The 288,358-nt window shown below is 43.2% G+C and overlaps 3 protein-coding genes, 4 long non-coding RNA genes, 1 other non-coding gene and 1 pseudogene across 18 annotated transcripts; 4 read left to right on the top strand and 5 right to left on the bottom strand.

Annotated features, from left to right (window-relative positions):
- Positions 1–16,939: 16,939 nt before the first annotated feature.
- On the bottom strand, positions 16,940–36,393 carry LOC141413700 (uncharacterized). Of its 3 annotated transcripts, none has more exons than XR_012438503.1 (4): positions 34,351–36,393; positions 26,564–32,478; positions 25,009–25,117; positions 16,940–23,884 (listed from the first exon to the last, which is right to left on the bottom strand). It is a non-coding gene; the product is annotated as an uncharacterized lncRNA (long non-coding RNA). The 3 variants fall into 3 exon arrangements; XR_012438504.1 differs by having other exon boundaries at positions 26,564–34,519; positions 34,770–36,393; XR_012438502.1 differs by having other exon boundaries at positions 26,564–36,393.
- Positions 36,394–36,614: 221 nt separating this feature from the next.
- LOC141413699 (uncharacterized) lies at positions 36,615–40,681 on the bottom strand. Its single transcript, XR_012438501.1, has 4 exons — positions 40,589–40,681; positions 40,108–40,227; positions 37,950–38,960; positions 36,615–37,847 (listed from the first exon to the last, which is right to left on the bottom strand). It is a non-coding gene; the product is annotated as an uncharacterized lncRNA (long non-coding RNA).
- Positions 40,065–97,765, top strand: Cacng4 (calcium voltage-gated channel auxiliary subunit gamma 4). Its single transcript, XM_074045488.1, has 4 exons — positions 40,065–40,328; positions 88,272–88,355; positions 93,706–93,846; positions 94,906–97,765. The coding sequence occupies exons 1-4, from the start codon at positions 40,109–40,111 to the stop codon at positions 95,442–95,444; spliced, it is 984 nt and encodes a 327-aa protein (XP_073901589.1). The 5' UTR covers positions 40,065–40,108; the 3' UTR covers positions 95,445–97,765.
- Positions 95,269–115,675, bottom strand: LOC141413701 (uncharacterized). 2 transcript variants are annotated; one of them, XR_012438506.1, is made up of 4 exons: positions 115,311–115,675; positions 113,536–113,687; positions 103,284–103,647; positions 95,269–95,390 (listed from the first exon to the last, which is right to left on the bottom strand). It is a non-coding gene; the product is annotated as an uncharacterized lncRNA (long non-coding RNA). The 2 variants fall into 2 exon arrangements; XR_012438505.1 differs by having other exon boundaries at positions 113,536–115,675.
- Positions 110,382–119,452, top strand: Cacng1 (calcium voltage-gated channel auxiliary subunit gamma 1). Its single transcript, XM_020178350.2, has 4 exons — positions 110,382–110,771; positions 117,207–117,281; positions 118,217–118,354; positions 118,748–119,452. The coding sequence occupies exons 1-4, from the start codon at positions 110,537–110,539 to the stop codon at positions 118,972–118,974; spliced, it is 675 nt and encodes a 224-aa protein (XP_020033939.1). The 5' UTR covers positions 110,382–110,536; the 3' UTR covers positions 118,975–119,452.
- A 14,690-nt stretch (positions 119,453–134,142) lies between these two features.
- Helz (helicase with zinc finger) lies at positions 134,143–283,638 on the bottom strand. Of its 8 annotated transcripts, none has more exons than XM_074045481.1 (33): positions 283,502–283,638; positions 281,305–281,360; positions 277,159–277,215; positions 265,528–265,755; positions 263,152–263,188; positions 253,004–253,128; positions 251,021–251,077; positions 247,087–247,138; positions 245,391–245,466; positions 242,918–243,116; positions 242,375–242,482; positions 241,092–241,389; positions 231,585–231,852; positions 226,079–226,412; positions 224,786–224,916; positions 219,749–219,928; positions 219,154–219,258; positions 211,295–211,473; positions 207,404–207,522; positions 204,938–205,083; positions 203,058–203,205; positions 195,469–195,652; positions 193,380–193,608; positions 189,036–189,240; positions 181,740–181,791; positions 180,524–180,714; positions 178,523–178,730; positions 172,425–172,504; positions 168,162–168,732; positions 167,539–167,773; positions 165,991–166,507; positions 146,481–146,730; positions 134,143–141,987 (listed from the first exon to the last, which is right to left on the bottom strand). In XM_074045481.1, exons 4-33 carry the CDS (start codon positions 265,735–265,737, stop codon positions 141,653–141,655), a joined length of 5,829 nt encoding a protein of 1,942 aa, XP_073901582.1. In that variant the 5' UTR covers positions 265,738–265,755; positions 277,159–277,215; positions 281,305–281,360; positions 283,502–283,638; the 3' UTR covers positions 134,143–141,652. The 8 variants fall into 8 exon arrangements, with proteins under 8 accessions (XP_073901582.1, XP_073901580.1, XP_073901585.1 ...); XM_074045479.1 differs by lacking the exon at positions 283,502–283,638 and adding an exon at positions 282,770–282,850; XM_074045484.1 differs by lacking the exon at positions 283,502–283,638 and adding an exon at positions 282,770–282,850 and having other exon boundaries at positions 219,154–219,255.
- LOC109695600 (glyceraldehyde-3-phosphate dehydrogenase-like) lies at positions 142,726–144,965 on the top strand (annotated as a pseudogene).
- Positions 207,184–207,257, bottom strand: Trnaa-agc (transfer RNA alanine (anticodon AGC)). Its single transcript has one exon. It is a non-coding gene; the product is annotated as a tRNA-Ala (tRNA).
- LOC109695692 (uncharacterized) lies at positions 282,311–286,193 on the top strand. Its single transcript, XR_012438500.1, has 3 exons — positions 282,311–282,830; positions 283,517–283,658; positions 283,936–286,193. It is a non-coding gene; the product is annotated as an uncharacterized lncRNA (long non-coding RNA).
- The last annotated feature ends 2,165 nt before the right edge of the window (positions 286,194–288,358 follow it).

Raw genomic sequence — 288,358 nt, 5'->3', positions numbered from 1 at the left:
GCTTTGCACCCCATTACTTCAACCTAAGGCAGCCACTTCCCTCTCTCAGGCAACCTCCTCTCTACAGGAACTGGGCTGTGACATCCAACTCAATTTTCCTCCCACCTGCCGGGCACCACAGAGCGGGCAAGTGAGAGATGGGAAGTAGTCTGCCAATGCTTAGTGGTTCTGAAGAGCCCAGAGGGTTCCGAGTAAAGCACTGTGGGGAGGGGGAAACCAGCACGAAACAAGCACCCTGGCCCAGAATATGACCAGTGTGAGATAGCCACTCCGGGGACGCCTCCAGAGGGGAGAGGTCCGGGGAGGCAAAGATACTGTCAATGGAGAGCAGGGCCTCAGAACCCCCAGAGGGAGCTGGTCTCAGAGAAAGAAGGAGACTCTCCCTCTCTCTGCTGTGATAGTAATCATTGTCATTATCATTCCTATTACATTGGATAACAGAACGCAGAGTCTGAGGCCAAGAGCAGCCCAGGAGGCCCCAGTGAGTCACGATGACGGCTAATCGTGAGGCGGCTGGTCTCCAACAACGGACAGGTGTTCTTTCACCTTTGCTCTGAGAGTATTTCTAGAGGCTTCCACAGTGGATGGAATCAAGTGACTCTCCAAGAGGCCTGTATGGTACCACTTGGACTTTCCTTACCAACTGCTCCAGCCATGGCAAGCCTGCAGCCACCTCTTGCAAGGGATCCTCCACCCACACCCCCCAGCAGCACAGCTTCCCAAGCTCTGAGGGGACCCCTCCCTTGGGTTGCTCCCATCCCCTCTCTTAGTTGAGTACTCTGCCTTTCACCTGTCTCGTGCCTTCTTGTTCCTCTATCCCCCTCCAATCTGGGGCACTGGTTTATTGTTGGGGTCATGGTTGGTTGGTTGGTTGGTTGGTGTTTGTTTATAAGCTATCCGTTTACTCCAAGCCCCAAAACCTTATTATAGCTCCAATTTCTTGAACCCAGGCAACCAGAGACCAGGTCTAGCTTGGGAGGGTGTTAAAAGTTTGGATCTTGACGGTTTCCCCCAAAGGCTCATGTGTTGAAGGCCTGTTTCCCAGCAGGTGACGATGTTGGGAGGCAGTGGAAACATTAGGGGGGTGGAGCCTAGTCGGAGGAAGTAGTTGGGGATACTGGGACCTCGTCCCTTCTTTCCTGTCTCTCTTTGCTTCCTGGCTGCCATGAGGTGAGTAGTCTCCACCATAGGCTCCCACTACCATAATATTCTGCCTTGCCTCAGGCCCAAAGTGATGGAGCCAGCTGACCATGGTCTGAAACCATAAGCCAAAATAATCCTTTTTTTCTTTAAGTTGGGTCCTCTAGGATATTTTGTCATAGTGATGGAAAGCTGACTGACCCAGAAGGAAAACTGGACCTTCTCACTCCAGGTCCTCCAGTCTGGTTATTAGCATTTTCCTAAGACTATCTGGAAGGTTCAAGCTCAGCATGGGAGGCCAGCCCAGTGAATCCCATCAGATCCCATATACTCTGCTGTGGTTGGGGGCCAACTGATAAGGTTTTGAGCCACATCCTTTGGGCAGGACATGGCTCTATGCCCAAAGTCTGCCCGAGGAGGCCACCAAGAAGTGTGCAGTCTTGCTGGAAGCCTGGGGGGCTGGGGGTGGCAGGGAACATGGCTCTGTGGGGACCTCTTGGGAGGATGGGCATAGTGAAAAGGGTCCCTGTGGGATGTCCATGGGGCTGGCACAGAACAGTTCACCCCAGAGCCCAGAGGCATCTGAATAGAGAAGTCACAGCAGGGCACATCCAGAGGCTGTGTGGGACCAGCCTCCATGGGAGTGTCACACCAGGCTGCCCATGCAAGACTGGCCGGTGATAAGGAAGAAAGGCGCCAGCAGGGAGCAGCAATGGCCAAGGTCCAGGTCATCCTGATGGTATTTGGATCTCTGGGTCCAGCTGTCCCTGAGGTTCCATTCTTCCCACAGTTTGTTCTGCAGCTCCTCCAACAAACCAAACAAATCTCTTTGACTTACGCTCGATTAAATTCATCTGTTGCTTACAAGCACAAGAATTCCAACTCAAACTCACTCACCTGAGTGACACACTCCCCTAGGTGTCTCTAGGTCACATGCATCACTGTACCTTCTCTTTGAAGAACCCGGGGATGCTTAAGGAAATGCATATGAAGGCCACATGGCCTGTACTTTGCCAATTGCTAATAGAACCACCATAGCTGGCATTTACTTTGCAGAGGTTACAGACTGGAACCTGAGGAACAGCACAAGGTGCTTACTCAAGTTACATGACTGGTAGAGATAGAATTTGAGCAATCCATCTTGCTCCAGTGGCTGCTCACCAGTGGCAGTCACCTGGCTTTGTCTCATTTGGGCACCAACCTGGTTTATCTCAACAAATAAACTAGGTGAGGGCCGGGTATGGTGGTACACATATAATCCTAGTTACATGTGAAGCAGAGACAGGAGGATCAAGGTTTGAGGTCAGTTCAGCCAAAAAGTTAGTAAGACCCTATCTCAAAAGCAAGCTGGACATGGCAGCACACGCCTGTGAGTCCAGCTATGTGGGAAGCAGAGGTAGGAAGATCTGAGTCTGAGGCCAGCTGAGGCAAAGGTATCTGAAAAACACATTAAAAGCAAAAGGACTAGGGGTGCAGTTCAAATGGTACAGTACCTGCTTAGCAAGCACAAGGCTCTGAGTTCAATCCTCACTACTTCCCCCAAAAAAAGAAAAAGGAAAAGAAAGAAACGAGTTGGCCACCCCATGGTCTTGGTCCTAATATTTCCTTTACTTCCTCCTCCATGCCTGCTGCCCTGCCATGCATTTAAAAGAGATATTGGTGACGATGGTAAGCATGGGCACAGAGCCTGGGGTATGGGACCCTCAGAGAGCCGTCTCACTGCTCAAAGATGAGTGCCTTCACACTCTCAGGGAGAAGCAAGAAGCACGTGGTGGCCATGGAGCCTTGGACTTGAAAGATAATAAAGTGGACAGGAAGCCCAGCTAATCATTGAGGCTTCCATATTTGGGACTTCAAGAAATAATGGCTGCATGAAGAAGAACGAAATGTTATCATTCGCTGGTAAATGGATGGAATTGGAGAACATTATTCTGAGTGAGGTTAGCCTGGCCCAAAAGACCAAAAATCGTATGTTCTCCCTCATATGTGGACATTAGATCAAGGGCAAACACAACAAGGGGATTTGACTTTGAGCACATGATAAAGCAAGAACACACAAGGGAGAGGTGAGGATAGGTAAGACACCTAAAAAACTAGCTAGCATTTGTTGCCCTTAACGCAGAGAAACTAAAGCAGATACCTTAAAAGTAATTGAGCCAATAGGAGAAGGGGACCAGGAACTAGAGAAAAGGTTAGATCAAAAAGAACTAACCTATAAGGTAACACACACGCACAGGAAATTAATATGAGTCAACTCCCTGTATAACTATCCTTATCTCAACCATCAAAAACCCTTGTTCCTTCCTATTATTGCTTATACTCTCTCTACAACAAAATTAGAAATAAGGGCAAAATAGTTTCTGCTGGGTATTGAGGGGGTGGAGGGGAGAGGGAGGGGACAGAGTGGGTGGTAAGGGAGAGGGTGGGGGCAGGGGGAGAAATGACCCAAGCCTTGTATGCACATATGAATAAAAAAAAAAAAAAGAAATAATGGCTCCTTAATTGGGACAAAGCTAAAAGCTTGTTAGATTACAAAGAAAAGAGATCACATGACCCATTTGGTCCTCATGTCCTCTGATCGTGGAGTGTGTATGTAGCTCTGGAATGAATACTTAGAAAATTGCAGCCACAAACCCAAGGGAATGGGCTTTCTGTCTGCTACCTCGTTGGAGTTTTAGTCTTGGCTTAACCTCATGTGGACTCTGTACATACTTTGGTTTCTTGATGTTGCTGGCATGGAGTGTGAACTGTGTTTCCAAGAGAACTTGGCCAATCTCTCTGCAGAGAGATTCAGTTTTACTTACTGCCACAGAAGCCAGTGAGAACTCAATAAATGCCTGCTTTTCATGTGCTATTCTCAAGAAGCAAAGATGGCAGTGTAGTGGGGGAGTGGATTTCCCAGCATACCAACTGCTGGGACTTCTGTCCAATAGGACAACACCAGATTCCACTGCTCTGGGCAGATGGAGAAGCCTGGGATGGATTAGATGGAGAACACAGAGCCTAAGAGGCTTGGAAGTCTGGTGGTAGGTGTAAGGGGTGGGGAAGAAGGACAGGGAGGACCATGAAGAAGGACAGGGAGGACCACAGTGTGGGATGGTGGCAGGAAGATGGAGTCCAGAGATGGTTGACAATGGCAAAGTCAACTTCAATTTACCAAGTTATTGTAGAACTTCCTTTTGCCATACCTTCAAAACATAGTAACAATCTCTGTCATAGGACAGCCTGGGTGAGTGGTACTTTATGGAGGAGTACAGGTAAAAGGGGAATCCCAGGTCAGGGTGAACACCAAGAAGGGGCTAGAAGGAATTCCACGAGATAACAAGCAGAGACCAGAAGCTGGGACCTGGCAAAAGGCCTGGGGAGGTACAATGGAAAGTCAAGCTGATCCCATCTTGATTTTAAGGAGCAGGGCAGTCTGGTTGGTGTCTGGTGGTCGGTGGGATTGAGAATCTCTGAGGAGAGCAGAGGTGCTGCAGAGGTAAGAGGAGGCGAGCTGGATGAGCCTGGCTGGGATGGGACAAGACGGCTGTGCAAGAGATGGGCTAAACCCACCTGAGCATCCAATTTTCTGAAGATGGTACTCTGGATCAGAGATAATCTCCTATGACTTTGGGTAAGAGGGAAGTTAACTGGGCCATTCAAGTTCTAAGCCCATGACCTTGACTTGAAATATGTACCTAACTCCATGTACAGACAGCCCCTGATTTCCAGCCTCCTGTGGTCTGAAGACTCCCTGGCTTAGAAAACTTTCTCCAATAGAAGTGGCCCCGTATAAGATGCTAGATTCCCTGTCCAGCCCAGAAAACCAGGATTAACCTTCAATGTGTTTGAACCACAGGGCTAATTGTACTCTAAATCCTAACCATTGTTCAAGATAGTTTTTCACATAGTGCCAGTTTTAATTTAAAAATAAAACAAGCCAACAAGGAATATAGCTTCTCCAAGCCCAACATGAGGGTAGACATCTCTAGCCCTTTTGGCTAGCTCACATAGGAGGGACAGGCGTGGGGACCTCATGGAGGGGTCCCAGTGGAGGGGAAAGATTCAGATGAGGACAGGGGAGGGCAAGTCAAATATATGAATTGGTTATGAGACAGTTACCTGAACACTGAGACATCCTACCTACTTATGAATCTGGAGAATGTCAAAGATGGTAGCTCTCCACCCGCCATCTTGGATTCCCACTACACATTCTTGCCAACTGGTCACAGCCTCTGCATGAATATCACCGGGGACAGGATGCTCATTACCACCTAAGGGAGTAATTTTCTGTTCTGCAGAGCCCTACATTGCTCAAAGATAACATAAAATGTACCACCTTTTCCAAGCTCACTCTGCCCTTGGACCTCCAGCCTGTGGGGATGGGGGTGGTGCAGAAGATCCGTATGTCTAGGGTAGAGAACCCAAAGCTAAGGTGGTTCTTGGGTGCCTGAATGTTACGTTTCCTCTCTAAGCCCTAATACCTGCCAATGTCCTGTGGCACGATGACTACTGTTTATTGACCAGTTATCATGTGCTAACCATATCATTGCCTATGTTACCATCTACAGCTTCACCACAGTAGATGCAATTGTTAGCTCCATTTTCTAGATGAGGAAACAAAGGTGGACAGGATTAAGTAGCCTGCCCGAAGTTTAGCTGTTAGGGTCCAAAACCCACGCCTTGACCTTCCCCCAAGTGCTGCCTACACAGTTCTTGGGCCTGGTCTGTAACCCACCATTCTTCCTCACTAGCCTCTTCCTCATCGTCTTTCAAGAACTCAGTATATTCTGTATTCGCTGCCCATGAGGGATCCAGGACAAGACGGGCCATCACTGGGCATCTCTCTGTAGTGCACAAGATGCTGTGAGCAGTTCGGAGGGAGGGGAGTCTGCTTTCTGGATGGCACAGACTGGCCATGCTTTCTGCCTCAACGGGCAGCCGCATCTGAAGATGCAGAACAGGAGACAGACGCAGGCAGCAGATTCTGCTCCAAGCTGCTGCAAGCACTTTCTCCCTAGGGGAAGGTCCCTTGGGACTGAGTCCCTGATTTAATCCATGCAAAACCAGCATCTGTGTTCTCTCAGAGATGAAGAGATTTCTCTCTCTCTCTCTCTCTCTGCACACACACACACCATCCCCACCCTCCACTCCTCTATGGCTGGCTGCCTCCCCACTTTCTGAAGCTTCTTTGCAAAGCCCAGCCTGGCAAGGCTGTCTTCTGGAATGGCTAGATTCGCTATCAGTAGCAACATCAGAGAAGTGTATTCTTTTCATACACTTGTCTGCTGTGTCTAAACCCAGAATAATGATTTATTCCTAAATGAATAGGTCTTCACTTTTTTTCTCACACACCTATAAATGGAGCAGCGAGCAGTTTACTTGTACTGGATCAGACCGCGTCCCGTGACAAGCTTGCACGGTCTTGCTCATCTTAGAAAAAAAGCCTTCTTTGCTCTCATGTGAGTTTGCATCGGAATGACTAGCTGTGCCATGGCGTATCATGCCAGGGGGAATAATAATCGAGCTTATTAAGGTGGTTGAAAGGAGGAGGACCAGGCCATGACAACTCTGTCCCTCCTGCCACAAATCTTCCCTGAGCATCTATGTGTGTTTGGTCCCTGGATGGGTGAAATTGTATTCTACTGAGATGCCTGTCCCTTTACCCCACGACAGCAAAGACCATGTATCTAGCATGGTGTACAGCAGAGTAAACATTTGTCAAATAAGTGAGTCTCACGATTACCATGTGGTGGATTGCAGAAAGCACCCCTACTTGCAGCTCTGCCCATCAAGAGCTGGTATCGTAGGTTCCACCCCTTCCTTGAATCTGGCCTGACTTGCCTTGTTTGCACCAGTAGAATGTGACAGAAGTGACCAAGTAATTTCCAAGCTTGTATCTTCCCCCATTGCTGCTCTGGAAACCCTGAGCCATCACTTGAAGGAGTCCAAAGCAGCTTGCTGGGTGATGACAGACGTGTGTGGCTCTTTCACCCCAACCAAGAGACTTCCAGAGGCAGCAACACTTTTTAAATGGTTGCTGAGTTCAGACAGATACACATGCATAAACGCAGCCAAGATAGGCAGGGCTGATTCCACCTATAAGAACCATTAGGTGAGCCCCATCTGAAATGCCATATTGGTTTTTCATCTTTTTTTTTTTTCTTTTTGGTGGTGTTGGGGTTTGAACTCAGGGTCTTGTGCTTGCTAGGCAGGTGCTCTACCACTTGAGTCACTCCACCAGCCCTTTTTTGCACTGGTTATTTTTGAGACAGAGTCTCTCTCTTTATACCCAACTGTGATCCTCCTGTTTGTGCTTCCCTGCATAGCTAGGATAACAAGTACACGTCACCATGGCCAGCCATGGCGATGGAGTCTCTTGAACTTTTTGCCCAGGCTGACCTCAAACTGGGATCCTCCTGATTTCTGCTTCACAAGTAGCTAGGATTACAGGCTTAAGCCATCATGCCAGGCCTGTGGTTTTCATCTTTAGTAACATTTTTACCCAATTTTTCGATTAAGACAGTAATACTTTTTATTGCTGATATGGGATTGAACCAGGGCCTCTCACATGGTAAGCAAGGGCTCTGCCTCTTGAGCTACAACCCCAACCCTTTGGATTTTGTTTTTGAGATAGGGTCTTGCTAACTTTGGCCAGACTGGCTTTAAAGTCATGATCCTGATGCTTCCACCTCCCAAGTAACTGAGATTACAGGCAGGCACCATCACACCTGGTCAAGTAACACATATTTTTATACAATACCTCAAAAATACATAATACTATTGTCAACATTCTGTATTCTTTGTTTTATGCACATGTAGGTAGCTACTCCATGTGATAGAAAAAACAACAAACTGTTTTCTATTCTGAGATCTTGGGATATTTTTCTAACTCTCTACTCAACCTGACACTTGTGACACTAATCACATGGGGGTTGTTTTCACACACACCAAGCCCTTCAATCAATTTTGACACTACTCGAAGAGAGTGTCAGATTCCACATGTTGGGAGCTCAGTTCTACAAACTGCCCCCCATTTCTGAGACCAGTCACAAGAAGTAGGTTGTCACCTATACTTCTGAATGTCCTGCATATAGATCAGGGATCCCGTGGCTCTCCTCTGCAGGTTTGATTCATTTTCTGTCGTTCACAGAACTCAGGGAAATGTTTTCTCATTTTTCCCCTGTATTATAAAGGATATCACAAAGGATACAGGTGAACTGCCAGAAAGAAGAGGTGCACAGGGTGAAGTATGGGGGGAGGGGGCAGAGCTTCCATGTCCTCTAGGTGCCACCCTCCAGGAACTTCCTGTGTTCAGCTATTTCCCTTGAACCCAGGGCCTCGAGCTTGCTGGGCAAGTGCTCTACCACTTGAGCCAAACCCCCAGCCCTGAATGCTTTCTTAACTACCTTCAGCTCCATAGTGCTTCATACTTTGAGGACAGTATATTCTAATCTCCCACAGTCATTAAGTTAAAAAAAAACTAGAATGCAGTTCAGTGTATAGAATATGATAAAAAATAGGAACACATTCTATACACAAATTATAATTTTTAACTTAATGAACTGAGAACATTTTGTCCTAACACCATGTTGTAGTATTATTTTTATTAGCCTTATGTGCTCTATTTTAGTGTTAAAACTTACCAAAACAACTCCCTGTGAATGGGCATTTACATTATTTTCATGTTCTGTTATCTTGAATACTATTGAGATGAATATATATACAGAGGTAAGTGGGAAGTAGTAGTAGTTGGGCCATGGGGGAGAGGCTGTATTTCAGAGAGCAGAGAAGCAAAGGCAATGAATACAGGTGCCAGAGATGTTAGGAGAAGGAGCTCAGACTGCTAGGAAGAGTAGGGATGAGTAGGTAATCCAGTGTCTAGACATTTCAATGGAATAGTCCAGAGACAGCAAAGATGAGGTGTGCCTGCCATTACTTCTTTGTTCTGAGTAGCAGACACCATCAATCATCCACGGCCTGTGGAATCTGGGTCTTTTCCAACTGAGTATTCCAGGCAGCCAACACAAAGCAATCCAAGTCTGTATTTGATGAACCCTAGCCGCCACTGCTGGAACAGTCATTGTCTCTCCTGGGGGCCACAAACAAAACTATTCAGCTAGCTCCAGGTAAGATGAATCCAAGTGCAAAAGAGAACTAGCTTGGAAGCCAGGCTTCCTGAGGTTGTATCCTGGTCTTTACACATCTCTGTTGCAGGATGTTGTACAAAATATTTGATCTCTCTTCTTCAGTTTCCATGTCTGAAACATAAGAAGGGAAGAATTATAAGAGGCTTAAATGAGATAATACACTGAAAATACAACACTGTCCAGCACATCACTATTCTATCCCAGTACTCATACTCGTGATTTCTTAATCTGTTTCCATTGCAACGGTCAACCAACCTTCAAGTACACTGAGATGAGAAAACAGACCTAGCAAAAGTGGGTGACTCCTGTAAGTGCAAAACTTTGTTGATGACACAGAACAGAGTCCATGCTCCAGCTGGCCTCTAGGAAGAAAAATCATTGCAATCATGCCAATGTCCACAGGACTGTGCCCAAGGCCATGCCCAGCAAAGAGGTGGGTGTCTCAGCTCTACATCTGAGGGACAGCATGTCTGGTATGTCCCTTTCCTCTATGATTTTTAGACTCCCATGATGACTTGACTCCACCATTTTGTCCGCTTGGTTAATTTGATGTCCTGACATTGGGAGGACTACAATGGTGATGAAGCACAGAGGGAGTCAGAGATCAACTCCAGAGAAAAACCCAGTGATTCCAGATTCCACTGTAGAGTATGGGAGGATGAAAAGACCGGAGTGTGGACCCCACTGTGTCCAGAATGCCTTCATGTCTAGAGGAACATTATCTATAATCCAGCAGAAAACTAGGTGGAGACTATGACCACTGGAGCTCACTGGAAGTAGGAATGCTAATAGCTCTTAACTAAGTGAAAAGATATCCAACCCCTCTCATAACATGAGAAAAACTGCCTCGAGATCCTGTATTTTACCTATGCATGGGCAAACCAATAAAAGGTTAATGATCCCCAGTGTGGAGAATGTGAGAGGAAATGACCCCTCTCATATCTTGATGATGGAGATGTTAAATGATAGAATAGTATACAGATCAATTTGACAATGTCTATCAAAATCACAAATGCATGTGCTCTTTACCGGCAATACCAGAAGTGTACACGAGTGAAATGGCATGTATATGAGATTATTATTACATTATTTGAGTTAGCTAAGGATTAGAAACAAAAGCCAGGCATGGTGGTCCCCATCTATAATCCCAGTACCCAGGATACTGAGGCAGGAGGATCACCAGTTCAAGGCCAACCTGGGTTGCATAGGAAGACTCTGTCTTAAAAAAGAAGAAAAGAAAAAGGAAGGAAGGAAGGAAGGAAGGAGGGAAGGGAGAAGGGAGGAAGGTAGGAAGGGAGAGAAAAGAGAAAGAGAAAGAGAAAGAAAAAAGAGAAAAAGGGAGAGAAGAAAGGAGGGAGAGAGGGAGGGAAGGAAGGAAAAGGAAAGTAGGCAAAGGAAAAAAGATTAGCAACAACCAATCAATAGTGACTTGTTAGATAAATTATGACACATCTACATAATAAAAAATATGAAGCCACAAGAAAGAAATAACAAAGATCTTATGTAAGGAAATAGAATCATCTCCTGGACACAGTAATAATTTTTAAAACAAGATATAGAATATCACTTACAGTGTGTTGCTGTTTTTGTAAAAAAATACAAAACAAAACTGGCTATACAAGGAGGTGGCTGGGGCCAAAAGATGAAGAGATGTTTTTATGCATGTTTATACTTTTGGATTTTCTATAACGAGAGTGTATTTACCAACCCCAAAAGTAAAGTGTAAAAACTTAAAAAAAAAATCAAAATTCTTTGAGGATGACTAGCTCACTCCCATTTTGCCTTCTTTTTCTTAATTTGTTTCATTTCCATAGTCGCAGTGGATGTGGAAACTTTTCTTTGATACTTTACAGAGACGACTCAGTTGTGGTTCCTCCTTCTCTTTCCTGGGGATGGAGGGAGGAATGGGATGCATACGTGGAAGGACTTTAGAAAATCTAAGGCAAGGAGATCCTTTTTTGCCCGTTTACTTTCTGGCCTATTATTTGTCTTCTCTATGGCTTCGCCTAGGTGCTTCAATGGGGGCGGAGGTTGAGAAAAGAAGAAAGAAGCTGCTGCTGGTGTGTTGTGGAATTTACACTGTGGCCCCAGTGACTCCTGCTTGTCTGAGGTCACAGCCTTGGGAGCACCGAGTCTGCACTGGCTTCCACCTGCTGGGCCCGATGGGAGGCAGTGCAAGTGACCCACGAAACTTTGCAGCTTCTGTTTTCACTCTCTTGCCATCTGAGCTGCCTTTTCATGTCCAAACAGACACATAGGAAAAGGGTGGGGGGCACAAAATAACAGATCAAGAAGAAAGAGGGGCAGGAGAGAGCAAACCTAGCCAACTCCTAGTTGCTCGAGGTATTGGGCTGTGGAGCAGACTTGCGAGGGAAGAGCTCGGGTCACCACCTGGAGCAGCACTGAGGTGATCCTGCCAGGCTCTGTCCAATTGCTGATTTAGGGGCAAAGAAATGACTGCTATTTTAAACTACTAAATTCCAGGGTAACTTTTTTTTTTTTGATAATACTGGGATTTGAAATCAGGTGCTCTACCACTTGAGCCACTCCTCCAGTTCCCCAGCCCCCATTTTTTTTGACTTTTTAGTTATTTTTCGGGTAACATCTCACATTTTTTTGTTTTGGTTTGGTTTTTGCTGGGTCCAGCCTGGCCTACGATCCTTCTGGCTTCCCATGTTGCTGGGATGACAGGTGTGCACCACCACACCCAGCTTTTTTTGGTTGAGATTGGGGGGGTCTCACTTTTTACCCAGGCTGGCCTCAAAACATGACTTTCAAGATCTCCACCTCCTGAGTAGCTGGGATTACAAGTGTGAACCACCAAACCTGGCTCCAGGGTAACTTTTATATAGGAATAGAAATAAATTTAGAACACATCAAAAATATTATCCTAGCTAGGGATGGTGGTGCACACCTGTAATTCCAGCACTCTGGAGGCTGAGGCAGGAGGATCATGAGTTCGAAACCAGCCTTGGCTACATAGCAAGATCTGTCTGGAAAAACAAAAACAAACAAGTTATCTCGCCATATCAACATTACTTCATTTAATCCTCATTTGAGCCATCAAAGCAGTCATTACCATTCTGGTTTTGCAGATTAAAAAACTGAGACTAGGCGTTTCAGTTACATGGCCAGGGCTTCATAGTGCAGTTGCGGCTGAGCTGGGATTTGAACTCAGGGCAGTCACACTCCAAAGACTGCTTTCAGTCCCATTTCTCCACATAAGAGTTGGGGTTTCCAAGAGACCCAATGCCTATTATCTCTGGTCCTTGTGACCCTGAGGCCACCTGGCAGAAAACGAAATGATACCACGCCTGGCCCTCTGTGTGGTGTGAAGGTGATTTCTAGCACCTGAGAACTTCCTTCTAAGTCCGAGCTTTGAAGAAGTGAGGTTCCTTAAAACTATGGCTTTCTGAGCTTTTGAAAACGATCAGGAACCGTGTGCTAACAAGTAAGGAGGGATGGTAGGCACACCTGATAATCACAGTGCGGAATAACCACTCCACAGCTCCATTCAAAACCCCAGTCTCAGATTACCAGGTCCTATTTGGGGTGCTGGGATCTTCAAATCTCAAGGTGTATCTCTCAGGTTCTTAGGTGCAAGCCCCAGGACTGCACCTGGGTTCTGTACTGAAATGGAATTTTTTAAGGACTGTTATTCAAATCACCAGTTCTGCAGGAGGTCAGGGAATCAGGCTGGGAGGAAGCAGCACAGGCACTGTCACAAGACTCCACCACAGCTGCCCCCAAAGCCTCAACCTCTCTCTGCCCCACAATAACTTGCAAGCAATGCCTCTCTTTTGCCTAACATTACCCTGCCAATGGAAGGCACAGGTGGTGTCCCTGATGGGTAATGCTCAAGTCACATGACAGTACTGTAGCTGCAAGGGAGGCTGGGAAAGTGAGTCTGGTTTCTACCTGGAGGTAGTGGGAAGGGGACTCGTGGTGTGAGAAGCTCTGCAAACACAGGAAAGGGCAGTCTTCAGCACAAGAAACAGCAGGAATCCTAGAGGCCATGCTTAGCCTGATGCTTTCACCAATGGGTAAGGAATTGAAGTCCAGAGAGGAGGAGTTCATGCTAACCTCTTCACCTTTGTCAGCTTCTAGGCCAGTGATTTTTAGTTACCTAATGATGTCTTGTCTTCATTCACTCTTTCAGCAAGCATTTCATGAACACCAATGCTGGGTCAGATGCAGTGCTTAGAACGGGACACAATGTCAAATGTGACTTCACTCCTACCTTCGGGAAACTCCCAGATCTCAGGGAAGTGAGCCAGCCAGGGACATGTGCTAAGTGGCATACTCCTTGCCATCTGATCATGTCTCATAATCACTGTCACCCAGCTCAAAGCCCCCTCCTCTGAGGAGTTGTCTTCTCCCACTCAGCCTGCAGCTCCTGCTCTGAGTCATCTTTTCAGCTAGTCTTTACCAAGCACCAGCACACTTAGTCACGAGCCAAACTTAAAAAACACTGAGATGCTTGATATGTTTACAGGTTCGATGGTGGCCCATAAAGGGACTCAGAGTAGCAGTGGACGGAGGGCTGCCTTCTAACTCTGATGGCCCAAAAACTTTTCCCAGAGGAGATGCTGGGGAAGGTGGCGCTTGAGGATGGAGGGTATTTTCTAAGCAGACCAGGGTGGTAGAACGTCCCAACCAGAGACATCCCAACAGGGTCTAGAGGTGCAAGGGTCTTTATTTATTTATTTATTTATTTATTTATTATTTTATTATTCATATGTGCATACAAGGCTTGGGTCATTTCTCCCCCCTGCCCCCACCCTCTCCCTTACCACCCACTCTGCCCCTCCCTCTCCCCCCACCTCAATACCCAGCAGAAACTATTTTGCCCTTATCTCTAATTTTGTTGTAGAGAGAGTATAAGCAATAATAGGAAGGACCAAGGGTTTTTGCTGGTTGAGATAAGGATAGCTATACAGGGAGTTGACTCACATTAATTTCCTGTGCGTGTGTGTTACCTTCTAGGTTAATTCTTTTTGATCTCACCTTTTCTCTAGTTCCTGGTCCCCTTTTCCTATTGGCCTCAGTTGCTTTTAAGGTATCTGCTTTAGTTTCTCTGCGTTAAGGGCAACAAATGCTAGCTAGTTTTTTAGGTGTCTTACCTATCCTCATATCTCCTGCAAGGGTCTTTAATTCCAGTCACATAACCCTGAAACAGACACTGCCCTGGACTGTAGCCATCTTTTTTCAGCCCCTGGAAATGTGAAAGCTTGATCAAATTCTTGTCTACATTTCAGAGACATCCCCAGGGACTAATAACACCTAGGAATTCTTTCTGGCTCCCAGTCGCTCTCCAGGACTTGGCCTCTCAGATTCTTGCTTATCATGCATGTGGATGGTGATCTGAACCTTGCAGCAAGAGGTTTTTTCCTTTTCTTTCCTTTTCATGTAAAACATGTCATCACATTTCCGAAACCCCAATTGCTCCCTGGTGAAAATAAATAGATAAATAAATAATTTTTCACAAAACTAATTAGCAGATAGGAGAATGCTAATGTGTTTTGCCAACTGTATGTCTCCCTGGCTCACTCCCAGCAGGCCTGGGATTGGGAGGGGCTCTGGCTGTTTGGAGCTGGTTCTGTTAGAGATGGCCAGCATTTCTGAAGCTGGTGGCATGGGGACTTCTCTCCACCCACTGGCTGACCATCCACCTGCAGGCCAAGTAGATGGCAAATGGATGCTTGTGTTGTGGAAAGGCCTTAGACAGGACAGTGCTATCTGGAGTCAGAAAGATCTAGGCTGGAGTTCAGCAGATGCCTCTCTTAAAAAGAAGGCATAAACTCTGGGGGTGCAGAGCACTTGCCCAGCGTGTGCAACACTCTGGGTTCCAGCCCCAGCACCACACACACACACCATCCAGGAGAGGACCCTTCCCCCACTATGGCCTTTCTTTTTTACATTTGATCTTTTTAATTGGGGTAAAATACATATGTCACAAAATTTACGATATCAACCATTGTTAAATGTACTGTTCTGTGGCATTAAGAACATTCAGTGTTGTACAACCATCACCACCATCCTTCTCCAGCACTCCAAAAAACAACTCATTCCCCTTCCACTCCAGCCCCTGGTGGTCACCAGGGGCTATCTGTCACTATGAAGTACACTACTCTAGGTACCTCATGTAGGTGGAATCATACAATAGTTATCTTGTATGTGTGTTTGTGTGCATGAGCGCATGCATGTGTGTGTGTGTGTGTGTTGCTGGGGATGAACCCAGGCCTCATGCACCCTAGGCAAATACGCTACCATTGAGTCACATCTCATCCCAACAGCTATCCTTTTGTGATTGGCTTATTTCACCTAGCATAATGACCTTAAGTTTTGTTGGTATTGTAGCCATGTCTGAATTTCATGCCTTTAAAAACAATGATATTCCATTGTACATATATACCAGTTTGCTTCTCTGTCCATCCATCAATGGACATGTGAGTTGCTTCTAGGAGTTGGCTATTCTGAGTAGTGCTGCTGAAAACATGTACAAATGTCTGTTTGAATCTGACTTTCAATTCTCTTGGTACATACCCAGAAGTGGAATTACAGGACCATATGGTAATTCTGTGTTTAAGTCTTTGAGGAGCCACCATAGTGTTTTCCATAGTGGCCACACCATTTTACATTCCCACCAGTGATGCACAGGGGTTCATTTTCTCCACATCCTCACCAACATGTTATTTTCTGTTATTTCTTTTCATAGTAGCCACCCCAGTGAGTGTGAAATGGTGTCTCATTGTGATTTCTTTTATGGACAAATCACTCGTATTTCATTACTGACTTTTCCTCAGTCAGAGCACAAGACTGAAGACATCTCCGAGGGGCATTGGGGCTCAGCTGCCATCTGTATCCCTGTGCTCAGAGGTCCCTGTGAGGCTCAGCTTCTGGAAGGGACACTGGGAGTAGGGGGTGCACTGCTGAAGGCAGGGACACTGTGAACAATAGGAAGTGGGGAATGAGGCTCTTAGGTGGGTGAATTCTGGGGTGGGGGTGCTCAGCTCCTACTACCTTTCATTGGGAAGAGTCATTCTCACATCTACCAAATGGGTAAGGGGCTCCTGGCCTGCAAGGATGGTCCTAGCAGAAAGACATTTTTTATTAAAAACTTCCTCTTCGCTTCCACTTACTAAGTCTACTTTCTAAATAACTCATGAGTCACCTGTTTGTCTCCACTCTCTTGCCATTCATTTCTTTAACCTGAACCATCTCCATGTCTCTTCTGAGTTGTGATGAAATAGCCTCCCTGACCCATCCTCCCTGCCTCCAGCTTCACCCCTGCTGCTCCTAACTCCACACATAACCCAGATGACTCCCCTCAAGTACAAATGTACCTGATTGCTCCCTACATAAAATGTGTACACAGATACAGCATCAAATTGAACTCCTCAATCTGACTTACCAGCTCTCTTCAATCTGGCCAACCTTCAACCCCTCCTCTCCCAGGGCCTAGAACACAGTAGGTGTCAGTCAGTTGTTCATTCACAGTCAGTCCCTCACATATGCAGGTTCTGTACTGGTGGAGTCAACCAACTGAGGATGCAAAGTATTCAGAAATAAAGAATGTCATCTGTTTTGAACATATATAGTTTATTTTTATCATTATTCCCTAAACAATACAGCATAACACCTATTTACATAGCATGTACATTGTATACTAGATATTATATTATTTTGAGGGGGCAGAACTGGGGTTTGAACTCAGGGCCTCACACTTGCTAGGCAGGCACTCTACCACTTGAGCCATTCCATCAGTCCCTTCAGAGATGATTTGACATAAACAAGATGTGTGTAGGTTATATGTAAATACTATCACATACACACACACACACGTATATAGGCAGTGCTGGGGATTGAACTCAGAGCCTTGCACTTGCTAAGCAGTTCTTTTGCTGTTAGTTTGTTTTTCAGATAAGATCTTGTGCTTTTGTTCTGGCCAGCCTCAGACCATGATCCTCCTACCTTCGCCTCCCAAGTAGTTGGGATTACAGGCATGTACCAACCAGTTCAGCTTGTTTTTTAGATAGTGTCTCCTTAACTTTTCCTCAGGTTGGCCTTGAGCTGAGAGCTTTCTCAAGTAACTGGGGTTACGAGTGTGTGCCACCCCCCCCACCGGCCCATGTCACTTTATATAAGGACTTGAGTATCCATGGATTGTGACATCTGTGACAGGTCCTGGAACCAGTGTCTGAGAATACCAGTGAACTGTAATGTCCTCACCCTCTTTCTCTTTAGCCATCCTGATTGTTGTTCAGTTCATCAAATGACCCAAACTCTTCCTGGGTTGTTCTCTCTTTGCCTTGTCCACCTTGACCTGCTTAACCATAATGATGCTCCCATATGTGAGCTGGAATGTTCCCTCTGAGGGCACCATCCCTGTCCCCAGATCTGCCTGTTGCCCACTGTGTTGTATAAAGATGCTGGTGGCCCCCACCTGTCACTGGATGTTTAATGCCTGTCTGTCCTGCTCAGTGTCAACAGAGATGAGCCTTGCATATTCTTGCGCACCCTGTCATCTCTCCCTCATCCATCCTCAGTGGAGTGGATGATTGTGTGGGGGAAATGGCCAGAAAGTCCTCCCACCCTCCGAGAGGGGAAAGCTTAGTGCGTAAATCACTTGGCTCCACTCCTAGGACTCCAAAGGCACTTAGCAAGTCACATGCAGATCAGCAATGACACTTAGAGGACAGCGCATTGTCCCTTGATGTGAAATGAGGGGCTTATTCCTCACTAAGACAAGACCAAAGCCCTGCTCACAGTGCACACCCTCCATGCAAGGCTGCACTGCTGGCCCAGAGAAAAAGGATGACTCACTCCCTTGAGGATGCCTGATTCCTGGGTCAGGTGGAGGAGGGGCTCCGTCTCACACTGTGGAGACTGAACGGGTCTGAAGCCCCATGGGAGGCCACACATGAGGCTGAATGCATCCCTCTACTTCCAGAAAGGGCAAAATGAGGGAAAGGACTTCTCTAGGCATCTCATGAGGTCTGCCGGGCTCAGCTGATGAACAACAAGAAAGGAGTGAGGTGGGGAGAGGAGACTGTGAAAGTCCGGGGTAAGGATCTGATGGAAGGGCGAACTGGAAAGAAAGGGACAGTGACAGAAAAGAGAGCAGGACTGTACCGAGGCTTCCATGACAGGGTAAGACCCTTCTCCTGTGCAGAACATAGGTAGACTACGTCGTGGTCAATGCACCTTCACTGCCCAGCCCCTCTGTTACCAGAGGCATGTCAATGGGTCAGGGAGTCAGAAGGTTCTTGTTCTCATCAGAAAAAGAATTCTAGGATGAACCCTTAGGAGACTTGAGCGGGAACAGGTTTGTTAATGCATTCGAAGTGAATGCAAAAGTCAAGGGAAAGTGCACCTTCCAGACAGGAAGGCAGGTAGACTCAGAAAGGAGCAGCTGCAGTGGGGATCCCGAGTTCTTGAGCTTTCATTAGGGGCCGTGCTCATGGGGAGTCATTTCTGAAAACCTGGACTGTGTGTCATTAACTCCTAGAGACTGGGTACTGCGTCATTAATTCCTCCCATGGGTCAGGCTAGGAGATTCTAGCCCTGGATGGTTATATGGAGCTGCCAATTTCTGTGAGCTGTGGGGGCTGGGGGTCAGCAAGACCCTGCTGTGTGTGATTCTGTTAACATCATCAGGCCAGGATGGTATTTTTTTTTCTTAAGGTTCAAGGTCAGCACTCAGCACAGCATCCAGCACATTAAAGTCTGACAGATGCCATCTGAACGAGGAAGGTCCTCAAATCCCCAGCAGGTGAGACCTTCAGAGAATAATGAGGTGTGTGTTGGTCCTCTCTGTCCCAGCTTGTCACAGATGCTCTGATACTTGCAAGGCAGTGGAGGACTTAACACGTGACCAAGCACATGCAGGAATCTGAGTAATCAGGATGCCCACCACCAGTCTGCAGGACGAAGGAGAATGGGATCTCATGGCCAGGGGAAAAACGCATAGCAGCATCTGGCCACAAAGGGGAGAAGTTTGGGTGAGACAGCAGAAGAGTTTTGGACCAGCTCTATGAGATCCCCAACCAAGGCTGATTTCTGGGCTAAAGTGTCATTCAGCTCTGGAAAATTCCTTAACTTTTCTAGACGTCGGCTTCTTCATTTGTAAAATGGAAATACTTACAACCCCGGCTTCATCGAGGCTGTTGTGAGGTTTGATGAGATGAATTAATCATTCACTCCACAAATGTTTGATGAGCACTTACTCTGTGCTAAGTCACAGTTCTAGGTGCTTGAGCTACGTTAGAAATCGCAACACAGAGGCAAGTGCCTTTGAGGAGCTTTGAGTACACACAAGCAGAGGCACCACCACAATGTGGGATGTACCAGACTCTAATTATCACTAAAGTGTGAGTGACTCTCCTCTACAAGCAGTGGTCGGCAGCAATGTAGCCAACTGGCAGCTCCAGACAACTTCTGTTGAGATGCATTCATTAGGTCTGCTCACAAAGAACGCTTTCTCCTCTTTCTGGCCCGTGAAGTTAGAGGTGGGTATGTGCCTTGCTTTGGCCAGTGCGGCAGAAGCAGAAGTGACATGTGTCCTGGGTGAGAGCTCTCAGAGCCAGCACAAAGCTTGCCATGTTTCTATCCCCTGGCTGCAGTACTCAGGGACACCTGTGACCAGAAAGGTTCTTGGGTGGCTGAGAGGTGCAGAGCCTCCTTGTGGGTGGACAGTGGACATGCAGTGAGTGAGAAAGACTTTCACAACCTCAGTTGAACTACTGAGGTTTAAGAGCTGCTTGTTATTGCAGCTCAACAGAGCATCTCCTGTCTGATACACTGACCTCCTCAACATGAGCCTCACCAGAGCCTTCTATAGTCCAATCCTTAGCACATCCACCGAAAGCAAAAATACAGGTTGCCCAGCAGAGAACGCAGCCACAGCAAGTCTGCCTCATCTGCCCACTCCCCGTCCGTGCATGTCTTAAATTCACTCCATGTGAACAGTAATCACAGTGGCATCACCAAGTGCTCAAATAACTGCAGGTTCCAGCAGAGGCTGGAGGCAGGACAGAGGGAGGAGGGCCTGAGGCCAGCCAGAGGAAGGTGGAGCTGCAGACTGAATGATTCCCAGCCACTGGAGAGAGGGATGGAAGGAGTGTCCATTCTTCTTCTTCCTGACTCAGGAGCCAGGGAAATAGCTCCACAGACAAAGAAAGGCCCATGCTCCCCCCATCCAGCACCTGTGTCCCCATAAGCCTCATGGGTAGGACTGCTGTTTCTTCCACATCCTGTTCACCCCAGGGCTCAGGGCTGTGCTGGCCTGTCCTCCTAACTTTCCTGTCTCAGTGGCAGCACTGATCTGTTTCTCATTCCCAAGTCCTACCTTTCTTACTTGTCTCCACTGTAGGGGTTGGAAAAGTCAAAAAACTAAAAAAACTCACTTTCCTATAGCCAGGCATGATGGTGCACGCCTGCAATCCTATCACTCCGGAGGCTAAGGCAAAAGGATAGAGAGGTCAAGGCCAGTCTTCACTACATAGTGAGACCCTTGCCTCAAAACCACCACAAAAACCACCACAAAACAAAACATCCTCACTTTCCTGGTCTCCCTATAGATAGACATGGCCAGGTTTTTGTCATTTCATTGTTTTGTTTTGTTTCCCTGTGGTACTGGTATTGAACTCAGGGCCTCACACTTGCTGGGCAAGCATTCTGCCACTTTAGCCACATCCCCAGTCCTATGCTTTTAGTTTGTTTTTCAGATAGGGTCTTGCACTAACTTTGTCCAAGCTGGCCTCAAACCTTTATCCTCCCATCTTTGCCTCTGAGTAGCTGAGATTATAAGCATGAACCACCACGCCTGGCCTCTTTTGTTCTGCTGATTAAAGAAAACAGACATGGCAGTGACCACCTCTCCCCCTTCTTACTGCATTGAATCCCATGCAAACGCCTGGTGCTGCAGCATCCACCTTGCAAAGTCACTACAGTAGGACGGTTGAACAGAAAGAAAGATCTCGGGTTTTTAATGACACTATTGAGCTTTTAAAGCCTGCTCTAGAAGGCTCACCTCCAGACTTTCCAATATGTGAAATAATGAAATACCTTTATTGTTCAAGTCATAATTGGGTTTCTATGGCTTATAGCTGAAAGCATCCTAAAAACAAGAGAGGACAGCATTCCTACCCAGTTCTCCAAGCCAGGATCCCAGGGACAAAGTTCCCTCCCCTTCTCTCCTGATGTCCTGCATCCCATAGCATTGGACGCTGGAGATTTTGTCTGCTTGGTGTCTCCCCTCCCCCACCTCACCACAGTTACTGCCCACATCCAAAGTACCTCTCCACAGCGCCAGAGGGACCTTTCTAAAACACAGACGTTGCACATTCGATAGTCTCTTTCTGGCTTAGAAATTTGTCCTGGCTCCCCAGTGCCTCCAGAATCAAACCTAAACTGCTTAGCCAGGGGGGAACAGCCCTCATGATTTGACTCACCAAGCCTGGCCATTCTTCCCTTTTAACGCTCCACTCCAGCCCTAATCAATTGTTCTCACAAGCTTCTGCATGACCTGCTCTGCCCCTACTGTCTCACTCCCCACCCAAACCCTCCCCAGATCCTACCCTCCTCTCTGCCTGCGCCTTTCCTAGCTTGCTCCCAACTCCATTGCTCCATTATTTGCTTGCATTTTTCTTATTCGTCTCTGCATCCCCAGTGCCTGCTCCCCCGTGAGGACTTGATAAATGTGTGTGGAGTAGGAGCGTGAATGAGTGAGTGAATGAATGAGGTCAGGCACTCAGGAATCCGGGAAGTCAGCCTTGGGTTTTTGTAAGGAGAGAACAGCAATGACCCAGGACTGTGCAGACCTGCCTCATGCCTGGGCTTCCTGGAACACTGCCCAGCCAACCGTGGGGAGGGGAGCACCCTGCCCATGTGGAGCCATAGCTGGGTCCCTTCTTCTGAAATAAATCTTGTTTCCAGCCACGTGCCACTGGGGAGCCATCCTGAATCATGATTTTTCCCAGAAATGTTCCTTTTCCCCGGGGGAAAGGTAACTGATTTTAGATTCATCTCTGAGATTCCTTTGAGGCCTCTGGTTCCCATCTTTTGTCTTGGTGGGCAAGAGAGGATGGGTTTGTTGCTGCTCTGAGATTGACACACCTGTCTTGGATGGGAACAGAGGAGTGGCAACCATCTGTCCCCTTTATGACGCGAGGCCATTGGTCCTGCTGGTGAATGAATGACAGTCGTGTGGGTTACACTGCCTGCCTGTTACCCAGCAGCTCTGCACCAAAGCCTCCAAGTCATGAAGGAAGGCAGAATAAAGAATTATGGGGCTCAATAAAATAAAAATTGGAGTCAATTAGTTCCCTTCGGAGGAGGCTGCTCATAGAAGATCTGTTATCATTGTTGGCGGGGCAGGGGAAACCCGTTCGCTTACAAGTGCATTGTTGATCTGTGGAGAGCCTCCATCACAAAAGGATTTCTCCTTGGGGAGATATGGAAGGTGCTAGATCAAAAGCACAGTTATTAACCCCAGCACACCTGCATACAGGAGGGAGGTCCTTCCTGACTTTCAGGTTTCATTCAGAAAACAGCTCCTTAGCTGATGAGAAGCCAGGGGCCATGCAGGCCATGCCAGCTTCCCCACTTACAGGGACCATGAATCACACAGGTGTTGGGAGGTGTGGCTCGCTCAGTCCCGAGAGGCCAGGCCATGAAAACGCATGCAGCCAGTTCTGGGATGTGAATGGCTCCCCATCCCTGGTTCCTTTCAGGTTTAGTTTTCATGAAAATCTCTGTTGGAGAAAAACTGCCCAGCCACCTCTGTAAACAACCAATCTCCCCCCACCACTCCGTCCCTCTGCACCTGCTCTTGCCAGCACCCCAGCCTCCTGGACCATGGCTCTTCCTGTGCTTGGTTCTTCTTGAAAGGAGATCTGGTCCTGTCACTCGGTCCCTTGATCTTAAATCTCTTCAATGGCACACCCAGCTTTCAAGAAAAGCTGGGAACTTCTTTGCCATTTGACCCTTGGCTCTCCTCGGACCTCTGCTCTCTCCTTTCCTGCCGGTCTGCACCCACTAAGCACCCACTGAGCCTTGGGAGGGTCCCCATGCTCCTCTTCCTACTTCAAGCAGGTGGCCAACGCCATGCACTCCCAGCCCAGAAGGTTCTTCGATGTTCTTCTCAGTTTCCGGGAGTTTGAATAAACACTACCTTCTCAGGGAAGTGTTTGCCTCTCCAGACTGAGAAAGAAGCCTTTCTCTGGAATCCCTTGGAATATCATGTAGAACTGTCGTGGAGCTTCCCAGGAGGCAGAGACAGACCTTTGACTCTGCATTTGGCTCAGTGGCCAGTAAATGGCTCATGCTGAAGGAGTGTTTGCAGCAAGTATGAATGTGGGGGTGGGGGTGGGGAGAAGGAGAGGAAGTCTGGGGAGGGAGGGGCTCCAGAGCCAGGAGAGGGCTAATCCCTTCATCTGCATTTGGCAACCATGTCTGGCTGGGAGACAATGCAGCTCTGAAGGCAGATGAGAAATGCTAATTCTGAAAGTGGTCACAACGATGCAGAAATCTCCTCAGTTGGCACAGCCCCACCCTGGGACCTGTCAAAGGAGGACCTCCTAGGACTGCTTGAGTCTCAGGCTTCACATCTGTGAAATGGGAACAAAGGGTGGTTGTTGAGATTCTGCGAGAGCATATTTCAGAGCTGGTACTACTAGCTAGAGACATAATGGATTTTTTGGGGGGTGGCAGGGGGCAGCACTGGGGTTTGAACTCAGGGGTTCATGCTTGCTAGTCAGGTGCTTCGATGAAGGGTTTTAAATAAGATGTTATTGTTGTCCTGACCACACAGGAACCTGGTGCACTGGGAAAGAAGGGGCAAGGCAAGATGGCTAGAGAGGACAGCCGGTTTGCTCATGAGGACTAGACTCCCTGGACTCAGGCATAGGAGAAAGGAGCTCAGGTTTCTCCTCTAAACCCAGCTGCTCCCACTGTGCCCTGGTATGTGTGTTTAGGAATGGTAGGGGAGGGCTATCTTGGCTTGGGTTGATAGGAGGCTTGACCTCAACTTTCCAGAGGCAGATTCTGGTCCTGCTCTGATCTGCACTTGCCCCATCAGCTTTCCTGGCTATCACACAAATTCAGATGTGAAGTAGAGGGTCCTCCTGAGAGCACAGTCCAGGTCTCAGGACCACGGCACCTGACTTCTTGTCTCCCACACCCTATCATCCTGCAGGTAGTCCTGGCCTCAGCCAGTGCCCTCAGGGAAGAGGGCTGCCTGCCTCCTGCAGGCCTCAGCCGCACGACAACAGTGTGGTGTGCCATGCAGAGCCAGCTGCAGCCCGACATGGCCAAAAGCAGCCCTCAATTTCACAGTGATCGCTTTTTCAGCAGGCTCGTGAAATTAATTAAATGCCTCTCTTCACTCTGGTTTGGTAATCCATCACAGCATTCGTCCTGCTTTTGTACAATAGAAAATAATGGCAATTATCCCTTAAATAATCAATTTTTACACTTTACATTTAATTTACGAAAGGATGCTGGCCCCACACCATCTGTGACCATGACTTCACTACCATCTGCCGACTTTCCTTGGTGCCTGTGCCCTTTGGGAAACAGAAAGCCCACCAGGATGAGGACAGCAGTGCCAGCCTATAGGGTTCTAGCAATTTCTCTGAAGCAGGTCAAGCAATTCCCAGGGGATCCAGACTCAGATTGGGATAGAGGTGGGGGGAGGGGAAGCCACAAAAGAAAGGATTAGGGTGTAGCTCACCTCCATGTCTTCCAGGCAGGATGACTCTTCTCCATCCAGTGACCCAGGAAGCCTTTATCCTGAGTCACTTGACTCTGTTTTTGACTTGTTCTGCTCCTGGCTGATTTTTCTGGTCAGGATGATGAAAACATGTCAGTCCCCCACCAGAAACCCTTCATAGGCTCCTGTGTGGCTCTTAGTGAGATTGCAGTGGGTTGGCTGAGCTCCTGAGATGGTCCATGATGTAGTCCATGACCACAGCTGCATCTCCTGATTTCAAACCAGAGCCTTAGCACATCTCTCCCCCAGGACTCTGATGTCTTTTCCCCAACACTCTTTCACTAGCTAATCCTTCAAGTCCAACTCTGAAAATACAGCAATAATAAACTCAATTTCCCCTAAACTCTCCCAGCACAAAGTACTTCTACAACCTCCGGTTACCATGAAGCACAATTCTGCAGTGACCACCAGATGGGTGTCCTCTAATTCAGTTCAATTCTGACACTGGAAGTAGCATCAGATCCCACAGAGGGAGGGTTTGGTCTCCAAGACCACCACCCCCTTCACTGGCTTTTTTTTTTTTTCCAGAGAAAGAGTAAAGTTTATTAGGAAAGGAGACTGAAAGTGGGTTGTCTCTAGAGTGACAGTAACAGGATTGGGAGAGAAAAAGAGACATTTCCTGTTCCCCACGAAGGAAATGGGATCAAAAACTCCTCCCCCTCCCCCCACCCCCCCCACACTTTCAATGCTCATCATAAGCACCAGGTTGTTTTACCTGTGACTCTGACCCAGCAGTTATAATCCCCCAGCATCTTCCTTGGATTTCATTAATTTACTAGAGTAGCTCACAGCAACTCAGGGAAACACATTTGCTAGTTTATAAAGAACATTACAACAGATATAGATGAAAGGATACACAGGACGAGGTGTGGGGAGAAGGAGTGCAGAGCTTCACGCACTCTCTGTGGTTACTACCCTCCAAGAAACTCCCTGTGTTCAACAATTTGGAAGTCCCTCAGCCCAGTCCTTTTGGGTTTTATGGAGGTTTTATTCCATAGGTATGACTGATCACATCATCAGCCACTGGTGGACAACTGTGCCTCAGCCCTTCTTCCCTCCCTGGAAGTTGAGAGGTAAAGCTGGAAACTCCCAACCCCCCCACACCCCAGTCTGGCCTTGGTCCTTGTGGTGACCAGCCCCCATCCTGAAGCTCTCTAGGAAACCGCAGCCACCTGTCCACTTATTAGCATACAAAAAGACTGCTGGAATTTCTGCACTGATTCCAAGGATTTCATTAATTGGATGCCAGGATCTGGGACAAACACCCAAAATATTCCACAGTATCTCACCAACTTTCTTCCCCAACAGCACCCACACTCCCCTCACCAGCTCAGCTGCTGATGAAACTATCTGGTCCCCCTCTCTGGACCGTGAACCTGGTGAAGGAGAGAATCAGGCTTCATTTGACTTTGTCCCTCCTGAACCTGGTGCAGGGCCTTAGAACACCAAACCAGCATCCTAGGGCTGCTGCAGCAAAGAATCCCAAACATAGCAGCTTAAAGCAACACAATCTTACCTAACAGTTGTATGATTCAGGAGTCCAGTCTCACTGGACTAAAACAAGTGTTGCAGGTGCTACATTCCTCTCTGGAAGCTCTTAGGAGGCTCCATTTCCTTGTCTTTTCCAGTTTCCTACACTGCCTGCATTCTGTGGCTCATGGTCTCTTCTTCCATCTTCAAAGCCAACTATGGCAGGTCCTGCTCTTCTCAAGTTGCATTGCTCTGAACCCCTCTTCTGCCTCTCTTCCATTGTTAAAGTGAAGTGGTTACATTTAGACCGAACCAGATAATCCAGGATAATCTCCTTATATTAAGTCAGGATGCTCCACAGGGGTAGATCCAATAGGATATAGAGAGATACAAGAGAGAGGATTTATCAGTGCAAGTGGCCCGTGTGATTATAAAGGTCCACAAGAAGCCACCTGGGATGCTGGCCATGAGTCTTAGTCCATCTATCTGATGGTGTAACAGTCTGAGGCTGAAAACCTGGGAACCCAGGAGGCCACTGGGTAAGTCCTGGAGTCCAAAGGCTGAACAGTGTGGAATTCTGACGTCCAAGGGAGGAGAAAGGGAGTCTCAGCCCCAGGACAGAGAGGAAATCTGTTTTCCTCCGCCTTTTGGGCTCTGCCCTGGGTCCCAGCCAGTTGGACAGCACCACCTACATGGAGGGGATTGTCTCTACTCCATCCACTGACTCATATGCAAGCTCACCAAAAAGAAACGCTTTATCAATCCTCCAGGTATTCTTAACCCAGTCAAGTTGAACCACCATTCTCAGGCCAGCTGATTAGCAAACTCCTTCCCATATGCATGCCAAGTCCCCATTGTCGTGGTATACACCATACGCACAGGTTCTAGAGATTACGAGGCGGCATCTTTACCGAGCCTTTGTCCTGCCTGCCATGAACAGGCCTCCATAAACACATGCTGGGCAAAGATGAAGGAGGGGAATGAACCTATACACTTCATGGACCACTAATTCTTTGGGCCTTTTTGCCATCATCAAAAGTGGCTATTGGGCTGGGGACATGGCTCAAGTGGTAGAGTGCCTGCCTAGCAAGCATAAGGCCCTGAGTCCAAATCCCAGTCCCACCCAAAAAAAAAAAAAGTGGTATCAACAGGTCAGTTGTGGGAAAAAACCAGCTGAGACTGGGCTGCCTGCCCACCAGGACATCACATTCAGCACAAGGTGGCGGGGAGTGGAGACTGTGCACACCTGCCTCAGCCCCACATCTGGCACTTCTCTGCTGCCCTTCTTCCCCATAAATAGGTTGCCATTCCTCACGAACCCTGAACACACAGTCAAGAACCACCTCTGAGAGTTCACTCCCCACTCTGATACCTTTGGTGAACTTTCCTAGCACAGGTGGGTGGCTTCCACTCTTGGAAAAGCCTATATAGATAAAAACCCACATCGACAATGAGCATCTTAGAAGTTGCTTCCTCTTTACAGAAAGACCTGCTGATGGGTCTTGCTAAAGAGCAAGGTGCCAAGAGCCTGTTAATGTGGAAGCTGGTGTGCAACTTTGGAAAGCAAAAGGAAGCACTGTCTGACAGCCTTGAACTCTCTGTTACCTACAAAAGCCAGCCAAGAAGGTGATCGAAAGGGTAAATCAGGCCAGGTAAGGGACCATCAGCCAAACCCAGGCAAATAAGCAAAACATTACTTTTATGCTGGTAAGGTGACACATTTCACAACATTGTCCTGTTATTCTGTTTGGACACCTCCTTCTCTCCTGCCTAGACCAAAGTTAGCTGACTCCCCACCCCCCTTCTTTCTATCGTTTTCTTCTGGGGGAGAATAAGAACTGGTTGCTACAGCAACCAATTTATTTCTGCAGCGCATTTTAACTTTCCTCAGATGTTTCATCTGACAGGAACTTTCCCTTCTGGGGGTCTGACTTTCACGTTGCTCTTTATGAAGCCTGCGACCCCTCCCTCTTCTCCTGCCCTAAGGGTTACTACACATTTACTCACCGGGAAAAGCAAACTTGAAAAACAGGGCTTTGGGAGGAGAAAGGAAAACAAAGTAATTGCATTTCCAAGCCAGCTTCCAAGAGATATTAAACTTGTAGGATCTCAGGAACTGAGATGTTTGCCTCACAACTATTGGTTTCTGTCCTCTCCTCCTTCCTTCCTCCCCCAAATGACTCAGGAAGCATATTCATTTATTTTTGCAAGAGCATTGCTGTGTGAGTTGAATGGGGGAAGAATTAGAAGGCTGTGGCCTTCCTGAGGTTTACCATAGGTGGGAAAGACAGACAGACATCAAGCACGTCACCAATGGGCTGAGGTGTATCTCAGTGGAGAGTGCTTGCCTCGTATGCATGACACTCCATAATCCATCCCCAGGTTTGACTCCCCAGCACCACAAAATAACAATGACATAACAACCAAAATAAAAACATAGTAAGCATATCAGCACTCTTTAATCCTTACATTACTTATGGGGGATAAGATGAAAGAAAGCAAAGAGAAACACATCCTCTGGACTAGAGAGTCTGGAAAGTTCTCTCTGAGAGGTAACTATGAAGTCAAGATTAAGAGTAGAAGGAAGAACTCTCTAGATAGAGAGTCACACTGTGACTTCTCGGAGATGGAAAAGACTTAGTGGTAGAGAGGAAGGGAGGGTGGCCATTGTGGTGGGAAGGTGGCTTCTTGGGGAACAGCAAAACTGATTATGAGGCAAAGCAGCAGGCAAAGGCCAGGCCACACTGGATAGCTGGTGTTGGTATTGATGCTGAGGCTGTGGGAAGTTCTGCCATGTTTTCAGTCAAGACCAGATCCCAGTGATTGCTGAGGGGAAGACACTGGAGAGAAGGCAGGTGGCAAGCACGGGAGGAGCGTTTCCTCATCCACATGAGGGATAATGCTGACCCAGCCAGGGGCAGGTAGCAGCTGAGGTTAGGGGTGACATGGACAGGTTCACAATGTACCATGAATGTGAAACTGGCAGAATTCAGTGAGGGACTGGTGGGGAGGGGAAAGGTGATGTGTAGGCTTGTGGCTTGAGCAATGGGCCAATGGCGGTGCAGTGCTGAGATGGAGATGCTGGAGTGGGTTGAGAGGAGAAAAGAGGCTTTGTGTCACCTGCATCCTCCTTAGAAGCCTCAACGCACAGTCCTTGTTCAAGTCTTTACTCTCTAACTGGGAAGTTCCATTAGGGCTGAGGTCACAGGTGCTCTTTTCACTGTAGCATTCTAGCTGGGGAAGCTAGTGCCTGGACCTGAAACGTCTGTTCTATTGGTTTCCTGGAGCTTCCATAACAAATAGCCATTAACTTAAAATATTTTCTGAGTTCTAGGGGTCAAAAGTCTGAAATCAAGGTGTAGACAGAGTTGGCTCCTTTTGGAAGCTTGGAGGGGGAATTCACTCCACCCCTCTCCCCTAGCATTGGTGGCAATCTTTGGCATTCTGTGGCTTGGAGATGCATCTAGTCTCTGTCTCTGCCTTCTCAAGGGCCATCCCCTCCCTTTCTCTTAAAAAAACAACAACAAAAAAACATAGTCAGTGGACCTCGGTTCTCCACTAATTAAGGATGATCTCAAGATCCTAAATTTGATTACATATGCAATGAGGTCACATTTGCAGGTTGGGGGGGGGGTTAAGGACACAGGCCTATGTTTTAGGGGCCACAATTCAACCTATCAATTGAGAAAATGAATGAGTAAATCACTTCTGCTCTTCCTGATCACTTATCAGAGAGAGCAGGATTAGCCCAGGGCTAGAGGACTTTACTGATCAGCTGAAGATCCAATATAATTTAAATGTCCTCCAAAAGCTGCCTTTTCAACCTGCCTTCATGGGACTGTCTGTATCGCCATCAGTGTCTCTAACTCGGCTGTTTAGAAATGCATCCAGAGTACAGCATTTCAGGTAGAACTGACTCACAGTCAATAAGCTGGAGAGAATTTGAGTCATGGTTAAAAACAGGCTTAATATTCCAAAGGTGAACATTGATCCAGACTCATGGTTGGAAGAGCTTTTGTGCCTCTTCCTGCCAAAATGGAGAAGAGAAAGGGTACTATCTCTGAGCCCAGGTGGCACAGCATACCCTCCCAAGTCCTCTCCTGACCTCTGGCTATCCCTACGCCTTCTGGAAGCAGTGACGAATTCCATATTGAGGAATAGGCAGGCCCAAGAGAAATGCTGCTTGAAACATCTTGGTCAAGGTCACTGTCACCTTCTGCCTTGTGCTAGTTCCTGGGCAGCCTCCTCACTACACCACCAACTATGCTAAGATTCCTTTCCTCCTCTTCCCCCTCCTTCTTTTTGTGATACTGGAGTTTGAACTCAGGATCTCGCACATGCTAGGCAGGCTCTCTACCACTTGAGCTACAACCTCAGCCCTCTCTTCCTTCTTGATGGTGGGTACAAGCTGCAAAAGATGGGGAGGGGAGCTTGTGTGCCCTTCTCAGGCTGAGGCCCTAGGGCCTTCTGTGGGTACATGTCTGCCTTCCCAAGACACTCTTAGATTTAGGAACCCACTTATCCTGACCTGAGATGGGCCTAGGATTTTGTCTTCTAGAGATGCCACCAAGCCCCAAAGAGTCCATATCTCTTTGACCCAAGATGGGCAGTGACTAGACCCCAAGTGAGGCAAGTAGTACAAGCATAAAAGTATGTGCCCTCATCCAAAGGCCAACTGACTCATGGCACAGGGGCAGAGCTCTGGTTCCAGGGGCACACAAGGGTGGTTTGGCCGGAACTGGGATGTCATAAGTAAGACCAAGGCACTCTCTCTAGATGGTGAGTCTCCTTGACAATCAGACCTGAAAAGAGTTCCTGACAATGCTGCCAAGCCTTAAAATACCCCGTCTCTCCTGAGTCAAGCCCTTCTTGGAAAGGGTCCCCCATTCCCAGGTCTTCCAGCCTGGGGCTCGCTGCTCTCCTCTTGTTGTGTGGGCACCAGCACTGTCCTGCTAGCTCCTTAGTCCCCTGAGGCCTCCTTTCCCATTTCCTAGAGGCTCCCCTAAAAGCCACTTTAGTCTGTGCTCCACATGTCATAAAGTCCCAAGGCAGTGGAGCAGAAAGCACAATTATACATTATGGATAAAGGACAGGTCACCCTCCCTGCCAGTAAGCTTGGCATCTGCACTTGCTCCATGGTCCCTGCCAGCAGGCCTGCCAGGCCTGTCCTTCTCCCCCGGACCCACAGGGTAAGCCAAGGCACCCCAGGGCCCATGGTCCCAGGAACTGAGCCAGGGGCTCCCAGCTCTTGCCGGGATCCCTCTCCACACCAATGAATGTGGTGGAGCTGCTTCCTCCATCTGCTTGAAGCAATCATTGAGATGCTCCTTAAATCTAGGAGTTAGGGCTTAGTCCTTTTTTTTTTTTTTTCCCTTTCCTTTTTGCCTTTTTTCAAATATTTATGAAGAGATTTCCCATTTATCCTGGCACGTCTTCTCCCTCGTGGGTGTCAACTGGGAGGGCTCAGACAACAAACTCCAGAAGGTATTTTCCCCAAAGCAGCATCTGGCTCCCTTGGCAAGTGCAGGGGGCGCTTTGGGAATTGGCCGAGACAGACTGGGGAGGAGCTGCAGGCTGGCGGTCGCATGGCCCCAGCCTGGGCTCTCTGGATCTGTGGTGCCCAATGGGTGGAGCTGGGACAGGCCAAGAGAGCAGGCTGTATTTGCCACTTGACATCCCAGGACACAGAACTCTGGTGAGCACCCCCACTTGCCTGTGGTTGTCCTTCAACCCCTCTGGTCTGATTCCAAAGCTCCCCTATTCTCCCAGGTTAAGTGCCTGGATGTTGATCAGTTCCTCATGATCCACTCTGAGGGTCATTTTGGTGACAATTCCCAGTGAGGAAAACTGGTGAGAAAAAGACTATGGGACTCACCCTGAGTCCGCCAGCTCTCCTGTCCCTGGAGGGCTTCAGCAAGCAGGATACAGCCCTCCCAGCTTCTCCCAAACAGGCATTTCCACCTGCAAGGTAGGCCAGAAAGTGGCGGTGCAGCACACACAGGGGCAGAGGGGATAGGCTAGGTAGCAGGACAAGAGATAGCAAGGAGATCTCCCAGACCATCAGAACCTAACAGCTGCCTCCCACCCTCATTTGAGGGTGCAGCTGGTCAAGCTGATACTACAAGCCCCCCAGCCTTCCAGTCCATGTTGAGTTATCCAGACTCTGAGCTAGGCCATAACTGCCAGTGATAAATTCAGTTGAAAACTAAACATTTTGCAAGAGAACCTGGGTCCAAAGGCATCATGGCCCCATGCCCTGGTTCTTACCTGGGCTGCCCATTTGGAATCACTTGATAGCTTTCAAAAATATTGATGGTCAGAATATTGGGAGCGGAGCATCTGTTTCTAAAATCTCCCAAGTTGCTACCAATAGCAACCAGGGTTGAACAGTATCGAACTACAGGAAGAAGACACTTGCTGGAGACAGACACTCCTAAACTAGAATCCTAGCTCTTTTATCTACTAGCTGTATCTGGAATAGGCTACTTGCCCCCTGCACACCTCAGTTGTACCATTTGCTATATGGTGTCTGACACCCAACTGTTCAGCAAATTGATAATGCTTTGTCACCATCCCATTTTCTGGACAAGAAATTGATGTTGACCACCAGAGAAGCCCACAAAACAGCCAGTAGGCTTGCTGGGATGCATGGAACTCTTACTGAAGACATGTCGCCTCCTTATCTGCACAACTGCTGCATGGCCTCGCAGCTGGAGGTCACCAGGCAGAACTATCCTCCAGGTAACCAACTCTTGCTACAGGTACAGCACTTGGAATGTTTCTCCCAGAATTTCTTAGGTTCTAGAGCATTTGCAATACGAACTCTAGGAAGTCAATTTATATTCCTGTCCCCCGTTTACCTGGAAATGGGCTGTTAGAAGGTCTAGCAAGAACAGAGCCAGACTCGAGTGTCTGAGGATTGGTGCTGCCTTGGTCCAGGTAGGGGACAGCGAGCAATTGTGCCAGGGTGTGGATACTTCTGAATAGACACACCTGAAACACCCCTGTAATGTGGTAGGCCACCTAAGGAGGACCACCCAAAACCTTGGCTGCATGGCTCATTCATACAGTAAATATTCTATCTTATGTCATATTATGTGTGTCTATTGGTGACACCTGCTGTTGTCAGACACCATGCCTGGGTCAGCCCAGCGCTGATATGTTTGGCCTTCTGCTATACACTTCATACCTCATCCCTACAAAATCTTCCAAAAGTGGTCTGAGGACAGATGCCACCGTGCCATCACATAGTTGTGGGGTATAGGCCTGAAAGAGTTGAGTAACCCTTGCTGCTCTGGATGGGGACAAATTCAAAGAACATTTTGGCAACTAACAGCAAGGATACCCAGGAAATTCATATCTGTAGGTCCCCAAGGGACAATGTGGACCAATGGGGAGGGACCCACTGAGGAAAACCAACACTTCTGAGCTGGATAAATTAATGGGTTTGTAACACAAAGAGTGCTTGAGTCTGGAGGAGCCAGTGGTTGTCAGTAGTGTAACTTACCTAATTGTTAGGGAATATTAGCAAACAAGCCAATAAAAGATACCATTTATGTTGTATGTATTTAAATCAAAACAGTAAACATGCGTTCTAGAGCCAGGCTGCTGAATCTCAAAAGCACATAACTCTTAGCACAGAACTTTACCTTCTCTTTGTCTTCATTACCACTTTGGTAAAATGAGACTAACAGTACCTATCTCAAAGAATTTGGGGAAAAAAACCAAAGGAGGGGCAAAGCATTTAGAGTGGAGCTGGAAGAGTGAAGTGCTCAGTAGACACTGAGCTGTTAACATTTTTGTGTCAATGCTTCTTTATTCCATACCACATACCTGGTTAAATGGAACTTAGTGCCCCAGAGAGATTCAGCCACTAGTCCAAGGCCACACAGTGGCAGATGGCAAAGCAGGATTAGAATTCCAGATCAGCCTGGATCCGATGGCCTTCCTTTTCCACCTTCTCAAAAGGTCTTGGAGAGAAAAGCAGGGAAGATCCACAGCTCTTCAGTGACAAGGAGGGTAGAAAGCCAACAGAGGAGCCAGAGTTTAAAGATTCAGTTGGTATCCATGATTCAGAAAGACATGTGCAGTCTAGAGCAACACCCCCAACCCCACAGCAAGCGCAGCTCCAAGAGAGCCCAAGAATGATCCATCTCCAGCCCCCAGACAGCACCGAGAGCCATGGGAGGCAGGAGATGAAAAGACAGGTGTGGTCCAGGAGGCAAAGGTACCTGAACCTTCCCAGCACTGACCTTTCTTTCACAGCCAGGCACTCAGCCCCAAAGTGGTGCATGAAGCACTGCCCTTTCTTCCAGCTCCTGCACAAGGCTGTTATGTTTTAGGCGTTAAAAGCTGTACTTGGGAAAAACATAAACCGCACAAGTTAGCCAAAGAATGTGCTGTCACTGACCATCTTCCCTGCGTCCTGCTTGCACCCCGTTTTCAAAGGTTTCAGCCTCTGTGTGCTACTGCCTCCTTGGAGTTCTTCTCAGCCTTTGAGCGTTTCAAAGGCTAGCTGAGGACAAAGGAACCTCTTGCCTGTTTGTCCTGTAGAGTGTTTTGAAAAGAATGTTCTCAGAATAACCAGCTAACTCTCAAGCGTGCTGGCCCGGAAGCTTTGGTCCAGCCAGGCCATTAATACAATGTGCTCATCAACTGGGCTGGTTCCGGAACAGTTTCTAGCAGGGGAGCCCGCCCAGCGCAGGAACCCAAGGTCCCTGATGTGATCGGGTTTGAAAACACTCAGGTCGTTACTAAGCCCACACTCACACTCACAGTTCATTGTTCAGTTCGCTATTTAACATTGACAGCCAGGCACTGGGGTTTCCTCCCACGGACAGCAAAGGGAAAATGCCCAAGGGGCGGCAGCAGCAGCAGCGGAGGCCAGGCCAGCGCTGTCTCCGGGGAGTCCCAGAGGTCCTGGATTAAGGGCTGATCTCCCGATTCTGCTCTGGCCAGCATCAGACAAGCAACAGGGTGGAAGTCAGGAGGGAAGGGGAGGGGGTGAGCTCCTAAGGCCAGTGGCTTCCAACATGGACCAGCAGCCCGGCTCACCCTACATGTCCAGGGAATAAATGAGCAACCTGCTCTAAGACATAGCCTTTCCTAACCTCTCCAACCCCCTGTGACTCTGATAGTCATTTGAACTTGATTTCATCTGAGTAAAAAATGAGGAGGAGTAGGGGAGGGAGCAGAGTAGGCAGAGTGGCCTGGGCACCCTCTAAGAAGGAGGGTGCAGTGTAGTAGCTGGTAGAGCTCAGTTCAGATCCTACCTCCAGGTTTGTGATCTGTCTGCAAGTTGATCCTTTAAACACTGTGGGTAAAGGCATCCACCTTCTAAGATTGTTGTCATGATGAACTGAAATGGGTCTGCAGAGAGTCCATCACCCAGGTGGCACCCACCAAATGTCACTTCCCTTCCCTCCACACTTCTCCTCTGGGTGCCTAGGAGTATGCCACCATTTTATTGTGGCAGAGCTGAAAAAACGCCGCTATGTACCCAGCTCAAACAGGATATCAGTGATCAGCAAATGAAATGGAATAAACCTAAATACATAAAGCCAAGAAGCATTTTCTGATCTGCGCTCTCCCTCAAAGAAGCCTACTGAAATAGTCAAGGGGGGGAAGCCATTCTTGCGATATGCATAATCTGATGGAGAGGAGGATGGCTTTCAGCACCAGGCTCTCCAGGCATTCTTCTTGGATTCCAAGCAATTGGATGGGCTGCAGATAAGCCTCCCCTCCATGCAGAGCCCTAGAACCTTCTGAGACTCATCCCCAATCCTTGACTATAAAAACTGGAAATCACTGTCTATTCACCTGAGATATGCCTGTGCTTCCCAAGTTACACCCCCCCCCCCGCCATCACCAGAGCCATCTGTTTTGGGCATAGAGATTCGATATTATGAAAAGTTGCCACACAAAGTTCATTATTCCTGGAGGGCAAAGCAGAGAAAACAAAGCTTTCAATAAAAGTTTTGGGAGCTGCCACACACAGGGGCTGGCTGCGTCCCCTGGCTGGTGGAGGCTGCTCCCTTCTCTGGCTGCAGATGCAGTCTGTGCTCGCTTGGTGGCTTTGACGTGCGAGCAGCCTAATACTGTCTTCTTGTCCCCCAGCAACCACCCTCCCACCCTGCTGCTTCACCCAGGACTTGGGATTGCTGAAGGCTCTGAGCTCATCCCCGCTCCATCTTTACAGCCTAAGTAAAGCAAAGAATTGAGGCAATCACCCGATGGAAGAAAATATTGTGTGTTGGAAAGGTGACGTTGGAGGGCTGTCCAGTGCCCGCCTTCTCAGCTGTCTAGGGAGGTTAATAATATGTGTGATTCCTAGTCCCCCCACCCCACCACCAATCAGAACAATTTATACCGGGTGGCATCCCAGGGGACAATACCAAGTATCCAGTCCCTCAGGAATGAGACTGGTCCAGAGCCCTCCAAGCAAGGGGAAGACACTTCCGTTTCTCAGCCCTGGAGCATCCCAGGAGATGCCGAAAACACTAAAGGGCTCGGGCAACAGCAAACTTCTGCATGTACAGTTCTCTAAAATGGCGAGGCAGAAATTTCCAGATTCAAATTGTGCTCACCCAGGCATGATGAATGGTCTCAGACAGTCTTGAGTTTGCTCCAGCTCTCTTTTGCCTGCGGTTAAGTCCTTATTTGACTCCACAGTCTACGGCCTCACAACCCTCAGCTGCCAACTGGGTGTCCATGGACAGAAAGGCCAAACCCCCAACTGGAGTCTCCCAGCCTCGGATGCCCCAAGTGTTGTGAGCGGGGGAGGGGTAGTAGAGAAAACTGACATAGTATATCATACATCCCCAGACAGAGTCAGGCTCTTTGTCTCCAAAAAAGGTAGAAAAAGCAGCACTTACTGCTCACTCCACACATAGCTACTGGGTGCACGCAATGCACTGGGCTGCTTTCGTGAAACAACACAACTCTGAAAGGGCGACTAAAGAGGTGTATTTCTCCCAGGTGGGTGTGCTTTGTCTGGCTCACCATACTCAGTAGTCAGAAGCCAGCACAGTGATGTTCTTGGCTCCTGGTCCAGTGCTCTGCAAACTCTCCCGTTCACTCCTCGGTAGTCTGTAAGTGGAGGGCAAGAGCAGACTGAATCCGGCTCTGATGAAGGAAGAGTTCCGTTCTGCCAGGCACAGTGGTGCATGACTGTCATTCCAGATTCAGGAAGCATAGAGGAGCATCATGGCTTTCAGGTCAGCCTTGGCAAAAAATGTGAGAAATAAGAAAAGCAAAAAGGACAACTGGTGTGGCTGTAGTGGTAGAGAGCCTGCCAGCAAGCATGATGCCCTGAGCTCAAATTCTAGAACCTGGAAAAAAAAAAAAAAGAGTTGTGTTCTGTCTCCTGTGGAATTGACTTAGATATCACTTTTTCGGGAGGAATCGTGTAGCTGGAGTATTATCTCCCCTACCTATAGAAGGTTGGTGAAAGCTCCTCCTCCTCAACCTCACAGAGCAGATTCATTTATGTCACTCTCATTTGTTTCCTCCCAAAGGCCTGGACAAAGGTGGCAGGAAGGTGGCTGTAACTCAGCAGCTGGCTTGGGGCGCAGGTTTCACACCATGTTTTGTGGGCCCGTAGATTCACAGAGGTGCTTCAGGAAGCACCAGGATGGCGTGGATGGGTCGGTGCAGGGCGCTCTGTTCATTCATCCACATTCATGCCAGCTCTTACCTACAGGGCTAGTGGTGGGAAACCAGGTTTATTTATGTTGGGCTTCTGTTTAAGATTTGCTTTGACATAAGGATTTGCTCCTAAAAGAAAAGCAGAGCTTGAAATTCACCTTTCTCAGAGCTGCTAACAGAACCCTGCCTTACTCTTTAATATCAGAGACAGTGGTGAGCAGCCTTGCTTTGAGCCAGGGGAAACAATTTCGTACCTTCTGCCACTTGGACACACATTGGGCACCTGATGTATACAGATCCCCATACCCCCCAGACCAGGTGGCAGTAAAATAAAAAATAGAGGTGATGACCCTTGTCCTTTGAAACTTCAGAAGGCAGAACAGACACCTCAAAGGCAGGAAAAGGGGCCAACGAATGTTAATTAATGCAGTTAGCCTGGTCCTCAGTCTGCATTACTTTGTAATGTTTTTCCCTTTTATTTATAGTCCCCTTTCCCCAACCAGACTATAATTTTCCATGGGGTAAACAACATCCCTCACTCAACAAACATTTGTTAAGCACTTACCATCTTTGCCAGACACAGGGAAGGTGAAAGAACAGTGGTTTTGTTGAGAGGTCATTCATTTTCTCTGGGGAGCGACTGGGAAGGTGCCACAAATGAACTGAAATTTAAGATTCTACCTTGCAAAAAGACTCTCTCAATTTCCTGGGTTCCAGAGTAGCATCCCACAAGACCATCCCTCAAGGAGCACAGGCAGGTGCAACACAAAGACATGCTGTACATCTGTGATGGCCTCCTGGAGGAGAGTTTGGAGCATCGGGTTGAAGGAGACTGGATTGGCTCTCAGGAGAAGGGAACGTGTTGGGGTTGGGATCTGGCTAGCACCAAAGGCAATTAAGTGAAGCCAGCAGGCTTGAGGCAAAAGCAGGCCATAAAGGGGAGATGAGGGAAAGCCAGTTAAGCTGGAGTAGCTCCAAAGGAAGGAAGAAATAAAGGTACTGGGAAGGAGCTGGGAGGAAAAGGGGAGCAGCTGAAGGATGGGATGCTTGAATCTGATGGAGATGGAGTGCTCCTGGCCTCTAGCACCAACAAACATGGGAAAGATGATCATGGAGGAGAGCCTAGCTTCAAAAGTCCAGGGCCTCCCGACCCTTGCCAGGACACCTCCGGGCCACCTGGGTTAGAAAGGGGGTGGCCAGAGCCTGGCTTGGCCTATATGTCTCCCAGCTGTGATCCATATCTGGGACTTCAGACATGAACACCCTCACTCCTACACTCCTGCCTTGCCTGTACCTTCATCACCAGGTAGAGGCACGAATATGTCCGAGGGGAGAGGTGGGACAACATCCCCCATGGCACCTCCCGCAAAGGACTAAGAGGAGTCTAAGTGTCCCAGGATGGGTGACTGGAGACGCGGCTCCTCGTCAGTCCTCCTGGGGAACCCTTTCCCCTCGGCTTGGCTTCCTTCGCTCTAATAATGTGAATGAACCCTGGGAGAGGAAGAGAGCGCGCGCGAGCTCAGGGAGAGGAGGGAAGGGGAGGGAAAATGCGGGCTGGGGGAGAGGGAGCGGAGGGGAGCACCGAGCCGGGCGGGGGCCGAGGCGGAGGGGCGGCGCCGAGAGAAGCGGGGCGCGGGCCGGGAGCGCGGCGGCGGGCGGATGCGCGGAGGGCGCGGACCTAGAGGGAGGAGCCCCCGGCCGCCACCGCCAACCCGCCCGGCGGCCCGCACATCCCGCACTCGCTGCCGCGCCTCGGAGTTTGAGCCCCGCGCGGCCGGAGCGCAGGCACGCCCGGAGCGCGGGGTCGGAGCGCGCAGCCCGGCGCCGCCCCCGGCCCTCGGCCCCCCAGCCCGGGCGCCCCTGGAGCGGCGCGCGGAGGGGAGGAAGAAGGGCGGGCGGGCGCGGCGGGCCGGGCCGGCGGGCGGCGGACTATGAGGCGCCCACCATGGTGCGATGCGACCGCGGGCTGCAGATGCTGCTGACCACGGCCGGAGCCTTCGCCGCCTTCTCGCTCATGGCCATCGCCATCGGCACCGACTACTGGCTCTACTCCAGCGCGCACATCTGCAACGGCACCAACCTGACCATGGACGACGGGCCCCCGCCCCGCCGCGCCCGTGGCGACCTCACCCACTCGGGGCTGTGGCGGGTGTGCTGCATCGAAGGTACCGACCCTTCCCCCCAGCACACACGCACGCACACACTGCCCCGGGAGCGGGTCGGGGGAGGGGGTGGGCGCGGCGCTGGCTCCGCGCGAGACACAAAGGAGCTGGAGTGGGGCGGGTGGGTCCCCGCGCGGACAGTTGTGCACCGGCTCAGGTCCCTCCAGGTTGGGGACCTCCCCAACACACGGATCCCACAAACTCTCCACTCGCACGCGCACACCCCCTCGCACACAGACACAATGAAACACCCCAAAACTCACGCGCGCGCCCGCAACCCGAGACCCAAGCGATCCCCAAGGGCCGCGCCGACGCCCCCGGGGGAGGTGGAGGCTAGCGTGGGGGCGGGAGGAGGCTGGGGTTGGGGGAGCGGACGCAGGAGGAGGGGGGAGGGTTGCTTGGCAACCGGTGTCTGTGCGATTGCTATGGGAACTGGCCATCCTGGGGCGGGGCCGGCCGGGGGCGGGGAGCTCTGGGACTGCTCGGTGCTGGCTCCAGACCCCCCCTGAAGGATGGGGGGGGTGGGGGCGGGTAGGAGGGGTAGGGTAGGGGCTAGGTCCTCAACCGGTCTCGGGGAGTCGGGTGACCCCTTCCGATGCCTGCCTCCTCTTTCGCGTGGTCACCGGCTCGCTCCTCCCAACTAAATGGGGAGGTAAGGAGAGTGACATCAAGTCTTCCCCCAACTCAGGCAGCGAGCCCTTGGTCGCGGCTCTTCCGCAGGGAGCTGCAGAAGGGAGAACTGGGGTGCACCAGGCCATCCTGGAAGGTTACGGGAGGGGCGGGGCGCTGCGACCCCCAGGTGCGCGGTGCGATGGAGTGGTAGGTGTGGTAAGGTTGGAATGTATCTAGGGGTCAGGATTGGAACCCCTGGGTGGGAACATCTGCCTCCGGCGGAAGGGCCAGGTCACCCCCGACACTGAAGTGTGCTTGACTTCAGCGCCTGCCCGGAGCCCTTACGCCCAACTGCGGAACTTGAACTAACAGGTGGCCGTGGAGGGGCTGTCGGGTCCTGCCAGGCTGTGGTCAGGTCTTGGCTCTCAGATTAGAGACTGGATGGGCGGAGTTGGTGAAGCGTTGCTTTGATTTTTCAAAAATCATTGGACAGAGTTTCCTCTGTCTTTTTGTGTCACCTTTACCGAGTGTTCATTCCGCCGGGTTGTTTGGGAAGTTCTTCCACCCACCTCGCCTCTTACTGCAGCTACAACCCCTGCAACTACTTCAGCGTGGCGGAATGTGGCCGAGGTGGATAGGCAGCGCTTAGAAAGTCAGCCCCCCCCCCGGGGGCGCATTTGGAGTCATCTGAAAGGAGGCTTGTGAAGTTCAGCTTGCCCGCTTGGTCCCCTCCACACCGTGCCTGTTCCCGGTCTCGAGCCCTGCTCATCTCTGTCCCCCACTCCTACTCCCAGTCGTGGCTGCTCTGCCTTTTGCAGTTTCGAGCTTAATGCCAGGGTCTTTACGTGAAGTCTTCAGGTAGCAAAAATGTGCAATCAATAATTTGGGGGAAAAACACAGCCACACAAAGGAGCCCGTGGGCCCATGATCACACCCTCTCTTCCATTTTCAAAAACATCATTTTGGGTGTGCAGCTGCTCAGATCACGAACACCTACTCCTCTCATCTGGAGAATGTACCCACGTCACTACCTGCCACAGTACCTGAGTTAGATACAGAACAGGGGACTGCAGTGCCCCCGTGCTCTGCCTCATAGGCTCCACTGGGTGCCATCTGCACAGTAAATCATGTCATAGTCAGCCTCCCACCCCCAAGAAATGGTGTGGGACTTGGGGCCTTCCAGTTTCCCAGCGAAAACTGGAGCGGACTCCTCCATGCCAGCAAGCCTGGCCTGCATGGTGACTCCAATGCCTCCTCTATTAATTCCTCACCCTAATTAGGATTGATGCTGCACTTAGCATCTTGCCAGCTGCCTCAAGCGTTTGCACTCGCTGCTCATCAAGAGAGCCCCTAGCTGATCTGGGCAGCTGGCTCCGCTGGCAGGGGGAGCCATGTGGAGGGCTGCACAGAAAGAATTGGGCTGCTTCTGTCATTCCCCAAAGCTCAGGGGTTCTGAGGGCCAAGCAGGCTGTACATTCAAGGACCAGCACAACCTCCTGGGACCCAGGACTGAGAGAGCTGGTTCAAGATTCCTTGTTGTGGCTTGAATCATCATGACAGTCCCGTAACTGGGTGGGAACTGCCAGCTTATCTCATAAAAACACATCATGGAAGCTGACAGCTCCCCAAACTGGCTGACACTTTCTGTGATGCCTGGCAGCTTCCAGCCAGGGCTGTAACCTAGAGAGCACATGAATCCCAGGCCACTCCCTGGAGGCATAGACGGGGGCTACCTCCATGTTGGCCTTTGTGTGTAAAATGCATCATTTCTACCTGTTCTCTAGCAAAGTACCCCAAAACTTTACCTCCAAACCAAAGGGGGGAAAAATGAAAAGATCAAAAATCAGAGCTGAAACAAGAAATACTGCAGCAGGCAGCTTCTGAAGCTTAGGTCCCAGTGGCAGGACTCTGATGGGTTTGCAGGCAACTCCAGAACAGCCAATTCAGTTTCCTGTAAGTGATGGACTAGGAGAGCCAGGTCTTCTGTGTACCAAGGCATCCATTAAGCCTGGAGGGACAACTGCTGTACCCAGCTTCACCTGGGTTGACCATGCCCCAGCCTTCTTCTACCCCTCAAATGGCATCTCCTCTACCTCATCTGCCTCTCTATGGGACAAGTGTCAAAACACTCAAGTACACAGCAGGCAGGCTCACAACAGCCCTGTGAGGTGCTGGCTTCACCCCCATCTGCAGGCAAGAGAACAAGGTCCAGAGAGGTTCCAGAATTTGCCCAGAGGCACCCAGGTAGGAGGCCGCTGGGCCAGATTTGAGCCTCTGTCTCACTACAAAGCTCTTCCCACCATGTCTTCCTGCCCTTTGCCAAACAGCTTCTGGGTTGCCATTAAAAATAGAACCAAGTACTTGACTGCCCAGTAGAGCCCAGCTCTGAGGTTGGGCTGGCGGCAGCATGAAGGCATTTGGAAATGAGAGGTGCAACCAATGCACAAATTGCATAACACTGTTCTCCCTTTCTATGTCTGTGTGGGTCTCTCCATCCGTCTCTCAGCCTCTCTCGTTCTTGTCTGTCCGTCTCTGTCTTTTTCTCTCTGTTTCCACTGTGTTCTGGACCAGCCTGTCCCTACCAGAGTCAGTCATCGCTCTCTCTCCCTTCCTGAGACCCACATCTTTCTCTCTGCATCTTTGGTGACACCAGGCCAAGGCCAGGGACATAGGAAAAAGTAAATAAGTCTTTTCTCAGTCAAAGGCCTCATCAACCAATATTTGTTGGCTCTCTAGCACATTCCAGAAGGCATAGAGCAGAAGTGGTCATTATGCAGTTTGTACTCTGTGCAGGGACGGAAGACCCATGGGACCACAGAGCAAGAGAAGAGCCTGACCCCACGGGCAGCAGCCGATGGCCACCTGCCAAAGCCCCCACATGCACCATGAACTCCAGAGTGCACACAGGTGGCTGAAGCCAGGGTCCTTGAGGGACCCAGTCACTGCGGTGACATCAGGAGAGCAAAGCTGAGCCTCTGCAGTGCCCCTCCCTCCTGTGTCCCCACATCACCCATAGATGAAGCAGCCTCCAGCACACTTATAGCTCTGTCTGAGCCTTAACAAGGCAACCTTAATGCCAGGGGTGGCCACAGTGCCCACCCTGTGCCAGCTCCATACTAAGCATTAGTGGGTAGGGTCCAGAGAAGGTTCTGGAAATTGAGAATGAGAGAGTCCTTTACCCTAGTCACATTCTCCTTCCTCACCTGGGCTACATCTTTCTTGCCAGTGTCCCCAACCTTTATGGTACACAGAGAAAAAGAAGTCTTAGCATGTCACCCTGGGGAGGGGAGAGAGCAGACAGCCAGCTGTCTCAAGCCCTGCGCAGTCACCCACAGGTGGGGAGGGCAACTCGCTCTTCCAACACACCTGGAGTTCCTTCGTGGTGAGTGAGCTGGGAAGCTTGGCCTTACACCACACTCCCTACCCAGGACTACTCAGGGAGCCCTGATTCACACACACATACACAGCCTTTCTCCCCCATCTCAGGCCAGGTGCTGGGCTGGGAGCTTTCCCTACCATGTCGGCCCTCCTTTTCTCTTGCACTCACCCATAGGCAGCCTGTCCAGTCAGGTCAAGGTGGAAGACAGCTGCCAGAACAGGCTACCCCTTTCCCACTGCCCTGGGCACCTCCACATAGTCACCTGGCTCCGAGGCCCTCCCGTGTTGATAACAGCCATCACTTATTGAAACCTTCATGTGACTCACAGTGCATATAATTGCCACCAACACTTCCAGGTAAATACTCGTTATCTGAGGTTTAAGATGGGCGCAGCTCCTGGTGTCGGGGACACCTTCCACTGACCAAATCACAGCGGAGAGTGGACATATGCACTCAGCTTTCCACTGATAGGAACGTCCTGTACGTAAAGCAGTCATGCATGGGAAGGGGCAGGATGGGGGTTGGGAAGACCAAGGTGGAGGTGCAGGCCGTTGGTCCTTGTGGAGCTGTCTTCCTGGCCACCTTTCCCCCGGATAGAAGGAGAGAGGGAGCCAGCTCTTTGGTCTCTTCTAAGAGCAGGATCCCCTCACTAGAAGCCTACCCTTATGTCCTGATCTAACCCTAATCAACCCCAAAGGCCCGTCTCCTTATATTCTTGTTCACATTAAGGCTCAAGGCTTCAACATACGGGTCTTGGGGGCACACCAGCTAGTCCATAACGAGGGTGTCTCCACTCCATAATTGGTGCTTACTCTCCAGTCATGAGGGAAGGGACCCTGAAGGTCTCTTCTCTTGTCAGCCTTCTTTTATTGCCATCTTGTATCTCTCCTCTACTCTCTTCTGCTCTTTGCTCCTTTCTCTCTAACTGTACAAAAACACCAGCTCTTTTTCACTGGAGCCAGTTGATTTAGTAACGAGGACCTGGAGGTCTTAGTGGACCCTAATACAGGGACTAGCCACCAAAGAGCTGGCTTTAGAGGAGCCCCATATCGGGCTTCAGAAAGGCTCGGTAGGAAAATGAGAAGATCAGGAATCACCTGTGTCCATGTCCCCAGGCAGCCCAAACTCTGAGAATTTCTAGGATGTAGTCACAGAAGCAAAGAGTGAAAAGGAGCCTCCTGTGATTGGACCAGGGTCTCAGAAGGAGACCCTGTGAAGGAGGTAAAGCCAGCACAGGCAAGCTGGAGCAGAAGAGTGCTGGGAACGGAGCCCAGTGGGCCTCAGTCTTCATATCTTCAAATGGAATCTAGCTGATGTGGAACATTCCTCTTGCCTCTGAGAGCACACCCCCGCCCCCACTCTGGCTTCCAGATTGAGTCCTGTTCCTTGTGGCCTCCTCGAGGACTTGTGCAGGAAAAGAGGCTTCTCTAGCTGGACAAGCCCTGGGATCCTTCCTTCAGTGCTTATCAGCCTTTTCCTGCCTGCTGGCACACTCTCATTCATTCACTTGTTCATTCATTTATTCACTCAACAGAGGCTCACTGAACACCTGGTCTCATCAAACCTATGAGGCGCTGGGTCCCAGCTGTGGACAGGACAGACGTTCTTAAGTGAGTAGCTGACACTTCCAGGAGCTCCCAGGGGCATCCTGGGAGAGGCTGCAGTCCAGCAGTGAAGAAAACAGGAAGGAACTGTTGGGGAAGGTCATGTTTAAGCCAAAACCTGAGCCATGAAAGGGTCCTTGAGGACCTTCCAGGGAGAGCAAAATCTCCCAGGCAGGGTAGAACCTGGTGTGGATAGAGGAGAGTAAGCTAGGAGGGCAGAGGGTTGGCTAGTAGCATCTCTGAGGTCAGGGTCAGGAACCTGCTTGCTTTGAACAGGATTGCTGCCACTGGGGAGCTGTGGCAGGAGTTAAAGGGATCTGATTTACATTTTTAGAGGATCCTCCAGCTGCATGTGCACAAGGGACGTTCCAGAAGGCAGGGAGCAGAGGCCATCAGGAGGCACATCTGGACCTTGTTTATGGCAGTTGACCAGACTGGAGACCTGGGCCAGACAGCAGCAGCAGAGATGGGAGACCAAGGCAGGACAGGAAGTCAGGAGTGAGGAGTCAAAGATGGCACCTGGGTTTGGGGCTTACACAGTTGGCTAGGTGATAGTGCCACATCCAAAAGACAGAAGAAGGGGCAACTGTGGGAAGGGACAATCGAGGGCATGCCTGTTCCCAGATTGTAACACTACTACCCAACACCCACACAGCCAAAGGTAGTGCTGGAAAGTTCCACTGAACAGAACTCAGGAGCCCTGTGATAACTCTGTATAGCTCCTGGGGTTATGCACTCACTGTCAGCCACATCTCAACACAGAGCCACATTTCTCAACCTTGGCGCTGCTGTGTTTGAGTCAGGTCTGTTTTTGTTGTGGAGTTGTCCTGTATGTTGTAGAAACTTAGGCGTTTCCAGCTTCTAACCACCGGAAGCCAGTGGCACACCTGCTCCTCTAGCTGTGACCACCAAAAGGGTCTTCAGATGTTGCCATGTGTTCCTCAGGGGTCAAAATTGCCCTCTCCCCCCTAGATGGAGAAGCCCTGGTCTAAGGGAAGCATTCTCTGGGGATGGAGGGGGACACCTGATTCCTGGAGCCGCCAGGAACTAACTCCACTCTGCTAGAAACCATTGAGAAAGCACACGGAACACAGGCACGGGGGCGGAGGGAGCAGCTCTGTTGTCCCTGCTGCAGGTGCTGATGCTCCAACACGAGGGCAAGCCTTACACTACTGAAGGCTGGTGAGGCAGCCCAAGGTCACATGACAGTGGCAAGGGCCATTAGCAACAGAGCTGAAGTGGGTATGGGGGCCACCCTGCTAGGGCTCTGTCCCCAGCACAGTGTCCCCTTGGGCTGGTCCTAGGTGAAGGTTGGTCAATAAGCAGCTGCTGTAGCATGTGCAATGGGTCAGCATGTGTAGAGGACTCGGGGAGTCCTGTGCTGCCGGGGCTCTGCAGCACAGAGCATCACTTCCATCATGGCTCACCTCTGTGCTTGTCCAGAAAAGCAGCCCCCGACCTCTGCCCCAGAGAGCAGCAACCTTCTCCCATGGACGTGTGCTTGACCCACTCTCTGAGGGACAGCTTCAAAAGGGAACAAACTAATTCTGGGGTGAGGAGGCCAGGTAGGGCCTGCCTAGATCTGCCCCTGACCCCCCCCCTCTGCCCCGTTCTTGCTCTTCATCCTCCATCTTTCTCTGGTGAGTGCCACCTGAGACCCTGTTTTCTAAGGGACATGGCACCAGATGAATGGCATTTCTCCCAGCATGTCTGTTTCTTCATAGGAAACTTTTCAAAGCTGCAAAAGTTTTATCACAATTTTACCATTTAATTCTTCCTCCTCCAACCAATAAAGGCAGAAAGGATGAGATAATTAAGAGAATGAATTATCTGTTTGTTTACTAATGCAAACAGAAGATAAGTGCATTTGTGCTCAGTGCCTGCTGCAGGGTCAGGGCCAGGTGGCTTGCTAGAGGTAGCCCTAGACTTCCAGGGACTAGAACGAAGAGAAATGACCAGATAGAAGTTCTACAGTATGCATATATATAGCACGAGGCAATATTTGCTAAGCAAAGCCCGGCTCTTTCTCATCCAGAGGCTCGGAAGAATTGTCTGTCTCTCTTTATACAGGGCCAATCTATCACATTACAGTGGACTGCAATGGAAGGCAGAGACCAGGTTTTGCCATTGGACATCTTGAGTTCAAATCTCAGGCTTGCCAGGTTGCAGTGTAGCTTTGGCCAGGTTAGCTAATCTCTCTGTATTGTTCACATATCTAGACATCAAGGTGGTGACACACTGAATGGGAGCGCAGAGTGGGCGTTCCCCAAATAGTGCTCGTGAGGGCACCTATGGGTGAAAGTAAAACTTCCCCAGGCCACTGCATTTCACAAGGCTCTTGGATGTGAGCCAAATGACAAGATGGAGGCACAAAAGGACATGTCTGCTGACCTCTAGCATGCATCATGTGCAGCCTCAGGGCCTTTGCTCATCTCAGACCTTGGGCTCATTCTCTCTGCTGGTTCCTAGACAGCACAGGGTGATCTGTCACTGAGCCGTGCCCAGCACTGACACCTCCACTTCCCTGGAACCAGGCAGGGGGCTGGGGAGCTGTCATCTTGGGATCTGGGAGATAGAGACATAGCTGAGCCAAAAGAGTCCTCCCCGACACACCAAGACCACTCTGCCCTGATGTCCACCTCCACCTCCCCAGACTTCTCTCCATCCTTCAAGCCCCCGTCCTTCATAGAGCCAGCCCCACCTTGGGCTTTTCAAGCATTTGCTTATTTGTCTGTATTCTCCCCAACCGCAGGTAGCTTCACAGTGCCTGGGCCTGCAAGGGGTTTGGATCTAGACTGGATCTCTTGATGCCTTTTCCCTCCTCCATCTCGCACACTTTTGGCCCCAAGGACCACAGACCTAAAGCAGATTACGACACTCAGTCCTTTCATTGAGGTGCTCAGCAAATGCTGTTTTTGTTTGGTTGGTTGTTTGTTTTTGAGACAGGGTTTTGCTATGTAGCCCAGGCTGGCCTCAAATTTGCAATCCTCTTGCTTCACCTCCCAGATGCTGAGATTACAGGCATGAACTGTCACACCCAGCTGCAAATGCAGCCATCCCTGCTTTGTTCCCCAATCACTGCCTCATCTCTGAATGACAGTGGAAGACTAAAGGGGAGTTTCTTGACTCAACCCAGCTCCAGGTAGAGCTTGGGAGAAACTAGATGACTCAAAATTGTCAGTCTCCCTAGCTTACCTCCATAACCCTCTGTCACCACCTGGTTCACAAGAGAAGCAAGGGCTTGACGCGCATCCCAGCTTACTTTTCCCTCCCATTAGACCACATGGAAGCAGCAGCATATGGCCAGCACTGAAGTCACAAGGATTGAGTCCAGACTCTGCTCTTTGTTGACTGCGTGTCTCCAGACAAATTATCTAACCTCTCTGAACTTCACTTCCTTCATTGTAAGATAAAACATTGCAGAACCAACCCCTCCTCATGCCTGGTACCTTGTAGCTGTTTGAAGCATCATTATTTCCTCCCCATTTGCACAATTCTTGAACCTTGGAAATGTTTGTAGAAGAGATGAGTCACTGGCCAGGTAAGGTGGTTCATGCCTATAATCCTAGCTCTTCAGCAGCCAGACATTGGGAGGGAAGATCACAGTTGAAGGCCAGCCTGGGCAAAAAGTTCCCAAGACCCTATCTCAACTAATAAAAGCTGGATCATCTCAGCTACATGGGAAGTGTAAATAGGAGGACCATCATCCAGGCCCACCCAGGCAGAAAGCAAGACCCTACCTCAAAAATAACCAAAGCAAAAGGGGCTGGAGGTGTGACTTAAGTGCCTCGCAAGTTTGAGGCCCTGAGTTCAAGTTTCCAGTGCTGCCCAAAAAAAAAAAAAGAAAGAAAGAAATGAGTCATCCCAAACTTTGCATTTGCCCTGGGGAGGCCCCCAGCCAGCTCTCTGGCTTCCAGGGTCTGAGGATAGAAGCAGCTGAGCCTCCCCAGTGGAGCCCGTGGTACTAGTTCACCCTGCAGACGCTGAGCTACCCTGAACAGCTCCTATGAATCATAAACTCAGAGGTGAGGTCTTCAGTTAGGAGTTGAAAGAGTCTAGCAACCAGGCAGTACCTGTACAGATGTGGTGGCCACCCAGGCATGTGTCCCTGTGCACATTTTCTGTCACAGTGCGTTTGCCGAGTGCTCTGGCCCCTGAGACCTTCCAGGAGGCTCAGAGCAGGAGCTGAGTGGTCGCATTCAGATCCATTAACAGAAAGACAGTCCGGGGAAACAACTGGCAGGGGGTGTGGGGTCATCAAGCCATCCATCCACTAACATCTGTCACCTGCCCACAGTCAAATGCAAATGCACCTCAGCAGTGAGGCTTTGACTGTGACTCCCAATGTCAGGGATGAGGGAGGATAAAGGATGACAGGGTGCTGGGGCGTGGAGACCATCACGGGGAGTCAGGAGTCACCTGGCACAGTCCCGATCCTCTCACTAACCACCTCAACAACCTTGAGCTGGGCTCTTAACCTCCTCACCCTCCTCCACTTGCTCAGCCACCAAATTGGAAAATGGTGCCCATTCTTCCTCCCTCCTTTTCTCCTCCTCCCTCCCCCCTCCACCCTCTCTGGCGCTGCCCCCTCCCCAGGGGTACATGACCATGCAGTGCCAGGGTACTTGGGAAAGCCTGTGACTGTGGCCGTGCTCCCACCCAGGCACTGCAGAGGGGACTCCTTTCCTTGGAAACACTGGTAGCTGGCTTTCCCCTGACACCTTGACAATGAACAGCTTACAGAGGGGAGCCTCATGCTTGGGCTCCCCTCTGGCTGGCTGGTGGGGTCCCCTCTTGAAGTGTTACTTCTTTTTCCCATCACCCTGTCATTAGCCCTCCATCTAGCAACCCCCCACCCCCACAGCTCCAGCACCTCCACCTGGATGCCCTAGTGTCCTGTCCAGTTTCCCCACTCTCTCTCCACACACAGCCACGAAGATCTGGTCAAGCTGTCAGCTAGATCACCCCAGCTCAAAGCTCTTCAATGAGAGCACATCCCACTTGTGAGAAACTCAGGCTCGGTCTGTGGTCCCTGATCCCTGGCACCCTGCAGCTCCAGCCCCACCCAGGTCTCTGTTGTCTCCCACCTGGGGCTTCACTGTGCAGAGGGAATCAAAGGGGACATCTGAATGAAGTCTGCTGATGGTTAATGGGACAAGAGGTTGGGAGGCAGTCAGAAAGACCTGTGTTTGGACTAGGCATGGTGGCTTACTACTGTAATCCCAGCTACTCTGGAGGCACAGATCAAGAGGATCATGGTTTGAGGCCAGCCTAGGCAAAAAGTTTGGGAGACTCCATCTCAACAAACAAGTGCAGTGTGATGGTGTATGTCTGTAATTTCAGCTACTTGGGAGGCATAGAAGATCTGAGCCTGGTCTGGGACCCTCCCTATCTGGAAAATAGCCTAAAGCAAAAAGGGCTAGAGGTGTGGCTCAAGTGATAGAATGCCTGCCTGACAAGCACGAGGCCTTAAGTTCAAACCTCAGTACCACCAAAAAAAGAGACCTGCATTCGAATTCTGCTGAACCCTGTGTTAGCTCTGTGACTTTGGGCAAGTTTCTTCACTTCTGTGAGCCTTGATTTTTTTCATCTGCAAAGTATGGATATAATGACAAATACCCTAGCTCAGAGAATGGTGACAAGATGAAATGGCATTGTGCCTGAAACCCTTGGATGTGTTGCACGTGGTGTGGCGGTCACGCAGAGAGCCTGCTGGACTAAAGGTGTGGCAATTAGTTAGGAGCCAGGACAGCAAAAGGCAATGCTGGGGAAAGGAGCTGGACTCACTCAGTGTAGGTCACCATGTCACCTTCCACGCTTATACAGTGCTTAATCCTAAACACAGTGGGCAGCCATCAAGAGGGCTTTGTGCTGACCCTCCTCCTGTGGGAAAGATGGTTTGGAACTCGGAGACCCTCCAAGAGGCCACTGCAGTCGTCCTGGATTAAAATAACAAGGGTCTGAGCTGAGGTGGTGGCCTGGGGATAGCCAGTAGCTGTTGGATTCCAAGAAGATGGAATCCAGAGACTCCAGGACTTCACTGACTGGCTGGGGGGAGGGGCGGACAGAGGGCAGATACAAGCAGAAGAGGAGGAAGCTGGGAAGATACCTGGAGCTCACTTGGGGTACTAGGCAGTGAGGCCATTAGGTCAGGATGCAGACCCCGCAAGGATGCGTCCAGTGGGGAGGGAGGGGAGTTTGGCCTTGGTGTATTGAGTGCTCAGGACTGGGACCATCCCCTCTCCCCAAGGGCTGAGGCATCACTGGCCTGGGGACACAGATGTGGGAGTCGCCTGCTGTCTGGATGAACCCCAGTGCTTTGGGTTCCCCCAGGGAACAGATGGCACCATAGCAACCAATTTTCTGAACTAAAACTAAGAAACAAGACAACCGATTTCTGTGGTCCTATGTCTGAGGGGCAATACAGGAGGTGCAGTTGGGGTCCTGGAATGTTAGCATTCACAGGTTTTTTTGGGGAGGAGAGGGAAAATACAGGAAATTTGAAATCAAGACTTATCTAGAAAAATGCAGACCCCAGACATAGGTCAGTGCAAAGGTGTGCAATGACTGGTATCACCGGCCTGGGACTGGTGCTGTCACACAGCTTTGTCTCATATTCTGCTGTCTCCATGTTGAAATTCTTCATCATTTTTTAACAAAGGACCCATATTTTCAAGTTACGTTGCTGGTCCTGGGTGTCCTGAGAAGACTGGTCAGAAGGAGGTGGGGGAGTTGGAAGGGGACTCCACAGAGAGGGAAGCTGGGCAGGGGACAGAGGTGGGTGCATGAACCACACTTCACTGCTGTTGCCAAAACCAATGCACGCCCCTGAGGCCAGGGACCCCTTGGAGAGAGGTTACCGAAAGTGCCATCCCCATGAAGCATCTGTGCGGCACCTGCTGAGTGACTAGCTTGGGGCTAGACTGTGGGACTTTCTTACCTTCTGGTTCTGGAGGCCCCAGGGCACCAGCAATAGGACAGGCAGAGCAGAGTGTGGCATAGGCCCAGAATAAATAGTAGCCCTTGTGACTGACAGCTTTGTGAGCAGGCAGACACAGCGGTGCAGAGCCCAGGCCTGAAGACAGTCAAGGTTCAGCCTCCACCTAGCTGGGGAACCCTAAGCTGGTTGTTATACGTTCTGCGAGCCTCAGTTATTTTGTCTGTAAAACGGGTTTGTTATCAATAACTTCTGTGCTGGCAAGAGGCAAGAGAGGTGAGGCTTTGGCTTGGGGCTGAAGTTAAATGTTCAGTCATTTTCCCCCCATTTTCTAACCCAAAGGACACACTGCACGTGGAGACAGGGAAAGGGGCCAGAGTGAGAATGGGTCTGGGGGAAGGAAGTCTTTGGAGTTTACTTCCCAGAGCTCCTGCCCACCTCTCTCCTAACCCTCCAAACTATGTGCAAGGAAAAGGATTTGAATCCCCACCCTGTCCCCCCAGACTCCCTGAGGACATCTCAGGACACCCAGGCTCCCATCCAGGGGCTGGACAGCCTGGCCAAGGCCGTCCCACCAGCTCATCTTTCACATGCATTGAGGGGGCCGCCGCCGCACGCAGCTTCCGGCCCTTGCTCTGAAAAGACCTGATAACAAGTGCACATTGACGGCGCGGGTTCCCCAGGGCGAGCACGTTTTCCCCGGCTTGCATCTGAGCCCTCGCTCGACACATTTTCTCGCTTCAGCAGTTTGGCATGTCATACAAAGGGGCTCTGATTTTTCCTGTTGTCCAACTCCTCGTGCATGAAAAATGGCTTTTGTTGTCTTTCTGCCCACGGATTCCCTAGTGGGAGTCCAGGCCAGGTGCCTGGTGGGCCGAGAGGATTCATCGGCTTAACCATTTGGAGGAGCTTCTTCTACCTTGATGGCCACTTGTGGTCCTGCCTCAGGGAGTTGCTTGCTGGCCTCTGGCTTGCTCCCTGCCCTCATACTGGTCAGCCACTCTTCCCACATGGTGGCTGTTTTGATGTGTCCCAAGGGTTCCTTCTCTCTGGATGGACACCATTTCCACCGGTCACACACCCACCTGGCCAACTGGTGGGTCCCCCCTTTTCCTCCTCATTCCCTAGTGCCATCTTCCCATCCTGTCTTCCCTCTTTCTCTCCTTTCCTTCTTCTATTTCTAATTATTTCTTCCGCTTTTCCTTTCTCATCTGCCATATTTTAAGTCACATAAGCCCTCTCCAGCTTCCTGTGTGAGGCAGCCTTTTGAAAGTTCTTGAAGCATTTCCTAGATAAAAATGTATTATTTTAACTCTGCAATGATTAGGAGGGTTATTAAACATGGAGAGAATTCTATTAAATAGCAAATTGAGTGAGTCAAAAACCCACAGATGTGGAACCTTTAAAGATCATCTTGTGTGAGTTGATGAAACTGTGGCAATGGCTGTTTTATTAGGCTACAAAAAATTATTGCAAGGAATTCACTAAAATGTTGGTGTGGTGGCCATGGAACTAGGGCTGAGTTATTTTATCCCCTAATACCTTTGTCAGGTTTTCTATTATGTGAGGGAAGGGGATGTAAATTTGATGATTAAATGAAAAGAACACAAGGCCACAGCTACAGACGGATGATGGGGTTTGATTTCTTTACTTTTAATGCATCTAGGCACCATGCCATGACTTCTTGCCATGGTTTTGTAACTGGCCACCCCTGACTTATAACCAAATTGATTCCTAGATCAAAGCCTTTGAGAACTATCTGTAGTTGAGCCTTTATTTCCTGAAAGTTACAATTTATACATTGGGCTTCCATTCCTAGAAACCCATCTCCTGCAATAAAAATGCCAAAACAGGGCACAAAAGTAAGTGAGGAGAAAATAAAACCCAGATATAGGTTCTTACAAACTTTTATCGCCTATGTAAAGCTAAGTGCTTAATAGAAAGGACCATCATGAGAGGCTCCGAAAGGATTTTTCATGCATGAGCTAGACTGTATTTCTTAAAATACATATCTGATGAAGTTTAGTCAGTGCTGGAGTACATTTATTTGTTTATTTATTTAGGCAGCACTGGGGTTTGAACTCAGGGGCTTGAGCTTGCTACGCAGGTCCTCTTGCCACTTAAACCACTTCATCAGCTAGACAAATTCCCACCCACCTGGAAAATCTCCCCATGACGAGTTTTAGCATGCTTCATTGCTCCAAAAAGCCTCATTTTCAAATTAAAGGTTCTATTCTCTCTAAAAATTCCCACTACCAATTCCACTTGTGTAAATTCTTTAGAAAAATCCTTGCATGGTGGGTGTCAGAGAAAAGGCCATTTCCACTGTGACTCAGAATACTGCTGACATGATCCCTTGGTCTTGGTGTCTTAAACAGCTGGTTCACCAAATGCCACTATGTGTCAAAGTGTCAGCTCCCTGTTGGTTGTGGTGATCAGGTCACAATGCTGCCTCGATGAAAGTGTGTGACGGTAGATGGGGACCAGTGACACTCCAGTTCAGTGCAGTGTTCTCGGGCTAAGGTTTCCAGCACTTGAACTTGAAAATTATTCCTTGATTCTGATAAAATCATTGTCCATTCACAGGTGACGTCATTCCTTTCTTCTTCAGTCTTTTCTGGAGCTTGAAAATACAGCACTCAACTCTGGCCCTTAAAACCCTTTCATATTCTTGGAAACGGTTCTTATTTCTCCTTCACTCTTCCCCTCTCAGAAGGAAAGGAAAGGAAATTTACCTGGTTTTTTGTTTTTTGAGGGTTTTTTTTTCTCTTCTTTTTTTCAACCCAGTTGCTTTCTTCAGATCATTTCTGGCTTGAAATTAACCAAATCATTGTGGAGTATAGGCTGGTGCCAAGCACTGGGGAGATGTTGGGAGACCCTCCCCACTTATCAGAGGTGGGCTGGTAAGTCTCCCTACAGCAAGGTGCCCAGGCTAGCCCTGCCCTGCTCTAGTAGTGCCAGGGTCCCCTCCTCCCAAAGCTGCCTATCCATCCCACTCTGTCCTTGCTGCTCACCTCCCTGCTCTGGATCCGTAATTACAAAGAATTTAACAAATAAGAGCAATTATCTATCGTGTACTCACTGTGTACCAAGCACAGTGTGTGTTATCTCATATGTTATCTCATTTTGTCCTTCCCACAGCTAGAAGTTTATAGTGTTTAATTAATTACTGAATTAACTGAGTTAATCAGGTATATTATAGACAGAAGGAGAGAGCTAGTATTTACTATGGTCCCTACTGTCTGCCAAGAACTGGCCTGAGCTTTTACGTATACTAAAATGGTTAATCTTCGGCCTATCTTTGAGGCAGGAACTGTCGCTGTTTCTGTTTTATAGATGGGGAAACTGAGGCACAGAGCAGCTTAGTCACTTGCCCAAAGCCCCAGAAGCACCAGGTGGGGAAGTTGGGATCCTAATCCAAGCTTCTCAGCTGGCCTTGTACCACCTCCCAACCAGTGGCAGTGACAGACACTGCTTGCCACAAATCTGTCCTGTGTGGGCATTTTGCAGCATGGATGAGAACTCCCTTGTGGGAGACTTAACTGGCATGTGACACAAGCCAGCATTTGTGCCTGGGTCTCTAGCTCCAAAACCCATTCAGAGCTCTTTCTCGGCCCACTGCTAAAAACTGTCATGTACCTGCTGCATGTCAGGGAGAGGAGAGGATGTGGAGCATCAGTGTCCCTGTGTCAGGGACTCAGGGGCCACAGTGCAGGCCAGCAAGGCTTCCGCAGGGAGGCTGGATGTGAAGAGTGGGTGGGGCCCAAACCACAGGGGCATCCCAGTGGTTGCCAGAGGCTGGCTGTGGGCCAGCCTGGCACCGCAGGCTTCTTGGAGGAGGTGGGCACAGTGTCGTGACCAGAATAGAGTATGATGCTGGATTGAGATCTGACTCATGCAGCCTGGAGAGGAAGGGTGCTGCCGACAGACCGAGGGCGGCTTTTTTAGATGGGGTGCTTTTGGTGAGGGGGGAGATCACTCTGCTCAAGACAGCTCTTTAAGAAGGCATTCAGCATGCACTTCAAATCCCTGGGAGCCAGGTTTGCAGGGGATGCCTCCCGCCAGCACACTTCCACGCCTAGCTCCCCATTGTTGGCGTTCGTGTGCAGAGTCTGGTGCAAAGCAGACGGAAAAACAGCCTGATCCCACTGAATGCCTCCATCCATATCAAGTTCAAATGCAGGCAAGACCAATCCAGAGCAATGGACATCAGCAAAGTGACTCTGTGTGGTATTGATGGGGAGAGGCAGAGGGAACCTATGAGGCTATGAATGTGTTTTGTCTCCACCTGTTGTAGTTGTTTTGCGGGTATAAACACGTGCTCATGAAGCCACACTTGTAGGAGTGCTTTCTGTGTATTATTCTCAATAAACATTACCAACAAGTAATACAATCTGAGGTGACAGAGAGCCCCAGGTGGGCTGCCACCAGCCCTCATATGCCCCCATCTATCCCCAATTGCCCACCTGTGTGTTTTTTGGGAATGTGTGCACCGAGCCCCTGTGCTGAGTTCTGGGGACTCAAGGACTCATTTGTTCATTCATTCAACAATTATTTTTTCCACCTGCCTCTTGGGAATAATGTAACCCGGAAGTAAAAGATATTCCAGTATTGGCAAGTCCTGTGAGTGGGAGCCGTTCAGAATGACATGACCTCCCACTTGTTCATGTCTTCAGAGCTAAGTCTCTCCTGCTGTTCTCACAACCCCGCAGAAAGGTGGGTTTTGTTGGCTTCAGAACGAAAGGCAGAGTTTGACTTGAACTCACCTTCTGAGCTGAAGGGCCACTCCTGGTTAGTAGACTTGACATTTGTGGTATCAATAAGCCAAGCACCCTCACACTGACCTCATCCCTAGGGAAATGTCCCCCTGAGCTGAGAGCACCTGCTGGGCAGAGGCCAGTCCAAGGGTGGCAGAGGCTTGACATATTTTGAGTGAAGAGGGTCTGGCTCAAGGGCAAAGAATGACCTTGCTTCTCTGAGACTGTTCCCTGTCAGCTTGGGCCACCCTGATTTGGAGAGACTACATGGTACACTGGTCTGGGGGACTCCCAGCACCAGCCCTCATCCTGCCCCTCCGTTCCCAGCACCCCACAGGCATTCTCTTTGTCTGGTCTAATCCAGCAAATACTCATTGAGGATTTAAAAACCAGATCCCAGACTGAGTCTGGGGAGCCCAAAGATGCATTCATTCATTCATTCATTCATCAAATGTGTGTTGAATGCCTACTACTTCCCAAGCAGCACTGAGCTGTGGGAAAATTCCCTTTCCAGCAGAGAATAAAACAGCCATTCATGTAATGTTTTTATTGTCCAGGGGAGACAATAAGTAAGAAAGGAGAATCAGAGTGAAGCTTGGATGTTAGAGTGGCAGGGAAGGCCTCTCTAGGAAGGCGGTGGTTAAGTCAACTTGAAGGAGGCATGCTTTGGGGAAGTCGTGAGAACAATTATTTCAGGCAGACAGACAGCAAGTGCGATGACCCCATGTCTTTCATGCTGGGACCAGACAGGAGACCAAGTAGCTGGAGCAGTAGGTGTAGGTCAGAGAGGAGACCACAGGCACTGGTAGGGACTTGCTCTTTTTCTGGAGGGCTCAGAACAGAGCCCGACCTGCTCTCACCTGAATTCCAACAGGATCCCTCCAGCCACTGTGTTGTGTAGGGTGGGGCCTGCCCTTGGGTGGCTCTTAACTGGGAGGGAGTCTTCTGGGATCCTTGGTTAGAAGAAATTCCTCATGGACTCTCAATTCCAGAAAGACTCAGGTGCTCTCAACCTGGGGAAAATCAGGAAGGGTTTCCCAGAGGAGGAGGTGATGGTGCCCTGCAGAACGTGTAAGCGTTCCCCAGGCCAGGGAACATGTTTTCCTTCATTCACACGTCTATGCACCCACTATGCATTCGTTGTTCACTCTGCTGACATTTAATGGACCACTCTAGTGACACATAGAATGCTGTCTTCTTCCTCAAGAAATACCAGTGTCTAGTACAGAGAGAGGAGACAGGGACAGCCAGCTGTCACAGTTCCACACACAAGTGTGACCAGTGCACACACTGCTACAGTAGCAGAGTGGGGAGAGGAAGGCCCTCAGGTGTGGATGATTTTCTAAAGAGGGCAGACAAGTAAGCCAGTCTAGGAAGAGACGACCATGTGTTAGGGAGACAGGAAGGAGAAGATGAAGGACCAGTGTGCAGGAGCATAGTGCATGCTTTCAGGCATCCAGAGACATCCTGTGCTCACTACATCCCAGCCTGGGTCTCTAGAGAGGTATAGGATACCGACTGTGTCCTGGATTGCTGAAAGACATTTGGCACTGTCAAAGCAGAGAGCCCAATATGAGCAGAGACACAGGAACTGGGGCCGGGAGAAAGGCAGAGCCAGAAGCTAATCACCTCCTCCCACTCCGCAAGGAGCCTGGGCCTGACATCCTGGCCAAGGGTTGCTGGGTGAGCTGATGTGGTTCTTGAACTCACTGGCTGGAGGCAGGGAGACCCTTAGGAAGATATACAAAGTGTCCGGAACAGGGCCAGTGAGCCCCAACTGAGGACAATGTGAGGAGATAGAGTGGGCTTGAAACAACCTAGCTAAGAGACAGACTGAAGATGTGGGAGAGGAACCTGTCATGAGTGAGGGGTGTCATTGTGCGAGGCAGGACATGTGGGAGGAGTGAGGCCGAGAGTCCAGCTGTAGCGTGCGGGCAGGAGTATGTGCGGGGGCGACAGGCCTTGTACAAGGCTTTCATGACTTAACTGGTTTCTCCTCTACTTAACCATCCACATTTTACAGATAAGGAAACTGAGGCACCATGAGTGACAGGAGCTCTCCCATGTGGCAGAGTATTCAAGCAGTAGGTCTGGGGCTGGGAACTGAACCCAGGTAGTCTGTCTCCAAACGCTGTGTCCATGACCACTGCACATTCTAGCCTCTGGTGTCAGGTAGCCCCAGGGAGGCCCCTACCTCGGTGGGAGCTGTGAACGTTTCTGAGGCAGTAAGAGGAGGCAAGCAAGCTAATGACTTCCTCAGGAAGACACAGGCAGTGGCTCTGCCCCTCAGGTCCTACAGCTGTGACATGGGACACCTCGGAGCTCCTCAGTGAGGCCTGCTCAGCTCTGCTTCCTGGAGTACTGTGCGTGCTTGCGCCCTCCCCACCCATCACATCTCTTCCCATAGCTCTGTCTGGGAGAGAATGTTGGCCCTGCTTACTGTCTAGAGAATGCCAGCTGTCAGCACCCCGGGACCAAGCCCTGGAGGACCCAAAACACAGTGATCAGACGTGCTGCTACGTGGATGAACCTTGAAAACATGATTCGAGGTGAAAGACAGAGACGTGAAAGCCTGCTGCATTCTCCAGTGAGTGCTGCTCTTAAACAGCAGAAACTGACTAACAGAGTTGGGGTGGAAACTCAAGGTCAAGGTGGCTGCAGAACTGGTTCCTTCTGAAGGCTGAGAGAGAGAGGTCAGGCTTCTGATATGCTGGCAGTCCTTGCTGCCTTTGCTCATAAAAGCACTACCTTGATCTCTACCTCCATCTTCACGTGGCACTTCTAAGGAGCTCACCTTAGCTACATCTGCAATGATCTTACTCCAAATAAGGTCACATTCTCATGTCCTGGGGGTTAGGACCAAGCTGCAAATTTGGTGAGGACAGAGAGACACAATTCAGCCCTTAACGTATTGTATATTTCCATTAATAGGAAATATCCAACATATTATAGACACGAAAGCAGGTTAGTGGTTGCCAGGAGATGGAGAAGAGAGGAGTGGGTGCACCTGTTTAATGGGTACAAGGCTTCTGTTTGGAGTGTTGAAAATATTCCAGAACTGGGAGACAGACTTAGATGAGGTGACCTACCTGAGAGCACATGGCCGCTAAGTGGTTAAGACGGGATTTGGTGGCAAAGCTTGTTCTGGAGGCTTCTCCTTGGATAAATTACTTGGGTTCTCTGATTCTCATTTTCCTCAGCTGCACAGTAAAGTCAATATCTCAACTTCCCCCTCTACACATGTGAGAATTCAAGGATATATGTATGTGAGAGTCACTGGAGCATCCTAAGTACCTAAGAAATTGTCATCATTACTCTGTCAGACAGGTCCATCCAGGAAGACAGCCACTGTGTGTCTTTCAGACAGAGGGAACTTAATAGAGGGAGTTATTACCCAGGTGATAGAAGAGCTGAGAGGCCAGATGGGGAAGCATCAGGCACCCAGATGTGAGCAGTTATACTGGAGTCGCTTCCACCCTTGCATCAGAGAGAAAATGAGGTGGGAGGTCCAGCCACCCAGAGGTCTTGATCATGGAGGAAACAGAGCACAGAGGCATGAACTGTCTAGAAGAAACCAGGTCCCAAGAGGAGACACAGGAGGGGCCAGAAACCCTGCCTAGAGGAGAGGGAGAGTACCCTGAATTTCTGCTTCCACTCTGTTCCACTACAGCCTCCCATTGCTCAAACCTAATGGGAAGTCCAGGAGAGGGGAACCTGGCAAGTGTGGTTCCCAGGGGGCGGGGGTGGGGCGCCAGAGTTGGGAGGGCAGGGAGCTTCAGCTTCAGCAGTATGTTTGGTTGGTGACTGGTGTTTCCTGTTGGTCTCTGTGCCCCAGATTGCACAGTCCATGGGCTGTTCTGAGGGAGTTCAGTGTGTGTGTGTGTGTGTGTGTGTGTGTGTGTGTGTGTGTACACCTCCTGGCTACACATCTTTTTTGTGTGTACATGGCACGTACAACTGATGCAGTATGGCCACAAGGCATCACCCTGGTAGAACCTAGCCTGGCCTGTGACTCCTCATGTGCTCACCTGGGAGCATCACCATGGTGTGTCTGAAGCTGTGTTTTCCTATAACCCTTGGTGTCCTGTGGTGGTGGAAGGACCCAGGCTAGAGCACATATATCAAGGCTCAGTGCCCTCTCCTCCGAGCTGCCTTGTGACCTGGCCAGTCTGGTCATCTGAGCCTTCATGCAGATGCATCTTCCTCCTTCACGCTGCTGCCAGTCAGGGAGAGGACAGAGGAGCCGGGAAGAGGAGACGGCCCCTGGAATCTGCAGCACCAGCTTTCCTTTGAAGCCAGAAGGCAGCTTTCCTGATTTCCTTAGAAATCTGGGCTATAGCATAGAGATGTTACACACCTGCCTCTTGACTTTGCTTGTCATCCTGGCCCTCTGCATCCTGACCCCTCATTGCCTGCCACCTGTCACCAGCTCTCTTGCCTCAGTAGTTTGTTTCACCACTCTTAAAGATCTGAGTAGCTCATGGTCTCCACAATTCTCCAGAGACTTTTGAGGACTATGGGACATCAGAGGGGCTCTTCTCTCTCAGGCTAGAACATTCCAGAAGCTTCTTGGCAAAGACTTCCTGTTTGGGGCTGCATCATATGAAAGCCACTGAAAAGCAGGAGAGGTGGATGTGTAGAGGAGAGTTGACTGCCAAGGGCATTTGAATTTCATTTTTAGCATTGGGAGTGTCGTGGACTGATTTATGCACCCCCCTAGATACATATTGGAGCCCTAACCTCTGGTGTCTGTAAGTGGACATTATTTGGAAATAGGGTCTCTCAAATGTAGTCAGGTTAAGGTAAACCTGAATTCAGTTCACTGGGTTCGTGTAAGAAGAGAGGAAACAGAGGAAGCCACATGAAAATGGAGTAGAGACTGGTGGCCAAGAAACACCAATGTTGCCAGCAGCCACCAGAAGCTGGAGGAGAGGACAGGACAGATGCCAGGAGCCTTCAGAGGGGAATACCGCGGGCTCCCCAGACCCAGGAGAGAATGAAGTTCTGTTGTCTGAAGCCACCCAGTCTGTGGTACTTTGTGATGGCTGCCCCAGGAATCTACTGTAAGATTAATTCAACGTGACAGATAACTGCCAAATGAAGCAGAATCCTGAAAAAGTCCTATGTCAGCCTCCAAGAGGGGGAAATCTCGAATAAAATACGTGCAATTTTGTGTGCACATGCATGTCTCACTGAGCCCTCCCACCAACCCCATGACATAAGCACTGTCAGTGTCTCAGCTGACAGTTAAGAAAACTTGAGTCTCAGGGAGGCAAAATAATTTCCCCAAGGCAACGCAAATATCCTTCTTTCCAGACCCGTGGGCCTTTTCAAGACTGGACTGGGCTCCCCAAGGTAAATGGACTTGTTTGAATAAGACATGTTCATTTTTTAGACTTCTTAGCCTAGACATTACCCAAATCTTGGTGGCTTAAATGTCACAGACTTGTTATCTCACATATCTGTGGGTTGGGTTGGGGACACAGGTGTCCCAAAGGCTGCAATCACGGTGCCAGCTGAGTTGCATCTTTCTGAAGCTTGGGGTCTCTTGCAAGCTCACTGGTTTGGAAGAATGCAGCCAGTTGTGGCTGTATGACTGAGGCCTGTTCTCTTGCTAGCCATTAGTCAGGGACCTGAACCTGCCCCTGGCTCCTTGCCACATGGCCCATTGGCAGTTCCCAGGAAGGCTCTTTGCTTGCTTCCAGGCCAGCAGGAACACATTCCTGACTCCTGCCTCTCCAGGCTGCCATGGGGAGTCTTGTGTTATATAATCTCAGCAGCCTCTTCCCAGGTTCTGCCCACACTCCACAGGAGGGTGTTAGACAGGAGCACGCCCTGGAGTTGCCTTAGGGTTCTGCCTATCACAGATGGAAGGGACTTTGGTGCAAAGGGTGATTTCAAGTCAGATGAACTTGACTTTGAGCTCTGGCTTTGTCCCTGATTAGAAAGGTGATCTTAGGGAATTCTCTTCCACACCCTTTAAATCTGAGCATCCTTATTTATAAAAGGAGGTTGATAATAACAAACTTAAAGGTCTGTTATAAGGATTAGATTGGCTCAACCATGAAGCACTTGCAGTGCTAGATGCTCAGTCAATGACAGTTTCCACCCTCCCCTCCACAAGCACATTTCACAAAACATGGACTGGTGGTCCATGTGTCAGGCACTGGATCCCAGAGCTGAAGGTTTGCTGGGCTCCAACCTGACCTTGGGCAGCTATGTCCTGGTTTCTGCACCCTTCTTCTTTCCCAATAGTGAGAACTATAGTAGTTTTGCCTGGTGAAAGATGAAGTTGAAATCCCCAAATCAAAAATACTTGGCAGTGCCTCTCCTTCCTGCTCAGTGGGAAGGAAGTCCAGAGCAGAAGCCAGAGGAGGCAGCCCCTCCCCTCTTGGCACTAAGCCAATGTGGAGGGAGGCATGGAGACTGGTAGCAGTTGTCTTTGCTCCTGTGTGGTCACTGTGCTGGTCCAATTAGCACCTCTGCTGTGTTCTCTTGGTTGGGGACCCTCAGAAGATCTTTTTGCAGACTAGCAGTGGCCCCTGCTCACATGGGTAAGGATGCCAAGTTATTTTGTCATCCTAATGGAGTCATAGCCAGACTCAACCACCAAACTTCAGCACTGGATATAACCTGACAACTCCCCACCGCATGTAGGATTCTTGGGAGTGTGAGCAACCAAAAGGTGTTTATCCAGCCAATGTTCCAGAAACCTTATAAATCTGAGGGTGTGAGCCTTGCCCTGATGTCACGGCTCACAGAACACAGAGGTCTGAAAGCAGGGATCTGTAGGCTGAGCTCTCTTTCACACTTTGAAGGGAGAATTCAACTTGAAACTCCACAGTCTGGTCTACTTTTCCAGCCTCACTACCACCATGCCTGCTGGAATGGAATCTCCTCACACTCCCGCTGCCCACCCAACTCTGCCCATCCTTCAGGACTTACCTCAAAGGTGATTCCTCACAGCCTTGACATGCCCAGTTGAGGGTGACACTTCCTTCCTCTTTACTCCAAAAGCCTCAGATCTGTGCCCAGGTTTGGGCTCCATGGATTGTGCCATGTCACAAGGAACCTCGTTGCCTCTCCCAGACTCTAAGAGGATAGGGACAGTTGCCTCCTTGGGGCCTTCAGAGCATCCACGTCAGTGGACTCAGTAATGTTTGCTGGGTGAGCAAATATGCCTGGAAGAGAAGGGGCCAGGGAGCCCCACACCTCACTCTTCACCACTCAGTGGTCCCTCAGTACCACGGGAGATCTGTTCCAGGATTCCCTGAAATACCTAAATCCAAAGATGTTCAAATCTTATATAAAATGCAATAACCCACGCACATCTTCCCATGTACTGCAAATCATCTCCAGATCACAATGTAAACACTGTGTAAATAGATGGTGTGTTGCATTGTTTAGGGATAATAACAAGAAAAAAAGTCTGTACTGTATTTAGTACATATGCAATTATTTTACATATACATGTGTGTGTGTATATGTGTGCATATGCATATGTACATATATACATATATGTGTTCAATGTAAGTTGGCAAATCCATAGATGTGGAACCCTAAGATACAGAGGGCTCTCTGTACTTCTCTTTTGGAAACCCCACATTGGTCAATTCAAGAATCTGTATGGGAAGTTGTGGAGTTTGAGACAAGGTAAGTCCATTGGGGAGTGGCCCCCACCCACTGTCTGTTCATTCATCCATTCCTTCAGCCTGCACTGTGCTCCCAGGTACATGGCATGTACTAATAAGAAAGGTCTCCTGATAACACAAAAGAGACTCTACTCTGCCCACCACGACACCCCCTTTCTCAGAGAAAATCCTGTTTACACAGCTTGAAGTAGCCTTGCCATGGTTGGATTAGAGTGAGGAGGTCAGACAAGAGCCATCTGCATGGGCCCTTGTGAGACCACCAAGCTCTCCAGAGCGTGATTCAGAACCCACCTGTCAGGTGAGGGCTTCCTGAGCTGGTAGCAGAGTGGGAGGGACGGTTGTGTTTGCATTGCTTCCTCTGACAAGATCAGTCCAAGACCCAGGAGATCTGGCTGGAAGCAGCCTTGGCTCTTTGTGTAGTTTTGCATCGGTCACTGTGCACTCTTTTTCTGAGGGGTCCTAATTATAGACCTGGGGGTCCAACAGAATCTGAACTGTCTCCCTTAGACTATAGCCAAAATCATCACCTGAGCAAGTCTTCTTGGGAACATGGGGTCCCTCTCTCCTCTCTGTGGGGTCCCAGGTGGAAATGCTCACCTCTGGAGGTAGCCACCTTCCTCCATCAGGTCCCTCAGACAAATGAGGTAAGGATGGAGACAGTGGGCTTTTGGGACTTAAGCAGGATGTGTCTCCAGGGACAGAGTCGGGGACCCAGCCTGAGTGGAGCTGGCCTGCTGACCCTGAGCCCCACTGTCCCCAGGCCATGTCAGCTTCCCCAGTAAGACTGAGTATGCTTCCTTTCCTTTCTCTGTTCTCCAGCTCCCCAGACTGTCAGGAAACAGGCTCATCAGACTGACCTTTCAGACTCTAGCTGTCATAATCCCTGTCAGCAAACAGAGCCTTCCCAACCCAGCTGCTTCTGAGGTCCTAGAGGGAAATCCCAGAGGGACAACCCTCCTTTTCCTCTCTGCTCCCACCCCGCCGTCTCCTATGTCAGCAGCCAGCCTAGTTCACCTGCCAGGTGGAGTCTAGCCATAGAGGACCTCATAGTGGCCCACATGGCCCTCATCAGGCTGCCAGTTCACCTGGGACTCAGAGTCTGCCTGGCTCCAGTTCTGGGACCTAAGGTTCACAGTGGGGGCCTTGCAGCTGATGCAGAGCTGAGCATTTGCGGAGAGGTTTCTCATCACTTATGAATGAGTGCTGGCTGCAGCCCTGTGTATTAGGGCCCAGCTGGAGACCAAGGCTCTAAGCAGGCAAGGCCTAGCTTCCAGGCTTGTCATCCTGATACTTTGTGCTGCTCCTGCTGCTGAAGCTGCCGCCTGTGGGCCATACCTCAAAGTGCTTCATCTTCCCAAAGACTGAGGGGAGCCTCAGTTTCCTCCCCTGTAAAATGGGAACAGCAGTCCTCACCTCCAGGACTTTCGAAAGATTCACTGGTATAGCATAGTATGTCACTGTGCCTGTACAAAGTCGGCACTCAGCTTCTCCTCTGTACTTCTGTGGAGGCTGGTGGTAGATAGGGGGGAAGAGGGGGATATTTCCAGGAAAAGGGTAAGATAAGGCATGGGGGAGCCACAGACTGGCTTCCCAAAGTCAGTCTGATGAGCCTGTTTCCTGACAGTCTGGGGAGCTGGAGAACAGAGAAAGGAAAGGAAGCATACTCGGTCTTACTGGGGAAGCTGACATGGCCTGGGGACAGTGGGGCTCAGGGTCAGCAGACTAGCTCCACTCAAGATGGGTCCCCATGCATTTGGGGGTGAAAGGTAGCTCTTCACCCCTCACTGAGTTGGTTTCCACAATCATCCATCCATCCTCTTCTCTCCCATCACTGGGCCAGCCAGAGCTCAACCATATGACTATCCATGCACAGACAAGTCAACCCACCCTGTCACTCAAGGGAAAAGGTGTCTCAAGGATAGGACTAACATTGACAGAGTGGGGGTGGGGGAGAACTCCTCTTCTACCAGTAGACACAGGAGAAGATGGGCCAGGCTGTGTGTATATTGGGACCTTGTGTGTTGCCCCTAACCCTTGGCCTGGAGAGGTTCCTGTCATCCTGGTGGCTCCAGGCAGGAAATCAAGACACAGGAAGTTATGCACCTGCCACAAACGGTGTGTACTGGTCTCCGTTAGACTACAAATTGGCCTCCGAGTGGTCCTGTCCTGGCCACCACTGACCACATGAGCTGGGTGCACTTTGGGACCAGGTATAGTCAAGTTCAAAACCCAGCTCTCTCGATGTGCTCTTTCTGTCATTTCTTAAGCCTCAGTTTCCTTCCCTGTAAAATGGGAACAGCACTACTCACCTCCAGGATTTTCAGAAAGATTCATTGGTATAGCATAGCATGTCATTGTGCCTGTACAAAATTGGCACTTGGTTTCTCCTCTGTACTTCTGTGGATGCTGATGGTAGGTAGAGGGGGAAGAAGGGGATATTTCCAGGAAGAGTAAGCCCTGGGGGAGCTACAGCACTGATATGAGGAGGGCTTGAGCCATTCACCTGACTCCTGGATTATCCAGAAATCCTTAGTCCTGTCAGTGGAGAGAGCCACCTTGCAAAGGACATTAGACTCCATCTAATATCTTTATTTTTCTTTAACAAATGTCCCCCGGGGCCAATTTCAAATCAAGTTTAATCCAGTGTCTAAAGGTACAAAGCCCATAACTCAGAGTCATTAGGTGTAAAATATTCAGGCCTCTGTGGACACAGCCCTGGCTCCTGGCCACACTTGTGCCGCTGACCTGGGTCATGGCACTTAAGCAAGGTGCATTTTCAAGTTGATAATCGAACCACCGACTTCTGTGTCTGTGACAGAGAGCACTGAAGATGCGCCGCTCACGTGTCTGGGTCTGGATTTCAGTTGGGAGGAAAAATGGCTTCATGAATAATGAAAGCTTTGCAGTCACATGGTGTCCGAGAAATCTCTGACGCTTCAGTGCAGGCCAAGAGGGGGAGACATGAGGACGGCAAAGTGGGACCAGGTGGAACGAGTGGTGATCTTGGACTCTACCTGGAGTTTGCTGGCATCTCCTGGTGTGGAGGGCATCTCTTCAGGAACATCCAGCCAGAAGTTGGGATGGGATGATGGGGGACAGACCTCTGCAGGGGGTCTTTCTGGAGCTTTCTGTCTAACCTGTTTACAAGGTAACGATTTCACTTTGACTTTAGAATTAGTTTAAATGGAACTTGTGTGGCATCTGGTCACACTGGCTCCTACACATTCGTGTTCATCGTATTACAGTCAACTCAGGTCCCAGGAGTGATTTGTTAACTCAGGAGGGCTGATGACAGGCAGCTCATTCCTTTGACATCTTGTGGACAGAGGCATTGGCGTCCCGCCTGTGACTTTGTCTGTGTTGGACATCCAGTTGGCATTCACCAGCTGTGTGGGTGCTTTTTCTACCTTTTGCATATGAACACAGACTCTGGGAACCAAAGGAGAGCAACCACCCTATGTCCCCAGCCCCACAGAGTCTTTCTTTGGAGAAAGACTGTGCAATCCAACTGACATGAATCGAATATAGATTCAAAGATAAGTAGGTGTCAGACCTGGCCTTCTGGCTTAGAAAGAGAGGTGCAATTTAAATATAATGCAGGGGGCTATAATGCTAGGGGTGTGCACACAGCACTATAAGTGCAGTAGTCACTGGGTATCTGCTGAAGATTGGTTCCAGTTCCGTCCCTTCCCCCACCCCGGGACCCTGACAGATACCAAAGTCCAAGGTCCTCAAATCCCTCATATAAAATGATGCAATATTTGCATACAACCCACACACATCCTTATATGCTATAAGTTATCTCTGGATTACTTATAATACCTAATACAATGTGAATAGTTTTACAGTGTATTGTTTAGGAAATAATGATTTTTTTTAAGTGTATACGTGTTCACTACTGATGCATTTTTTTCATCCATGGTTGGCCCCATGGTTGCAGAAACTGTGGATACAGAGGACTGACTGTACAGAGGGAAGGGATCAAATCCAAGAGTCTTCTTGGATGGGGTGGCACCTGCCTGATGACCTTTGAAAGTTCACAAGGGGATGAGGGTAGAGTGGGAGGAGGGGGGAGGAGAACTCCAGACAAAGGCAACAGCCTGAACGAGAACATGGTTCTGAACAGCTTGGTGTGAATAAGGAACCTTGCATAGCTCAGCGTGATGAGACTCTGAGGGATAAGAAGAGCCAGTCCAGGAAGGCTGGCAAGCCCAAACTTTCCCCTGCAGAAAGTACAAAGTCATGGACACTACTGTGGCAGACTCCTGTCATCAGATGACCCTGGCAAGTGGTTTTGAAGGAGGGTACCAGTTAAAAGTCATGAGGCTGATCCAGACGAGAACAGGGTAGTGTGGATGGAGAAGAGGGATGGATATGAAGCACTATCAGATGTGAAATTGCAAGACTGATGGAGAGTTGAACTATAGGCAGAGTAAAGAGAAGGGCAGAATCAGGACACCCTTTAGGGTGATCCCCCCAGAGGACAGGGCAGTAAGACAATGAGAGGAGATGGAGGGTCATGAAGGGACAGGATGGTTGTTTAGTCTGTGGTCCATGCTGGGCATCCAGCTGGTGATGTCCCCTGACATTTGGAGGCCTGGATCTGGGAAGAAGCCATGGACCAGGGAATCACAGTCCACAGCAGTATGGCTAAAATCACAAGGTATAGAGGTCACCAGCAGGAGCATAAGGATGGGAAAGGAATACCAAGGAGAAACCCTGGACACCCCTAGGGAAGGGTGCTAGGAGGAGCCCAAAAAAGATGGACAAGGACCAGCCAGACAAAGATTAGGAGCGTCCATGGGAGCCAGGTCAGTAACCACAAATGAGAAGAACCACAAAGGTCAAAGGCATTGCACAGTTTCCCTTGAAATGTCAGGGGTCAGGGCTATTCCTTTTTTATCAACACATAGTAACTACATTCTCTGGGGTAAAATGTGATGTTTCCATACATGATCAGATCATGTGATTAGTACATCTGTCACCTTAAACATACTGGGCTTTGGGGGAGACAGCTACCTATGCCCCCGCTACACACACACACACACACACACACACACACACACACACACACACACGGCTGAGGCGAAGATATCCTGGGCTGCTCCTCACCTGCCTCTTGCTAGGTCCTCACACATCCTTCTGTCTTGTCCCAGCTCTGCCTTCCCCACCAGGACCTTCCAAACACATTTCCAAGGAGACATATGGATTGCCTCCTTGGATCCCGGGTGCCCAGTGTGGTTTGGAAGCCAGTGAAGGGGAGATGCTACTGAGATGATCCAGAGAGGGTGTAGTGAGAACCAAAGGAACTGAAAAGGGTGCAATGTCAGCTGCTGTGATCGTTAATATTATTGCTGCTGCTAGCAGGAATATTTAGAAGGGAGCAGCACTTGATCTCTACAGATTTCATCTATGCTCCTTTCCCCCGCTCTGGAGTCTGACAAGAATCCAGGCCACCACAAACTATTAGGATAGACGAGGCTCTACACTGGGGCTGTCCAACTGGGCAGTCTCCAGAGAGTGGCTTTATTGAGATGAATTAACAAAGAGTCAATGCCTCCCCCCAACCCCCAACTGGCCCTGGGAAGGGGATGGTGAGTAATAGATTAAGAGGCCACCTGGATAATTTAGATGAAATTGGTGATGTCCAAGCCTCGGTCGCCTTCCTAATCAGGTGATGAATGTGGCTCCTTACCTCCTCCTCCTCCACCTGGTTGCCATTGCTTGGCTGTCTGGGAGCAGAACCCACCTCTCTTGGTGTCCTTTGTTCGCCAGCATTTCTCTTGCTTATTGGTGAGGGCTGGAGTACTGTTTCTCCTTAACTTTTATCCTCCCCACACATGTCCTGCTTAACTCACGATGACAATTGTTCCGCTGTGTTCCTGGGGGTTTCTCCACCCCCTGGCTCCCAGCCAGCCAGTTCTCTCTGCCTCCCAGCCCTCCAAAGCCTCCTGGGCCTGGGGAGGGAGAAAAGCTGGCTTTTGCATTTTATTTACTTTTTTATTTGCAAGCAAGCAAAAACCCCAGGCCATACTTCCAAATCTCCTGGAGGAAGCTGAGGCTGAGAGAGTTGTGGCTAGGGATGAAAGCTGGGAAGAGGGGCACCCTGGAACTTGTCAAACAGGGAGTCTGGGGTGTGGTGGCCTTGAGAACGGACTGGGGCAGAGGAGAAGCCAAGGCTTCCAGGCCCTCAGTGTAGACATAGCCAGAGGAAGTGGTCCAGGCCCAGCACTCTGGTTGGTGGCCCTAAGGAAGACTGGATGGGTGGCTAATCTGAAGAAGGACTGTACTGGGACACATTAACCTCGGGGAATCCTCCCTCTGCCCCAAATCAGCAGGTGACCTTGAATGAGACTTCTGTACTACAGCCTGAATTCTGCCTGGTCTTCCTGCCTCCATTCTGCCCCCCATCCCAGAGGACAAAAATCAAATCTGGTCCTGTCACATTGCTGGTTTAACACTTTCCTGTGGCTGCCTCCGGCTGCCAGGCTCTGAGGCCCTGCTTCCTCTGTTCCTGCCCCACCTCCACCTGTTTCTTCAACCCCGTGAGCATACTTTCACCTCAGACTTGCCAGGCTCCTTCAGTCTCAGCCTCCTAGTGGCTTCCCTGACCTGGTCACAGGCTGTCCAAGTCCCCTCAGTGCCAGCCCAAAGGCAGGGACAGGACAGCTCTGGTTCATTCTCCCCTAGCTCTGTGTTCAGCCCAGTACCTTGATGTGTAGGTGTCAACTTGAACTCAGGACTGAACTGACTGATTGAACAGTAGCTGTTCCTTGGTGCTCAGGGGGCCCTCATGGGTGAGGTAAATGGACATTTCTCTTGCTCCATAGAGAACGGGAGGTACAAAGATCCAAAAATAGTGAAGCTCTTCCTGGAGAGCAGCCAGCGGACTGGGTGCAGGCAGAACAGTGTGAGGGGAGGGGGCAGGAAAAGGGCACCAGGTGTGGCTGATGAGCCCAGGAGCTCTGATGCCTGTCCAAGCCCTTGCTCTGGTGGCTCCTCACCCAGGGACCAGGGTCCTAATGGAGAATTTTAATCTGGCACTCTGGATCTCAGGTGCAGGAGGGAGTGTGGGGGGTCTTGAAAATTGAATTTGAGTTCCATATCTAGCAGCACCAGAAGAACTGCACCCAACCAGCTCCTGAGGGAGCAGACGTGCACTGCTTCAGCCCTGCCTGACTGTAGGAAAGTGCTGGTGACCCACTAGGTGTGTGTCCTTCCAGATCCCAGCCCTCTCTACCTCCTGTCTCGCCCCTCTCTCTCTTCCCCCATTTTCCAACAGAACAAAGAGGCAGGGAGGCAGAAGAACCGTGACTTGGCTACTTAGGGCTCTACATTCTTGGGCAAGTTACTTACTCTCTCTCAGCCTTGGCTTCCTCATCTGTATAATGGGTTTATAGGAGCTCCTACTTTAGACGTTATTGTTGAAGCTGAAGTAAGAAAACAGTAAGAGCTGAGCACAGGGCTTTGCAGGAGTTGAGTGCCCAACTAAAGCCAGCTCCTATTAGTCCATTAGTAAGGGGCTAAGGAAGGAAGAAGCAAGGTCACTTTGCTGGGCCTTCTAAGCGTTAGGGAAACTGCTCACTTTGAAAGTCACAATGTCACAGGCATAGGAGGACAAGGAGGACTCTGTGTCAGTCCTGATAGGCAGATGAACCTGGCCTGCTCCCTTCATCAGGAGCAACTGCCTCTTTGTCACCCGATCATCACAGCTGATGTGTTTGACTCACTTCCCACGTGCCAGGCCCAGCATTAACCTGTTTCACCTCCAAACAGGCTTCTGTGGTTATCCCCATTTATGATCCCCGTTTCACAGATGGGGAAAGTGAGGCACCGAGAGGGTGATTAGGCCCCCAATTCACACAGCTAGTGGGTGACAACAGAGCCAAACAGCATGGTTTCCAAACCTACCACCTCTCCAATGTTATCCAGCCACAGGAAGAGCAGTGGATAATATCTCAACTAGCAGCCTCTGAATGAGTGCAGTGTTGGGAGAACAGTACAGTGATTGATTAACCGTGTCTTCCATGGACTTGGGAAGGAAGGGCTCGGTGTCTGCAGTCCATTTACTCATCACCAACCCGGGAACTCTGGACCTTTGGACTAAGTCACTCTTGTTGAGTCAGGAGAGCGCTGCCCTGTGCATTCGAGTCTTGGCTGCCCTCTGCCCACCAGTGCCAGGAGCACCTGGGGCCATCTTCAGACTAATCACCCCTGGCTGAAAACCCTTGCACAAAGCAGGCAGTGGTGAATGGGCAAAAGAGCTCTGAACTTGGAGTCCAGAGACCAGTGTTTCAGGCTTGGCAGTGCCACCCAGCCAGCCTGTCACTGTGGAAATGACCCTTCACCTCTCCAGCATCAGGTTCCTAACATGTAAAGCGAATGAGACCAGGTAGATGGTCTCCTGGGCCCCTTCTAGAAGTTTATGACTCTCTGGTTTGATTCTCCCTCCCCCACCCAGACCCTTCAATTAAAACTCTCAGGTTATTGGAGCATAACTTTCCAGAGGTTGACACAGAAAAGCCTGAAATCTGCAGAGAGCTGTTTTGCCCCTCAGAGCTCCATATTTGCTCCTCATTAAAACAAGAAAAGAAGGGAAAAAAACAAAAACCCAACTCTTGGTACTGAGGTTTCATCCAAGCAGCAGTTACAGAGCAGAGACAAGTAGAAAAATCAGAGACAATAACCAAACACCCATTTCCCTGTGTTAGGGCAGAAGACGAGCTATTGGTTGGGGAAATCTCCCCGGCTCTGTCCAATTATGAATCTCGGCAGGAAGCCTGGAAAATCCCGGCAGCTCTGGAGCAAAGTGTTGGAGGAGGCATGAGCCTGGTGCTGTGTGTTCTCGAAGGACTCGCTGAGCAGGAGGAGGCATGGTGAGAGACTGAGGCCAAGAGACAGGAGCTGGGCCATGAGCCGGGGGCTCTAGGGCCCAGAGCCGCCTCTAGGGTCCTCATTGCTGGTGGGTGTTTTCCCAGAATCTTAGCTCTGAGACAGGAGGACACTGTCAAGGGCTTGCTTCATTGGCTGCCAGCAAGTAGAATGACCTTTTTTAAAAAATCAGGATAGAAGAAATCACCATTATGGGGAACCCTCTCCCTCTGGCCACCTATGGTCTCATTTCCTGCTTCCTTATGGCAATTCTGTGAGGTCCATGGATGTCCCCATGTTAAAGAAAAGGAAACAGAGATGCTCATGTCAGATTAGCTGACTGACTCAGTGACTGTTTCCCTAGCCCTCAGGTGACTGAGACCTCAAGTGGCTGGGAGACACAGGTCACATAGCTTCTCTGTGGTGCCATAGCTGTCCCTGATACAAGGTCCTCCCTTCCCCTGAGCCCTGTGGTCTCTTGGGAACCTGTGTGCAGGTTGCACACCTGCCCTTGGGGATGAAGTAGAGCCCAGGTTTCTCAGTCGACCAGGCCTGGGTTGGAATCCGCTTCCGCAGCTGGCTGGGGGTTCAAGATCTCTCGATTACAAGCACAAAAACTGACTTCTGCCTTCAGTGGAAGGATGTGGAGGAGTGTCCCAACAGATGGGAAGAGTTTAACAGACAAGACTGAAGAAGCAGGAGACCGCCATCATGGGCCACTCCAGTATACCCCATTTGTGAACTCCTCAACATCGCTTGGTTTCTGGGTCTCCTCTGTTTCTGATCCAAAATCAAGCTCCCAAGGGGGCATCCGGTTGCTCCAACATGGGCCAGCGTCTGCCTGGATCCCTGGCTGGGAGAGCTGGGTAACTCTGTACAAGGGAGTCATTCCCAGAGAAAGGGTGCCTCTGGATACACTCCCAAACAGCAGGACTTAGGATGGCTCACCCTCTCCCCATACTTTCTCCCCCTCCAAATTGCCACCCACTGCTCAGAGCCCAAAAGACTTAAAAGTCTAGGACCTAAGGATGTGCCTTAGTTTACCAAACTCACTTCTAAGACAGTTTATTGATCCTAAGAATTCTGCTTCCTAAGGAAAGGGCTGGAACTACAACAGGTTCCAGACACAACTTGTACCCTACCTGACTTTTTACCTGCCCCCTGCCCCCATGGAAACAGGTGCTATAGCTGTCAGTTTCCATTGCTGTAACAAAATACCTGTGGCTGCATACTTTATAAGGAAAAGAGGATTGTTTAGCTCACACATTTGGAGGGTGCAAGTCTAAACAGCATATTGCCAACTCTAGTGAAGACCCCCGTGGCACGTCACACTGTAAGGGATGGTATTCTGGCAGGAGCATATGTGAAGGAGCGATCACATGGCAAGACAGCAAGAGAGACTGGGGTTCCATGAGAGCTATGTTAACACCCACTGTATTAAACACTCCTAGTGACCTTCAACCTGTCATAGGCCCCACCTCTTAAAGGTCCCATCCCCTCTTAACATTACCACTCTGGGGACCAAGCTTCTAACACACAAACCCATGGGAACAAACTACATTCAATCCATACCAAGTGCCTTCCTCCTGGGCCCAGGTCGCTGTAGGCCAGCCACCACCTGAAGATGGTGTTCTCCTGTGACTGACAGCACGTGAGGAGTGACACGGGCTGAGCCCAAGAAGCCTGAGCCTATGTATCCACCCTCTTCCCTGTCTGCTCCCCACCCCTTGCTCTGGCAGCAGCAGGCACAGGGCTGCCCAGGGCCCTCTAGCAGCTGCAGGAAATTGCCAACTCGAGCCAGAGTTTAATGTGTCCTCACAAGGGGCTCCAGTGTGACAGGGAGTTACGAAGAGAAAGTTTGTTAATCCTGAGCAAGTGGAGTCTGCAGTCTCCTAGGCAGCTGGGCTCCTCTGGGAGTAGAGACAGACACCCAAGGGCCTCAGGGTGGGACTCTCAGTTGATGCCCAGCCATGTAGGGAATCGCATCAGAGACACTCGGCGCCTCTGGGGACTTCAGCAACCTGCATGAGTCAGGAGACTTTTCCAGCTCCTGGTGGGAGTTGATGGGTCACAGGTGTGTGCCCTCGGAAGGAACTGGCACAGTTCTCAGGGGACCCCAGCCACTCACTGACTTGCCATGTGATCTCTCCCTCACAGTGCCATCTGTGAGTGAATAGCATTAAATCCAGTCCCTGAGTTATAAGGACACTCAGGCCAGCTCTGTGGCTGCAGCCTCACCTACTGCTCCAGCCTCAGTTCCCATACCCTGCGTTCCCTTCCAGAAGCTCATGCCCCTCTAGGCCTCTTCCCTGCCTGGGCTGCCAAATGTCTAGCACTGATTCCTCTTTGGCTCTGTGGGAGCTCAGCTTTCTACCACTTCCTGGGGCACCCTGTCCAGCACTTGCTTCTTCTTTGAAATCCCATGCAGCTACTTCTTCCTTTGTGACTCTTTTGGTCCCAGGTGAGGTGTCCATTCACCTCCCCAGCCAAGGTGTACACACAGACAGGACCTGTGCCTTTGCACTCCCACAGGGCCTGGCATCAATACGTGAATACTGAATTAAAGGAGAGTATGGGCAAAGGGACGAATGAATAAACCATTTCTAAGAAGAAAAGCCCCAAAAGTCATAAAGGGGCAACAAGCACCTCAAAGACACTAAGGCTATCAAAGAAGAAACAGCATGAGGGAAACTTGTGCAGACATCAGTGGTGAGGTCATGCTTTGCCCCAAAAGACTTCCTAGCTCTAGTGCCAACGCATTTGGTGGTGGAGAGGTCATGCAGAGCTTCTCCCCAGAGTCCATCAGAAAACCGTCTGGTCTGAAGACATCTCTAAGAAGCGAGGGCTTGAAAACTACATCCTCCTGCTCACCACATCATCACGATTTAGCCCTCTTGGGGTGTGTTGACCAACATGGGTCTCACTTCAGCTCTAAAAGACTGAAGCTATTTGGCCATTTTCAGGATGAGGACCTCAGTGCCACAGCCTTGGCCAGGTTCCTCCATGACGCACTCCCAGAAACTCTGGACTCCATCCTCAGGGCCTTTGCTTGGTCAGTATTGAATAACTATGGAACTAGAAAGCTCCAGAGGGATGGAGACTGTGTCTGCCTTGTTCTGCCCTTGTAGTATTGACTGTTGCTTTAACAGAAACGGCAGAATGTGATAGCAGGTTTCCTGCCTGTGTCACGATGCCTCTTAGCAGACAGCTCTCCTCACAGTGTGAGTCAGGAGCCCAGGCCCCTTCCATCATGTGGTTCCCCCATTCCCTGTGACTGTTGTAGAGAGGGAGTGGAGATGGAGGGGTACATGTTGTGGGATTTTAGGCCCCAGGCCCAAACTCCTGGGTTTCATAGGTCAGGTCCAGCCACTCATCCCAATACACCAAATAAAGAGACAAGTGATGGTAGAAGTCAGAGAAAAGAGATTTAATTGGCGTGGCATGGTCACACCACTGGAAGAGGCAAGATAGCATTTCAACCCATTGTCCCCATACAGACATTTCCTTTAGGGTTAAATTGAGGAGGAAGAAGTGGGGACAGGGGGACAGGTGGACACAATTATTAAATATTCCCAGTCACAGATGTGTTCAGATGGCCATCGGTGGCCATGAGTGGTCATTGTCTCAGGATTAGCCAGGAGGGGCCTTGTAAGAGCCATTGCCGTCCAACATGTGGCCTGTCCTTCAGAGGCCCTGTTGTTTCTTTCCTTTGGGGAAATTTCTGTTATAAAGATGTTATCAATTAGTCCTGTCCTTCCTGGAACCCAAGGTGACTACAGGAGAAAGAGACCCAGAGTAAAGGAGACAGATGCAAAATGGAGGCAGGCACATCAAGGTTTTCTCCTCTTTCAGTTAACTCGTGGGCCCAAATAGGAAGTCAGTGCTTTTCAGCAAAAGCAGCTTTTGAGTACCTATTACACACTCACTGTGCCTGTAATGTCCTGGGAATGGCGAATGTCACTTCAGCTCCTATTCCATTGGACAATTAGGTCACGTACTCAATGGTTACATCTAACTATAGAGAAACAAGCTGCAGCCATGTGCCCAATAAAAAGAAGAATGAGTTTTAGTGAGCAGGTATGTGCGACATCTCCAAGACCCCAGCCTCTGAGCAGGTGTCATTAAAAATAAACTCTAAACTCAAGGAAGGAACCAAAGGCCCTAGTGGCTTAATAGGCCTTGCAGGGAGTCACTAAAAGGCCCAGCAGCTAGGGCTCCACCTGAAAGTGCAGCCCAGCCCATGCTGCCTCTCTGAGCCTAGAGATTCTCTGTAGGAATCTGTGGTGAGCTTTTCCAACAGTCTGCTTTGCTGCAGCTGGAGAGATGCCAGCCGGCTGGAGACCAGAGTGTGCCAATTGGGAAATCACAGTTATCAGGAGGGCTCTTTGGAGATGGGCGTGGAAGTGGAGGGATTACAAGAGGACCTCTGATGGGGAATTATGGGGAGCAGGAGGCAGGCAGGGGAGGGAGCCCAGGGTGAGGGCAGAGAGGAGCCTTGGGATTGTCAGCCTACATGCCTGGCCAGCATATCTGCTCTTACCTGTGTTATGGGTTAAACTATGCCACCTATCCCCAAAAGCCTCACGTTGAAATCCTCACTACCACTCCCTCTGCACCTCAGAATGTGACTGTATTTGGAGATAGGGTCTTTACAGAGGTTGTCGAGCTAAAATTAGGTCATTAGGGTATGACTAGTGACCTTACAAGAAGAGGAAATTTGGCACACACAAACACACACACACACACACACACACACACACACACAGAAGGAGGGCAGAGATGAAGATGACACTTCTGTAAGCCAAAGAGTATAAAACATCACCAACAAGCAAGCATCAGAAGCTAGGCAGAGGCACGAAACAGATTCTCCCTCACAGCCCTCAGAAGAAATCAGCCCTAGTGACACCTGCCCCCAGATCTGTGAGACAGTATATTTCTGTTGGTTAAGCTGCCTAGTCTGAGGTACTTTGTTATGGCAGCCCTATGTTCTGCAATAGTTTTGGCCAAGGACTTCTGCCCCAGCTCAGTCTCTCATCCGTGAATGGCTGAGGATGAGGACCAGGGTCTCCCGCACAATGGCATTGCTTGCCCTGGTCCTGTGCTGCCTTCCTGTGTGCTGCCTTCTAAACTGTCACCTCCCTTGCCTTCCGACCTCCTGTCTCGAGGCAGTCCACTTGGATCTCTATGACAAAACATCATAAACTGGGAGGCTTATCAAATTGCATAAATTTATTTCTCACAGTTCTGGAGGCTAGAAAGTTCAAGATCAAGGGACTGGTGGTTCAGCATGTCGTCAGGGCATTTCCTGATTTATAGGCGATCCCTTCTCACTGTGTCCTCACATGGTGGAGGGGGTCCGTGAGGTCTTTTATAAGGACTTTTATCCCACTCATGAGGGTTCTCGCCTCACAATTTAATCACTTCCTGTTATGGTTTGAATATGACATATCCCCCACAGGTTCATGTGCTAAAAAGCCTAGGTCCCCAGCTCGTGGTGCCATTTTGGGAGGTTTGGACCTTTAGGAGGTGGGGCCTAGCTGGGGGAAGTAGATCACTGGGGACAGGTCCTTGGGGATACCTTGTCCCCGGCCCCTCCTCTCTCTCTCTCCTTCCTATCTACCATGATTTGAGTGGCTCTACGCCACCCTCACCTGCACCATGATGGACTGAACCATCACCCAAAATAAATCTTTCCTCCTTAAGTAGCTTTCCTCAAGTATCTAGTTACAATGACACAAATGCCTAATACAACTTCCCAGAGAGTCCACTCTCCTACTGTCACCCACTGTGGGAGGTAGCATTTCAACATAGGAATTTGGGAGAGACACACAGACTGTAGCACCCCCTATGGAGATTATACAATGAAGTCTCATCTCCTAAGCCAAACATGCAAGACCCCTTCAGCCTTCTAGTACCTTCTGTCTCTACTTACCATAATCATTGTTACTGTCCAGCCACACCTGGCTGTCTGCAGTTCCAAAACCTTCACACCTTTGCCCTCACGACCCCTTTTTTGGCACCATCCACCATAGTACCATCTCTGCACAATGTCCTGACTGCTGTGGGCATGGGATTTCCTTCCTTCCCATTGAAACACCTCCTTCCAGTGTTTTGGTTCATCCAGCCCAAAACACCAGCCAATATCTTATTCTAAAGAGTGCTGGGGGCTCTCGCTTCCCCATCATGCACCAGCCAAACAGAACTGCACCTTTGAGAACACATTGCACCCATCTACATCCCATGCTTGTGAGGTATGAGGGCTTTTTGTTTTTTTTTAACTCAGAGGCCAGGTGGCCTGGCATGGAATCCCAGTTAGGGCACTCAGCAGCAAAGGGCATATAATAGGTGTAAGTAAATACTTGTTACTCCTGTCACTAGGAGGTGCTCTTTCACCACCACCTGCCCATCAGCCCTGCTACCCTCACTGGTCTCTCATCTCCTCCACAAAGTGCCAGGTTGTTGCTGGAATAATCTTGGCCACACCACTTCCCTCCTGGCCCAGGTAAACATTCAACCCTCCAGTCCTGCTAGGCTATTCCCTTTCTTCCCACAGGAGTGGAGTGGAGGCCAGGCTGGCAGGCAAGCAGTTTGAGGAAGACACTGGCATGAGGCTGGGGGCCCTGCGTGTTCTGAGTGCTCACGGCATGCCCTGCTCTGAGATAAGGACATGGGCCGTTTGGCCCTTGGGCCAGAGCTGTGAGCCATATACACTATTCCACAGTGCTCAGCCATGGAAGCTTTCTGATTTTGACCAGTTTGGAGATGGCCATTTCCAATTTTTCTAAAGTTTAAGCCAATAGCTATTTAGGGAAATATTTTTCAGCTCATAAGATGACTCAAAGAAATCTGGCCAGATGTTTCCCAGGTCTGGTTCTTGCCATTGCCTGCTTCTCTGGTCTGAGTAGTCTCCATCTATGTCTCTTGCAGGCCACTGGACCATGTCTGGGTTTTGTTTTCATTTTTATTTTTATTTTTTTTCTCTTTTTTTGTTCTCTTTGTTTTGAGACAGGGCCTTGCTATATAACCCAGGCTGGCCTTGAACTTGCACCTCTCCTGCCTCAGCCTGGTGAATGCTGGGATCACAGGCCTGTGCCACCATGCCTGGTTAAATGTTTTCTATTTTTAACTGACATGCAATTATTACAGGGCACAGTGCAATATTTTGACATTACAATGTGTAATGACTAAATTTGAGTAATTAGAACATCCATCACCTCAAACTTGCTATTTCTTGTGATGTGGGGGCTCTTTTCCATCCCGCTTTGAGTTGGCCAGGGAGGGCTGGGGATTCTCGGCTGCCCTGCAGGGGTGTCTTTCCCCTGGAAGTGGGCTTCACACTTTCACCTCTGCCTCAGCTCTGAGCTGAGCCTCAACTTCAGGACAACAGTCCACAACCTAAAACCCTCAGCTCCCTTCCTCACCTCTTGGTCTGTGTCACCACCTGAAATGACACAGATACCCATTTATTTGATCTTCCTGTGTCTCAGCTCACCTCATGACGAGCTCTGTGAGGGCGAGGGCTCCCTCCTCAGATCCAGCACCTAGAGCAGTGTGTTGAGAAATTGTTTCATGCTCAGTAAAAATACAGCTGAGGAAGGAGCAGAATGAATGAATGAGTGAGGAGCAAGAGTAGAAATACTGTTGAGGATGAATGGATGGATGGTGTGTGAATAAATAGAAAAAGGCCCCAGCACATCCTCTTCTACTCCTCCCTTCTGCTTAGATTTGCATTCATCCCCTCCTAGGGCCATCCTCTCTCTGCTCCAGCTGCCTTCTTTCCAAGGCGTCATTGGCAGGAAGCTGTTTTCCTGAAGCTAGCCAGCCCAGTGCCCCTGTCCCAGGGAGGAAGACAGTGGCCCACGCTGCCTGTAGAGCCCCCTTCCACATGGAGAGGTGGGGGGGAAGAGCACTGGGCAGGGAGTCAGGAAGCTGTGTTCCAGGGGTTGCCACTCTGCCATGCACACAGCAGGTGTGCCCTGAGTTTCACTCTCTTCTTCAGTGAAATGGGGGCCTAATGGCTCCAAGTTGGGCCTCTGCAGTGAGGTTTTGAAAACAGATCTTTGGAAATTCTACGCCTCCCTCCTCTGTCTTCAAAGGAGCCTTATTCTAACCAGGCCATGGGCTGATGGCGTCACTTTGAGCCTGAGCCCTAGGCTGATGTGTGGGTGCTGTATCTCCGGTGGCTATCCTAGGGACCAGGCAAGGGGGCAGTGAAAGCCCTGGCCAAGGGTGTCCTGTGTTGATCACCACTTGGCTTCCTTCTGAGACCTGCCCTCTCAGAAGCAATGTAGGGTAGACTTCAGAACAGCCCACCAAAGGGACAGAGAACATTTATCCACCAACTTCCATCCCATCCTCTACTCCCCAAAGGTTACATCTCAGATTCCAAGTGTGAGTGCCTGCAGAGCAGTTCCCCCAGGCCACCTACTAGTGCCATGAGCAAAAAACAAGAAATAAAAGGTGCAACTGAATTGAGGTATCCACAGTGACAGGTGCCTGGAGCCGGTGGCCATAGAGTGGTTGCAGTAAAAGGTAAGCTGAGTGATGTGAGGGAAAAAGGGTGTCGGTGGGTATTCATTACTGCTGCTAATGCTTGTGGAGTCAGGTGACATCATGCTCATGGAAACACTTTGCAGATGGTAAGGGATTACATGAATGATAGCAATCACCATTACTATCAAGTCACTGGCTGACATTCCTTTCTCCAGGATTCCTTTATCTAAAGTGGGCCTCTGAGATGCCTATTGTGGAGGCTGATGTCAGATACCAGCACCCTGGAGATGACTCCAAGGGTGACCAACTTACCCCAGTTTTAGTACTGAAAGTCTTATGTCCCTAGAACCACTTTAGTCACTGGGTTGGTCACCCAAGCTATACATAGCAGCAGAATCCCAGGCATGATCTTCAGAGGTCACTGAGGAGAAGGTGACACATCACTCACAAGAGGCTAGTACGACCCCCACACTGCTACCACCCCACAGTTCACACCTCACTCACCAGCTTCTGCAGCTGAGGATGTCTGTGGTCATTCGGGCCTGCCTCCACACGTTCACTTAGAATGTGTTCTTTTCACTTTCTTTTAATCAGCCTTATGGCTTCATTTGCAGACATTGTAGAACATTCAGGAAACATAGAAGAAGGTACAGGAAAAAAAATTCACTCATTATCCTATCACCCAGAAATAAAACACTGGACACATTTCAGAAAATCTCTTTCTAGATGTTTCCACAGGTATGTCTTTAGTGAAAGTGGCCCGTGATGGGTGGAGATGAATGGATACGAACACATACACACACACACACTCCTGCACCTCTCCACCACAGAAAGTCATGGAGTCTTAGAACAAGGACAGCTCCTGCTGACCCTGCTGGGTCTTACAGCTGAGTCCTCTCACAACAGTGGGTTCCTGACTCAAGAAGGAGGGGGCCACTGTGTCTCTGGGAACACAAGGCAGTGACCCCCCTGCAGGGCACTGTGGGCTGTCCAGGATCTCAAAATTAACAACCCAAAAATATCACTGAATAGATAACACAGCAACTGGCCTGTTCACTGACAGAGAACTCGTGCGAAGTGGATTAGAAATGCCTGTCTCTCTTTCTCACATCACCCATTAGTTTTCTTCCTATTAAATGCCATAAGCCAATGGTGACATAATTACATTTGACAGGGATAGATGTGATAGACACTGCATGCCACAAAAACAGGTTGAGGGAGGATAGGTGACTCTATGCAAACAACTCCCAAGAAACTGAGTCAGCAATAATGTCATATCCCATTAATAGAAGTATGGGGTCCAGAGAAGAGGAGGGGGCAGCCCAGCTGTGCTCTGGGCTGTTCACACCCTGAATGTTGGGTTTGGTGGCAGGTGTGCTCCAGGGCACCAAGAGTTTCCCAACAGACCCAGAGAAGGGAATGAGGGTGAAGAAGGCTCTGGAACCATCAGGAAAGAAATAAAAGAAATAGCTGAAGATGTTTGACTGACATGGGATAAAGTTAAAGATGGGGGGCAAGCTTCCTGCCTGTTGATAAGAAAGGCCCACCCTACTCCAGCGTGACCTCCTCAGGCCCCCTTTCCAAATAAGGCACTGCTATAGTTTGGATCTAGAATGTCCCCAAAGGCCTGTGTCTTAACAATTTGGTCCCCAGCCTATTGGCACTCTTGGGAGGTGGAGGAACTGTGAGGAGGTAGGGCCTGGTTGAAGGAAGTTAAGTCACTGGGGGCATTTCCTTGAAGGGCTATTGAGTCCTCAGCCCCTTCCTCTCATTAGTTTCCTGGCTGCTATAAGGCGAACAGGGCTCCCTGCCTCATGCGCCTGTCATAAAATACTGAGCCACCACAGGCCCACAGCAATAGGGCCAAAGGACAAAGACTGAAAGCTCTGAAACGGTGCCAAAATTAACCTTTCCTCCTTATAAATTGTCTCATGTATAGTGTTCCTGTGGCAGAAAGCAGACTAACAGATACTGGGGGTGAGAACTGTAGTGTATGTTTTGGGGAGACATTTCAACCCATAATGCAGAAGACTTCAGTGTGTCAGGAAGAAGGGAGAGACAAAAGGAAGGAAGGAAAGGAAAGGGGCAAGTGGGAGAGCCACTGCAGTGTGTGTACGTTCAGTGCATCTTTGAGCAGAATCCTTCGTGGGGGAGGATTTTATGGCATAGCTGCATTGATAAGCCATAACTATGGATAGATTTGTAGCCACTAAAAATAATGTGTTTTGAAAATGGGTGAATAAGGCTGAGGATGTGACTCAGTGCCTAACACACATAAGGCCCTGGTTTCATCCTCGGCCAGGGGGGTGGGGTGGGGGTGGAAGAGAGAGAGAGAGGAAGAAGAAGGAGGAAGAGAAAAGGAAGGAAGGAAGGAAATATATTTGTGTAATTGAACCATGTTATTCCTATTTACAATTTCTATCAAATATAAAATAATGGCCTAAATGTAGAATGGACATTAGCAAAATATATTGGAGGGATATTTTGAGCAAATATTTCTGTGTGCAGGCTAACAGTCCTCAAACCGAGTTTTGTTTTCAGGTTGAGTATGTAAGTATACGGTATCCTCGTTTCCGCCATGTGCTCTTACTTTTAGGATTTTTCAGCAACTTTTGGATTAATATCAACTTACTGTATTTTAATTAGAAAATAACAGTTTTCTAAAAACTGAAATTCTTAACTGGAAAGGTGGTTGTGATTATCACTAAATGAAGACAGCAGGTTGTAGATTAAAGTATAAAACATAATTCCAATTTAAAAATAGGGGACCACAACCATCCTAGAAACCATTTGGCAAGCCTCTCACTGAGCATGCTGCTGTCAGCTGACCCAAGAGTTTGCACTTCTAGGCATTAATCAAAGGGAAGTGAAAATACAGGTTCACCCCCAAACCTGCACACAAATGTTTGCAGCAGCATTGTTATCAACAGCTGGAAATAGCAGGTGTCCTTTGGTGGGTAACTGATTAGACAAGCAGTGGGACATCTCATCCCTGCCATGGAACCGACTTGACACATGAGACAGCTTGGATGACTCTTGGATGATTCTCAAGAGAATTATGCTGAGTGAAAACAGCCAATCCTTGAAGATTGCATGTCATATGATTCCATTTGTAGCACAGTCTCAAAAGGACAGAACTACCAAAATGGAGCCTGGCTCCAGTGGCTCACATCTGTAATCCTAGCTACTCAAGAGACAGAGATCAGGAGGATTACGGTTCAAAGCCAGCCCAGGCAAATAGTTCACGAGACCCTATATTGAAAAAACCCATACAAAAAAAGGACTGGTGCAGTGGCTCAGGGTGCAGGCCCTGAGTTCAAACCCCAGTACCACAAAAAAAACAAAACCAACTACCAAAATGGACAGCGTATTAGTGGTTGCCTGGGGTGGGGTAGGGGTGGCTACAAAAGGACAACCTGAGGGATCCTGGTGGTGATGAAATGAGCTGGACCATGATGGATCAATGTAACTATCATGGGTGGGACACTGTGCTCTAGTTCGTAAGATGGTGCTGTTGGGGGAACTGGGTGAAGGGTACTTGACACCTCCATATTATCTCTTACAACTGTATGTGAGTCTAAGGTGATCCCAAAATAAGGTTTAAATTTTTTAAAAAACACATAGGGATTGGGGGTATAGCTCAGAGTGCAGGCTTCGCATGATGAAGGCCTTGGGTTCAGCCCCCAGAGGTCCCCCAAAATGGGGGAGAACTCCAAGTCTGTGGGGCAGGGGGCACACACAGAAAGGGAGTTGTGGGAAGATACACGCAAGCCTAACAAGCCTGAAGGAGAGTAAATCTGAAAAGAGGGATTATTTGCTTCTTGAAAAAGAAGAGGTTGAAAACCCTCATTATTTGACTTGTTCCAACAAGCAGGTGTGATTTGGTGATTTTATGTAGACCTGTGAATTAGGAAAGTGTGTGTGTGTGTTTGTGTGTGGCAGAGAGCTCTGCCTATCCCATCCATCTTTGTGGAAAATGCTTGCAGATCCAATGTCTGCACAAACATTAAATCTGCAAAGAGTGATGGGAGGTGCAGCAGGCCCATTCTAGTCTCTGTGAGTGCACCCCTTCCCTGGGTAGCCTGAGACCAGCCTGACTGACTCTCTTTCCCCTCTGCACACAAAGTCCTTTGGGTGCCCAGGGACTCACTCAGCCACTCACAAAAGAGCAAGGACATGCAGTTAGGATGGGTGACTGTGGGTCCAGCAGCAGCGACCCTCTCCATAGCCATCCCCATGGACCAAGAATCCTCCTGGCCGTTAGCTAGTGTAATTCTGCTAACACTGCCTCTAGGAGAGGAGGGCTGGGGTTACCTCCATCTTATAGACTGAGGAGTTACCTATGCACTTGGCTAGATCCAGCCCAGAGAACACTGTCGAAGCCTGCTTCACTCAGGCATCACCTTTGAAACCCTCGGTCTGTCTCCACCACCCCTGACAAGGGAGTCATTCCTGAGCTGCCTGCCCTTTGGAGGCAGCAGCTGGAGGAGCCTGGTGGAGAAAAAGCTCAGGGAGGGCAGCTGGTGAGCAGCTCGCTGGTGGCCAGTGGGGGAGAGCAGCATGCTCCCAGCTCAGCAGGGACCCCTCAGTTGGATGCAACGAGAGACAGATGTGCATCTGGCACACATCCTGGATCCAAGACCATGCTCCACCCACTGTGAGGTCAGGCTGGGCTGCTGCAGGCCAGCAGGACACTTGGCAGCAGCTGGGGAAGAAAGATTGGTCCCAGTTGGAAACAGCCCAGCACAGGCCACACAGAGGGTCAGGAAGCGCTCTCGGGCTGCAGGAGTGGGAGGCCAACTGCACGTGAGGAGTTGGTAGGCACAGGCAAGGCATGACAGTGACGTCCTGTGTGCCCCCTCTCCACTGGTGTCCAGTTCTGTAGTAGGCATTCTCAGGCTGTGAGGCAGCAAGGGACTGGAGAGCTACACAAAAGATTCTAGAAGGGAATGCTGGCCCATCTTCTTGCCCTTACTAAGTCCAGGGGGTCCTGTCTTCCACCCTGGGGAGGCCATTTTTCAGAATGGGGAGGAGAAAGCCAGGTAGGAGATGATCTCAGCCCTTCTGGAAGTTCCTCTTCCCTGTTCTCTATCTTCAGCTAGGGGATTGGAAATCTGAACCAGCCGGGTCCACATTCAGCATGTCAGCATGTATCCTGGGATACATGCTGTATCCAGTGTATTGTGTGTTCAAAAGAAAGGAATGGACAGACAGACTCCGGCCCCACCCTTGCCTCTTCTGGTCTTCCTCCTTTTCCTGGAAGTTCCCCTCCACCTATTTCTCGAGTTCTTTGTTATTTTTCAAGCTGCAACTTTAAAGTCCCCTTTGGTATAGAGATCCAACATGCTTCTTGGCACCTGTTGTCCCAGCAGAGAGAGTAATGAGTCCTCTCATCTCAAGGGTGTCCAGACATGGACCATAAATGAAATGATCCCCTTGGGGGTCACCCTTCCACTGTGCAGTTGTTCTCTGTGTGGCGTCCCCACCCCTGCTGGATGGAGCCAGCACTGGAGCCACCCTTTCTTCTCTGTGTCCCCAGGGCTTGCACAGAGCTTCCCACACATGCAGTCACCCTGTTTGGAATGAATGGTCACTTGAACCCACAGAGCACTTACAGTGTGCTTTTCCTCTTTCCCTCCAGGGATCTATAAAGGGCACTGCTTCCGGATCAATCACTTCCCTGAGGACAATGATTATGACCATGACAGCTCAGAGTATCTCCTTCGTGAGTGTCAAGAGCTTCTGCCTTCCTTTGTGTATGGAAGGGAGCTGGGAGGTGGGGGGAGGGGTGGACACTCTTTTCCATTCAGAAATCTGAGTTTGGAGAATGGAGTTTTGTGCAGCACTGCTCTGACAGGCTGGGTGTCCTGGTGGAGTTGCTTGGCAGACAGGCCCCTGCCCTTGGGAGACGGAGGCCTGGGTGGGGGTGGGGGTGTGCAACTCCCCAGGGATGCCAGGTGTGGCCAGCTTCAGGGCTGCTGATTGGCTGGGTCCTTCTCTGAGGGTGCGACACTCCAAGCACCTTTCCCTGCCAGAGCTAGACCTGCCCAGCCTTCCCCTGCACACACCTCTGGAGTTCTTGAAAACTCAGAGTTAGTCCCACACGAGAACAGCTTCTTGGTGTGCTGGGCAGCCTGAGGGAGGTGAGGGAGGTAGCAGGACAGCCTCTGGTATGTGTCCCTTATGTTTCAACTGGTAAAGCCACCACCTCTGCCCATGGGCTGTTCTTGGAGCCCCTGCCCTCACCTAGGGCCCAAGGCTGAGCAGGACCTCCAAACTGGGGCCCAGACATCACATCATCTGCTGAGCCCCAAAGGACAAACCTAGCTCTACCCTCTCAGTCCAGGTCTCGTCCCTGGGCCTATGAATACCTTCCTGGAAGGAGAAAGGATGCTGGAAATGCAAAAACCAGCACGATTCGATGTCATTTTCCCCTTGCCTGTTCAGCCAAAGAGCTGCTCACGGTAGCACACCTGGGGTTCAGGCCCAGCTTGCTTTATGGAGAATCGATACCAGTGCCCTCAGAGAGAACACAATTCACTCTGCACCTGCTTACAGACCATTTTTTTCTAACAGAAAGGATTTGGATTCTGAGTCATCTGGTGAAATAGAACAGCGTGTGGTTCCCATGGAGCTGAGGCTGTGTCAGGCTACTGCAGCCAGGTCCAGAACCTGAACTAATTTGGCCAGAGCTCTGCCCCATTTCCCTCTTCTCTCATCTTCTTCTCCTCCTGCTTCCAGTTTGGCTTCCTGGGGACCCCTACTGGACCAAGCAAATGAGATTCCTCTAAGGACTACCACGGAGAATAGTGGAGGTTACACACTACACTTGAGGAATGTCACTTGCATAGATTACAGTAGGAATGACATCCTTTGGGTTTTGCAGTGCTGGGCCAGTGGAGGGGAGCTGAATGGACAGGGCTGCCTGGCAGGATCTGTGGTCCATAGGAGAGAACACTCCCTCTTCATCCTGCAGCCTGGCCAGAGGAATAACTATCAAAGACTCTGCTCCAAGCCGGAGCCTGGGAACCTGATGGTTTGGTCTACAGAGTCAGCATCCTGGGGCCCAGGGCAGGATAAAGAAGGAAGGACAGAGTGAGGATCTGGAGGGGCAAACAGAAAATGTGCTGCTGGAATCCTCAGACTCCACCAGCAGTGTCCCTGGGAGGGCGGGAGGACCCAGAGTGCCGCAGAGTGACTTTCCTAAATAAAGTGGCGGTGTCAGAATGACAGCAATTAGAGCTCATTTGGGAAGGATGTGTTCTCAAGTGTGCACTGTGGGGAGATCTGCCAGGTTCATTAACAAGCCTAGCGATGCCCAGTGAAGACAAGGGCTGACAGCCTTCAGGCCTGTGGTCTCCAGCCGATGATGGGCTTGGGGGATGGGAGGTAGAGCAGACTTCCCAACAGGGAGGTGGATCCCACTCAGTGGCTGCAAAAAGGGACATTTGGCCTGAGAGCCCATCATCCTTTTCTTCCAGAACGTAGGTGAGCTTGGGGCCAGAGAGCAGGTAACCTTCCTGAAACGGGTCAACACCACAGTCAGCATGGTTGTCTGGGCTGTTTCCCAGGCCACTCTGGTTTCCAGTGGTCAGCATTCTGGTCTCTGTCCAGACTACTGAGCTCCAAAATCAGGAGAGAGGTCTCTGGGGGTGGATGTTTGTAGGAGGCGAGGGTTCACATAAATTCTCTCACTTAACAAAAAGTTAGAGTTAGGCCTACTGTGTGCCCAGGCCCTGTAGTAGGCACGTGGGGTACAGCAGCAAGCTGTCCTGTGCTGACATGCTGAAGGAGAATGGGAATTCAGAGAAGGCCACGGAAGGCCTGGGGGGCAGCCTGTGGCGATGGCAGCTCAGTGTCAGGTCCAGAGTACCAACCTGATAGGTCCAAGGCTGTGTTGCTTACACCTTGCCTTGAGCAACTCAGTAAGGAACTGAACCCTAAGTCTCGTACTTTGAAGGCTCCGTTCTGAGTTTCCTTATTGTCTGTTAGGGTGCACATGAACAGCCCAGGGTCTGAGGGAGTTGTCACCCCACACTGCTGCCACGCCCCCCACTCCCCACCTGGGTTCCATCCATTTTGCCCTGGGTCTGGTGCCCTCTTCTAAAGTTTGGCATTTCTGGTTAGGTAGATCATGAGTGCTATGCCAAGCCACAGAGTACTGGTGGCAGGGCTGCTGCAAGTCCACATTGTGCCCAGTGGTGAGTTCCAGGGAAGGGTCCACCCTCCAGGCAGACACACGTGGCTACCAGGGCTTGATTTGGGGAGCACAGCATGATTGTACCCCAGCCTCACTCATCTCTCAGCCACGTGTTCTGCGAGGCACTGGACCTGCACCACCATCCACGGCTACCTTGACTTCCAACCTGAGTCATGTAGCAAGGACCAGGTGTTTGTGTGACCTACCTGGGCAGGATACATAGATAGATGACTCTGAACCAGGTGAGGGCCCCAAGTGACCCTAGAGGCACTGGGCTCCCTTCTCTCTAGCCACCTGCCCTGTCTGTAGAATTCGGGAGAGATTTTTGACCCCAGCTTTGGCCAGCACAGCTCAGGGGCACATTTCAGAAGTGCACAGGAAACGTCCTCAAGACAGCAAAGAGGAATGGAGGGGAGGGGGAGCCAGAGAGAAGAGCTTCATTTAGTGTCACCAGACAATCCCTCTTCTGTGGACCCAGCAGCACACACTGGTGGGCCGACAAAAAGAGACAAGCACTGCCTTCAGACCCTGAAAGGCCTCAAGCCAGTCAGCTGGCTCAGGAGGACATCTGCCAGCACTTCCTGCCTTGCTGTCCCCTGCTGGGGCCACGGAGGGCCACACAACCAGATTTCCACTGGCTTGAAGACCCTAGGGCACATGAAGAAGGCTGAGCTCTGGACTCCCCCCCTTGTCATTCTTCCCTTCTCTGGCTTCCCTCCTATTCTGGATTTTAAGGAAGGGGACCCAAGCCCCTATTATGTGCCTTATGTCTTCTTATAATAATCCCATCATAATGAGGTGGATATGATTCCTGGGGCCATAACAAATGATCCCAGATGATGTGGCCTAAAACAATAAAAATTTACTCTCTCTGTGTGGCGACCAGAAGTCTGAAACTAAGGTGCTGGTCAGATTCTGCCCCTCCACATACAGGCTCAGCGCGGGGGTGGGGACTCTTTCCTTGCCTATTCCAGCTTCAGGGATCTTGGCACTCTTTGGGCATGTCACTCCATTCTCTGCCTCTTTTTTTTTTTTTTTTGGCACTGGATTTGAACTCAAGGCCTCACACTTGCTAGGCAAGCACTCTTACCTCTTAAGCTACTCTGCTGGCCCTTTTTCATGATGGGTTTTTTGAGATAGGGTCTCACTATTTGCCTGGGGCTGGCTTTGAACCGCAATCCTCCTGATCTCTGCCTCCTGGATAGCTAGGATTATAGGCGTGAGCTACCAGCGCCCAGCTGTCTGCCTTTATCTTTACACAGCCTTCTCCCCACGTCTCCTCTCTTAGCAGGACACTTGTCATTGACCATAGGCACCACCTAATTCACCCAGGACGCTCTCATCTTGAGAGCCTTAGTCATCTCTGTAAAGACATTTTATCCAAATAACATGTTCCTGGGTGTTCGGATGCGGATATATCCAAGGGTGGGGTATAATTCAACCCCTACAGGTTGGTATTACTATTTCCAGGTTATGAAAGAGCAGGCTTAGGTGGTCACTGAAGTTCCCTGCACCAGGTCCCCCTACTGCTCAATGGCAGAACAAGGGCACAAGTGTAGTTGTGCTGGACAGCGTGGTCCACAGGCATCTGAGTGCCCTGCTGCCTCTGCAGGGAGAGCTTCCACAGCTTTGTCCCCAGGTGTGAGGATAACGATGCTGAAGATAACGAAGGGCAGTTAGGAATTTCATGCTGTGGCCATTCCTGAGCTAAGCATCTTACGTGGGCAAAACCAACCACAGGACATTGGAACAGCAATGTTTCAATTGAGACTTTAGTCAATTGCAATTCAAAAATATGAAGTGGAAAATTCTGGAAATAAACAATTCATAAGTTTTAAATAATTTTGTTACTATATATTGTTATACTTGTTTCATTTTATTGTTAGTTTATAAATCTCTCACTACACCTAATTTATAAATTAAACTTGGGCTGGGCATGGTGGCTTATGTCTGTAATACCAACTATTTGGGAGGTAGAGATGAGCAGGATTGCAGTTCAAGGCCAGATCAGGCAAAAATTTAGTGAGACCCTCATCTCAATCAGTAAGCTGTGTGTGGTGGTGCACACTTGTGATCACAGCTGCTAAGGAGGCTGTAGGTAGGAGGATTGGGGTCAGAGCCTGGACCCAGGCAAAATCAAGAGGCCCTCTCTGAAAAACAATGAAAGCAAAAAAAGGGCTGGGGGTGGAGGACTCAAGTGGTAGAGCACCTACCTAGCAAGCATGAGGCCCTGAGTTCGAACCCAGTACCACCCGCAAACGTTAAACTTTATCAGAGGTATACACATATCGAAAAGCAGAGTGTGTGCATAGGGCCACACTAACTGGCTTCCGGCACTCTGTAACTCTTCGAATTGAGATAAGGGGAGATGGCTATGTTATGAGGCATACTTTGCAGGTGAGGAAACAGTTTTGGAGGGGTGAAATGAAGTCATTCAACGCCACACAGTTAGCATGTCACAAAGCAGGGTGACACCCAGTCCTGCCTAAGGTGCCAGAGCCCATGTGTACAGCCACTGATCAAGACTGCATCTTGCAAGGCTGTTCTGCAGGCTCCATGGAGACCGTTGGTAAGAGAGCTCAAGGGGCTGAGAGGTGCTAGGTGAATCCAGTGCAGTCCTGGCTTTCAATGGCAGTTATTGTGGCCTCCCCAGGGCCCCCTAGGGACTCTGCTCCCGTCCAGCTGAGAAAGTGTGACTCACACCTGGGGAGAGGCTGGGCGAGAGGGGGCAGATGTGACTCCAGAAGAGTAAACAATGAGCCTGGGACCATCACTCGCCTCCAGCCCAGCTGCAGGGCTCCTGGGACCCGTCCATGGCCAAGGTTGAGAGGGTCGCTGCTCTCACTGCCGTCTCCTCTGTCCCCTCCCGGCCCAGGCATCGTGCGCGCCTCCAGCGTCTTTCCCATCCTCAGCGCCATCCTGCTCCTTGTTGGAGGACTGTGCCTAGGCGCCGGGAGGATCTACAGCCGCAGAAACAACATCGTCCTCAGCGCTGGCATCCTCTTCGTGGCCGCAGGTGAGTCGCCGGCTCGCATGGCCCCTCTGACACTGGTGCCGGACAGGAGCTGGGGATGTGGTGAAGAGGTGGCCATATGGTCTCCACTGCACCCTGGCAGGAGGCAGACTGTAAAATAGGTGTGCACCATCAACTTTTAAAGGCCAGGTGAGGGGGCGGGTGGAGGGCAGCGGTGGGAAGCATCTGCTTAACGACATTTCCTTTTGGGGGGTGACAAAAATGGTTTGGAACTGGACAGAGGTGACGGTTTCATGAAATGCCACTTGGTTGTGCATTTCAAAAAAGGTTCATTTTACATCATGTGGATTTCGCTTCGTCTCAAAAAGAAGTCAGATGTACAAAGTACCACCAAGGTGGGTGCTGGGTGCTTTACAAGCCTGTAAGGGGGGTAGGGTGACTGAGTCAGGAGTCAGGGAAGTACCCCAGGGGACACATGGGAGGCCATGATCTGAGGGAGTTGGCTAGATAGCGATCGTGTGAGAACCCGGAACAGAGGAAGCAGTGTATAACAAGCATTAAGAACAGCTTTATTGTATTAAAGTATGCAGGAGGGTGTACATAGGTCAAGTGCCAACACCATGCTTTTTGTGTGTGTCTGTGTGTGTGTGTGTGTGTGGTACTGGGGTTTGAACTAAGGGCTTATACCTTGAGCCAGTCCACCCAGCCCTTTTTTGCGATGGATTTTTCTAGGTAGGGTCTCATGAACGATTTGCCCAGGCTGGCTTCGAACCATGATCCTCCTGATCTTTGCCTCCTGAACAGCTAGGATTACAGGCGTGAGCCACGGGTGCCCAGCTCCATGCCATTTTATATAAGGAACCTGAGAATCTGCAGAATTGGTTTCTGTTGTGGGTCCTGGAACCAATCCTCATGGACATGGGGGGACACCTGTGCTTAAGAGAAAAATTAGCCACCAGAATAAAGGAATACTGGAATACTCGTGGAGGAGGGAAAATGGCCACCAGCCCCTCCCTTGGCCACTTGTTCCCTATTCTGTTGCTCCAATGTACACAGCCCCTAACTAACCTTTGCTTCTCCTCCTCCCCGCTTTCCTTTCAGGCCTCAGTAACATCATAGGCATCATTGTCTACATTTCCAGTAACACAGGGGACCCCAGTGACAAGCGCGACGAAGACAAAAAGAACCACTACAACTACGGCTGGTCTTTTTACTTTGGAGCCCTGTCATTTATTGTGGCAGAGACCGTGGGCGTCCTGGCTGTAAACATTTACATTGAGAAAAATAAAGAGTTGAGGTTTAAGACCAAAAGGGAGTTCCTGAAGGCTTCTTCCTCTTCTCCTTACGCCAGGATGCCAAGCTACAGGTACCGCCGACGGCGCTCCAGATCCAGCTCAAGGTCCACTGAGGCCTCGCCCTCCAGGGACACGTCTCCTGTGGGCCTGAAGATCACCGGGGCCATCCCCATGGGCGAGCTGTCCATGTACACGTTGTCCAGGGAGCCCCTCAAGGTGACCACAGCTGCCAGCTATAGCCCCGACCAGGAGGCCGGCTTCTTGCAGGTGCACGATTTCTTCCAGCCAGACCTAAAGGAGGGTTTTCCCGTCAGCATGCTGAACCGGCGGACCACCCCTGTGTGACCTGCCCCCCTTCTCAGCACTGGCTCCCCCAGAGGGCACGTGATCCTTAAGGCAAGGGACAATGAACTGATGCCAAACACCCCCCTCCCTGGCCTCCAGCAGGTGCAGTGGGCTGGCTCAGAGGGAAGGAAGCCAGGAGACTGGAATCAGGGCTGTCGCAGAAGCTGAAAGCTGACTTTATCCCCCAGAAAAGGGTGTTCTGCTGCCCCAGGCTTTCCAAAATCTCCCAGGACGGAGCTTCCCTGAAGCTGTATGGAAAAACAAAATTGAGCCATCATCTCCTCTTGGAGCCAATTTTGCCAGAAGAAGGGGATTTCAGGCCTCTGCTCCCTGCCTGGGCGTCAGGCCACTGGAAGGCCTCTCCGGGCATGGGGGGGCATCTGTGCTCTCATCGGCTGCTCTCAAACATACATCCCTATGTCTTTGAGTCAGAAATGAGGGCAATGAAGTTCATTCCCTTACTTTCTGTGTGTCTCCCTCTCCCGGCCTCTCTCTGGCACTCTGATGAGTTTATTGTTGAAAAGTCATCGGGAAGAGAAAGTTCTGTGGCCAACTGGTGCTACAGCCTCAAGCTGTCCTGGGGCTGGCTTCCCTCCACCTCAGGAGATGAAGGACTGTGGGGGAGTCTGACGTAAAGGTGAGGGCTGTTGTTGGCCTTCCTCTCTGCTTCTAGAGGTTTCCACCACACTCAAAATGGCCTGAACACGCCGACTGAACTTGAGGGCTTGGAGGATCCCACGGGTCAGAAGAAAGGTGGCCATGTGGCCTCTTGCTGTGTCCCTCTCTACTGGCCTGAGGAGCAGCTCTGTCCCCTTAAGCAGCAGGGTTCTTTACACAGGGAGGTGGAGGTAGACCCCCCACTCCCCACCCCCGACTGGTGTTTGGCAACAGAACCCTGGACTTTGGTACAAGAGAGAGAGACCTGAGGGTGAACAGCAACCAAAAAACCCCAGAGAACAAGCATCCATTTTCAAGTGGTAATGAATCATGCTGTTTCATAAACCAACACCCGGAGAGCAAGTTCCGTTCATTTCCTCATCTTAAAAAGTAGCAGCAACACGTCCCCCAACTCGTATTATTGCAACTTATTCTGCCACCACCAGAAAGGATGCAGCAGAAGAAGGGTGACTGAACAGGCCACGGTGGGCTCTTCTCTCTCCTTAGGAGAGAGGACTTGAGCTCAGCTATTTCTTTGGAGCTGGGGTCATGGGTTCTGTGTTTGGAAGGTTTTCCACCCCGAAACAAGCCAAGAGCACAGAAGTGTGTCTAGATTTGGAAGGAGAACTCTCTGGAACATGGAACTTACCCTCTTTTCTATAAAACACATGCTTTCTAAGGATAAATTGTTTCTTACTTTTTGAGACTTCTAAATCCAACTCGAACAGTCATCTGTGATCCCAGTAGCCATCTCAGCTCTTACCTCAGCCACCTGCTCACTGAACCCCTGGGCGAACCAGGGTCTTGGTGATGACCTTCGCCTTTCCCTGCCTGCCCTTCACCCCCAAGAGAGGACATCCCATGTCACCACTCCAACTGACTGCCCCTGTGTGCCAGTGAGCTGAGACGCGAGGCATGCCAGGGCCCCCTTTGTGCTTGCTGAAAACCCTTCCCTCCTGGCCAGGGTGTCTCTAAGCACACTCAGCACTGAGCACCACAGTGTTAGGGCGTGTGGCCATCCCTGCTGCAGGACCCCCACCCTGCCTCACCCACCACCCTCCACCTCATCACCTTCACTGCCACACCACCGTCTTACGAGGCTAAAGAAAGCCCCAGCAAGCAAGGCCCAGGACTTGTCTTCATTCTCTTCCAAAAGCCGCACAGCCTTGCTGTGGCTTCCACACAAGCCACCTCCCCTTCTGCTGCCCCAGAAGTTTCTGTGATTCCATAGAGAAAGCTGTGTTCCAATGAATCCTACCTCTTGCCCAGTCCCAGGCAGGGAATGCAGGGCCCGCTGTAGAGACCAAGAAAGAGTAGAAAGAAGGGGAAGAAGTGACAGAGGGACAGAGGAACATGGAGCAGGACAACCTCAGACACTCTGACCTTCACAGCTGTTCTCCCCACTGCTGTCCTGCCCTGCTCTGGGGACCCTGGCCTCTGGGTCACCTTCCCACAGGGCAGAGGGAGAGGAGCTGGTGCCCTGCTGCAGCCCGTCTCCACCTGGCACCCTCCCCGAGGGCAGTGTGGCCCAAGCCCACCTTCCTACCCACCCCCCAACTCTCCCTCCCACTGTGTGTTTCGCCAGTTAAGCCCCTGTGATCCTGTACCCACCAATGGTTTTGAGTTGTTAGTTCTGTCTTTTTTTTAATTAAATAAAAACATTTTTAAAATGTTCTCTTCTTGATGTGGGGAGGTAGGGGAGGAGTCTCTGTGACAGCTAAGTGTCCTGGGCATAGGGGACACTGGGTCCTCCAAGAGAAGAAGAAGGGCAGACACTGGCCACGGCCAGTCTGTCCGGCTTGAATCTCGGTCAATGGCACCTGCTCAGGAAGCTGTTAGACCGTCCTGCCACTGAGACGCTTTTCATGGCTAGGCCGGGAGGTGGACAGGCTACTCTGGGGCTTAGTGTGGGCATCCAGGCAATTGAAGAAGCCCGGCCTATCCTCAGATCCTGCCAGTCAGAGCCACCACCACTGGTAGGATTTTCAAGTTGACTAAACCACCTCCTTTCCCTCTCTAAATCCTGAAATGATGAAGTATAGAGGAGCCCAAGTACCAAAATGTGAGCTGGCAAAGTCAGGCAAGAGACAGTGGCCCAGAAGAGAGGCCAAAAGGACTTCCTGTTCTGTCACCAGACCCACCCAATCCCAGTCAGGGCAGCCGAGCATCCCTGGACCTGGTCATAAGGAAGAGCCAGGTAAGAGTCAGAGTGAGAGGCCAAAAAGTGACCCCTTGGCCCAGATTCTATTTGGCATACTGTGTAGGCCCCAGTGACATCTTCTGTGACCTGGAGTCATTGTCCTGAGAGCCATGGGCTGCTCGTCCTGGAGCAAAGAGGCACCAAACTGTTACACCTCCTTCAGGAGAACTTTCTTCCCAGGAAGGTCTTTCACACCTGGGACCCAGTGAAGGGTGCTAAGTAGGGACGCTGAAGCCCCTGTCCCCGCACCTCTGCCCTCATGCCTGCGAGGCCACTCCCCACTTGTCTGGACTGTCTAGTCCTTTTTCTTCTTGTCTAGAAGGGCCCCCGGGGGAAATAATATTCCCAGATGTACTGAACCACCAGGCCCTAGGGCTAAGGGAGGAGCTCAGGCCTTTTCAGTTCTCACCAACAACCCCTGACCAAGCTGCAGGCCAGCTATGCCACCACCCTGGAGCCTGTGCTGCCTGGAGTTGTCACCTTGTGCTAGAACTGTGCCCCGTTATTAGTTTATTCTTAGCTCTGAAGAAACCCTGGCTCAGCACAAGCCACTCCAGCCATCCTGGGTGGACTCTCATGCCAGACTGTGTTTAGGGCCTTGCTGCCACCTCCCAGGGTCACATGATCATGTGTTTAGTTCATCTAAAAATTCTGCTTCCATAACTTACAGTTCCTGGGAACTGACACAAACAATTTTCTAGTTCCTAAAGAAAATACCACCAGAGCCCTGCTCTGGCTCAGTAGCCCCTAGTCTGCCCTTCACTTATGTTGCTTAGAGTAGGCTAACTGCACAATCAACAACCCCCAAATGCAAAATGGCTTAAGACAATAGAAGTTCATTTCTCATGTAAAGTCCACTCCACAGGGTGGGAGAGGCAATCTCTGCTCCACAAGCTCATGCCGAGATCCAGAGGCCCATGCTGAGAGGCCGCCCTGGGCATGGCCATCCAGTGGACTGGTGGAGGACAGCAAGAACGGATGGGCTTGTGGAGAGAGTCTTGTGGGAGCCTTAATGGACCAGAATATGGTGACTTTACCTTGTGTTCACATGCCATTGGCCAGAAACGTATCACTGGCCACATTAAGAGCAAGGGAAAGTGGGAAATGTAGTCTAGCCAGGGGAGGAAGTTAAACAGAAGAGCTGGCCAGTCTCACTCAGTCTCCTGATGGATATCTTTTGGTACCTCCCTCCTTTGCCTCCCCACCCCCAAAACTTTTGGGGAGTGCCCACAGAAAAGTGGTGCCTTTGGGATGGTGTCAACCTTTGTGTGTCCTGAGCCCCTTCTTCAGCTCCAATGTGATGTCTGGCCTCATCTTTGCTCCAGATGTCCCATGTGTAAAACAGATGCATGTTATCTTCTTCCCAGGTAAGGAGCAGGTTAGAGCTCATGCTTTCACCAAACAAGAACACAGCATCATTGAACATCATGACCAGAAGGACTAGCAGGTCCCTCAGGAATCATCTCATTTCATCTGCACATTGTAGAAGAATAAGCCCAAAGAGAAAGGAAGGGAAGGAAGGAAGGCAGTAATTTTTTGAGAATTTTCATAACCATCATAAAAAGAGAGATGCCACTGGCCCAGTAGTTCCAAGTGGGGCACTTAGCAATGCCTGGAGGCATTTTGGATTGTCCTAACTTGAAGGGGGTGAGACTGGATCTACTAGGTGGTGACTGAGGACACTACTGAATACCCTATAATGCCCAGAACAGCCTCCTCCCCGTACTCCTCAGCTCAGTTCCCAGTATCAATAGTGCAGAGGCTGAGAGCCTCACACTAGCCTGATTCTACAGGAGAGAGACCAAGGCACAGAAAGGGGACGGTCACTTGTGCAAGACCACACAGCAGGGTTTGGTACTTGCATGTAGGCTGTGGCATTCATCTCCCTGCAACATGTTCAGATTTCTACCCTTTTCCTCTTTACTTTTGAGCCATCAGTTTCAGAAACAGAAGTTGGGGATTAGGAAAGAAACAAGGAACCCTACTGGGGTAAAAGGTGGGGTTGTTTCTGAAAGCCTTTGTCCTTGGGTTTGGAAGTCCCTGGAAGTCTGGTCCAGAATGACACATAGACTCATCACTCCTTAGTATCCTTCTCCACTCACCCTAGCAACTACAGTGAGGTGGACAAGAGCCCAAAAGATCAAGATCAAACCTCAACTCTCCTCCCCTCTTCCCAGAGCAGCAGTGAGCAAGTCCCCAGCCTGTCAGAGCCCAGTTCCTTCCACCATAGGAGGAAGGTAGCACTCCCTGCCTGGGACTTTGGAAAAGTGAGTTAAACATTAAATTAAACACCCAGCATGATTGGCATTTGGGTGTTCAAGGGTGTTTGTGGATTGCTCTCGGCAGTTTCCCTTAAGATTTGTTCTAGAACAACCATTGGAGGGGATGCCCTGAGAGCCAGACCCCTAGGGTGCCCCTGCCCACAGCTCTTGGTTTGAGAGAAACCCGTCATCCTGCCATGTGACAGTACCCAGGAGAGGCCGCCTGCAGCCATTTCCTTCTCTGATGATGTCCACTTATTTCAATCTGCTATGCCCCCAGGAGGCTGGATGGTGGTGGCCAAAGTACTTCAAGACCACTGTTTTCTTTGTAGATCCTACCCAACAATCCCCACACCTCTTTGAGACATTCCCAGATTCATAAAACTGACACAGACTGCAAGAGCCCAGGGCTGGCCAGCCCCCAAATGTCCCGGGAGCTTGGCTATGCCAGGATGGATCCTGTCCTGGGTCACTATTAGAAGCCACCACAGCTGGCACCAAGGGAGGGAGGGGAGCCCAGACCCAGACACATGACTTCAGCTCCCTGCACTGGTCCCAATATAGCACCCTGCTGCCAACCCCCAGAGTTGGGGGAAGGGGAAGGGGAGGGAGGTCCCTGTTCGGGGACCTGAGAACCCAGAGGGGAGATAGGGCAGATACTCCTGATGTGGATATTTTTAAACTTGCAGCTTTCAACAAAACTACTGGAGCAAGGAGAGTAGTTATGTAGTCAAACAGAGTTGCCAGTTCCCATCTTGTGCTGGTGCCTGCAGGGAAAGGTGTCTCCATACTGACCTTAGTCCCCTGACAGGCATCCCAGAGGACAGTTAACCTCTGTGGAACACCCAGAACCCACAAATTAAATCACAATAGCCATGAAAAAATTAATTTAAAAATTCGACACCTGTGCTTTCCTAATTCTAAGATGAATACATTTAAGTAAAAAAATTTAAAAATACAGAAAAGCTAAAGAAAATATCAGCCCAAATCCAGCTAATCAAGAGATAAGCACAGTTAACATTTCAGAGCACACAAATGGGGGAGGCCTGCAAGGGCTACTCACTGGGTTTTCATCATGAGACTCTTCCCACATCTTTCAATATTCTTTAAAAAGATCTAATTTTTGGTTTGCTTTGTTTTATAGTGCTGGGGATCAAACCCAGGGTCTTGAGCATGCTAAACACGACCTTAACCACTGAGCTACATGCCCAGCCCTGAAAATGTGATTTTTAATGACTGCATACAATAGAGATACCACTTTCTAACCAGTGTCCTGTTGCTGGACATGGCTTATTTAGCTTGTTCCCAGATCTCAAGTGACATCTGAAGGAGGCCCAAGGACCAGGGTTCTCAGCATGCATTTGGTGAAGATCTAGTGATTTCTCACTCAGAACTTCAGCCCAGCTTCATCCTAGATGTGGATCCCAGCTTTTTATTTTTTTTAATTAGGATATATTCATTGTACAGGGGGGGATTCGTGGTGATATTGTACATTGCTTAGAGCGCCCCCACCATCACTCCCCCTCAACCCCCACCCACCTTAGTTAAAGCAATTGCAAGAGGTTTTGTTGTTCTATTTCGTGTAAGTATATGAAGCCCATCAACCATATCCTCTCACCTTTGTCTCCTCCTTTTATCCTTCCCCCTCGCAAGCACCCTTCTATACACACTGTACCTATTTTACAGTCCTGTCTTTCATTATTAATTCCAACGTCAGTGTTCACAGGGGTTTCTCGATGTACCCCAGAGTGAGTATACTTTACTTTGGCCGGTTCACCCCTTCCATTACTCTCCCTTACGCCTTCCCTTCCAACCCACCCCCCATTATTCAACAGCTTTCAGTACGTATTGTTATATCCTCTGTCTGCTCAGATGGCATTTCAATAATGCTGACGTCAGCTCTATCATTCTCTTTTCCTCTCCCTCCTCCCCCGGATCCCAGCTCTTGATGGAGGAGGTGACAAGTCTCTGGAAGGAAAAGCAGGAGAAGAAATCCTGGAAGGTTGCTTTTCAGAATCTGTCTCCCAGTCTCTCTAGTACCTCCCCTGGCTCAGGGCTCCTTCTGCACCTGGCAGTCCTCCTCTCTACCTTCCATCTCTACTGTGCCTTCAGGGATCCCCACATCTTTAAATCTCTTTCCTCCACTTCCTGGGAGAAAAGATCCCAGGCCCTCCCAGAAGGGCCCTGTTTCCCTCAGACCTCCTTGGTGACAGCTACCCATTCTGCAGAGGCTCCTGCCCTGTTTCCCAATATAGCAGCCTTGGCTGCCCAGCCTGACACTCAGTCCCAGGAAGTACAGGCCTGACAAGGGGGGAGGGCCTGAAAATGCTCAGAATCCCAAAGAAGGCTGGAGCAGATACACCTGACACAGATCATTTTTAACTTGCAACTTCCAAGAAAACTGGCAACACATCCTCAGAAACAGAAGTCCATGAGACTGTCATGGACTCATGTCCTCAGACTTAGAATTGCTAGGGAAGGCAGTTGGTGATGGATGCTGACACCTCCAGACTATTGTTCCTCCAGCCTCTGGGGAAAAGCTTCCTCTGGGGGTCTGCAGAGAGTGATGCTTTCCCACCACTGGCATCCCCCCAACCACTTCTCGGCCACTCCTTCATGTGTTTCAAGACGTCACTCCTGCCACCATCACATGAAGCCACATCAGACCCATGGCATCTACCACTCTGATTCCCTTTCCTCACCGCTCTCTGGGCTACTCACCTCCATTGGCCTTCCTCTCCAAGCTGGGTCTTGTTACTCCACCTGAACTGTCCCTGTCATCTTCAGGGCTACTGTCCTTCCGTCTCATCAGAGCCTCCAGTGCATCCCATTCCTCTCACCCTCTCTGCCATTACACTTGTTCTTCAGCCTCATCAGGCTCAAGGTCTTGACGCCTCCATTTTCTCTCACTATATCCATCTTCCTGGCTGCAGGGCAGTCTAGCCATGTAGACCACAGTGGCTCTTCTGTTCACCTTTGCCAGGATCCCCGTTCTTCGTTCTTTAGTCTGCTCTCCCTTCTAGCTTTCCCCTTCTGGATCAGCTCCAACCCTTCTTCAGTCTCACCTGCCATCATCCATCCCTGCCTGCAAGATGATGCCGTAAGAATCAAACACTGGATACCAGTGACTGTGACAGGCAGAATAATGGCTCCTGAGATGTCCACATTCTAATCCCCAGAACCTGTGACTATGTCACCTTCCATGGCGAAGGAGACTTTGAGGGTGTGATTAAATTAAGAATTTTGATTTTTATGTAATGGTAATTTAAATATTTTTATAATTAAGAATTTTGAGAGAGAGCTTTCAGAGTAAGATGGTGGCTTAAAAACCTCCTTCATGCAGCTTTGTGAATGAGAAGAATCGGGGTAACAAAAGACAGACGATCCTGGAGAGAGGAAGAGCACTGGAAACCATGAATAAGGTGACAGGACAGATGAAAAGCATGAGAGACTGAAAAGACATGCAGAGAGAATAGAAAACAGCCTGCAGCTCCAACCCCAGCTCCCTCAGGAGGAGGGGAAGCCAAGCCATAGCCACACGGTAAGTCAGACAGCCCTGGTGACAACAGACAGGCAGCCCTAACTGCAGGATAAACCCAGAGTTCTCAAAAGCCTTAAATCTAGTGGGGGGATTTGGTGTGACCATGACTCCTTCCGTACAGCAGGCCAGCATTGAAAAAGAAACTCATTTTTTTGCACCTCCTATCTTGGAATGCCAGAGACAGTCCCCATCTTGAGGGGAGATGTACTGTTGAAGATTGAGCTACTCTACTGAAAACAAGAAACAGCTGCAAGTCAGGGAATCTGGGAACACTGCCTCAGTGTCTGGGTGGGAGACTGCCACAATAAGCAGTTGTGGAGGAGAAGGTCAGACATGGGCCACCTGAGAAGTTGAAGCAGCAGGGAGCTTGGGCTGTGAAGGGCATGGTGGTTGGTGGCCCTGCCTCTGTGGTGCCCCATTACCTGAGGATTACTGCAGAAACAGAGCTCCGAGCCCATAGCTGGCAAATTGCCAGCCTCCAGAGCTGCCACATGGGCTTTGCTGCCAGGCAGCACTGAGAGCTCTGAGCCCAGGATCACTTGAATTTCCCAGCCTCCTCCCCCCTACAAGATGGCTTACTGCTGGGCGGGGTCTGAAAGCACTGAGAGCAGCAGGCAGAGCACCTTGTTTCCTTGGTTCTCCCCGTCTTGTGCAGGCCTCAGTGCTCCATTTGCTTCCCACATTGTCCAACACACTTGGGGAACACCCCAAGGCTTAGACATTTGCCACCCTTAGATGTACAAACTGGGGCGGGGTCTCTCTGGAGTGAGAATCTGCCCAGCCCACAGGCCACAAAGCTTGTTGGGACCAGAAGTGGCTCTGGGTACACAAAGAAGGGAAGCTTCTAAAGTGAATGCAGGCTTAAAGCTGACAACTGACCCTTGACCAGCCTGGCCTACAGCCTGCATACAGCACCAACCTGAAAAGTAGGTACTATAATAAACTCCAGCTATGACCCACTATCTCCCACCTGGAAGACCTCAAAGAGGAATGAAGTAGTGAATTCAACACCTGGATGAGAAAGTCAACAACTGGAATGGGAAACTCAAAGAGATATCCCTGATGAAATACGAAAATCTTGGAAAAGCAAAGCTCAATAAATCAAATTTTAAAACCTCAGTGGAGCGATACCCTAATCTCAAAGTCAAGCTTGGCATGTTGGTACAAGCCTATAATCCCAACTACTCAGGAGGCAGCAGGAGGATCATGGTCCAAGGTCAGCCCAGGCAAAAGCACAAGACCCTACCTGAAAAATAAATTAAAAAGCACTGGGAGCCTGGCTCAAGTAGTAAAGTACCTGCCTTGCAAGTACATGTCCTGAGTTCACTTTTTAAAAATTTATTTTCAATGGAAAACATCACCAATAGATTAGATGAGACAGAAGAAAGAACATCAGGGTTGAAGACAAGGTTGAGGAATTGTTACATTCAGATAACAAAAAAAGGGGGAGAAAAGCAATCACAATGATGATATCTGAGATCTCTGAACCATGATTAACAGATCAAGCCTATGAATCTTTGGTGTCCAAGAGGGAACTGAGATACAGACTAAAAGCATAGAAAACTTATTCAATGAAATTATAGCAAAAAGTTTCCCAATTCTAGAGAAAGAAATGGAAATCCAAGTTCATGAGGCACTTAGACCCCCCCCTCCAAGTAGACATGAACAGAAAAGAATCTCTCTGCATCATATTGCCCTTAAAATGCCAGCAGTACAAAATAAAGAATACTGGAAGCTCAAGTTGCATATAAAGGCAAACCCATCAGAATAACAGCAGACCTCTCAGTAGAAACCCTAAAGGCCAAAAGAGCACAGAGTAATGTATTTCAAGCCCTGAAATAAAATAATTGACAACCAAAACTACTCTATCCAGCAATTATCAAGAAGAATTAATGACCTTTTTTGATAAGCATTTATTAAAGCAATTTATGACCATCAAGCCACTATTGCACAAGCTATTTAAAGGAATACAGGACAAAGAAGATGAGATACACACAAGCATGAGTGCTCATGAAATAATAAAACACACTAGGAGAAAAGACAAACAAATGAAGAAGTAGGAAAGAATCAAACATTATTAGCTCAGTAAACCAGCAAACTTCTAAGATGAAATAGGGAGAAGTTAGTACACTCCTCTCAATAATAATCCTAAATGTAAATGGTCTTAACTCTCTACCTAAAAGATGCAGACTGGCTGAATGGTTTAAAACAACAAGATCAAATTATATACTGTTTACAAGAAACTCACCTCACTGGCAAAACAGACTTCAAGCCAAAATTAGTCAGTATGGACAAAGATCACTACATATTAATAAAGGGAATAATCCATCAAGAAGATATAACAATTTTAAACATACCAAATGTTGATGCACCTAATTTCATAAAACAAACACTACATAAAGGTCCAAATAGGTCTAGATATAATAGTAGTGAGTGACTTTAATACCGCACTCTCATAAATAGATAGGGTATCCACACCAAAAAAAACCCCAACAACGAAGAGTTCTAAAACTTGTTTTTTGTTTTGTTATTTGATGGTACTGGGATTTGACCTCAGGGCATTGCACTTGTTAGGCAGGTGCTCTAACACTTGAGCCATGCCCCCAAACCAAGAAACTTCTGAGTTAAACTGTACCACAGATCAAATAAATTTAACATCTATAGAATATTTCATCCAACAGCTGCAGAATGCACATTCTTCTCCGCGCCCATGGAACTTTCTACAAAACAGATCACACTTTTGGCCAGAAAACAAGACTTAACAATACAAAAAACTGAAATAATGCCTTGTATCCGATCAGATCATAATGGAATAAAATTAGAAACCAATAACAAGAGACACTGTACAAACACATGCAGATTAAAGTACACACTTTTAAATGATCGGTGAGTCATTGAAGAAATCAGGGAGGAAATTTTAAAATTCCTAGAATCAAATGAAAATGAAAACACAACTTTCCAGAACCTTTCGGATAGAGCAAAGGCAGTTTGAAGAAAGAATTTTATAGTGATGAGCGCCTATGTTTTAAAAAAATTTAAAAATTAGAGAGCCAGTCATGGTGACACATGCCTGCAACCCCGGCCCTCAGGAGGCTGAAGAAGCAGTATTGCTAGTTCAAAGCCAGCTTGGGCTATATAATGAATTTGAGACCAGCCTGGACTCAAACAAATGAGAACTGATTCATTTTGAATGAGCCAAGTGTGGCCTATCCTCTTTGGGTCTGAGGAGGAGGCTTCCTTTTGAACTTGACCTTACATAGGATGACCTGTCTTCCTAAGGCAATCACCTTTAGGTGATCCAGGTGGTCCTGATCTGCCTCTGCTGCCATTTCTTAGTCCCTGTGACCTCAAACCACATGATAATGACTTTAGATCATCTGGTAGAGCAGGGGATTTGAACTCCTGTCCCCTTCTTTCAGTTCATCTGTCTATCCATCCATCCACCCATCCCTTCATCCTAAGTCATTCATAGCCAACTATGAAGATTCTTCCCTGGGATCAGATCTCGGCTGGGCCCTTAGAGGAGACCTAGAATGAGTACCTAACATAGCCTCCGTGCCTGCCTTCCAGAAGCTTATCAGCCTTGAGAGAAAAATGATCTTTAGGGTACATGTTACTGCTATTATTAATAACAGCCATCCTGGATGAATTGCTTACTGTATTAGTCAGCTTGGACCGCCATAACAAAAATACCACAGACTATTTTAAACAGCAGAAATATGCCCTCTCACGATTCTGCAGGCTGGCAGTCAAAGATCAAGGTACCGGTAGGATCAGATTCTGGAGCAGGCTCTCTTCCCTAGTTTAAAGACAGCTGCCTTCTCACTGTGTCCTCGCATTGCACAGAGACAGACTGAGGCCGCTCTCTGGTCTCTTATGAATTTCAGGGGACACAATTCAGTTCATAGCATCTGTCATGGGCTAAGCTGGCAAAAATCATCTTAATCTTCACACCCTCAGCCTCTGGGTTGATTGCCCTTGTTTTACAGAGCCGGAAAGGGCATCTTAGGCTCAGGACCTGCTGGAAGCCACACAGCTTGAGACCAGCTGAGCAGAGTGTGATCCTGGGGTTTCTGGCTCCATCCCCAGCAAACTTCTGCCCACTCTCAGGCTGCCTCCCTGAAACGCCCACCTGTCTGACACCCTGGGAAGTGTGGCATCTGAGGGAAGCATGTGGACATTGCTCTGCCCATGGCCTGTGCCCATGGCCACTGAATCCTCCAGGCCTAGCAAAACCCTGAAGGGGCCAAGCAAGAAGCCTGACAGTGGCCTCTGTGAACAGAGAAAGTCTGTTTGAAGAGATTTAGCAAACAGGGAAAGAAAGGAGGCTCTCTGTGCACGCTGGAGATGCCAGCCAAGCGGTGCAGTTCATACAAAGACAACTTCAAAAGGAAGAGGCCATCAATCTTTAATGTTTCCACTCACGCTGGGGTGGAGGACTTTGCAGAGATGTGCCCCCACTGAGGGAGAAAGCGCAGTAAGCAGTTGCTCTGTGGCTGCTCTCACCGACGCCTGGCTTCTTTGATGACCCCACAATGGCATCAGGGCTGACTCTCTGAGAGCACCCCACGTGCCATATCCGTCTCAGGACATTTTCTAAGACCTCCAAAAGCAGCATGAAAGCAGAGGTGCCCCCTTCTCATACCAGGAAATCCAAAGTTGTTCAAATGACACCACATTTACTTCTAATGCTAAAATAAAATAGCTTTTTATAGATGTTCTGTCTTAAAACACTAGACACTGCTGCCTTGCTGGGGGTCTGGCACACAGTGGGTCTGCCTGAGGCCACCCAGGATCCCCTTACACCCTGGCTGCTTGGCTTCTAAAATTGGGCCCACATGGGCAGCAGGAGGGCCTTAAAGTCTGTGACATGTCTCAACATCTAGGAGCTCTTCATAGAGTGGACTGTTGTTGGGGACAGTGGCAGGTTTCAGCAAGCCATGCACTTCTCAGTCAGCTATGATGGAGCAGCTCCACTGGGAGTATGGGGTGGGGGGGCAAGGAAGAAGGGGAGCAGAGAGCAAGAAGGATTAGAGGGAGGCTCTGGAGTGGTTATAACCTGGTGGGAGGCCTGGTTTTGTAAAAGTACAGTGCAGGTGCACCATCACTACCACAAGCCTGTGACTACATGAGGTGTCAGCTCAGCCCTGGTGGCTGCTTACCAGCCAGTCCCAGCTTACCACATCTTCTCTCTCTCTGAACTGTAAATTCCTCGTTGGTCACAATAGATCTTGAAGGTTTCTCTTGCTTCAACAATGGTTTCAGAGTTTGGGCTGTGGGTTTTGACACTTGGCTTCACCATTTCCCTGTTGTGTGAACTTGGACAAGTGACTTCATGAGCCTCTGAGCCTGTGTCTTTACATGAAAAATGGACTCGTGTGAAGATTAACTTTGATGACTTGTGAAGCAGGTACATAGAAGAGTATCTGGTCCACGGTGCCGAAGATGAGCTGTTATCACTGTAATAGCTTATCAGCATTCACATCGACTCTGTGATGACCAGGCCGGAGGCCTGAATGACTCTCCACACATGAGCCAAGTCTTTCTGTAACCTGAGTCGACGGGAGGGATCTTAGAGCACAAGGCCCTGCCCAGCTCAGGGGTCCATTCCCAGTCATGTGTTAGCTTCATGGCTGTATGGGAAAGGGGAAGGGGAGGGAAGGAAAGGAAAGGAAGGACCTAATAGCAGGGGTGGAAAGAGAACGGAAAAGCAAGTGATGCTACCATGCTGGGGTCAATGTGCATAAGGCCAGCCCTGGGAACCAGATGAAATCTTCCTGTGGTTCAAGGGACAAAGCAGGTCTTGGGGCTAAAGTGCTTATCTGAGAAGTAGGTTCCAGGGCTCTAGCTGGGGTGTCTGTGATGCCCCCAGGCAGGTTTCTGAGTGCCCAGGCCCCCAGGACAAGGACCCCCCACCACACCTTGCTGACTGCCCTGGCAGCATGGGACAGGGAGGCCAAGCAGCCTGTGTCTCCCAGCACCCCTGCTCTCACCCGCCATGCAGTACCTTTCAGCCCAGAGCAGGTGCATTCCTGCACACCTGTGGGCCTGATGTCTGCCCCTCTCCCCTCACCCCAGCTCCACTGTGTAAAGATCTCAAGTCACCATTTAGAGTCTTCTTTCCTTGCCCCACCCCGAGAGTATTTCTGGCCCCAGAATGGGAAGAAAGCCTGAAACCTGAGCATCTTCGGTGACACGCCTGGAAACAAGCATTAATAGAAGCCTGCCTCAGGCCCCTGACACGTCTGGACAGCTGTTCAGCTTGTCCAGTCCCTCCGGCCCAAGGCCAGCCACTCTGGCTCAGCAAGGCACACTAAACTTAGCTCCCACCCCCAGCTCCATAACCACTGCCACCAACTAACCAGGCTGCCACCACTTACTCTGGGAGACACTGCTGTCCTCTGCCTAGAGCACCCAAACCTCAGTGACCACCATGTCCCAGACCAAAGCACTGAAGGTTCGTGTGACCCTCTTCTGCATTCTGGTGGGCATTGTGCTGGCCACAGCAGCTGTGGTGACCGACCACTGGGCCGTGCTGAGCCCCCACCTAGAGCACCACAATGCTACCTGTGAGGCGGCCCACTTCGGCCTCTGGAGGATTTGCACCACACGTGTCGCCGTGAACAGCATGGAGGACAAGAGCTGTGGACGCATCACGCTGTCAGGGGGTAATGTACCCACTCTTGGTAGCCCCCCATCTCCTGCCCTTCACAGTTTCCCAGATAAGCTGTCCCAGGGAAAGAAGGCCGTTTCTCAGCCTGAGAACAAAGCAGCCACCCAGCCCTTCCTCCCAGGAAGGAGGATTGGAAGGAACATGGTACAGGGCTGGTGGCTGCAGCCAGGGTAAAATGGGAACATCTGTCCCTGACTACTTCCATATTGTGAGGCCTGGGGCTTTTCACCAAGAGCAGATGCTGGCCTGGTGAGATAAGAGACTCCAGGTCTACCAGACCAGGGGCTTCTGGTTCCAGCAGCGGTCACTCATTGGTATCCCAGCTCCATTCTCTTCCTGCAGAGAGAGGCTAGCTTGCTCCAGTTCCCAAGCCGGAGGGGCTGTGGGGAGTGCAGTTTTCTCCCTCAGCCTCCAGGCAGGAGCACGGACAAGACTACTGCAGAGTGTGCAGTGCCACGTGCACAATGAAAATGCTTGGTTCCTTGTTCTAATTACTAAGCGTTTCAAGCTGGTGACCGCAGAGTATGAAACCAAGCGTGAAACTCTACTGAGGGTTGGACCTGGAGTGACTGCACGAGTGAATGGTTGTGAGGAAGGGTGTGGTTGTGTCCAAGCCACAACCTTGTTGTCAGAAACTGCAGTCCTACTGCGCACCCTCCCTTAGCTCCAACCATGCAGAGTTCCACGGCATTTTCTTAGCTTTCCGGTCCTTTCAGGTGACCAAGCCACCCATGGCAAGTAAGTTTCTTGTCGAGGAGACCTGGTATCCATGTCACTGGTCTCTATTGTGCAAACGTGGAGCCTTCAGGATTCACAGTAAACAGAACTCCACGGAGAATCAGAGCACCAAGCTCTAGCTACTGCCCTACTAAAGGACTATTTGACAGGACAAGGCCATCTCAGTCTCTGATTCCCCTGTATAGAGTATGAGACTTGGGGTCAACCACAAAAGATCTCTTCCTGTGCTTACAAATGTGTTTCCAAGGTGGCAGTGGATTACAGCATGTGTGCCATCCCTCCTGGTGATCAAGACTATTCCTTCTATTCTTTGAGACCTGCCCTTCAAAGTAGTGTGCATGTGAAGCAAACAGCCTACCTTCTCCCTCCTCTCCCTCCTCTTCTTCCCTCCAGCTTGCTTTAGGAAACCCCAGCCTCATGCACCCCTGCCGGGTACCCAGAGACCCATAAATACTCAGCAGACTTGAAAACACTGAGTCCCAGGGCAGAGGGCTTTGACAGGTGTGGGCATGGGCTTGAAGGGTATTGGAGAGCCCAGTGCTCACCCCCCCCCGGCCACTGCTGCACACTCGTAAACAGATGCATCCTTCGGTCCGCTCCCTGGGCAAGGCAGGGCAGGGCAGGGCACCTTCTCCAGGGACTACTCATAGGAACGTACATTCTGGTCCTGTCCCCCTGTTCTTGGAATCCTCTGCCTTTTAAAGTCAGAGCAGATGAACAGAGTCCACACAGGGAAGAGACAGGCTGGCGAGAGTACCAGTCCCGGGGGGACCAGCAAGCATGGCTTGGCCTTGAGCCTAAGTAGAGTCCGTCTCATTGCCTTTGCAAACACCCAGACCAGCTATGAGTCATACTGCCCACACATGCGACACTGAACACTACCTTCCCCCAATAATCTTCCAAAGCACGTTCCTCCCGAGAGGCAGCAGAATGACATACATACACAGCCACGCCACACACCACATACCAATGTTTTGGTGAATTTGGCCAAATATAAGACAGTTGTCCTATAAGATTATATCACCTTGTGACTTCACAGCCACCTTAATTTGTGTAAGTAAACTTTACGATGTTTACACAATGACAAAATCGTCTAATGACACATTTCCCAGAACTATCCGCATACAACACAGGACCGTATTGACTCATCTAATCTCACACAATAGTAGGACTCTCCATTAGGTCCACACCATTACATCATTCCATGTTACAGATAAAGAAAGGGAGGCTCAGAGAGCCTGAGTAATTTGACTAACGTCACACAGTTAACGAGCGAGAATTCATACACAAGCATCTACCCCTAACATTCACCTTCATGATCACGGCATGTACCACAACCCAGGCAGTAGTTGCTCATTCTGCATGCAGTTTTCATTTGACAGGGAGGAACACTGAGGTTGAGCATGGCCTTCTCTAGGATCACAATTTAACTCAGGTCTCGATCCAGAGCCTCCTTGTTCTCCAGACCCCTTCTACCACCACTATACATAATAAACACAGCTTCTAAAACCTGCTGACCTAAGAGACCACAAACAGTCCAGTATAAAACATGGCAAGATTGAGGGGCAGCCAAACTAAGAATTGGTACAAGGAGAAAACGTCTCCAAGCCCTCTTCAGCCATGGAAGCTGGAGGCGCTAAGGATAGCAGTGGAATTGGATTTTTTTTTTTTTTAACCGCCCTTGAACAGCTTTAAGACTGTCATATTCAAGGCCAACACCTGAGGTCAATTCCATAGCCTCCACAATGACAGGAAAGGCTCTCCCCTGTTGTCAGGAGAGACCATGTGTCTGAAAGTCCAAGTGAGTCCCCAGAGAGGCCATCCTCTGCCCTTGATTCTTTCAGGCACTGCCTCTTTGGGGCAAGGCAGTAGCCTGCCTGAGTACCCCACTTCCCTAGTGGCCCATCTTTTTCTCCAGTCTCCACACAGAGATTAGGGCTGCATAGAAAAGCATGATGACACTAGCCCCAGGAATTTCTGGGACTCCTTTCATGAACCCCTACTGGGAGCAAAGGACCTACCTGGCCTTCCTCCCTCGAAGAGGTATGCTCTCTCTTCTGTGTGGGTCTTCAGATTTCTTCAGTTCATTTTACAAAACCCTTCAGTGAGTTGGGTGGAGACACAGCACACAGACTCCACTGTCGGGTGCTGATAGAAATCGTTTACAAAAAGGCTGAGGACAACACTGGCGTCAGCAAAAGTGAGAACTCGTATCCCCATCTCTCCAGTCTCAGCTCTCTAGGGTTTTACCCACATTGACAAACTTTTTTTTTTTTCCCGTATGTTAAAGTCTCCATTAGGCACTTAATACTCTGATACATTCTTAGTGACAACTCAGAGGCATCCCTTGTTAACTCATGCTCACCTTAGAGCTTAGTGTGTCCTCCGCTCTGCTTCTTTGAATTTGGCACACTAGATATTCTGAGCCAGAATATGTATAGCCAGAGCTATACATATATATATTTTTTGTAGGACTGGGGTTTGAACTCAGGGTTTTGTACTTGCAAAGCAAGTGCTCTCCCACTTGAGCCACACCTCCAATCCAATTCCACTCTGGTTATTTTGAAGATGGGGTTCTCACAAACTATTTTCTCAGGCTGGCCTTAAACCATAGTCCTCCTGATCTCAGCTTCTCAAATAGCTAGGATTACAGGTGTGAGCCACGTGTCCAACTACACTCAAATTTTTAAAGGAATAACCTACTTTGCAGTTTTAAATCACTGAGTCTAATAGAAGTAGAAATATTGGAATCACCCATAAGGCATTTGCAGAGACAAAGGAGCCTGGAAGAACCTCAGAGACCCTAAGATTGTTCTAGATCATCATTACGACATTGGGAACTCTGCTGACTTGGTCTAAGCCCTTGGGAAGGGGCCAGGCCCATTGAGGCAGAGCTGCACACCCCAAGCTCTGTAATGGGGTGACTGAGCTGGGATGGAGGCAGGAGGGAGAGGCAGAGTCAGAGGCTAAAAATCTGCAGACTCTGTACAAGACTGTCTCTGTGCCTCTCCTCCACAGCCTTCCCTGAACTAAGAGACCACTCAGGCCCTGCTTAGCTATCCTTCCTTGTTAAGTTCCACTTGACGCTCAGTTCCCAGACACCACCCACCTGGACAGAGGGGCAAGAATGGAGAAAGTGAAGTCAGAGTAGCCTCTGTCCATCTAGCAACACCCTGGGCCTTCCTTGAGTGATGCTGGCAGCTGTCCTGAATGAGACCTGGGTCTGCTATGCCCAGTCTGCCCTATGGGGCAGAGAAGGAAGGAGTTGTGGTCTCCCACAGGCAGCCATGTGGCCCAGGCGTTTCTCTCAGGTTCAGGACCGAGGATACTGGCCTTCCTCACATCTGAGTTTAAGGGAAGAGACAAGTCCGGCCCATCTATTCTTAGGCCCCAAGTTCAACCACATGTCAGAGAGAAGTAGAGGTTTCCAGAAGCCCTGAGAAGGACTCCTGCCCACTGGGTGCCCTGTCCCCACCTCCCCATTCAAGAACATTTAATAGAGAGGAAGGAGGGAAACAATGATCCTGGACCAACCAAGGAAAAAATTCCCCCAGAGCCCAGAGCCTGGCCCCTGCAGACACACAGCCCACCCCTGTCAGGTTACCCTGACACCCAGCAGCAGTCACTGTCTGCCCAGAGTGGAGCCTGGTGTTTATCTGGCAGGGGGGTCTGACTCCCAAACACTCCCTGTGCAAGAGTTGCCACAGCAACCCAGAAGACCCAAACAGCTGTGCTTGCCAGGCCCCAGAGGTGGCCACCGCCTCACAGACCCTGGCTCAGAAGCCTTTTAACTCACAGATAGCAAGTAGTCACGGAGTCAGCTGACCGTGAAATACACTTGAATCCAGTCAATTCTTCTCAGAGGGTTTTCAATGACAACAGAAATTGGCCCTTAAAGAACGAAACAGAAATGTTCCTTTGTCCAGCGGGAGACCCAAGGAGACTTATGACATAGCAGGAGCCATTTTGAAGCAGCAATTCAAGAGAATCTATAGCTGTTAATCTAACAAATATAAAAGGTTCGCGTTATGCTTTAAAAGGTGAAGGATTTATACGATCTGAAGAGAAACCAGAGTGTTGCATTATGCTTTAAAATAGCAACAGATGCTGTGAGAGAGAAAAGAGCAGGCTATGCTGACATCTCCACTGGTCGTCAGGCACCCCAGGTAACTCGGTTAAAAGGAAAGTGATTTAAATACAGAAGCTCACAGACAAGGCTGTTTACTGCAGCTAAACCACACCCCATTTCCGGGCATCATCCCCTTCCTCAACCTCAGGAGGGGGGGAAAGGGTAGCAAACACAGGATGAAGTGTCAGTAAGATCGTGTAGCCTTCATCTCAAGGGAAGCCATGCCTTTGGCAGACCCTGGGACAACATTTCCAGAAGAAACCAGGCATCTGCCTCCTTGCGATCATTCAAATGTGGTCTGGGGATGCAGCAATGTATTTCCAAACTCAATGCCACTTAAGCTGAGAGATGTTTTTATGGTGAGGATCAGGAACCCATAGGAACAAGAAATCAGTGAAGGGACTCACAAATAAAAAGCAAGGTAATTTAGTTTTTATAAAAAGAAGCATAAAATAATATAAAATAATCCATTGTCCTACTTCCTAAGTCAGGAATAGAGTATTAAATGTGTTCAACAAGCATTAAGTCTATACTTTGATACTATGATATATCTAGTTGTATGAGAGAAACTAAAAGAACAATAGAAGTGAAATTATACCCCAACACACACACACACCCCTCTCATCAGATCTAGATTTCAGGTCCCTTCTATGGCATTCAAGAAAATGATCAGAGGAATCAAAGTTTACCAAGGGAGTTCTTTTTTGTTGTGTTTGGTTTGGTTTTGGTTTTGTGTTTGGGCTTTTTTTTTTTTTTTTGGTGGTGGTGGCTAGCAATCACTCTACCACTTGAGCCATGGCCCCCGCCCAAGGGAAGTCTTGTATTCCGAGGATCTGATGAAATGACATAATGGCCACATTCGGCTCTCACATGGAGCTTCTGTGCCTGTCCCCAAGTTTTTCAAATGGCTACTCAAAAGAGCCCTTTGCAAAGCAGTTTAAGGCGCCTGGGGCAGGAGTTCCCAACTTGGCTGGCATCAGAATCTCCTGGAAAGCTTTTGAAAAATATTGCTTCCCAGCTCCCCAGGGAATCAGGGTGGGCCTGAAGTCTGGTGCTAAATTTGGGGTTCATCTCAGGTTTCTCAGCCTTGGCGTTGACATTCAGGGCCGCATATTTCCATGTTGTGGGGGTCATCCTGTGTAATGTAAAACGTTCATCAGGGTCCCTAGCCTCTATCTACCAGATGCCAGGAGCACTCCTCCCTGTACCAAAATGTCTCCAGGCATCGTCTGATGTCCCTTGGGGAGAAGCATCAGCTCATCTGAGAATTGCTGTTTGGCTTTTCATTGTGTATGTACCTGGTATCCCTGATGAATAACTTCTACCTGGGCCTCAGTTACTCCATCTGTCTAGTGGGGTTCAGACTCCACCTGCTGTCTGCCCAGCGGACCCTTCGCCTTTGCTTGCAAGTCCCCTATCCCACTGAAATGCTGCTCTAAGGGTCAGGGAAGCCTTCTGGCCCAGATTCAGGAATCAGGGCGATGGTGCCGAGCTCTGTCAGCTGACCCTCTTCCCAGCTACTGGACCCATCTCCCAGCTCACAACTCTCTCCCTCCTTTGCAGAGAAGAATTGCTCCTACTTTCGGCATTTCAACCCAGGCGAGAGCTCCGAGATCTTCGAATTCACCACTCAGAAGGGTGAGGCAGGGGAAGACAGAGCTGGGCAGTGGGAAGTGACTTCAGTGACATGCTACTGAGCCAGGGAGTCACTTGGCAAAAAAGTGTTGAATCCCTGCTCCTGACCAAAAGCAGCCCCAGCTGGGAGCCTTGTTGCCTGCCCCCTGACTCCAGGATGCAAGGGGTAGTACCCCTCTGCAGGCACTCGGGGCTGGTTCACCAGGACTGGGGACAGCTGGGGAGACTTTCCAGTCTGCTATAAGTCATGGCAGGAACAGAGCCAGGAGACACTGAGAAAATGGGACAAGTACTCATGTCCTAGGGAAGGTTCTTGGGGGCGAAGGAAGGGGGCTGGAGGATATGCACCTCCTTCTCTTACTGATCAGTCTTTAAGACCAGGAGAAAACATGGTCTCTGGGTCTCAGATCCATGGAGCCCACTGGCACAGTCATTAGGGTATAGCCTACGCCAGCATGTGTATGACGGGTACACGTGGTGTGCATGTGCCCACACAGACACACACACACACACACACACACACACACAGTGACAGACGCTCACAGGTGGGCACACCCTGATAGATCCTTACACACCACGGAGCTAGACAACACCCACACTCTCCTCCTCCCTGTCAATCCAGGACAGCCCACCCACAGCACGGAGCTGCCTGGCACCCGGAGGAAGGGATCAGCTCTAACAAAGTCAGGGACCACCACCTGCCATCTCCCTCTGGGACCTCTGTGGTGACACGTTGAGGTTTAGTGCACTGGAAAGACCCACGGTAGAATCCATACATCCTGTTAACATCTTCCCCGTGTGACTCTGAGTGCGCGCGGGCCTCTCGGGTGTGAGACAGGAATCAAGGCCGTGGTATTGTCACTAACCAGGCTAACGGTACAGCCAGCGGTGACGAAGCTCCCGGGTCGCGGCGGTTCTGAGGCCCCTGTGTTTTGCAGAGTACAGCATCTCCGCGGCGGCCATCTCCATCTTCAGCCTCGGTTTCATCATCGTGGGCACCATCTGTGCACTTCTGTCCTTCGGGAAGAAGCGGGATTACCTGCTGAGGCCAGCGTCCATGTTCTATGCCTTTGCAGGTAGTGGGGACCCCAGGCCTGGGCTGGAGGACGATTGGGGGCTCCCCACTCCATGCTTCCCAGGCTCCATGCTGGAGCAAAGCGGCCAGGAGGGCCTCAGTGACCCCAGCAGGACCAGGGGCAGAAGTCCTGCTATTTTGTTCATTTTGCACAATGACACTGTCTTCAGGACACTGCAGAAACTCACCAGAGAGCAATTTTTAAAAGTCGGAAGGAAATTCGGTCAAATCCTGGCTGCCACCACCACCCCCAACCCACCGCGGGATGTGGCAAGTGCATGGACAAGTGGGCCACTTCTGCAGGGCCCCTCCCCACCCCGGGGCAAGGTCAAGAGTAGTAGCCACAAGTTAAGGGAGCGCTCAGCGCCTAAGGGCCCCCCGGCTCTGTCCCCAGGGCTGTGCATCTTCGTGTCGCTAGAGGTCATGCGGCAGTCGGTGAGGCGCATGATCGACAGTGAGGACACGGTGTGGATCGAGTATTACTATTCCTGGTCCTTTGCCTGTGCCTGCACAGCCTTCATCCTGCTCTTCCTCGGTGGGCTGGCCCTCCTGCTCTTCTCCCTGCCTCCAATGCCCCAGAACCCCTGGGAGTCCTGCATGGATGCTCAGCCTGAGCACTAGTCCTCTGGAACCCCAGCCCTGGCCCAGAACCTTCCAGAGAGGGGCTGGGAGTTTTAACATCTGCCTCACTCCCTTCTACCCCGCCCATCACAGCCATACCGCTTCCCCTCCTTGAGCTCCTGTTGGCGCTGTGACCACATGGACGCCTGCCCAGACCTGCCCAGGCCTAGCAGGTGCACAGGTGTTTGGAGGGGCCCAATTTTCCATCCACCAAGCTCTAGGCCATCATCACCTCTGCGCCAGGTGTCTATGACAAGCTGGCTCCAGTCGTCTTTAAAAACCTTCCAGAGACACCCGGTACTCACTTGCCAGTTCTGGGCACCACCTGTGTAAAGAGCTGGTCCCTCTCTCTCATTCTTGGTGACAGGACACAGACACCCTTTTCAGTGAACTGAAACCCTTCCTGGGCTGCCAGAAACCCTGAGAAGTATTTTTAACTGGACAGAATTTGTGTTTTGAAATAAAATCTCTCAGAAAACTTCCTTTCTCCTGTGCCTTTGCATAGCAATTGCTTGGATTCCTGGCCGCAGAACCAGGGCCCAGACCTTGGAGGAGAAAGGACGGCATGTTCCTGAAGGCAGGCATTGAGGACATTAGAGGGGAAGGGTATGCCTGAAAGACTCTGATTTCCAACTTGTCTCTCTGGACCCTGAGATCGTGTGGGATGAAACTGGAAACCCTGTGACGAGGCAAGGGTGTTAAAAATAGGAGGGGTTATTTCTAGAGTTCGGCATGCTAAGCATCCAGTACCAAGAAGGCACTGAAGCAGCACAGCTGGGTCTCTGGCCTCTGATGCTGGATTATTTTTTGCAGAGAACATACCAGGAAACAAGGCTTAGCAGTCAGACGCTTAGGGCCGCACAGAGTGCTGTCATTTGCACTCTTCTGCCTTTCAGAGCCCCACTGTACTTACCGAGTTTTCAAAAAGGAAGTCAGACTTGTGCTCCTAGCTGTGAACATCAGAACTCCATTTGGAGCTAATTCTTCCAGAGCTGGAGTTTGCACACTTGGCCCATGGGACAAACCTGGCCCACTGCCTCTTGTGAGGCCTGCAAGCTAACAGGTTTTTACAACTTTAAATGCTAAAAAAGAACATAGCAGGGAGATCAAGAATATCTTATAACACATGAAAATTACATGAAATTCAAATTTCAGTGTTCAGAAATAAAGTTTTATTGGCACACAGTCACCTGTTCCAATGGGCGCACAACGTGACTGATGTTGAATAGATTCATCAGACATGTTCTGCCCTGCAGAGTCTAAAATGTTTCCTTGCTGGTCCTTTATGGGAAATGTTTGCCGACCCTGTATGTTAGCTTTCTGTCATACCTGAGATAATCAACTTAAGAGGAGGAAGGATTGATTTTTGCATTTTCAGAAGCTTTAATCCGTGATCACTTGGCTCCATTGTTTCTGGGCCCGTGGTGAGGTAGACATCAAGGCAGAGAGCACATGGTAGAGCAAAGCTGTTCGTCTCATGGTGGAGTTGGAATTGATAACCCTCCAGTGCCGAAAACACACACACTCGAGACAGAGAATCTTGACGAGGCAATTTTCTCTTGATCAAGAGGGTGCAAGCATGTGCTCACTCCTGCTAAGCAAACACGCAAGCACAAAATGGCTGACAGTGGCTCCTCCTTATATCCCTGATGCAGTTGTACCTGCCCCTCACCTGGGATTTGTCCAGGTCAAAGGTTCACAGTCTTTCCCGATTGGCTAAAAGGCTTGGGGGATGGGTTAGAGCATGCAGTTGGTAGGCAATGGAGTTGTACAGGAATCCAGAAGAAGAAGCAAGGACCCTTTAAACACGCAAGTCACCTAAGATGGCGACCTGAGGAACTTTTAAGTAATCTAAGAGGGTAACAAATACTTAGAAAAGACCATTTTTCTTACAATTTTCCCCTCTTTTAATTTAAATTCTTTTCTTCAAACTCATTTAGGAGCCGTTGGCTCTCGGGTTCCTGCATTTTTGACAGAAACAAGTTATTTTGGTAGGGTGGGGTGATTGTTTGGTGAGGGCTGTCTCAATTAACTGCTGTATTAGTCCTCAGACACAAGGAATTATGCAGCATCCTACTAAAATTTAAACTCCAGCCACGGCAATCAAGGAGGTTAAGACTGATGTCATCCAGCCCTTCCATCTTCCAAACCAATTTCCATTAAGTCAGTGAAGGGATCATTTATACCTGAGTTTTCAGCTAGCTTGTTAGATAGGGTAGCTAATCCCTGTAGGGCCTCAGTGATAGTTCCATCAGGGGCTGTATTATTTGGTATATACATGCAACAGGAAACTCCAATCATTATGCAAATTCCTCTCTTTTTGGCCAACATCATGTCTAATGCTAGCTTGTTCTCCCAAGCCATCTGACTAGTTGATCCCAATTGCTCTGCTATTCCTTTGATGGCATCCCTGGTATAGTTAACAAACCTTTATTGGTTATAATAAATATAATTAATTCAATTGACATTTTTATTTATAGTGGATCACAAAAAGAATACTGATTCAAACCCCACTGCAATTTGGTTCCTGGCTTTGAATGAGTTTGGCACTCCCCTAGGAACCCCAATGGCATCAATGTAAACATGGGGAGGAAAGGAGCCTCTGCGATTGGCTATGGTGTCTGTGTCTGTGTCTTTCTTTTTTTTAGGTGTTGTGGCACGGGCTGGGGATCTAAATGATAGGGTGAAAGGGATTGCCAACTGCACCAAAGCAGAGGTACCTGCCCAGTTACCTGGAAGAGTCTCAAGTAAAGGTCCTCCGCAGTATGCCAGACATCAGCTCTGCCCAGTGAGAGTGTGGACTGGTTTGTGAGGCTGTTGAAGGACCGGCTTTCAGTGCATCCCATCAGGTTTCCCACATTTGTCAATCATCCCCCCTGTCTGGTGAGATGTGGGGTATAATTGACATCTATGGTGGGTGGCCTAATAGTCCTCGGGGGCTGACCTGCAGGACCTCTGACCTCTGGGAACAGTAGTGATAGCGTCTGGCAGGATTCATTGCTCCAAGCCTTGGCATCCTGAAACAGAGCCAACATGCAATAACTCCATATGGATCTGAGGACCATCCTAATGAAAACAGGACCACCTGAGACTCTGGTCTCCCAGTAGTACAAACATAGCAATCGCTCTTATTCAATGTGCAGACAGAATATTTTATCTATTCCATCCAAATATTTGTAGCCCTGTACCCAATTTCAATAGCCACAGTTTGTCTTAGGTCCTTGACTTCTACTATGGTTACCTGAGTTCGATTGTTGTACAAACATGGAGGTAATGTTGGAGTGGAGGTAGAACTGGGTATCACCTGGGAGGGGTTGAGATTTAGATGGAGCTTAAAGGTACCTAATGGGTTTGTCCCTGAGACATCTTCCCCAACCCATATCTACGAAATATAGATGGTTCTTGTGTCATACTCCAAGGGCTTTCTATGACTAATCTAAGTGGGTTACATTGTTTATCTTTACAAGTAGGAGAGGGGCGTCTCTGAAATGGCAGTGATTTTGACTGTAGTCTGTTAAAAGACTGTTGATTGTTCTGGATGGTAGAAATTGGAGTTTTCCAGTGCCTCAGGATCTGGTCCAGCCCTTAGGATTGTCACAAAGGGCACAGTGTTTCACCCCACATCTGTCCACTCTTGACAGATACCAGCTTCCCTGTGGGTTTCGGGATGGGACACATAAAAGGAGTATCCTTGGAGCTGGAGTTGGGTGAGGGCGCCTTCTTTACCCATGTGTGATGAGTCCATCCCTGCTCTGCAGTCCGGACAGCTGTCTCCGTAGTCATCAGGACCAGGAAGGGTCCTTCCCAAACTGGCTCAAACTTATTTTCTTTCTAGGTCTTGATTAGCACATAATTGCCAGGCTGGTGCCAGGTGAACGGGAAAGTCAAGTGGAGGAACCTGTGCTAACAACCCCTTTTTCCTAGGACAAAGTAGAGGACAATCCAAGTATATAATTTTTGAGGAAATAGTCTTTGGTTTCAAAGGACGGTACATCAGTAACAGAGCTAAGGTAAGGAAGCCCATAAAGCATTGCATAGGGGGAGAGGCCAATGTCCTCCCGAGGGACTGTCCTAATTCTGAGTAGTGCTACGGAAAGACATTTAGTCCAAGGTAATCTCGTCTCTAAAACTAATTTAGTGAGCTGATTTTTAAGAGTCTGATTTAGAGCAAACAATTTGCAAGTCTGTCCTGACCAACTGTTAGGGAGTCAGCCTGATTCTATTACAGTCAAGGCCTACCCATTATGTCTCTTTCCCTCAATTACCTGAGAGGATCCACCCACAAAGAAATGGAACCCAGTCTGGAAAGGAGTTTCCCTGAGGTCCGGCCTTACTTTGTTTGGTATTCAGCAATATCTAAACATTTGTGTGTGAGGCTCCTCCTTCCTGATTCCCCTTCCAAGAAAGTGGCTGGATTTAGTTAGTCAGGTCATCTTTTTCTAGCAAGATAGCCTCATACTTTAGGATTCTGGAATCCGTCAGCCATCTACCCACCTTCTGGTTTAAGACTGTCCTAACTTGATGGGGAGTGATAATAATTAGGTCTCCCCCAAAGGTGATTGTTCTACTTTCTTCGGTTAGAAGAGCTGTAGCTGCTACTGCCTGAATGTGCTCAGGCCAACCTTGGTTACAGGATCTAGGAATTTAGATAAGAAGGCCATAACCTTCATGTTTTTGGGTTAGCACCCCAAGGGCAACTAACTCCCTTATTTACATTCACAAAGAGGTGAAAAGGCTGTTCAAGAGAGGGCAAGGCTAGCACCAGAGGTGTGATAAGGGCTTGCTTGTATTTTATCCCTTTTTACATGTAAACCAATTCCTAATCGGGTCATTAGATCTCTTCCAAACAGGTTTGTTCCTGCCTTAGACTAGGAGAAATTGTATCTTAGTGGTCCTGTCTTGGAAATAAACATCTGTTTCTTGTAATATTTTAACTGGAAAGCTTTCTCCCTTTACCCCAGAAATTAGTATCCTCTCCTGGGACTAGATTAAGCCCCTGGGCAGAAGACAGAGGGAGGATTTAGAAGTGCCTGAGTCAATCAGGAAGGTGACAACTTCACATTGTGGTCCCATTTCTAAATTTGTCAAGGGCTCTGAGTGGGACCCTTCAAGGTAAAAGAGCCCCTGGTCCCCTATTCTTCATCAAAGGTCATTAAAGGAACAGTTTCCCACACTCTCTTTCCTTCTGGACATTCTCACTTAATGTGTCCAGTCTCCCCACATTTACAGCACTTATTTTTCCCTCTGTCCATCTTCTGACTTTCTGGTCTCATACCCATGAGGGAGGCCGGCTGGTTGAGGTTGATCATGGATAACATAATCTTTGCTTTTTGTTTTTGTTTTTCTTCCTCTCTCCTTACATATACCTTTTGTACCTCTCCTAATAATTCCTCTATGGATCTATTTTTCTAATTTTACAGTTTTTGTAATTTTAAGCAGAAGCCTGAGGGGCTGGGAGTTGAAGGGGGTGGAGGTGGAGGGGTGGAAGCCTGGAGGGCAGGGCTGGGGCCGGCTCTGGTGCCTGAGCTGGAGGGAAGAGCAGGCAAAAGGGGGAGGGAGGGAGGAGAGTAAATCCCAGTTAGAAAAGGGTTTTGAGCTTGTTTTTTTTTTAGTGGAAACAGGACTACAGGACTCTGTCTCCAACAGAGGGCATATTCCATCTCCTCTTTTGTGACTGAGCTTTTGCCATTAACATGCTCAATTAATAGTTGACTGTCCTTGTCAGACCCAAATTTTGACCAAAATAAAAACCAAAGGCTTTAAGATCAGTTCTTGGGTCCAGATAAAACAACAGTATTTAACCATTCTTTGTTTATTTTTCCCTTTAGTATGGGGGCTATCATCCCAATATTTTAACATCTTCCCTAGGGAGGGTATTTTATCCTGGGTCTTTGTTTTCTGCACCCCCCCCCCCCCCGCCTTTGCTACCTTTATTTCCCATTTCTCCCTTCTGGTCCACTATGCTCTATCAGGAGCTCAACTCCTCCCCCCCTCTGCCTTGGAGGTTTCTTGCACACACTCATTCTTTTTTGCTTTGTCTGTCTCTGCCCACATCCTTTGTGGGAGCTTGAGGCACCTCTTGGTAGCCTGAGGGTCAGTATAAACTGCTGACCTGGATTAGATTCAAGAATCTAATTCAGTCTTAAACGGTATGAGGTCACCTTAGAACTGCAGATCAGGACTTTGGTTTCCCTGTGTGTCACCCAACACATCTTTCACACATCACACAGCCTACAGTATCCCGACCACCAAGACATTACTTGGTCACCCCCGTGACGTTTCTTGTCTTGGTTTGTGCACAAAACTTATGTAGTCACCACAGTCCCTGTCTTCAGAGCTCTTTTACCTGCATTGCCAAGAAATTCTCCAGTCCAGATTCATTTGCAGATCTGGAAAGTTGTCACCCTCTGCCAAATCTTGGGGCAGCCACAATCAGGCAGCAAGATGTGTCTCTCTGGGGAAGGGCTGGGACCCCCTTCCCAGACAGAATGTAAAATCCCAGACGATCCCCCAAATTGTTGGAATTGATAACCCTCCTGTGCTGAAAACAGACACACAAGAGACAGAAAATCTTGGCAAGGCAATTTGTCTTGATCAAGAGGGTGCAAGCATGTGCTCACTCCTGCTAAGCAAGCATGCAGGCACAAGATGGCTGACAGTGGCTCCTCCTTATATCCCTGATGCAGTTGTACCTGCCCCTCACCTGGGATTTGTCCAGGTCAAAGGTTCACAATCTCCCTCAATTGGCTAAAAGCCTTGGGGATGAGTTAGGGCATATAGTTTGGTGGGCAATGGAGTTGTACAGGAATCAGAAGAAGCAAGGACACTTTAAACATGCAAGTCACCTAAGATGGCGACCTAAGGAATTTTTAAGTAATCTGAGAGGATAACAAATACTTTGATAGAAAAGATTATTTTTCTTACAATGGCCAGGAAGTAGAGTGGGGGGGGAGGGGGAAGAAAGAGGGAGGGATAAGGAGAAGAAAGGGAGAGGACAAGATATACCCTTCAATGGGCCACCCCATCCCCCAAGGGATTACTTCCTCCTTGGCCCCACCTCCTAAGGTTTTCACCACCTCCCAATAAGTCCATTAAGCTATGAATTCACCAATGTATTAATCAATTTGTGAGGTCAGAGCCATCATGATCTAATCACCTCCCCAAGGCCCCACCTCTGAATACTGCTGCATTGGAGAACCAAGACTTCAACACATGAGGTTTTGGGGACATCTCAGATCCCAACCATAACATTCTGTCCCTGGCCCCCAAAGGCCATACCATGCCTTAATGCAAAATGTATTTTGTTCCTCTCCAAAAGTCCTTTGTTCCAGAGTTACTGTATACACCTCAGCCACCTCATTCCCATCTGTAAAAGATACAGATGAGCTAAAAGACACTTGTTCATTCTGTCACTGCACCTTGGCCTAGAACAATCTAGACAAGGAGCATGAGTCTAGAGGCAACTGGGTAGTGGCCATGGCAAGGCGGGGGTTAGAAGATTTTTCTTTGATGTATCAGAGTCTGAGTTGGGCTGGGCTTGGAGGAGTGGCTGAGGTGCATGGGGTTGACAGCAACAGTCCCTGCTTTTGGGGCTGAGCAGAAAGTATGGCCCCTGGTTAGGAAATCTAAAAACGTCAAAAACATCAGGGTGATATAAAATGTGCTGTCAAGAATCCAAATTCAAATTTCCCACAAGGTGGAAAGTGCAGAGACCTGGGGGAGGCCACAGCCATTGTCAGTCATCCCATGGCCAATGGCGGGAGACTGCCCAAAGATGTGACAGCTGAGTCTGGGAGCAAAGGTGCTCCAGGTGAAAGAGAACAGGGAAAGGGATGACCTGGCCAGCCAGGGAGCTGGAGCCACAATCCATGAGTAAGAAGGAAGACAGATGGCTTCATTGCACAACCAACCATTTGGAAGGTCAACATTATTTCTTATTGTTATTTTGACTTTTAGCAGAATCAGACCATGTGTTTTGATACTTCCACACAGATGTCCATGCTCTGACTTCTGAATGGAAGATCCACACAGAGTTCTCACTCCTTTGAGAGAGGCTTCTGAACCAAAATGGGACTTCCAGACAGACAGCCACACATTGTGGCATCCATTCCAGCTTCTGTGGAAAACAGATAATATGTCAAACAGAAATAGAGCCCAATGCAAAAATGCAAACAAACGAATCAAACAAACCAAGAAGGGAGAAGGTCTTTCCTCTCCCACCTGCCACCTGCTGCCTGACAGGAAGGACATCTGGAGCAGGCAGTAGCTCTGTCTTGCTCCACTTGGGTCCAGTAAGGACTGAAGACCTACCCGAGCCCTTCCCTGAGGGCCCAACCGCATAACCATAATGTACTTGTCCTCTGTCCAGGAGATCAGGGGGACCAAGAGATATCTCACTCTCTTTGGCTAAAACCTAGTAGGGCTTGCCCAAGTGGCTTGACTCTTAATTGCTCTCTCGAAATTGGAAATTTTAAGGACCTCTGTACCTCTATTTTGTTTTTCTAGCTGTCCCAACAAAGAGGTTAAAAGTATTTTGGTTTTGTTTCTTGTTTTTGAGAAAGATTATCATTATGTTGACTATATTGCCCAGGCTGGCCTCAAACTCATGGTTCTCCTGCCTCAGCCTCCTGAGTAGATGGGACTACAGGTAGGCACCACCACACCTGGCTAAGAGGGTAGAAGTTTTAATGATATCCTGTTGCAGTATTTCCCCTTACCAGTGTGACTTGTTCCATTTTGAGCAAATATTTTATTTATAATTTGTAAATGAATTCATTTCTAATTTATACCCTGCCTACTTTTAGGAAAGATTAGACTTGGAGACAGGCATTAATAATCCCATGATGTGGAACGCATCTATTAACCCAATGCTTGGAGTCAGGTAAGGATACAGACGCCTGGCTTCAGTTCACAGTCTTACTCAGCTGCCACCCCCGAAGCCATAAATTAATCCCCACTCAGGGCACTGGGTCCTCACCACCAAGAAAGTTCATTCAGGTAATGGTTGTTGCAAAGAGCAGCATTTTTTGTTCTCTCAACTCCTCCTGTAAAGCCTTCTTGCCTTATGTGAAAGAAGAGCTAAGCTCTTGGACACTGTCACAATTTGGGGTTTAGACTTGTCTCTCTGTCCCCACAGCACAGTCCTGGTCACCCCTCAGAGAAGTGGAGGATGGGGAATTTGTCTTTAAAACTACAACCTTAATGTTCTTAGCTGAGAGGTTGAGAAGCCCACAAAGCACATCTCACAGTCGCTGACTGAAACAGCTGGCCCACCTGCACCCCACCACCACACAGATGGCCTGGGACATGGGACACAAACCAATCTGGGTTTGGAACAGAGAGTCTGAGGGCACCCAGAGTGTGATTCAAAGCACAGATGAGGCCAACAGAAATATCTAAGAGCCAGAGAGGTGACACTGCGCAAGCCTCTCCCTCTAGTTGGTATTGAGAAGAGACAAAAGAGTCAAGGCCCACAGGGTGTCCACAAGGGTCAGCAGGATAAAGGAGGAAGCAGCACGTCATGGGGCTGTCACAGTGCTGTCACAGGGTTACCAGCAGCTCTTCAGGGGAGGCCAAAATGTGGAGATCCCCAAATCCAGAAGTGAAGGTCTCAGCAGATGTGTCTGGGACCTCTCCGAGAGGATGTGACACATGGTTGAGAGAAGTGTCAGGCCCTCCTCACTGTTCTCAGCTCAGGACTGGAAGTGGCACCTGTGGAGTGTATGAAGGCCCAGCTCTGCCCCTCAGCCCAGGTCCTGGCTGGCCTAAATGGCAAAGGCCCTTGGCACTGCAAGGCACAGTGGCTTATTTCCAGCTTCAGGGTCCACTTCCCACCAGGGCTGACAGCTCCAGGGAACAGAGGCACAGCAGGTACCTGAAAGAGGGAGAAAGGAAGGAAGAAAGGAAAGGAGGGAAAGAGAGAGGAAGAGGAGGAAGACTGAATTGCTTCCAGGAAGTAATGTGTGCTTGTGAATAGACTAAATAAGGAGCCTGTCAGCAGAGAACTCCATTGAAATTGTGGTGCACTTTTCTACACCATGGGACACCCTCAATGACTCATCTTTGGTCCCCTGCCTGTCTGGGGATGTGGGAGAGGCTCGGTGGTACTGCAGGAAGAGTTCTAGACAGGACAGCTGTTGAACTCTGGGCCGCTGTTCTTCACCTTAAATGTGAAACTAACTCATGCTAGCTGAGGTCTAGTCTCATATCACAGGTTTTTTTGTTTTTTTTTTTTAATCTCAGAGCCTTACACTTGCTAGGCAGGCACTCAAGTCATTCCACCAGTCCTTTTTTGTTGGTTTTTCTGTTTGCCCAGGACTGGCTTCAAATGGGGATCCTCCTGATCTCTGTCTCCCAAGTAGCTAGGATTACAGGCAGAGCCACCAGCGCCTGGCTCTTACCACTGTTTCCAGGGGTCTGTCTACCTGTGGCCACTGTTCCTGGCAGGTGTCAGATCCCGTATATTGTGTTGTGTTCTGCTAAGACTTTGATCTTCAGAGGTTCCAGGCCACCCTCAGTGCCTAACCTGACCCATGACTCTTCTTATCCAAGTTTACTCTGCCCTTTTTATTCCCTCATTTTGATGGCACTACATGTACTCAGGCACTCAAGTCCTTTGAGTGACTCCCGTCTGTGAGCCAAGCCTCACAGATTCTACTTTCTAAATGACTATCACTTCCAGTCCTTCATCCTCATCCCCCTTGACACTGCCTGAGGCCTGGCTCTTTCTCACTCCTTCTGCCACCCAGAGAATAGTTTCCCAAGTACTGTCTTCCCTTCACGGCGTCCTCCACAAAGCAAGTAGGTGTTGTGGGGCAGATCTATCATCTCCCACCCGTGCTGCAATAGTAATGCGAAGTTAACGGCTTAAAGGAACACAAATTTATTCTGTTTTGGAGGTCAGAAGGTGGGAGTCACTCTCTCAGGGTGACGCCAAGGTGTCAGCAACCATCTTCCCTCTGGAACTTCAGGCAAGTAACCCACTTCCTGTTTCTGGAGGCAGCCTGTTTCCCTTGGCTCATGGCTGTATCCTTCCACTCTCTGCTTCTATCATCACATCTCTTTTTCTGGCTCAGACCCTCATGTCTACCTCTTGCAAAGATTCAGTGGTTACGCTGGCCTTTTCTTGGAAAAACCTGCCCATCTCAAGATCCTTTATCTCCAATGATCCTTTAAGACAACACGTTCTGGGGATTAGGATGATACGAACATTGCCTGCTTGTCATTGTGTGAAATTAGGACATAGCAAAGAGTAGGTATGGTCTGTCCTTCAAGGAAGTTAGCGTTCAATGGCAGATGACTTTAAATCTAAGTGCTCTGAGATTCGGGAGGAAGTACAGAGGGCACACAGGGAAGAGTGGACTGCCCCTTATTCCTCAGAAGCCAGATCAGACATCATGACTTAACATGTCCTCCAGTCCTCAGTGCAAAATTCCTACTTCTCTCCTTCGTGTGCTCCTGACCCCAAGAGCACTTACACCTCCTACTTGCCCCATTCTGGGCCTGTGAGCCTTGCTGATCTTAAGCTCTTTGAAGGTAAGCTGTGTTTTCTTCAGAATCATCCTACTGCTAGATTTTAGTCCTTCTTCCAAATCCTCTGCACAGTGAGCAGCCTACAGGGTCCTCAGGATAGGCTGGGACACTGAAGAAGTGCATGAGCTACAATGCTGCTGAGGAGGGAGAATGGGCAGGGTGAGAGCAGTCCGAGCAAAGATGCCACCAGGGAGAATGGGAAAGCATAGGAAAAAGGCCTTTGGAAGAAAGGAGCAAGGAAGGGCTCACGCCTGGTCTAATTCCCCGGCCTCAGGGGTCTGCAGCCAGACTGGCTTCTCCCCGCACGTGGCTTGAGTTGGACAAATGAGACTGAGCCGGCTGCATTCACTCAGAGCCCACCAGCTACTGCTGTAGCTTCAAGGTGAGTTGATTTTCCAAGCTGGACCATGTTAGCCTTAAGTGCAGAGAGATTTCCAAAAAATGCTTTGCTGCTACCAAATGGCATAGAGGATCACCCTGTGTCAGTCATCTTTCTGTTACTGTGACAAATATGTGAGGTAAACCTGTTTAGAAAGAAGAAAGGTTTATTTTGGCTCATAGTTTTGGAGGTTTCAATCCATAGCCAATTGTCCCCCCTTGCTTTGGGCATGTTGTAACATGATACATCATGGCAGAAGGACGTGGTAGAAGAGGACATTCATCTCTTGGCTGAGAAGCACCCTTCAAGGTGGTGTCCCTAATGACACAGACCGCCCACTAAGCCCCACCTCTTAGAGGCTCCACTACCTCCCGATTGTTCCACAGGCCGGGAACCATGCCGTTAGCACGAGCCTTTGGAGCCCAGCCGTTCAAACTGCAGTGCCTTGAGAAAGAGTCTTGCCTCAAGATAAATTCTATTCGCTAACCAATCTTCCAATCACATTACTTTATCCCAGGTTATAGGACTTGCTTTAACCTCTGTCACAAAGTGGTAATGAGATTGAATCTGTAAGACTTTCTCTTAGAATAGGTCTCAGCCTAGACCCCCACCCTCACCTTTCTGGTTAGCTTTGTAAAACAGCAAGTGGTTTTGAGAGCCAGGGTCAAAGAGAAGGCCACCAACCCCTGTGACTAAGGCTCCGTCCCTTTAGGTTTTCCTGAATGTCTTGCACATAAAGAAAACAAAACTCTGAGAACTAATTGGAACATTCTTGAGTTTTCTTTGAAGTCCTCTGGCAATTCCAGGCACTCCACTCACATTCAGACAGTGTGTGACCAATGTTTCTGTTCAATTAGGGACAAAAGGCTACCCCAATCACCTCTTCCTGGTTCCCTTTACAGAATCACAGTCCAGAGTCCATTGCTGGCTCTGCTGGGACCAACCAACCACAACCAACCAGCGCACCTTGTTCTCAGGGATTAGCAGTGCAGTCTCCTGTTTCAATTTGCAGGGCCTCAGTTTTAATGAGCTAAGAGGGGAATAATAAAGCTAAGAGGCTTTGCAAGCTGCAGCTTCAACTCAATTTAATGAACTCCCTCTGCAGATTTGACATCAACCAGAGCTTTAGACAAAGGGGAATATTATCATGTTTCCAGAACTCTGCGTGGAAGGTCTATGCCTACAGCCCAGGATGTGCTAAAGTAGGCAGCATCCGTCAAAATTGACACAACCATGGTGAAGCTGTCAAAAGGAAGGTTCTAACAGTGGCAGCTGGTAAGAGACAAAATACTTGTGAATGCTACGGTTTTGTCACTGCTCAGAGAGCTGTGCAGAGTGGGTAGGGATGTCACCACAAAGAACAGCTTACGACTCCTTCACCTCAGGCCATCACTCCTGCCAAGAGTCACCATCTGGTCACACAGGGTTGGCAAAAGATGCCAATGGGGGAAGAGAGAGTGTCTTTAAGCTCATCTTTTGATCCAATTTTCAGATCCAGTGCAACAAGTGTTCTGGAAGGTTGTCTCTGTAAAAGATGCAGGGCTGGTGCTACAGGTACAGAGACCTAAGGACACAATCTCTGCCACCCAGAAGCTCACGAACTCTGTCATACTAGAAAAGACCCTGACAAGGCTTCATTCCAGGCATAGGGAAAAAAGAGGATTAGTTCCAACTGCAGAGTATGGTAAGGTGGAGTTCACAGAGTCTTGATTAGTAAATAGAGCTCACCAAAGTAGATCTGGATGATATGCTCCAAAACAAAGTAGGGAAGCAAGAAAATCAGCACTTGTTCAGGCAGGAACGGCCAGTGGTCTGCTGCTGTAAACTGGTATGTACAGTGCCCAGAAACAAGATTCAGATGCCTTCACTGCCCAGCTAAGACATGTAGGGTGTGATGGAGAACCACTGGTGGCTTTCCAGAGAGTGGCACATTCAGATCAGTTCCAGGAAGGTGACTACTATGGTTGGCAGGATGAACAGGAACAGAGGCAATGCAAACTGAGAACAGTTCTTTGAATCTTAAGAGGGTATTTCCAACCATTAGGGAATTGACCAGTTAGGACAAAACCATGTAACTCAAGCAGTTTCAGACTCCACACTGGAGTCTCTGTGGCTGCTTAAAACCAACCAGAGGCATGAGGATGGTCCAGATTAATACAAACCATTCTCCAATCTAACACTCATCCTACCAACTTGTTCTCCATCTGCATGTGTGGCTACACTCAATACAGAATTTCCTACCTTGCAGTTCTGATGAAAGAGAATGATTATCAATTATGGTTTCACACTAACTTTTGCACTACTATCATTCTCAGAAAATATGCTTCAAAGGGCACCAATATGGTACAGGAATTAACACCTCTGAGAGTCATACTTGCATCTCTCTACTGATTATGGGACTTGGGTTGTTTTCTATAGAGCAGAAAGCAGCTCAAGGAGTCTCCAAAAATCCATTTGACTTGTATCTGAAAAACCTTTTCTTTCTAAAATTCAAAAACTTAGGTCGTATCAAGTCAACTCAAGGAAAGCAAAATGCTGAGCTTAAAAACAGAATCACTGCAATGAATTATAGATTGTCCTTGTAAAAGCCTAAGCATCTAGTCCATTTACAAATACAGATAGTAAGCACAGTAGATGCAAGTGAGATTTATGGTGCCACATTAGCAGGATGTTAAAAGTAAAATAAGGCACACAGAGCATTCTATGACCTGTGGATGCTTCTTAAAAATTACATTGTAACAGATGCAAACAACTATTTCCTTCCACAAAAACAAGACACTGACCCTGACTGTACAGCCCACATTTTTTTTGGTAGGATTGTCACACACTACTGCGAAAGGTATTGTTAGACCTACATAGGGTATTGATGTAAACTAGGTTCTGGGCCTGCATAGCCCAGAATTACCAAGCTGAGTTATGGGTAATTCATGACATTAAAAAAATTTCAGATCCATATTGAATGACTATTGAAAAAAGACTAATTTTTTCACTGACCACTGGTCACCTTTAAACTTTTAGGGAACATTTTAAACCTTAAGGCTTTGCTACTACTGAGGATGGGGATTTAAGTAAAAATAAAATTTATGGAAACTAGAGTTATAACCTTACAATCTTACATTGAGTTCTGTTACATTAGCTTTACCATTTAATATCATGAGTAAAATTAAGTATTATGTTTAACTTCTCTAAAATCTTTGAACATAGGAGTAAAGGACAGCAGAGAATTATGGTTCACACATAATAAACAAATGTCCAAATTATTAAAAAGGCATTTTATTATAAATACATTTTAGTTGTAGCAGTAAAATACATTTTGTGTTACCATGAATCTTTTAAAACAAAAGAACTTCACTGAGACATGACCACACTATAGGAACTGTGACCCTCCCTCCCCCAAGTTGAAAACTTGTTCTAGGGAACCCAAGTAGCTAAAGTAATACCAAAAACTAAGTTAGAAAAGAAAGATGAAGACAAAGAAGAAAACAAAAACCCTAGAGTAGCTTTGGGGTTATTTTATGGTACAAAGTCACTTTTACTTTATTAAGAATGAACTCTTTAGGTATTAGAGCCTCTCAGGTGAGGTATCATTTACTGCCAAAAAAAATAATAATTGCTATAATTTTGCCGTAAATTATACTTGATTAGATGGCTGCACAGCTGGTACTTCGAAGAGATGAGAACTGACCAGCTCAGTTTTCTACAGCCTCCCTTAGAAGGCTTCCAAAATAAGACCCAGTATGAATTTGCTAAGTAATTGCTTCTATAAAGTTAGCCGATCATATATAAAGTTAGTTGATTACATTAAGTAAGAACTGCATTTTTGAAGCATTAAAAAAAAAAATCCTGTGTCACTAATAATAGGACCCTTTAATGAAATGTAAAAGCCATTACCTTTGTAATTTGGAGAAGTATTTTAATCACCATATTTACCTAGGATACTACTATGTATAACCAGTACCTTCACAGGTTTCAAAGAATCAGGTCAGATGACTGGCACAGAAATCAGATGCGGTATGTGTTGTACATAACGCCATATACATGGAGTTACAGGAGCGGGTGTGGTCTGTATGGGGGAGAGGGTGCTGAGAAACATTCTCAGGTATAACTGACACTCTGAGACTTTAACCTGGACAAAATAAGCCCTCTGACCTGCCGAAAGCCATAAAGAGGCCTTCACATATAAGGTGTCATGCAAAGCAAAGTGTAAATAAACCAAAGCTCCCTATTAAGTTAGGACTGCAGAAAGGAACCTGTGTTGAACATAAAAGCAACCCTCACCAAAGGCTATCTAGTCTTGTAAGCGCGAAGTACTGGGTTTTAAGAATTTCAAAGCCGTGCATTCTATGAAGGTCATGTGTACTTCTACACCTATCTCATTCTATATTACCTTGAAAATAGTTTGTGTGCTATTAACTCAGTAAATTCAAAGCCAAACTAAAAACCAAAAGCAGAGCCCAATACACCCCAAGGTGCAGTCCAGGGTGAATATTTAAAACACCACCACCACATAAATGCAAAAATATCCAAGGACCTGTCAGGTTTATTATGTTATAGGCAGTTTCTTTCTCAAAAATAACTTGCTCATACATGTGTGGCTATGATTTATGAGTAACTCATGCTGGGTAGCAGACAGATTCGCCTATACTGTTTTGCAAATATATACAGATGGGGTTTTTTTGTTTTTTTTTTAAAGGTAGCAAATCAAAACAATTACTTTCTGCCACATACAACACCTCAGGCTCTCCCTAACACCTGCCAGCATGGCAGAGAATCCAAAATAACTTTGTTAACCTGAGAAACACAAAATCCGAAAAGTAAATCCTTTGCCCTCACCCACCACCACCACCAAAAAAAAAAAAAAAAGAAAGAAAAACCCAGCAAAAATAAGCACACACCTCATAAAAACTACAGAATACATTATTTGGGGATTATCTGTCATTTCTGAAGCTCCATGTCACTGTCACCTTAGGACAGGGACTTCTGTACTTAGCACCTCGATAAATGTACTGTGCATTCATGACATTCGGATGGCTTCTTTCCACAATTTGCATCTCTATTTGTAGGGACCATCAAGACTTGACTCTAAGCACCTGGCGAAAGCCAGGTGGCAGTGTACACAAACCAAACACACTCTACAAATAAACCGAAGAGCTCTTTCACCCCAATGAGGAGCAGCAGCAAAGGCCCCACTGGAGGAGGGTGGCAGCCAAGCCCCAGGCATAGGGCTCTATCTCCGTGAAATGTGCTACTCACAATATCAGAATTATTAAAATGACTCAAGAGGTCAGTTTTTCACACCAAGTAAATAAATGCCTGATTGGAAAGGCTCAGACTCAAAGTGTGGCCCTTATATCCACAGTGCCATGGCAGTCACCAGTGCTGAGGCTCTACCCAAGTCAGGATCTCTGGTAGGGGCAGGGTCCAGCAACCTTCACTTCAACAAACTCTCCAGGTAAGTCTCCCACTGGCTCAAATTTGAGCACCACTTTTTCTTTTTTGCTTTATGCTGTCCACAATTTTTCAATCTTAAAAACAGGATAGGTTTATAATAGATACTACTGTGTCGAAAACTAAGTGATTTGCCACCTTTCCCCCCTTTTTCTCATTTTAAAAAACAGTACTAATGAAAACAATTATTTCATAAAAACCAAAAATTTCTTAAAAGGTAATATTGATTTCCCCTCCTCTACACAGTTCTAAGGCAGGCAATCACATGCTAGTACGCAAAATAAAACATAGAAAGACCTCATCTATGAGGTAGAAATAGCTAACACAACTCCCCAAGAACATAATGAAGATTCCATAAGATTGCTTAATGAACTCATAGAATTATATAAAACTTACTATGCTTTATGCTTAATATTCGTATCAAAATAAAATCTCTCTCTATCGAGCAAATTGCAAAGAAAGTCAGGCCTAATACTCTGATTACTGACAGTGTGTGAACACCTCTGGGCTTTCTAAACACTAGTTTCAGAAGCTTTAGACTCCACTGTGTATCACTGAGTCTGAGCCTTAACCTCAGTTCACATTGCTAAGTCTACATTCTTCTGTTAGGTACCTCCTTTCAAAAACATTTTAGGAACTCTGATGACTGTTTCCTTAAAGTTCACTTCAAAGTAAGTATTGTCAGTAGGTCCAAAAATTTCTAAATGCCACAGTAACCTGATAGTCTAACCTAAAATAGTAACACGATGCCACTTTCTGAATGTGTTTTCTAAGAACATTAAACATTATTAAGATTCACTCCTTTCAACCAGTCTTGAGACTGCTAATTAAACAGAGATGAAAGGGTAAGTGTGAATTTAGCAGCTTGTATGAAGTCTTAGCAAATAAATGTCCAACTTCAAGTAGGGGGAAAATGGGAGAAGCCTGTGCAACGAGCACTCTGAAGACAAACAGCCACTTATTCTTTCAAGATGCTATCTTTGTAATATGTGATGAACACCACTAAATAATATGTTCAACAAGAAATCATAGAACATTATCTTATTTTGTTCTAATTTCTAGGTGGTTTATACATGGATCAGATAGCAAAGAGGGGAGAGATAAATCAAACCCATTAAGATACTTACTTCAAGACTCAGGAAGGGGAGTGGTGGGGGGAAAGGAGGCGGGGGGAAAGAGGGAGAAATGACCTAAATATTGTATGCACATATGAATAAAAGAAAAAAAAAGATTCAGGAAGACACATGGTAGTGGTAGAAACTAAAGACTTTTTTTTTTTTTTTAAATATGTTAAGGGGATGGTAAGAAGAAACTCTGCATGGTTAATCAGAAAAGACAAGTTGCTGCCTCTGAGGAACTACAAAGGGTAAAACACAACACTAGCCTAAATAATATTTTAAAGCAGTAATTTGTATCTTTCAATACATTAACATTTTTCACCTTAAATTTTTATAGACTTTTTCTGGGATTTCGTTTTTTAAAACAACTCCATTATGAATCCAATGCTATGGATGTCTCTTAAAAATGACTACTTAGAAAATCTAATTTTCCTAATAACAATGGTTGAAATATTTGAATTTACCTTGAAATTGTTTTCACACTGACTCTTATCCAAGGTGGCTAGATATGTTTATAGCTTTGCTGTAGGGGTGAAAAATATTAAACATAAAATCTAACTACCTTAAAGCAACAAATACTATATATTACCTCAAAGTCAGAAAATTCTGTTGGCTTTCTCAGCAAACAAGGAAACTATTTCCATAAATAGGCCTCAGAGAATGCTATATTTAATTAACGTAATGCTTATTCAGAGAGAATTCTGCTTACTTACTTATTCTGCAGTTCTTTGAGCCGAAAAGACCAGTTAATATTTATAACAAACCTCAGCTTATTCTAGAATATGAAGGAAAAACAAAAACTATGAGGCAGTTTAATATTTCACACATACAACATGACCTGGAGAGAAAGCCTATCTGTGTGAAGAAAGGAGAATTAAGGTCATGTTAGCTTAAATAGTCAATAATTAACTACTTATTCACCAAAACATAGCTCTGCTGGAACAATTTGCCAAAGCATACGTCCAGTGACAACCAAAACTTCTTTCAAAAACACTAGAAAATATCTATGTTACAGTGAGTGAAGTTTTTCAAGTCTTAACAAAAATTCATTTTAAGATCAGGAAAAAAAACTTAGCAGGAATACTCTACAGACTCTATTACCCAAAAGAATTTAAGATAAAAAGAATGAAAAAAATCTCAAGTTGCACTGAAATTAAAAAGTGAAATGAATAAAAAATAGTACTGGCAAGAACAAAGAAATTTCAGAGTGATACAAAGAAGTAGAAAGAAACCATACGAACAATTAAATTTACTTATAAGAAATCTGTTCTGGAAGAAAAGGAAGTTGGTAATAATTGGTATTATCTTAGAGTTATCATTGGTTTTGTAAAAATATATATGTGTGTGTGTTCCATCTGAGCTCTAAGGTTGAACCTAGCATATGAAAGAAGAAAGTAAGTTATAAGTTTGGCTTATGGGTACCTGCTCACACTACCAAAGTGACACCAATGAGCACCAAATGCACTTAAGAGGCCATGCCTCCTTTGAATGGAAACTTGCAAAGACTGGCTCAAAACCATTACAAGATAACAGTCTTTACAGCAGGGATGGAAGATGGCACTAAGTAATGCAGAAAAAGAGGAAGCTTGTTAGAGGCTAAAATAAACATCCAATCCAGAATGTGCAAAGATGAATCAATATTCACATTCTTGACTACCCTTAGAAACAAGAGAGAAATGAGGAACACTCAGACACTTAGAGCAGAGCAGTGGAATAATAAGCAGCTGTTATTGTTCATATTTTAGAAATGACTGCTTAGACAGAGGTCATAGCATAGAAACTTAACAGCCTCCTTACCCAAGGATTACAACATGAATGTGGTAGTGTGTGTATGTGACTTCCTTAACTAAACATAATTTAAAAACTGATTTTTTCAAAGGTTCAAGTATGGAAAACAGAAAATGAGGCAAGAATCTCATGACAAGAGAGGTGAACTGAAAGTCCTGATAGTACAATTCTGTCTTCATATTATCAAAATGCTTTGAACATTTATGTAACTGGTGTTATAGGCCAGTATGTTTTTATGGGAATCATCAAGAGAGAAAACAATTTTTCGAAGCTATCCTCACACTGGGAAGACCTACTTTTCATTTGGGCTACATCTTGAGTTTTGGCATAGTGGGAAGTACATAGACACATGGCAAAGTGTTTCCTTCTTCTGACTAAAATATGGCTAAATGTGGAGATCTGACATCATACAGAGAAAGCACAGTGCTGCTGCTTGCTGGCTCCGTTTTCTCTCTGTGATTTATACTAACCATTAACACGTCTACAGCCCACAGGTCTGCATCTGCCACCTCAACAGAGCACTGTCAGCTATAATGGGAGGCCATGTGCAAATGAATCGCACCAAACAGAAAGGGAGAACTGAGTAAGAGGCATGCTTTGTTTGTCCTGGAGCTTGCTAACCTCTTAACCAAGAGATTCTTTTAACAAAATGTCTGAGGATCATAGGGGGCTGAAGCTAGCTAACACAAACTAACTTCCAGTCACATAAAAAAATGTAAGAAGCTTTTCTTCTATTCTAAAAATGGAGGGGAAGGGGAGATGAAGGAGAATATGATAGAGGGGGTGAATTTAAGGTATACTGTAAGCACTTTTATAAATGTCACAATGTACCCGCAGTATAACAATAATATAACAACAACAAAATTTAAGTTTTTCTTTACCTTTGCCACTTTCAACCTGGTTTTAAAATTGTAGTGTGAATACAGGATAACCTATCAAAAGTAGTCTTCTTAGATGAATTATCAGCAAGGTTGGGTTCACTAGAAATGCTCCTTGGCCTCATTTTATTTTTTAAAAAAGGATATATTGTACTCTCAAGACTGAGATATAAAATTATTCTACTAGATCAGGAAATGAGAAGGACATGCATGGCTTCAAGTGTGTTACAAGACCACAGTTTTAAAAGGGTAAACATTTTGCTTTGGATTTTACCAAAGTTCATTCAAAACAACTGTCAGACTATAGAATATTTAAAGACAGCTATTTAAATTTTGTATTTTTGTACAAGTTCAATAGGGTATTTTAGAAGAATCAAAAGACATGAAAAAATAAGGGTGGTTTTCTGCCCCAGATTTTGATGATTTTTGATCAAATTTTGACAAACATTATATTTTTTCTTTACTGATGTTCCTCAAACAAAACAACTAGCAAAATATTTGAATTGTCATGTATAATGTCACATTTTAATGTAAACATCAAATAAGGTACCAAAAATTTTACTGGAGGGAAAAATAACCAAACCTTAAAGCGGCACAATTCTTTATACCACTGGAGAAGGAGGAAGCCAGGTTACAAACATTGATACATGCATAGTGAGAAAAAAGGATTTTACTAAACTCACGCATTTTTAAAATAGTTATCAAGTCTACTAAGCACCAACAATCCTAAAAATTTTTCAGCTTCATGATTTGTTTAAAAAAAAAAAACAAAAAAAAAAAACCACACTATCAAATTAACATTAAAAACAAGCTTGAAGTGTAGCTTGTCCAAAAAAAATAAGTATGCCACTGTTTTTTCACATTTCAAAAAATAGTGGCATACAGAATACACTGGCAAAGAACGCCTTTAACTCTACCCCACGGTGGATGGAGATCACAACAGCACATCGCATGTAGTCTAAAACTGTGAAAGTTTTAGAATGCAGCATCCTGTCACAAGAAAAAGAAAAAACAAAAAACAAAAAAAGCTGATAAAACTTAAAGTATTTAGAAGATGCTGCCCCTTTATTTTAAAAAATTTTAAATGAATTTAAGCAAAAATAACATACATTTATACATCAACTGGCCATTTCTGGTACAGAAACCCAGCCATGGTAATATTATTGAATAAATGTAAATGCTACTTACAATTTTTTTTCTTTTTAAATACATTTTAGACAAACTTTTTTCTTTTTTTATAGTTGCACAATTAACCTCTTAGCTGCTAGCTTGATGCAAACATATGTAACAATACACAAATTTAAAAATATTTTTATTCTACATAAAAGCTGTCAAAATTCTGACTCACATCAAAAATGCAAAATAATGGAATATATTTTTAAAAAATTAGTTGCAAGTCTAGCAGCAAAGCAATTAAGTGAGAACATATTTAATATTAAAACAAAGGGAATTGTGCATCTATAGATGAAGTCTAACTACCTTAATTCTATTGATACAAACAAATTAAAACATTCTCCCTCGAGGAAAAAAAGTGATTACTTAAAATAGGAGTAAAAGCCATTGCTGCCTGAGGAGCTCCCCAGGCTGAGTTCCTGGAACAGAGACAGGGGGTCACTGCTCTTCTTGGCCTGCTCAGGTGGAGGCCTGGGCTTGGGAGGCGCCCGCAGCGCACTGGCATAGGACATGGCAGGCTTGCTCCCCGCCGAGCTTTGCTGGCTGTTGCTGTTGGCCGACTCTGCGATCTGCTTGTTGGGCATGAGGGGCGGGAACTGGCCAAGGTGCTGCAGCACACTGTAGTTGAAGGAACTGGACACCTCGGAGTTCTCAGACTTCAGCGGGTCCTCAGGGGCTTTGACAGTCTTAGGTGGAGCTATGATCAGAGAACAGTGACACGAGGTTAAGAGGAGCCCAGAGGCATTCAAGCTTCTCCTTAGCGTGATAGGTACAGACCTCCAGGAAGCAGGGACAGTGGAACCACAAGAACAGACAACTTCTGCTGCAGAGTACTGAAATCACCACACATCTACCAAATCTCTCCACCCTAAACACACAGAATGGCCATGGGAACTGGAACAGCTATCACATAAAACTAAAGATCAAATGTGAAGGTTTATTGAGGAACAAAAAACCAATTTGCACAACTGCACACTTTGATATTTAAGTAAGAATGTTTTCTTCAATAAAAATGAGTTGCATATGTAGACTCTTGGTCAAAATAGCTCTTATTATTAACTTAGGTAACAGTGGCACTGGGTTTCAGTTGTTAAAAGTGCTATCCTTTCTTGCAATGCACGCACATACATATATGTATGCACATGTATATATATATATATATATACATATATGTATGTATTTTTTCCTTTTTTGAAACAGGGTCTCACTATGTAGCCCAGGCTGGCTTGGCACTCTCTTTATGTCACCAGAAGGGCCTTGAACTCTTAATTCTCCCATACCCAGATCATGTAATATATTCTGAGTAAACACGGAATAATGTGTGGAAAAATAAACAGCTATAAATGATGTCATATTTTTTATCATTTGCCTGACTTGCAAGGTTTTTAAATAGCGTTGTATTAGACTATAGATACTTCTCACAAAAAATGTGTGTATGGGGGGTGGAGGGAGGTAAGGACTGAGACCTGTAGTAAATTAGGCAACCCTAAAGCCACTTACACACACATAGATAAACAGAGGAATAAGAAGGCTGCTTCACAAAGCAGCGCAGAAGGAGCAGCACACAGAGGAGGCCACAGGCTGGAGTGAGCGGTCAGGGTAATCATGCTCATTATCTGAGTTTTGCTATGGCCAGACACTTTGTGCTGTGCACTTTACATGGATTATGTATGCCTTTCAGAAAACTACCCAGGGCCTCTCATGAAAGAGGGAAAAGAAAAGGGGACGGGGGAAGGAGAGGCTTGAGCTCAGGAGCTCTGAGCTTGCCTGGACAGAATACCAAGACTCCACCTAAAATAACAAATAAGTAATAACAAAAAAGAAACCCTTCTAGTATTCCTTTCTTAAACCCAAACTCCAAGGGCTCATTTTCTCTAAAATATGCTGGTACTATTTGGTGGAAGCTACTTCACACTCAGTATGACAAAGTTTAAAAAGCATAAACAGGGTTGTCTGAGATCACATAAAATTAGAATTTGGAAATTAAGGTGAAAATAACCCACTTTTTAGTCTCAGTACTTCAATTATTCAATATTAAGTTTTGTAAGTTTTCACTCTGAATGTCACTGATCTTTCCTAAATTTAAAACCAACATAATATAAATAGCTTTCTTTTAAACTCAAGAAATAAATCTCAAACTTTCCATCTGATATGCCACAACTGTGTTTCTCTTAAAACATATTGATAGGCTCTCTGCTCCTCCCCGTTCAATAGACAGCTGCATCTCCTCATGCAGTGCCAGCCACGTCCCTGAGACACAAAGTGAAGGTTGGAGTGAATTTGGCCAAATTGGGTGCCTGGACACCAGGGTTGCTTTCAACTCTGGCAAAGTGGATACTGTCACCATCAATGACCCATTCATTGACCTCAACTACATGTGTACATGATCCAGTATGATTCCACCCAGGCAAGTTCAATGGCACAGTGAAGGCGGAGAACAGGAAGCTTGTTATCAATGGGAGGGTATCTCCATCTTCTAGAAGCAAGATCCTACCAACATCAAATGGGGTGATGCTGAGTACACTGTGGACTCCACTGGTGTCTTCACTACCACAGAGAATGCTGGGGCTCACTTGAAGGGTGGAGCCAAAAGGATCATAATCTCTACCCCTTCTGTGGATGCCCCATCTTTGTGATGGATGTGAATCATGAGAAGTACAACTCCCTGAAAATTGTCAGCAATGCCTCCTGCACCACCAACTGCTTAGTTGCCCTTGGCCAAGGTCATTCATGCCAACCTCAGCATTGTGGAGAGACTCATGACTACAGTCCATGCCATCACTGCCACCCAGAAGACTGTGGATGGCCCCTCTGGTAAACTGTGGCGCAATGGCTGTGGGGCTGCACAGAATATCACCCCTGCCTCCACTGGCACTGCCAATACTGTGGGCAAGGTCATCCCCCGGAGCTAAATGGGAAGTTCACTGGCATGGCCTTCCATGTGCCCACTCTCAACTTATCAGTGGTGACCTGCCACCTGGAGAAAGCAGCCAAATATGATGACATCAAGAAGGTGGTGAAGCAGGCGTAGGAAGGCTCCTTAAAAGGCATTCTGGGCTACACCAATAACCAGGTTGTTTCCTGTGACTTTAACAGCGATACCCATTCTTCCACCTATGATGCTGGGACTGGCATTGCCCTCAATGAGCACTTTGTCAAGCTCATTTCCTGGGATGACAACGAATTTGGTTATAGCAATAGGGTGGTGGACCTATGGTCCACATGGCCTCCAAGGAGTAAGAGCCCCTGGACCATCCACCCCAGCAAGAACGCTAGGAGAAAAGAGAGGTCCTCAGCTGCTGTGGAGTCCCTGCCCCCACTCAGTCCTCTGACACACTGAGAATCTCTATGCCTCCTGAAGAAGGGGAGGACTTAAAGCCCTACTTCCATCAGTACCATCACTGCACACACACACACAAACACACCCCAAATATATATTGATAAACAAGAAGTTGTGCCTCAGGATATTGGTGATTTTGAATTAATTTTTTAATACTTAAGTATTACTTGCTATTAAAGAAATACTATAATTTGTCTCCTGGCAATGGAAAAAAAAAATCTATAATTGCAGAGGAAAAAAAAACATAAATGACATGAGCTTTGGGCATTTTTCAGGAACTTTTTACCTTGTCAGCCCAGGTCAGGCTTTTAATTATTTTTGGCCATAAGCTATCCTAAAACTTAGGTGGAAAAAAAAAAAAAGAGGAAGAAATGCTATCTTTAAGATAAATTATAATAAACAACCAAAAACTAACAAATTATCATCACCAATATGTAATTTAGATGTTTCTCAGGAAATTCAAATATGATAAAATGAGTGTATTTAGGTTAGATCTTAAAAATGACAAAGCAACCCCACACAGAAGATGGCAGCTCACATGGAGTAGGTATTGATGAATGTTTAATTAAGGAGTAAAATGACAGTGTCTCTTGCCAGGAAAGAAAAGCAAAATTAAAAAAATTTTTTTCCTATCCATGTCCATTATTCTAAAAATATGCTTATATGGCACATACTCAAAAATGGATCAGTTCTAGAAACAATGGATTCACATCCTAAAGATGAACACAACTAATTTCAAAAAGAAAAGTAGACACTATGAGGGCAAAACTTCACCATGCAAAGATATCAGGCTTGCTCACAAAGATCAACATCTACAGCCTGTGGAAGTGAAGGACATTCCAGAACTGGAGTAGGATATTAGTTTCTTTATGTTCAGTCCATTAGCAAGAGGGAACAAAGGAAAGATGAAAGTGCACTCGTGTTCCAGGCCAAAGAAGAAGCCTGCAGACTTTCAACCACATTGTTCAAGTTCCTGTGTCTTGTCCACGCCTGTCTCTTCTTATGTCTCTCTGTTCACTGGCCATGGAGCTCTTGGTTTATTAGAATACTAGGATAAATACAGGAGTTCTACATCCCAACTGTGAGACTTTGCTGGCCTCCCTCATAGCCACACTAATATATAGCATCCTGTCAGCACTGCTAAGGAGAAACCCTTGAAAGCTGATATTGATCTAACTCCCTCCTGCAGCCATGATGACAGAGAGAAACAAAAACAAAACCCAAACCAGAAAACACACTGTTTTCCTAAGGGTGATTCTTCCATTTAAAAATATTTGGGGCTGGCAGAGTGGCTCAAGTGGTAGAGCGCCTGCCTAGCAAGCATGAGGCCCTGAGTTCAAACCCCAGTGCCACAAAACAGAAATGTTTTAAGTTCCATTACTTCTTTTACTCAGTCATAGATCAAAATGGTCAGTTTCCAAACAGGGATATGCCTACTAACTTTCCAGATCAGAAATACAGAATTGACACAGTCCTAAACTAATGTATATGAGCACTGAATATTGTTTAAAGAAGAAGTGCAAGTGAGCTGGGGATGTGACTTGGTGGTATGGTGCTTGCCTAGCATGCTCTAGGACCTGTGTTCAATCCTCAGCACAACCAAAAATAAATAAATCAATAAAAAGATATGCAAATAGTGGTGGGGACCCATAGAAGAAAGCACCAAGGGCTGGGATGTAGCTCGGTGGTACAGCGCTTGCCTAGCATGCGTGAGGCCCTGGGTTTGATCCCAGCACTGAAAAAGAAAAGACAAAAAAAAAAAAAAATTCTCCCCAAGAAGAAAGCACCAAACATCTGGGTGCTGAGGAGTAAAAATCACAGTGATCTGGTAACCCACCCACTCCTCTTACCTATCAACTCTCTGGGCTGAGCTGGCCTGCTGGATCCATTGCATGGAATGTTCTGGTAGGGGGCAGATGAGGTGGTGTTTACCCAGGACTCCGGGGATGAGAAGCTGAAAGGTGGGTTGCCATGGTCCTGCAGGTCTTTACACTGAGCCAGGCCGTCTTGGGGAGTGCTCAATTCTTCAGAACAAGGCTGGACTGAGCTAGATGAGATTCGTCTTTGGTACAAGGGCCGACCGGGTCCTCGGGGTTCATACTACACACAAAAAATGGACATTCTGTAAATCAGTGCACCTCGTTCCACACCCCTACCCCCTTTTAGGTCTCACTATGCAGAAATTCTCAATATTCTCTTCTGTGACTGTGAAACTACCCCTCAACCCCCAAAAAGGTGGGGGGGGGGGCAGGCTGGACTCTGACAAGGTGCCAGGAGACCTGGGCTCAAAACTCAGCTCTGTCTTTCACTATGCAGTCTGGTGATAACATATGCTCGATTTCAGATTCTGTTTTCTGGTTTGTACAATATGGGACTTGATGAGTTGTCATCACTTCTAAAATGCTATTGCCATTTTAGGTAACAGTAGAGTAAGCATATGGATGAAGGACTCTAAAGCGAAGTCACAAGACAGCTGAATCACAGCCACCCTGAGCAGAGTTACCTGAGCAGAATTATCTCTTGAGCCTTCACAACTGCCCAATTTATTTTTCCTTAGACCTAGTGCCAAGATACGGTTCTCCCTGTCCAGTATAAGCACTCCTGACTGAATTTCACTGTCTTACTTTTTAGTCAATCAAGTGACACAGAATACTCATTAGCTTCTTCAGAAAATTTTTACATATTTGAAACATGATTCACTTAAAACTTTCTCCTATCTTCCTAAACGTGCACAATCCAAAGCCATTTGCCCTCTAGACAAGAGCTGTATACTGGCCATTTTAAGATTTTTATTGTTACCTAGGTGCTCTCCAGTTTGTTCTTGGTGCCTGACTTGGTGATGAACGTGGTGTTAGTTCTAATGGCAGGCCGTGCAAAATCAGGGTGAAGTACCAGTCTCCATCTAGAGCCAGTCAGGGCTTGGGCAGTGTCACCTTGGATAACTGACCTAATATCTTGGGAACCCCCAGTACCCACCTCTTGGGATAGATGAGAGAATTAAATGAGTTAAGAATGCATAGCACTTAGATTAATTCCTGGCATTTAAGAATGGTTCACTGCTACGTAACTGTTTTACTGTAACAAAGAGTTCATGTTCAATCTTAAATGACAGAATGGGATTGTTTTTTTGTTGCTATTCAGCTGTGGTCAATTATGATTCTGACGACTCTTTTCTTTCACCACTGCTATAAGTGGAGCTTGGATTAAAAATAAGAGACAGCTGATCAGGCATATTAATAGTAGGATGCTTTTTGGAAACACAACAGAACACAACACAGGCAGACATCATCAGGCCAATTAAATGAGGGAAGATGTGGAGAACACAAGGGCTGAACCAAGGAAAACACTAGGACATAAATCAGGGAAGGGAACAGATACTGCCTGGCTGTGCATGTGCACAAAAGCAAGCAAAGGTAAGGTGTGAGAGTAGGAATGTAGCTTAGTGGTTGAGTGTTTGCACAAGGCTCTGGGTTGGAAACCCCAGGTCCACAAAAACAAACAAACTTGAAGGGTAAGATGCCTGTGGCCAGATCATGTCTGCATTTCTAGAGTCTTAGCTACTGGATAAGGAAGATGAGGGGTAATATTGCCATCTAGTTAATTCCTTTCTCACATGGTTTTGGTTTTTGTTTTGTTTTGTTTACTTGCATTTTAATCATATCTTCTGCACTTTGTTTTTCTTGGTTTGGGTTTGAATCTCAGTCTGATATAAACTGTTCTGTAAACAGCTTTAATTTTTTTATTATTATTGATATGTGCATACAATACTTGGGTCATTTCTCCCCCCCTCCCCCTCCCCCCTCCCTTATCACCCACTCCAACCCCCTCCCTCTCCCCCCCACCCCCTCAATACCCGGCAGAAACTATTTTGCCCTTATCTCTAATTTTGTTGAAGAGTGAGTGTAAGCAATAATAGGAAGGAACAAGGGTTTTTGCTAGTTGAGATAAGGATAGCTATACAGGGAGTTGACTCACATTAATTTCCTGTGCGTGTGTGTTACCTTCTAGGTTAATTCTTCTTGATCTAACCTTTTCTCTAGTTCCTGGTCCCCTTTTCCTATTGGCCTCAGTTGCTTTTAAGGTATCTGCTTTACGAGAGCACACAAGGGAGGGATGAGGATAGGTAAGACACCTAAAAAATTAGCTAGCATTTGTTGCCCTTAACGCAGAGAAACTAAAACAGATACCTTAAATGCAACTGAGGCCAATAGGAGAAGGGGACCAGGAACTAGAGAAAAGGTTAGATCAAAAAGAATTAACCTAGAAGGTAACACACACGCACAGGAAATCAATGTGAGTCAATGCCCTGTATAGCTATCCTTATCTCAACCAGCAAAAACCCTTGTCCCTTCCTGTTATTGCTTATACTCTCTCTACAACAAAATTAGAGATAAGGGCAAAATAGTTTCTGCCGGGTATTGAGGGGGTGGGGGGGAGAGGGAGGGGGTGGAGTGGGTGGTAAGGGAGGGGGTGGGGGCAGGTGGGAGAAATGAACCAAGCCTTGTATGCACATATGAATAATAAAAGAAAAAAATAAAATAAAATAAAATACAATGAGCCAAAAAAAAAAAAAAAAGGTATCTGCTTTAGTTTCTCTGCATTGAGGGCAACAAATGCTATCTAATTTTTTAGGTGTCTTACCTATCCTCATATCTCCCTTGTGTGCTCTCGCTTTTATCTTGTGATCAAAGTCCAATCACCTTGTTCTTATATGGTTTTAGTGTTCTATGTTTAAGTGTGACATCTACATTCATCTTTAGTTTTATTCTTCTCGAAATTTTTTTCAGTGGTCAAAATCATTCTGAATTTGAATCTGGTTTTCAAGAATATTAATCGTCCTAATTAATTTAGTGTCGACTATGGATTTAAGCACACATGTTAAATTTCATTGTCTCAGTCATTAAGGTACTGGGAAAAGAGTCAACCTTCCTAATTTATGTTCTCCATGCCTAGACAACTCCTGAATGACTGATCGATCACAAGGGTTTGTGCAGTCTTTTTTATCAGATTTATAATAAAGACAATTAGCTCTTAAAACCAAAATGGGGTGTTTCATTTTATTATTATGCTGAGAATCTAGCTCAAGTGCTGGGGTATGAACCCTAAAGCACAAAACTACTGCTGGCTAAGGCCTGAGCAAGAGCAATCTGTAACAGTTTGCAGGTGATACACTAATACATTCACTGGAGTTTCAGCCATTTACTCCACAACCTTGTGGACACATGTAAACTAGCAATATAAACAATGAACAGATATATGAGCCATAGGCTTAAGTGAAGAAAACTGAAAATCAGAAAGAAACAGAGGCTAATATAAGAGGAGACAGTTATTCAACTAAATTTTGTAGAAAATGTGCAACTTTTGTATTTTCCAAACTGAAATCCCCCAAGTACTCAGTTGATACACATAGCAGGAAGTGCTATATATCGGCAACAGCTCCTAAGCAGCTACTGGCAGAGATGAATGTGTAGAAGAAATCTAATTTCAAATCACACTATGAATAAAATTCATCTTTATATTAGAAAAAGAGATCTAAAGCTTGAAATTTAAAACTTTTTTTTTTTTTGGGTGGGAGACAAGGTCTCACTAGCCCAGACTGGCCTTGAACTTGTGGTCCTCCTGCCTCAGCCCATTGAGTGCTGGGATTTCAGAAGTGTGCCACCACGCCCAACTTACTGTTTTTCAAATTAGATAAACATAATGAAGAAACATACATGCACAAACACACACAGACACACGGTCTACTGATAGGTACACCTATTTCATACAACATAGGCAAAAGTATAAATGTATGAAACAGTGATGTGCTATGCTGGAATCTGTCCTCAAAGGTAAGGTAAGCACAGGCAGAGAAATCTAGACGGCAAATGAGTAAATTGGTCTAATGCCAAATAAATGACATTTTACAGTTGTGTAGTTTTCACACCTTCCAGATCCTGTACAGATTTTGTTGGATTTATACCTCACTATTTCATTTTTCTTTGAGCCATTTCTAAGTGGTATTGGTTTTTATAGTTTGGTTTCCAATTGCTTAATATGACTACTTAACTTTTTAAACATATTACTTAATGGGTAATATTTTTTTTAAGATTCCTTATTTTTTTTTCCTAAATTGACAATCATGCCATATATAAGGACAGTTTTATTTTTTCCTCCCCAATCTCTAGGCCTTTATTTTCTTGCCTTATTGCACTGGCTAAGATTTCAAGTATTATGTTGAACGGAAGTGTTGAGAGAAGACATCTTTGCTTTCTTCTTTTCTGTTGTTGTTATTGCTGTTTTTTAGACAAAGTCTTGCTATGTTGCCTAGGTTGTCCACAAACTCCAGGGCTCAAGGGATCCCGCTGCCTCACCCTCCTGAGTAGCTAGAACTGTCTTGCCTTCTTTCTAATCTTAGAAGCCTTTGACTTCTCACCATTCAATGTGATGGTTACTACAGGATCTTTATAGATACCCTGTAACAAGTTAAGGAAATTCTCTTCTGTTGCTTGTTTGCCACAAGTTTTTATTATGAGTAATGTTGTATTCTGTTCAAATGTGTGGGGTTTGGGTTTTTTTTTTTTTTTTGCCCCACAGGTGTTTCTATCAATATGATAATGTTTTGGGGTTTTATTTCTCCCTTTAGATTGTTAATGTGGTAGATCAGATTGATTTATTTTAAAATACTGCACCAGCATAGAGCTCTAGGGATAAGCCTCACATTGTCATAGTGTATCACTTTTTATACATAGCTGAATTCAATTTGATAATGCTTTGATAAGGATATTTACATTAAAAGTAATGGAAATCAGTCTGTAGTTTTCTCTTTTTGTACTATTTCTGTCTTGCTTTGGCATCAGGGTAATGCTGCTACATACAATAAATTGAGAAGCTTTCCCTTAGGTTCTCTGGAGAAGGGGGTGCAAATTGATGGATTTTTTTCTTTACATGTTTGAAGGAATTCAGACCTGGGCCTGGAGATTTATCTTTTGGAAATGTCTTAACTACAAAGTCAATTCTTTAATAGTTATAAGACTATTCATATACAATTTATTTATGATTGGATGAGTTTTTGAAACTTGTGGCATTTGACAAAGCAGCCTAATCTCACCTAAGATGTTAATCTTGCTAAAAGTTTATCAATTTTATTGGCCTTTTCAATGAATTCACTTTTGGCTTCACTGATTTTTATTGTTTTCCTGTTTGCAACTGTACTGAATTCTGCTCTCACCTTTATCATTCCCTTCTCTATGCACGAATGAAATTTGTTGCTCTTCCTTTGGCAATTTCTTGATAAGACTGTGCTTTTCCCCTTCACACTAGATTGCATTGGTTAAACAGAAGCTTTCATTACTGATATGCAATCTTACTTCTTTTCTAATATAACCACTTAATGCTATAAAACTTCCTCTGACACTTCTGTAGCAGTAACACATGACTTCAGACATTTTTAGCTCATCATTCAGTTCAAATATTTCTCTTTTTTTAAAAGTGGAAGTGATAGTGAAGTTCTCAAGAAAGGAACACACTTTCAACAGACTGAAAGTGGCCACACAGTTCAAATATTTCTAATGCATGAGATGCCATTATGACAGAGGTCTTAAAAACAGAATCCAAACATGATTCTTAAAAGATCAGTGCCCAAAGGCAGAACAGGGTGTCAAAAAGCATGATTACAATAAGTTGAAAACTCAAATATATAATGACACTTGATTCATAATAATGTTCAAAATGAAAAAAAAAAGACGAAGAAAAGGACCTCAGAGTACATCTTTGAGACCTGCTCAAATTTACTGTTCTGAAAACTGACTAATAAAGAACATGAATTGAGCATTTATCTGGCCCTTTCTATATAGACAGTATTTCAGGTAGTAATCAAATACTCAGTGGGGAAAATTCTCCTTTACAGAGGGAAAATAAATACAGAAGAAATGAAAATAAGTCTTAAATCACTATTTTTCCCATTTCTAGTGAAACAAGAGACTGAAACAACAACCATGAACAGCTGGTACAATCAGAAAGGTTGTGGAGGTATGCACCTGCAATCCCTGTACTTGAGAGGCAGAGGAAGGAGGATTGCCTTGAATGTAGCAAGACCCTGTCTCAAAAAACAAACCAATAACAATGAAAAAACTGATGGACCCAATTGATAGTGACATTGCAGATCAAATTTTAAAAAGTGGGAAAACAAGGCATGGCATATATCTGTCTCTATTTGCATATATACATATATTTATTTAAAGTGAGATATTATATACTGCTTGGTATTCCTCATCAAAATATCATAAGTATCCATGGCATGACAACTTTTACAACACCATTTTTACCAACTGTTTTATTTACTTATTTAAATAGGTCTAGTTTAATTTTTCTAGGATCTGAAGAAGAAATCCTCCATTATAGAACACTCTCAGGGTCCCCTCTGGGTTATGTTTAAAGTAATATGCTGTAGTTTGGTACAAGGGCAGAATTGTCGTAAGAGAAAGAAATCGGAATGGAAGAGGAGACAAATGCCACTAGAAGTTTAAAAGCAATCCATACTAACAAGCCAGATTGTCTGAGGTAGATAAGTTTTAGTCTGCCACAGTAAAATCTATGGGTTCATGCACTGTAATCGATTGAAAAGCATTAAATAAATTATAAAACAATACTTTTAAAAAGTCTGATTCTAAGCCAATGGTGGACACTGGCCCAGGACTCCAGAGGGAGAAAAAACACAGAACACATGTGTCCTGTGATGGACACAAAACACAACGTTGCCTTTCAGTGAGGATTTTTGGTGACCTGGGTAGTCAAGGATTACCAGACACTGAAGGGAGAGAGGTCTGCTAGCATAAAAGATGATCACAGATAAACAAATAGGAAAAAAAGGGAAATCCAGACAAAATAATAATGATGGTTCAAAAATTACTTTCAAAATACTGTTTTAGTTTTACTAAAAATCTAAAAAAATAAAATAAAATACTACCACCCTATCCTCTAAATGATAGTCACAAAGAAGGCATTGCATTAATAAAACAAAAATGAGATGTTAGGAGAAATCTGAGAGTAAAAATACTTGAAATTTAAAATGAGGGCACAAATGTATAATCCAATAAAAGGACTTAGAGATAAAAATAAAGGAAATCTTTCCAAAGGTAGGAAAAATTACAAGGAAAAAAAGGAATCTGGAGAACCCAGAAGATCCAACATCTTATCAACAGAAGTTTCAGAATGTGAGAAACAGAAGAGAGACAGCAGGAAATTATCAAAGAAAGAAGAATGTGTCACGCAGCTGACGGGTATGAGCCTTTCTCACAGGCACTGTCGTCTGAAGACCTTCCTGTGACAATGGAGATTCTCATCTGAAATCTTATCTTGTGCCCAATAATATCTAGTCTACCAGGAATTTCTCTAGGTTCTACCTACAAAATAAATTCTGAGTTTATTTGCTTCCCATCCTTCCCACTGCTACAGCATAGTCCTTGACACCATTATCTGTCCCCTAGATAGCTCTCAGATTTTTACTGTGGCTTTTATTATTTTTTTAAATAACTATTTTTAGAGTAAACTGTATTATTTTAACAGAATTTTAAAAGCAATCTTAATGTCATATTAGGTCCATAAATTCAATCATAATAATAAAAGCAAAATTTTACCTTAATTTCTAAAACTATAGCAATATTTATTTCTATGCATTGTATTGCTTTTCTTAAAAGAAATGTACACTGAAATGAATATGAATTTGTCACAAAAAAAAATTAAAATCAGTTTAGGTCTGAATAAAGAAAAGTACTGTGTGAGGCATCTTACAGGCAAGGGCATTTATAATTTGCAATTGGTACTTTCCTAGCAGGCAATATTATTTTCCTACATCCAAACACGAGGTTATAGAGGAGATACTAGAATGAAGGCAAAATCACATCTAAGAGACTCTGTCAGATTCACTGCTGTGATGTTGTGAACTACCTTAAAATACCTAGCTCTTGTTTCTTCGTCTTGAATATGAAACAGTCAACCTAACAATTATAGAGCAAGGCACCTCTAGCAATGAAGGGTACAGTGAACGTGTACCCTTCGACTCATAACTATTTGCGTCTTCTCTAAAGAATCAAAATTACCATAATTAAAGAAATTTTCTAGCTTTTAAAAAAATGCAACAACAGAGGCTTTGCCTTATTCTTAAACACTGAAAAATTAATTCCTTATAATTTTTGATATTTGAGATATCAAAATTAGTCACGAGAGCAATATATTTAGCATCCTGAAACATACAGATTTCAAAAAATCACGAATTCTAGAGTGAACCTGGCATCCCCCAGCCTCCAAAACAGGAAGTTTTATATGACTGGACATATAGCCTTTACTTGCCCTCAACATCTAGCTCTGTGTCCTGTTTTCCAGGAGTTCTGCTTCATGTGAAGATGTGAAGAGCAGTAATCATGCTCCAAAAACAGAATGGGGGTCAGGAGTCTCCGCTCCACAGTCAGTAATAACTGCTGCAGTTTCAGTCATTTTACATCTTTGGGCCTCACCTTCATTTTAAAGACATGCTGGGCACCAATTGCTCATGCCTGGAATCCTAGCTACCTGGGAGGCTGAGATCAAGAGGATTATGGCTCAAAGCCAGCAGGGCAATAACTTGGTGAGACTCCATGTCAACCAATAGTTGGGTGCGGTGGCATGTACCTGGCATCCCAGCTACATGGGAGGCTGAGACTGGGGGGATTGTGATTCCAGGCCAGCCTGGGCAAAAAAGTTTACAAGGTTGATCCCAATGGAAAAAAGGGTGGGTGTGGTAGCACGCGCTTGCCACCCAGCTGCTCCAGGAGGCTGAGATACAGAGAATCATGGCCCAGGCCAGCCCAGGCAAAAAGAAGCTGCACCTTATCTTCCAGAATAACCAGAGCAAGAACAGGGCTGGTGGAGGGGCTCAGACAGCAGAGCCTAGCAAATTCCAGCAGTGCAAGAACAAAGCAAACCCCCACCACCAACCACAATAAATAAATAAATAAATAGATAGATAGATAGATAGATAGATAAATAAATAAATTATCTTCAAAGCCTCCACTAGTTCCAAAGTTTAAAGATTTATTTTAAAGGCTTCAACAAATCAAAGTCGTTATTGATAAGAATATATATTAACTTTAATTATTAAAAAAAAGTCCAAACATCATCTATCAACTTTAATAACCACTGACAATTTGTTGTATTTACTAAAACAATCCAAGTGTAAATGACTAACCCAAGCCAACTTAAGTGATTTAAATTCAGAAATTACAGAGCACACTGACTAAAATAAAATGCATTCTGGGCAACATGCTGCAAGGTTCAGATATCCCCTCCCCAAGAGAAAATTTCTATATACTTGATGTTGAAAGACAAGGGCTCCCAAACAAAATTTGAGAGAAAGAACGCTAAACTGAAGAAAAAAAAATTCCCATCAGAAAAGGCCTTTCTCCCCTCACCAGCACAGACCCCAGACTGTTTGAACATATGATCTACACTTCTCTTCTCCTTTCTTGACCTTTTTTGTTTCCTATTGCTTTTGCCCAATTCTCAGTTTTTCCATGAAGAGATTATCCTTCTTCAACTCTCTCCTGCCAATCCAACTATTGCTCAACTTTGAGGTGGAGACCCTTATTCTCAAATTCTACTACTAATATTTCTCTCTATATATCAAAATAATGCTAACATTTCAAATATAAAAATCTAAATTAAAAACTTAACTGTTAAGTTTATGTATAAGTTTCTACTATTGAGGTTAATTATAAGTTTAAGTAAGAATTCCTAATTTGGTCAACACTCTTATCTATAATGTATGAAGTCAGCAAGCCATTTCACACGTACATATATAAATAAATAACTAGGGGAAGGGTCAGCATATTAATTAGGGCCCTATTTATATAATTATCAAAGCTAGTCACCAAGAACGAGCTAAATACTCTAAGGCTAGAAATTGCAAGTCACATTAACAATAGTGCTAGAAACTTCAATTAGAATAGAACACTCACTTAAATGACTGGCTTTGATAATTTAAGCATGAAAAGAGTTCTAATTTATTGATTTGTTGACTACTGTCTCTGTTACATATAGGTGTCTCTGTTATATAGGTGTCTAGACAGTTTACTAGACACCTTCAATACATTAGTGATCTGAGAAGACAGCAATATTTCTACCTGTTTACACAACCCAAGCCATAAGCTCTCAATGTGCGTCCACTTCTACAGTGAGAAGAGGCAGATCTAACAATATTGGCCAGGATGATAACCTTCAAGCTACACCTGGCACATCTGCTGCAATAGAGATGATTAGACAGCAGCAGCGAAATAAATGCTATCAACTAACTTCAAAAAGAGTTGTCTGAGAGGAAAAGCAAAAAGGTTGTTTTTTGCTCAAAACCAATGCCCAAAACAAGAACTATTTCAAAAGTGGATACATCACAGAGGCATTCAAATCATCTCTAACAAAGTGTAAGAGAATGCTGATTTACTGAGAACTGACCAAAATGAGTGACTTACAAGCATTCTTCACCCTCTCACCTCCCGCCCCGCCCCCGCCCCAGGTGCTGGGGATCCAACTAAGGCCTTGGGCATACTAGGTGAATGCCCTACCACTAAGCCACACCTCCAGAGTGTATTTTATTGTTCTAGTAAGGCTATTCTAGCAACATCACATCAACACAAAATATGCAGCTTCATAAACCAATTCTGACTGGTATTATGATGCTTCTGCAGTGTTTTACATTCATTCCATTTAATCTAACTATTCACTAGAAGCAAATCTAAAGTGGCAAAAAGTTTGTAGCACTATCTGTATCAAGTGTTAATTTGGCAAAACGAAATTATGTCCATTAAGAATGAGAATCTCTCAGGATAAAATGACTAAGAAGTATAATAGAAAAAAGGTTACATTCCTAACAAAGAAAAACAAGTGTGGGGGGGGACGACACTAGGAGCATCAGAAATATTCACATAAATGAAGATGCTACAAATTTTTAAAGAGAAACACTTGAAAAATGCAAAGTGGGGGAGAGGCAGACATTAAAAACTGAAACTGAATACTGTACCAATTCCTAAATAAGAAATTTAAAGTATTTGTAAATTTTCCTTCAATTTAAGCTGTGCATTCAATGTAATTCAAATAAAAATCTAAGAAGGGTTTGTGGGGGGGGTGGGGAGGAGTGGAGGGGGCAGTTAGGCAGACACCTTCTCCAGGAACTCGTTGCTGAGGAAACAATTCACAAAGATATTCTAGACTTTGTCTAATAGGAAAACAAGAGAATGACCTTCCATACGCCCCACCACAAAACTGGAAAGTAAAGACAAAGTAAAATGGAAGACTATCCCTTAGTTTGTAGTGTTGGTTAGAATAGTTACAAAACAGTGTAATTCTGATATTGAAACAGATGGACAGATGAAGAGAACAAAGTCCAGAAAACAATCTCAGTATGGTATATACTGAAGAACCTGCATCGTTCTCAGAGGTCAGCTTATAATCACTCAAAATGAAAATTTCCAAAAGATAAAAAAGTTATCCTCGGAAAATACTTAATCGTGCCAAAATTATGAGAAACTGAACTTTTGGAGGCTCAGAAGCTAAGAATTAACTATTTTTTTTCTCTTTGTGTTTTATCTTTCACTATCCCCACCAAAAGAAATTAGTTGAAATGCAAGTATTTCCAGTGTTATTATAAAGAATTTAGTATTTGGTAAGAATTTTTATATAGCCATAATGTCATAATGCCACAATCTAATAAAGACATAAAGACAACTAGATAAACATTTGGAGAAAAATTAAATCATGTTCCCAAATTTACACCAGCATTTGAAATCAAGCAGGAGAAATCTACTGATCTACAGTAGTCTGCTGGTGCTCCCAGGACTGTACAGGTTCCTCGGAGCCACCACTGAGGAAAGCCCACAAATGCTCAGGATGTTTAGAGTTCTGTGCATGCTGTGGATGCTTGATTCATTTTTTTCCATTAAGCAGCTCAACGTCCACTAAAGACATGCCACCATGCCACCTTCCAGTAAATCTCAAATTTTCACTTTATCACTTCAGTTAAGCACATTCACTTTGACCTTGAGTTTTGGGCACCATTTGCTCTGAGGGAGACGGATTTTCACAGAATTAAGGGCAAGGGAACACTCAGCAGATCACACAACAATTTTACTACAACTGATCCTCACATGGGACTAACAGCTACTCCACATCAACTGAGGGGCATAATGCACACGTGGAAATTCAAAAGTTTTGTTTTTGAAATGTCTTGATTTTTTTAAATCTATTGCTTTTTTTTTTTCCATGATGCTTGGTTAAAAACACTATAATAAATCTGTGAATAAGGTGGGCTTACTGTATTACCAATCAAGAGTGATCTGAAGCCTGGCTGGCAAAAGGCTAGCACCTCAGGCACACAACCCAGGGCCACAACTTTCACTGCATTTGAGTTAGGGAAGGAAACCCCATGGAGTTAAGCCTTAACTACCTAAATGAATATACTCTATAAATTGGAAGTAGCAAAAAATGTAATTAAATATGACCAAGATCCCATTCAGGATGCCTTGACCCAGTAGAAAGAAAGATGTGATGGGGTGGTATAGCTGGACACAGAAATTAAGGGTGAAAATTGTTTTAAGTTTCCCCAACAAGCAATCCCGGCCCATTACACATTCACAACTATGGATGCTAGGAAAAAGATAAATGTTACGGTAACTTTTCTGTATAGTGAAGTTAAATTCATGTCTACATCTTCCCTGCTAACCATGTATTTCATCTGTCCAAAGAAGATAAGAATTAGAGACAGGCATAGTAGTTCATACCTGTAATCCCAGCACTCAGGAGGCTCAGACAAGAGCCTCATGAGTTTGAATCTACATAGTGAGTTCAAAGGTAGCCTGTGTTACATAATAAAACTCTTGAAAAATAAATGATAAATAAATGAAAATTAAAGAGAAAAAGCTAGTGAAACAAAATGTGAAGAAAAAAAATTTCTATTCAAGTTAACTGTGCGGCCAGCATCCCAGTGTTCTCATCCACACGAGCTTACATTACACCAAGGCTTCTGGCAGTGAAAGAATCCACAGTTAAGAAGAAAAATAAGCCATTTGTCTGGATTGTCAATGTCAAAGAAATTATTTTAAAAGGTTGGAAATAAACAGCAAGAACATAAACCATTCATTCTGTGAGGTGATTCATACAAAACTCACTCTGATCACACAAAAGTTATCCTAATACACTTAAAATGTCAAAAATCTACAATGTGGTAAAAATAATATTTTCCTTGTGAAAGAATTTCTTCAGTGTTGTAAGTTAGTTATTATTTATGAATCTCCTGCATCAAAAGAAAGATGACCCAATGTTTTTGCAAAGTAAAAAGCTCACTAGCACCTGAAGATTCTTACTTCTATACTCACAGCTACAGAAAGACAGTCAATATTGAGAGAACCAGGGTACAGAGAACTTAAATTACAAAAGGAGGAACACTGTAAAACATCAATAATTAAAGTAGATTATTCAATATGCAGTATTGTTTAGTAAAGTGCTAACTTTATAAAACCATTCAAAAACTTTCGCACGGTTTCCCCTACATATAATAAGCTAATTTGGAAGGTCAAGGCAAAACATCACAACTGCTATCAGTGAAAACAGTGGAGTAAAGAACTCCAAAAGTTTACCCTTCCATAAGGGCAATGAAAAAAAACCTGTGAAAGGTGTCATAAGCAACTTTTTTGGACCCCAGGAAACTAAAAGCTTGTAGCAAGTAGGGGAACACTTAACAAAAACCAGAGAATTTCACAAGAATGGCAAATTTTGTGGTAAATAAACTTATTCTAGGTCCCATCTTCTGTCTTCTAGTTTAGTAGCAGTCATGAAAAAAAGGACATGAACAAGTATCAGAAGAAGCAGAATGGGCCTCATTTTCAGAGAACTGTCATTATTTGGACTGACTTGTCTCTTTAGAATTAAAAGATGGTGGCTCATACCTGTAACCCCAACACTTGGGAGGTTCCGGCTAGAGCACGGCCAAGTTGGAGATCAGTTCATCTATACAGTGAGACCATCTTAAGAAAAAAGTGTATGTGTCCATGTGTGTGTGGGGTTGACGGATCTGGCTCAGCTTGTCTAACTTTGAACTCACAGTGTTAAAAGGGCCATACTGAAACCAAGTAAAGCAGGTAAATTAGTCACCATTGCCAGAGTCAATGAGTAACAATGTGTGTATGTGTTGGGGGGTGGGGGTGTAGTCTAACCAAAAAGCTTGAGAAAGAAGGCTGGGAAATGAGATGCTTTAAGAAATATGGGTTGTGAAAAGCTCCAAGGCATTCCTGGAAATCTAGAAGACCACAAGATGCTATGTACATGCTTAGAAAAGGCCTAAATAGGCTCCAGTTCTCACTCTCTGGCTTACCCTGAGGCTTGTAAAGGCCTGATGTGAGGGCTAAGGCAGAGATGTAAGCTGTCTGGCTGTGTTCAAAGTGTGTGCAAACATACATACAAATACCTTTGCAAAAGGTATGATGATGTTGGTTCCATGCATTTAAGAAAATCTCCATGCGATGATCAGCTGACCATTAAGCTAACAGAATAAAGACTTCAGAGACCACATATTACAAATAAAAACTTTGCAAAATCACTGAAAAAATAAACAGAAACTGTAACAAGCAGCAACAACTAACCCTGGACAGGAGAGAATTTGATTTCCAGAGTTGCCGTATAATGCTATTCAAAATGTCTGGCCATTGGTAGAAAACTAAAAGGCATGCAAAGAAATAACAAAGTATGGCCGACAAGGAAGTTTTAAAAAAACTCAAAAAAAGCATGAAGACAGTGAGGTACTGTCCTGGAGAAAGCCCAATACTGGACTTCATATAAAGACTCTCAAATATAGCTAATCTAAATATTCTCAAGGAACTATTCTCAAGGAACTAAAAGAAACCACGTGTATAAAACTCAAAGGGGGCTGGGGATAGTTCAGTGGTACGGTGCTTGCTGAGCACGGGCAAGACCCTACATTTGATGCCCCACAACATCAAAACAAAACAAACTAAGGGAAATAGTATAAATGATGTCTCACTAAAGAGAGTATCAATAAAGGGATAGAGATTTATTAGAAATAAAGTCAGTGGTAGTCCACTTTCAAGGCAAAGCCTTTAATCCTGAGTGGAAAATTACTGGTAATTTACTTGCATGTACTTGGAAAGCTACAAACAAGGTGTTGGGGAGGGACCACAATAAAATGAGGAAATAAGTAAAAACTATGTAGTGCCCACGTATCACGTGGAGACATTCCTGCCACACATAAACAAAGGGAGGTGGAGACTTAAGATTGGACCAATCCCAAGAGAGACATATTTTTAAATAATCAAGTAGAAATAATAAAGTTTAAGGCTACTTCTGGAAAGATTGTACACGATGGAGTACTCGGCCAATGAGGAACTGGGGGAAGGAGCTATGCACTAGCAATAAAATGCCCATTGTAACTGCCCTGGGTGTGCCTGGCTTACCAGACACCTGATCCTGCAAGACTGCCATTAAAGGCACATTTTTGCTGTATTTCCCATGTCTCTGAGTCCATTCTTTTGAGTTTGAACAGGTGAGCATATTTCTCACAGATAAGAATAAGGAATCAAAGAGAAATTATGGAGTTGAAAAAGCACAAAAACTGAGTGAAAAATATACTGGAGAGGTTCAATAGCAGATTTCAGCAGGAAGAAGAAAAAACCAGCAAACTTATGACTGGGTCAATTGAGATTACGCAGTCTGAGAAACAGAAAAGAGAACAAGGAAAAATGAGTAGAGCAGAGATCTGTGAGACACCATCAAGCATAACAACACTGACATAGGGAGGCCCAGAAAGGAGAAATTGGCAGAAAGAATATTTGATGAACTAATGGCCAAAAATCCCCAAAGACGTATACATCCCAATTTATACATCTGAGATATTCCATTAACTCCAAATAGGAAAAATTCAATTATCCATATTGAGACACCTCAAAATCTGTTAAAAGCCAAAGATAAAGAGCATCCTGAAGGCAGCAAGAAAAGAAGCAACTCATCTATCATGTACAAGGAATCAGCAATAACATCTGATTTCTCAACAAAAGCAAGGAAGACCAGAAGGCAGTGTATGACCTAATCAAAAACCTCTATTACCCAACAAAGTTGTCCTTCAAATATGCAGGTAAAACTAAGACACTCCCAGATAAAGAAAAATTGAGTTGGTTGCCAGAAGACTTGCCCTTCAAAAAATGCTAAGAAAATTTACAAATGCCTTCAGGCTGAAACAAAAGACATTAGAGAGTAACTCAAAATCCCACAAAGAAATAAAAAACACTGGAAAAGGTAACAATATAGGTAAATATAAGTGACACCATTAATGTATTTTTTGTTTGTAACTCCTCTTTTTCATTCCTATGTAATTTGAACTGCTAATGCACAAAATAATACTTACAAGCATAACTATGTTATTTGTCATAACAGAAAAAAGGAAGGGGAACAGAGGTATGCAGGAGTAAAGCTTTTGTGTATTATTAAAATTAAGCTGGCATTGGGGACTGGGGTGTAGCTCAAGGCTGGAGTGGGTGCTTAGCATGTACAAGGCCCTGGGTTTTGTCCTCAGCAACAAAAAGAAAACTTAAAGTTGGTATCTACTCTGAACTGCTATTTATTGTAGTCAAAGAAAATATTAGTACCACTAAAAGTATAGAATACGTGCCAAGGGAATTAAAATGGGATAACAGAAAATACTTAACAGAGACTTTCAGAAAAAAATGTAACACAAAAAGATATGACATACAGAAGACAAATAGAAAAAAAATGACAGAATTCTTTCTTATCAGTAATTAAATATAAATGGATAAAATTAATCTATAGATTTAAAGCAATACTTTTTTAAATTCTCAGGTTTTTTGTTTCTTTTTGCTTGGCAGACATTGACAAATAATCCTAAAACTCATATGGAAATACATGGGATCCAGAAAGGCTTAAAAAACTATCTTGATTAAAAAAATCTTAAAACACTTGCAATACCAAAACTTACTACAACACTTAAGGATAAAAAACAGTGTGGTACTAGCATAGACAATAGGTCAGTTTCATACAGAACTGAAAGCCCAGAAATAAGCCCAACACCTAGGGTCAATTGATTTTTGACAATGTTGCGAAAATCATTAAAAAATTAGATAGGCACACACAAAAGAACAAATGCGAAACCTGTCTCACTTAATACACCAAAATTAACTCAAATGGGTCAAAGAACTATGAACCAAGTCTAAAAGCTAGAACAATACAACTCTTAGAAGCAAATAAAGAAAACAAATTGTGGATTAAGCAACAAATTCATAGACACAATACCAAAAGAAATAACTAAAGAAAATTTAGATAAATTGCACTTTATCTAAATTTAAAATTTTTGTGCAAAGGACATTAGAAGAAAGATGAAAAGAAAACCCACAAAGTGGGAGATACAAGTGCAAATCATACATGAGATGATTATATAATTATTATGAGATGATTATTAAGAGGTGCAGATTATATGAAAAACATGAAGGTCCACTAACAAATAGATAATCGTTTATTGAAACAGCTGAATGACTTGAACAGACGTATCTCCAATGGTCAATAAGACACAAATACTCAGTATCGTTCACTGCTAGGGAACTGCACGTCAACACTTCACACTGAGAGCATGAGGCGAAATTAGAATCCTCATGCATTAATCGTAGGAATATAAAATGGTGTGAAGAACTGCGAAAAACAATTTGGTAGTTCTTCCAGTACTTAGACATAAAGTTAGCGTATGACTCAGGAATACCACTACTAGGTACAAACCCAGCAGAACTGAAAATAAAGCTTTACATAAAAACTTGTTCACAGATGGTCATAGTGGTATTATGATAACAGCCACCAAATGGAAATGATCCAAATGTCCATCAACTGACAAAGAGAACAGCTATAGCATGTCCACAGAATGGAGTATTCATCCATAAAAAACGAATCAAATACTGATATGTTCTACAGTATAGATGCATCTTAAAAACCAGATACCACATACTACACATCTGATTCCGTTTGTATAAACTTTCTCTATGGAGACAAAGTAGATTAGTGGTTGTAGGGAAGAGAAGTGAAGAGACTGGGGTGTACTACTTAATGGTTATGGGCCATCTTTTAGGAGTGATGAAATGCCCTGGAATTGGGTAGCTGTGATGGCTGTACAATATTGTAAATATACTTAACCCAGCTACATCATACATATAACAGTGAATTTTAAGTTGTATGAATTTCTTCACAAGTAGACAAAGCATCACTTATCTGAAAATTATATAACTTATCAGTTATAAAGCCATTTCATTATAACTTGAAATGCTGAATCCTTGTAAAGTACAGTTCCAAATTCTAGATCTTCACTATAGATGTACATATGTATAAAATTTGTATATATATAAATAATAAAGATACACAAATGCATCTTTATTATGGTTACAACTTACTTCAGGAGCCTAAGATAGCAATTACGTTACCTTAATCACAATTATTAAACAGAACAAACCAGTCAGTACTAGAACAATGGGAAAAAATTACAAGTAAAATATAGAATCAATATGAAACTTGATTTTTTTCATTAGCATCTATAGCAAAGAATTCATGAAATATGTCAATCATTTATTTGCAATGAACTTTAGAAATCATTTAGGAATTATTAAAATGAAGCCAACATCAAAAAACAATTTTTCAGTGGACTCTAATCCCAGCACTCAGGAAGGCAAGACAGAAGGATCACCAGCTTGAGGTCACCCTGGGCTACACAGAAAGAGCCTATCTCAAAAAAAAATAATAATAATAATCAAAATAATAACCACAGCCAGTGTTACACATTGTGTGTGTGTGTGTGTGTGTGTGTGTGTGTCTGTATGTATGTCTGTCTGTCTCTGTGTTTTGCTAAGGATGGAATCCAGGGCCATGTGCATCCTAGGCAAGGCTCTTCCATTGAAATATATCCCAGTCCCAGTTTTATACAATCTTAATCACTGCAAGTTTATTAGGAACAGCAAGACAGTACAAATTTGTAATTAATAAGTGTAAGCTTAAGTAAAAGGATGAGTCATTAAAAACCATTTCCTCAGATTAGAAAGGGCAGAGGTACTGGAATAGAGTCCTCAGATGTCAAACATTCCAAAACAGCAATGAAAGACTTCTGAGGGGTTTCATGTTGCAATTTATCATCCTGCAAAATCTGAAATAGCACAATAAAAGGGTAGAAATTAAAATAGTTCCCAAGGAAGGACTATCTTTTAAAGATGGGATCTGCCCACTCCTATATTAAATATCAATACTGATACTATTTATTATCAACTAATCCCAAAGTGAATAAAAGGAAAGTAAGACAACACTTACCTCTTCTAAGCTAGGGAGCGAAGAAGAAGATACTGTTCGAGATGACAATGAGTGAAATGGCTCTTGACCAATAGCATGTGGATGATTCTGTATTTGTACAAAAGGGTTCTGTGGTGGCCTGTGAGGCAATGGAGGTAGGCCATAGGGAAAACCCGGCCCTATTAAGTGATTCTGCTGCAAGTTAGCAAAAGTCCATGCTCCATCAGGTGCCAGGTATTTCAAGTGAGGAGGGGCAAGGTGTTCGGATGGCAAGGAGAAAGGTGAGCTGAATACCTGGGGAGGGAGGCGCTGTGGAAATGCTGAGTTGCTGGCTACTTCAATGTCTCTGCTGTTGTCATTCAAGTTAGAGAAGTGGCTACTGTGGTCTGCAGTAGATGGGGGAGATGGTACTGTCGGTGGGCTTCTAGTCTGAACTTGTCTATATTGCAAAAGTCTTGATTGAGGTGGTGGCATTTCAGCTAGTTCTCGTGCTTCACTTTGATCACGATGAGACAGCTCTCTAATTAAGTCTTGAAACCTACATGAAGACGAAAGTATGAGAAAACAAAGGCTCCATTTCATGAAGGAAAGCTTAGACAACCACATGTGTAAGCTACAAACCAAATCATAATACTTAATTAAGAGTTCACATTATTGAACCTCAGAGGTAAGTCAGAACACTCAGCAGATGCTAAACTGAAGACACTGCATAAATATTCCAATTACCTACCTGATTTCTTGTTTTTCCCTTTGTATTAAAGGCACCTGTCTTTACCTCTACAAGATAACCAGAAGTTATACAAGGTCACTATAATGGTGAGCCTTATTGAGAAGGAAATTAGGAAACAGTTCATAGCATTCACATGATGCTGGCCATAAAAATAAGCTTAGAATTAGGACTGAACATTCATAGTACCTGTTGTTATAAAAAGGTAGAATTCTGTACAACTAGAAAAAAATTAATGATAGATTTGTAATTTTAACTTTTAAGCAGTAATTTACTTCTGGTTTTATTCATTCTTTGTTAAGTATTACTACTGAATATCAAAAAACAAAAACAAGCAACAGCAACAAAAAACCAACCAGCCACAATGGTGGTATCTTTCCATTGCAGAAGACCACAAGCCAAGGTACCAATTTTCATTCACAAACCACAGGAGACCATCCATGCTTGGATTTGTATAGGAGTCACTTCTGAAGGAACTCTCGTATGTTAGAGTCAATCAAGGCAATTTTGTAGTATGCCCCAAGAAGGCCAGCATTCAATTTCTTCGAAAAATTACTTCAGCTTAAAGCTAAAAGGACTATCAAGAAAGTAAACACTGACACCTGTAATCGTAGCTATTCAGGAGACAGAGACCAGGATAATCGTAGCTTGAAGCCAGCCCCAGGCAAACACAGTTCCACAAGACTCTATCTCAAAAAAAACTTTCACAAGAAAGGGCTGGTTCCAGGTGAAGGCCCTGAGTTCAAGCAAAAAGTACCGCAAAAACAAAAACAAAAAGTAAACACAGAGGGGGTGACGGAGGAAAGAGGGGATGTTTCAGAGGCCATTTTCTGCTGGCATACCTTGAGAATGTCGTTTCTGCTTCGTCTTCGGCACTGCTGGTGAGCTTCCAGTCTGCTCTCACTGGTGGCTGATGGAGGCCCATGGGTGGCTGAGGAAGATGCTGAAGATGAGGATGGTGATGGTGTGCGTACTGAATACTGCTCTGGCTGAGATAGGCATGATGTTCGTTCCACTGCTGTAACCGTACTTGCTGCTGCCTCAATGTTTCCAGAGCTACACTGCCATGTATACGATCTGCAGAGCATATGCAACCAAAAAAAAAAAAAAAAAAAAATTAAGTTTTTTTGCATTTAGGGCTACAAAGTTAATTTCTTCAGGAGTTTTTAAAAATCAGATTTTCTCCACAATTTGGTTTTGGTAGAAAGTAGCATTTTCTAAGAAACCGCAGTTATTGTAATAATGCAGATGATTTTCTCTATTTGCATACTGATGTAACCTGACATCAGCTGGATACTTAATATCATATATAGCACTTGACACTAGATTCTGATTACTATACTCAGTGGTTGATTTTTGCTGGCATTATTTGAAGAAATGATCAATCTTGACCCAAATTAATATTATATATCATTAATAAATAGTCTCTGAACTTTTCCCATCTAGTAGTAATAGGTAGCCTTACCTAAAGCCTCTCCTATAGGTAGTCCTGTGGAGTTCTCATCAAGGAAGTTGTTGAGGTGTGAAGGAAGGAGAGGGCCAGGCTGAGCAATGGCTCTCAGAGGACTGGGGCCTTCTTGCAGCATGGGAGGGGGCTGCTGCTCAGAAATCACAGGCTCTGCAGGAGGAGACTGTGGCCCATGAGAAACTGCAGTGTTAAAAAAAGCATTGCTGGGTCCCGTGTGATATGCAGGAGAAAGCTGAGGAGGTGGCTGCTGAGCCTGTGGATTCAACTGGCTTTGCTGCTGGACTACCTGATTTGGTTGGGGTGACATCTGATTTGGTTGTTCAGGCACATTATTCTGCTGCTGGTTTAATAAGGTATGCTGCTGTGGAATTGGAAATGGTGGTCTCGGTAGCTGGGGAATTGGATGAAAGTGGCGATTAGGGATCGCATACTGTGCATGGGGGGCAGGAAGAGGAAGATTTATGTGTCTTGGGGTGAGATTATCTTTGCGAGGAAATTTGGTGCTGGGATAAACAACACCAGGACGTGATTCAGGACTTCTGTTCTGTGGGTTTGATTCCAAATCAACCTAGGGGGGAAAAAAAAGGCTTTTTAATTGCAGAAAGTATGAGTTCAGTGCCTCTCTACCTTTTCCCAATGCTAACACATGTAAAGGATATGATATATTCTTATCAGTAATAGCATGAGTGCTGGATGCCAAATCAATCACTTTCTGACAATAAAATTAGGAGTTTTTTTAATTAAAAAAAGATGATATAGGAAAAACAGCATATTAAAGTTGAGTCATAAGAAAACACTATTTTATTAGCATAGCCACTTTAATTCTTGAATTAAAGCATGTTTTAATGTCATTTTCATCCTTGGAAAGATAATCATTAATATCCTTCAGATAGGTCAATAAAACGTGTTCTGATTTTATTGTTTTTATACATCTAATCTACTGTTTCCTCAAACACATCGCTATTAATAAAAAAATTTATCTCAATTTAACAACTTTGAAATGAACAAATGGGTACTATACCACTTTACCTTTGTATAACCAGTTTGGTTGCCAGTTTTTGCCACTACATAGTATTAGCATTCTTTCCTTTAACAAATATTTGCTGAGGCCCAAGTGCACTGTGCCTGATGCTAAAGATTAAAAGAGCAACACTAAGAATCATCTTGTACCCTCAAGAGCTTAGAGCAGAGTGTATAAAACATGGCCCCAACCATATAGTCCCAGTCCATCGGAATTTTGTAAATAAAGTTTTAATGGAACTCATACATTTACAAATTTTCTATGGCTGCTTTTGTACTACAATGAGAAAGCTGAGCAGCTGTAACACAGACCATATGGCCCACAGAGCCTAAGATTTACTATTAGGCCTTTTACAGAAAAAGCTTACTGGCCCCTGATTTAGAGTCCAGTATAGAATGTTAACATGTAGACATATAGAGATACTGAAAAAGTTGTATCACATGAGATCCTAAGGACTAAGAAAATTAAAGAAAGCTTCACAAAGGCAATGACATTGGAGTTGAATCTTATAAAAAGAGATGGAATATTACAGGAAGGGAAGAACATCCTGGCTAAAGGTAACAATTTATGCAAAGTTGAGAGAGCAGGAAGAGTATGGTAAATTTAGGGGGAACAAGAAGATTTGTGTACACAGAGCTAAAACTTCACTTGCTTACATGTTAGTTTCCAATTCTTGACATCAGAAAAAACTGCAAGAGTCCAAGTACAGAGACCCTGAATGACTGCACACTAAGAATATTGGTTTTAACCCCATTAAGCTGTGGTAAACTATCAAAGAAAGGCCACAGAATGTTGTCCGTCTGAAATGCCAGGTTTGATCATAAGTGGTGACAACATGAAAAACAGAATAGAAGATAGAAAAAGGCAATTTTTTGTTTTCCAGCTGTTAATCCACTCCATGAACTGCTTTGGCATATTTCAATCTCCTTACAAGTTTCAATGCTTAAACAGTCACTAAAGATTGCAAAGAACTTGCTTTACCAAAATTTCTCAAGTTGGACAGGGAATCGATCACTCCCAAGAAAATTAAAACAAGCAATTTGTTCTGAATACAACTGGGATACACTGGTGACCAAGCTACTGCAACAAGTAGTTGGGATGCCAATCATGAATCCCGCCCTTAAGCACATTCTCATCTCTCATCACCTAGCTCAAATGGACTGCCATTACATTTAGCCCTTAAGATTACTGGGTGGACATAAAAGGGAGAAGATGACAACCCTGTCCTAGTCTTCCTACACGGTTGCCATGCATGCTCTTCAAATGTCTCAGAACCTGATTCAGGTTTTTTTTGTAAGTAACATTTTCTCCATAAATTATAATCTTGTCAATGGCTGAAGTTACAGTTGTCTGTGATATACCTTTCTCCAAAAGATACTGTCGCTATGCATACTCTGATCATATGAGGGAGACCATGATTAGATGTCAAAGTTGCTGTTTTAATTACCTCTGTCACTTCTGACTTTGACACAGACAAGAAACTAGGTCTGTGTCACAGAAATTTAGCTTATGACTGTGCTGTTCTAAGATCCTACAATGGGCTTGCTATGCAAGATGACAGGGTCTGAAGGAGCCCGCCTCTACCACTATCATAATTCGATTCTTCTCTTAATACTGAGGTACCCAATCAAAGAAAGCTATGAATTCCTTTTTTTTTTTTTTAATTTCTTTTAAATTTTTCCTGGGTCCCAAAACAGGATGAGAAAGAAAATGAAACATGTCTAGCAGGTGGCCTACCACTGTAATGGAGAAAATTTCTAACAGAAATTTAAAGACAAAGGTATGACAGACACTTAAGCTATATTGGCTTCAGGTGTTCTGATAATACCTCATACTCTTGTGGTTGGTTTTGTCCCAAGCTATCTCTAACTACATCTGCTGCAGTTCCTACTGCACAGACCCAATGTGCCATTTGGTCTCTCTATACCTTTCCCAAACACACACCACAATTACTTTCACCATAGCTCCCCTCTGACTCCATCAAGATGTTCCCCTGAGTTCCTTATTCTCCTTGCAGATCCTCCTTCAATAGGATTCCCTCCGTCTCCGATCTGTCAGTGAGACATGCATATAGAACATAAGTGACTAAACAGAGAACAGCTGCTTAAAGATATGCTGAGGGTTGAGATACAGATTTAGAACTCTTAATTATGGAGTGGGTACTGAAAATTAAGGATTTGCCTAGTTTATAGTAAGCAACCATAGAATGTGAAGAGAAATAGGACAATGAGAGAACTTCTGGAAACCCCAACTTAAGTACCAGGGACTTATGTGGATTGGAGCTCAATGGACTCAGTGAAATGTTGAGGCCTATTTCTAGACTGTGTGGGTTAAGAAGCAAGAAAGAGATGAGGCAAAGAGAAGAAATTTGGCACTAGTTATAAAAGAGATGAAGGTCAAAGAAAGTGCTTTTCTAAAGTCTATCAATCAATGTACTTCCCTGAGACTAGAAGACAAGTGAACTACACTGCAGGCAGAGGAGGGAGAATCAGTAGCTGGAAAGAGGCTAAAGTAAGTGAAGAGAAGAAACAAAGTCTGTGAGATGACTGGAAGAGGAGACACTAGTCCTAACAGGAACTCATCCTCCCAAGACTGGAGGTAAAGAAATAAAGAAGCTCAAGATACTTAATGTTCTAAATTGACAAAATCTTGATGAGGTCACAACTGTGGCAGTCATGCCCTGATAATAAGGAAAATAGAAAGTGGAAGATAATCAGGCTTGAGAGGAGCCACTGATAAAACTAACTGGTCAAAGGAGTTAAGTACATGTTAAAAACAAAAAAGGTAGGGGAGCCCTATGGGTTCCAGTGAGATTAGAAAACATGAATTTTCAGTGGCACTAATTGGTTCACACACAAAGAAGTAGATGAATGGACAGATATGCAATAAGTGCAATGAAAGAAGAAGGCCAGGAATTCGAGGAAGTAGTTTTTCTTCTTCACTGTAACAGCTCTTCTCATTCTAAGGTCATTCTAAGACCAGCTGTTCCTCTGCCTTAATTTACTATCTTATCATGCAAAGTCTCTAAATTCAAACCAATCACTGAATTAAGAGAATCTGAGAAAAGCATACTAGGAAATAACACAGCCAAAGAAAAAGCAACTCACTAGATCCTTGTGAAACAATAGGCATAAAAGATGTGCATAAGAAGGAAGATAATTTAAAACATGAAGATTCTAAGCTGCCAATCAGACTATATCCATTACAGCAATACATTCACTTAAGTGTAAGCAGCATACCTGTTTTGATTCTGGAGGCTTTTTCTCAGGTGTTCGAATCTTATTAATTTCAGGTCCAGGATTATTTGTATCACTTTTACCTAAGAAAATATTTTAAAATCCTTATAAATTTTCTCCAATGAATGTGACATTTCCAGTGACTATCCAATATTTGACAAAGCAGCAAAATATTTTAAACATTATTCACTCATTATCAATTTTTTACTACATGAGTTTGTTCTTAAATTTTCAGAGATGCAGTTTCTCTGTAAGAAAGAAAATTTATAAATGAAGCAAATCTCACTGATGAGGCAAAAGATTACTGAAGGAATAACCTTAAAACATCAAATAATCCCAAAGAAAATTGCCCAATCTCCAGAAATTTATAGTCTCATTTCTTAAACTACACATTAAAGGCCTTGACATTCTTTGCCTATTTATAAAGGCTCAATGCTTTGTTCCATTACAAATACCAATTAAGTAAAAATCCAAATAATGTGTCAATGCAACTTAGAAAAGGAATCTAAGCTGAAAGCTATGGTTTGGACCTTAAATGTTCCCTACACGCCCATATGCTAACAGCGTGGTCCCAGGCTGTGGCTCTGTGGTGCTGCTGGGAGGCAGTAGAACTTGTGGGGACCGGCAGAAGAAGTTAGGTCATTGGGTGCATGCTCTTGAAAGGAATATTGGAACCCAGACCAATCCTTTCTTTCTCTTTTTGCTTCACTGCCACCATGAGGTAAACAGACCCCCTCCACCAAAGCTCCCATTATGATGTACTGTGCAGGTCCAAAGCAATGGGGCCAACTATGTTGTGAAACCAAAAGCGAAAATAAATCTTTCCTTCCTATAAGTTGTTTATCTCAGGTATTGTGTTATAGTGACAGAAAGCTGATTAACACATTCAAAGAAATCCTGAAAAGAATCTAAGCTACACTGCTTAAAAATAATAGATAGCAAACTAAATATAAGTCGGTGACGAACAGTAGAGGAAGCAAAGTTAAGGTTTAAAAAGTACAATTATAATAGACTTGAATAATTTCACATATATGAAAACTTCTAATCTGTAAGATTTAACTATGAATATTTTTAAGGTCTCTGAAGGAAGGAATCCTTGATTTGGGTTTGTTCAAAAACATTCTTTCAGCAATGCCACTAGAACTTTGTAAAATGAGCATCATGCCAGATCAGACTTACCACTAAACTTCAAGAAATAAAAATTACAATGTCTGAGATGAAAAACACTGGGTAGCATTACAAGATTAGTTACTGCATAAGAAAAACTTGGCAAACTTGAAGATGTAGCAATAGAAGCAACCCAAAATGAAACACAAAGAGAAAAAAATTGAAGAAAAAAATGAAAAGTGTACCCATGAAGTCTGAGAAAACTTTAAGTATCCTAATACATAGATAAATGAAATCACTAAAGAGAATAGGGTGTGAGACAGAAAATATATCTGCAGAGACAAAGGTGGAAAATTCTAAACTTCATGAGAGGTACAAAAACAAAATATCCAACACAAGAAACATGAAGAAAACTACACAAAGACATATCGTAATCAAATTGCTAAAAGCAGTATAAAATAAAAATCTTTAAAGGAGCCACAGAAAACACAATACATTGCATGTAGAAAAACGAGGATGACCTCAGATTGCTCACTGGAAAACAGAACCAAATCATTAAAGAACTGAACAGTAGTAAATGCCAACCGGGAATTCTATACCCAGCAAAAATATCTTTCAAAAATGCAATGAAATAGGACATTTTCAAACATAAAAAAGTGGAAAGAATTCATCAGCAACAGACCTGAAATACAAAGAATATTAAAAGAAGTCCTTAAGGAAAAGGAAATTTTTATCAGATGGTAAAGAAACTCAGGGCTTCCTGCAGGCAAGCACTTTATGACTGAGCTACACTCACTTGCCTTTTATTTAAACTAAAAAAAATTTGGCTTCTTAAACAAAAAATTATTTTGTTTGTAAAATCATATGTAAAAGTAAAATGCATAATAATAGCATAAAAATCAGGAGAGGAAAGTTTGAACTACTGCAAGGTTCTTTTACTTATGTGAGGTGGGAAAATATAAATTGGAAATTAGACTGTATTAAATTAAAGATGTATACTACAACCCCTAAAGCAACTATTAAAATAACACAGCTATAGCTAATAAGCGAACAAAGGAGATCAAATAAAATCATAAAAATACTACTCCAAAAGAAGGCATAATAAGAGGAGAAAGAGAATAAAACTGATTGGGCAAATAGCAAGATGACAGACTCAAACCTGTGTCAGCCATCACATTAAATGTAAATGGTCTAAATTCCCCCAATTTAAAGGGAGAAATTGTCACATTAGATAATTTTTTTTAAGTCATATATGCTATCTAACAGAAACATACTTTTACTTTTATATGATGTTGGGTATTGAACCTAACACACTTTACCACTGAGCTACAACCATAGCTGAAGAAATACACTTTAAATATAAAAATGTAAAATGATGTACACACACACACCATGCTATCACTAGTCAAAAGAAAAAAGCTGAAATGGCTGCACTGGTATTAACCAGAGTAGAACTCAGAGCAAAGAATACTAGCAGGGACAAAGCACTCCATAATGGCAAAGTGAGTTAAGCAAAAACTCAGAATTTTAAATGCTTACCACCTAATAACAGAACTTCAACATTAATTAAGAACTGATAAAATATAAAGAAAAAAGAGACAATAGTTATATTTAAAGACGTCAATTCGTCTCTTCAGAAACTGACAGAAAAATCAGCAAGGATGTAGAACATGTGAACAACACTATCAACCAACTTAGCCTGATTACCATTCTTTCCAAGTGCAATGGAGCATTTACAAAGACCATATTCTGGGCTGTAAAACAAATCTAAATAAATTCAAAAAGATTCAAGTCATACAAAGTATGTTTTCTTATCACCATGGAAATGAAATAGAGATCAATAACAGAAAAATTCTTAGAGAATCTCCGATAAGCAAAAACTGAAACTCACCATTCTAAATAATCCATGAATCTAATTTTGTGGGTTTGATTTTTGAGTTTTGAGACAACATCTCACTATACAGCCCAGGCTGGCCTGGCATTCACAATCCTCCCGCCTCAGCCTCCCAAGTGCTGGGATTACAGGCATATACCACCACGCCTGACCCATGGATCCAATTTTAAGAGAAATTTGAAAGTCTACTGAACTAAATAAAAATGAAAATACAACATGTCAGAATTTGTGGAATGTACTACTGAAGAAAATTTATCAACTAATCTAGATAGATGTATTAATCAAATTTCACCATAACAAAATATGTGAGAGGCCACAGACTGAAAGCCATTTTAAAATGCTGAGAAAAATGAAAGACCTAAAAAAGGATGTGTGACACCGTCTTCATAGACCAGAGCACTCAGCATTGTTAAGATCTCTAGTCTCTCAAAACTGTCCTAAAGACTTTCACAATCTCACTCAAAACTTCAGCTGGCATTTTTATAAAAGTTGACAGCCTAATAGTACAGTGTACATGGAAACCAAAGAAAGAGCTGGAATGGAGACTGTGGAAAGAAGAATGCGGTTGGAGAACTCATTCTACCTGCTTCCTGGATGATAGAGTCAGGAATCAAGACAGCATGTCTGGCATGAAGAGCAGAGCACAGTCCAAGCAGATGGGAATCCATTTCCAACAGTGGTGTCAAAGGCAGCTCAATGAAGAATGCTGAACAACTGACATACACACATGCAAACCAGAACAAAACCAGAACAAAACTGACAAAATACCATACCAACTGTTAGCTCATGCCACATACAAAATTTAACTCAAACTGGATCTAACGCAAGAGCTAAATCCATAAAACTCCTAGGAGACAACAAGAGATGATCTTTGTGACCTTGGGTTAGACAAAGACTTTTTAGACATAACACCAATACAGAACTCATAGAATAAGTAGAGAAACTAGACTTCCTCAAAAATAAAAACTTCTGTTCTCTGAAAAATGCTATTAAGAAAATGGGGGGGATTGCAGTGAGGTGGAGCACAAATGCAATCCCAGATACTTGGGAGGTGGAGGTAAGGAGATTACAGTCTGAAGCAGGATCCAGGCAAAAACACAAGACCCTATCTAAAAAATAACTAAAGCAAAAAAGGCCTGGGTATGTAGCTCAAGTGAAGAGAGCTTGCCTAGCAGTTGCAAGGCTCTAAGTTTAAAGCCAAGAAAGAAAGAGGGAGGGAGGTAGGGAAAGAAAAAAGGAGAAAGAGAAGGAGGGAGACAGAGACAGAAAAAGGAAATAAGAAAGAAAAGGCAAGCCATATTCTAAAAACATTGTTAAAACATGTATCTAATTAAAGATTTGTATCCAGAATGTATAAAGAACTCTAACTTAATAAAACAAAACAACTCAACTAAAAAGTGAGCAAAAAGCCAGGTGTGGTGACTCACATCTATAATCCTAACTACTCCAGAGGCAGAGACTGGAGGACGGCAGTTCAAGGCTAGCTAGGTAAAAAAGTTAGTGAGACCCTATCTTAACCAATAAAAAGCTAGACATGGTGACATCTATGCAGGAAGTGTAAATAGGAGGCTTGCTCTACAGGCCAGCACCGTCATAAACACAAGACCCTATTCAAAAACTAACTATAAAAGATCAAATCCTACAGGGGGAAAAAAGGAAAAAAAAACTATGAAGGAAAAAAAGCTGGGGGCATGGCTCAAGTGGTAGAGCCCCTGTCTTGCAAACATGAGTTCAAACCCCAGTACTACCAAAAAAAAAAAAAAAACAAAAGTGTGGCGGCGGTGGGGGGGGGGGGAGGCCGCAAGGGGGATGAAAAACGTTTCATGAAAGAACATACACACAGAAAATAAACAGAATGAAAAGATATTCAGTGTTATTAGTTATTAGGGACAATTACATGACATCAGAAACTCACTAGTAAGGGTAAAATTTAAAAGAATGCATATATCAATTGCTAATAAGAATGTGAAACAACAGGAAATCTCAGAAACTACTAGAGGAAATGAAAACCAGTTCAACCACTTTGGAAAATAATACACGTTTCTTATGAAGCTACATATATATTTATAATATGCTCCGCAATCTCACTCCTAGGTATTTACCCAAGATAAATCAAAACATATGTTCTTAGCAGCTTCATTCAGAAAAACCAAAAATAGGACATAATTAACCTGTCCATCAATTGATGGATGGATAAACACATTGTGGTACATCCATAAGAGAACACTAATCAACATGAAAAAGGACAAACTGACACATGCAATCTGACAAATACCAAAAGTATTAAATTAACAAAAGTATTAAGTGAACAAAAGTATTAAGGCACAAAGAACTATATACTTTAGTATATAGTGTAGAGTATACAGAAGTATGGGGCAAAAAGTGGGATTAGTTTTGTTGCAGTTAGAGGATGGGACTGAATACAAACGAACAAGAGGAAACTTCTGGAGGCAATGTAAATAACCTGCATCTTGATTTTGGTGATAGTTAACAACTCTATTTGTTGAAACTGTACATTTTATTTATTTATTTATTAATTATTGTGGTACTGGGGATACCATTTACCAAAGTTCTTTCAATATAGCATAGTTGATTTCATCCCCTCCATCATTCTCCTTTATCTCCCCCTGCCCCCAGAAACTGTATATTTTAAAATGGTCAATTTTATTGTACATAATTATACTTCCATAAACTTTAAAAAGCACTAATTTTTTCTTATTTATAATTGTGAATTTGCATAAAAAGTAACTATCATCAACTATCCCACAATAATACGAATGCTTAATATGCCCAAGAATATGTGTTAACTAAAACGTCTAACAGGAGAGGACTTTTTATCTCACTTTTAAATAATCATCTCTTAAAGCATTTCAAATATTAAAATTTAATATATTTCAGGAATAGTGAAAACAATCATAAGAAGTAGGATTTATCCTAACAGACTGAAGTTAAATACCAAGTTTGGGTCTGTGTACATCTTTGTGCCATTTGAAGAGAGGAACCACAGTTTTCTACCAGGTTCTCTCTAAAAGTTAACACACTGTGGACAGATTGCTACAAATCATTACTTTAGGGAAAGGAGTATAGCACAGCAACCTACCATTTCGATTTTGCTCATGTTGATCCTTCTCTGAATGTTGATTCTGTGGCTGCCCTATGCTGACAGATGGGTGATGTCCAAGGCCGTAAGGTATAGGAGACCCCCGTCCATGTGTCTGTAACAGGTTCATATTGTAGGCCATCGCTGCCTGATGTGTAATAATTCGAGGATCAACTGCAAACCTACCCTGGTATCCTGTCCATGGTACCTAGGTTATTACAAGAAATAAAATAATTGCATTAAGTGTATTTTGGAATGCAAACTGCAATAGTGTCATTGATTAGGGAAACACAGACACACACACATAATAATTTTATCAAAATGAATAACTACAAAGTCAATGATGCTTAATAGTAACAATTCGTAGAATCATTGCTATGTCTTAACTGGTCAAAAACTAGCCCCCTGAATCTTTAATGTGTAAGGAAAAATGGATCATTTTTTGAGTGAGGAAGAAATTGAGGACTTAAAATTGGTAATTATTCCTTGAGGCATTAAATCATTTTATAGCCTTGAATCATTTCCCTTCAATATAAATGTACATGTCACAGATTACCAGGAAAATTATTTTTAAGTCATAACTGCATAGTTATGTAACTATATATATATATAACTGCATAGTTATATAGTTTAATAGGAGGAATAAGAGAACAGAAAGGGAAGATGATTATCTAAGATGTCTCAACTCAAAAGGTAGATTCCAACTTTATACAAATGTTCATTTACTGAACATAAAATTCAAACAGGTCATTAACTAATGCTTGTGATTAATTCAACTCCATCTTAAAAATACAGAAACAGAAAACTTGTTCAGGTGTGTATAGATCCATAATTTCTGAAACATGATCATAAAAGGCATAGATACAATGACTGAACTACTGCCCCTGTTATTTTTATCATAATACAACTGCTAGATGCAGACTCTTAGAAATCTTATGCAGTAAGTTTCTTTGACCCAGTAAAGTGAGATATAAATCCTAACAGACTTGCTATTTGAAGCCAATGATGCATAATATTGCCAGGCTGTCTGAGAGGAAAGAACTCAGCTAAAGTCTAACGCGGAGGGCATGAAGTACAAGCTCTTACAGACAGTTACTCTCCTTGGTTGCCACTGTTGTGAACTATCAGACCAATATGGATAAAGAACATTTGCAATTAAACAGTTTTCTCTTTGGGGGCATGGGCAGGGGTGCCAAAGATCTCTGGGAATGATCAACATTGCCTGAAATTACAGTACATCACTTAAATGAAAAAATTTATTTCCTGGGATAAAACTGCAAACTGACAAAATTAGCAAAATGTTCAAAAACTTTAAAGGAAATGAAAATTTATACATAAAATGAAAGCCCTCCAAAAAGCTACAGTCTTAGAAAGGATACACCAATGTTTTTAAGTAGCAGTCATGTTTCATAATACTTGATATTTCTCACAAAAATTCAGGTCCACAAGAACTAGACTACTAAGGCCTTTCTGCCTCCTCCAAAGAACTATTCATAAGAAGAGCTCGTGATTTAGATAAGAACACAGAGCACAAAACAAAATAAAAACATCTCTTTACAAAACAAGAAAGCAGCTTATTAGCTAATTTTTAGCCCGATTTTCCTTAGAAAAAAATATTTCAGAGGAATACAGAGGCTTCTAAAGCAAGACATCTAATTCACAGACTTCTTCATAGTCTCTGATAAATCAATTAACAAAGTTTAAGTAACAATACATATTTTTTTGGTCATATCAAAATTTAACAGTTAAAGATTAAGAGTTACTTTTAAAGGAGCTTATAGACATTGAAAAGTTTTAAAAACACTTTGGGAGTTAGGGGTGTAACTCAGCGGTACATTGCTTGCCTAACATGTATGAGGGCCTTGGTTTAATTTTCAGCACCATCCCTTCCCGCCCCCCCCCCTCAAAAAAAAGAGTGGTAAAACGCTATATGGGATCATCACTGTATAAGTGAAACCTATTTACTTTATTTAGTGAAAAGTTTTTCAAACATCAACTTACAGGTAAAGGCACCGACATAACTACATTCCCTCCGTAAACAGCAGGTACATAGAGAATACTCGTCCCAGTGTGAGGATCTATTCTTTGAACAGGGCTTGGAGATTTCCCCAAATTTGGGTGAGGTCCAAGAGGGGGTGGAGGAGTATATGCTCTAATAGGATTGCCAATAAGTACGGAAGGATTGGGCTGAACTGAAAAATAAACAGAAAAAAGGATATACTCAATAGCTATACATACTCACCTAGACACAATAGTTTAAATCATCTACCAGCTATATGTTTCCCAAGTATGCCACAAAGTATCTTACAATCAAAGAACTATTGGTGTGGAAGAGTAAAATGTATTAAAAAGCGTAACCATTTTATGTTTTCTAAAATCATCTTCATCTGTACAAAGTATTTCTTTTATTATTAACTAGCTTAATTTTAGTTTCTGAGGAGCTGGAAATGTGTCGGTTAAGAGAATAGCAAGTGTGCACACTCACTCCTAGTAAAAAGTCTTTAAGACTAGGAAAACATATTCAGAATCAAGTTTTGACTTGGAACTGTTACACAGCCCCATACAAAATTTAAAAGGATAATTCTGCAACATTTAAAACCATTTAAATAAACTTTCTGTTGAAATCTGTATGACCTAACATTTATAGGACAGAAATATTTTCTTAGTACTTATGTTCCCACAAAAGGCTTAAATGTTTCCCCTCAAAACCTGTGTATGTGCGTGTGTGCGCGCTGGTACCTTACAAAATGACCACTTTTCAGAAATGACGTATCAACACACTGACATAAAAGAACTAACTGAAGTTCCAAAGTGACTGTCCATGGGTTGGCAGGGTGGCTCAAGTAGTAAAGTGCTTGCCTAGCAAGCATGAAGCTCTGAGTTCAAACCCCAATACTGCCAAAAGAAAACAGACACACACAAAAAAGTGTCCCTGATTGCACATATGCAAGGGGGGAAGGGGTTGGGGTGATGGACAACACCAAGACCTCTTTTCATCTTGCTGAAATTTGGAGTTAATCTCTCTCTCTTTTCTTTTTCTTTTTTTTGTATTTTGATATAGGGTCTAGTAGCCCAGGCTGGCCTCAAACTCATGATCCTTCTGCCTCCACCTCCCAACTGCTGGGATTTACAGGTGTACAAAACCATGCCAGGCCTAGAGAGGTAAATCCCTTAAATAATAAAGGCAAATTTTCATAAGACCAATTTTTCTACTTACCAATTCCATCGTTCTGGAAATGATCATTCTGGGTATGATGGAGGATTTTCCCCTTGAAAGATAAAACAATAAACATGTTTAACATTAGAGAGTAAGAACTCTTTCCCTAATTATATGCAAATTAAATATAAACACCAAAAATTAAAATTTTAAAAATATGAGTCTATAATAAACAACCATTAGACTGCTGTGGGCCAACTTTCCTTTTAAACATTTGGTCATGGCCATCTCAAATAACACTGTTGGATCTCCAGTTTTCTCAGTTTCAAATTAAGGGTGTAAAAATTATTTTCTAATGAATTTTTAATAAAAAAGTAATATAAAATCAACATGAATGGAACCTAAATTCTAATCTTTTCTAGCTTATAAATTTCCTAAGCGTTAAATAACAAAACAGGGGAACAAATTCTCTCTTCTATTTGTGAGGCTGAGACCCTTTAAAATAGTAACAGGCATATAAACAAGTTTGGGATTATGATATTTCAGTGTGACTCATAGTATCTTAAAAAGCATAAAATTTTCTACAGGAAGAAGAAAAGATGCACTGTCATAATTTGCGTGAGAGACAATCTAGCTAATTGGTAGACAGCAATTTGGCAATATTATCAGGAGCATCAAAAACGTACATATAGTTTAATTCTATAAATTGCTCTTCCAAGAATTTATCCAAATGAAATAATCATGGATTTGGGCACAGATGTTCAAAATGGCACGACTTATATGTGTGATAAATGCTAACGCTCTCAGTGTTCATCAATGGATGATTTATTAAATAAGCATTGGCAGTTTCATATAATGGCATAGTCGATCATGGAAAATAATGGTATTTCTTTGTGTATGCTAAAAATAAAAATGAAAAAAAAAAAGACGTCTGCACAGAAACAGTATTTGAAGATACAATGCTTCTTAAGTTTTGGACTTTAAAAACTTTCTTTCTCTTCTGTTGGCTAAATGTAAGTAACACATATAAGGCAAGAGGAAAAGTGGCAACTATGCAACCTGCCTATAGATACATACACACTTATTTGTATATAGTGTTTGAGAGCCAGAGAGATAATGAATATAAAGGAGGAGAAATTGATTCTTGACCAAAGCAAAAATATTGCAATGCTTCATTTATCTACTCATCTGGCAGAGAGTTAAATAGGCTAAAGAGCAGTAAACACTGAAGGTTTAAGGTCAGCTGGTTAGTTATGGGTGGGCAAGGGCATCTAAGATACAACTCTTCAAAAAGTCAGAAAAACATAGGCAAAAATGAATCACGGTTGGCCCATTAATCAGAAAAAGAAAGAATCTTCACAGTGATTGGCACCAGCTATAAAAACCAAACTTCTAAGAAACAGAGAAGTGAAAAGAAAAGGAAAGAGGAGTGAAAAAGAGAAAAGGACAACACAGAAATGGCAGAAGCGGGTGGTAAGATCAGAAGCATAAGCAATTAGAAGTGACAGCAAGAGCAGCCAGCGCAACATATGCTGACAGAAGAAAGGAGAGCCAGTGACTCAGACAGATAAGACAGTTTCAAGAGGGTAACAAAACATTTAAATTTCTTAGCCTCCAAACCTATCCCTGTAGCTTGCTAATGGCCCATCAACCAGGGCCAACTGTGCAGAGAAAACTGTGAAGTCAAAATGTGTAGGTGGAATGGCACCCCAAAGATGTCTATGCCCAATCCCTGGGTCCCTTGAACACGTTGTGGTACATGGCCACAGAGCCTGTGCAGACACCGTTAAAGCTGTGGACTTAAAAATCAGGAGAATGCCCTAGAGAATGTGGATGAACAAAATCTAATCACATGAGCCCTAAATGCAGAGCAATCTTTCCAGCTGGAGTCAGAGAGCTGTGGCAGAGGAAGAAAGAAAGAGATGTGGTAGAAAGGAAATGAGAGAGATTCCAAGAGAAGGATTTACTGCATCACTGCTGGCTCTCAGATGTAGAAAACTAGTTAGAAGGCTCTTTAAGCTAAGATTGACTACCAGCTGCCAGCCAACAAGATAACAAGGACACCAGTCCCAGAATCTCAAATGAATTCTGCAAACCACCTGCATCAACTTGAAAGTAGATTCTGCCCAGAGCCTCCAAGTAAGAGTCCAGTCAGCTAACACCTTGAGCCCAACCTTATAAAATCCAAAGCAAAGAAACCAAGCAAGCCAATCCCAACATCTGACTCACAAAACTAAGATAAAAATTTGTGTTAAGTTGCTATGTTCGTGGTAACTTGTTATAGCAGCAATGGGAAAACTAATGCAAAGAGTAACCACAGTGTAGGGAAATTCCACTGAAAAGCCTGGAGCATAAACGATGTCCATCAGCACTCTGGGTGCTGTGCGCTGTACTGGAGGTAAAAGTAAAGTGGGGCCTACCACACAAAATGCCAGTATAACTCAGTGTTCTACACAGTTCAAAATAGGATACAGTTGTTTAGTGTATTCTGAGAGTGGGTAAGATGTAGAACAGGAAATTTACTTGGTTTACATAAAGCATACAATTTAGTAGCTTATAACTAAAATAATAATGTAGCAGTAAACTAGAGCTAACTATGTATTAAAAGGCATGCCATAATAATTCAAACTCATTCCATTCTGATAACAAATCTCAGAACACATTTTTGCCTTTGGTAGAATCCTAACTAATGCCATAATTTTTATAAGCAAATGTAGCTTATATCACCTATTATTTACAAACAACTGTAGATATGAGCTACCATTTATTCTTTCAAATACTTACCTTTTTCATTCTTTTTTTTTCTCTCATTTACTCATTCAACAAATGTTTACTGAGAGCCCACGACATGTCAACCCTGGGTGGGCACTGAGGCTACTAAGGTGAGCAAGACCAACACATTTTTTCACATGACTAGACAGTGAGACAAACTAAAAATCTATAAAATAATGGAATGGTCTTCAGAGTCTTCGAGTGATGTCTGTAGCATATGCAAATGAAATGGGTCCATTTTAGGAGGGTTTCCAAACAGTACTTCTAGCAAGTGCCCTAGAAGTCAGCAGGAGTCAGGACAACAAAGTTATTTCTCTGTGAATTCTACAGGCTCCCATGGAACTGTAGCTGATGTCTGGAGAGAGGAAAGTGATGAAGGGCTAGCAAGGACCACCTGTTCCTAGATCCTCTAATATTTTGTGCCTTGGCTAAATCTTACCACAGAATTGAAATCTTCATGAAATTGCTTGACAGTTCAGAGTTTGTTTTGTGAATAAATTCATCCCTGAGGAAGCAGGTCTTGGAGCACTTTTAATGACCATATAGCCTTCCGATAATTTTATTTACATGAAATAACATTAGGATTTAAAATTTTATTCTAACATTAATAATATTAATGTTTAATACTTCTAATACAGAGAATTTTGTTAAAATTAAGGAAACTGAAAAAATGGAATGGCTCAGTATATTTTCAAAAATATCATCCATTTCTACTCATGAAGTAAATGGCCCTTCATCAAGACTTTAGCACATGAACTACAATCACTGAGGTTTGTTTTAAAATTGCCCCGTGTATCTATGTACACAGATGGGAGAAACAGAATATAGATAAAATGAGACTGAGTTAATAATTAATGGAAATACATGGCAAGAGATGGATCCCTTAGACTGACTGGTCTCTCTCCCTTAAAAATTTTCCCCAAGATATACCCAAAAGACTGTTACTCCAGAGGCACCTGCACATCCATGTTTATTGCGGCACTATTCACAATAGCCAAGTTATGGAAACAGCCAAGATGTCCCACCACTGACGAATGGATTAAGAAAATGTGGTATCTATACACAATGGAATTTTATGCAGCCATGAAGAAGAACGAAATGTTATCATTCGCTGGTAAATGGATGGAATTGGAGAACATCATTCTGAGTGAGGTTAGCCTGGCTCAAAAAACCAAAAATCGTATGTTCTCCCTCATATGTGGACATTAGATCAAGGGCAAACACAACAAGGGGATTGGACTTTGAGCACATGATAAAAGCGAGAGCACACAAGGGAGGGATGAGGATAGGTAAGACACCTAAAAAACTAGCTAGCATTTGTTGCCCTTAACACAGAGAAACTAAAGCAGATACCTTAAAGCAACTGAGGCCAATAGGAAAAGGGGAACAGGTACTAGAGAAAAGGTTAGATCAAAAAGAATTAACCTAGAAGGTAACACCCACGCACAGGAAATCAATGTGAGTCAATGCCCTTTATAGCTATCCTTATCTCAACCAGCAAAAACCCTTGTTCCTTCCTATTATTGCTGATATTCTCTCTACAACAAAATTAGAAATAAGGGCAAAATAGTTTCTGCTGGGTATTGAGGGGGGGGGAAGAGGGAGGGGGCGGAGTGGGTGGTAAGGGAGGGGGTGGGGGCAGTGGGGAGAAATGAACCAATCCTTGTATGCACATATGAATAATAAAAGAAAAATGAAAAAAAAAAAAATAAATAAAAGTATAGGGGAAAGCACCATAAAAAAAAAAAAAATTTCCCCAAGAGTAAGTTAAATAAAGAAATATTTCAAAACAAATTGGAACGTCACAAAACGATTTAATGGAAGTGAAATAAAATGCTGGGGGTCGGGGGAGGGAGAAAGATATGGTGATAAAGATAACCTATGATTCACTTTGGTGTACGTACCAGTGACACAGAAGTAACTGGATCAGAGAAGGTTTTGTGCGTGTATGGTTGCTTTGGCCTTCTCCCTGAGAGACTCTAAGATAGAGTCACACTATACACCTGGACACCATGACCACTGTTTATCACATACCTATTGAAAACCCACTATGTACAACAAATGGACTAGGCTCTAGGTGGTCAGTAAAAGTAGAGTTTATGGTTTTGGAAAAACAAGCAAATTCAACATATATTCTCTACTTTTCAAACAAAAGCAAACTTGAGGGGGTCTTACAGTCAGTACATATTTGGCATCAATGGCTTGAACCTAGCTTCATCAACGGTATATTAATTCATGCTTATATTGCTCAATAAAGTAACAAAAGTTTACTGTATTAGAGCTACTCTATGCTATTGAAGAATATGTAGGGATATAATGATTTTTGCAACATTTTAAATAAACAACAATAAAATTAGGAAGTTCAGGCGGGTATGGTGGTACACACCTGTAATCCTATCACTTTAGATATGAATATCATGACTTATTTTCCTTTTATTTACATTTTCTATACATATCTTTTCCAAAGTTTTCTCTTTTACACTCCTTCTTTTTCTGAGCCACACCCTCAGCTCTTCTAGCACTATTAAAGCTGAGGCAGGAGGATGAGTTTGAGTTAACCTGAGCTGTATAGCAACACCCTGTCTCAAAAAAACATGTCTACCTGGGTTCCCTACTTTCACATACCCCAAAAGACTTGCTAGGTATAGACATGTCCCTATAGACATTGCCCCTATTCTCTCCATCTTTTGAAAAGCTTGCTATAATTTGGATCTGAAATGTCCCCTCAGAAGTCTTATGTGATGGCTAGAACTTTTGTCAGATAGTGGACCCATTAGAAGGGGGGAAGGGAGGCTAGTAGGAGACCTTCAGGTCATTGAGGGTGTCACCATGGAAGGACTATGAGACCCAACACCCTCTTCTTTCTTTTTTCTCTTTTGCTCTCCGGCGATGAGTTTTTCTCTGTTACACACTTCCACCATGATGAGCAGCCCATAAGCCCAAACCAAAGGGTCAACTGTTCACAGACTGAAACCTCTGGAAGTGTGAGCCAAAATAAACCTTTACTCTGCAGAAGGTTGACTATCTCAGGTGTTTAACTAACATGGCATTCTTTCTTAAGTTTCACTTATACTTCTAAGCATCTATTCGAAGTCAGTTATTGCTCTAGGCACAGAAGCTCGGGCCATAAATAATACTCTTGGCCCTAATCCAGATTTTACATTTCCCCCAACCCCCCAGTATCTCCATTCACTCAATAAACTCCTGAACAAGATCTCCAAGGTGGAAACCACCCTGAATCCATCTGATTCCTCTGGCCTTCATCATCTGCCTCCTCCAACACCTGCCACAGGGGGCTAATTAGTTTACCTATGCCTCTTAGCACCTATCACAATATCTGACACTCCTTTATGCAGAATGCTTAATCTTCTAAAAATACCAATCACTGAAGCATTATTGTACATTAGATACGTCTCTAATAAACTAATAAACAACTGTGTATTATTAACACAGAAAGTAGTTCTTGACTTAAAACCTATGTATGTAGCTTTAAAAAAAAACTTTCAAAATATTAAACCATTGCTTACACATTAGGTATAATAAAGCTCACATATACACACTTGTAATTTATGAGTTAAGTAAGTTTGATACCATAGTGAGGGCTATAAATGCACAAAAAACCTAGAGCAAATATTACACATGCCCTTCTCAGAATATTCTTTTCATGATGCTAAATGCCAGAATTTTATTCAGGGACTCTAGCAAATAAGCCAGCTGCCTGCCCAAAATTATGGCACAGAAGTAGAAATGGCCTTGATCCTCCACTTCCACTTCCTCTGACTGGACTTTTACACAATAAAAATAAGTCAAGATAATTTAATTTTCAAGAAGTCAGCTGAATTTTCTATGTGGAGCAACAATTGAAATGAATGGGTCATTGATAAAATATCAGAATTCTTTCCCTTTTATTTTTTGGCAGTACTGAGGTTTCAAAACAGGGTCTGGCACTTGCCAAGCAGGCATGCTACCTCCTGAGTCACACCCCAAGCCCTTTGAATTATTTTAAATCATGTGTCCCATTTATGCCCAGGACAGCCTGGATCACAATCCTCCTGTTTTTGCTTCTGGTGTAGCTGGGGTGAGAGACACATACCACCACACCCAATTTTATATTGGTTGAGATTGGGAGTCTCTAGAATTTTTTGTCTGGGCTGGGATCTCCACCTCCTCAGTAGCTAGGATTACAGCCATGAGCCACTGCCCCAGGCCTAGAACTATTTTCGTAGTTGCCATAACATAATCCTTGTAAATAATATGTGGTGAGGACACTCTTTTAAATCATTTTGTGTTACTCACATTTTAGCTGTAAGTCTATTGGTAAGGAGGACTGGGAAGTTATATCAGAAGTTCTGGGGTATAAAAAGCTTTTGAGGATGATTATAACATTAAGCATCGTTAAATACTACACTGTGTTCTCCACTTACCTGTCCAAATCTAGAAAAGCTCCTTGCTTATTTGCTAGAATGCAACCAAATGTAACCTTCACTTTCAATTCTTAAAGTAACTTGCAGCCCAATAAGCCTTTGACACTGACATGCTACTCTCGCCCTCTAACCTCTTCAATTTAATTAACAGAGGCTTTACCTTGGGTGGTGATTGCTGCTGCCTGTTGCTATTTCCTGAATGTTGTAGCCTTAGAGCCCGGGGGATAAATTCAGGAGCCAGTGGATTCAACACATAAGTCTTCTTTAGTTCTAAAGCCTCTAACTGAGCCTTGATCTGCTCAAATGTGATCCCATGTAGGCTGTGATTTTCATGACACAGAGCAATAAACCGCTCCCAAAACTTCCTACAGAAAAAATTTAGAAGATCGGGTTACAATTTCAGTGGCTGAGATCACAGTAATAAATGTAAGAATCTAAACGTAACTTCAAACTCCACTCAATAACAATCTGATTATAATGTAAGTATAATCTTTCTACCAAATCACAAGGCTTCAGAAATTTGATGCTCCAACTACAGTCATGCCTAGTAGTATGATACATACAAAACAGGCTCACAAGTAATTATGGCTCATCAATGGAAGTAAGACGGCCAATGCACTACCATCAATGCTAATACAGAATGATGTATTTTGTTATCCATGAAACAAGTAAGGTTATCAAAACTGATGGTACCTCAATTTATAGAAAATGTGTACATCTAGACATACTTATATATACATACACAGTCATGCTCTGCATAATAACTTTGGTAAACTGAAGGCATATAAAACAGTGGCTCCATAGACAGTATCACCTAGTGATGTCATAGTTGTACTAGTCTATATAAGTATACTCTGATGTGTGCATGATGAAACGAACTAACAACGCATTTCTCAGAACATACCATCCAGCAGAGTATTTGAACTACATTCATAACGAAGATAAAACTTTACCACTACGGATATCTACAGGCTTCACCAAGTCTCAGCACCTCCCTACAACATTAACATATTATTAAGTTTTTTAAAAAATAATGTTGGTTAGAGAACCCAAGTATATCTCTACATTGTGATTTCTACATCAGGTATTTTAAAGAGCATGACCTTACTTTTAATCACTGAACAAAAACATGAACACAAGGTTTGATTTTGATTTTATGTTAACCTCACTTCTAGGATCACCAAAAAAAAAACCTGAAAAAATAAATTGAATAAAAATCAATCAATCAATCACTTGAGGTCCTTGGATTATAGTATGTGTGATCCTGTGTGCACACAGGCACATCTCTACACATATGTGAAATGTTTCTACTTCACCAGGTAAATGTGAAATGTGCTAATGAAGAATCCAGCTAAAGGAAAGGCGTCTCCAAATACAGTAATGTGGGGAAATACTCTCCTTGTGTCACTGCCCTCCATTCCTGCCTCCCCCATGCAGCACAGATCTGTCATGCACATTTATCACTTCCTGGGAAAGGCAGGCAACCCTGCGAGAAGGGCCTGAGTTTTGAAGTCAATCTGACAGCTGTTTGGTGAACCACATAATAGCTCCATGACCCTGGGCAATTATTTAAACTCTTTGAATCAGGCTGAACATTTAAAATGTGGATAAAACAGGTACATTGCAGGGTTGTTAGGATGACTGAATGAGGCCCTGTGTGCAAAGCATATAAGCCAGCACCTGGTAGAGAGAAGGCTGTCAATAAACAGCAGCCACTGCATCAATGTTTGCCAGTGAAGGAGGGAGAAGTTCACCACATTTAGTTCAGGCTAATAGAAAAATTCTGCTTAAAAATAAAACAAAAATGAACACTGACTGACTTCTAAACTGGTATAATATACACAGTAATCACTTCTGAAAAACTTGATTGATAGCTGGGAATATTATGTTAACTTTTTGTAAACAGTGATTGAAAGATGAGTGGGAAAACTGAGAACTCAAACTACAAAGAATTCACTGCTCCATTTTTACAAGGTTCCAGAATCACATTATATCCTCTAGATTTACTTATACTGTGAGAATAACTTCTAATGAAGTTACCTAATTTAAAGCCAACTATCAACTACTGGGCTAGAACCAAGATTAAAGTACCCAAATAAAACAGGTATAATCACCAACAACAAAAAAAGATAATCAACATTACCAGTTAGCTACAGAATATATGATCTCCCCCCACACACAATTCATTATTCCCCTGGAAATATTCTGCTTAGCACATAAATTATTCTCAGTCCTTGGCATACCCCAGCTTTGCAGTTAGAAATAAGCAAGCAGCGGACCTAGCTTCAAGTTAAGAAGTAGCCCTGGGCAACTCTGAGAGCAGTCTTCCTGAATTCTTGACCTACTTGCTCTGAGAAAGTAACAGTTTATGTCAGATCTCATGCAATTAACAGTATAGTAGGGCTCTCTAGGAAGGAGTAATGGTTTCTTTTAAAAGTATTCAGGCTGACAAACAAAAAAAATATTCACGCTGGTAGACATTTGGAATTACTTACAAGGGGAGCCCAGCAACAATGCACCTCCACAAATTTGCCCCCAAGAGTATCCCATTCTATGTGTGTTGTAATATAATCAATTTTAATACAACTGTATTCAAATTATAAACAGAAACACAATGTTAAAATACAATGGCAACACTCTAACTAAATACACTTTGAATGGATACTAAAGTAACTAAAATAAAATTCTCAGAATGGGAGCCAAGCTGATAAGACTCCTTAACATGCTTTGTTCTATTCATTTATAACTTGGAGTTAATAACTTCTTTCTCAAGTTTTGTTATTAGTGGCTACAAATGAGTGGTAATTAATTTTTCAATTATGAATTAAAGTCATGTTACAACAGAACTGTTTATAGGTAAGTTATGAATCCTTCAAGTTCTATTTTTTAAAAATAGCTTTTTCTGGTTATTTTTCCTAATGCAACCATAAATTAAAGCTCTACTTGATTCCTCTACTACTCCCCTGTAGAGGATATTAACTTCTTTGAGGTCTTAAATTCAAATACATGCAGTTTATTCTTAAAGGTCCCAAATTGTCTCCTTTCCCAGAGAATGTTTTTTCTTTCTAAAACACAAAAGCAGACAATAAAATGCTATCTTATCTATACTGCAACAGAAAACATGAATTATAGAGTCCTTTCCTAAGAGCTGTGTCTGTTTTAACTTTAAGAAATCAAACAAGAGATGGTGGAGTGGCTCAAACAGTAAGAGCACCTGCCTAGCAAGTGTGAGACAGTTCAAACCCTTATGCTGCCAGAAAAAAAAGAAATCAAACAATTACCCACTGCAGGTTCAAGACAATCTACACCTCTTTTTACTATTCTAAACTTAGTGAGAAAGTTAGTATTCTACCTATAAAATATATAGCCTGTCATGGTTGTGCATGTGTATAATCCCAGTACTCTCAGGAAGCTGAGACAGAAAGATCACAAGTTCAAGGCTAGCCTGTCTACATATGCATTCCAGTGTGCAGTCTGGGATACATAGCAAAATCCTATCTCAAAAAAGAAAATTCCCTAGCATATTTTTTTCTTTTTCATACAAAAATATTATAAATTCCTTTTCAATTGCTATTTAAAAAAAATTGTTAACACAGTTTTTCAATACTGCAAAATGCAAATCTTTGGTACTGGTTTCTACAGTTTAAATTCTTATTAATAAAAGTAACAAATATATGAAGGACTTTTTTATTTATATTTTAACCATAGTCTAATGAATGCTAACAATGGTGTCCAAAGACAATTAGTGACCATTTTTAACCCCTTTAAGATATTTAAATTTTAACCAGATACGCAAAATTCTTTACAACGAAAAAAAAAAAAAAATAATTACAGAAGGAAATTCATCAAAAAATAGAACTAAAGGAACAAGGGGAAAAAAGAAGGCAGCATGCAATACAAAATTTAATAACCACCAAAGATACATACATGCACAAAAAAAAACAAAACAAAACAAGCCCTCAAGCCCCTCGCTCTACCTGCTCCCTCTTCCTAGACCACTTTTACCCTAGCTCACTTCCAAGTCACCCTCTCAGATAGGCATCCTCTGACCCCACCATTTGTGATCAAAAACCAGTCCACCTCACACCCATCGCTCCTAATTGCACTTCATGTTCTATTTTTTCCCCGTTAACTTACCAGATAAAATACTACACAATACTGTTATCTGACTTTGTTGTCAGTCTTCCTCTTCTACCCAATAAAATGTAAGCCCCACAAGGACAGACATTTTTGTCTGTTTTATTCACTGATCTATTTTCCAGTGGCTAGAAGATGCTTAAAATATAAAAGGCACTCAGGAAGTATCTGTTACAACTGCTGAACAAATACACAATTATGCATATCACAAATAGACCCACAAAGACCTCTGCATTACCACTGAATATCAGATAATAATACCGTTGATTTTAATTAGCCATAAGGTTGTACAAATAAATACATATATAAGGATACCCATTACTTCACATTTTCCCTTTTAATGTCTTAGGAAGTAACATATAATTACCTGCATCTCCCAATAGAGCACAGAGCAATGGGATCACCCACCACAGCCACCAGGGACTGTGCTCTTGTGATGGCAGTATTGAGAAGTTTATAATTAGATAAAAAACCATAATCTAAATCCTCTGTGGAATCTTCCAGAAGTTGCTCTTTCTTTTTAATTGGTGTCTGTTTATGTTTACAAGTATGTCTTGTACGAACCGTGCTAAGAAACAAAACTCGGAACTGCTTTCCTACAAAAGAAAAATTTGAAGAGAAAAAGTGTTTAGACTGTCATTCTGAATCAACAATACAATAAAAACACTGCATTTTTAAAATATACTTGCTAAATAACATGCTGGTGAGGATGTACAGAAATTGAAATGCTTGTGCACTGTTGGTAAGAAAGTTAAATTGTTCAGCTATTCTGGAAAACAGTGTGGCAGTTCCTCAAAAACTCTACACATGGAATTACCATATATGATCCACCAATTCTGGGTATATGCCCAAAGGAACTGAAAGCAAGGTCTTGTAGAGGAATTTTCACAGTGTTTCATAGTGGCATTATTCACAATAGCCAAAAGGTGTAACCCGAGTGTCAGTGGGCACTTGTTATGTACATACACTGACAGGCTGGATGAATGAAGGCAGGGCTCAAGTGGTACAGTACCTGCCTAGCAAACACAAGGCCCTGAGTTCAAACCCCAATACTGCCTAAAAATAATAATTTCCACCCAATGAATTATTCAGCCTTAAAAAGGCATAAAATTCTGACACATGCAACAATAAGGATGAACCTTGAAGATATTATGTTAAGCGAATAATTTATTATTTTATAATTATGACAATATAAATCATAAAAGAAGAAAATACAACAGCTCTAAGACCTGAAACATTTCTGATCCCAAGTATTTTGAATAAGGATACTGAACTGTGTACTATATGACTCCATTTATACAAAGTTGCTAAAATAGTTATTGCCATACAAACAGAATAGTGACCAGGGATCAGGGGAAGGAGGAAGACTGGGGAGCTACTGTTTAGAGCACAGAGCTTCAGTTTGGTAAGATGAATGGACAGGAATGGACAGGACAGTGATGACTGCTATGCACACATGTGGCTGTACTGTACCCACTCAACTGCACACGAAGTGGTTAAAATGGCAAATTTGATGTTGCAATCATTTTACCACACTAACAGAACTTTTAAAATGTGACTTCTGGTACCTACCTTTGCAATTATGGAGCCCAAGTTCCCACCCAACACAAGGATCCTTCCTTGAAGCTGGGTTACCAGGCCTCCAGCCAATAGAAGCAGACATAGCTGATTCCACAAAGCAATGATATGGAGTCTGATTTATTTGACATTTTTTTCTTATGTTCTTACAGTAACTTTTCTATTCATTCTATGACAAGTCTCTCAATATTCTTCTGGGCCACACAATGCCAGTTCTTTCAATCATTCCTGACTCTCTCTCAATAGTTTGTAGACTGCTGTCATTAAATCTCCTCTGGGTGATTTCTAGTTTACTTCTAATCTTCTCCTAAAAAATTCACAATTCCTCATGATCTGGACAACATGTAGGAAAGTGGAGCTATTTGTTTCCCATGTATTGGGGAAGTCTTACTTTTGTATATCATACCAGGAAACCTTTTTCTAGCGCTTGTATCAGTTACTTCATATATGTAAAAGTACAAATTTTATAGTAAATAATTACATGAACACAAATTAAAAGAGTTGCTGATCACTACTCACTGAGGGAAATGGACACATAAAATCTGTGTGAGGAAATTAGTCCTCAAAGGCAGTCTGAAACCAGCACATGCTGAATGCTATTATGACTGTAACGAGGGCTTACTTATCATGTGACATCATACAACTATGACTGTGGGAAAAGCCAATTTGTAAATACTTCTTTTATTTGGATATAAAATGTTAATAAGCATGCAAATAAATTTAACTGCAAAATTTGGCATTCAAGAGGTTGGTATGAAATGGATATATAGTCCCTGGTCCAGAAAAGTGATGTAAAATCACGTAAAAATTGAGTATCTTTTAAGAGAACACACTTTAAAACACAAACATTTGAGTAATTTATTCTGCTTAATTCTTACCTTGAACATTTAGCACCCGTTCTACATTAACATCAGATAATCTCTTTTTTCGAAGCTCAGCACGGATCCTAAATACTTGATCAGCATACGGAGTTACCACACCAATACTGCCATCATCTAACTTCCCCCACGCAACTGGCCACTTCCTTCTTAACTCTTCGACACGCTCCACCACTTCAAATACCTTTAAACACACACACTGAAGTTATCACTGGTATGTGGACAGAGAATACAGCAACTGAAATAGATTTACAAAGAATTCCATTTTAGCAGGTATCATTAAAAAACCTACCTCTAAGTGGAAATAATGTTTTGCTGATGTGAACATACAGTGAGAAAAAATAAATTTTTATTCACATTTCAAACACTAAAATTCTCTAATAATGCAACCAATGAAAACCCAAAAATCACAGACAATGTAATTAGCAGTTGACCTCATCCTTCATCCTTCATCCAGCCCCCATTCTTAAGTGGAAAGTTTAAGTTCCTGCATAGGGAAGAGAAGAAGGAAAGGATCATGAAACCTAGGGAAAGCAGGGGAGTAAGTCCCTACCTTCCCAGGGCTTCTCAGTCCATTCTGTCCAGATCAGGCCAATGAAGCCAGCCAATCAGAAGATCCCTATCATCAGTGTACTGAGGCCCAGCAGGACAAGCTCTGGCACTGCCTCCTCCCCCACTGATGGAACTAAGAGGATCAGCCAACAGCCATCAGTTAACACCAAACCACAGGAGGGACTAGGGCAAATTTCTATCAGAAAGACAGACTTTCAGTAGTTACTGCCTTCCTGAAGCACAAGTTCCGCCAGGCCATTTCATTAACTCCACAGTTTACAGAGCAGAGTATTTTTGACCCTATTTACAGGACTCTGGTTTCTTTTTCTTTGTGTGGTACTGGCGATTAAGCCAAGGGTCTCACGTGTAAGGACAGCACTCTACCCTTGAGCCACATCCTAGCCCAGATTGACCTATCTTATATTTTAACTCAGTGAATTATCAGTTCCAATGTCTGGCAAAGTGGGGATATAAAGACTAATAAAAGCATGTTCCATGCCCTCTAAGAGATCAGTGATTTTATGGAAAATAGTCTTAATTTTATTTTGATGCATAAATAAAATATACATCATATAATATCATTTATATTAAATATATATTATATATAATAAGCTTAATCCAGGGTCTGGCAAGACTCCAGAGGCATATAGATAGCAGAAGGAGAAATTTTAGAAAATGTCTTTTAAATTATTTATTTACTATTTCTTAATGACATCTATTTAAATTTACAATGTTAAATACACTTAGTAAAATTTGACAGCTTTTATCTTTTCAAGACCTTGGGGATTACTGGCTAAGAAGCAGTTCCCACTTACAGATACAAACTCAATGAACAATAAAGATAAGAATACAGTAGCCCTATTTTTATAATGATACAACAGCAAGTGCATCAAATGTATAGACTGGCCAAGGAGCCTGAAGAAGCCTGAAGTACAGACTGGCCAAGGAGCAAAGTGGACTAAAAGTGGGTTGGTAGTTTCACCACAAGAAACAAGAAGGGTGCAGCTGACTCACCTGCAATAAGGAATAAAAACAAAAAGCAAACAACAACAAAAAACCCACTGTCTTTACCCATGTGGTTAGAAGTGGGGGTAAATTAAACTTGGGAAACACCTCTATTGCACTCCCCTCCTCCAACAAAGCTCCTACCACTGAACAACACATATCCATTTCTCTGTTTTGTCCCTCTCTTCACACCCCTGTATTCTAGGCAGTGTAAAACTATAATCAAAATGCCTACATTCAGAATGGTGGCATGAGAAGCTGGTTGAAATTTTAAAAAGACTCTGGAGATTGGTAAAAACTTACAAGAAAGTGAGAAGCATGTACTCAAGAAAAACTACAGAATCTCAGTGAGAACAGTTAGAGCTGAGGTTTCAAGTTGTTAGGCACTGCTCCCACCCCTCACAGCCCTATCTTACAGAACTGGTTCAGTGGCTGATTTCCATCCAGGCAATTTCCATCTCCCCCAGCTCTCTGGGATGAAGTAGCTATTCCAGGTGGTTCTGGCAGCTGCTGTTTTCCACAACTCCATGCTGCAGAAGGCCTATACTGAGAAGGTGGCAGTAGGTAGGCAAAGCCTGTTCCCCTATCCCCATCTGCTGCTACACAGAGAAGATCTGAGAGGTACAATGCATGAAGAAGAGTAGTCCCCCTTTTCTACACAACTCTGTACTGCAATGGGTTTAGCAGCCACATTGACAGTTTCCATCCATCCCAGCTTCCCAGGACAAAATTAAACAAACAAACAAACAAATAATAACCACCACCTATACTGCATAGAATCAGCAGCCAGTAAACATCAGTAGATCCCAATGTCCCCTAATCTGGGTTACAGAAGATCTATATTGGTAGCAGCAGCTAGATGACAGCATAGATCTCGGTATCTCTCTCTCTCTCTCTCTCTCATTCATTCTCTCTCTCCCTCCCTCCCTCTCCCTAACACACACTCACTCATTCACACACAGCTCTCGTCCTAGGGTGGATGCTGATGGTACAGCCAGTGAGGAGTAAGTTCCAGATCCTTCCCCAGCAACTGCTCTATTAAGTTCTTCCCAGGGCAGGGTAAGCAAAAGCCTTAGAAAGTGGCAAAGCTCTGGAACAAGTTATGCCCCCGAGGAGTTGGAAGGTAAAATAACTGCAATGAAAAGTTTGACACGGCATGAATAAGGCAACATGAAGATAAACAGATATTATCTGAAGAGCAGTAAGAGATCATTCTTGTTCTCGACCTCCTTTGAGACAACTAGCTTTCAGTCTATTGAAAGTATATTCCTTTTCTAACAAACTTTGCTATTACTTTCACTACAAAAAAAAAAAAAAAAAAGGTGAAGGTGAACAAAGAGGCTCCATTAAGTTCACCAACATACATGTAAAGAGAAAACTAAAAGACAGTGGAGACAAAAATGGTATTAAAAATGCCTAAGAAAGTCTAAGCATGGTACTCACATGTATAATCTCAGCTGCTCAGGAGGCAGAGGTTGGAAGAAACGCAGTTAGTTCAAAGACAGCCTGAGCAAAAAGTTCAGGAGACCCTATCTTCTCAATAAGCTGAGTGTAGTGATGGGTACCTGTGGTCCCAACTGTGTAGGAGGCCACAGATAGGAGGAGCAAAGCCTGAGGCTGGCCCTGAGCAAAAATATGAGACGTTATCTAAAAGAAACAAGTAAAGCAAAAGAAGGCTGGGGGGATGTGGCTTAAGTGGCAGAGCACCTGCCTACTAATTGTGAGGCCCTGAGATCAAACCCCAGTACCACCAAGGGGGGGGGGGAAGTCCAAAGAAATGATGCCCAAGAAGTTTTTATAACTGATGAAAAACATTGATCTACACATCTAAGCTCAATGACCTCAAGAGGGATAAGTACTCCTGGATGCCCACCTAGACAAATCATAGTCAAAATGTCAGAAATCAAAGACAGAAATAAAATCTCAAAACCAGCAAGAGAAAAACAATGCATAACTGACAAAAGAGAGTCCCCCTAAGATTAACATATGACTTCTTATCAGAAACAATGGAAGCCAAAAGCAGTGGGAAAATATATTCAATATGCTCAAAGAAAAAACCCAACCAATAGTCTTATATCCAGCAAAATAAAGACATTCCTAGGTAAAACAAATTCTGAGAGAATTCCTTACTAGAAGACTCACCATAGTAGAAATAATAAAGGCAGTCCTTCAGACTAAAAGCAATTGTTACCTAATAGTAATTCAAATCCATACAGAGTGCTGCTTAGTAAGTTATTATGTGAGTAACAATATTACACAATGTAACAGTATATTCTTTTCCTTTCTCCTATTAACTGATTTAAAGAGTAATTGCATAAAATAGTATAAATTGTATAGAAATGGATCATGTATGGCAATAAAAACACAAAGACAGGTAGAAAGTGACACCAAATGGTATCACTCGAAACCACAAAGAAAAGTGAAGAGAATCAGAAATGTAAACACATATTTGTCACCCTTTCTTCTTTGGGAATTTTTTAAATACATAAAACTATATAAAGCAACAATTATAACAATGTATTATTCAGGTTGTTATATGTGTGATAATAACACAAAAAGGGAAGGAAGAAACAGCACTATGTAGGAGTAAAGTTTCCACATGTCACTGACGTTAAAGTTAATATAAATGTGAAGTAGATCCTAATAAATTAAGATATATATATTAGAGAAACCACTAATTGAACAACTAAATGTGCATAGTAAATAATTTAAAGTGTGACTTTAGAAAATATGTACTTAATATAAAATATAGAAAAAAGCCAGAGGAAAATATATGAATCAGATTAACATTAAATGTGGATGAGATAAACAATCCAGTCAAAAGGCAAAGAATTTCAGAGTAGTTTTTTTCTGTTTTTGTTTTTTTTGTGGTGCTGAGGTAGGAACTCAGGGTCTTCACCTTGAGCCACTCCAACAGCCCTTTTTTGTGAAGGGTTTTTTGAGACAGGATCTCGCAAACTATTTGCCCAGTCTGGCTTCGAACCATGAGCCTCCTGATCTCTACCGCCTGAGTAACTAGGATTACAGTTGTGAGCCGCTGGCACCCAGCTTCAGAGTAGATTTTTTTTGTTTGTTTGTTTGTTTTTATTTTTTTTTGTTTTTTTTATTTTTTTGTTATTTTTTTTGTTTTTTTAGAGAGTAGATTTTTAAAACCAAACAAACAGATCCAAAAATATACTGTCTAGAGAAGATACACTGCACTTTAGATTGGAAGGTATAAAAAGACCAGAAATAAAAAGATGAAATAAGATATACCATACAAATGACAACAATAAATGAGCTGGAATGATTACCCTAATATTAGACACTTCTACTTTAAAACAACAAAATAAACGTTACTAAGTATAAAACGGGACATTTTATTATAATAAAGTCAACTCACCAAGATACAACAGTTATAAATGCATATACAAAATAACAACAGATTCAAAAACGATGATGCAAAAATCAGGTCATCCTCTTTGCTTCAGGATCCATCATACGCAGTGGGTTGGTTTTCCATAGCTGTACAACATCTTCTCTACTTAATACTTATCATTCTATCTTATGATTATTTGTTTCTATAGCTTGTTCCTTCACATTGAATTTCAAAAGGTTAAGAAATGTATCTTAGCTGGGCACTGGTGGCTCACTCCTGTCATCCTTGCCACTTGGGAGGCTGACATCAGGAGGATCATGGTTCAAGGCCACCCCAAGCAAATAATTCACAAGAACCCCATCTCCAAAATAACCAGAGCGAAATGGACTGGAGGAGCGGCTCAAGCAATAAAGCACCTGTTTTGCAAGCATGAAGCCCTGAGTTCAAACCTTAATCCCACCCAAGAGAAAGAAATACATCTTAACCAGGTGTGGTGAAGCACACCTGTAATCCTAGCACTCTGAGGATGACAAATCTCACAACAAAATAAATAAATTTAAAAAAATCATTTATGGCTTAGTGCTTAGTATATAAGTTCATCATCATTTTATTATTTGTAGGACACAAATTCAGAATCATGATTCTTTTCTCTGGGTTCAGCCTTTCTGAGACCCCTCCTCCCATTTTCTTCTCTTTTCCTCTCTGCTTAATACACTTCTGCTCTTTTGCTCAAAAAAAAAACCTATTTCTTATTTTACCACTTTGAGCACATGATATAAAATTTTTTAAAAATTCCCTAAACAAAGGAGAGTTATACCCAGTCAAAAAAAAAAAAATGCTACAAGTATTCCTTCAGCTCCAGATTCTTTAATTTTACTTGTAATCGCAACCTCTGCTTTAAATTCAAGTTTGATGGCAACTCCATGTTAGACTACTTTACTTTCGTAAAAGTAGAATTTAAACCATTCTGCAGTGCCCTCCTAAATTTTAATCAGAATCTCTATAAAAGAACAGATCTCTTTTCCCTTATCAGTGCAACTAGTGGTGCTTCTTGCTCTGTTTGCTCTGTTAACACAAAACAGACTGAACGTCAACTTTAAGGGAAATACCATCCAGAAAAGCCCAGCGCTTCTGAAAATGTTTTAGCATCCAAATAAGCCTAACTAGCATTCAAAAATTCAAAATTTCTACAGTGGTATTTGGCTGCAGTGAACTAGGTTCCAATTTGGACCCCCATAGAAAGACAGGGGCAGTGTGCCTCAAAACTTTGGGCTGCAGTGGCTCAAAGGACCAAAACAAATGAACAATCATGCTCTGGGAAAGGCCAGAGTCATTTGAAATCTCTCTAACATTATGTGTTTAATATTTAAAGACAAGTTTATTTGCAGCCTTTTATTTGTTTGGAAACAGGGTCTCTATGTAGCTCAGGTCAGCCTCAAACTCGTAATTTTCCTTCCTCTACATCCTGAGCACTGGGATAACAGATGTACAACACCAGGCTTTGCTGATCTTTGTGTTTTCTTAATATGAAAAGATATCTTTCCAAAATATTGTTGAATAAAACTGACAATCCAGGACAATGCACTTTATTTATCCCAGATAAATATACCATATCAGTGTGAAGAGAAATAGGGCCCCTGGCAAACATCAACCCTACCTGAGGATGCTAATTAGGGCTCAGCTATGATCCTGGTGCCACGAGCAGGACCACCAAGCCTTCTGGATTTTAGGCCCTTTTTGCCATTCCCTGAAGCCCTCCTACCCCCTACCATGGTTCATTTCCAGGCCAGTGGTTTTCCATCTGACCACAAAAACATTTAAAGAAAAGTTTATCTTTTCCTAAAATTAAATGACACAGACTAAGGAAAATGTCAAGTTTCTTGGCTTTAGGCTAAAATTTTCTCAAGCGGTACTGGTGATTTCTTGTACTGGCTCCTAAATATAGCCCTCTGATCAATTTTTAAAGAGATAGATGAGTTACTATTACATAATAAATAAAAGCCATTACTCTGTAAACAAAATGAGTAAGGACTGTAGAGATGAAAGAACAAGAACCATTTCCCTAATGAGAACCATGCATTTTGGCCTCCTTCAGGTTTCTTCAAGTCCCATTTGACAGCCAGAATCTTAACCACAGGTTTCTGCTTGCTGGCCCCTAAATACTTCACCATGAGTTTTATCTGCTGCCTGATCTTCCCTTCATACTACTCACATTCTCCCTGAAAGCCAGAAACTAGAGAGAACTATGTAAGCTGGAGCACGTGATGGGCAGCAGCACCAACATCTTGGACTGTGTGGTCTCTGGTGCACAGGATTCTGCAAGTCAAGCCTTACTCACTAAAATTGCTCTTTTGAGTATGCACAATAAAATTTAATCAGTGTACTTTAGATGTCTGCCAATACATCATTATTGGCAGATGATTACTGGCTTTTTAAAAAAAATAAAAACATGTGTTTTGTGTTTTATTATTAAAACAAAAAGTAAATCAAAGTTTTTGTTTCCAATAGGAGGTTTACCTTAATTAATCAATGAGAAAAAATTTTACACACCATTTCCTTATAAATGAAATTAATACACAATAAAATGCCATCCCAAAATTTTAAATGAATGTTCAGTAAAACTATACCATGTGATTGAGAAACTGTTAACAATTTGCAAAAAGAACTAAAGTACCTCTGCATTGTTATAAAAAGCTGTGCTATTTTTTTCTTGCACATCTTCCCCTCGTGCTGTAAAGAAAGTTAGTGGATAGAAATCCTTGTGTGCTGGTTGCTTTCCACTGGCCATTAGTTTACCCTCATAGAAAAGCTCAGAGGTATAACTGTAGAGAAAGAAAAGGAGAAAAAAAAAGAGCAATCTATCACAAAGATTAATTTCACACTCCCCACACACAAAAATCACTCTACTCTAATAATATTGCCTTCTGGCCACAACTTAGCTAATTTTTGTCCAAAAGTGAAAACACTTACCAACCAATATTCTGGGGATTTTTGTGTTTGTTTTCTTCTGGTGCTTGAGATTGAACCCAAGGCTTTGCACATGCTAGGCAAGCTCTCTACCACCAAGCTATTCCCAGGCTCAAACATGGAATACTTATGATGCCAATAATTTCTTCAAAAACAATGATAGCAATAACGATAATAATGATAGCATCAATGGAGAAGGCTCCTGGAATATCATTGTTAAATGAATCAATACTGCTAAGATATGAACTCAAAATACAGAAAAAAAAAGAATTTATGACAGTTCCACACTACTTGAGACCTTTGCTAGTGAGGCACCAGTGGCTGCTCACACCTATAATCGTAGCTACTTGGGAGGCTAAGGTGGAGAGGATCGCGGATCAAAGCCAGCCTGAACAAATAATTTTCAAGACCCCACCTCCAAAATAACTAGAGCAAAAAGGACTGGAGGTGTGGCTCAAGTGGTAGAGCCTGATTTGCAAACGGGAAGCCCTGAATTCAAACCCAGTCCCACCAAAACAAGACAAATTATTTGTTAGCCAGCATGTTTTCTTTAATACATACTTCTACTTCTGTGGATCATGTGCCACACAACAAAACAAATTCTTGGTCAATAATGGACCTCATTTTCGATCATAATGCAACTGAAAATCTTCTAGCAGAAGACCCATTCTGTAACAGTGTAGCACAACGCATTACTTACGTGTTTGTGGTGATGCTGGTGTAAACAAACTTACTGTGCTGCCAATTACATAAAAATACAGCACATAACAATTATGTACAGTAAACTGTACTTGATAATGATAATGACTTTTACTACCTAATCTATTTACTGTATTTCTTATCATTTCAGAGGGTACTCCTCTACTTATAAAAAAAAGTTTACTGAATAGCAGTATTGCTGCATTACCTGGGCAGCAGCCTCAGCTATCTCATGTTTAACTGCATCTCCTGAATGTATCAAAAAGCCAAGATAAGAGAATATCCTATGCTGTTTAGGTTGTGTAAGTACACTCTGTATTGTTCACACAATGACAGAACTCCTAATGACACACTGCTCAGAATGTATCCTGTCACTAAGTGACACATGACATGCATGTCACTGGACACACACAGTGAAACAATGCACATGACTGCAGGACATTCAAGTCTTCAACAATACCATGAATAGGCTTTACTGAGGAAGACAACGTCTAGACTTGACTGCAGCAAATGACTGGAAACAATGAAAGAAGAATCGTATTTGAGATATTAATAAGATTTTATCTATCCAACTGCTTCCAGAGACACCTAACAATGGCTTCCATATGACTGACATAACAAGTTTAAGTTTCTGGTGAGAGCAATGACTGGAAAGGAGCAAAGAGGGGCTTCTGCAGTGCAAGCAATGTTCCGTTTCTTCAGGCAGATGCTGGCCGTGCTTGTGCTCCATCAGGCTGTGACTAGTCACTGAGCTGTCACTTAGGATGTGCTCCCTTTTATAGATATATACTGTATTTAAGACAAGTCTTCTAAAAACTCACTCTGCAGGGAATGGCCTGTCCCTAGTCACATGCCACAGACAGTGCAGAGAGGACAGTTCACACCTACTTGATGATAGCTTCATGGGAGCGGTAGTTCTCACACAGGAGGATCCTGCATGGAAACTCTGCAGGGTAATGCTCATAAAGTCGATCAAGTAATGAAACATGAAGGTTTCTTTCCCTGGCAAATTCGCTGTAAACAAAAGGACTGAGCTGTAACAGACAAACATACAGAGAAAATTTAACTAAACATATGAATAGTAATTTTAACCTACTTTATTAAAAAACTATGATAAAACTCATATGCCAAATTAAACTTCACACACTAAATGCTAGAGTAAGCAAAATCATTATTTTCTATGAACCATTTTGCTATTACAAAAAACTAAAATCTCTAAATTTTCATTGCAATATACCAATGCTAACCTAGAGTTTCTATACATATGTTAATAACGGGCTCATGAAACACAATGATAAATAACTTCTTCGGCAACGTCAGGGGTGCAAAACTGCATAAAAACCGTGAGCTCAGGCCAGGCATGGTAGAACACAAAGATAACCCCAACACTCAGGAGGCAAAGGTAGAACAATCGAGCTCCAGGCCAGCTGGAGCTACAAAGCAAGACCCTGTCTCGATAGATAGATGGATAGATGGATGGATGGATGGACGAACAGACAGACAGATGGACAGCTAGCTCATGGATCAAAAAGGTCTTTTTTATTGTATGTGTGAAAATGGGGTTTGAACTAAAGGCTTCAAGCAATGCACATAGTAAGACCATGCTTCAATAGATAGATAGATACATAGACAGATAGACAGACAAAGATAGCTTGCTCCCTTGCTCGCTCATGGGTCAAAAGGCCTTTTTTTTGTGTGTATGTGGAACTGGGGTTTGAACTAAGGGCTCAAGCACTGCACCACTTGAGCCATGCCCCCAACCTTTATTTTTCAGATAGGGTCTCACTTTTGCCCAAGGCCGGTCTTGGTTAACTACCCTCATACCTACATAATCCTCCTACATATGCCTCCCATGTAGCTGGGATTACAGGCATGAACCACCATGCCTGGCCATAAAAAATATTTTTAACAATTAACAAAACAACCCTCCTGATCTCAGAAAGTATAAGGTGCCATTCTAGGTTATACCTTTTATTGCTAAAGAACAAAATTAAGCTACTTTAGGCACAGGAACAAAAACACTTTGTTCATCTACATTCAGTTCTTTCTTGGATGTCTTGACAGCTCTAATACTATGTAGGTGCGATCTTAATCAACTGTGGCAAAAGAGGAAGAACTGCATATTGCCACTTTGTAAAACAGATACCTTAATAGAAAAATCATGTTTTTCTTTCTTATACATAGGCATTCAAATAATATAAAACGTGACATATTCTTTGAAATTTTGACTATAATTTTTAATTAAGCTCTTTGTTTCTTGAGACATCAAAATATTAACCCTTCATGAAAACAGGTATTAAGAGACAGGAGCTGGGGGATTATAGGAAAGATCTTTTAAATCTTATTTGAGGGCATGGATCAAGCAGTAGAGCACTTGCCTAGCAAACAAGAGGCCTTGAATTCAATTCCTAGTAAACCAAAGAAAAAAAAGAAAGAAGGTTGGGGATGTAGCTTAGAGGCACAGAGCTTGCCTAGTGTATGTGGGGCCTGGCTCAATCCCCAGCACGAGAGGGAAGGAAAAAAAGGTAAGAATCACATATTCATACTGTACAGAAATAAACTTCAAATTAATAAACATACAATTATAACACTGATAACACTCTTGCTCATTCCACATTGACTACACAAAGAAGGAAAAAATTATGGAATAATCATTTTTCTTCAGAAATATCAGTATCTTTCACAATTAGTACAAAAATACTTAAAGAGTTCTTCAACTGTAATATACAGCACAATTTCATACTGAGAAAGGTTCAGTTATTAACTTAACTCTCCATTTTGTCTCTCTCTGACCTGCCCTTTCTCTTAGTCTATCGTAAGTTCCAGAGTCCTAGGTCTGATAGATACATATCCAACAAGGCGCCTCTTTCAGATCACATCCTGGGATGGAAATGAAGCTGCCCCAGAGCAACAGCAACTTCCTTGACACCAGTAAGACTCTGTATGCTATACAAACTCCTCAACACTAGCCTTGCTTGTTTCCCCTTACAAACTCAAGGCTGCCACAACACCCCCACAGACCTGTCTCCCACTGTAGCCACACTAAAGCAAAACTCCTTTTCCTGTTTCACCATCAATTTCTCCACCTGTTTTCCTCTGGATTTTTTTTTTTTGGGGGGAGGGGTTGGGGGTTTAGGCAGAACTGGGGTTTGAACTCAGGGCCTCTTGCTTGCTAGGCATGTGCTCTTACCACCTGAGCCACTCTGCCAGTGCAACCTGTTTTCCTTTGGGATGAGTGACAGAATCTAGCTTATTAGGACCCCTAGAGCTGGGCTTCTGCTCTGGGACTCCAATAACAATAGGATGTTTTAGAAAATACAATATCAAACACACAATGACTGAAAGGACACTTACCTGCATGTGATCACCAGCCAAAACAATCCGAGTATTTTTAGTTGCTAATGCTAGAGGCATAATGGTCTCACACTCCATGGCTTGGGCAGCTTCATCTAACAGAATGTGTGTAAAAAACCCTAAAAAGTATAGTGCAAACACAGCAAAGCATATTATAGTAGCAATAAAAGCAAAAACAGTTGTTTTATTCACTAAGAATTTAGCTTGTTAATCTGAGTTTTGCTACTTTAAGGACCACCCTTAATTTAGATAATAGTCAATTTAAATAATCACTTAAAAACAGTTATTTAAATAGGTAACTAACCTAGGGGTTGGGGATTTAGCTCAGTGGAAGAGCATTTGCCTGGCAAGTGCAAGGCCCTGAGTTCGGTCCCTAGCACCGAAAAAATAAATAAATAAGTAAATAAATAGGTAACTAACTTAATGATAGATATATAAACACATTTGGTGCTAACCTCTCAAAAGGTTAACAGCTAAGTCAGCATATATGGAAAAGATTTTCAAAGTACAAAATAGTAGCTTTTCACCAAAAGAAGAGCAACTAAATCTATGACAAAACACCAAAAATAAAATAATAGCTCATAAGTAACTTTGCTCTGAACATACATACGAGATACTAAAGAAAATCACACACATCTAATATAAAAGAGAAAGTTATAACCTAACTTGGACTGAAAATAAAGGATATCTTATCAGCAACTTCACTCATCTGATTATACAGGTTTGTTTTTCACATGCAGTCATGCATCCCTTAGTAACAGACATACTCCAAGAAATAATACATTAGGCAATTTTTTTCATTGTATGATCACAGGGTGTATTTAAGCAAATCTAAATTGGTATATAGCCTGCTACATATCCAGACTATATTTGTGTGTGCTTTGTATCTATCTATAAATATAAAATAACCTATTGCTCTTAGGGCCACAGTGAACAAAATAACACAAGATTAAATCAAACAAGAAAAAAATGATATACTGAAGAGACACAGTAAACATGAGATGAGACACTGCTGCAGGAGTAACATACCACACTGTTTTACAGTGAACTTTTTGTGTAATGATAAAAAGCATAGTGGAGCAGCTGGAAAAAGTGTCCTGGGCCTGTAGTCCCAGCTACTCAGGAAGTTGAAGAGGAACAATCACTTGAGCCCAAGAGTTGAAGGCCAGCCTGGGCAACATAGCAAAACCTCATCTCAAAAAAATAAAGAATACAATAAAGTACAGTGAATAAAAAAAAAAAACTAATACATATTACAGTAAATACCTAAACGAGGAACATCAGGAACATAGTCGCTCCTTACCACTATCACGTACTCTGCACAGAAGGTAACTGTAATGCTGTGCATTCACACAACTGGGAGCACAGTAGGTTTGTTTCTGTCAACATCACTAAAACCTAAGTAACACATTCTATTACGACTTTAAGAGTTTAATACCTCTCTAGGAGAGAAATTTTTCAACTCCAAGGTAGTCATATACATGGCCTGTTGCTGACAAAAATCTCATTATATGGTGCGTGACCCTGTGTGTGTGTGTGTGTGTGTGTGTGTGTGTGTGTGTGTATTTAGTCTAAGAGCATACGTTGGTTTTTTTTAAAATCACTATTCTGCAAAAATTTTTAGTGACTGATAACAATGTCAAAGCTGTATTATCAAATGTTCCCCAATATAAACACCTACAGTAGGAAGTATCCCATTTTTGCTGGAGCCACTCATACCAGGGCACAGGGTTGAGTACAAAAAGAGGGCAAAGGGACAGTGAAAGAAAAAGCACCCCACTACCTCCACCACACTGCCAACTCCCCAGGGTAGGAAAGGGCCCCTCATTTGTCTCAACAGAGTAGAAAGTTACAAAAGCCAGATAGAGGCCACCGGAGCTGCCTTGGGAACCTCATCTCTATCCTGATCCCTTCTTCCCTGAAGATCAAGAGTCCAAACAATCCATGTATCCAGTTCTCTAATGACTATTTTTAGGTTGGGAACTTTCAAAACCTTACTGGCTAGCAGTAGTAAACATCACCACCACTCAAACAAATGTCTAGTGACAGCACAAGTATTAATAATTGTCATCTGTACCAACAGTGGTATAAGCATGATATACACAAGTATTTTTCTTCCTGTTGAGGATCTGTGATTGGGGGCGGGGGGTTGTTCTTTTATTTGTTGAGACAGGGTCTCACCACATAGCCCAAGCTAGCCTTGAACTCACAATCCTCATGCCTCAGCCTCCCACGTGCTGGGATTCTAGGCATGTGCCATCATGCCAACTTGTGCTTTTATTCTAAAAGACTAAGAAAAATAACTACATAACCATGGGATCAAATGGGAAAAGCTGGACTAGTGAAAGAAAATGTTTTCATTAGATAACATATTAATTAAATAGAGCTAAGCTTCCATAAAGAACTGTATAAATTACAAAATTGTTGACTATTATTTATGCTAGAAAAGGCAACTCACATGAGACTTCGTTTTCTAATTTGTAAGCTAACCCTCGACAGGGCTGATATAAGAATTAAATAAAATGAAGTATAAACAACATCAAGGACAAAAGACCCAGTCAACTTCTGGTAAGTATGATTCTACACACTGTATCTTCATAGCCATTTCTTTACTACCTGTCACAAACTGATACTGTTTAGGCTTGTAACCTATGTGGCGAATACTCAGTTATAATCATAAAGCAATGAGACTAACTGTTCAACAGACATACCAAATTTTACATTTCAATAGTGTTGTTCCAGTCAAAGAAGTCACTTGGGACAAAATATACCTCATTCCAATAATGCTGCCATTGTTCCAAACATTTTGAATCTCTGCTTTTGTAACTGCCCTCACCAGCCAGCTATGAGCTGCATGCACAAGAAAGTAAGTCTCATTGCATTAGAGGCATGTGTCTTTCTTTTTTTTCTTAAACCCCTAATGGAGTGCTCAGTCTAATTACCTACTTATTCATCAGATACATCTTAGGAAGATTTTGAAGGCTTTCTAAAATTAAATCAACCTCAAATAAAAAAAAGAAAAAAGTTGGCGACCATTCTTTCATTGAAGATAAACAGAAATTTATCAAGGGGCTGAAGGTATCTATCCCTGGGCTAGGAGCCAGGAATACAAGGTCAAGAGAATAGTCTCTACCTTCCAGGGCATTCTGATGGTCACATGCATTCTACCACTGGCTCTGAAAGCAATTCCAAAAGGAGACAGCAAAAAATATTGAGCAATGTCAACAATTATAATATGATAAAAACAAATGAGTATCCTTCTAAAGCATCTAATTTAAAGTGATACTACTTTTGATTGTTAAGTTTTACCAAATTTATACAACTTCTCATCCCACATCTACTCATATAAAATTAGGTTTTAACATAGTTCCAACACATAAACACATAATCATAAATTTACCAGAAAAAATCCTATCCATGATTGTTTCTACACTATAAAATGCAAAAGCAATAAGACAAAACCTTGAGAAAATTATAAAAAAATAAAAACACTATTCAAATTTGAATTATTCATGTGATCGTTAATAAAGAAATATCACAAGACCAATCAGAGAACAAGTGGACTAGTAGTCACAAAGCTGTGAGAATTAGGGGTTGGCAGATTTTTCTTAGTGTAGGGCGACACTGTCTATTTTAGGTGTTGTGGGTCATACAGTCTCTGCTACATTTACTCCACTTAGCAGCTGCAGCAGAAAAGCAACCATAGACCAACAAGAAGTAAATAAATGAGTATGAACAGATGCGTGTTCAATCCAGTAAAACCTTACTTATAAAAACAAACATCAAGCCACATATAGACCATAGGCTGTAACTTGCCAACCCTTGGTCTGTACTAACTGCATAATCCATAACCCTGTGAGGCACCAGCATCCATGTCTGGAGTGGGCATACCAGGTTCAAGGTCCAGCTGACAGAGGTACTGGGAAGTGTTCAACGTAACCACCACCACTCGATGTTTAAGAATGTCTTCTTTCTGGGGCATCTGAAAGGTGGAATGTGCGCTTGAGATCAAACAGTACTGATGCACAACTGGGTGGACAGTCTTTACCCAGCGATTTCGGAAGTATACCCTATAAAAGAAGATAGCATTTATGATTTACATTTATTAATGTTAACAGCATCTGATTATTAAAATAGTGGCACTGTTGTTTTAAGACTACAATAACTGAAAATTAAATAAATCTCATAATCGCTAACACTACTAGAAATTAATATAAAGCTGCCACTATATCCACTGTAACGTCCCAAATGCCACCCCAAAAATATACAGATATACATATAGACAAATGTACTACAATAAAATACTGAATTTTAAGTGTTCACATTAATCTTGCAACATAATGACAAACTGCAGTTTTATAAACATTTCTACTCTCAAATTATTTTTTCTAAAATACTCTTGCAAAAATATACTGAATCTGTATTTTAATTATTTATGCTAATAAAAACGAAATTGCATACTCATAAGAAATTCAAAAGTTATTTGCATTTTACTTTAGAAAACTTCTTACACCTGTACCTAAAGAGACTTCTACCTGAGCTCCTGGAAATTTAAAATAATTTAAAATTTTAAACAATCAGAAAGTCTTAGAGAATGCAAATATTGAAAAAGTGTATCTCTTCCATTAATTGCAAAAGAAAAATATTATGAGGCCTTGATGCTACAGATCCTAAGATGGCATCAAAACAATTCATCCACCCACCCACTTCTAACCTACCCACATAACAAAGATCTACTGGTTATCTCATTATGCCACAGCACAGAGGCAGATCACACAGGCTTCGGGGGTGTTCATAAAGGCTTTAGCTTCACTCTGAGCTCAATGGAAATTCTGAGTTCAATCAGAATTCCACAGGGAATCACATGACATGACTATGCTGTTAAAGGGCTACTCTGTTTCTCTGGGCAGAACATACTGGGGGACTGAACAGCCATGTGCTAGCATTTGTCTTGGGGTTGTGGGGTAGCATTTGCAGCTTTTTGTTGTGTAAAAGCTAATCCCATGGCCAATTTCAAGCTAATGGCATGATGTCACTGGACATAAACATAGGAAGACATGCACATGATTGATCTCACAAGTCAGTACAAGTTGGCCCCACCACAGCACTGAGTGGGATAGAGGTGAGAGCAGGGTGAAGAAGCAAAGACACCAGTTAGCACGTTATTGCAAAGGTAGGGGCAAGAGAAAATGGTGGCTTGAACTAGGATGGTAACAGTAGAGATATAAAAATGGTCAGATTCACTATTTATTTTAATTTTATTTTAAGAATTAATTTATTTTAAGAATAAAACCAACAGACTTTACTGGTGAACTAGACATTTAAGAAAAAAAGATGATTTGAAACTGAGTGAGGATGGTAATACTTACAAGGTGGTGGTGAAAGAGAGACAGATTTGGTGGGAATTTAAAGTTCGGCTTTGGACAAGTTCAGTAGACATCCGAGTGGAAGTGTCCAGTATGCAGGATGATACACGTTTGGAGTTCAGGAGAATACCTGAGTCAAATGACAGCTCTTGGAAAAATACTAAACCTTGGCACTAGATCAGATCACCTGGACAGTAAGAGCAGATTAAAAAAGAAAAAAAAAAAAAAAAAACTGGAAGGAAGAATGACTGATAAACCACTCCAAAATTTAGAGGCTGGGAAAGAGGTGGAATACTGGAATACAGTAAAGCAACTGGAAAGGAGCAGTCACAGTCATTGAAATAGGAGGGAACTCAGGAAACAGTGGAATACTGGAAACAAAGTCAAGTATTTCAAGAGAGAAATAGATAGGATTAACAATGCCAAATGCTGCTAAGAAGGTGAATAAAATAAGATTGACCACAGGGTTTAGCAATACTTTATGACCACGAAATAACGGTTTTTGGGTAAAAGTAGAGATGGGAACCTGGTCAGCTTGAGCAGAATGCAAGTAAGTTTTGCCTTGAGGAATGCAGATAACCACAAGGTGGATTTCTGTTGTGTTTTTTTAAATAGTAGACATAATATATTTGGATGCTGTGGAGACTAAAAGAAGGACACAGAGGAGAACCTGTGTAAAGAGAAAAGGGTAAGAACTCATTCACAAGTAGAGAGGCCTTAGAAGCAAGACAATGGAAGCAAGGTAGTTATAAAGACCTGTTAAAAGGAATGGTGGACCTTCTTTCTGACTTCTTCTAATCCTTTGGTAAAATTAGAAAGATTATCAACTGATTCCTATAATTCTTAATTTATAATTAATAAAACTGACACCAAAGAGCTTACAGCCAGGACGCAAACCGCTATCTCATTTCTTATATCCAAGATAGATTTAGTTACTCAATCTCTCAAGGATTTGGAGAAATCAAATGAGCGAGCACACATCCAGCATGTAGCACAGAACCTGGCACCAGCAAATACAAGTTTTCTACTGCCCTTCACCTAGAGCAAAGTTAACATTAAACCAGCATTCCCAATATTCAGCTAATATTCTCTATATATTATACACATACAAAAAGGTAACATCATGACATGAACACAAGTAATCCAGAAACAAGATATGTTGTTTACACCATCCAAAAATATATATGGCAAGAAGTATTTTATTTAATGTCATCACATGAATTAAAAAGATTCTCTTTACTCAACTTCCACAAAAGTTAAACAAAATCTGACACTTAAAGTTAACATGCCATCAGGTAGCCTAACAATTTCCCTTGCTCAATAAGCCACCATTTCTTACGAGGCTCCTGTCTCTTGCTCTTATGCTAATTATTCTCAGTTGCTATGGCCTGTGTGTGTGTGTATTTTGGGTTTTTTGTTTTGTTTTGTTTTCTTGGTGCTGGGATTTGAACTCAAGACCTTACACTTGCTGGGCAGGTGTTTTACCACTTGAGCCACTCCACCAGCCCATTTTTTGTGTTGGGTATTTTCAACACAGGGTCTCTCAAACTATTTGTCTGGGCTGGCTTTGAACTGTGATCCTCCTGATTTCTGTTACTCAAATAGCTAGGATTACAGGCGTGAGCCACCAGCACTCAGCTGGCCTTTGTATATTTGACTACTATATTTGACTACCTTAAATTAAACTTAATAGACTAAAGACATTTTCAGATATCAAAGAGCTCAAAAATATTATCTCTGATGCATCTAAGAAGGGTTGAAAACACTAAAGAGTATGTATATAAAAGGATGTGCACCACCAAAACAAGGTAGAAAATCAAGAAAGAGGAAGCCTAAGATCCAGAAAACAAACTAATGCAGGAGAAAACAAAAAGAAATTGCCACAATGACAGCAAAGAGAAGTGTCAGGATAATAGAATACCCAGTTGAGAAACGAAGCACAAGGCAAATCTTAAAGAGTGACATCTGCAGAAGAAAGGAATAGCACTGAGAAACTACCTAAGAGTTCTGACGGTGTACAAACTTGTTTCGATTGGCATTAACAGAGCTACTGAAGAATCTAAACACCCTGTCCAATGTCAAAAAAATTAGTCAAATGAAAAGAAAAAAAGATTATTAGTGCTAGAACATAAAAAGAAAGATGCACATTCTTTGTTAGAACAAATAATTTATAGAATCATAATAATGAAAACACTAAAATGAAACTACCATCATAGAAAGTCAACAGATATCTAAGACACAGAAGTTTATATATTATATATACATATATGTATGTATATTATAGAAAAATAGAAGTAAATATCAGAAGAAACAGCTAAGAGAGTCAAAATTATTTGCCCTTGGGAGCCATGTTTGGTAGGCAAACATGATTAAGGAAAAAAGATTTTTGCTACAGACTTAAAATACAATGTAACCTTTTATAATAATGTAGGCATATGATTTTTTTATGAACATAAATACTAACCTAAAACAAAACCTACTTGGGTTATTTCAGACCCAAGAAATTGCCAGTGTTTGAATTTAACCTCTCACTTATAGATGGCTTTCTTAAAATTAAAATTCTCTGGTTTCTCCCACTTACAAAGAGTCTTCATTAAATTAGTCAACATGTTCTTTGAGACCTGGCCTGTCTCTTCCCTCCCTTCACAGCCACACTTCTAGTATCCACATTGCTCTCTCCACTTACTAACCTACTCGCTCCTCTAATCATTAACAATGACTTGCCCTCCCTCCCTAAACAACTTCCATATCACTAAAATCTCTCAGATGTCATGTCTTCTAGGCAGTATCCAGTTCTGATACTGCTTCCTCCTTGAAGTACACGCTGCCTTCAGCCTCCATGTCACAGTAGTTCTCTGCTTCCAGTCTTAATATTCTCGCCTCCGACTCCAGCTCTCTCTTCTCCCCTAACAGTACATTGATGCCCATGGTTTCCATCACCACCAAGATCCTGGAGACTCCAGTGACCCACATGTCTCTCTCCAGCCAAGACCTCACCTGAGTTGAGGATGCCTACCCTTGATAGGTGTCTCCTATGTTTCAGAGGCAGCTCAAATGTACAAACTAATCTCACCACCTGCTAAAATTTGGTCTCACCCTCCTTGAAAGACTTAAAACAGGTTTTTGGGGTTTCTGTTTTGTTTTTGCAGTACTGGGATTTGAACTCAGGGTTTTGCATTTGGTAGGCAGGTGCTCATTGAGCCATTTACCTCCCCCCAACAGTTTTGTTTTGTTTTTAAGCAAAGTGAAAAACATATTTAATAAATGTCTCAGTGAAAATTGTAGTTGAGGAAAGTAATGTAATTTTAAAATACAAGTTTACAGAAAGAATGGTCAAAGTAACAATATTTCTAAAAGACACAAAAATTTTAAATATGTTTTAGGTCTTAATAAAAACTGTTTAATCAGATCAGCAAAGCAGAATTTACCTTTAAATAATCTCTCATAAACTATCTCCTATGATTCCATTTAGATTAACCATAGTATGTGTACCTAAGTATATAAATGAGTAGAACTTAAACTCCAAAGTGTTAGTAGTTTCTTATCTCTGGCTAGTGAGATTATAATTTTTATTTTCCTCTTTGTGCTTTTCTGTATTTTTTCCAATGACTATTTCACTACAAAACAGAAAAGAATGGTTTTGCCAATTACTTATCAACTAACTCCAAGAACCTGCTTCTTCTTCAAAGGAAAAAAGGTGAAGTTCTAAATCTTACTACCAACTTTCTCACAATTACTTTGAAAAGCTACCTCAAGTTGAAGCCAGTAAGAATACAAAGTTTGATCACTAAACCTATTTATTAATACTCTAGCGCTGACTTTTAAAAAAAAATTAAGTACTTTCTCTTCACTTTTGTTTTGTGCAATATTTAAGGTAGACACTGTCAATAAGATCATTCAAAACATATCTAACATCTTTCAACATCTAAGAATAGTGACAAAATTAGACATCCAAGTTCACAGTATAAAATTTAGTCCTGATGATATAGCTCAGTGGTAGAGCACTTGCCTAGCATTTTTCCCCCACAGAAAACCAAATATATATATACATATAATTTTATTATGCATTGAATTTGTATGGAATAATTCAAAATGTTATTACTTAAGACACTGAGAATCCAAAAGACCTGAGCTATAATAGCAAATGCCTTTACTGTGCCTTTCTAGAAAGCAGCAAAGGCAGTTTTCTCCACAGATGACTTTCTTTCCTAAGTTGTAACTGGATCAGAACAAGATGCTGAGCCTCAGAACCATGCACAAAAGCTGTCTTCCCCCAGATTCCTTTGTAAGACCTCCTAATCCTAAATGAAGCTAAAACTGAAACTTAATGCAATCTTAAATGGTTTCTAAAACCTCTATCTTTAAATATTTTAAGCTCAGCTCAACTCTTAGCAATTAATAGAACCCTAAGTATGTATATTCAATCATACTTACTACTATATTTGCTCTTTGACTATTCTCACACTAATGCATTTTCCAGGGCATAGTTTACCCAACACAGTGTGGAAAAAACAGCAAACCCTTCACAATGCCTTACCCCTTAAATATAACCATTCTTCTTCATGGTCACACTTAAGACACTTGGTGCCCTCTTGTGTTCCTTCCCCAGCATCCTGGAACAATTAAAGCTCATCTCCCCAAAATAGTTCATCATTCTAATTTTTCTAATCCATCTCCCAAACCTCACACTTGTTGCTCATGAGGAAAAATCATAAATTAATCTGCATTAACAGAATCGTAGGTGATGCTAATAAATCCTAAGACTTCAATGCACTAATCCTCCTTGGAAATACATTTTCTCAAACAGAAAAACTAGTGAAAATGCAGGGTCAAATAAGAAAATATTTGAGAAGTCTGGGTTTTTTCTCTTTGGTTCCATTTACTAAATGAAACATGACACTTGCATTTGAACATGTTTCTTGCACTGAAACGCTGTTGAGACTTAGGAAGCGGTGAGGTCTGCTAACAGGCAAGTTTCTATGTTTGTGCAGCTACAACTGCACATGTCCTGTACTGCAAGGTAACTTGTTATTCCATGTGCTTAGATGTGCTACATGCAAAGAATAATTTTACACAGTAAAAGATAAGCATAACCTAGTGAAATGTCTATCAGTATCAGCTCTACCACCCCAAACGTCACATGTCCTATGCTAAGTCACCAACATTTGAGGGGGTTCTAGTCCACTGTTTCCAAACCAAGCATACCATGATAATCAAGAGTGTCACATTTCTTATCCAACAACACTCAAGCAAACACAAGGTCTACACAATACAAGCGAATAGACAATTTATCTCCATTAGAGTAAGAACATGGCAAAAATGGTAGCTACTCTACTTTCACTCATGGACTTCAAAAATTGGCATCTGAAGCAAACTAGCTATTGGTGAATTTATCCTTCAATAACTGCCACGTTTTCATGTTAAACACAACCAAATTCTACTTAGTTATTTCTGCTTTAATTTGACTTCTGAATAAAAACAAAATATAGCATAAAAGTCTATACTAACAGGCCATACTACTTTTTCTCTCTTTTTATTCTCAATGCAATTCTAAAATTATTCAAATAGCATAATTACACTTTTCCATGCCTGGGTTCAACTAGAAATAAAAAGTTAGTGAATTATGAGTCAAAGTGGGGTTAGAAATAAATTTTTAAACAATAATTAATGCTAACTTGAACAACCTAGGCCATGACATATTAGTTTGTAAAATGTCAAAACTAAACATTAATTCATATAACAATGAGAACAAATGGCATAATAACCATTTAATGATTCTTTATTGTTTTCTGAAGAAAAGGATTTTTATTCCCAACAATCCTGAATTTAAGTACATTTCATGTCCATGTATAATCAGAGGACCTTACTGTATCTAAAATTTTGATACTTTGTCTCTTAAATGGTAGCAAAAGTAAATACTAGTCAATTATGTTTCATTACAGAAAACATTTCAATATTTAATGCCTCCATAATGTGTGGTCTCCATGAAATTACCTGCATGATCACAGTCAAAACCTCCATAAAGAGCTGTCACTGCATGACAACTTGGCCATGCAAAATGTGCTAGAATTTTAATTAAATTAAATTTGATTAAAATTAATCATATACATATTATTTTATATTAGCTTTACAGGTAAGTATCAAAATTCACTCAGATTGCACAACATTAAAACTTAAAAAAGGATGTCTTTCTGTATACTTAATATTTAAGAAATAAATGGTCAAAATTGTTTACATTTGCTGTAAATGATTTCTTCAAAAGACTTAACTTCCAAATGCCAATGCCAGTTTTAGGTATTTCCAAAGTTACTAAAATCTTTACAGACACCTTTTCTTAAGAATAACAAAGTATGACACAGATACAAAATAAGCCTTAAAAAATACCTGAGAGGTCTTGCCTGGGGATTGCCTGCTTCTACATATGGATGTAAATAATCCTTTATGTAGAGATCAGCAGCACTATTAGAATGGGTGCAAATGAGAATCCTGCTGAAATAAATGGTGCAAATAAAAAGAATGATAAAACACAAAACTATTCAAGCAGTATAATACCAAAAAAAATAAATAAAGCAGTGGCCATCTTAATAGTATCCATTTCCCTCAACCTACTCAGTACCCCTAACATATTATTCAATGGTACCTTTGGGAACTTATTCTAAGCTAAAAAGGCAGTTCCCACAAATCACTTTCAAGTCTATCATATAAAAAATGTATTTTTTTAAAACTCAGCTCTTTGGGCTGTAACATATATCACAATTCGTTAGCAGACTTGGAAGTTTTATTGCTACTTAAACACTATCATTGTCAATTTTTAAAAAACAGTATCTTATAAGCAAATTCAAGTTTTATTGCTTCAGGATTTGGCTTTTTCACTTCATTAATTTGTAAGAGCTGGATAAAAATTGTCTCACAGGCCCTCATTTTGCACTTAAAACAGAACAGAAGTAATGAAAACATGAGCACACATCCACCCCCTCACCTAGTCTCCTGCTGCTGCAGTATGTGCTTGACAGCCTGAGCAAGAGTGAAGGTCTTGCCTGTCCCATAAGGCCCAATGATAAGGACAGGCGGCAGCTGGATGGAAAGTGGGGTAGTAATGGCCAGGACAGCTTCTTTCTGCTTCGCATTTAGCCGAGGATCTAACTGCTCATCCCATTGCCTGGGTAAATAAAAATGTGAGTTATTTTAAACATAGCCATCTTAATTGTGATCAGAACATGACATACAAGTATCCTGAATTTTACTGAGCTATTAAATTTACTGAAATAATATAGTATCTCTAACAACTAATGTTTATTCTAAAATCACCTTTTAGGAAATTACTATAGAATCACTCTAGGACCTTTTACCATATGAATCAAAACTGACAACTCACTGGCAACTAATCTGAAGCAATCAAATGCTTCTAGTCTAATTGCTGCCAAGTTCATAAGTAGTAACTGCACTGTTTCAAAAATGCAATTTTTTCCCTCTGTTACATGAAAACATCAGAAAACCTTTTTTCTGATAATAAGGAAGTAGTTGTGTCTTTGCACAGCAAATAAAATGCAAAGGGGAAACTAACTGAATTTCAAATTCTAATCACTGGAACGTTTTAAATAAGGGAAAAAGAAACATAATTTTTAAAAAAAAAAAAGGAACCAAAAGCCAAATAATATGAACCATTTCCTAACATGTTCCCACACACACACACAAATCATACACATATATCCTACTTTTAAGGATTCAGAACACCTGTCACAGTAGCACAGCTGGCTACTATATTGAGATCTGTCATACAAGTGTCTCTTCTATGACTTGCTTAAACTTCTAAAATTTAAATGGACTGCAGACACTGAAACAGATAAAACTAAGTGGAAAATGAACAGCAATCTTTCTCAACAATGAAAATACTAAATACTAAATATTGCATCAACCATGGTAAAAATGATAAGGACATGAACCAAAATAGGAAAGTGTGTATAGAGACTCTTAGAAAATTTGCCAAGTGCCTACAGAATAACCCTAAAATAGAAGAACAGGTTTTAGACAAGAAAATTCCCTATGAGACAGAGATCAGGAGGACCAAGGTTCAAGGCCAGCCCAGGCAAAAAATTAGCAAGACCCTATCCCAACAAAAAAGCTGGGCATGGTGGCTTACACCTGTAATTACAGCTACATAGAAAGATCCTGGCCCAAAACAAGCCCCACGTAAAAATGTGAGGCTCTACTTGAAAAATAAGTAAAGCAAAAAAGGGCTGGGGACATGGCTCTAGTAGTAGAGCACCTGCCTAGCAAACTCAAGGCCTCCAGTTCAAACCCCAGTACCACCAAAAACAGAAAACACAAAGGGAAAGGAAACCAACATGCTCTACTGGCAAAGAAGAAAGGGAGACCTCGTTCCTTGATGGCACTGCTGTAGCAACCCTGGGCCACGGATATCTGGGCTTATACCTCAACTGGATTCAGCAGGGTAGTTCAGAAAACCGTTACTTGCATCCCTACCTGACCACTATGATTCTTTAAAACCTGCCTCCGTAGTTCCTTTATCTGTACATGGAAGTAATGATACTTGCATCAGATGATTATAAAAATCAAATGAAATAATACATGCATATATCTATATAAACTAAAACATTCACTTAAAGCTGTTTTGGAAAAGTGAGTGATAGAAGTTCAATTAATTTTAGTTTGTTTCTATATTTTCTGAAAGACTGGAAAAAGGAGGTATTGCTTGACTAACACACATCTTTAAAAACAAAACTTAAAAACACATTCTAATCTTTTAAATGACTTTGATGAATTTAAGAATGAGATAGATAAAAGACTATATACAAATCTAAGAGATTAATGACAAACTTACAGGTGTAATTCTGAAATATGTCAATATCTCTTTATTTATGCAACCCATTCTGCTTATCAATTGTTTCAGTGTAAATAAGTGCTTCAGAGCAGATCAGAAACTTTATCAATGTCAGTCATCTCTGTAATTTCTGGCAATGAATAATGAATATGTAAAGAAAGCCAATGATTAAAACAAATTGTATTTATCATACCACCATTAATAAAGCAAAGAAGATTTACAGTAGAGATGATATAAATCATCTTTGATTTTTACAATTTAAAACAATATAAAGTCTCTCCAAGTTTATTCTGAATAAAACAAAATTTCTTTTTATTCCTAGAACCAAATTAATTCCATCCTTCCTTGCACTGTCCTACTGCACTGCCCTGGCCTGCTGCGCTGTGGTAATTAATTTAAAGACTGCATAATCATCAAGATTAGTTTCTCCACCTGATTTCTCTCTCCACAGCACATTATTCCAGAAAACATTCTGAATGACTAATTGTCCCTCAGTATATTCCTAGATCCAGAACCTTCCAATTACTTTACTACTTTTTTTTTTTTTTTTGGGCTTGGGGTAGGGTGAGAAGTGCGGAATGGGACTGGGATTTGAACTCTTCACACTTGCAAAGCAGGCTACCACTCGAGCCACACCTCCAGTCCATTTTGCTCTGGTTATTTTGGAGATGGAGTCTCACAAACTATTTACCTGGGCTGGCCTCATACTACAATCCTCCCAAGCTCAGCCTCTCAAATAGCCAGGATTGCAGGCATGAGCCACCCGTGCCAGTTCCAGTTACTACTTACATCACAGCCTTTCCTGTTTGAAAGTTTTCTGATGCTTAACATTTACTTACTTTTGTAGTTAACACAGTCAGTAGGATTTGAGTACATTATACAATTTTCAGAAGTGAGCACATCAAGTAAAATTACCAAAAAGTTTACTGGTGTGACCTCACATTTGAAACCTATTTTTTTTCTGTAAACTTGAAATTCCTATTAACATAAATGTGTTGAGGGGGAACAATGTATACACATGAGAGTAAATGTAAAAATGGTAAAATAAAATTTTTTTTAATGTGTCAAATATTAATCATGTGCAAGACCCAACTGGTGTTCAAAATAAATGAAACATGGCATCTTACTTTACAAAGCTCAGTCTAGAGAGAAAAGTAGAAACATACAAAACTGAGGATTGGAGACATGGTTCAAGTACTAGGATACCTTTCCCCCTGCAGAATGAGGTCCTGAATTTAACCCCAGTACCGCAGAAAAATGAAAAAACAAAAAGAAATACACAAAACTGACTGACAGAAATCAACTGGAGAGAAAATGTGCTTAAAAGCCTAGCAAATGGCAGGAACTCTGAATATTTGTTGAAACAATGAAAGTGAAGAGTCAGGCTCATCTACTTGAAGACAGCACTTGCGCCAGACAAAACAGTGAAGGATGGGGAGATCTTCAACAGGCTAATACTGGACAAAGACTCTTTCAGAGAAGAAATCACGTGAAGAGAAGGAGGGAGGGCTGGGGGGAGAGGGACATAGAACAGTGGCACAGGTTATACAGTTGTGGTTCTGCAAAATGACAAAGATCTGGAAATTGCACAACATGAATATATTTAACACGAGTGGACTATACACTTGAAAAGGTTAAGATGGTAAATTTTGTGTTATGTAGATTTTACCATCATTTTTAAGAAGGAACAAAAATGATAAGGAAGCAAAAAAGTATGAGGAAAATCAAATAAACTTCAAGGCAATTCAAAATAGCTAGAGCAGGGGGGCTTAAGAGGGACGAAAGCAGTCTCAAGCAGAAAACAGCAAAAGGACTCTGAAAAGATGCTGATGGAAGGCACAATCAATGAGACCAAGTGACAAGAGCTTTGTATTAGGCTCGGACTCTATCAACAGAGCACAGATTTGTGAGCACTGAACTGACATGATTATTTTAGAAAACTACTGTACAAGAAATATGTGAGTCGGACCAAACAACAGGGACACAGATGAAGGACAGGAGACCAACATAAACATTACAGAAATAATCCAGGCTGAAAGTAAGGACTGGCATGCGAATAAAAAGAAAAGAATAGACACAGAGAGGCTGAGATGTCCCTGGATTTTTACAATTAGGAAACCACTGGTTACTTTCAGGAGCATGAGCAAGTGGAAAACAGAGATCATAGTAGAGAGGAATACTGGAAACATGCAGAACTCTCCCTCTCAAGAATCTTGGTAGCAAGGAAAAGAAGGGGGATACAGAAGTAAGGGAAACAAAAAACACAGGAGAGGAAAACTTAGGGTATTGTGTTATAAGGTATATTGTTATTTTGTTCTGCTTTTTAGGACCAGAAGAAATGAGATTATTGAGGGAACTAACATGTGCCACTTCAAGGCCTGGGCACATACATAAAAATGCTCCATGTGGTCCTGGTCCTTTGTGCTCTATCTCCCCCTATCAACACCTAGGATGACTTGGGAAACCATTTATTGAAGATGCCAGGGCCTCCATCAGCATGGAACAGAGCCAACTTACCAAGGCTAGATTGACACAAAAGTAATAAAAACTTTACTGCATAGAACCACTGATATTTTGTTTTTTTTCTCAAAGGTGGAGTGAGCTGAGAAAGGCAGGGCTGATAGAGGACAATAGCCAGTAAAGAGGATGAAAAGAAATGTCCAGTCACACAGTTCTCACTGAGCTCTACTCTTTAAGACAAACAAGAAGTATCTTACTTAATTGCATGTAGAGAGGTGCCCAACACTTTAACCAGAACAGTATTTATACAACCATTAACGTCATAGCAGTTTCTGAGGATCTTCTATCGTACTTTCTCTGAAAGTACTAAATCACAGTATCATCCACATTCCAAAATTACTTTAAATTAACTACTTGAACCAACTCAGAAGAGCCTTTAATTTTCCCATTCAACCTCTATTCAGAAATATCCCTAAACTGCTTGGCATCCAATCAAATTAAGGCTGTGAAGAAAAGCAAAACAACTTCATGTAGACTGTGAGGGAAAGTGAAGCAAACAGATGAACTTCTACCATTTCATTCTAAAGATATCTTCCATTCTTCTTTCTTAACTACTAAACTGTCTCCTGAGGGACACAGGCGACCTTTCTTTAAAAAGTATGCTCCAGCTGACACAGACATTCATCTTAATACTAATACCCTTCCTTTCTGTACCTGTTGGGACTCCAAGGTATGGTGGGAGTCATACTGATGTCTGGAAACAAAACACCATTGTCCTTGATCCTGTCTAGTGCATAATGCATTTCACAGAGGGGTAATCGATTTAATTGAAACTGAAGTTCAACCTGAAATACAAGTGAAAAACTCATTTTTTAAAATGAATTTTTAAAAAGTCTTTAAGCAAACATCAGCACTGGCAGTGTACTAGAATACTCTGTGGAGACAACAGTTTGGAGGGACAAGCTCAGAGATGCTTTTGAAGCATTACCTTATTCTAACAATTATTACTGTGGAAAGTATTCACCTTGTTTATTTAGTACCAGGTACTATAATAAGCATTTTAATGGATGATCTCACTTAATAACACTAACAGTATATATACTATTATTAACCTCAGTGTACATATTAAGGAACTCAGGTATTTATAAATTACATAATCTCTAGATAAAGGTTATCTGATTCCCCATACCGATGAATATATTTGCTAAAATCAGTAGAAAATCTGTGAAATATGCATTGAATTATAACCAGCCATATCACACTGTACAGATTTACTATGAACAAGTAATATTCATCAAGTTTTGTGTTTAAAAAGAAAAAAAGGTTAGCCTTCCAGTTAAATATGGCAGACTGAACATCAGATTCACCTGAAAACCTATAAAGACAAAGAGAACAGAACCAGTCCCAACTGCAGATGAGAAATGCCCCAAGATATGGCTGAAAATAGTTTTTTATCTCTTCTTCCATTGAGTATTAAAAACTCTAGTCAGGAAGCTCAACCTTGCATTAAACTACAATATTCTAGACATTACTTAAATTAAAAAGAATCCATAATGACACACACTTGCAATCCTAGGCACTCGGAGGCTGAAGCAAGAGGATCACAAGTTTAAGGCCAGCTTGGGCTCAGTAGTAAGACCCTGTCCCTTGTCTCAAAAAAACAAAACAAAACAAGAATTCTCATCTGGGCACTGGGCTCATGCCTGTAATCTTAGCTACTCAGGAGGCAGAGATCAGGAGGATTACAGTTCAAAGCCAGCCCCAGGCAAATAGCTCACAAGACCCTATCTCAAAAAAAATCCATCACAAAAAATGGCTGGTGAAGTGACTCAAGGTGTAGGCCCTGAGTTCAAACCCTAGTACCACCAAAAAAAAAAAAATTCCCAACAACCCATCAGTAAAAGACTTCAAAGTCAACTGCACTTCTGTTTAAGGTAGCAGAAGAAAACCCAAACCAGAAGAAGGGACTTGAGACATTCGTAGTTTAGGTTTTACCTTCAGACATACCTGTGTGTCACAGTCAGGCCGAAGATTAAGCTCTTCACAGCATTCCCTGGATATCCTTAAAAATATATATTCTTTTGTTTTTTCTTCAATAGTAGCTTCATAAACCTTCTCTTTGGTTCCCTGGGTCTGTACTAGCTTTTCTTTAGGGACTGGTAATAAATAAACAGCATTGACTTTGGTCATCACCAGTCGTCCAGCCAAAGTATCTTCAGAAAGTGTTTCAGTAAGCTTGAAACGACCAAAAAGTTGCCCATTCTGGGCATACTTTGCACCCCCAGAAACTCCAGTGAGCATGAAGCTTGCTAGAATCTGCAATTGCACTTTAAGGTTGAACCTAAATCAGAAGTAGAAAACTAGTTTAAACACTTCATATCAAAACCATAAAAATTAAAGAGTAAAACAAGTCAAATATGAACATACCAAAAATTAAACCTTCACATCAGTTCCACTCCACTCAGCTAAAAACGGTATATTCTCTTTCTTCCTTTAGTCCAAGTTGTAAAGAACAAAACCTTCTTTTAAAGTGACTTAGCACCCAAGCAAGTTACAAAAAGATATAAACTTAATTGTGATGAATAAATTATGCATATTCAAAAATGTGTGAGTACTGAAAATGAAACTAAAGGTCACTTTACTAAAATGAAATGTTAGGCAGTAATTAATCTAAAGCCTGTTTGAAGATACCATTGAGACAAGTGAGACTTTAAATCACCTGGAACCTGCAGCAAAGGCACTGTAATAGAGCTGCAAGGGACTATCAGCTGACTGCTTCCCAGGCAGATCCTATCAAAAGATTCTTACCATAAAATTTCTCTTTTCGTAATGTTAATAACAACCAGAATTTTTTTTTTTTTTTGCATAACTGAGGACTGAACCTAAGGCCTCACACTCTACCACTTGAGCTGTACCCTTAGCCCCCCAGAATATATTTTTATTCACTGCTACAAGGAGGCAGACTTCAGGTAGGACTTGCAGAAAAAGAAGTCAAAGCCTATCTTACTAAACTTTCATTGGGGCACTTTCTCACACTTCCATGTGTATATGTGAGTATGATGCATAGAAGTGTCAAAGTAGCACAGATAATCAAGGCTAATTAATGCAGTCAAGAAATATGGTGAGAAAGACTGTAACTGACACTTTTCCTTTGCCATTCTGAAATAGTACTGGCAATGTAATAAGAAGGAAGGGAAACGGTTTTTACTTTTTCTTATGAGGCTTAAAAAAATTGAATGAAAAAATTAGATTGTTTAAAATATTATACATTCCACCATGGAAAAGGGTACATCTTAATGCTATTACTGAATTGTTTTCTTTTCAATTTTCTTTTGTACACATGACATCAAGAATGTCCCATTGAACCTTAAGGCGGGGAAAAAAAACACTTTTTAAAAATACTCTTAAGTTTTAGCCAGACACAGTGACACTAAAATCTGCAGTGAGTAAACTAGAAACTATCACTATTAACACTCACTAAATTCTGTCAACTGAATTAACTTGAATTTCTGCAGTAATCTCATTTTTCTAGGTACCATATTTTCATTTCAACCACTTACATTATTTATTCCCTGACAAAATCTGGAAATCTTATAATATTATTCCTCAAACTCTTAGGCAATATATTAAAGTGTTACTGTTACATATACTTAACAACCTGTCATCCCAAAACACTTGATCAAAAGGTAGTAGACACACAAAAAAAAAATTAATTCCAAAGTTAGGCACAGTGGCTCACAGCTGTAATCCTCGCTATTCCGGAGGTAGAAATCAAGAGGATTGCAGTTCGAGGCCAGGCCAGCCCAGGCAAAGTAGTTCAAAAGGCCCCCCTCAACCAGTAGGTAGTCATGATGGTGTGTGCCTGTTGTCCGAGATACACTGGAGGCGGAGATCAGGAGAAATGCAGTTCCAGGCCAGCCTGAGCAAAAAAGTTCATGAGCCCCCATCTCAACAGAAAAGGCTGGGGAGAGTAGTTGGTGGTACCTGTCATCTCAGCTACGGTGGAAAGTGTAAAGAGGAAGATGGTGATCCAGACTGGCCCAGGAAAAAAGCAAAACTCTATTACAAAAATAATACACAAAAAGGGTTAGCAGTATAGCTCAAGCAGTAGAGTGCCTAACTCGCAAGGGTAAAGCCCTGAGTTCAACCCCAGTACAGCCAAAAAGCAAAAAGAAGAAAAAACCAACTAATCTCACTATTTTAGAGCAGCAGCAAGAGATTCTGTGACATTTACTTCTCTTATAACAAAACCTGCAGTAGAGGCAATAAAAAATAAAAATCCTAAGAATCACAGGTTTTCCTCAGATTTACCATATGATCAAGACACAGACATTACAGACTTCCTACTAGGAGTTACAGATACTGTTACTTAATTTTTCTAAAAGATTGAGAGACTAAAACTAAATTTCATTATCTCTCATAGGTATTAAGATAGGCTTTCTGAAATTTAGTAACTCAGAAATACCTAAAATACACAGTATACCTTATAATTAACAAATAAATTTCTTTCTATCGTTACATGTCACATTTGGAAATCAACCTTTAAGGTTACAGAATTCCTAACCTTTCAGGTTATGGTTGAGTAACAGACAACCAAATTTTCAAAATATTTAAAACCATACTTGTAGCTAATAAGAAACATAGCTCTATTAACCCTAGCAATAATCAGAATATATCTCTTAAGTTATACTTTAACTTTTAAAAATGTCAAAGCTACATAGTGAAATCTACTTCATGAGCTTTCTACCTTATGAATAACAAAAATCAATCAAAGTAGTAAGATAATCCCCAGACCTACTGAAGCAGAGAGAGGACTGAGGTGACCAATAAAAACTGCACCATCTTCATGAAGAAATGTGCAGCTCCCCCTGGGCAGGTCATGTCAGAAACTAGTACTGAGAAGCATGCACAGCGACCCAATTAAGCATGCCACCACAGTTTAATGGTTTCAATAGCTGCAGCTAAAGTCAATTTCCTTAGAAAACGTATCTCTTAGAATTAAAAATTTTCACTTTAAGGTAGATTCATTGAATGCATGTATATTAACAGATGGCCAAGGAAAAGCTTAAAAAATAACCTTAAATGAACTCAGAAGCTTTCTCTAAAATTTAAGTGAAATAAAATACATCATCCTTAATAACTACACATCTCACACAAAATCTTAATTTCTAGACTAAAATTTAAAATATCCTCTCTAAAAAAGAAAATATATTCTATTACTAAACTCAGGCTCAATCCCAAATATATTTTGTCTAATCTTAAAGCAAACACTATCCCTTGAGATCATTTTGAGCAAAATAAGCATGGTGGTGCATCCTTATAATCCCAGTGCTGAGAAAATCACTTGCGTTCAGGAGGTTAAGACCAGCCTGGGCATCACAGCAAGGCTCCATTTCAATAATAAATAAGGACTGGCAGAGTAGCTCAAGTGGCAGAGTGCCTGTCTCGAGGGAGGAAAGAAGGGAAAGAAAAAAAATACGCACACACAAAATCGGAATGGCAGTGGGTGAGGTTTTGTAATGGGCCCATCTTCACAACTAGTAAAAATTCAGTAGTTTTACTCCATCACATGGCTACATCCTAATTGACTTCACTACTCTTTGGAAGACATCTGTATGTAGACATCTTTATCTTCGTCTCCGAATTTCTCTTCAGGATGACTATCCTATAGAACCACTACACCACAAGGTTCAAAGTTTCTAAAAATCTTTAATACAAACTGCCAAATACCCGTCCAGAAATATACCAACACAATCCATCACCATTGCTCACATCATACTGCTGACATTTCAAACCCACTGGCCTTGGTATGAAAGCCTTGTAAGGTGCTCTTAGTGTGAACTTTCCATCACTTAGCTTCAGGTTTGGGGGGCTTTGTTTTGTTTTTTTTGTGACAGTATTGGGGTTTGAACTCAGAATCTTACCCTTGCCTACCACTGTCTACCCACTTGATCTATGCTTGAAGCCCATTTTGCTTCATTTTTCAGGTAAGGTCTCAGTTTTGTTTTGTTTTGTTTTTTTGCCCAAACTGACCTGAACCACAATCCTACCTATGAATTCAGCATAGCTGACATTACAGTTGTAGACCACCACAATGATTTCTAATTTTTTTGTCTCAAACTGCAATCTTCCTGATCTCTGCTTCCCACATAGCTGAGATTACAGGCGTGAGCCACCATTCCTGACCTGTACAACTTCTTTTTTTAAATGTTTAAAGACTATTTCTACAAGGAAATTACATTGTGAAAATTTCACAGATGTATACAGTATACCTTGAACAAGTTCACCCCCTCCATTATATTCCTATAGTCCCTCTCCTGCTGCCTTTTCAAAGAGTATTTGGTGGGTTTCATCATGCTATCTTCACAAACATACATATAATATACCTCAAATCTCTTCACCTTCTAGTACCCTTTTGTCACTCTCCCTCCACTAATCCCCCACACACACCCATAGCCCCCCTTTTACATTCAACATTCATGTCCTGTTTTCATTATGATTATTTTAGACCTAGATTCCATGTGAAAAAAGACATGTGAAATTTGACTTTTTGAGCTTGGCTTATTTTGCTCAAATGAGCTCAAGGAATAGAGTATTTGTTTTGCAAGCTGAAGATCTGAATTCAAACCCCAGTGCCACAAAAAAAAAAAAATTTCATTAGAACAGTCTATAGACACAATTAATAAATGGTGTGGTGGGAGAGGAATTTGAAGTCAGCCTGGGCCACACAGTAAGACTCTGTCTCAAAATAACAAAAAATAAAATAAGATGTCATAAATGACCCGGGTATAAACATCAAAATATTAGTTTTAAAATAATGAAAAATAAATTATAATGACTGTATATAATAAAATGTCATGAATAGGGTATAAACATCAAAATTATATTAGTTTTAAAATAATGAAAAATACATTATAATGACTGTACATTTTACATGTACTTAATTTGAAATCAGATCTTTTGAAAGGTTAGATCATATTTAACCTATAAACAGAACAGCACGGTATCTGTAAGTTTTCACTTACTTTTTCTTTTCTGAACAAAACCTTAATAAGTACTCACAAGCTATTAATAATATTGATGATAATGTACCCAAACAGCAACATGAAGAAGAAAACTATGTTGGCTGGCTGTACTTAAAAAGTAAAATGCTTGCATAAATGCTCTCATGTCTCACACTGTGGTTCAATTTCAAGGGCCATCTCCATTAATGGTCACCTCGGCACCTCTCCTTCTGTGCTCATCCTCTCAGCAAGCTGCGGAGAGCTGGACCCCTAAGAGAGGCTTAGCAAAGACTGCTGAAAATGAACCACGTACCAAACACGGCTGCCTTGCATTTTATTTAAAGATAAAATACACAGTTTACTGCCTGCCTTCACTTATGCGCACCTCCATTTTAAAAAACAAAAATACCACTCAAAGGGGGAGGAGAAGAGGGAAGACAAGGGGGAGAGAAAAGGGGAGGGGGGGGAAGGGGGAGGGAAGGGGAGGGGAATATTCTCAAGGAACTCACTTGCTGACTTCTTTATACTGGGCTATCTCCTCGATATAAAGAAGGTCATGCAACCGAGACTGATAGTTGGTCTTGGTCAATGATTTGTCTAAAACAGACTGGGTAAATAGCTGGTCAGCAGAAAGAGGAATTTGGTATCTGATAAGAAGGCTCTTCTCCAAATCAGTAGTTTCATTAGGTTCAAAATCTATAACAGTCTTAGAAGAAGAATCCCACCGCTTAGCTGTGGTTACTAGCTGTTGTTTTGCATGCATCAGGTATTCAAGATCTAAATGGAAATAAAAACAAAACATTTATATAGGAACACATTAAAATTCTCAATATATTATACATCTAGGTAAGAGAATTTCACATACTAGAGCTAAAATTATTAAAAATAAAATAATGCAAAAACTGAGTATTTTCCCCTATCAGAAATATTTTTTAACATTTTAATGAAATAATGCTATTAGAAATCCACGTAAAAGAACATCTTTCTTTCTTTCTTTCTTTTTGGCAGTCCTGGGGGTTGAACTCAGGAATTTGTACTTGCTAGGCAGGTACTCTACCACTTGGACCACGCCCCCAGCTCAAGAGCATCTTTTTATACATCAGGAAGGACATACCACAAATGGTTATTAACTTTTTCAATGCAGATTAACATTTAGAATTTAACTCTTCAGTCAAGACAAATCTGATCTGTAGGAAGAGCTAACAAATTCCTCAGAAGATAAATTTGACAAGGTGAAAATAATCACTTCTGCTACCAATACCTGCCCCATAAAGAACAAAAAGATTAAAAAAACTGAAACATTAAATCATTTCCCAATGATTAAGAATAGTGAAACTATCTGTAAGTCAGCTCACTACAACAACAATCTTTACATGTCATACACATGTACGACACTGCAGATTCCTCATCAAAATGTGATAGGATGCTATTTGAATGTCACTTCTAAAAACTCCAGCTAGACTCAATAAACATGTATAGTAAACAGGGCACAATGCCAAAATTGGGTAACTGAAAAAATGCAGCATATAACCCGCATAGGAGAGCCACTGGAACAGACTCAGAGTGTGACAACCCCACTTTCAACCTATAGTATATGCTACTTTCTACTGGGTACACCTATGAAAATGAAACCCAACCAAAAGGAAAAAAGGACTCAAATGACTCATTAGGCCAAGATCCAGTTTTAATAAAAATATAATTCTTATAATTTAATATTGTAATTGGAAAGATGTTTCACTGTTCAGGTTAAAATCTGAAGAAGTAGTAAAAAGTTAAGACAAAGAAGATCAAGTCTCCAAAGTACAAAGACAAGTTACCCTGATCTGTCTTTTAAATGAGAATATATGCATAATTGGTGTATCTTGCTTAGCAAGTGATTTTCCAAAATTTGTTTGTTTATTTTCTGTGCTGGGGATTGTACCTAGGGCCTAGCACTAGATAAGCACTCTATCATTGAGCTACACCCCATCCTTGATTTTGTAATTTTTAAATGTTACATACACATTGTAAACATATTAAGTACAGTCATCCACCAAGAGAAATCCCTCTATAATAACAAATATCCTCATAGCTTAATAAAAATAAAATCTAAAAGTACAGGTCCTAATTTCTAACCTTTGCTCCTTCAAAAGGTATTTTTCCATGTTAGTTTACTTCTCAAACAGTAACACGAACCTAAATATTGCTATGTAAAGATGATCTGCTCATTAAAAACGCACAGTATAAAAACACTCTGGGGGCTGAGGAAGAGGTGTTTGCCTAGCATGCACCAGGCTTATCCCTAGCACTCCAACAAAACAAAAAATAGACAAAAATACTCTACACTGATAGTCGGTTTCTGTAGTAGCCTCACAGTCAGAAGTTTCCTAAAGTAAACTAATCCCATCTTCCTGAATCACTCTAATATTGAGTCCTATCTATTCACTCATTACAGCATAGCTGAAAAAAGTATTTAAATTATACAAATGGCAACACTCCTGACATAGATCCTCGTTATCATCAAAATAGAAAGGTATATACAATTCAAAAGTCAAAAAGAGAAATAGCAATAATACAGCAACAAACCAAATAACTAGCTTTAAAAAACAAAAAAAAGTCAGACACCAGTGGCTCACACCTGTAATGCTAGCTACTTGGGAAGCTGAGATCAGGAGGATGGAGGATTCAGGCCAGCCTGGGTAAAAACTTCATGAGACCCCTTCTCCAAATAACCAGAACAAAATGGACTGGATGTGTGCCTTAAGCAGTAGAGTACCTGCTTTGCAAGTGTGAACCCCTGAGTTCAAAAACCAGTCTCATTGCCTGTAGTCCTCGCCACTCAGGAGGCAGAGATTAGGAGGACTGCGGTTTGATAGTTCATGAGACCCTATCTCGAAAAACCCATCACAAAAAAAAAAAAAAAAAAAAGACTGGTGGAGTGGTTCAAGAAATAAGCCCTCAGTTCAGTCAAGCCCTACTAACTGAAAAAAAAGTCAAAAAAAAGTAAATAAACAAACTGCAGAATATCAGAGAATGTATTTAGTATGTAGTAGAAGGGTACCTAACTACTGTTTGGGGGTAGGAAATTTTTATTTCTTAATTATGCTTTAAATTTTGTTTTATATAAATTAATTCACATTATGCTTAAACTAATACTATGTTCACAGACTTTAAAGTTACCAGTTATTCCAAACATTTAAGTACTTGGGGCAACAAACCTAAACCAGTAGAGTTCTTGTTTATTTTTTGGCAAGGCAAACACTCTACCATTTGAGCTATGCCTGGCCCTGGCAGAGCTTTTTGAAAAAGCCTTTTTTGTCGCTGTATTGTTTCTTGAGACAGGATATTATTATGGCCTCAAATGTGTAATATAACCAAGCTGACCTGAAGCTTGAGCTCCTCCTGCCTCTGCCTCCCAAGTGCTAGGGTTACAGGCATACACTCCCACATGCAGATCTAAAAAAGCTTTTTGTATGACCTATTTAATATGTAAACCAAACTCCATAGAAAATAGAACTTTTCTACTCTGCACTAGAAGTATTCGGACTTTTTGGGAAAAGTGGAATGAGCAATTTTTTCTCATCTATTCCCATTCTAATTTTAGGGAACTTTTTTTAAAAAGTGTCTTGTGCAGCTAGCACAATTTTAAATCAGTTCTCGAAAAATGCTAAATTTGATCATCCCAATTACTTATTTTTTAATGATACAATGTAGGAAGCTGGGAGAAAGAAGAATCTTGAAAAAAATCCAAGTATGCCAGCATCAAAAAGTCGTACCCGTAAATGGCCAGCGACTACTAATGATACGCTTTGCAAAATCTATTTCTCTTGCCTTATCTCATATGAACCTGAGTCACACTTCTGCCTCCATTCCTCTGATTTGTAAGAAGAAATGTATTAAGTCCGTGTGATGACCCACACAACTTAAAAGTACTTAAAGGTCACTAGGTCTTATCAGTCCCTCCTTAAACAGAAGGAGGGGAGGGGAGAACTCCCCATGCAAACACTGGTCATGACTTCTACCAGGCACCTGGCTGTCATCCCCAACAATTAACATCTGAACTAGACTCAAACACTGCTCAGGGAAGTCTGAGCCAGTTCATCCTTGGCAGGCACTTTTCTTCAACCTAATTAGGCTGAAATAATATGCACACTGGAAAGATAAAAAGTGAACAAGTGAGACCAGTGAAGCCATTTAAGGAGAACTTAAATTGACTTATCAACCAACTCCTGCATGGATAATCTCAAATCAAACCTGAAGGAAATTATGAACCCATGGAATGTATTGTCCTGACGTAAGCAGATATATTTTGTGAGAAATCCAAGTAATGATAATGAGAATATATCTAATTTTTTTTAAGCTAACATAAATAAGGGAAGGATTGCCACCGTCTATTTTAAACAACTGGCATCACTAGTCTGTCACAAGATGAACTTCCCAATTTCCTACCCCTCTGATGCTCAAAGCAGCAGCTTCTCACTCTAGCCACAAGGTTACTATTCTAATAGAGCATACAAAGGCTTACTTTGTTTTGAAGCATGTTATGCAACCAACTTAAGTATTTTTAACAGAGCTGGAGAGTGGACAAGATAAAGGGGGAAAAAATAGTGTTCTAGGTCCCAGCACAAGGGCTGACTCTTAGGACACATTTGATAAATGGAATTTATTAAAAACAGCTATACTTATTTTGTAATAGATAATGAGATGAAATATTTCCTAATCCTAAAACGTGACACCACACTTCCTCAGAAAATACTTTGGCCTGTGGAGTTACAACTCAAGACTACCCAAATTAACAATAAAATAAAAGCCCAAAGTAATCCCAAAATGCCACTTCCCCCATTTAACTCAATGTACTTCCTGGCCCCAAACCTGCTACCTGGAAGCAACATCACTGTGTCTTACCTTGCCAGACACTAGTGGTTCACTCTCTTAAAGAGACTAACAAGCCAGAAACTAGCAGTTCATGCCTTCAATGGTAGCTGATTGGGAGGATCAAGGTGTGGAACCAATCAGATCAAGTAATTCACAAGACCCCACCTCTAAAACAACCAGGGCAAAATGAACTAGAGGTGTGGCTCAAGCAGTAGAGCACCTGCACTGCAAGAACAAAGCCCTGAGTTCAAACCTCAGTCCCACTTAAAAAAAAAAAAACTGTGGTAAAGCATATAATGTGATTTGTTTTCTTCCCTTTTTTTTTCTCTTTTGTCTTTTTGGCAGTGCTTACTGGATATTCTAGGAGTTGAGCCATGCCCCCACCATTTTTTTTACTTTTTGCTTTAGTTATTTTTCACATAGGGTCTCATACTTTCTTGCACAGACTGGTGATCTTAGACCAGGATCCTCCTGCCTCCATGTCCTGAGTAGCTAGGATTACACACATGGGCCACCACAATTAGTTTATTTGTTGACATGGTGTATCATCCAGAGATTGGATCCTCCCAGTCTCTGCCTCTCAAATAGCTGGAATTACAGGTGCGAGCCACTGTACACAGCACAGAGTCTGTTTTCTAACCAAGGGGAAAACAAACTTCCTTTTTCCATATACTTTGGAGTCATATCTCCAATTTTAATCCAAAGAAAAAAACTTTAACTCCTAGTGTTTTTTTCTGAACCTCAATCTCACCAACAAGGAAAAAAATCCTGTAAAAAAAAAATGTTAGTCATATATATTTCTTGAACAGTTTGGCAGGGTTACCATATAACAACTAGAAGAAAAAAATCATTCATGATGAGGACTGGATGCTTCAGAGATCATGACAGTAATATAAAAACAACCAATCAATCTATGGAGTTTTTTTACTCAACTCAAATTTAAATTAGCTGAAGAAAGAAAGAAGGGTTTTTACTTCACTACTGAAGAATGAATTAGGAATATACCAGCTGTTCTAACTTGCCTTTGAGTTTCAGTGAGTCCTACACTAATGTAACATAGTTCTAGGTCAAGTTAGTCCAATGGACACTGAGTCTTTAACCAGGAATGAAGGCATACCAGGAATCTGAGAGGAAAAGACAGCAGGCAGCATTTCTTTACCACAGACACTGCCATTCATTTCAGTGGAAAACAGTTTCAGAAACACTTAGCTAACAGGTAGCCCAGCATGGTCCAAATTTATAATTTCATATTTCCATCATTAATTTAAGGACAAAAGCTGGCTTAAATAATAAACAATCACTGGGCGCCAGAGGCTCATGCCTATAATCCTACCTACTCAAGAGGCAGAGATCAGGAGGATCATGGTTCAAAGCCAGCCCAGGCAAACAGTTTGCATGACCCTATCTCAAAAATCCTATCACAAAAAACTGAGCTGGTGGGGTGGCTCAAAGTGAAGGCCCTGAGTTCAAGCCCCAGTACTGCAAAAAAATAAATTAAATAATCAAGTGGAAGAGGCAAGTAACAAAGATATTTCCTGCTCAAATTCCAGTTTCATACCATCATTAAATTTCTTTGTGGGCAAAAATTAAATTATAATTTATAACATAATCAGAAGTATATGCAGTGGGGACTGCATTTGGCTGACTTGAACCTGGAATGACACTTTTGTCCTAATTTAAACCAAGGAAGTTCCCAAGAATGAACTGACAGAGATTGGAGGTCAAGTAACCAGACTATCACATATCACCAATTTAACAAAGTAGTATCTTCCACTCAATTTCTTTGAATACTATTCACACAAGCATTCCAGGAAATGATACAAAATAGGACACTGATGCTTTATATTTTTATATGTTTTATGAAATTCTATGTTTTATGTTTTATATGTTTTTATGTATGTTTCAGAATGTTTTATGAAATTGTAATTGCACATAAACAATTTTTGCTCTCAATATTTTTGCTGACAAGAACTCTGCTCTGATAACCAAAAACACTGACTAGGATAAGACAGAAGCAGGAAATAAGAAGTATGCTATTTATATCCAGCTTTCATTTCTCCAGGCCTCACAAAACCTAACCGAATTCTGTGAGGACTCTACAGACATCACGCAGAAGCAAATACAGACACAAAATAAAAAACTTAGGACTTCACCAAAATGGTAAGATAGTCAGTGACATCAACTTTAAGAGTAGGGAAATTACCAAAGATAAAACTAAAAATTAGCACAACAGTTCAACTGAATAGAGGAATGATCAAAAAAAGTGTACCTAATGTCACTTAGCTTACCTAAATCTAGATTTGTTTTACCTTTTATGTTTGAAATCTTGTATCAGAATAGATTTTATACATTTTATACTGTTCTCTTATGATATTTATTTTTCCTCTGTCTTTGAACCACAAATTTCATAGTATAAAATTATCTTAATGTTTCCAAATTAGTTCAAGAAAATGCTTAATTTTTTTCAATTGTCCATAACATAACTATTTAAAACTAAAAGTCTTATTTAAAGCAAAACTCACAAAGATACCAAACTGCAAAGAGGTCACTATAAAAACATATAGTACCTGTATTATAAAAATAGGGGAAGACATCCTTCTCTGTACCACATCTGAACGAAATATAAAATTATATTTATAAGCTGATTATGTCAGAAACATCAGAAAAAGAGACTTTCTTTGGCAACCTTGTTCAACTCCTATACCGCCTTCTCTTGCCAGTATCTGCAGGTGCTATGGCCTTAATGGCTCAGATCTTTATCTCTTTTTTTGTCCTTCAGTTGGTACCCTAGGCCAAGTCCTCCTTAAAATCTCACTCTTCCTACTTACTTTGTTCTGTGTATAAGCCAGAAATGGTACTAATCATGACTGATGCAAAAGTAGTAACAACTATTTACACAATGCCTAGCATAAATCATATTTTGGGCCCAGCTTATTTCTAGTCCTCACATCATCTAACAAAGATATTACTAAACCCATTTGGTAGATGTTTAAGTACTCTACTTGGAGTCACATAGACAATAAATAGAAAATCAGGACTCAAATGCCATTCTAATTGGCCCTGAATTCTGCTCTTCTTCTTCCACTAGAAAAGTAGCACAAATCTGAGACAAATGAAGTCCACGGGCCCACTCTTCTCCACCCCAGGAAAATGTCCCCAAATCCTCTTCACTGCCACTTTTTCCTATCGTTGTCTGCATCATTTTCTTGTGCTTTTTATTACATTTAACATTTTATATTATTAACTAAATAGGCTTTTATTAACTAGTATGGATTCTTTTTCTTTTTGGTTGCCTCACACTTGCTAGACCAGCATACTACCACTTGAGCCTTGGCAACACAAAATTCTTCTTATGGGAAAATGAGTAATGAGTTACAAACCATTACTCTTAAGAGTGAACTCTTAAGAGTGGCAGTGCAGCAGTGAGGTTATCCAAGGCCTGACTGTTGCTAGTTGAAAACTTTCCCAGAATCCTGCCAAGACTTTAAATGTAGTCGGCACTAAATTTCTGACAGCCTCTACAGACTGAACATAAAAATAAATACATTTTTTTAAAAAACAAAATAAAAGTAAACTTTTAAAATACAACCCACTTTATAAGCCAAGAACATCCTTTCACCACTGTATTTGAGAACAGGGGTACATGATGGTCTCTCCTTATAACTGAAAAAGTGTACTTCTTAGTAGTCCTAAGTTCTGATCCCTAAAAGCAACTTACTAATACAGAAGAAAACAAACTAGCATTCAAGATCTCTACTGTATCTGGAAATCAAGTTTCAGCAGAACCCAGTCCCATTCATTCGTTTGTATCGTGCTATGGATGCTCTCTCATGACAGTTGAGACAAACTCTCTGCTCTGGGACACCTAAAATACTTACTATTTGGCCCTTTATAGAAAGAATTTGCCAAAGCCTAAGCTTTATTTTTACCTTATCAACTACTTTATCTAGCTAGCTAAAGAAACTAGCTTACTGATTGCAAAGAATACTGACAAAATGACAAAACATCAAAGTGAGTGGGAAGTAAGGGTTAAGCGAAGTCTGGATGACATTAGCACACATTAAGAAACTATCACTGAATTGTGAAATTTAGGCATGAATTGTTGCTTTAATAAAGGCTGGGTATATAATGTACAGCTGTAATTTCAGCACAGGAGGCAGTGGCAGGAAGATTGGGAGTTCAAGGTCAGCTTGGGCTACACAGTGAGGCCCTGACTCAAAAAAAAAAAAAAAAAAAAGTTGCTTCAATCTCACCTAGCAGGTGAATAAAAGAAAGATACTGAACAATTCTACCTGTTCACCATTTCCAAATAATAAAATCCTAGCATTTGCTCATGAAAAGAACGTTTCCTAGGTTTTCGTCAAAGGGACAGCGTGGTACATAGTGAAAAACATCTTCCATATTATGGTTCTATAAAGTTAATATAATAGCAAGCTTCATACAGCTGCGCTAATATGGAATGTTGTTACATAAATACTTAAATGTAGGTTAAATAAAATAAAACATCTATAAATCCAACCAAGAGTCAAAGAAATAGCTAACATGCCCATCCCCCATTCTGCTGGATCTGGGCATAAAATGTGGGAAGGAAGAATAATATGACAGTGTATAAAGGAACGCATCACCTTTTGCAGGTGTTTACATACTAACACCAGTGTCTCTCCCAAAAAGCACAGAGCAGATCCTGTACCAATAGTGAGTGTACAAACGGACTTAAGAAGCCTTACATTGAGGGCTTTTCATTCATTCAGAGATAATGGACTAGTATCAGCAAAGCTAACTGGACAGGCAAGAGGACAAACAAATAGGCACTACAGGTACAGACACAATTATCCTTAAAAAGAGATTCCACCCAAATGTATACTGAAGACTTAACTGTGCTAAAATCATATTATGTTAAAATGAAATTAGTGAACCAAAATATTTTCATCATCTCTTCATATGTGTTTAAGGGACGTTAAAGCAAGGTCTGTCTGATGACTGACTAAATGAAGAAATCAGGGAATAATGTGTATTATTCCTTACCCATTCCATAGTAAATGAGTCAGGTTTTTTCCCCCCTTATTATTCCCTCCCTACTTATGGAATATTTAGGTACTAATACATATCTTTTAATGTTGCCTTTTAATACATCATATCAGGGGAAAAAGTCTTAATATTACCTTCTGTAGAAGCTGCATCAATCATTACTCTTTGCATGAGTACTGGTTCCAATCCAAAGTCGAAAACTATGGTTTGGCGAAAAGTTCCAAATATTTCTGTGTTAAATGCTATCCCGACTTTATATACGTAATGATCTAATCCATTTTGGGCCATCTTTCCTCCTATCCATTCTTGACAGTTTTCTGGGACTTCTTGTGATACCTGGGTAGTACTGTCTCCGGCAGATATTGCAAAGATACTAAAATGAGGACGATGAGCATCATAAAGCAATGCTACACGATACAGCATTCTTGCAGGCTACAAGGAAGTTAAAATAATTTATTGAGTACAAGGGGACGAAATATCCAATTGTAATTGGGCTCTTCAATGAAAATATTTCCATAAGGGACTCTCTCATGTTTCAATGATACTATGTTCAAAATACAAATTGAGCTTAGCCAATGATTTTTTTATGAAAAAAATCAGAATGGTGGAAAAAAAAAAGAAAGCAAACAGTTGTTACATGACATATTTATGCTGTATCACTAGCTTCCATGCTCCTTCAGTGATGTGCTCCTCTTTCACTGTGGCAAAATCTATCACCTGTATCACCCTCAACCTCCAACTTTCAATACCCTTTGCCCAAAAAAAGTTTAGGAGCCCCAAGAAGGAAGCCTTTATAGGAGGGTAACTGCCTCTGAAAGCACTGGATTGGGTTCATGGCTGGAGCTAAAGATTCTTAAGATTTTTCATCTCCAGATATAGACAGTACAGTGGAGAAAACACCATCGAACAGAACACAAAACTTTTCCACTGAACATATTCACTGAAATTTTTGAGTGTGCTTTAATCCTAAACTTTGACTATTATAGCTTAATGAGAAGCACTGCAGAAAATGTCTTATGTGAAAAACTCATTACAGAATTTGTGATTTCATCAAATCAAATAAAAAACAAGTGTCACTTTTAAAGATTTGAAAACTTTCAGATTAAAACAATTTGTATTTAATTGTAAGCCATGAACCCCATCCTATGTTCCAAGTTTAAAAGACTTCTTTACCAAATAAGTTAAGTGCCTAAACATTTACAATGGTCTTATCTCAAAGTAAAAAAGGAATTGTACTTTGAATGAGTGAAATACAGAAATGTATATTAGCACAATATAAAACCTACATATGATGTACTGAGATTAAAACATTTTCAATGCTCTCTTAACATAGAGAATTAAAGGGTCAAAAAAGCTTCAAGAAAACAGAAAAAAAAAAAAACCAAAGTGTATTATTTAATTAGCACAAAATTCCTACCTTACAAGTGAGAGCAAAGGTCCACATGTGGTGAGATTTTTTGGTGTTGACAATAATGGACAGGTCAGGATGATGCTCCACCTTTACTCCTTCCACACATTCACTAAGCTGAAAATACATAACAGGTGATGCTAGCTCTACGGCTGAAAACACAAATAACTGTCAACAGGAAAGACACTGATGGAACTACTCATCAAGCAAGGTATTCTATACATTTATTTTCAGCTATTTTTATAAGAATAAAATATAATAAAGCTGAAGTAAGAAATAGAAGAAAACAGCTACCAAAAACTGGCAATCAAAAACTGCCTGAAAGAAGGCAATTAATGTAATACCTGCAAATATCCAAACAAATGGTTTGCTTCTACCCTTTATTTTAATAAATGGGTCTACTTTTGCTACTAAAAACACCATATTATCAACAAGTTCTTCATGTACTAGGTAGGGGGAAAAAACTAAATATAGCACATGAAAAAGCCAAGACTCAAACAAGTTCATTGTTTAAGACAAACAACAACAAAAAAAGTTGTTTATTTTCCTCACCACTTTCTCAGGAGATAAAGAATTCATCCACTTTTCTATCAAGGTTTCCATATAACTGCCTGAGAGCTGTTTATTCTCGTTTTGCTGTTTCAGTTTTATCAACCGTGAAGCGTATCTTTTCTGCCATTCTGCTAGTTCTTCCTGGGAATGTGCTGAAGTACACTGTGCACCATACCTACAGATTCCTTGCTCTAAAAATCTAAGTGGAACAGGAAAGACTATTTTATTATACACTTTAACCATTTAACGATAAACTTCTAGTATTTGCCCTCTGTCTCTTCAATGACAAAAACAAATCATCTTCGGAAAGTCATATTTCTCAACTGTCAGGTACAAAGGAGGGGGAGAGTTTAGAGAACACGAGAACATTTGTAACCATCAGAATGTCACCCACACACCCACAGACACTGGTTTCTTCCTCTGGAATAAGGGGACTCTAAAGCACAACACATTCATAACCTCTCTGCCCACATAAAGACGTTGAAAAGTTGCTTCCCTTGTGATTTAAGACTTATCAGGCAATTCCTATGACAGCAGAATTTTTTCCCCTCAAAATTGGCTTTTGTGAAAGAGCAGAATTTTTAAAGCAACACTGACATCAAGTGGATTAGCTGCTCACACATAGGTATGCCCTACTTCCCAAAAATGATATGATCTCAGAAAATGTTCCAAGGGCCAGGAATTTCATTCTGAAAAAAAAAGATACTATTAAACCATCATTTTAAGATGCTTTTCACCTTCAAATGTAATGTTTTTACTCTTTCCTATATTACCATTACTCATATTTCACTGAAAATACTGGACAATACTGTTTCAAAGAAATTTAAATAAAATTGTTACAGTATTGAGTTACAAATTTATTTAGCAGTCAGTCAGTTCTTCAAGAGAACCTAAGTGTTTACTTCTAAGGAAACAGAGTTAATGGGTTCTCAGTGTTTGCCACTTAGAACACTAGGATAACTATACCTAACAATAAGGCAGTATATATTTCAAAAAAGCCAGAAGACTGAGTGTTCTCACCACTAAGAAATGACAATGTTTAAGGTGGTAAATATGCCAATCAACACTGATATGGTCACTAAACAATGTACACATATACTAAATGTATCCCATACATACGTACATATGTGTCAGTCAAAAAAAATTAAAAAGAAAAACTCAATTATTTGGTAGTTAAAATCAGAAAAATAAAGGCTTTGACCATAAAATTTTAAATACCCTGAAAAATTATGGCAAAGCCAGTCTTTACATCAGTGAAAACATTTTAAAATTGATAAAAGATCTTCTGAGAGAAAAAAAAGAAAATCAAACTACGACTATCAAAGCAGGCAGAAGAGAGATACTATGTTATAGGCAATTCTGAGCTGGAAAAAATATGACTAGTAAAAAACACAAACTGCACCACAGCACAATACGCATAGAGTGACTCATGTACTGAAAAGCAAAGTATAACCAAGTTTCTCCTGATGGTGCAATGAACGTTCCAGCTTAAAACCCTGCTACTTGTTTGTTAAGTTCCCCTATGGTTCTGAAGACACAGTTAAGGTCATATATCTAAATGTCATTTAAGAATAGTATGTGTCCATGAGCCAAAAAATTCTTCTTATGCTTTGCTTTAAATTATTTCCCTTAAATAAAAAAGGTCTTCTATTTATATCTGGACAATAAATCTCAGGTTTCCTTTTCATAGAATTGTGTTCTACTCGCCTACAACACGAAGCCAACTGTGATCTGCAATGTTTACTACTGATTTCTACAATTTCTACTATAAAACCACTGCTATCTTGACTATTCATTCACCAAAACTACCTATCAATTTTCAATCACTATCAAAAGCAATCTAAAGTAGTTAAGAACTTTTATCTAAAAATCCGACTAGTAACTAGTAACCTGTTCTTATAAAAAGAACTGGAGTTCACCTTTTTAAATGTGACTTTCATTTCTTTCTATATGCAACTCAAATTGCTAAATTTTGAAAGGTAAGCCCTTCAAATGTACATTATTCATGAATCCTATATAAGGTAAAAAGAAAATAGATATTTAGGAAAGTTATTAAAATAATTTGGAATGTCTACCTATTTTATGCTCTACTTCATAAATTTATATAAAGTGATTTCAACTTCAACACCATATGAAGGTAAATTTCATAGTATATTAATGAGACTACCAATTAAGTTCAGCAACTGGTATTATGAAAAACTTCTGAACAAAGCCTTATCAACTTGCATTTATATCACTGCTGTTTGTAACTAAATGATGTCTCCTGGATATGGTTTTGACTTTTTTATTATTCAATAACAATGACCTTCAAGGAATCTGTTACAAATGGGAAATAAACCATTTTACTCATTATTATACTTTTTTCCTTCACGCATTCTTTGAATTTAAATTACTATTTTTCAAAAGCGAAGGAAAATTATCTATCTTTTCAACAAAGACATGTAATTGGTTTAAAAAAAAAAATTCACATTACCTTTTACACAAAGTATATTCCTCGCTGCTTGTGATTCCCCTAGGTGGTGGGCGGAAATGCCAACCATTACAAGACCCTAGGGAGTAATCAGGATATAGTCTTATCATTTGAGGCTACCTAGCAATTCTGATACTTTAATGTGCAGAAGTATATCATCCCTCCACACACATCGTCCCAGATGATGTAAAAAGGACATCAACATTTGCTTTTACTAATCAACCAAGTTCATCAATTGACTATGTGAAGCATGAGAATCACTGGGGAGGCAGTTACCCAGCAGTTTGGTCAATCTGGAGGCCCTGACTCTGCCCTAGCAACTGGTGGATCTATTTCCAGTGCAATCTTTTCTGTAAGAACTCAAGGAAAGAGGTCAGCATGATTGTCATTTCTTAAGCACGGGATGTGTCTTCATTAGGAATTCCCTCAGGAATGAAAAAAATGACTATATTCTGGAAGGAAATGTTGTATAACAAATTCCACTACTGTATATGGTGTGAGAAGAAGCTCCACATCTTCCATGTTCTTTAGGATGTATCTGACACATGTCCCTGTGTAATGTAATCCTTTTTGTAAGTGAAATAAAGTTCAAACAGTTCAGTTCTAACATAGGAGCTGAAAAAAAAACCATTTGTTTAATTTGGAATACCATGACCTTTCATTCACTTAGATGAGGTTCCAAATAAGCCAAAGTTAGGAGAGAAAAGACCAAATAGGCAATAGGGCTGACTCCTATACTCCTGGCTACTACAGAAGCAGAAATCAGAAGGATCATGGTTTGAGGCCAGCCCCTGGAAAATAAAGTTAGCAAGACCCCATCTCAACCAACTAGCTGGGCATGGTGGCAGGTGCATAGATAGGAGGATGGTACTGTAAGGCCAGCCCTAAGCAAAAATGGGAGGCCCTGCTTGAAAAACAAAACAAAAAAGGGCTAGGGGAGTGGCTCAAGTGGTAGAGTGCCTGCCTGGCAAGCATGAGAGAAAAAGGCTACAGTTTTAGCAGCTGAGCAGCCATTTTCTATTTCCTCACAAGTCACCACAGTGCCCAGCCCAAAGTGGGGGGGGGGGAGGCCCCCATGGGGGATTTAGCCAGGTTGAGTTTAAAGGTGTGCTTCATTCCTTACTAGCTGGATGACTTTGGGGAAACTACTAAACTTAATAAAAATCCATTTCAACACCTATCAAAAGGATGGAGGAGGACCCTAAGAAGTCAATACATAAAGTCACTATAGCAGTACACAGCATGAGGTAAGCACTCAATGAATGCTACTTTCTTCTGTTTCCTTTGGTACCATGGGAGAGAAAGAGATCACGAACTCTTAATCAGGGAGGGAAGAGCTCAGCTTACAAATCAGAACTTCCAAAAAACTAATAATTGTACTAGCCTAGAAGAGGGGCTTAGTGAAGGAAGTCTTCCTTCTGTGGATTGCTAAGGGGGGAGCTTAAATTCAATCCTACATGCAGGCATGAAGAGGAACCTGAACCTCTGGTGCTTCCCTCCATTATTCCACTATTATATGTAAAGGTGCCACGAAGAAAATTCTTTCTGTCCACACATACTTCTTAAAATTAAATTTTCATTTTCCTTCCTACATCTCCACTACATACATTGTAACTCAGTAAACTTCTTTCCAGTAACTCATAAAGAAATAAAGCACAGCATCACAGATACCACAAGTTACATAAAATTTGGTACTTACCCTCGTCTAACTCTTCCACTTGATGTCCAGAGAGGACATTACTAGTCGCAGTCTGCAATTTTTCAAATAAAAGTCATATAAGACAAATAAGAAATAACTAGCTGATGCTGAATTAAATTTGGATATTTTCAACATTAAAAATAAAGGTACAGTTTGCATATCCAGAAATTTTTATAACATCAGTATGTTGCAAGTGGTATTTTTTGCTCCTTGTTATATGTTAAACTATTTAACTTTGTTATATGTTAAACTATAATTATATATGGAAAAGAAGCACTTGACAGGCTCTCTTTCAGAAAACTGATAGCAAACTCCCTACATAAAAGCAGTCTAAGTTCTGAATCCCATTGGGTAGCCCCTTCCATCCTTGTTCATTTCACTCTCCTTCATAAAACCTAGAGAATGACCAAGGAGGGAGGTGCTTTTTCTCTTGCAATGAATGCCATACTACCACCTTGCCATCATGTTCCCCTAAATGTGGGATGAGTCCTTCTTCCATAATGGAGTAAAAGACTGGGGATTCACTTGCTGTAATTTCCTTAGACAAATACTCAATCTGTGCTTTAGACTCTAACTTTTTTTTTCCTTTTTCTTTTATTATTCATATGTGCATACAAGGCTTGGATCATTTCTCCCCCCTGCCCCCATCCCCTCCCTTACCACCCACTCCGTCCCCTCCCTCTCCCCCCCCTCAATACCCAGCAGAAACTATTTTGCCCTTATTTCTAATTTTGTTGTAGAGAGAGTATAAGCAATAATAGGAAGGAACAAGGGTTTTAGCTGGTTGAGATAAGGATAGCTATACAGGGAGTTGACTCACATTGATTTCCTGTGCGTGGGTGTTACCTTCTAGGTTAATTCTTTTTGATCTAACCTTTTCTCTAGTACCTGTTCCCCTTTTCCTATTGGCCTCAGTTGCTTTTAAGGTATCTGCTTTAGTTTCTCTGCGTTAAGGGTAACAAATGCTAGCTAGTTTTTTAGGTGTCTTACCTATCCTCACCCCTCCCTTGTGTGCTCTTGCTTTTATCATGTGCTCATAGTCTTTGCCCTTGATATAATGTCCACATATGAGGGAGAACATACGATTTTTGGTCTTTTGGGCCAGGCTAACCTCACTCAGAATGATGTTCTCCAATTCCATCCATTTACCAGCAAATGATAACATTTCGTTCTTCTTCATGGCTGCATAAAATTCCACTGTGTATAGATACCACATTTTCTTAATCCATTCGTCAGTGGTGGGGCATCTTGGCTGTTTCCATAACTTGGCTATTGTGAATAGTGCCGCAATAAACATGGGTGTGCAGGTGCCTCTGGAGTAACCTGTGTCACAGTCATTTGGGTATATCCCCAAGAGTGGTATTGCTGGATCAAATGGTAGATCGATGTCTAGCTTTTTAAGTAGCCTCCAAATTTTTTTCCAGAGTGGTTGTACTATAGACTCTAACTTTACCCTAAGTTCCACACTGCCAATTTCAGCCAAGTGACTACCATAATACTTTTATGTAACTATTCTACAGCATCTTATATGCTGAATCATTGCCAACATATATAGATTATGCATATAGATTTATTGTAATAGTATGCAGTAGCCTTTCTGCATTCCCAGACCTCACAGGATATCTGGCATATAATGAGTAGTCTGTAAATGTCAGATGGTTGGTTGGATGGATGGAAGAATGAATGGATGGATGGATGATCACTTAAGTACTTCAAACACTTATGTAAGTCCAAAACAAAATTCATCAACTTTATCCCAATCCTGAAAACCCCTCTATGGGAGTGGGGAGGGCGCTGAGGGGGAGGGACAATGGGGGCGATGTAAATAATGTGCAATATAAGACTGACTGGAATTGTCACTGAAAATCACCTTCCCTGTAAGAAGTTAGACTTCTTACAAATTCACAATCAAATTTATTAATTAGACATTTCAAATTTTACAAAACATACTGTTTTTGTCTTTATGAATCAGCATTTAGTTCCGAGCCGTTATTCTCATCCACTATTATTCCTATTTTTAAATGTTTATTAGCTTTATCTAGATGGATACTTTTTTTTTTTTAATAATATCAGTTCAGTAACCAAAAAGAACGTTACACTGCTTACGTAAAATTACAAACACAACTTAAGGGCTGGGGATGAAGCTCAGTGAGAAAGCGCTTCCTTCACGATTAGATACCTAATACTGCCAAAAAAAAAAAAAAAAAAAATCTTCTAGTGGGATAGTTAGAAAAATATAAGAGATATAAGTGATGTTTGTGTCCACACATGTATCAGAATTATAAACAGTAAAAACAAAAATTTTAGCCTGGTGCCAGCTAAGATTACACACCTATAATCCTAGCTACCTGGCAGGCTGAGATCAGAAGGATCAACGTTCAAAGCAAGCCCAGGCAAAGAGTTGACAAGACCCCCATTTCCAAAAAAAAATCTATAGCAAAATGGACTGGAGGTATGGCTCAAACAGTTACAGAGCCTGCTTTGCAAATGCAAAGCCTGTTCAAACCCCAGTTCCAACAAAAATAAGCAAATTAAAATTTTATATATTTGCATGTTATCGAATAAAAAGCTGGTGATTCAATTAAAATAATAAAAAAACAAAAACAAAAGTTTTGACAAATGAAAGGTTTTATCTTATGTTAATGTTTATAATTCTCTTCTGTTACTTCTTAGAAACTATAAAGACTACAGTGTGTATACAAGAAAGGAAGTGGCTTTAAAATTAATGGCAGCTTACTAATTCTTGGTTCACTCACAGTAAGGTAACATAAGACAAAGAAAATAATATTTTTTATAAAAGGCCAAATAGTAATAAGACAGTCTCTATGCAGCTTGCATAATCTACTGTAACTGCCTTCTTTGCTCACTGGTGGCACAAGCTAGGATATGTCACTCAATTTGGAATGGGAAAAGAATTCACAAGAGGTCAAGGCTGATGCCCAGGTCTCTACACATCCCTGTCATCTGAAGCAGTCTCTGTCTCACTCTCCATTCACCTTCAACCCTCAACTCTTGGATTTAGTGTTGGCCCCTGGCAGCCCAATCCAGTGAATTTTCTCCTGCAGAAAAGCTTATTTGTTTCCCTCAATATGAACTGTACGTATGGTGGCTTAAATAATTTGTTGTCTATCTGCTCCCCAAGACTTTAACCTCCCAGACAAGGACCATGGGTGTCTTGTTCAATGCTGTATCCCTAGCACCAAGCATAGTAGATGCTCAATTCTTGAAAAAAAATATGCAAAAAAAAAAAAAAACAATTACTTTATATGAGCTTCCACTTATGACAAAATTAAAAAATAGGTATTTTTAAAATAGGACAGCTAAATAAAAATGTTTTTATATGCTTGGATAAGGAAGAGAAATGTGAGGCTCAGAAAACTGTGTACCTTTTACATGTTGCTGCTGTCCCTGAACTTCCACATTCTGTCACTACGGCACATTTTGGTTCACCATTTACCTTGATATACCTCATTTCTGTCTCCTAAACCTATTCCCTAAAAACAATCCAGTCACAGACTTCCTTGTTCTTTAAAACAATACAGAAGGCTTAAGGAATATTCTGTTTTGGTTTTGTTTTTTCAGTATCACATTTTTAGTGGCAGTATCTTCTAACTTTCAGAAGTAGATTCAAATTAAAATTTCCCAAACAGCTGTTCCATTTTGAGACCAGAGATAACTGGTAAGAATTAGGGACAGAACATAAGACCTGGGATACAGAGGACATGTGAGAATCAGCGACACTTTTTGGTTTGGTTTCTTTGCGTGAATTTAGGGCCTCACATGCTTGTGAGGCAAGTGCTCTACTCCTTGAGACCTGCCCCAGCTAGAAGGAATGCTCAGCAACAGCAACAAGCTGTCCAAATTTTAACACAGCAGGCTTTACCAGCCAGACTGAGTTAACACAGCTTCAAAAAGATCCTTGAAATAAACATACCTCTGTTTCTGTGAGAAGTGTTTTCAGTCTTGTTAAATCTTTTGTTACCATCCCATTCTGAAAGGGTGAAAGAAAAAGAGAAAAAACAATCAATGTACTATTTCTTCACTGTGGCAACTCAGTTTCATTCCTCAGTTATTTCTAAAGTTTATCTGTAAGACACAATGTTACCTTCTTCCCCTCACCCCCACACTATCATCAATGCTAGTAATAAAGCTACACATTTGTAAGCAAAGTTAGAAAGTTAACAAGAAAAACTGTTTAGAGTGCCTTTTCTATAAGTAAGAAAACTATTCACCTTATGCAAGAGCTTAAAATTAATTCAATAAAATACTGCAACAGGTATCACTGTAGCGCAAATATTGTAAGTGAAAAGAAATAAATCTCACATTGTTTTATACTTTTTCTAGGACTAATGAGCTTATATGTGCAAAATGGTCAACTCAAGCAGTTAGCCATGACTCAGAGATTCATATAAAATCCTATCATTTCAAAGTTGGATCATTAATAAAGTTATGGAATGAAAACATTCACTTTCCTGAAATTCAAATTTCAGAAAACTTGACACTCAAAACAAATAACTTTTTGCTAGCTTAAAGTTTAAAAACCTAGCAGGAAAAAATGGAAAATCTTTAATGTATAAAGCAAAGCCCCTTAAAGATAAAGTTATCTTAGTTATAAAGAATATTCTTTGCCATCTACTTAGAACTAAATAGCTATATAATTTTATTATATTCACACTTGTGAATCTGGTGAAATCAACACACTGTCAAATTTTTAAAAAAGCAATTCACGGCATACTAATTCCTTAAAAAATGATTAATTCCCCCAAGATACATCACTACATTACACTCAACATACCAAGTACTCTCCTAATTTCTATATTTTTACCAAATATATTTCTTTACAGTAAAAAATGCTCGATAGTGTCACAATCCAATTAATTCACAAGAATCAATAAGGAACAAAGAACTCACACTGTGCCATAAAATAAACATATACTTTGTTTTCTAGTTTTACATAATGATTCCCGAAAAGTGTCAGTAAACTTTGTAATAGTTACCAACTGGTGAAAACAAATTATATCTCTTTTCTTCCAATGTCTACAGATTACCAATTCTAAAGTTCCAAAATGTACTCTTTCAATTATCTCAACCAAAACAAAAAAAACCTTTGCCTGGGGATGTAGCTCAGTGATTAAGTGTTTGCCTAGCATGCACAAGGCCCTGCCTTCGATACCCAGTATCAAAAAAAAAACCTTAATATTAGAGCTGGGACATGGCTTAAGTGATAAAGTGCCTACTTAGCAAGTTTGAGGCCCTGAGTTCAAAAACCAGTACCACCCAAAAAAAAAAAAGAACAAACAAACAAAAAAACCCCACAAATCTAGAAAAGTAAATGCTATGTAAAAAGATTTATTCTAAAGTCTGAATATAATTAGATGGTTCCATCAGAGTAGTTATGGATATTTTTCTACACATATACCATCTTCAGAAACACAATTATTATACATGCAAACAAGAATTTTAAAAAGAGGTAATTATTATTTAGTTTAGGCAGACTTAAAACATTTTGTGAAATAAACAGTTGAATTCAAGGACCCTAGCCAAGCAGGGTAGTATACTCCTATATTCTAGCACTCAGGAACCTAATGCAGGTGAGACCCTGTCTCAAAACAACAACAAAAGCACAAGAACTCTATAAGGTTATAAGTCCATATGAGCATTTTAAAACCCCAAAATATTGGGCTCTGTTACATTATACCTTTAATCCTTTAGTTATCCTAAACTTCCAAGTTTATTAAAAGTACCTATGACTTTTCTATACACTATTGCAAACTGTAAGAATCCAATGATTAAACATTAATTTATTCAAAAGAAATGAGCACCTCAAGATTTTCATGAATTTTGATTTCTGGTAGGAAGAACTACGAGGAAAAATGACTCTGTGTTCATGCACTGAAACCCTAGCTCATCCACGTACCAGGGACTCTCCGGTCAGTGACTTGGTAAGGATGGAGGACACAGGTTGGAGCTTTCCTTTCAGCTGCATGCAGCACAGCACTGCCCGAAAGGCACCCTCTCCCTTGGCCAGTCCTTCTCCCAACACTACCATGGAAGAACAGCATCATTAACCACATGGCATCCAACCACATTTTTCTTGATTACAATATTAACACATTACCACAAGCATGGCTTCTTATATGCAAAAAGAATAACTGCAAACACAAGAAGAAAGCAGTGGTATTTCAATTCTAAGACATGCATATAAACAAGAAAAAACACCAGACAAATCAACATATTAAACCTATTACAACCTGCAACCAACTAGTATCACATCAAAATCACAGGGAGAAGTAATCGTAAAACTCTCTCCAGTATGCAGCTTGCTAGAATAACTTCCCAGGTTCTTCCCAGGTTCCATTGCACAACAGGCTAGCTATGGTCAATAGCAATTGTGTATTTCAAAACATTTAGCACAGAAGATTTTGAATATTCCCAACACAAAGAAATGATAAATGTATGAGATGATAAATACGGTAATTACCCTGATCTGATCATTACATACTGTATACTTGGTCTTGAAATATTACCCCGTAACCCACAAATGTGTACACTTATTATATGTCAACTAAAAAAAAAACAAACAAACAAACAAACAAAAAAAACCAAACAAACTTTGGTGATTTTTTTGGGGGCGGGGAGCAGTACTAGGGTTTGAACTCAGGACCTCAAACTTGCTAGGTAGGCACTTTACCACTTGAGCCACTCCACCAGCTAATTTTTTCTTCTTTTTTAAAGGCGCTAGCCAGACATGAAGGTGCATACCTGTGGTCCCAGCTACTCAGGAGGCTGAGGCAGGAGAACAACTTGAGCACCACTTGTTCCCAACACAATGAGAGCCCATCTCAAAAAAAAAACTTCTCCAGTGAGTAACTGTTCAACCTATGATTTCAAGCTAAATATGAGCTTTTAAAACTGCAGATTTTCTAGCTGACCAAATTCTCATGTTTTTGACAGTGACACAAGATCCTGTGCTATTAAAATGCACAATAGAAACTGCAAATCTCAGTATTAGATATTCCTAATATCTAATCAGTTAAGGATTAGCCTATACTGAAAAGGCGCTGGTGCCTCACGCCTGTAATCCTAGCTATTCAGGAGACAGAGATGAGGAGGATGGCAGTTCGAAGCCAGCCCAGGGAAATAATTAACTAGGCCCTATCTCGGAACAAAACCCTTCACAAGAAAAGAGCTGGTAAAGTGGCTCAAGGTGTAGGCTCTGAGTTCAAACCCCAGAACCGCCAACTGGGATTTGTGTTATCCAACACAAAAAAGGGCTGGCTATGAATATTATAAAGTACAAGAAGCCATAGAGGATTCCCTTGTTTTGGATCAAAGGTGCAGATATGTTTCCCATCCAAACCTTCAAACTTCAGTCTCCAGATGTCATTCTCACAATTCTGATAACTGTGACTGCAGAAAAATCAAAATCTATGCTATACAGGGTTTTTTCCACCTCTAATAAACTAAGAGCTGGTAGAGTGGCTCAAGTGGCATAAGGCCCTGAGTTCAAACTTCAGTATCACCAAAAGAAAACAATCAGCATTTATCAAATTCAACAAGATTAATGTCCAATGGCTACAGAAAATGCTACCCAAATTGTTTGCCGGTCTTTGTGGATTTAGTATGATCCCAAGGATCACAAGAATCTCTATTATTTCTAGCAATACAGAATATAATCATTTTTATGGCATGTCATTTGAGACTATTTCTCATAGCAACTGCTAATGGTTCAATTAATAAAGCAATGTGTATCCTTCTCTTGACTCCTAAGCCCAAGGTTCTATTATTAGTGTGCACATACATTAGTCTTCCTGTATATGAAAATAATTTGCTAAAAGAAAATATTTTTGAAATGTTACCCTATTTCCAGTTATTTCCATGATAATGTTCCTTTTAAGTATCATATAAGATTATAGTGTATATAAAGTCCATTGGATCTGTTCATCAAATATTTGAGTTGAACTGAATATATTCTCACTATATTGTTGAATTTTTTTATCACACATCATCTTATTTTTTCTTTTATCATACATCATAACACTAATAAAATCCTACATAAAATACTGTTCTGCAATTTCCATCAATACTTACATAATTTCACATTATTATAAATAACAAACATGGTAGTTCTTATACTGTGCATTCTCCACTCAGCAAATTTAGTATTTTTGTTAATAGTGTTCTTATTTACCATATTTCTGGCTAAATAATGTTCCGTCAAGTAGATACATCAATTTATTTAACTATTCCCTTGCTCCAGAAGGATTCTAATTTTTAGCTTTTTTAAAAATAACATTGTAAGAACCTGTGTAAATGCCACAATGTATCCCCACTCATCATAACAATAAAAGAAAAAATAAATAAAATTCTATGATTTTAGCTTTTATATTTAAAAAAAATTGTGTTAGGCATGGTGGTACACCTCTCTAATCCCAGCACTCAGGAGGCTGAGGCAAGAGGATCATGGGTTCAAGAACAGCCAAAGCTGCTTATTGAGACACTGTTTCAAAAAAAAAAAAAAAACTTCAATAAACATCTTCATGTATATACTCCTACTTGAATCCAATGACTAAATTGAAAGTTGCAATATCTCTGTATTAAGAAGGTTGTATTCGGGCAAACCCATAGTTTCACTTTATCTATGTTACAGATCACCTATCTACAACTGTGACTGGATGATTCCAGTAAGTGAGATGCCTAAGCATCTTACAACATTCCGCGGTAAGCCCTCTCTCTCAGAGCTCACTATTCCTAAAACTATTTCAATATGACCTTGGGCCAGTCACTTTCCCTCCCTTGCCTTCAGTGTGGTCATCTGTATACACAAAGCAACATGTAAAAATCTCTGTAAGGATCAAATGAGGTAAGACAAGTAAAATGCTCTGAAGAAAGACAGAAGTCCTACTGTTTCCTCCCTTGTAACTGGAGGTGACAGTGGAGACCTCATAAGATTGTGATAAAGATTAACTATACTAACTAGATAAAGTATCTAGCAGTCTTTGGATTGTGCTCCTTCATGTACCTTCTACTAATACTTCTAAAGTAACACTGACAATTTCCTTTTTAGTAACTGGGAAATTAAGAAACTAATTGTTACAATCTGCTACAGAGGCTCACAACTATAATCCTAGCTACTTGAGAGGCTGAGATCAGGATGACCGAGGTTCAAAGCCAGCTCATACAAATAGTTTGCAAGACCCCATCTCCAAAATAACCAGAGCAAAACAGACTGGAGGTATGGCTCAAGCAGTAGAGTACCTACTTTGCAAGCATGAAGCCTGAGTTCAAACCCCAGTCTCATCCCCCGCAAAAAAAGAGAGAACCCTCACTTCAGAGATGTATATGTCATACGGTTACAGCAAAGTTTAACTTCTGGCAACTGTCTGGTAACCAAAGTAAGCTTTTTCTATAGAAAGTGATTAATTTAACTGTGTTAAAACTTTTCCCTGGCCTCCTTCTCAATTTTAGAAGTCAACATCTTGCTGTCTCTGTTGCAAGACCCCAAGGAACATAAATCCTAATTGTGGAAAACAGCAAGACTTTTTCATATCTTCTGCTCAGGCACTCCCTTACTTCATTATTTCCCAGGTTGATCTGCTTACTGTTTTTTTCTTTTTTCTTTTTTTTAAACTAATTTTGCTTACTGAGAAAATAACACATTAGCTACTTTTCTATGTTTCTTAATACTCTGGGAGAGTTCTGTTCCCAAATGTTCACAATAACCTTTTTTTTTTTCTTTTGCAGTAATGGAATTTGAATTCAGAGTCTACACCTTAAGCCACTCCACCAGCCCAGGCTGGCTTCCTGATTTCTGTCTCCTGAGTAGCTAGGATTACAGGTGTGAGCCAGTGCCTGTCTGTTCACTACAATCTTTAATCTCAGTTCCATATTTGGCACATACAATTTATTAAAATTGTATGAGGCAAGGCATCATTTATTTTAAACCTCCTTTTATACATAAATATAATTCCAGGGTTAGGAGATAGCGCAGTCATAGAGCACTTGCCTAGCATTCACAAGGCCCTGGGTTCAATTCCTAGCACTACAAAAAAAATTTTTTTCAGTTAATATAAAATTAACACTAACAAGTATTCCATGAATAAAAACCACCATGAAAGATACCTAAAAGTACTACCCATAACTATAGGTGCACAATTACAAATTGTCTAGAGCAAGCAATGAGTCCTACCCACCATGATAACGGTTTTCCTTAAAGATCTGTTAATACTAAAAAGAAATGTTTACATATTTAAAGGGTAACAGTTGTCAAACTTAACTCAAATATTAAACTTTCACTTCTCTAAGATTCTGTCCCAAAATTAGTATTAGTATCCTATAATTTAAATTTCATTCCTAGCAATTTAAATATAAGAACTTCATTTAAAAGTTAATAGGCATTATGGGAAAATTAAGAGTGAACGTCAGGGACTAGCAAAGTGGCTCAAGTGGTAAAGCACCTGCCTAGCATGGGAGACCCAGAGTTCAATCCCCACTATCAAGGGGCGGGGGAGGAAGAGTGAAAGTCAGTATCCCATTCCATAAAACCTTAAATTCCTGTTGGAGAACAAAATTGTGAACTATTGATACATACAAATTGGATGGATCTCAAGGGCATTGTGGTGAGCGAAAATAGCCATTTCTAAAGGTCATGTGCTGTTATCTAACACTGGCAAACTAGAGATGAAAAGCCTAGGGTTAGGAAGAGTGGGAAGGATGGCAGGTGTGATTAAAAAGGATTGTCATGGTGATAAAGCAGTTACGTTCCTTGAATGATTGTTGGCTACAGGAATCTATGTGATAAATGACACAGAATATATACACTCATTAGGCTAATATCAATTTCCTGGATTGATACTGTACTAACCACTGCGGGTAAGTGAGTGAATGGTACAAGCCTCTCTACACTATCTTTGCAACGTTCTATGAATCTATGATCATTTCAAAGCAAAGATTTTTTAAATTCTCACTGGAGCAATAAAGCTGTGTGTACAGTAGATGTCCTGTTCTGTTTGGGGTTGCAAGCACTCCACCAGCTGAGTCACAACCCCAGCCCTTTTTGCTTTAGTTATTTTTTTTAATAGGATCTCAGCTTTATGCCAGGCAAACCTAGACCACAGTCTTCTAATTCATGCTTTGCAGATAGCCAGGATGACAGTGTGCACGAACTGAGATGGTGTCTCACTGACTTTTTGCCTTGAACCCTTCCCATCTCTGCCTCCCAAGGAGCTAGGGTTACAGGCACTGGACTATGTCTCTACTTAAAAAGCCTGATGAATATGTAAAACATTAATAGACAAGGAGTCTGAAGACCAAAAAACCTTCATCCCACTAGTATCTACATAATTCTGAGCCTCAACTTTTTCATTTCTAGAATAAAAGAAAAGTCTTTTGCTGCATTTTCCCTCAGGTTTGGTACATTTATAAAACCCTAAAGTATACACAGGCAGCAGTTAAGGATAAAGAAAAACAGTATGGTCTCTTGGCTCACGAAGTCCTCACTTCAAAACCCCAATTCCACTCTGACTGGCACTGTGCTCCTAAACAAGTTACTTAGCCTCACAAAGCCTATTTCCTCATCTACAAAACTGAATACAATGCCGTTAAATAAAATAACATATTTCAGAGAACCTGATCTGAGATATTCTGAATACTGTTACCCTGTTAACTAAGCATTTTTTTTTTTTTTGAGAAGAAAGCAGGACAGTTTATTGAGCTAGAAAAGCACAAAGTGGAAGTAGAGTCCCCAGAGTTGGGGCGGGGGGGAGTCCCAAGACAGAGTGCCCCCATATTTTTCAAAATGTATTTTTTTAATTGCCATAAAAACTATAGATACTCCTTGACTTACAAAGGAGTCAGATCCTGATAAACTCATCATGAACTGAAAATAAAGTCAAGTCAAAAATATATTTAACAATCAGGTACTGCTGTCTCACACATGTAAATCCTAGCTACTTGGGAGGGTGAGATCAGGAGGATCATGGTTCAAGGCTCAAGGCCAGCCCAGGCAAATGTTTACAAAACCCCAATTTCAAAATATCCAGAGCAAAACTGAATGGAAGTGTGCTCAAGTGGTAGAGCACCTTCTTTGCAAGCATAAAGCCCCAAGTTCAAAGACCAGTCCCACCCCCCCCCACCTCCAAAAAAGAAATGCATTTAAGGGCTGAAGGATGTAGCTCAATGGTTTAGTGCTTGTCTAGCATAGGGGCCTGGGTTTGAGCCCCAATCCACAAAAAGGAAAACACACACACACACACACACACACACACACACACACACACACACACTTAATACATCTAACCACCTAGCCACCAAACATCCTAACTTAGCAACACAGCACAGCGTGGGGTGCTGGTGCACATCTCACGACCTGGGCTGACCCAGTTGCTGTCCAACATCATAAGAGGTGCTGGACTGCACATCACAAGCCCAGGAAAAGAACAAAATTCAGAAGTCTACTGAGTACTTAAGTGTTTCTGCACCATCATAAAGTCAAAACATGGTAAGTGGAATCATGGACTACCTGAATGTAATCAAATCATAGGACTATCTGAATGCAATCAAAACTCTTCTGAGAAGGTAGTTACAGATGTCATTTCTCTCCTGGGAAGAGTATAGAGGTTCATTCAATCCCTGTCCACTTAACAGGTCACTGGTTAGCCTCTAACGGGGTTACTGGTTACTGAGTCATTTACTTCACAGGTCAAGTATAACTACAATAAAACTTGTAATGAAGATTTCTTAAACTGACAAAACTCTACAGCCTGATGTTTTTAATGATTAAGCTTCGCCTGCACATTGCATGTAGCACACTACTCTAAGTAAGATTCTATTCTTTTTATTTCACTTCATTTTTTCATTTTGCTACTGTTTTTTTTTTTGGCTTCAAAGTATATTTTCTTTCTTTATTTTTGCTCATTTTGCTAAAAATATTATTAAGTCTTCTATAAAATAAGTATGTCAAAGGCAGAAAAGAGTCATTTCATGAAGTTTTCAGTTCAGATAATGAAAACTGACTTAACCACCTCACCTAATCAGAGGTCACTGGCTCAGCAACCTTCACAATCCTGAGCCTAAAACTAAAAGCCATGAACTCAGAGCCTATGCATTTACTTTCTAGATGCCCTTCAGCCTCACTAAGAATCTTTTTTCATATTATTACTCATCCATCTCTTTGGGATATCAGTCGATTTACTTTTAGTGAAGTACAAACTGAATTTCAAAATTTTGTGACTCTTTGATTAGTTCCTGATTTAAAGAAATCAGCCAAACAGGTTATGGACTGGGTTTTAGATAATATTAGGGAATTACTGTCAATTTTATTTGGTTAACCAAATATTACAGTTATACAGTAATAGCCTTACTATTTTTAGAGATACATACTGAAGTAAGTATCTGGAGATAAATGCCACCATGTCTATGATTACTTTAAAACATTTCAGAAAACAATGAAGTAACTATGGGTAAAACATAACTGTTCAATCACAGTTTTGAGAATGAGTGTTTATAATACTATTTTATTTCCTCGGCTTTCCTGTACACAAATTCTCAAAATTTAAAAAAAAAGTTAATGTTTTCTTAATTCCCTAAGAAAAGACTGCCAGCCTGATTTACTAAACCACAGCACAGGTCAGAAGCAGCAAGTGGAAAAGGGCAGAAGGGTCGTCGCAACGAGGCATGTTATGAGTGATAACGAAGGCAAAGTGATGGATAGTCTAACAGGAAGACAACAGACATCAAGACTACTATACATAAAATGCAAACAGGAAGTCAATGGTGGAGCACTTTAGATAGTAGCTATCCAAGGCTATCTCTGGAAGCATCTCAGCATAACCAAGCAGTAATAATTGACAAAGACTCAGGGAGAGTCTCTTCTTGCTTTATTACTGACTACCTAACCACACCATTTTATCTTACACAAAAATGTTACTAAAAGTTGGGAAAAAATTACATTAATATCAGAGCTTGACAGCTACATGCATCTTACCCAGTATTCCCAATGTTTACATCAAATGACCAATTTTGTATACAAGATTTTGTATGAATTAAAAAATGACCATGTTCCAAGTTCCTACTTATCACATGAAAGAAACAAGGAATGAACAGAACGTAATTAAGGAACTCCTTCCTTATTGCGAACTAAGCCACTTTTCACTTTCACACTCAGCATTGTAATGAACACCATTCTGATTTTCTCCTTCTGGATTATTTGGGATGGTATCCCAGAAAGGAGACTAGTGGGTCAAAGCGTACAACGTCCTACCCAGCTGCATGCCGTGGCACACTCCACTGACACCACAGCACACACTCATGTCAAGACAACTTCATCTTTTGCTGATAGATCTGTTTTAATACAGTACCTAATTTTAAAATGCTGAGTAAAACAAAAGAAATATGCCACATTTTTCCATATGTCCCTTCACCTACAGCATTTAATTTTCTGTGACTTTTCACCAGTGTTTTAACCTGAGACTTTTGTTTCCTATCTCCAGAATGAGAAGACTGTATCAACTTCACTAGTATTCAGAGAAGTGAAAATTAAAGAAAGAGAGACTATTTCTCACACGAGATCAGCAAAATTTCAAGCGTGACAGGTTTCAAAGTTAGTAAATGGGCACTTGCATATGAGGTATATACATTTGAAACAAATTTGGCAATGTCTATAAAAATCCTTATTGTACATACTAAACCCAGGACTCCAACTTTTAAGATTATCCTACAGAAACAAAGGCAACAATAAGCAAGAATATATGTTTATTGCAAGATGATTTATAATGACAAGCTAAAAAGCTAGAACCAGCAGGAAACTCATCAGTGCGGGAAACGAGCTGAGTCAATGACAGCACACACAGGCTGGCAAACATGAAGCAAGCGTCAGAGCTAGCATCTGAACTTAGAAACATAGTCATGATATATTGCTACATAAGCAAGTGAGCAACTTTGAGTTAACATTAAAATTGTTTCAATTTTTAAAGGAAAAACCTAATTTATGTACTATAAGCATCTGTGTTCATCACTATAGAGAAAAGTCCAGACAATAAAGCAAACTAACAACAAGATCTCTTCACATAGGGAAAAAAAGAGAAATCACCCCCTTCTACAAATTCATCTAGGTTATCTGACTTATTGTTATTTGCTGATTGTTACTTTTTTTAGATGTCCAAAGATGAGGTATTTTTAAGGAAGATTTTACTGGGTTTTTCTAATTCTAATTTAATTACCAAACCACAACAATTCTATGAAACAAGGCTCACAAAGAGGTCACTGATCTTTAATGAATGGCTACAATATGCTTAATACACCAGAGGAAAAGGTAATATTATTTGGTAAAGTATAAAACAAAAATATTAAATACTTCCTTAAGTACTAACACAAAGGAGTAAAGAGGGAAAAAATTAACTTACCTTAAATACCTCAGGCCCAAGCCCCCAATTCTGGATAAATGAAACATTCTATTATCCAAGTCACTGAGCTATGCGAAACACTCCAACGAGAGTGTGTGAGAATGCTCACTGAACTCCTCACCTGCTGGCAAGTGAAATGGCAGCGATCACCAAGAAAAAGGCTTCTATAAAGTACTCAACCCAAATCATATTAGCACAATTTCCTGCCCAAAAGAAAACAAGAAAAAAGAACTAAAGAGCATTCTAGGCAGGCTCTTCAAAGGAAAATCTGAGTAACTACAAAACATGTCAGGAGGGACAGGCCTTGTTTTCAATGTATCCAAGCTTAACATTTCATCAATGTATGCTACATTTCTTAAAAATGGTCTCCTATTGGCTGGAACTACTCAAACTTTAAAAGGACACACTGTCAATATTCCTTGGGAGGAAGGTTACAGGAACTTCAACATTCATGAACAGAAGCAATGTTCATCTGTACACCGGGTGCACACCTGTCATAGCAGGAAAGACACCAACCAAATCAGTCACTAGGTACCACAGTAAGATGGAAATTGTTTTAAATCTGTAACTTCTGAAATTAGAAAATGAAAAAAAAAGTGAAACCTTAAAATATTGTTCAATAATTTAAAATCTTCAAATCTGAAAAGTGCCATTTTAAACGTACCATGTCTACAATCTTCATCAGCTTGCCCATAGTTTTTCTGTAAGACAAAAAACACAAGATCAAATTAAGTAGTTCAAGGGCTGCTTTTAACAGAGACGTTACCAGAGAAGCTCCACTTTGTTTCAAAAATATTCACAGAGCTGTGGGCACTGATGGCTCATGCCTGTAATCCTAGCTACTCAGAAAGCAAAGATCAGGAGGATTGTGGTTCAAAGCAAGCCAGGAAAATAGGTAGCAGAATCCTATCTCAAAAAAAAAAAAAAAAAAAAAAAAACCATCACAAAAAAGGGCTGGTGGAATGGCTCAAAGTGTTGGCCCTGAGTTCAAACCCCAGTATTGCAAAAAAAAAAAAATTTCACAGAGCAGAGCCAACTCCTGTGCTCTGTGAAGATTACACAGCACAATACAAACATACACCACAATGCGTTCCTCTAATACACTGACTCCCATCAGGACTTCTCACCTTTTCTCACCTCAACTAACAACAACCTCCTCCTCTACACTCCTCCTCAGCCAATGGCTTAACTCAGAAAACTGGAACCATAAGAAGAGAATGTCCACAGACTGTCCCTACCATGTCTACCTTCCTCCCAACATCCTCTATCCCTTCCACCTTCTCCCAGGCAAACTATTCCTGCTCCCTTCTAAAGTTAATCCCACTGCTGTGCAGACCTGCTCCTCTGCCTTCTTCAGAACACCACCCCACTATGTCTCCTTTGCTTCTCCCACATCCCTGAGTGTTTGTTCTTCACTGGATCATCTATAAATAATTTATTTATCCCAACTAAAAAAATTCTTCTCTTGACTTCACTTCTCCTACTATGTACTTTTTGTCCAACTCCTTTTTTTCTCTTGGAATCCTCATGACAGAACGCCTCAAGAGTTACCTATATTAATTTATTTCCATATATATTTCCCCTGATCCTCTTTTCAGTCTGCTTTAATCAGCCACATACTGCTCCAAGGAACCACTCTGACCTCCACTGAATCTGGTCAGATCCAGTTATATTCACATATACCTAGAGACACACTGCCACATCTCTAGTGGCAGCCACTGACAAGTGGTAAACATTAGCTCACTCTGGCATACAGACTTTCTTCACATGCCTCCCAGGACACTGGCTCTCACACTTTTCCCTGTCCTCGCGGCTGTTCTGCAGGTTTCTCCTCTTCTCCCCAACCTCTCTGACACAGTGGCATGAGATTAAAACCTGGTCTTCTCTTTTCCCTTGGTGACTTCCCCAAGACTCTAAACTCTAGCATCACAGAGACTCAATCTTTCTCCCCAAACTCCATACCTACACGTGCGACTACTCACTCAGCACCTCCAGCTGGGAAGCTCAAACTGCACAGGTCCAAAACTGAGCTCACAAACCTGCTCCCTATGTACAGTCTTTTCACCCCAGTTGAAGGAAACTCCATTCTTCTAACTACTCAGACAAAAAACTGTCAGAAAGGTGACTGTGACAGCTCCTGCTCATTCCCTGCATCCACTACATCAGGAAATCTTACTGTTTCTACCTTTGTCTTATAAACCAGAACTAGCCACTTCTCGCTAGCTCCACTGCTACCATTTAGGGCTGAGTCACTCTTGCTGTCTCCAAACTAGTCTCCTTGCATCTACTCATTCCTTCCTAGTCTATTTGCAACCCAAGTCCAACGGCTCCTAATTAACATCGTGCCACCTCTCTGCTCAAAGTGCTGTAACAGCTCTCCACCTTGCATGGAATAAGAACCAAAATCTTAGGCTGGCTTAGCGTTCTTCACACACTCTACTCCAGTGCCTCCTACCTGTTCCTCAGACACAGGAGGCATGCTACCGCCTCAGAGCTTCTGCGGTAACGCCCCCTTTGCCTTTGACTTACGTACGGTTCACACCCTTCTTAACCACCTTCTCAGGGAGTCTCAGTGAGGCCTGACTTGACCACCCTAAGTAAAATCACAACCCCTTTGTCAGCCCCAGTATTTCCAGTCTCCCATGCTCTGTTCTCCTTTTCTCATGCTGTTATCTAAACTGTGTACTTAATTATAATGGCTATTATTTCTTTTCTATCATCTACTAGGAAAAATAACCAGGAAGAAGGGACCTTTTTCTTTGTTTTTCATCAATACATAAGTTCCTAGAACAGTTGACTAGTACATACTATGCACTCAATAAATATTTGTTGAATGAGTATGTAATCTAAAATGTACCATAGTACAATCTTCAAAGTTTTAAACACACAATAGTTTGCCACCATAGCCAGCAATCGATCCTACCTATCTCTTTAGGCCAAACTTACCTGACTTTGTATGGAGGGTGACTAGCAGTAGTCCTCCCTCAATGAAAAGGCCATTACATGATTACACATTGGCACTCTGAGAGTGTGTACTCACCAGCTGCAAAAATGAGGCGATTCTGTAAAGAAGACTCTCGATTTTGATGCGTTCCAGCTCCAATGGGCACGGCCCTGTGATCTCTGCCATGGGGCACTGGCCGAGAGAAAGAAGGGCTTCTGTGCAGTGCTTGAGAGCCATGTCATAGTCCTGCCTCTTCAGTGACTCGCACGCTTGTTCACATGACTTTTCAGCTCTTCTGTCTTCCATGACTCAGGAATAAAACTCCTGAAGTCAGGGAAAAGACCAATTAAAACGATTTTAAAGACTTGCTAACTATAAACTCTAGACCCATTTCTACTCTACCAACTTAATTACCTATCTGAAGATTCTTTCATCTGGCCTCCAGATTAAGGTCATAGCTTAGCAGCAGCTATTGCTAATGTAAAAGCCAAAGTTCTCCTTTACATTTTATGAAATCTTTACTAAGATCCAAGCCGGATTGATTCTATCAATATATCAAATTTATAAATGAGGCAAATTTATAAATGAAACGTGACTGAATATTAAAAAGTACAACAAGCCATAGAGGATTTCCTTGTTTTAGACCAAAGGAGCAGATATGTTTCCCATCCAAACCTTCCAATTTCAGTTTCCAGATGTCAGTCTCACAATTCTGATAACTGTGATTGCAGAAAATCAAACTCCATACCATAGAGATTTTTTCCTCCTATGAAAAACTGGTTGAGGGCTAGCAGAGTGGCTCAAGTGGTAGAGCACTTGCCTAGCAACCATGAGGCCCTGAGTTCAAATCCCAATACCACCAAAAAAAAAAAAAAAAAACCTGGCTAAAATCTAAGTGTGACCTATCCATTAATAAATTTCAACAAGTATTCCCTGAGGGCCAGGCCCAGTGCTAACAGCCTCAGACACAAACAGCATAAGCCCACTGCTTTCAAGGAACTCATATTCTAGCATGAGAGGTAAAGAATGAATGAACAATGACAGTATAGGAATATTCCATTTGCCTAAAGGCATGAGAGGCCTCAGGAGGTAAGCAGGAGTTCGCCACTTAGATAACAGTGAGAACAAATGCAAGCTCTTAAGAGACTACAGTCCAAGTGAGATCACCAAAGGGAGAAAATCCTACGTTTAAACTCATGGTACAGGACAGAGATAGAAGGAGCTACAGTCAACTTCAAATGCCACAACACCAAGTTAACTAAGTTAACATGGGCAATAGAGCACGGCGGAAAGTTTTTAAATAAAGAGGTAATCTATTCAATAGCCATGATAAAAGACTGCTTAGAAGAGGAAGAAATGGCAGGCACTGACACTAATAACAGGCCATTAAAATAATCCAAGTAGGAGACAGAATGCAAGCCCACTTCACCTCGGCTCTATCACTCACAGGCAGGGGCAGAGAAGACAACAGTCTAACTAACAGTCACAAGACTACTTTTCAAAGGTCTGCTCTTGCTGATCCCCATCACTGTCTGTCAAGTTTGTACACTGGTTTTCTGGCTGCATCACCTTACTCTTCTGCCCTTGCCAACCTTCCACCTTCTCCACTCACCTCATGTTACCTATTATTCTACCAGCTGTCTCCAACCTACGGATATGCCTCCCCAGCCCTGACTCTTGATAATCTGGTCCTGCCCTCTCCTAGCCCTTCTGTAGCCATAAACTGCAATGAAGGATGAGGGGAGAGAGATGTTAGCTTGCAGCCAAGACACCAGAAGTGGTCTAGGCCCCTTCACCTTTTGAGATTGCTGGTAAATCAAAAAACACAGAAATGTTGAAGGAACACGACAAGAAAAAGTTCAAAAGGATTCAACACTATCTGGAGGCATTTATTAAACGTGTGGTATATGCAATGGCTATAATATAATATTCTCTACTTTCCTCAGTTTGAAACTGATAACTTAAAAAAAAAAAGGGGGGGTTAAAATTGTACTGTTGTTTCAAATGTTTACATTTAATAGCTAGGCGCCAGAGGCTCACTCCTGTAATCCTAGCTACTTGGGTGACTGAGATTGGGAGGATGGCAGTCTGAGGCCAGCCTGAGCAAATAGTTTGCAGAATCTCATCTCCAAAATAACCAGAGCAATATGGACTAGAGGTGGGGCTCAAGTGTTAGAGTGTCTGATTTGCAAGTGGAAAGCCCTGAGGTCAAACCCAGTCCTACAAAAAAAAAAAAAAAAAAAAAAAGATAATGTAACAAACACTTAGACAACATATCCACAGCCTTTACATGGCCTCGTCTTTGAATTTCCTCAGCTTTCCCTCAGTGGGCTATGATTCCCAGTTTGGCTTGAGTTTAAATATTAAAGTTATGGTTGGTAATTATGTCCCTTATTCCAACATGTATTGATTTGAGTGAAATCAATTATCAAACAAAAATCAAAAATAACGATTTCTCTATCACTACAATGACTTTCCCTATTACACAAGAATGGTATTATAAGATAATTACTAAGGTATGATAGAGACCAGAATTGACACAGTGACATTTTGGGCTAGATACCTCTTTGTTTGAGGTCCTGTGTACTACAGTATGTTTTGCAGCATCCCTGGTGTCTATCCACCAGATGCCAGTAGCACGTCCCAACCAAAAATGTCTCCAGATGTTAACAAAAGTCTCCATGGAGAACAAAATGAGCTCTGGTTGAGAACTGGTGATATAGATAAGGACAGTGTTTGCTTATTAGGCAACAGAAATAGTAGATAGATATGTCCACAGATACCAACTAAAGGACCTAGAATTAGCAAATCTTCCCTACAAAATTCCCAGTCTGCACCTAGACAAAAAGTAGTAAGAAAAGCAAAATATTGCACAAGCTAAAATCTGTCCTTGGGAAAAAGGTAGCACGATGATGCAGAGTACAGGCTCAGAGCCAGAAAACGTGCCCTGAAAACTCCAGCCCTGTCACATCACTCACCAGCTGCGAAACCTGGGCAAATGACTTAACTTTTTGTATCTCAACTTAATCATCTCTAAAGCTGACAATAATCCCTTACCTCCTAGGGTTACTATATATGAAATGCTTATGAGAACACTGGGCACACAGTAAGTGCTCACTGTTAGTGGTGGGTTATTTCCCTAACCCTCCAAATTTCCAACTGAGGTAAAATGGAAATCATGCAACATATAATATATAAGAAAATAGCATGTAAGAAAATGGGCACTGGCGGCTCATACCTGTAATCCTAGCTACTCGCGAGGCAGAGATCAGGAGGATCGTGGTTCAAAGTCAGCCCAGTTTGTGAGACCCCATGTCAAAAAAAACCTATCACAAAAAAGGACTGGTGGAGTAGCTCAAGGTCAAGGCCAATTTCAAGTCCCAGTACCTCAAAAACCAAATAATAAAGTAAATTATCATTCTATGTAACTATTTCACATTCTTGACAGGAGAATGATTTTCACCTATTTTATCTGTCTCAATAAATAGGCAATGAATATGCAAGAACAGCCACTGGAAAAATAAGTACATTTGTATGCCACCAATAAAAGGTAGCTAAACCCTGTAACTGGCTAGCCAATCATCTCCTTGAGTTAAGCAAAAATCCTATGTGTCCTCAAGATTAATTAGCACCATTTTTTCCATAAAATAACATTTTATCATTTTAATACACCCTTTCACAAGTCAACTTTATGAGCACATTCTCGTCAATAATCCAATTTTTACCACTTTTATAGGATACTAGTTTTTAAATTAATTCATTTTAATACAATCCAACAAAGAACACAATTTGGCTGGGTGTAGTGGTATACACCTGTTAATCCCAGCTACAGAAGGTTGAGAAAGAAGACTTTGAGTTTGATACCAGCCTAGGCTACATAGTGAGAACCCCATCTCAAAAAAATAAATAAATAAAATAACATTTTTGCACTGAGACACACTACTAAAAGGGAAAACAAACTAAAGACTAGTAGAGGACTAGGATGTAACTCAGTGGTATAGCACTTGCCCTGCACGTACCAGGCCCTGATTCAATCCCCAGTATTGCAAAAGAGACAAAGGGAGGGAGGAACTGGGAGAAAATATCTGCAAATTACGTATCTAAAAAAAGACTTCTCTAAAAGAACTCTCAAAACTCAAGAAAACAATCCAATTAAATGCTAGGCAAAAGATTTCAACAGACACTCCACAAAGATGTACAATGATGGCAAATATGCACATGAAAAGATGCTTAAAATACGGGAAACCAATCACAAACAAAAAAGATGCTCAGCAACATTAGCCTTCAGAGAGGTACAAATGAAAGCATGAGTGTCACTGCATTACCTATTACAATGGGTAATGCTAAAATACTGGTAGGCTGGGGATATAACTCAGTGGTAGAGCACAAGGCCCTAAGTTCCATTCCAGGCACCACAAAAAAGAGTAGTAAGAAAAAAACTGGTAACACCAAATGGCATAAAGTACCTGGCTCTCTCATGAATTGCTAGTAGGAATATAAAATGGTAGAGCCACACTGGAAAAAGGTTTAATTTCTTATGAACTCAAATCAAATATATACTACACTGCATGTGATCCAAGAATACTTTTTGCCCCCTAGTCAGCTATCCTAGAGAAATGAAAACTATGCTTACACAAAAATGTGCACACAAATATTTACAGCTACTCCAAACTGGAAACAAACGTCAAAATGTGACTGGATAAGCAAACTGTGGTACTTCTACACAAAGAAAATTACTCAGCAATAAAAAGGAACAGCCTTGTAATACATGCAAAAACTTGATCAATCTACACAACATTCTTCTGAGTAAAAGAAACCAGTCTCAAAAGCTGGTGTACTATAGATCCCATTTACATGACATCCTGGAGAAGACAGACTATAGGAATGGAGATGAGAGCAGTGAGTGCCAAGAGTTACGGGTGGGGAAGTATAACTCTAAAATGATGGCATGCTGGGGAGATGACACTGCTCTGTATCCTATGATACTATATTGAATTCATAAAACTATTCACCAAAACAAAGTCAATTATGTTAATTTTTCTGAATAAAAATTTCTTAAATATTTCTAAAATATGAATCTGACTCATTATTGGCATGGCTTTTAAAAATATAAAAGAAGCAGATACAGAAGGATAAGTGTGTCTTGTTCCTTCCTATTATTGCTTATACTCTCTCTTCAACAAAATTAGAGATATGGGCAAAATAGTTTCTGCTGGGTATTGAGGAGGTGGGGGGGAGAGGGAGGGGGCGGAGTGGGTGGTAAGGGAGGGGGTGGGGGCGGGCGGGGGGGGGAGACATGACCCAAGCCTTGTATGCATATATGAATAATAAAACAATAAAAAAAAAAGATAAGTGTGTACTAATATTCTCATATGTAGGTTTTAGAACCAAGAATGAGCCTCAGAAAGAGGGTCTTCCACTACAACAGTCATTGGAGTCAGCTGGCACAAAACGTAGGACACTAGACGACTGGTCTGGGACCAAAAGAAAGTACTGGAAGAAAAATGAAATCAACAGAGGACGACAGAGGCAGTGGACAGACTGGCCTGGACGAAGACATTTTCAGTGACAGATGACAGAACGGCATCATTTTCATCCCACTGTAACTTCTGTCTGTGACAACACGAGAATGCACAGCAGACCATCTTGAAATCAAGTCATGAAACTTTTTTTTTTTTTTAATTCATATGTGCACACAATGTTTGGGTCATTTCTCCCCCCTCCTGTCACGAAACCTTTTACTACAAAAACAGTTACATTCCTTAAATTAACTCCTCTCACTATTCTAGTCATGGTCCTCTTTGATTTCAAAATATCTAAATCCTAGCCAGGCATGGCTGGCTCAATTCCTATAATCCTAACTACTTGGGAGGCTGAGATCAGGAGGATCAAGGTAAGAGGTCAGTAGGGGGAAATAGTTTGGAGACCCTATCTCCAAAATAACCAGAGAAAAATGGACTGAAGGTGTGGCTCAAGTGGTATAGCGCCTGTTTTGCAAGTGCAAGCCCTGAATTCAAACCCCAGTTCGACAACAACAATAAAAAAAAAAATCCTTTATCTGATTACAGACAGGTTTTAAAGAGCAAAACATGAACAAAAATGATCAAATAGCAGGAACCAACAATAGTAACTAAAATTTCTTTCTTTTTTGGCAATACTGAGGTTTCAACTCAGAGCCTCATGCTCACTAGTAACACATGCTACCACTTCAGCCATGCCCCCAAACCCTTCTTTTTTTTTTTGCTTTAGTGATTTTAAGATAGGGTCTTCCAATCCTCCTCCTCCTTCTTCATAACTGGAATGACAGGCCCACAACCAGCTTATTGGTTGAGATGGGATCTTGCTTTTTGCCCAGGATGGCCTCAAAAGGTCACTGGGATTACAAGTGTGCGTCACCACACCTGTCTTCTTTAACTTCTTCAACCTAAATTCAAGATGATTTCTGTGCCACTATTTATCTCTATTAGGACAAAATTTTTCTACCTCGTAATTAACTTAGGTGGAATGAGTCAATCACACTGCATTTATAAAGGCTGTTGAAGACTGATGAGTTGTGCTAAACATCACCACTCTTTCCTATGACAGAAATTACTAACACCCATAACTGATTCTTGATTAGACACCAAGATATCTTTTATTAGACTATATAAATAACAAAACCATAGAAAAACTTAAAAGACAAATATAATAATATTCAAGTTTCTTTACATAACAAAACAGGAATTTTAAAAAGTACTGTTGAAAAAAGAGATCCACATTCTTAAAGGTAATAATTTGCCTTTAATCTGCCTAATATATTATTTTCCCTGTAGAAATGCAATTATTATCCTGAAACAAGACTATACTAGAAAGTAAATGTGTTGTGACCACAAAAAGAAAACCTAGGTAGATCATTACTAAAACAACCCACGTGACCTGGCGAGTGGCATGGCAAAAGCTTATCAGAACATGCCTCTCCTACCCAGAGAGCAGTGAGGGCATGGACAGACAGCCTGGTTCATTTGTGTCATGCTTCCTGAGAGGCAAAAAGTTAAGAACCATTATTCCATGGCACAATGATTCCGACATGCCTATAAAATAATATTCAAGTTCATTACCAGGCATCTGGGCCACCAACATTGGCTATACTCTAACTTTCCCACCACTCTCCACTCAGTGAAGCCTGAAACTGTTCCCTCTGCCCAGAACATCTTCTCCCCTCCTCTCTCTGAGCCCACATCCTACCCAGCTTTTAATGAACTCTTCAAGGCCTACTTCTCTAAGATGTTCTTCTTCCAAAACTGGCATTATTTACTATAGAATTATTGGCCTCCTAAGTCATCTTTTGTCTTAGATTAAGTACATCATAGAAGATGCTTATCTATCCAACACAGGAGTCATACCTTATGCCATTTTTATTCCCGTGATAACCATCCAATTCTCTTAAATCATCACTTGAATTGGATTTCCCAAAGAAATGACCTAGAATAATCACAATGCCAAGCATTCCAAGAACTGTCCTGTACCAAATTTGGTTCCCACTAAAATGCCAAATCATAAGGAAGAATGTTGTATTATCTTTATGTTTATCTGCTTGTGTCCAAAACTGGAACCTACAATGGTTCTACGGGATACACAGGCAAAACAGTCTATAAAGCAAAGTTCTGTTCATTGTACTGTACTAAATATTCAAGTAGACTTGCATTTTTATCTAACACATAAATTCACAAGTATGCAACAAGCATTAGGCGAGACTAAGTCTATTCAGAGAAAACTGTAGCTTAAGACCATCAACAACATTCTATTTACCTCTTTTACAAAGGTGAATTCTCCTAAATTCCAAAATAAATGTACTTCGGTATAGCAAAAGTAAAATGTTTAAATAAATAAAAGAAATACCCTGACAGTCCTTCCACCACCTGTTCTAGTGACTGAAACAATAAAAACAAGAAAAAACAAATTTTCATCAACAGCTAAAACTGAGCAATTTTTCTTTTTCATCTATCACTTTGATTTTTCCTAACTCATCTTTCAGAATTGTTAGCAATTCTGGAGATAACCTTCTTAGTCTTAGTTTCAGTAATTCCAAATTATTTCCTGAAGAGTTTGAGCCTCCTCCCAAATTATTTAGGAAGATTCTTAATCATAAAGATATGACTAAACCAAAAAAAAAAATCCGTACTTGAGAAGAAAATTATATTAAAAGAATGAATTCTAGAAGAGGTTGCTCCTTGCCAAGGCAATTTTATATTCTCCTTCCTTTCTCCTTCTACATTATCTGTGTAGACATGTAATCCCATAACTCAAAGCAGTTAAACTTTTTAAATAAAATACAAAGTAATTTAATAGAGCAACTACATAATTAAAACAAGTGTGCAGGCAGGCGCCAGTGGCTCACATCCATAATTCTAGCTACTCAGGAGGCAGAGATCAGGAGGATCAGTTCGAAGTCAGCCCAGGTAAACAGTTCATGAGATCCTATCTCAAAAAAACCCATCACAAAAAAAGGGCTGGTGGCATGGCTCAAGGTGTAGGCCCTGAGTTCAAGCCCCAGTACCACAAAAAAGAAGGCAAAAAAAGTGTGCCACCACCACAAGTACCCCCATCCTCTAAAGCTATCTCCTATCTGCTAACAGATTATGTTCTTAATCTGCTGTCAGATCAGATGTTTGAAATGCAGAACAGGGTTTCCTAAGGAAACAGAATTAACAATAGGGGCTGTTGAGAAAATATAAGATGATGAAAACAAGTTACAAGTTATATATATTTATAAATCTCAAGTGTAAGTTTTTAAAAGCACATTGTAAGTCTATAATCTCATTTTTATAAAATGCAAATATCGCTATTAAATATTTTGCATAAAAAGAAATAAAATAGTAAAAGTGAGTATCTCTTTCCCAAAGAAATAAAATAGTAAAAGTGAGTATCTCTTTCCCAAAGAAATAAAATAGTAAAAGTGAGTATCTCTTTCCCAAAACTCTGTGACATCAAATCTAATCACCAGGAAAACTTAAGACAAGTCAAGCAGAGGCGCACTCTATAGAATACCTGCCCTGTACCCTTTAAAACTGTCATGGAAACAAAGTTGGGAAGACTAACACAGCACAGAGGAAACCAACAAATGACAACAACATGCTGTTCTGTATAGATTCAGGAACAAAATGAAGACATTCATGGAAAAACAAGCGAAATCCAAAGTCTAAAAACTAGGTAACAGTCTTCTAAGCAGTCACAAAGGAACATCAAAAGCCAGAACCCCTAACTGCTTAAACCTCAAGCAGTCTCCAGCAGTCTTATTCTAGTACATGCCCTGATAATACTGAGAAGCACTCAGAGGGCACCAAGACTGTACACACTGCCTACCTAATAAATACTGGCTGAGTTGAATCTTGGAATAGTCCATCTGGTCCCCTTCACTCACACTCCCCAAGATCCACCTACCACACGCTCACATGAACATTTTCACTAAACATGTTCTAGTAATCTTTTTACTAATTACCTGTCTATTAGCTGGTTAAACTTGCCTTACCAAGCCCACATCAATAGTTTATTGCATAATAAGCCACAGGATATGAACAAACACAACTCAAACAGTTAAATTCAACATTATAGATCAATGAGATGAAATGTCATTTTACACCTGAAAAGTTCTCATTTATTACTAGCAAAAAAAGTTTGAGGAAAAAATGCATTTCTGTCTAACTTACGATGAAACAGGTACATCCATACATCTGCTAGGATTACAAACTGGCATAATACTCTTGAAAATAGTATAATGTACATCAAAAGCTAAAAACATACATATCCTTTAGCAATAATAAGGTACTCCAAAACTTATCCTAGAGAAAAAAATCAGTCAGGAAAAAAAAAAGACAATAACATCCACATGATGAAGTGTTAACAGAAAACCAGTCAACAGTGGTAACTAATATAAAAAAGATTTAGGTAAATTATGGGAGCATGACTACATGAAATTGTTTTTGCAACCTTTCCTCATAAATGAAAATTATGAAACTTGTAACATGGAAATGTTTTATCATTTGATAAATTTTTAAAATATCACATTACTATATACCATACTAAAAATGAATTAAAAGTATCTATTTTGAGGGCTGGGGATGTAGCTCAGTGGTATAACGCTTGCTTAGCATGCACAAGGTCCAGGGGTTCAATCCCCAGCAGCAAAAAAAGAAAAGACAAAATAGTATCTATTTTGAAATGGAATTCCAGAAAGGAAATCAACTGTTTTAGGGTAATAAACCCAATTTAACAATTTATTTAATATCATCTCCAACAAACCTCAAAATGCATGCCATTTTGTCACAGTAAAATCTGTGGGAGTCTCAAGGCCAAGGTGCTGACTCAGCAGTCGGCTGTATCAGTTAAAAGGCAATATAGATTCATGAACCAATCAAACAACTAGGGTCCAAAAGACCTGGGTACAGTTAAAATACAAAGTATTTGCCAGGCACCAGTAGCTCATACTTGTAATCCTAGCTACTCAGGAGGGAGAGATCAAGATCAAGATCAAGGTTCTAAGCCAGCCCAGGCAAATAGTTCACAAGATCCTATCTCAAAAACACCTAACACAAAAAGGGCCGATGGAATGGCTCAAGGTGTAGGCCCTGAGTTCAAGCCCTGGGATCACAAAAAAAAAAAAAAAAAAAAAAAAAAAGGATGATCGAGATTCGAAGCAAGCCAGCCTGGACAAATAAGTTTGTGAGACCTTATCTCCAAAAAACCCTTCACAAAAAAGGGCTGGTGGAGTGGCTCAAGTGCTACAGCACCTACCCAGCAAGCACAAGACCCTGAGTTCAAGCCCCAGTACCTCAAAAAAAGAAATGGGTTTAGAGCTGGGGATGTAGCTCTGTGGTAGAGCTCGTACCTAGCATGCTCTAGACCCTGGGTTCAATCATCAGTACCAAAATGAAGAAATGAATTGTAGTGCTAATGCCCCATAAGGATGGTATTAAAACAGTCTTCCAGAGGCTGGGGACGCAGCTCTATAGAGCACTTGCCTTGAATACACAAGACTTTGAGGTCAATCCACAGCTCTGGGGGGGAAAGTCTTCCAACTTTTTCTGTAGCATTTTCATTTTCTAAGTTTAATATCAAAGACCAAGACAATATAATTGGCTGAGAAGACTGATTACTCTAAAATAATAAGCAGTGGAAACCAAATAAACTGTCTTTAATTAGTAGGCACTTCAGCAAAAGATAAATAATTGGAAGGGCTGCTAGCATAAATGGAGCCAGTGCGACCATCAGAAAAAAGTCCAACCTTCTGTTTGCACTGATTATGTTCTCGGTGTTTAGATCCTCAAAAAGGTGCATATACACAAGTCATTCGTGAACCAACATACATAGGAGATAAAATGCAAACAATCCAATATTTAACCAAGTTCATCAGAGCACAGGGTGATTGCCACTCAAGAATATTGACACGAAAGTTCCAATCACACAGGACAAAAGGAGCCTGTGTGCAGTTACTCGCTCAGAACAGAAGTGGAACATTAACCTATCCTCACTTCTCTCCAAACTATTCTGACAGAGCAGCAAGCAGTCTCTTCAGAGTTTGTTCCCCATCCAGGCTATTGCAGAAGTCCCACATTCTCAGGTTACCACTGTTTCACACAGCCCTACATCACCCAGTCCCACCTCATCCTTTCTCTCCACACATTCTTGTCACTTTTTCAGGCACCACAAGGTTTTTGTTTTCTATATGCTGCTCTCCTAAACCTTACTCACCTGCAGTTCACTGCACTGGGTATCACCCAAATAGCCCATCAGAGCTCTTTATAATTTCTGAAAGAGAAAGAAGGAAGCTTTAAATACTTAGTAGAAAACACCATTGATTGTTAGATGTGGTGGTACATGCCTGTAATCCCAACCCTTGGGAGGCTGAGGCATAAGGACAGCAAATTAGAGGCCAGCCTGGCCTACATAGCAAAACTCTGTCTCAAAGTAAAAACAAATCACTGACTGAAGCATCTGTGTCCACTATTCATAGCATCTGGTCTGTCAGTCCCCAGCATTCAATCAAACAGAGCACAACCAGCAGTGAACCTAAAATCCTGAGACAAGCCTCTAGAGAGAAAAAGCCTGCTTTAATGTTGCTACTACTGAGCTGAGTGACCCTGGGTAAGTCAATTTCTGTAGGTCTATGTTTCCTCTTCTGGAAAATAAGAAAACTAAACTTAACTGGAGATAGCAGAGCAAGGGCTTTCCAGAAAAAGCACAGTTCCACTACTTCCCTGGTCTTGTGACTTTACATTAGTTAGTTCACATTCAAGACTAAATTTCCTCCTTTGCAAAATGGAGATAACAATGTCTTATGAGTTGTTACGAGAACTAAAGGAGATGATGAGTTATAAAAAGCCCATAGTAAATACACTGTGCAGCCTATCATAAAATTTAACAGATGGTAACTCATTACCACCATTCCCCACCCCCAAGACTACATGAATTCAATTCACAAGCATTGCTTTAAAAGGTCAACAAATCAAAACTTTACCCGCCTAACCACAGAATTAGTTGTCTGAGTGTTTAACAATTCAATTAGTTATCTTAAACTGGTGGCAGTTTGAGATTATCACTGTTTCTTAACATCACAGCAAAAAAGAGGAGTCCCTGCACATCCCAGCTCCAGCTCAATCACCATGCCTCCATGACCCCTAATTCTACTTTCACTACTGCCAGTTCAACCTGGGGACTGAGAGTCTTCAAAAAGTTAAATGACACCCAGCTATTTACCATGGTCACAGCACATGGGAACAGAACTAGAGACGGAAGAACAGCAGAAGCCTTTTAAAAAATTTTTAAATCTTTTTTTACTTTATATACTTAAGTACTACTTAAATCAGTTTGCCATAAGCACATGTGATCTTTGCATAAAAAAAACTTTTTAAACTGTATTAGTCTGACATATTGCCCACTGACAGGAAGCTTGTGTTATGGAAATATTTCCACCACTAGGAAAATTTCCACAGAAGATAAAGAGGCAAATTCAGGGATGCCAAAATATTGCACTGAAATAAAAATCACAACCGTTCAATGCTTAAGAATGGGTCAGTCAAAAAATATACCATTCATTCTTTGAAGACTCTGATGATGAATTTTTTATTCAAAAGCAAGATGAATGTATAAACTCTGGTTTTACCAGACAACTTCCTGCTGTTACTTAGAGAAACTGACCCAGTACAATGTATAAGAGTACACAAGTTGGTATGACTATTATTGAGGTTGTAAAACTTTCCGTTTCTTTTAGACAACTGAAAACTTACCAAAATAATTAATTTATATGTACATAAAATGTATGTAACATTCACTTGTATATACTGCACATACATAAATATATAAGCCTTCATCTTACATCTATAACAGCCTTAAGACAAAGAATATTAACAATTCGGGATTACTCAAAAGCATTATCCCAGCTATCCTTGGAATGGTAAGAGCTTCATCTAGCCAATGCTGTAGGACATTGACACATCCTGACACATCCATGAACTGAACTGTGAGCTGACGTGGCACACTCTCCACGTTATACTTGCCTTCTAGAAATCATTTCAAAACATTACTTAGAAATCCACTTACATTGCAAGTGCTTTTACCTAAGTGTATGAAAATAAACAATCCTAAAATTTGCTTATAATATTTAAGTAGTCCAGCCCCTCTCTTATTATTATTATTATTATTGAGAAACGTGGCCCAAGATCTCCCATACATTTGAAACACCAGGCAAAGGACTTTATTTCTTGTACTGGGCATGCATTTGGAACTTAAATATAGCCTGACAGACAATTATGGACTAATCTGCATTCAACATTAATATTCAATATTAATGCCAAGTCTTCTTCTTAAACAGAGAACACAGATGCATTTGTAAGATCCATTTACTCGTAGGTCCCACTACACTATTCTTACTCTTTCATGAATGTGCTGTAAATTTTTTAAATTACACAAGACCCTCTGCAAAAAGGAATGATTTCTCCTGTTATTCTGGCATCACTCCCTTTCCCAGTGAAAGGGAACAACTGCATAGAGACTTTGAGACAATGAAGATTGAATATTTATATGATTAGAAAATGAAACTTCTTACTAACAACCACTAAAAACAAGTTTCCCAGCTGATAGAGAGGTCAGGACTGTACTTACTGTCTCCCAAAAAAATACAACCTTACCTAAAAATAGTGTCCTAGCTTCCCAGCCAAAAGGACAGACTAAAAAAGCCATGCCTTTATTCAGCTCAAAGACACAGACTTCTACTCCACCACAACCTCCAATACGATGGTAATTCCCACCCTAGGACACTGGGTAACAAGTTGTTTGTAAAGTGGCCAACCTCTCACTTCATTTGTCTGCATGCATAAAAACTCCGTGACACAGTTCAAGCCAATCAACATTAACTACACACAATTACATGCATCTAAATATTCAATTTTAGACTATAAGTGAATCTCTCCATAGGCAAAAAAGGTAGATCACTAGTTTCAAAAACAAGATAGAAGTTCAAACTGGAGGTCTAAGGTATGAATACGCTTCCATCTGCAAAGTGAAAATAAATTTAAAAGCTCATAGTATCTTCTAAGAATGAAAATTTGAATTATATTTAATACACATTAGCAGTTTAGAGTCTCAACACAAGCCAATGTGAGCTGTAAACTTACAAAAGAATCTAGGTCTATGTCCACCTTCCTTTCTCAAGGCTGTTTTCCGTACGTACGTACGTGCGTGCGTGCGTGCGTGCGTGTTAAAGGCAAAATATCAATTACATGCCGCAATCCAGAAAAAAAAAAAACACCATAGCTTATTTTTAAAGATGTTGTACTAGATATGAAAAGTTTGTGAGATTTCAAAATCCAAAGGCCCAAATGTATTAATGAAAAAAGAGAAAAAAATACCTGTCATACCAATTAATTGACCATAATTGCTTACCTTTTTCTAAAGCAATCATAGTAAGATATGTTAAGAATGTACACAGCAAACTCCTCCCTGTTCCTTGCACAGAATACAGGCTGCTCACTAACACCACTATCAATAATGTCTAGGTCCAAAACATTACACGTTAGAGTAAATAAAACAATACTGCTTTCTTTTTTCTTTTCTTGGTGGGGCTAGGGTTTTGAATTCAGGGCTTCACATTTGCAAAGCACCTCATCCATAAATAAAGCAGTACTCTGAATTTACACACCATGTATGACCAGAAAACAATGACAAACTAGTTTTAGCCCTAATAAGTTCAACACTATCATTTTTATTTCAATAATTGTTAGAGACATTTACCATTCCATTTTTTTAGAAAATAAAAGGGGCTGGGGATGTAGTTCACTGGTAGAGGGCTTCCCTAGCATGTGTAAAGCCCTGGGTTCCATTCCCAGTACTGCAAAATAATAATAATAATAAATTAAATAGAATAGGAGTGATTGACTTGCCTAAAAAATCATTTTCAACAGAAAAGAGTGTACTTTAAAAGAGTCTCACAAACTGAACACACAAACTCCATAAACACAACCACTAATACTCAATGCAGAGAAAACAGTGGCCATCGAAACATAAAATGAAGACATCCAATTAAAGTTACACAAGAAAATTTGAAGAGGCAAACTATAATTACCCATGGAGAAGACACTGATCAAGGATAGCTGCAAATAACATTTGGCTCTGGAGAAGCTCCACTATGTTTGAATATGTTGGAGCCACTAAAGAGATTAATAATACATTTGACTTCTTTTTCCTTTCTAAATCTAGCCTTGCCCAGACCCCATTTGAATGAGCAATATATTTGGAAAATAAAGATGGCCCCACCAAACTCCTTCATTTCAGTCTTATCTTTTATAAGCTGATGACAATGAAGAAGGAAAACAAGAGAAATCATTTTAACTTCATCCTCACCTTACACATCTCACCAGCACTGTAGTTCATGAGTGACCAATTACTTCATCCAATTCCTGAGGCAAATAGAAAAATAATATGTCTATGTAATACCAGTAACAGACATTATCAATGGCAAACATTTTATCAGCCTGAAGTAAAAAAACAAGCAAATTCCCAGTGGAAAAAGTTACAAAAATGGTACAGGACATGCAGTTTTGCAAATGAATGTTTCTTTTACCTTAAAATGAAAACATTCATTTCTGTAAAAGAGTAGATTGTAAAATACTTAAAAGTCCAAGACATAATAAAGCATTTTTTAGCACTGATTAACCTTACTTTCCCAAAAAAAAAAAAAAAAAAAAAAGGGGGACTGGCGGTGTGGCTAAACGGATAAAGTGTCTACTTTGCGCAAAGCCCTGAGTTCAAACCCCAGTCCCCACCAGGAAAAAAGAGAGAGAAGAAGCTTCATCAATATAAGAGAGCAAAAATAAGGCCGAACTAGCCACGGTAATGCCTCCCTGCAGTCCCCCATTCCAGGAATCCACTATCGCTGGAGTTAAGACTTTTTATTCCATTAATGACTTGCTTGAAAAAGTGCAGGGGAAGAGGAATAACAAGGTTCGAGTTGCAAACAAAAACCTAAGGATCCCAATCCAAGAAGACCCTGGCTTCTAGCCCTGTCTGAAGGATCCTCAGCAAAGGCCTGAGAGGGGTACGGGGGGGGGGGGATAGTGGAGGAGGGACACAAGGTTCAAATAATTTGGGGGTGGGGGGTAGGATCCAAAGTTCCGAGGTCTACCGGGGCAATCTCCGAGCTCCTTAAGAGAGGACCCTGGAGGAAATCTCCAGGAAGAAGGTCTGTTTTGATTTTTGTTTCTGTGCATGTGGGCCAATGAGCATTTCTGAAGGGGGGGCGGGGAAAGGGGGACTAGAGTGAACCTCTGGCCCCGGGCCCTGCGAGGGGGAGGGGGCGCACCCCTGACCCACTTTTCCGGCCGTTCACCCTCCCCCAGTGTCCCCCGCCCTACGCGGGTTCGAGTCCGAGCCCCGAGGGCGTAAGAGAGCGGGGCGTGGGAGGCCAGCACGCTCCCCACCCCCAGCCGCGACCCGGAGGAGCGAAGCGTGCTGGGAGGAAGGAGGCTCGGTTCCCGCTCCCGCTCCCCGGGCGGCCCGGCCGCGGCGGCCTCCCCCGCAGACTTAGGGCCTGGGGGTGCAAGGCCCCCCGCCTCGGCCTAGGTTCCGGACGCTGCGGCCTCCAAGCGAAGGGGAAGGGGACCAAGGAAGAGAAGCTATAAACAGCCCCAGCGTCCGGGCCTCGCCTCGAAGAGTCCCGCTTCCCAGGCCCCACGCCGGCCACCCGAGTCCCCGGCCCGCCCCGCTTGGGACTCCGGACACCGCAGGAGTGTCGGGGGTCCCTCTTCAGAGAGCTCCAGCGGTCGGTGGAGCGGCCCCGGCAGCAGGGAAGGGGGAAGTCAGGACTTACCTGTCATTACTTTCTACGCCATCTTGGATCCACTTGTCAACGTCCCCACAAAGCATTATGGGTAAGAAAGAGCCTTTAAAGTGACTCCCCCGCCCCCCCACCCCAGCTCGGCCCCCGACTCCCGCCTCCCGCCGCCGGCGCCGCCCCCTCCGGCCGCACCTCCCGCCGGAAAGTTGCCCCGGGTGGTCTGCAGGCCCCCGCGAGTTTGCATGGAAAACCAGCCCGTTTCTACCATGTGGGTTTTCTCTTCCCTCCCGGCCCAAGCCTCCCTTCCCCCACCGTGGCCTCCACGCCGGTTCCTTTGGCCCCGCCGCCCTCTGGCCCTGGCAGACGGACACCCCACGTCTGCATTCAGTCGGCCCGAGGTTTCCCGGCCGCTGGCTGGCTGGCCGGCGGCGGGCGGCCCCGCTGATTGATGGATGGATGCGCACGCATGGGAGCGTCCCAGCCCCGGGTCCTCCGCGCTCCGCGCGGGCTCCGCCGGCCGCGCTTCCCGCCCCCCGGCAGCCGCGCGGGGTCGCCTTCCCCGCGCCGCCGTCCGTCCCGCACGCCGCTCCCGTGTCCCCGCGGCCGAAAGGAAGATGTCCCAGGAAGCCTCTCCCCGGCCGTGGGGGGTGGGGGGCTCCGGGAACTAAGCGGACCCCGTGTCCCCGGGCGAGCCAGCCAGCCGTCGAAGTGCAATGGGGGGGATGGGGAGGTGGGGAGAGAGAATAAGCTAAATGCAACTTTTACCCCCTGTTGACTCAGCCTGTCGCCGTCTCCTCTCGGCCGGTAATGTGATCCGCGACCCTCTAAGGTGGGCGACCCCTCCCCTAGGAATGTAGCTTTGGGCTCTGCGGGTTCCAGCCAGCTAAGAGTCCGGGCAGCGGACTGCGACTTCCCGGGGCAGGTAACTCCCAAGAGCCAGCTCGGGGCGGGGCCCGGGGAGGGTCCCCGGGAGGGTCCGGGGCAGGGAGAAGGGTGTGCCCGCACCGGTCCCACTGCCCAGTTCCTGCAGGGCGGTGAATCCTGGCGGCGCGGCCGGGGGTGGAGCGCGGGCGCTGCGCTGACTTGGGACGGGGGGAGGGGGATGCGCAGAGTTGGCCCCGAGGCGACCCGGCCACAGCCGGCCGGGGACCCAGGCGAGCGTGCAGCGGACCTCTCTCCCCGCCCTCCCGCCCTCTTAGGTTGCGCGGGCCGGCACGCTCGCGCAGGTGACCCCTGACTTCCTGGCGCCCTGCCTCCCAGGTCCCCCCAGAAGGGGATGTCCGTTGATCAACATCACACGTTTCCCAGAGCCTCCGCCGGTGTTTGCATGGATGACCTTGGGGGACCTCCTCAGGCTACTTTCTCCACCCCACCCTCCAGCAAAATATGCTGTACAAAAAAAGTGTCCAAAATAAAATCCTCTAAGACTTTCAGGTAGAGCCCGTGCTTGGCACGCGCAAGGCCCTGGGTCCAATCCCCCCTCCAAACACACACACACTATGTATATATAATGTGTGTATTATCCTCCAAGACATCAACGCTAACGCAACTGTGTTCGATAGGAAATGCTGTGGAGTGGCTCAGCGACTAGAACTCATCAACAACCCATCCCCTCCTTTCAATACACGGGGAGGACCTTGGTCTACCGTTTTAGGCTCCTCCAAGAGCCTATCAGAGCCTCTCGAGGAACCTGGATGGTAGCAGACAAGCCCTGCCCCCGGGGAGCCAAAAACTCCACCAGGCAATTGTCTCTGTTAAGAGAGAAGGGTGAGGCGTGGACTAGTTGAGGGATTGGCCTCCGGGTCACTCTTGTGGGAGGCTGCAGGTGAGTCATTCCCAGCCGGCTGGGAGAGGCGTGCAGGGGTGGAGTCACCGTTTCTCAGCTCCTGAGTGACTCCCAAGAACTTGGGGAAGTGGACCAGGGAGCCAGGTTCTTAATGATTCCCAGGCTGGTAATCACGAGGGTCAGGAAGATGGTTGCTCCCAGACATCCCACTCCTGCTGGACTAAAAAGGCTCCAGTCACTCCTCTTCCAGCTCCCTGTTGCACTTACTTAGCCACTAGTATGCACTGGTTTATTGGTTGCCTTGTGTTTTACTTGACATTTAAGTTTGAGATCTGAACTTTCTTTTAAGTAAATGCCAATAAACCGAGGGCAAGGACTCTACCTGCCACATCTGCTTCTTTGGTAGGTAGTTTTTCGCCTTGCAAAGGTCTTGACCCAAAGAAATGCTTAATGTGACTGCCTGACCCATTCACTGCCTCCAGTATGTGTCCTGGCCTATCCTTATCCAAGACACCACCTGTTATCTGAGCGTAACTCCTCTGCCCCTTACAGAAGTCTGTTTTCTGTCTGACCAATGCAGTGACATTTCTGGAATGTAAATCAGATCATGTGATTCCTCCCCTTCAGCCTACTAGAGGCTTCCCCATCACACCTGAAATAAAACTCCAAATTCCCACCCATGACCTACAAGCTCAGCGTAAAGTGGCCTACCTTCCCTTCTCCCTCTGACATTTCTTCCCCTACAGCACCCCACACTTTCTTCCAAGGAGAATCATGTTCCCCCAGATGGGCATTTTTTCATCAGTCAGATCTCAGCTCAGATGTTACCTCAAAAAGGACCTTTGTGGGATGGCAGGGTGGGCTCAAGTGGTAGAGCACCTGCCTAGCAAGCATGAAGCATCTACCCTAAAGAACATAAGACAGGATACAGCAGAGACACCTGTACACCGATGTTCATCACAGCACTATTCACAATAGCCAAGTTCTGGAAACAACTCAGATGCCCTACAACTGATGAATGGATCAAGAAATTGTGGTATATGTACACAACAGAGTATTACTCAGCCACAGGAATAATGACATGTGTTTTAAAGTAAATGGATGCATTGGAGGACAACATGCTAAGAGAAGTTAGCCAGGATCAGAAACACAAAAGACACGTTTTCCCTCATATGGTGAAGATGGATCCAAAGAAACATATACACACAAACAAGCATGACTATATACAAACAGATCTAGAACATGCTTGTAACAGTGGAGCTACTCTATGGAACTCAGGGAAAGGAAAAAAGAAAGCATCAGTAATATCAAATAACATAAGATGTGAAGGTAGAGGATATAAAGATGATGTGTACTGAAAGCTGTTGAAAAACAGCAAGGGGATACAGGAGATAAAGGGGTAAGGGAGAGCTATCGAAGGGATTAAACAGCCCATAGTAAAGCACACCCACAGTGGGCATACATTGAGACACCCCTTTAAACGTCATCTTAAATATTAATAAAAACTAGAACTGTAAAATAGGCACAGTGGGGGTATACTAGTGGGAAGGGGGAGGGTGAAGGAAGGAGATTAAAGTGAGGATATATGGTTGATGGACTTCATATACCTATGTGAAACAGAACTAAAAAACCTCTTGCAATTGCTTTGGGTGGGGTGTGGAGGGGGTTCAGGGGAAGAGACAATGGGGAAAATGTAAATAATGTACAATGTAAGTCTGATCAGAATTGTCACTTTGAATCCCCTCTGTGTAATGAATATATCCTAATAAAAATTTATAATAAAAAAGGACCTTTGTGATTCCGTTAAGCAAAGCAGACCACTTTATACTCACCCTGTGTTAGAATTTTTTTTTTTTTTGGCAGTACTGGGGTTTGAACTCAGGACCTACACCTTGAGCCACTCCACCAGCCCTTTTTGTGTTGAGTTTTTTTCAAGATAGGGTCTCTCAAACTGTTTGCCCACACTGGCTTTGAACCAAGATATCCTCCTAATCTGCTTCCTGAGTAGCTAAGATTACAGGCTTGACCACACTTTTTTTTTTTTTTTTTTTTTTTTTTTTGCGGATCTGGGGCTTGAACTCAGGGCCTTCAACTTGAGTCACTCCATCAATACTTTTTTGTGATGGTATTTTTAAATAGAGTCTCCCGAACTATTTGCCCGGGCTGGCTTCGAACCATGATCCTCTTAATCTCTGCCTCCTGATTAGCCAGGATTACAGGTGTGAGCCACCAGTACCCAGCTAGACTATTCTTGCTTATCTACTTGTTGTTTATTATCTGTGCATTAGAGTACAAGCTCCCTAAGGGCACAGTTTCCTCTAACTTGTTCCTCTTAGTGCCTAGACCAGGGCCTGGGACCTAAAAGATGCTTAGTAAATATTTGTGGAGTTGACCAAACTGTTACCAGGGCAAGGGGGTGCCCCTGAAAGGGGGTGTGGAAACCTGAAGTCACCTCGCCTTCATCTCTTCACACCGCTGGGACCTTGTACAGCTGGGGGCTGGGAGATAGGAAGCTTGTTGGGGAAAAGCAGTACTGCCCTTCACTTGGCTCTCTTCTGAGTCTACTCAGAGGAGCACAAGTAGTCCCACCTAAATTCCTCATCACATGCCTCTTCCCTCCTCTTCTTCCTCCTCACTCCTCATGGCCACACATACCATGTGAAGAACCCCAGGCTCAGTCCTTAGGTCTCTCTTCAGTTACAGTCTCCAACCATCTATTTCAGGGCTTCAGCTTCCATCTTCACCCTGAAGAATGAGTCCCAAACATCTTGCTTTCCTCTGGGCATCAGACTCTTATCCAACTACTTCTTGTCATCTCCACTTGGATCTCCCTTAGACACCTCAAACTTGGCATGCCCCAAGCTCATTTGTGTGTGTGTGTGTGTGTGTGTGTGTGTGTGTGTGTGTGTGTGTGTGTGTGTGTGTGTGTGTTACTGTTAATGGCGCTGGTGCAGCCTGTGATCAGAAAATCCTGGTTTTTGTGCTCCAAATGGAAAAATCCAAGCAAAGCACATGGATGGGGTGAGGTAGGATAGCTTTATTGAGAAAAGGAGAGTCACCTGTTCTCCCAGGTGAGGAAAGGGAAGAAGAAGTGGGCACAGTGGGCACAGGTGGAGCCCACTGACAGAGTGTGCTTTTATTTTTCAGGCACCTTTAAAACCTACACTACCCCATGGGGCAGGCAGGCTCAGGAGGTTCTTACTGAGTTATGAACAAGAGGGGAAAGGTATGGGTGGTTCCTAGCCATGTGAAGGTGGTCTGGCCCATCCCCAGGCCACCTCCATAAGCCCCAAACTTTTCCTACTTCTAGCCTGCCTCAGTACCGGGATTTGAATTTAGGGCCTCGTGCTTGCAAGGCAGGTACTACATGTGCCACCATCCTCCTGCCTATGCCTCCTGAATAGCTAGGATTACAGGCATGTACCACCACACCAGGCCCAAGAACTCAATTCTTTTTTTTTTTTTTAATTGGTGGTACTGGGGTTTGAATTCAGGGCTTGGCACTTGCTAGGCAGGCACTGTACTGCTTGAGCCACACCTCCAGCTAGAGAACTCAATTCTTTTTCTCCTACCCACCTCTCAAACTCAATTCTTGATCTTCCCCCTCCTCCATGCATGTGTTCCACCATGGTCTTCCCTGCCTCCATCTTTGGCAACTCCATCCTTAAACTTGCTCAGGCTTCAACCCCTCCTGGCATTCCCTCAAACTCCACCTTCAATCCATTTGCAAAGCCTGCCTTGCCTTCAGAATGTATTCAGAAGCTAAGCTCACCACTTCTAATCACCAGTCTCTTCCAATCCACTATAATCTCCTCACCAAACCCCTATCCGATCTA

The sequence above is a fragment of the Castor canadensis genome, chromosome 11, assembly GCF_047511655.1.
Source record: "Castor canadensis chromosome 11, mCasCan1.hap1v2, whole genome shotgun sequence".
NCBI classification, from domain to species: Eukaryota; Metazoa; Chordata; class Mammalia; order Rodentia; family Castoridae; genus Castor; species Castor canadensis.
Note: the sequence above shows the minus strand (reverse complement) of the source record. Positions and strands in the feature narration are given on the sequence as shown.

What these genes read in the sequence shown, in the direction of transcription:
- Cacng1 (XM_020178350.2), top strand. Translation starts at nt 110,537, where the DNA reads ATGTCCCAGACCAAAGCACTGAAGGTTCGTGTGACCCTCTTCTGCATT. An exon ending in ACGCATCACGCTGTCAGGGG is followed by an intron (nt 110,772 to 117,206) that starts GTAATGTACCCA and finishes CCTCCTTTGCAG; the next exon opens with AGAAGAATTGCTCCTACTTT. An exon ending in CGAATTCACCACTCAGAAGG is followed by an intron (nt 117,282 to 118,216) that starts GTGAGGCAGGGG and finishes TGTGTTTTGCAG; the next exon opens with AGTACAGCATCTCCGCGGCG.
- Cacng4 (XM_074045488.1), top strand. Translation starts at nt 40,109, where the DNA reads ATGGTGCGATGCGACCGCGGGCTGCAGATGCTGCTGACCACGGCCGGA. An exon ending in CAGCTCAGAGTATCTCCTTC is followed by an intron (nt 88,356 to 93,705) that starts GTGAGTGTCAAG and finishes CTCCCGGCCCAG; the next exon opens with GCATCGTGCGCGCCTCCAGC. An exon ending in CATCCTCTTCGTGGCCGCAG is followed by an intron (nt 93,847 to 94,905) that starts GTGAGTCGCCGG and finishes CTTTCCTTTCAG; the next exon opens with GCCTCAGTAACATCATAGGC.
- Helz (XM_074045481.1), bottom strand. Translation starts at nt 265,737, where the DNA reads ATGGAAGACAGAAGAGCTGAAAAGTCATGTGAACAAGCGTGCGAGTCA. An exon ending in CTGCAGCAGCAGGAGACTAG is followed by an intron (nt 219,259 to 219,748) that starts GTGAGGGGGTGG and finishes CATTTATTTCAG; the next exon opens with CAGGATTCTCATTTGCACCC. An exon ending in ACGGGTGCTAAATGTTCAAG is followed by an intron (nt 193,609 to 195,468) that starts GTAAGAATTAAG and finishes TTTCTTTTGTAG; the next exon opens with GAAAGCAGTTCCGAGTTTTG.